General features: G+C 44.4%; 4 protein-coding genes, 1 long non-coding RNA gene and 1 other non-coding gene across 9 annotated transcripts in view; 3 read left to right on the top strand and 3 right to left on the bottom strand.

Moving 5' to 3' along the window:
• The first annotated feature begins 5,565 nt into the window (after positions 1-5,565).
• On the top strand, positions 5,566-181,278 carry Spire1 (spire type actin nucleation factor 1). 3 transcript variants are annotated; one of them, XM_048363613.1, is made up of 17 exons: positions 5,566-5,972; positions 32,244-32,278; positions 98,753-98,986; positions 106,247-106,372; positions 123,381-123,458; positions 126,089-126,253; positions 136,697-136,783; positions 138,082-138,211; positions 155,282-155,454; positions 163,133-163,223; positions 166,869-167,011; positions 169,793-169,966; positions 174,963-175,100; positions 175,809-175,879; positions 176,580-176,607; positions 176,714-176,850; positions 179,373-181,278. In XM_048363613.1, the coding sequence occupies exons 1-17, from the start codon at positions 5,681-5,683 to the stop codon at positions 179,629-179,631; spliced, it is 2,361 nt and encodes a 786-aa protein (XP_048219570.1). In that variant the 5' UTR covers positions 5,566-5,680; the 3' UTR covers positions 179,632-181,278. The 3 variants fall into 3 exon arrangements, with proteins under 3 accessions (XP_048219570.1, XP_048219571.1, XP_048219572.1); XM_048363614.1 differs by lacking the exon at positions 169,793-169,966; XM_048363615.1 differs by lacking the exons at positions 5,566-5,972; positions 32,244-32,278 and adding an exon at positions 44,435-44,454.
• On the bottom strand, positions 66,245-73,108 carry LOC125364166. Its single transcript, XR_007213430.1, has 3 exons — positions 72,799-73,108; positions 67,609-67,612; positions 66,245-66,266 (listed from the first exon to the last, which is right to left on the bottom strand). It is a non-coding gene; the product is annotated as an uncharacterized LOC125364166 (long non-coding RNA).
• Positions 164,467-164,569, top strand: LOC125364329. Its single transcript, XR_007213486.1, has one exon. It is a non-coding gene; the product is annotated as a U6 spliceosomal RNA (small nuclear RNA).
• A 10,461-nt stretch (positions 181,279-191,739) lies between the features above and the next one.
• Positions 191,740-206,806, bottom strand: Prelid3a (PRELI domain containing 3A). Of its 2 annotated transcripts, none has more exons than XM_048363362.1 (7): positions 206,735-206,806; positions 199,543-199,711; positions 198,794-198,883; positions 196,262-196,332; positions 196,077-196,179; positions 193,642-193,698; positions 191,740-192,646 (listed from the first exon to the last, which is right to left on the bottom strand). In XM_048363362.1, exons 1-6 carry the CDS (start codon positions 206,764-206,766, stop codon positions 193,645-193,647), a joined length of 519 nt encoding a protein of 172 aa, XP_048219319.1. In that variant the 5' UTR covers positions 206,767-206,806; the 3' UTR covers positions 191,740-192,646; positions 193,642-193,644. The 2 variants fall into 2 exon arrangements, with proteins under 2 accessions (XP_048219319.1, XP_048219318.1); XM_048363361.1 differs by having other exon boundaries at positions 193,614-193,698.
• A 22,327-nt stretch (positions 206,807-229,133) lies between these two features.
• On the top strand, positions 229,134-276,519 carry Afg3l2 (AFG3 like matrix AAA peptidase subunit 2). Its single transcript, XM_048363173.1, has 17 exons — positions 229,134-229,432; positions 234,268-234,367; positions 235,185-235,262; positions 236,861-236,967; positions 237,109-237,261; positions 249,686-249,760; positions 254,748-254,872; positions 255,193-255,466; positions 255,930-256,067; positions 259,106-259,259; positions 261,369-261,476; positions 261,571-261,696; positions 262,149-262,259; positions 262,688-262,803; positions 269,749-269,949; positions 270,448-270,642; positions 275,770-276,519. Exons 1-17 carry the CDS (start codon positions 229,316-229,318, stop codon positions 276,025-276,027), a joined length of 2,436 nt encoding a protein of 811 aa, XP_048219130.1. The 5' UTR covers positions 229,134-229,315; the 3' UTR covers positions 276,028-276,519.
• A 2,213-nt stretch (positions 276,520-278,732) lies between these two features.
• Positions 278,733-288,358, bottom strand: part of Tubb6 (tubulin beta 6 class V) — a 12,532-nt gene continuing 2,906 nt past the window's right edge. Inside the window, exons 3-4 of the mRNA XM_048363561.1 lie at positions 287,539-287,649; positions 278,733-279,834 (exon numbers count right to left, since the gene is read on the bottom strand). Coding sequence (XP_048219518.1) covers positions 278,756-279,834; positions 287,539-287,649 — 1,190 coding nt within the window. The 3' untranslated portion in view covers positions 278,733-278,755. The remainder of the gene's footprint in view (positions 279,835-287,538; positions 287,650-288,358) is intronic.

Here is a 288,358-nt window from a genome sequence, read left to right on the forward strand (position 1 = left end):
GTGTGTGTGTGTGTGTGTGTGTGAGAGAGTGTGTTGGGGTTAGGATTATTGACATGACCCATTGGCGACCTTCAAAAAATAAACAATGGAGGTTTAAAAAAAAAGTACTTTAGCTTTATCTTAGCAGCAAACTGTGATCTAAAAATGGATTCCCTTACACAACCCCAAATTCTGGTTTCAAAGAAATATTATTGAACATTCTCCATTCTTATTCAATTGATATTTAGGCAAACGGTTATTCTTTTTTTTGCCAGTCTTGGGCCTTGGACTCAGGGCCTGAGCACTGTCCCTGGCTTCTTTTTGCTCAAGGCTAGCACTGCCACTTGAGCCACAGCACTACTTCTGGCCATTTTCTGTATATGTGGTGCTGGGGAATCGAACCCAGGACCTCATGTATACAAGGCAAGCACTCTTGCCACTAGGCCATATCTCCAGCCCGGTTATTCTTATTTCTATATTTCAGTGTCCCCAAGACCTGGTCCAGCCTGATTTGAATTGCTTTTTGTTCATTTTGTTAAATAAACATTTGTCACAAAATACAGAAAATTGCAAAACTAGTACAGAGAATTCCCATATATTCTCCACACTTGTTTTTTTCTATTGAGAATTCTCCATTTAAAAAGCAATTTTTGTTGAGCATCAAACCTTTAGTAATACTGGGGATTGAACTCAGGGCCTTGCATAGGCAAGCATTCCACAATTTGAGGCACTCCAGGATTTTGCTTTTGGGATTTTCTGTTTCAGATAAGGTATTTCATTTTGTCTTAGGCTGGTCTTGGATCACAATCCAGAAAGTTAATAGAAGCATATAGGAATTACCTCTAGTAATATGAGATGAGTCGTTTAACCATTGTAATTCCCATATGCATAAAACAGTGGATGGCCTACAAGTGAGATCCATCCTGAATCTTTTCCAAATCAATTTGTGTGTGTGTGCGCGCGCGCGCGCACACACAGTTCTGGGGCTTGAACTCAGGACCTGGAGCTCTTGCCTGGCTTTTCCTTCTGGATGCTTGAACCAGACTACTTAAGCTACAGCTCTGCTTTCGGCTTTTTGCTGTTTAACTGGAAATAACAACCTCATGGAGTTTTCTGCCCCAGCTGATTTCAAACCAGGACCCTCAGGTCTCAGCTTCCTGAGCTCAGCTAGGATTACAGAAGTGAGGCACCAGAGCCCAGCTGAAACAATTTTTTATCACTAGAAATTCATAATGTCTAATTATGGGGCAATGAACATTTAGATTACAACATTGAAAAAAAAGACATGTTGCTCTATGTTTCTCCTTCTCAGTGCACTTTTTTAGGTGATGTGCCTCTTAGGAGCAATTGTCTGCAAGTGTCTGGAATAAGCTTGAGCTGCACAGACTGCTCACACAAGGCTCAAAGACTTGGAGCAGCTCAGCCACATGTCTATAATATGAAGCATGAAGTACATTTATTCTACACAAATGATAAGTCAATATACAGTAAGAAAAACTGCAACCATTCTATTGTTAATAAAATCAAGGGGGGAAAATGATAGTGTAACATGCCACGACTTGTCACATCTCCTAGTACCTCAGAGACATTTCCTTGTTTGAATTGTTCAGACATTTTAACTATGAAGAAAATGAAGTGCAGTCCACTGGTAACTCATGTTTGTCATCCTAGCAACTCAAGAGGCTGAGACCTGAAGGACTGAGGCTCAATGCCAGCGCAAGCAGAAAACTCCATGAGACTATCTCCAAAGTAACCACCAAAAGCCCAGCTGGAGGCGTGGCTCAAGTGATAGAGCACTTGTCAAGCAAGCTCAGTACTGGCAATCAAAAAGAGAAGTCACAGGGCTGGGAATATGGCCTAGTGGCAAGAGTGCTTGCCTCCCACACATGAAGCTCTCAGTTCAATTCCCCAGCACCACATATATGGAAAACGGCCAGAGGGGGCGCTGTGGCTCAAGTGGCAGAGTGCTAGCCTTGAGCAAGAAGAGGCCAGGGACAGTGCTTAGGCCCTGAGTCCAAGGCCCAGGACTGGCCAAAAAAGAAGTCACAGAATAAAAATCAATGATAGAAACCGAAACAAAATATATCAAATATAAGAATTATTTTTTCTTTTGACGCAGGGTTTTACTACATAAATCCTAGGCTGTCTTGAATTCATTCTGTAGCTCAGACTGGCCTGGAACTTGTGATCTTTCTGCCTCTTCCTCCTGAGTGCTAGGATTACAGGCAGGTGTTGCCATGCTTGCTGAATTTGAATCTTTAAGTTTGAATTGAAGATGAAAAGGTGATAACTTACTGTACACGGAGAACATATCAACTTCTGGCAGACTGTGAATGGCTGGAGTTTTGTGATGATGAGTGAGGGAGCTTATAAACATTCCAGATATGGGCTGGGAATATGGCCTAGTGGCAAGAGTGCTTGACTCATATACATGAAGCCGTGGGTTCGATTCCCCAGCACCATATATATAGAAAACGGCCAGAAGTGGCGCTATGGCTCAAGTGGCAGAGTGCTAGCCTTGAGCAAAGAGAAGCCAGGGACAGTGCTCAGGCCCTGAGTCCAAGGCCCAGGACTGGCAAAACAAAACAAAAAAACACATTCCAGAGAACCAGGCACTGGTGGCTCATGCTATAAATCCTAGCTACTCGGGAGGCTAATATTAGGGGATCATGGTTTGAAACTAGCCCAGGCAGGTAAAGCTCATGAGACTCTTACCTCCAATTAACTACAAAAAGCCAGAAGTGGAGCTGTGGTTCAAGTAGTAGAGTGCTAGCTTTGAGCAAAAGAGCTCAGAGACAGTGTCCAGACCCCAAGTTCAAGTACCACTATGGGCACCAAAAAAAAAAATCCATGCTCCTTAAAAATCATACAGAAAACCATACCCTTGCACTATCATTGAACAGAAAATGTCAAAGGTTTAGCCTAAATATTGACTAGAACTGTAATAGTAGCTATTGTTTTAAAGATTTTCTTTCTATGTACAGAAAGAACACCAAACAACTTTCTAGCTGTCATCTTGCTTTAATTACATACAAGCTCACACAAGGCCGAAGACTTACTTCAAATATAGTATATTATAGCCATGATTCATACTTGGCAAAATAAAACCAAATCAAATAGACTTTCTTGTGTGTAACCTTCCAGTGATTCAGAGACATGTTTTCTCTGCCAAAATGTGTTTATATGGGCCTGGGAATATAGCCTAGTGGCAAGAGTGCTTGCCTTGTATACATGAAGCCCTGGGTTCGATTCCCCAGCACCACATATATAGAAAACGGCCAGAAGTGGCGCTGTGGCTCAAGTGGCAGAGTGCTAGCCTTGAGCGGGAAGAAGCCAGGGACAGTGCTCAGGCCGAGTCCAAGCCCCAGGACTGGCAAAAAACAACCAAACCAAACAATCATTTAAGCTGTGTGCTGGTGGCTCCAAATGGGTAATCTTGTTACCCAGGAGGCTGAGATCCAAAGATTGCCATTCAAAGCTATCCCAGGCAGGAAAGTCCATGAGAGTCTTATCTCAAATGAGCCACCAAAAAAACAGAAGTAGGAGGGAAGGCTAGCCTTGAGCAAAGGAGCTCAGGGACAGCACCTACGTTCAAACCTTATGACATAAAAACAGACAACCTCCCCCCCCCCCATAAAATCTGAATTTTAACAGTGTTTTCTTCCACTCTCGCCCTTCTTCCCTCTGTAACTATCTTTACGTGAATATTTGCTGTCCTACTGCAGGACAGCAAGTGGCTTGTGTATTCTTCAACTCATTCAATTCAGTGAGAGGTAAGGCAAGGGGGGAAAAAATGTGGTCATATTAGTTGCCCAAGTGCAACGGGACAGCAACACTCCACAATGACAGCAGGTGGCAGTGTTGTTCATAAGACCATCTCACTGTTTTCTACATTAAAACTCTTTTAAACCCACTTATATTTTCAAGACTCATACAATTAAAACTTTCAAAACTATCAAAATTTGAGATTTCCCTGTTTTTGATGAGGAGGAAATATAGATACATACATGTCTCACACATAGGATCAGGAAGGTGTTTGCCTACTAGGGCTCTGGCACACAAATACTGCTGAAATTATAAACCTGAAGGTGGTTCTTTTTAAGGGGTGGTTTTACATCTCTTGCAGTGGATTATGAGCGGCCTAGGGAGCGCTTTCCTCTCCCATAGCTCTATTTCTTATTCCTCCTTTATGATCTTTTGCTTTTGTGTGCCCCACCGTTGCTGTACCTACATTGGAATCTTACATTAACAAACCAGTGATTCTATTTGCAAGATGTAATTATTCAGCAATATAGTTTCTCATGTCAAACAAAACAGTAAATAAAAAATAATGTTTTTGCTTGATGCTTTTAACTAGTTTCACACAGGATTAGCCTGTAACCAATTAAAGTCATTTACCCAATGAGTGATTGTTTTATTTAAGAATTATTTATCCCTGTGATGTTTTATTGCTCTCTTAATGGATTCAGTGAGGAGCCCCCGCCCCCCCGGAGTTCTTACTTTCATTAAGGGCTAATCGCCCTCAGTTCAGTGTTGCTCCAGTGACTGTCAATCACAGCTCTTAGGAGCACTGGGTTAATTGGGCTAGGACGAGTGTAGTCACCTGTATGGATATCAGTGGTTGGGCTAGTGAACTTCATCCTAGACCCCTGGAGTTAGGCTTTGAGAGAAATCAGGAACACGTGATGGGATCCTGGTCCACACAAGGTGGAAGTGTGGAGGGGCAATGTCCAACCAGATCCAAAAGCCAGCCGGGCCTGGCGGTGCACTGCACACCCGTAAGATGTGACTTTTTTTTTTTTTTTTTGGCCAGTCCTGGGGCTTGGACTCAGGGCCTGAGCACTGTCCCTGGCTTCCTTTTTGCTCAAGGCTAGCACTCTGCCACTTGAGCCACAGCGCTTCTTCTGGCCGTTTTCTAGGTATGTGTGGTGCTGGAGAATCGAACCCAGGGCTTCATGTATACGAGGCAAGCTCTCTTGCCACTAGGCCATATTCCCAGCCCTGCACACCCGTAAGGACGCGCAGGCAGGGTCCCCGGCTCGGGGGCGGCCTGGGTCGTGCGGCTGGGCCGTGACATCTTAGAAGAACCTAAGCCTCAGCAGAGCCGGGGGAGGCGGCGGAGGAATCGCCACAGGCTCCGCCGCGTCCGAGGCCGCGGCTCAGGCCAAGGGGCCTGGCATGGAGGCCCGGGGCCGCTGGAGGCTCGGGGATTCAGTCTGGGTTCAGGTTACTCATCAGACGTTCGGCACGCCGGGGCCTGGGAGAGCGCGGCGACGGCCGGACGGCCCTCCGTCCCGGCGTGCCGGGCGCTCCGAACCCGCGCGCTCCGAGCCCACGCCCCGGCGCCCGGCCCCGCGCCCCACGTCCCCGCCCGGGACCGCGCGGCGCCCCCTCGGCCCGCGTTCCCGCCCGGGACCGCGCGGCCCCCCGGGGCGGGCGCGGGGCGGGGCGAGCGGACGCCATCGCGTCGCGGGCGGCCGGCGGCGGCGGTGGCGGCGTCCTGGGCAGCACCGAGCGGCCGCCCGGCGTCCGGGCCGCCCGCCTCCGCCTCAGCCCCAGCCCCCACCTAGTCCCCGCGGCGGCGGCGGCGGCGGCGCGCGGCCGGGTGGGGCGGCGGCGGCTCGGGGATGCGGAGGCGGCGGCGGCGCGCGGAGACGATGCTCGGGCGCTGAGCGGACGTGGACGCGGCGCACCGAGCGGGATGGCGCAGGCGGCAGGCCCGGCCGGCGGCGGGCCGGCGGCGGAGCGCGGCGCGGCCGCGGGCCCGCACGACTCGCTGAGCCTGGCGGAGATCCTGCGGCTCTACAACCAGCCCATCAACGAGGAGCAGGCGTGGGCCGTGTGCTACCAGTGCTGCGGCTCCCTGCGCGCCGCCGCCCGCCGCCGGCCCCGCCGCCGCGTGCGCTCCGCCGCGCAGATCCGCGTCTGGAGGGACGGCGCCGTCACCCTGGCGCCCGCGGCCGGCGACGAGGGAGAGCCGCCCCCGGCCGCGGGTGAGTGAGGCCCGGCGGGCGAGGACGGGAGGCGGGGGGGGGGGGGCGGGGAGGGGGGGGACCGCGAAGACAGGGAGCTGGGGCGGCGGTGCCCCCCGGCTTGCGCCCGGCTGCGGCCCCGCGGCCCGCCCGTCCTCCCGCCCTCCCGCCCTCCCGCCCGGCGTCCGTGCCGGCCCGCGGAGCGGCTCACCTGTGCTTGGCGGCGCCGGGCTCGCTGCGCGCCTCGTCCGGCCGGGGCCGGGCTCGCTCCTCCCGGGGCGGGAAGGCGACCGTTGGCTAGAGCCGCGTCCGCGCCCGGCGCTGACAGGGAGCGAGCCCGGGGGAGGACTCGGCGGCTGCTCGGGGAGCAGTGGGAACGCAGACGCGCGGCCCCGAGGCGCTGGAAGTTAGGGGACCGACTCGCGTGCGCGTGCCAGCTCGTGGCGCTGGGAACGCGGAGCCGGGCGGCTCGGCGAGCGGGCGCCGCGGGTTCTGGTTCGCCATTGTGTGCCGCGGGCTCCTCTGGGCTGTCCTCGGATCGCGCGGCCGCGGCCCGGCGCCCCAGCTCCCCGGCGCTCCGGGCGCCCGCTGCCGGCTCCCCGCACCCCGGCGCGCCCGCCTCCCGGCGCGCCCGCTGAGCAGGGCATGGGGAGTAGGTCGCTCCCGCCCGGCGTTACCAAACGCAGCCCTTTGAGAGGCAGGTCGATGGAAAACCGAGAAAAACAATCCACCCTCTCTCCCCGAAATTGTCAAAATGCTGAGGTGCGATCCAGAGCAGTCAGCAGAATGACATCTGAAGAAAACCCTTTCCCAAATGGATGAGCACAGTCAAGTTTGTCTTTTCATTTCCACCAGAAATTTTATACCTTTCTTTTAAAAGCTAATTTTGTTAATTTTATTTTTTGAAGAGATACATAGGTAAACCTAAACATTTTCCCTCTAATGGGATATCAGGTAATGTTTTGGTAAATATGTACATGTATGGGTACATTTTTGTGGTGCTGAGGAATCGAACCCAGTGCCTCATGCATGCTATGCCAACACTCTACCACTAAGCCACATTCCCAGCCCCTCTTTTGAAATATTCTTATTTCAAATAGTCTTCAGATTTGATCTGTCTGGTGGTTGTGTATTGAATACAGTAGTGGGGATTGCTTGGGGTTGTGCTTTTTCATAGTATTTTTAAGATGGCACGGGAAGACACCTTTTTAAAATTCAAGGAAGCTGTATCAGGTGTTTGTTTCAAGAGGAAAAGAATTTGTGTGCAACTCACTCTTACAAGCATCATTGGGAATGGATGCTTCCAGAAAGAACAAATCTCGTGATTATAACTCTTAAACTTTAATGTGTTGTCTAGTTAAGACTGATAGATTGGCCAGATGCCAGTGGCTCATGCCTGTAATCCTAGCTCCTCAGGAAGCTGAGACCTTAGAGGATTGCCTTTCAGTGCCAGCCCAGGCAGGAAAGTCTAATAGACTATTATCTCCAACTAACCACAAGGAAACTGGAAGTGGCACTGTGGTTCAAAGTGGTAGAGCATTGGCCTTAGTAAAAGCTCAGGGGCAGTGCCCAGGCCCTGAGTTCAAGCCCCACAACAGACAGAAGAAAAAAGAAAAAAAAGAGAGACTAGCACCCCACCACTTGAGCCACAGCTCCACTTCCAGTTTTCTGATGGTTAGAGATAAAGGTCTCAGATTTTCCTGCCCGGGTTAACTTTGAGCCTCCATCCTCAGATCTCATTTTGCTGAGTAGCTAGGATTTCAGGTGTGAGCCACTGGGCAGTGGGGGTTATTTAATCTTATTTATTTATTTTTTCATGTTCTGGGGCTTGAACTCAGGCCTGGGCTCTGTCCCTGAGCTTCTCTCTGCTCAAGGCTAGCACGCTACCACTTGAGCCAAAGTGCCGCTTCTGCCTTTTTCTGTTTATGTACTACTGAGGAATTGAACCCAGGGCCTCATGCATGCTAGGCAAACACTTTACCACTGAGCCACATTCCCAGCCATGGTTATTTAATCTTGATGCTTAAGAGTGATAAGTTCATACTTTGCATAGTTGTATGGTTTATTATTTTTTTGCCAGTCTTGGGGCTGGGCACTCTTACCACTAAGCCACACTGCCAGCCCCCTGTATGCTTTCTTTTTAAAGAAAAACTGCATTTGTAACATTGTTGTTTAGAAATGCTACTATTTACATTGTGTTTAGCAAGATTGTAGTTGATTAGTATTTTCACTCCTCACATTGACTTATTCTTTTTGTTTGGTTTTTTCTTTTTGCCAGTTCTGGGCCTTGAATTCAGAGCCTGAGCACTGTCCCTGGCGTCTTTTTGCTGAAGGCTAGCAGTCTACCACTTGAGCCACAGCGCCACTTCTGGCTTTTTCTGTTTATGTGGTACTGAGGAATCAAACCCAGGGCTTTATGTGTAGGAGGCAAGCACTCTACCACTAGGCCATATTCCCAGCCTTGACTTACGTTTTTAAGTGGAGGTTTAGAGAAGAACAGTGACTTAGTCAAAGTTATACTGGCAACTCTAAATCAAATCCAAGTCCATTTTTGGTGCTAGTCCTAGGCCCAGGCACTGTCCTTGAACATTTTTGTTCAAGGCTAGTGTCCTACCTCTTGAGTCACATCTCTACTCCTAGCTTTTTTGGTGCTTAATTGAGAATAAGAGCCTCATAGATTTTCCTGCCAGGGCTGGCTTTTGAACCCTGATCCTCAGATCTCAGCCTTCTGGGTAGCTAAGATTACAGGTGTGAGTCACCAGTACTTGGCTAAATCTAAATCTTAACATCTAGGCTTTGTTAAGGAATGACCTTGAATAAGTTTCCTAACCTTCCAGTGTCCCCAGCCTGCTCAGGAATCAGAATGTTGTCTCACTTAAAAAATCTGAGCAAGGTAAGAAATGTAGAGCAACTAATATTTTATTGACCTTCCTCTTCTTGTGCTATGGTCCTTAGTCACACCACCATAGTGCCTCTACCGTATGTTTACTCTTAATTAGGACAGATGTCTAGGTCACGGTTTCTCAACCTTGGCATGAGTGACATTTTTGGCTCAGTAGTTCTTTGTTGTGGGGCTGTCCTGTATGGTACCTCACATCTCTGCATTGCAGGCCTCTCTGGCTGATGCCAGGAAGCCCCTCCCCCAGTCGCCACAATAAAACGTCTTCAGACCTTGCCATCTGGACCGTGCAAAATTACCCTGGTTGAGACCGGGTCTGGCAGATGATGGGCCGTGCCTGTGTCTGCGTGCAGTGTGCACAGTGCAGTGCGAGGCAGGTCTTGGCTCAGTCCTTCGCCGATGAGTCTGTTGCTTTTCATTCTGTTGTGTTCTGTGGGTGGAATGAGTGAGTGCCATCCAGTGATCCTCACCACCACCACCACCACCACCACCACCACCAACACCACTGCCTCAGCCTGGGAAAAGGAAGAGCACCTTACTGCTTTCCTGGCTCGTTCGGGGGCTGGGCATTGTAGTAACTGAATTTACTTTTTAAAAGTTCTTGTATTTATTCTTGGTCCTGGGGAGAAAAATCCATGGTTTTGTGCAAGCCAGGCAAGCTCTCTGACACCCTCCCCCAGCCAGGGTTTATTTATTTATCTTGCTGCTGGTCCTGGGCTTGAATCAGGGCTTGAAATCTAGAGGGTTTCCGCTTCTTTGTAGTTTGTGTAATGCTTGATTTTCCCCAGTGTTTATGCAATATGGCTGTCATGGACATTGCTGGTGGGGGGGGGGGTGGAAAGTTTACTAGGTCCAGGTTAATGAAGTGACTGAGATGTCGTAAACATCTGGGCACTGAGGCCCTGCCAGGGTGCCCACTGGCATGCAGTGCATGTTTTGGTCATCTTTAGAAAGTGTTGACTGATGAAATTTAGGAGATGTCCCAGATAACCATAAGATTAGAACATTGATTTTTCTGGGATGTCACAAAGGACTGATAATAGCAGAATATTGGCGATTGGACTCATTGTTCCTCTGGGAATTAAATACCCATCTGACAGTTATCACTTCAAATTCTTCTTTCAGTTTTTTTGATGGACTTTTCATTTTAGACTTAAATGTATATTTATAGATATATATAGACTTAAAAATGTTTAAAATATTGTGGCCATATTTTTATTTTAAATAATCTTACCATTTTCTAGGCAGAGTGAAGTAGGCTGTCTGCACATTGGTACTGGCGTCCCTTGGGAATGGCATCTGGCTAGGGCTGGAAAGAGGGAGTGACCAGTCAAGCTTCTCAGCAGGGTTCCTGACCATTTGGTGAGGAAGATGACCTTGGAATAGTATTCTGTTTGGATTTAAAGAGAGCCAGAGGGCTGGGGATATAGCCTAGTGGCAAGAGTGCCTGCCTCGGATACACGAGGCCCTAGGTTCGATTCCCCAGCACCACATATACAGAAAACGGCCAGAAGCGGCGCTGTGGCTCAAGTGGCAGGGTGGTAGCCTTGAGCGGGAAGAAGCCAGGGACAGTGCTCAGGCCCTGAGTCCAAAGCCCAGGACTGGCAAAAAAAAAAAAAAAAAAAAAAAAAAGAGAGCCAGAATATTTATGGAAAAGGCAGAAATAGTCAAAACACTGTGTGTCTATGCACACATGTGTATGCACATGCATGTATGTGCTAGTACAGAGGCTTGAACTTGGGACCTATTCTCTGTCCCTTAGCTTTTTTCACCCAAGGCTCATGCTCTACCATTTGAGCCATCACTGCTCTACTTCCAGCTTTTTGGTGTTGAATTGGAGATAGTCTCGTGAACTTTTCCTCCCAAGCTGGCATTGAACTGTGATCCTCAGATCTCAGCCTCCTGAGTAGCTAGGATTACAGGTGTGAGCCGCCAGTGCTTGTCATGAAAATACTTTTAAAAACCTTTTTATTTTTTTGAGCTGGGCAGTGGTGCCTATAATCGAGAGGCTGAGATATGAGGATCATGGCCCAAAGCCAGCCCTAGCAGAAGAGTCCCCAAGAAACTCTTATCTCCAATTAACCACTCAACAAAACAAAACCTGGAAGTGTCACTGTGGCTCAAAGTGTTAGAGCAGTAGCCTTGAGCAAAAGAGCTCAAAGTGTTAGAGCAGTAGCCTTGAGCAAAAGAGCTCAAGGCCCCAAAAGAGCTTTCAAGCCCTCTGACTGAAAAATAAACACAAATGGCCAAGAACGTTTTTTTTGATGTCTGGCATGTTGATGTTCAAATGTAATCCCAGCCTCAGGAAGCTGAGGCAAGTGGATAGTGAGTTCAAGGCCAGCCTGAGCTACATAAAGACCCTGTCTCAAAAAACCAAAATTAGAAAGTGGTACTGTGGCTCAAGTGGTAGAGTGCTAGCTTTGAGCTAAAGAGCTCAAGGACAGTGCCCAGGCACAGATTTCAAGCCCCACAACCAGAAAAAAAAAATTGGGGCTAGGACTGTGGCTTAGTGGTAGAGTGCTTGCCTTGTATGCATGAAGCCCTGGGTTCGATTCTTCAGCACCACATATACAGAAAAAGCTGGAAGTGGTGCTGTAGCTCAAGTGGTAGAGTGCTAGCCTTGAGCAAAAAGAAGCCAGGGACAGTGCTCAGGCCCTGAGTCCAAGGCCCAGAACTGGCAGAAAACAAGCAAAACAAAAAGCAAAAAAGAAAACCCACCAAAACACCAAAAAACCAAAACCAACCAAACAAAAAACCCACTCAAAACCAGAACTGAAGAAAAATTTTTTCTTGCCATATATCTTGAGTGTTAAATCCTCATCACTAAATGAGCATATCAGGTATATATGTTCGGTCAGGGTGGGAATTGGGGTCTAATGGTAGAATTATGGACTGATACAATGCCTTATTAATTAAAGAAACAGATGAGAATTGTCCTGGTTGAGCCATATGTTCATCCATGCCGGGTTTGTCATTCTGGCAAAGGTGCTTTGACTTCCTACTGTGTGCATGCAGTATTGTAGTTGCCATGGCTGATCGAAGCACATATACCTGTCGTCGAAGAGAATGAGAGAATATATTACCACAAAGGTGATACAGCAGGCCCCTTCCAGGTCCCTGAGCCAGGACTTACAGCTTGCTCAAATACTCATTTGTGAAATTAAACCATAATCTGCTTAGAGTGCTGTCACCGCTTCATTTTCCTTTCCAATGTCCTTCTGCTAATCTTAGATTATTTAGGAGTAGCCACAGCACTTTGTGGGGGAAATTCTGGGATAAAGCATTGGGGGTATTTTTTGGATTTATTTCTGCCTATACAAAGGGAAACAATTTTTTTTTTGATTTTCTAAAACATGTTTTATTTTTAAAGGGAAACAATTTAATCATACTCAGATACTAGTACTTAAGTTCGTACTCTGTTGAGAAATCATTAGCTTCACTAAGAGTTTTGATTGAGCTTCAGTAGAAAAATGAATGGTAAATCTTCAAGGACTAAATCTTGATAAGAGAGTCCTTCTGTTTATCTTCTTTGTAAGATCAGAGGTCTTTATAGACCTATATCAGAGGTCTATAAAACTCGAATGGTTCCTATTCTTCCATAATACTGCTATAAAGTACTATGTGCTTCCTATTTGCTTTTTATTAGTTAAATAGAACATAACAAAATATCTGTCAGTTACATCTTTGATGTAACTTACAGGTGTTTCATAATGTGTACATTTTAAAATTAATATATTGTCAAAGAATGCATACATTTTTTGACAGTGTCACCCCTTCCTTTGTCCTCACTGTTTTTTCCTTCTCATCCCCACCCACAAATTGTATAGTTTATTTTCGGAATAGTTTCTGCTGAGTACCACTGCTGCATTTGTTCACCCTGTATCCCTCCATTTTTTTTGTGCCCTCCTTGCCCCCCAAGATTTTCAATAAATATATTTTTATTATTGTTATAAATATGATGTACAGAGGGGTTATAATTTCATAGTCAAATGTAGTTTTAAGAAGCTATTTAGATGAAACGTTAAATAAATTTTAGAACTACAGAAAAGTTACAAAGATAGTCCAGAGAATTCTTACGAACTCCTCAGCCAGCCCTGTAGTGCTAACATCTTACATCATTGCATGCTGATACATTTGTTTCTTTCCGTTTTTTCTTTAAGGTACTGGGTTTGAACTGGGAACTTTTGCTTCTTTGCTTGCTAGGCTGGCACTCTGCTACTTGAGTCATGCCTCCAGCCCAGTTTTCCAGATTATTTTTAGAATCAACCTTCCTTCCCTACCTGAGTGTGCACCAGAACCGTAATCTTCCGAATCCACATTACTGGATCCCAGGCATGCACCACCTAGTGCCTCTAGCTTCCCTCCATTAAGATGGAGTCTCTTGGACTTTTCTATTTTGAGTTGCCTCGAACCATCATCCTCCTAATCTCAGCCTCCCAAGTAGCTAGAATTATAGGTATGAGTCATTATCCCCAGCAATACTGGGTTCACTAAATTTCATACTTTTGGATTTCCTCAGTATTTCTGTTAATGTCCTTTTTCACGTATTTTTACAGAAATCCATGCAAAAACCATCTCACACCTAAAATCTCGAGAAATACTGGCCACATGTTTTGTAAAAAATCCATTTGTGTTTGCCTGATATTTCTGTGAGCAGACTGGGGAGATAGAAGTTTGGGGTATGATTACCGGAGACGTGAAGGCTCTTCTCATCACATCAGGGTGAACTGTATCCAGCATGATATCATGTTACCTCCGTGTTAGTTAAGGCAGTCTTCACCAGATTTCTCCACTAAAAGTTACTATTTCCCCCTTTCCTGTACTCCTTAGAATTGAGTTGTTAAGTCCAGCCTGCATTCAAGTTGCCTACGCATCATGCATAAATACCCACTTTTTGCAGTTCTTCAGTAAGGAAGATCTGTCCTTTTTTCTCATCTACCTATTTATTTTTTAATTTAATTTAATTTTTTGCCAGTCCTGGGCCTTGGACTCAGGGCCTGAGCACTGTCCCTGGCTTCTTTTTGCTCAAGGCTAGCTAGCACTCTGCCACTTGAGCCACAGTGCCACTTCTGGTCATTTTCTGTATATGTGGTGCTGGGGAATTGAACCTAGGGGAATCAAACATGTCTTCGAGGCAAGCACCCTTGCCACTAGGCCGTATCCCCAGCTGCCTATTTATTTTTATCAGTCTGGACTTCAGATATTTTGCACTTGAGTAGTTATCTGCTTTTTGATTGCTCAAGTTTTTTCCCAGTTGAGGCCATTGTGGCATTCCGAGGGTGGGCTGCTCTTCCCTTTGACATAGCTATCCTTTGGTGGAGCATACCCCTGCTTTCTGACACTACTAGATGCCTTGAGGCTCGTCATGTGTATTTCCTGCCCAACACTGGAATCAGCCTTTTCTCCAGGGAGCTCTGGATCCTTGAGTTGGAGAATGATATTTAGAAACCATTGGAAAACTGGGTGTGTATGTGTTGCTACCGGAATTGTTGTATTTAAAATTTTAACTGTATGTGTGTGTGCACGTGCACGTGTGTGAGTGCATGTGTGTGTGTGCGCACACTGGTCCTGAGGCAAGCCTCAGGCAGGCCTTGGGGCCTGGTGCTGTCCCTGAGCTTTTGAGCCCAAGTCTTAGCGCTCTTTAAGCCATAGCTCTACTTCTGGCTTTTTTGGTGGTTCACTGGAGATGACAGTCTGGTGGAGTTTCCTGCCTGGGATGGCCTTGAATCAGAATCCTCAGACCTCAGCCTCCTGAGTAGCTAAAATTACAGGCATGAGCCACTGACATTCTGTATTTTTCTGATGACTAATTAGGGTGAGTACCACTTTCTATCTTTATTAGTTTTCAAGATATCTCTTAGTGAAATTGTTCATATCTTTTGATAACTTTTCCAGTGTTATTTTTGGTAATATGTAACAAAGTTGCAGTTTTTTTTGTTTTTTTTTTTTTTTTTGGCCAGTCCTGGGCCTTGGACTCAGGGCCTGAGCACTGTCCCTGGCTTCTTCCCGCTCAAGGCTAGCACTCTGCCACTTGAGCCACAGTGCCACTTCTGGCCATTTTCTGTATACGTGGTGCTGGGGAATCGAACCTAGGGCCTCGTGTATCCGAGGCAGGCACTCTTGCCACTAGGCTATATCCCCAGCCCCCAAAGTTGCAGTTTTAACCATTTAATTTTGCTGTATTAGTTACATTTACAGAAATGTACTATCATCACTACTATTGAATTTTAGATATTTTCTGTTTTGTTTTTTAGCCACAGTCTTGTTATGTAGTACAGGCCTGCCTTAGCTCTTGTCTTCATCTCTTGAGTGTGGTGTGCACTACTACACTAGACTCTTAAAACAAGTTTTAAAGTATGTATGATATGTAGAAAAGTATATAAATCATGAAGGATGAGTTTTCACAATGAGAGTCTACTTTTGTCACTAGGAAAGAACAGAACATCATTAGCACCCAGAAAGGCCTTCTTGTATACCATTGCAGACACCAGTGGGGTGATTTCTAAGATCATAAGCTTAGCTGATTTTGAGCTTCTATGGGGAGCATCAAATAGGATGTATAAACATATGTAATTTCTTTTTCTGAATTTGGTGAGATTGATACATATTGTTGCATATAGTTGTAGTTAATTTAGATTTTAGGATCATACACCATTGTATGAATATACTGAATTAATCTATTCTACTCTACATGGACATTTGGGTTTTGGATATCTAGTCATTGGATATTGTGAATAATGTTTCTATAGGCATTGTCAAGTGTATGCTTTGGTAGACAGATATAGCCTTTGTGTTGAATCTATACCGAAATGTGCAATTGCTAATTCATTATAATAGGTGCTGTATTTTTGCCAGTGTTTTCTAAAGTGATTTTACTTCACAAACGTTTAAAATTACAAAGTCAGTTTGAGATTTCAGTACAAATTTAGGTGATTGTAGTAAATAATATATCTTTCAAATAGCAAGTTTTAAGGACTTTTACGCAAAGAAAAGATACATTTTAGGGTCACAGATATGATTAATTATTGCACGATGTTTATGTGTATTGAAATGTCACTGCATACTCCAAGGGGAGTTATATATTCACCTAAAACCTACACATTTGTCACCCCAAAGTCTATAAACATTTAAAATGGTTTCAGATGTGTAGAGGGGTTATATTCCTCATAATAACACAGCATCAGAGCTGTATTTATTGAGCTTCTGAGGCCTGTGACTCTTGGCTGTTTTTATCTTCATGTGCTAAGGCATCTTTTTTTTTTTCTTTAAGAAAAATTAGGACAGCATCTTTTCCTCATATATTACCTGTTTTCTCTCCTACCTTCCAATATTATCAGAAGACAGATTTCTATCAAATATGTCCCCCAATATCTTGTAGTTATGAGATGATGATATAGTTGACAAAATGTGGTAGGATGCTTTTAATGTGCCCAATAGGCTGTCTGGTCCCAGATTTGGCCCGCATGTTTCTGGATTTTTTTGTGTATGTGAAAATGCTGTGTTACAATTTTTTTAAATTTATTAATTGAATACAAATTTTTTGACAAGGTATTGTGCAAAAAGGGTACAGTTACATAGTAGAGCAGTGTGTACATTTCTTGTGATCTTTTACGCCCTGTTTTTCTATCCCTTCTCTAGGTCAGGTAGACATATATACAATATACAATGTATCAAGAATATATACAGTAGCCACGTGGCCACGCCCAAGAAAGTTCGCCTAGGGCTTTAAATGTAATGTCGATATTAGACAATATGTCGACAGTCTTTATATGAACGTACATACATAGCTTTTGAGCTATTGTATTCCCCTGAGAGGTCAATTTTTGACCTTTATATGTTGAGTAATTGTTTGGTTTTAGTTACATACTGTTGGGTTGCTGCCCCAATCCTGTGGGGAATACTATTTGACAAGCAGTTTTTGGTTTCACAGACTTGGTCTCTACTGTCTCTCCATCTCCCTTTGTTAACAGTCATATATCAGGGAGATCATGCCCCTTTGTTTTCTGTGTTCTAGGCATGTCTCGCTCAACATTATTTGTTCAAGTTCTGACCATTTCCCTGCGAATAACAATATTTCACCATTCCTAATCACTATGTAGTATTCCATTGTGGATAAGTACCATATTTTTTGGATCCATTCGTCTGTGGAGGGGCATCTGGGTTGTTTCCATATTTTGGCTATTGTGAATTGTGCCATGATAAACATGGAAGTACAAATGTCTTTCTGATATCTTGAGGTTTGTTGTTTAGGATAGATGCCCAGGAGTGGTATGGCTGGGTCATAGGGTAGGTCTACATTGAGCTTTTTGAGAAACCTCCATACTGTTCTTCAAAGTGGTTGTACTAATTTGCACTCCCACCAACAATGGAGAAGGGTTCCTCTTTCCCTGCACCCCTTCCAGCATTTGTTGTTACCTGAGTTCAGAGTATAGGCCATTCTAACTGGGGTGAGGTGGTATCTCAGGGTTGTTTTTATTTGCATTTCCTTTACTACCAGGGATGTTGAACATTTCCTCATGTGTTTCTTTGCCATTTTTATCTCTTCTCTTGTGAAGTCTCTCTTTAGCTCCTTTGCCCATTTCCTAATTGGTTTATTAGGCTTGGAGGGGCTTAGTTTTTTGAGTTCTCTGTAGATGGCAGATATCAGGCCTTTGTCTGTTGCTGTGCTGGTAAATATCCTTTCCCATATTGTTGGCTGTCTTTCTATTTTGGTGGCTATGTCCTTAGCTGTGCAGAAACTTCTTAATTTGTAGTAGTCCCATTTGTCGAGTCTCTTCCCTATTTGTTGTGTCCCTGGGACTCTATTCAGGAAGTTCCTTCCTGTGCCTATAAGTTCTAGCGTCTTTCCTACTCTGTCCTTCAGTAGTTTCAAGGATTCAGGTCTGATGTTGAGGTCCTTGATCCATTTTGAGTGGATCTTGGTGCATGGTGATAGGCTTGGGTCTACTTTGAATTTTCTGCATATGGCTGCCCAGTTCTCCCAGCACCAGTAGTTGAAGAGGCTCTGTTTATTCCATTGTAGGTCTTTAGCTCCTTTGTCGAATATCAGCTGACTGTAAGAGTGCGGTTTTATTTCTGGATCTTCAATTCTAATCCATTGGTCTTTCGGTCTGTTTTTATACCAATACCAGGCTTTTTTTTGTTATGATGGCCCTGTAGTAGAGCTTGAAGTCTGGTATTGTGATACCTCCTGCACTGCTTTTTTTGCCTAGAATTGCTTTGGCTATTCTAGGTTTTTTGCTGTTCCATATGAATTTATGGATTGGTTTCTCTATTTCAGTGAAGAATGTAACTGGGATTTTGATAGGGATTGCATTGAATTTGTATAACAATTTGAGCAATATGGCCATTTTCACTATATTGATTCTGCCTACCCATGAGCATGGGAGGTCTTTCCATCTCCTTGTGTCTTCTTTGATTTCCCTTATTAGATTTTTATAGTTTTCATTAAATAGGTCTGTCACGTCCTTGGTTAAGTTGATCCCTAGGTACTTTATTCTTTTTTTGGCTACTGTAAATGGAATTGTTTCCATAATTTCCTTTTCTGTTTGTCTATTGCTGGTGTACAGAAAAGCTGCTGACTTTTGTGGATTGATTTTGTATCCTGCTACTTTGCCAAATTGGTTTACTAGGTGTAGGAGTTTGGGGACTGAGTTTTTTGGGTCCTTCAGATATAAGATCATGTCGTCTGCGAATAGGGATTACTTGATTTCTTCCTTGCCGATGTGGATCCCTTTGATGTCCTCCTCTTGCCTTATTGCTATGGCTAGGGATTCCAGCACTATGTTGAAAAGAAGTGCGGAGAGTGGGCATTCTTGTCTTGTTCCTGAGTTTAGGGGGAATGATTTAAGTTTCTCTCCATTTAATATGATATTAGCAGTTGGTCTGTTGTATATGGCTTTTATTGTTTTGAGGAATGTTTCATCTATTCCTGTTCCCTCCAAGGGTTTTAATAGGTATGGATGTTGTATTTTGCCAAGGGCTTTTTGGGCATCGACTGAGATAACAATGTAATTCTTAATTTTAGATCTGTTTATGTGGTGAATTATGTTGATTGATTTACGGATGTTGAACCATCCTTGTGACTGTGGGATGAAGCCTACTTGGTCGTAATGTATGATTTTCTTGATGAGTTTCTGGATCCGGTTAGCTAATATTTTATTAAGGAGCTTTGCGTCTGTGTTCATTAGTGATATTGGTCTGTAGTTCTCTTTTTTTTGTTGGGTCTTTGCCTGGTTTGGGAATGAGTATGATATTAGCTTCATAGAATGAGTTTGGGGTTTCTCCCTCTGTTTCTATTTCGCGGAAGAGTTTGAGGAGTATTGGTATTAGCTCCTCACTAAAGGTTTTGTAGAATTCATTGGTGAATCCATCTGGGCCTGGGCTTTTTTTTTGTCGGGAGGTTCTTGATTATCTCCTGTATCTCACTGTAAGTTATTGGTTCATTTAGTTTATTTATTTCTTCTTGGTTCAGTTTGAGCAGTTTATACTTCTATAAGAATTGAGCCATTTCTGTAAAATTACTGGTTTTTAGTGAGTAGCGGTTCTGGAAATAGTTCCTTATGATTGTTTGAATATCTTGTGTACTTGTTGTAATTTTTCCGGTGGAGTCCCTGATTTTACGTATATGAATCTCTTCTCCTTTTTTTTTTTTGTAAGTCTTGTGAGGGGTCTGTCAATTTTATTTATTTTCTTAAAGAACCAGCTTTTAGTCTTAAATAAATATTTGTTGAATGGTCTTTCTATTTTCAATCAGATTTATCTCTTCTTTAATCTTTGTGATCTCTCCCCTCCTAGTCGTTTTAGATTCTGTCATTTCTTGTTTCTCCAGTTGTTTTAATTTCATTGTGAGGTTATTCACCTGCTCTGCTTCCATTCTTTTAATGTGAGTGCTGAGGGCAATGATCTTGCCCCTCAGTACTGCCTTAGCTGTGTCCCATAGGTTTCCTTGTACGATCTCTGTTGAGTGGGCTCCCCTCTTAGAATTTGATGTAGGTATGGTTTTTTATTCACATACTCCTTATCTCCTCTTTGATGTGGAAAGATCTGGTTTTCCCTTCGAATGTGATCTCCAATTTCGCTGGATATTTGATCTGTGGTTGCATATTGTTAGCCTGAAGTACTTGGATGGTGTTCTTCCACTCACTTCGTGCTTGGTAAGTTTGTTTGGATAGTTCTGCTGTTATTCGAATCCTCTTCCCATTGTAGAAAATTTCTTTCTTCACTTTGGCTGAATTCAGAATTTTCTCTTTAATCTTGAGATCTGAAGTCTTGAATATTATGTGCCTTGGGGTGGCTTTTCTGTGGTATGGCCTGCCAGGTGTCCTATAGGCTTTGGTTACCTGGATGGGGTCTCTTGTGAGATTGGGGGAGTTTTCTGAAATAACTTTATTGAGAACATGATTAAGCCCTCTGCTCTGGTATTCGGCTCCTTTTATTCCAATTATGCGCAGATTATATCTCTTGTCTTTGTCCATTAGTTCCTGGATTAGTCTGCCCTGAAGCTTCACCGTTTTTTGGAGTGTGATCATTTTCTTGTTGTTGTCGGCTCCTTCATTGTCCAGGCGAGAGATTCTCGATTCCATATGGTCAATTCTTTGTGCTGTGGATTCAATTGCAGAGTTTATGGATGTCAGAGAGCTATTTATGGTTGTCAGATCAGCTCTGATCGTGGAAATTTCTTCCTTTAAAGAGTTGTATTTTAAATCTATTTTTTCATGCATTTCAATTCTCAGGATGTTAAGGTCTTCCTTAAAGAAGGCTTGCATTGTTTCCATTTTTGCTTTCATTTCTTTAAAGTAGGCTTGCATTGTATCCATTTTTGCTTCCATTTCTTTCTTGGCTTCCTGGGTGTCCTTCCAGATTTCCGCTCTAAACTCCTGGAATTGTTTTCTGATTTCATTTCTGACGCTTTCGATCATTCCTGTTAACATGGCCTCATTTGCTTTTTTATTCTCCATCTCCTCTTCAGTCGTGCTGCTTTTTGGAGTTGGTGAGTTGGGTTGCTCTTTGATGAACTGTGTTATGTTTCTTTGTGATTTGTGCATCTGGAGATCTGTGGATGGCTTCTCAGGTTTGGTTTATAGCTCTGCCCTCCCTCCTGCATAGGCGTGTCTACCAGAGCAGGTGCTGCCGCTGTCCACCCACCTGTGCGGGGTATGCCTACCATAGCAGGCACTGTAGCTGGGGGTCCCGCCCACCTGTGCACTGTGCTCCGGCTACAACAGGCGTTGGTGCTGTGGCCCCGTCCACTTTAGCGGGATACACCTCCCAGAGCGAGCCCTGGGTTGTTGTGTTGTGTTTGAGCCCTCCTGCGAGTCCGTTGTGGGGGGCGGTATGTGTGGGGCCCAGTGGGATCAACTGGGTGCAGGTTAGCACCCTCAGACTGCGCCTCCGCTGCGGGGGGGGGGCACGATCAGGCCCAGGTGTCCCTGCTGTGCTGGTATTGCCCACCAGCGCCTGTGATTTTAGTTGTAAAAGTCCACGAGATCCAGGCACCTCGGGTGGGGCTTGCACTGCTGGCCATCCCCTGGCCCCTGTTGGGAAGGGGGCAGGGCTGATTCTGCCAGCTCAGGATCCTGTGCGGCCTTGGGGCTGCTCCGCCCTTCCCCTGCTAAACTGACTTCCCAGCGCCTGATGGGAGCTTCCCGCCTGATTTGGGGGTTCTTTGTTCCCTCGGGGTGGGGAGGGGGAGGAAGGGAGATCTAGCTTCTTTGTAGGGTTTGGGTCTCTGGTAGCTGGTCTCCCACTGGGGGAGGGAGGGTACTGGGGGACTCACTGATCCTGGATTCTGTGTGTGTCCCGCGCAGCTGTTGGTCCTTCAGGGGGTGGCGAAGTGTGGTGGTGGCGTCCCCGGCTCCCCCCTTCTGCTGCGCTGGGTTCCCCAGCCGCCTTCCGTCCGATCTCGCTGTGGACCTGAACTTCTCGTCGCTGCCGTCGCCGTATGTCTTGGTCCGCACTCTCCCTGGTGTCCGTGGGGTCCCGCTGTCTGGACGCTGCGCTCCTGGTAGCCTGCCGATCGCCAGGATCCCCTTTCCCAGCCTGTCCCTGTTCAGGCCAGGGTCGGCTGGTGGGGGGAGGGTGCCCCGGAGATTTTCCGGCTCCGTGTAGGTTTTCGGCTCTTCTTTTTTACTCCTTTGTCTTTTCCTGCGTATCTCCACTGCTTCTGGCTCGTGGTTTTGCTGGGTTCTTGATGGGGTGTTGGGTGTTGGAGTTCGCAGCTCGCTATTCAGTTGGAGTGAGTCGGGGTGCCTCCCTACTGTGACGGTGCCATCTTTTACCACTGTGTTGCAATTTTTGTGACATGATTTCTCTTATTCATTTCACCAGTATTTGAATGCTTAGCAAGTTTACGATGCTAGATGTTGAAGATCCACCGAGGAATGAGTCGCATGCATACCTATGAGATGCTCACAGATACACAGCATTAATACTACAATACAGTGCAATAGTTTCACAAAAACAGACATGTGTAGAACACTGTATGAGCCCAGAAAGAGAGCGGCTGACTTTGATAGGCAAAATCACATGGCAGTTTAGTTTCCGAAGGGAAGAGCAATGTGGGAAAAGAAAGAACATATGAGACAGAAGCACCTAAGGAGAAAGGTTTAGGACATCATATAGTATCCAGAAGACATCCTACCATTCACATGATGGATGATCAGTGTGGCATTTGTGCACCCACTTGCCCATACCGAAAGCAGACATAGCTTGCTAATCAGTCATGGCATTTTTGCTGCTAGATTCATAAGTGGCCTTTGAATTCTCAGCAGGGTGCTTCAGGCAGCCATTACCAATTACGTGGACTTGGCCTTCGAGGTTAAACCTGTTTGCCTACCCTGTAGTGGGTGTTTACCATGCGGGAGCATGGGATGTGTGTGGGAGTGGAGCGGTAGTGAGACAGGCTGACGGGCTGGAAGGGCACACTGTCTGGGATTAGATTATGAAGGACTCGGTACCACACTTGAGATTGTATAAGGGGTTGGATAGGCAGTGGATAGCCATATAAGGAAGTTAAAACTAGAAAATGATGTAAGCAGATTACTCTCAGACTGTTGTGGACAGCTGTGCCTTTAAGAGGCCACAGCTGGCTTTAGCCTTTAACAGGAAGAGAAGCCCCAGCCCCTGGGGCGAGCACGTGTCAGCCCTTGGGGGATTGTGGTCCCCGCCCACAGAGGAAGTTACATGACATCCCCTGATGGGCAGCCCAGCTCATCCAGTTAATCACCCCAAGTCCTTCCCTTTCCCGCCATTACCGCTCTATAAACCCCCCTCCCAATTAAATCCTTCTCCCCACCCTCTGGGAGGCGGAGACCCATTCAACCATCCAACCGTCTCCCCGATATCTTTGTCCTGCGGCTCCTGACACATTATGGGGGGCCGAGGAAGGGATTTCAGCATCCCACTTCAGCTTAGAACAGTCCGGTAAGGACATGCCTTACTCCTTCTGCCGATATGAGGGGTAGGGTGGAGTTTCTTCCATAGAATCGAGGTTCAGGCATTCCCCTGGGAGATGGGGGGAGGTAAGGGGTCCTAGAGACCCCAGCATTTGGGCATCTCCTCTGGAGAAGTGAGGAGAAGGGGTCCTCAGAGGCCCCGACATCAGACCACTATGCAGGCTTTGTAGACGGTGTCTTGAATTGAGTGATATTGGGGACAAAGACACCATTTGGCAGTAAGTTCTTTAGATCTTACTGATCTTTGAGTTGCTAAACTAGTTAGGAATATTGTGGCTGTTCAGAGAAGGCTTGATGGAGGGTTGAAACAGGGAGATTGAGAATGATTTAGGAAATGGCATACGCTGTGGCTATTAAGATTTTGACCTGTGAGAAACTGGAAGGAGCCCTTACAGGTTCTCAGGAAGGCAGGAGGGTAGGTTAGGGTGGGAAGGTAATGACTTAGGCTTTATGGAAATTAAGTTGCCCTGGAAAATATTTTTCCTATAGAGTCATGTTGATGACTCCTGTGTTCTCTTACTCTTCTAGATAGTCTCAGAATCGTTTAATGTCACATGGTACCATGGGAAGAGTATAGGAATTAGTTACCACAGATGTGGTTTGGATTCTTGGCTTTGAGGCTTATTGCTTAGCTATAACCTCAGGTAAGCCATTTCACCTCGCTGATGTCCCCACCCCTATACTGGGGTTTGAACTCTGTGCCTCAAACTTGCTAGATAGATAATCTACCACTTGAGCCATGCCCTCATTCTTTCACTCTGTAAAATGCGAATAGTGTTTGCCAAGCCCCTTTTATAAAATTGGATAAAATGAGGACTAGCTGAGCATTTTGTTAGCTTCTTATATTACAGAGCCATAGTGACAAAACAGCATTCTGCTGGCATAGAACAGGTACACGGACCAGTGGGATGGAGTACAAGACCAGAATTAAGGCCCTATCTCCACAAGCTTCCCCGGACACACAGCAATGGATGGTGCTGGGAAAACTTTCTCTTACCCTATATAAAAATTAATATAAAGTGGGATGGGAATGTAGTTTAGTGGCAGAGTATATGGAGCTCTGGGTTTGATTCCTCAGTACCACATGCATAGGAAAAGCTGGAAGTGGTGCTGTGACTCAAGTAGTAGAGTGTTAACCATGAGCAAAAGAAGCTCAGGGACAGTGCCCAGGCCAAGTTCAAGCCCTAGGACTGGCAAAAAAATTTTTTTTAATATAAAATGGATGAAAGACCTAAATGTAACAACCGAAACCTTAGGATTACTGCAGGAAAACATACATGTTGCTTTTCTGAGGATTTCTTAGGAAACCAGAGAAAAAATTGGGAACTGAGATTTAGCAAATTAAGACATCTCTGTACAACTAAGGAAGATGTGCAAGTAAAGTGCGCATGTGCATTACACAATATTAAGAAATATATGGAGAAATGTTCAACATCCCTGGCAAAGAGGAAGTGCAAATCGGAACTACACTGACATTCCATCTCATCTCAGAATGACAATTATCAAGAAAATAAAATCAGTGTTGGAGGAACTGCTATTCACAGTTGGTAGAAATGCAAATTGTAGTATGGCCACTCTGGAAGTCAGTGTGGAGGTTCATGAAAAAAACAGAAGTCCAAAATGATCTTCCTATTCCATTCCTGCCTGAGTGCACATTAACAAAGGAATTTCAGTCATCGTATAATGATGCCCACATACCCACCTATGTGTATAGCAGCACTGTGCACAATGGCCAGGTTATGGAATCATCCTTGGGGTCCAGCAGTTTTATCCATGAATGGTTTTTTTTTTTTTTTTTTGCCAGTCCTGGGCCTTGGACTCAGGGCCTGAGCACTGTCCCTGGCTTCTTCCCGCTCAAGGCTAGCAACTCTGCCACTTGAGCCACAGCGCCGCTTCTGGCCGTTTTCTCTATATGTGGTGCCGGGGAATCGAACCTAGGGCCTCGTGTATCCGAGGCAGGCACTCTTGCCACTAGGCTATATCCCCAGCCCTTTATCCATGAATGGATAAAGCACACACACACACATTCATTCACACATTATCCAGCCATAAGGAAGAATTGTCAATTTCAGGAAAATGAATTGAACTGTCATTATCATGTTAAGTGTAACAAGCCAGATGGATAAAGACAAATACCACATGAACTCCATCATCTAGAATCTAGACCTCAAAAAACAAAACTCAAGTGTAAAAGGAGTGAGAGACTGATTGAGGGCAGGAAGCCATGGACTGGGCCAGTGGAAATACTGGAAGGGGATAAGGTGAATTATTGTAATGAATTTATTATAATAAAGCACTTTGCATGCATGTCTAAAGATAGAATAATGAAACATACAAAATTATTTTTAAAAGGTGGGAGGTAGGATAATAGAGGGGTGAATTTGATCAGAGTACGGTATGTGGGTGATAGAAATAGCAATAGTACAACTAATATATGTGGGTGATGGAAATAGCAGTAGTATAACTAATATATGCAAATACATGCAGAAACACTGTGTTCAGTGTTTCAAGCCTTGGGTATACTAGGCAAGGCTGTACCACCCCAGCCCAACCTACATGGTGTTTGTAGCTTGAATCAGATCTATGCATATCTTGATTGAGGCTATGGATGGCAGAGTTGTGATGTATCTAAAGGTGGAAAGAAGCTGTGATGGGACTCTTGCTGTCATAGTGGGAGAGGACAGTAGGGGTGGGCAGAGGGTGGATGGAGTGTGTGAAAACCTGACCTTCCCCATTAACAGGGAACACTGGAACATTCAAGGTTGGCACTGTTAGCAGATCTCTGCCTCCATGATGTATTTGACTTGGAGCAGTTCCCCTCCAAGTTCTCCCTGCTCTTGAAAGAACTGATATAGTGCTTGTGATTACAGTGTACTTTGGAGGTTTCTTGATATTTCAGCAATATTTAAAATACTGTTAGTCGAGAATGCTTTAACCCACACCTATATGGTTTACAAGAGGTACCACCGATTCCTTTATGTCTGTCCTCTGACCCAAGGCTGTGGCTAACACTGCTAACTCTCTGGATATACACTTCATCTTCTACTTGCCCTCTGGACTTTTCTGAAGATTCTGTTTTAGATAGCCATTGGCAATTAGGTAGATTTAGCATATGTGGTGAAACCTATTTGCTTTACAAGCTTGCAGTATCATCAAATTACATAAGAGAGACAAAGTTAAGTACTTGACTTAGGTTGAGAAAAGTTATGCTGAAGTTTTTCTATGTAAAATACTTACTGGTATCTCTGTAAGGTAATAGTAAGGTTGCTGCATAGAAAAATGCTAATAATTAAGAACACATGCTTTAAAAAAATGTAGATTTTTAATATAGTACCATAGAGTAGGTTGGCAGGGTCTGAACCAAACTTATTTGTAGATATGGGGTGATGTTGTTGGTGACACTTAACTTCATGAAAGGGACAGAAATCATGATGTTAGCCCATAAACCAGGCAGTTTCTGCCTCCACAGTCAGCCAGAAGGTGCTGGTAGTACCTGTGAGAGCCAGAAAGCAGCCTGTGCTGGGGAGATCAGACCTGGTGGGGAGGATTCTAGTATTTGGGAAAGTGGTCAGCCATAAAAAGCTAAGATTTTCTTTTGTCCTATTCTCTCCCTTCCCCTTTCCTCCTGTAATGTTACACTGCAGTTTGAACTCAAGGACTTGTATTTGGTAGTTTGTTTGTTTTTGAGGTAAGTTCACAATGCAAGGATACACTATCTGAAAAATGAAGTTGATTTATGGCAAAGATGACTTGAGGCTGAGGGTTCTGGAGCTTGGCTTGGGACAGTCTGCAGATGGGGGTCAGGAATATAGGTCAGGATACAAACTCAGGCAAATGCCTTTCATGAATGAAGAAGTGAACGAGTACATTTTCCTTGAGCAGCATTGGAATTAGAAGTTATATCTTGCACCAGAAACTCAGCCAGAATCAGTTATCTGAAAGAGCAACAGTGTTACATAAGCAAACATAGAATGTATCTATGTTTCTTCAAGCTTCTGTACTTATTTGAAATGGTCAGTCTGTGCTCTGAATTCTAACAAAGGTGGTGCAGTCTATAGTACACATTGATTATTCAAGAGATTCCTTTGGGGGGGGTTATTTTATTTTATTTTGTTTCTTATTTATTGTCAAAGTGATGTACGGAGAGGTTACAGTTTCATATGTTAGGTCTTAGGTACATTTCTTGTACTGTTTGTTACCTCCTTCCTCATCCCCCCCCCCCCCCCGCTTAAGAGATTCCTTTTTTAAGAAATGAGAGTGTAAAGCTTAAATACAGCTTTTTTCCCCTTTGCTCATACTTATTAGTCAAGAACAAGAGTCAGTAAATCAGAGTGGTACTTAGCCAAATTTGTTGTAGCATTCACACCCATGGTTGCGAGTCCTGACCCTTAGTTTCAGTTTAGGACACCTACCAACTCTGTCCCTTAGTGGACCCTGAAAGTCCAGGGTGGCTGGGCAGGGTGGCCAGTACAGGGTCACAGACCTAACTATTGATGACTCATTTTAGTTTTCAGAGTTTGAGCTGCCTTTGCTGTAGCATTGAGAGGCTTATACCATAGTCCTCAGATCTAGGCTGCCAACTCGCGTATTACATATAAAATAAGTATGGATTAATTTTAGGGAGTAATGAGACTGCTTATGAATAATAACTTAGCTTCTTAGAATTTAAAAGGGCATTCTGGGAGTTAATTTGAATACCATATGATTTTTGAAATATCCAGAGAAGTCTGGATAGATATCTCTTGTCATGTTTTTAAAATACATTTCTGGTGAAGATGTTGAGAGTAATTTTCCTCAAACTTTGGATCCTTGAAAAAAGCAAAATCAGAACATTTCAGTGAAAATTTTAACCAGTTTCTCCATGTAAGAAGGTAAAAAACCTGCAACAATTGGCTTCATTCTTAAAATGCCATTAATTCTGGCAGAAGAACTTTAGGGGTCAGGTAAGACCCCTGGGGTTCTCAGGCTATAAAAGATGATCACTAGCCCATTGAAAGAATGAGAGACCCAAGAGATAGATAAGGTCCCAGTGACTCCTCCCTATGGCCTGTCCTTATCTCAAGGAAAGCTTAACTTATTTGTCAAGTTTCATCTGTGTTCTGCCCCCAGAATAATGCAGGAGGTTCAGAGGCAGGAGACTTCTGGGACTTACCAAAAGCTGAGTGATGGGTTTTGCAGTGGAGACCTAGGAGATAGTCTCAGACCTGTGAGAGGCCAAGTGATATGTTACTTATGCTTCTCAGGTTTAGAAAATCCAGCAGCCTATTCACATTTGAATTTCCAAAACATCCTAGTAATTGAAGACTTGAAATCCATGAACAGCATCTTTATTCCATTAACATTATACATAAACTTACATGTTCATGTATCAGTCTTTTTCCCTAGTATATAAGTAGTTTTTAATGATTTATTTTACCCTTTCAGATCTATCATATCACCTAATGTGAAGTAATTATTTAATTGGAAGAACTAGCTCACAGTAACTGTAATATAAGGCCGACCATGAGCCTAGGTTGTAGAATGTAGAGTTGGGGTAATTCTAGGCCTGAGAGGACCTCCTTAGATCTTTTTTTGTTTTGTTTTGTTTTTTGGCGAGTCCTGGGCTTGGACTCAGGGCCTGAGCACTGTCCCTGGCTTCTTTTTGCTCAAGGCTAGCACTCTGCCCCTTGAGCCACAGCGCCACTTCTGGCCATTTTCTATATATGTGGTGCTGGGGAATCGAACCCAGGGCTTCATGTATATGAGGCAAGCACTCTTGCCACTAGGCCATATTCCCAGCCCCCTCCTTAGATCTTTAAGACAGAGGTAACTGGCCTTTGAAGAAAGGCTCAGAAGTGGACAAATGAAAATCCCTTGCTGTTGTACTGGCAGTTCCCAACTTGAGTTCATGTTGGAAGAATGCATTTCTGCTAGCTAGCTGGGACAGCTCTCCTTCACCTTCTTCCCTGTCTCCAGTGGCCCTTGGAGTGGGAAGGGACGAGTGGGCCAAGAAAATGGCACCAGCCCTTGTGACATGACATCCAGGGCCTTGTGTCCTTCCAGCTCTGCCACCCACTCTTGTTATACGCAGAGTCAGGCTCTCGGATTACTCATCTATAAAATGAATGAATTGGGCAAGACCACTGCCATGATTCCTTTAAGTTCTCATGTCATGTGATTGGGATTTCTGGTTTGTGGGTCAGCAAATGGACAGAGTTGTGTAGGCGGGCACACACTTTGTGCTTACAACTGTAGCATAGTTTCATGAGGTACTCACAAGTTCCCATTGGATAACCAGGAGCAGTTGCACACTCAACAAAAGTGTTGGCATCCTCGCAGGAACACTTTCAATTTTGTAACAAATGTCATTGAAAGGAATTTAATTTCAAGGGACGCATGCCCTTTTAACATCGCCCTATCATTCCTCAAGTATTTCATTATTTTCTAGTGCAAAAAAGATGTTGTGGGCTTTTCTTGCCATTTCCCTGTGCAGCGTTGGAGTCGGCCAGTCTCAGGAGGAGTCGGGCTGAGGGGGATGGGTGTAAAATGAGGTTCTTCCATTTTTGGTAGACAGAAGTAGGAAATGTATGGGTTTTTTTTTTTTAATCTGGATAATCCTTCTGTTTCTGGATAATACTTCCATAGAGCTTTCCCTCTTCCTCCCTCATGTTAGGTTTGTGTATTTTTTCATCACTGCATTTATCATTTGCTTAATACTAGAACACTTGCAAAGTGGGGCTCGCAACTAATAACCAACCAAATCCAGTGCCCTCTTTTTTTAAGAACGTGTCCTATTGAGATGTACATCTGTGCACTGTTAGTGCCGTTGCTCCTTCTGGTAAAGTCTGGCCTGGTACCTCTGTTCTTCCTGCGCAGAGTAGGCATGCAGGTCATGTTTGCTGAGAGGTATGCCATGCTTTTATTTGAGCTGTTCCTGTCCACTGATGCCTTCCTAGGTTAATTACCAATTCTAAAGGAGTTATAAACATTAATATCATGAATAAACAGTCAAAAAATGAATAAAGTACATAATATATAACCATGTACTAGTGTAATTTTATATAACATATGTGATATATATGTATATTTTGAGTGTGTGTGTGTGCACGTGCGTGTGTGCATATGGGTGCATGTGCCAGTCCTGGAACCTGAACTCAGGGCATAGGCTCTGTGCCTGAGCTTTTTTGCTCAGGGCTAGCACGCTGAACATCTCCACTTTTGTTTTTTTGGTGGTTAATTGGAGATAAGAGTCTCCCAGACTTTCCTGTTAAAGCTGGCTTTGAACTACAATCCTCAGATCTCAGCCTCCTGAGTAGCTAAGCTGGATTACAGGCGTGAGTCACCATCACCCAGCATTCATGTATTAATCACATCTTAGTATAGAAGGCTTCGAACCTTGTTCCTCAGAGCTCAGCTTCCTTAATAGCTAGGATTATAGGCGTGAGCCACTGGCGCCTGGTTTCTTGGTCTTAAGTTTTAACTGTTTCATATTAGGATAGTGATGAGAAATTTCAGGTTTCAGCTTTTTTTTTTTAATTTAAAGAGTTGGGTGGAAAATAAAAAGCATGATTTTTCTTTAGTGGTGTTACTATGGACTCTTAAGGTGTGTGAAGTCTAGATCTGAAGGGTAAAACAAAAACAAAAACAAACATTGAGCACGGTGGCATATATCTGTAACCTAACAACTATGTGGGAAGAGCAGGCAGAGGGACCATAAGTTTGAGGCAGCCTGGGCTAAGTAGCATTATTATACCTCAAAAACACAACATGCAAAATCCCAAAGGCTGGAGGTGGTAGAGTACTTGCCCTCGCACATGAGAGGCTCTCAGTTCAGGCCTCTGCAGAAAAAAGTTGCAAGGGTGTCAGAATCTCCACCGTGGAGCAGGCTTGGGGTGAGAGGCTGGGAAAGGCAGGCCTGGTGAGGAGGGCAGTGGGGGGGGGGGGGCGCCGGCAGGTATCCCAGACAGTGACACCCAAGAAGTGGAGAAAGGAGAAAGTGAGTTTTGTAATACCCACTATACAGGAGTTATCATTCTTTTTGTTAAGGCTGTTTAATAAATTGTTCTTTCTTAAAGTAAATGGCCACTTTTATTTTGAAATGTTTGTTACTCAGATGAAATACAGAGTTGTACAGATACCAACTGTAATATTAGTAAAGTGTTGTTAAAGTTCTAGTGTGGGTTGTGTGTGTGCATGTGCATGTGTGTGCACGCATGTGTGCATTTGCTTTTAAACACCATGCCTTACAACTAGATAGCTCAGGGTGGCCTGGACCTTGAGCTGATGTGTCTCGCCTCAGTCCCAGAGTGCTGGGGTTAAAGGCATGTACCACCACACCCATCCTGTTCTGTTTATTCTTTGGGTGATCCTTATTGGAAGAATTACTAAGCTATATGACTTTAATCATATGTTAAAGAAAAGCAGCCACCTGTATAATAGAAAATAGTTTGAAACAAATGGAAATATATTTGGTATGAAGTCCAAGAGTCTTTAAAAAGTCTTCTTAGAACATGTTCTAAATGCCTTTAAACCGTTTCAGGGCATTTAAAAAGCCAGACTTTAAAAGTATCTTATTTTCCTTTGATTAATTTATATATATGCACATTTAATATGTGAATGTTTTTAGATCTCATTACACCTAAAATATAATGGGCTTACTTAACCTGAATCTCTGAGCAAGATCTTTTGGTTATTTGGTCATTTATTCTAGGCACTTCTTATTTGCATAGATGTATATTCTTTAAAAAAATTATTTTTATTATAAAGGTGATGTACAAAGGGGTTCCAATGAAATAAGTCAGGTAAAGAGTACATTTTTTTTGGATAATGTCATCCTTCATAAATGTTTTCATATGGCTTCATAAAATAAAGCCACAATGTGAGTAACTTAAGTGTATTTATCAATGATTTTGAAAACCTCAAGTTCTTTGGAAATAATCTTTCGTATTTTTATTGCAGGTAAATTGGGATCTTCACATTGTACAGAAACAGAGGTAAGAGAAAAGCTCTACTTCTAGTAGTACGTCTGCAGTCATGCTCAGGTGAACGTGAGTGCTTTCTAATAAGGGGTGTTGAGAACAGGTATGGGCCTGTTGTGTTTAGGAAGAATACACTGGGAAGGAAAGTCAGTTGCCTTTGTCCACATATTTATTTTGTCAACAGATATTATAAAGAATTAAACATAGCTTGAAATTTTTTCTGCATTATTATTTGTGAATTGAGGTAGTTAAGATCCAGTCAAGATTCCCTTGAATAGGAGCTATTTTACACTAAATTAATTTTTTTCATATTTCAATCTAGTGTATAATAGAAGTATCATTAATATGCAGTGAGATAAGATCTTTGTTATTTTCTGCAAGTATGCTTATTTAAGAGTTTAAATAATTATATTCAGCATTCTGACTGTAAACCCTGGGAATTCTGAGAGATTTCTTATGTTCCTTTGGGAGCTCCAAGGATGCCCTGCCGTGCTAGGGCAACATGGGTGTGTAAGTTCTTTGCAGTCCTTACACTGAGGTTGCTAAACATTTAATGGCAATGCCCAAATAAAGGACTTAGGACATTGAATTCCTAATTTCATAATATATCTGTGTTTGATAAAGGTTTTAGTAAATTTAACTGTTGTTTTGGGTACAATGCAATCTTCCCAAGGGATAATATTGTTTTATCAAAAAGAAAAAATGTCTTTTTTGCCTTCAGTTCATTTTGTATTTTCTTCTTCAACTTTAAAAGTTAGAGATAACTTTACCAAATCAGTTATAAAAATAGATAAAAACTTAAAATTTTTATATTGCTAGTTTTGATAGGGTGTTTATCAAGGAGTAGATATTATTTGAACCTGAAAGATAGTTCCGTCTGTGGTTTCTACTTGTACATTTTTCTAGCTGTGCAGTTTTGAGCAAGTCCTGTTTTTCCTCCCAAACTTTTTGTTTCTTACCTATAAAATGTTAATTACCCCTACTAACTACATAGGGTTATAAAATTTCAAATAAAAAATATATGTGGTATATTTATATCATCACTTCATTAAGTGATGATATAAATGCACTTAGCATTTCTGCCTTTAGATATTGACAGGTGGAGATTTCACATACAGGACGTTGGCATAAGTCTCATTATTTTGCCTTACTGTATTGTGATGTAATTCTATCATGTGATATGATATTATATTGCCACAAAATCAAGACAGTGTTAGCATCAGTTGCCAGAACTCTCTCCCATTTGTCCAGCTCCCTGCAGAAGCTGACTTGAGGTCTGGCTGACTGTTATCTGGCCCATTAGAGAGTTGTTGTTTTTTTATAAACACAAACTTTTTGACAAGGTGTTGTGCAAAAAGGGAATAGTTACAGAGTAGGGCAGTGTGTACATTTCTTGTGATATCTTATACCCTGTTTTTCTTTCCCTTCCCTAGGTCAGGTAGACATATATACAATACCCAATGTACCAAGAACATATACAGTAGCCACGTGGTCTACGCCCAAGAAAATTTGCCTAGGGCTTTAAATGTAATGTCGATATTAGACAATATGTCGATAGTAGTCTTATATAAATGTACATACATAGCTTTTGAGCTATTGTATTCCACTGAGAGGTCAATTTTTGACCTTTATATGTTGAGTAGTTGTTTGGTTTTAGTTACGTAATGTTGGGTCGCTGGCCCAATCCTGTGGGAAATACCATTTGACAAGCAGTTTTTGGTTTCACAGACCTGGTCTCTACTGTCTCTCCGTCACCCCTTCTTTTTTTTTTTTTAATTAAATTTTATTGATAAGATGATGTGCAGAGAGGGTATAGTTACATAATAAGGTAGTGAGTACATTTCTTGTCATATTTGTTACACCCTCCTTCATTTTTCTTTCCCTTCCCTGGTTCAGATAAGCATATATACAATATCCAGTGTACCAGAATCATATACAGTGACCACAGGGGGTACGTCAAAGGAAATTCACCTGGTACATTAAACATTGACAACAGTAAAATCCTCCTGTTTCCATCTCTTGGAGTTCATTTTGCTTAGCCTCATCTTATATAATCATATGTATGTAGCTGTTGAGACCTTTTTATGTTTATTTAGTAATTGTTTGGTTTTAGAGAGATGATCTAAAGTAGCTGACCAAAATATGTAGAAATACCATTTGAAAAGAAGTTTGTTGCTTTACAGACATGATCTCTACTGTTCTCCCCTCCCCCTCCAACAACCACCTATCAGGGAGACCATGCGCCTTTGTCCTCTGTGCTCTAGGCTTGTCTCGCTCAATATTATTCATTCAAGATCTGACCATTTCCCTGTGAATGCCATTATTTTATCATTTTTTTGCCATTAAGATTACCTTTATTTTAAGTACACATTAAACAAGAGATTGATTATCTAAAATCAAATGTAACACTTTTGAAAGAGACATATTCTAAAATAACTGATTTCAATGACAAATTAAAAATTTACTGAGTAGTCTGATTTCTAAGTTTATCTTGCTGTTAATTTCATTAAACATATTGACTTTTTTCAGTAGGCAGACAATTATGTTTATTTTAGAGACAATATTTTTTGTTGATTATTCAGTAGAATTCATTATGTTACCTAATATGCACAGAATGGACTTTTCTATGAAATTATGTAGGATGTCATGTTATCTTCTCCATATTAATAACCTAATTGTATTTTCATATGTGCAAGTAAACTTTATGCGCAATATTCTTTGTTAGCTCTCTCTACTCTAGTTGCTGCTCACCACACAATCTAAGGCTGTTTTAAGAGTTCTTTTTTTTTAAAAAGGATTTACAGGGCTGGGGATATAGCCTAGTGGCAAGAGTGCCTGCCTCGGATACACGAGGCCCTAGGTTCGATTCCCCAGCACCACATATACAGAAAACGGCCAGAAGCGGCGCTGTGGCTCAAGTGGCAGAGTGCTAGCCTTGAGCAGGAAGAAGCCAGGGACAGTGCTCAGGCCCTGAGTCCAAGGCCCAGGACTGGCCAAAAAAAAAAAAAGGATTTACATTCACAAGGCTTTTATCCTGTTTGGGTTCTCCAATGCAAACTGAGTTTTCTTCCAGATGAAAGACATTCCACATCTATTACATTCCTAATGTTTCTCACATGTGTGAATTCTCTTAGGCCTGCTAAAGTGAGTTTTGGTTGAAAGACTTTGTGTTTACAAGGTTTCTCACCTGTGTGAATTCTATTATCCATGCCAAGGTCTGTCCACATTTGTTATATTCATAAGGTTTCTCTCCTGTGTGTTCTCTGATGAACATGAAGGTCTGTCCCACTTTTAGGTGAAAGAATTTCCTCATTTGTTACATTCGAACTTGCCGCTTGTGGTCCATTGTTCCTCCTCCAGGCTGGGAATTGGTTGAAATGATCCCAGGGTATTGCAGACACCAGAAATCTAGGCCATACGGGTAATGATAATACTATCCCATGAGCTCCACGTGCACCTTGGACACGCCATAGATGGTCCTGGGCTTGCGAACACAGAGGTCCGGGGTTGGGTTCCAGGAAGACCACCCCCCCAGACGACCAGCTGGGCTCCCCAAATGACCTGCAGGTGCAGCCGCCCGAGACGAGGAGCCAGGGTGGGAGCCGGGACACGAAAGCCGGGCCATGAGGTTTGTTTTCATGAATTCCAGTCATAGGTTTGAACTTGAGGTGTTTTTCTTTTCTTTTTTTTTTTGGCCAGTCCTGGGCCTTGGACTCAGGGCCTGAGCACTGTCCCTGGCTTCTTCCCGCTCAAGGCTAGCACTCTGCCACTTGAGCCACAGCGCTGCTTCTGGCCGTTTTCTGTATATGTGGTGCTGGGGAATCGAACGTAGGGCCTCGTGTATCCGAGGCAGGCACTCTTGCCACTAGGCTATATCCCCAGCCCTGAACTTGAGGTGTTTTTCTAATGGCTACAGCTCTACTACTTTTGTCTTGCTGGTGGTTAGAGATAAGAGTCTCAGGGACTTTCCTGCCTAGGCTGGTTTGCACCAGGATGCTCACATTTCAAGCTTTTTGTGTAATATTCTTGGTTTCCCATGGGACACTTATCTCCTGGATTGAGTAGATAGGCCATTACAAGGCAGAGGATCTGAACAGAGAGAGAGAGAGAGAGAGAGAGAGAGAGAGATCATGCCCCTTTGTTTTCTGTGTTCTAGGCTTGTCTCGCTCAACATTATTTGTTCAAGTTCTGACCATTTCCCTGCGAATAACAATATTTCACCATTCCTAATCACTATGTAGTATTCCATTGTGTATAATAGGTACCTTATTTTTTGGATCCATTCATCTGTGGAGGGGCATCTGGGTTGTTTCCATATTTTGGCTATTGTGAAGTGTGCAGCGATAAACATGGAAGTACAAATGTCTTTTTGATATCTTGGGACCTACTGTTCAGGATAGATGCCTAGGAGTGGTATGGCTGGGTCATAGGGTAGGTCTATATTGAGCTTTTTGAGAAACCTCCATACTGTTCTCCAAAGTGGTTGTACTAATTTGCACTCCCACCAACAATGGAGAAGGGTTCCTCTTTCCCCACACCCTCTCCAGCATTTGTTGTTACCTGAGTTCAGAGTATAGGCCATTCTCACTGGAGTGAGGTGGTATCTCAGGGTTGTTTTTATTTGCATTTCCTTTACTACCAGGGATGTTGAACATTTCCTCATATGTTTCTTTGCCATTTTTATCTCTTCTCTTGTGAAGTCTCTCTTTAGCTCCTTTGCCCATTTCCTAATTGGTTTAATGGGCTTAGAGGGGCTTAGTTTTTTGAGTTCTCTGTAGATGACAGATATTAGGCCTTTGTCTGTTGCTGTGCTGGTAAAGATCCTTTCCCATATCCTTGGCTGTCTTTCTATTTTGGTGGCTATGTCCTTAGCTGTGCAGAAACTTTTTAATTTGTAGTAGTCCCATTTGTCGAGTCTCTTCCCTATTTGTTGTGCCCCTTGGACTCTATTCAGGAAGTTCTCTCCTGTGCCTATAAGTTCTAGCGTCTTTCCTACTCTGTCCTTCAGTAGTTTCAAGGATTCAGGTCTGATGTTGAGGTCCTTGATCCATTTTGAGTTGATCTTGGTGCATGGTGATAGGCTTGGGTCTACTTTGAGTTTTCTGCATATGGCTGCCCAGTTCTCCCAGCACCAGTAGTTGAAGAGGCTCTGTTTATTCCATTGTATGTGTTTAGCTCCTTTGTCGAATATCAGCTGACTGTAAGAGTGCGGTTTTATTTCTGGATCTTTAATTCTAATCCATTGGTCTTTCGGTCTGTTTTTATACCAATACCAGGCTTTTTTTGTTATGATGGCCCTGTAGTAGAGCTTGAAGTCTGGTATTGTGATACCTCCTGCACTGCTTTTTTTGCCTAGAATTGCTTTGGCTATTCTAGGTCTTTTGCTGTTCTATATGAATTTTTTTTTTTTTTTTTTTTTTTTTGCCAGTCCTGGGCCATGAACTCAGGGCCTGAACACTGTCCCTGGCTTCTTTTTTGCTCAAGGCTAGCACTCTGCCACTTGAGCCACAGCGCCACTTCTGGCCATTTTCTGTATATGTGGTGCTGAGGAATCGAACCCAGGGCCTCATGTATATGAGGCAAGCACTCTTGCCACTAGGCCATATTCCCAGCCCCTGTTCTATATGCATTTATGGATTGCTTTCTCTATTTCAGTGAAGAATGTAACTGGGATTTTGATAGGGATTGCATTGAATTTGTATAACAATTTGGGCAATATGGCCATTTTCACTATATTGATTCTGCCTACCCATGAGCATGGGAGGTCTTTCCATCTCCTTGTGTCTTCTTTGATTTCCCTTATTAGATTTTTATAGTTCTCATTAAATAGGTCTGCCACGCCCTTGGTTAGGTTGATCCCTAGGTACTTTATTCTTTTTTTGGCTACTGTAAATGGAATTGTTTCCATAATTTCCTTTTCTGTTTGTATATTGCTGGTGTACAGAAAAGCTGCTGACTTTTGTGGATTGATTTTGTATCCTGCTACTTTCCAAATTGGTTTATTAGGTGTAGGAGTTTGGGGACTGAGTTTTTTGGGTCCTTCAGATACAAGATCATGTCGTCTGCGAATAGGGATTACTTGATTTCTTCCTTGCCGTTGTGGATCCCTTTGATGTCCTCCTCTTGCCTTATTGCTATGGCTAGGGATTCCAGCACTATGTTGAAAAGAAGTGCGGAGAGTGGGCATCCTTGTCTTGTTCCTGAGTTTAGGGGGAATGATTTAAGTTTCTCTAAATTTAATATGATGTTAGCAATTGGTCTTTTGTATATGGCTTTTATTGTTTTGAGGAATGTTCCATCTATTCCTGTTCTCTCCAGAGCTTTTAGTAAGTATGGATGTTGTATTTTGTCAAAGGCTTTTTGGGCATCGACTGAGATAACAATGTGATTGTTGATTTTAGTTCTGTTTATGTGGTGAATTACATTGATTGATTTACGGATGTTGAACCATCCTTGTGACTGTGGGATGAAGCCTACTTGGTCATGATGTATAATTTTCTTGATGAGTTTCTGGATCCTGTTAGCTAATATTTTATTGAGGAGCTTTGCGTCTGTGTTCATTAGTGATATTGGTCTGTAGTTCTCCTTTTTTGTTGGGTCTTTGCCTGGTTTGGGAATGAGTATATTAGCTTCATAGAATGAGTTTGGGATTTCTCCCTCTGTTTCTTTTTTTTTTTTTTTTTTTTTTTTTTTGGCCAGTCCTGGGGCTTGGACTCAGGGCCTGAGCACCATCCCTGGCTTCTTTTTTGCTCAAGGCTAACACTCTGCCACTTGAGCCACAGCGCCACTTCTGGCCATTTTCTGTATATGTGGTGCTGGGGAATCGAACCCAGGGCCTCATGTATATGAGGCAGGCACTCTTGCCACTAGGCCATATCCCCAGCCCCTCCCTCTGTTTCTATTTCGCAGAAGAGTTTGAGGAGTATTGGTATTAGCTCCTCACTAAAGGTTTTATAGAATTCGTTGGTGAATCCATCTGGGCCTGGGCTTTTCTTTGTTGGGAGGTTCTTGATTACCCCCTGTATCTCACAGTAAGTTATTGGTTTATTTATTTGATTTATTTCTTCTTGGTTCAGTTTGGGCAGTTTATACTTCTATAAGAATTGATCCATTTCTGTAAAATTACTGGTATTTAGTGAGTAGCGGTTCTGGAAATAGTTCCTTATGATTGTTTGAATATCGTGTGTACTTGTTGTAATTTTTCCAGTGGAGTCCCTGATTTTACGTATATGAGTCTCTTCTTTTTTTGTAAGTCTTGTGAGGGGTCTGTCAATTTTATTTATTTTCTCAAAGAACCAGCTTTTAGTCTTATTTAGTTTTTGAATGGTCTTTCTATATTCAATCAGATTTATCTCTTCTTAATCTTTGGGATCTCTCTCTTCCTAGTCGTTTTAGATTCTGTCATTTCTTGTTTCTCCAGTTTTAGTTTCATCGTGAGGTTATTCACCTGCTCTGCTTCCATTCTTTTAATGTGAGTGCTGAGGGCAATGATCTTGCCCCTCAGTACTGCCTTAGCTATGTCCCATAGGTTTCTTTGTGATGTATTTTCATTGTCATTGTGGCTTATGAATTCGTTGATTTCATCTTTAATTTGGTCTGTGGCCCAAGTGTTGGATAACAGTGTGGGGTTTAGCCTCCAAGAATGTGTATAGCCTCTGTGGTAACCGTTGTTATTAAGGGTTACCTTTAATCCACTGTGGTCAGATATAATACATGGGGTGGCGTCAATACTTTTGTATTTGCTGAGGTTCTCTGTGTGGGCTATGACATGGTCTATTTTGGAGTATGATCCATGGGCTGCTGAGAAGAAGGTGTATTGGGTCTCTGTAGGGTGGAAGATTCTGTATAGATCTGTCAGATCCATTTGGGATATGGTGTTACTTAGGTCCTCAGCTCCCTTGCTGATCCTCTGGGTGTTGGATCTGTCTCTTGGAGAGAGTGGGGTATTAAAGTCACCCACTATGATTCTGTTTGGGTCTATCTCGTTCTGTATTTCTGTGAGAATTTGTTTGACATAGGTAGGGCCTCTTTTGTTCGGTGAGTATACATTTATCACCGTGATGTCTTGATTCTGGATTTTTCCTTGTATTAAAATGTAGTGACCTTCTTTGTCTTTTTGAGTTGATTTTAATGAGAAGTCCAGCTTGTCTGAGATCATGATGGCTACTCCTGCCGTTTTGGTAGGTGCGTTTGCTTGGAAGATCTTGCTCCATCCTTTCATTCGGAGCCTGTTTTTGTCTATTGCTGTAAGGTGGGTCTCTTGTAGACAACAGATGGCAACTTTTTGTTTGCGGATCCATTCTGCCAGTCTGCTCCTCTTTATTGGAGAGTTTATACCATTTATATTCAAAGAGATCAAGGATAAGAGTGTTTTTTTCTCCTTCCATTTTCTTGTTGGGCTGTTTTTCCTTGTCTTTAGTGAGCTGCTCTTTCTGTTGGGCTCTGGCTATTGTAGTTTCTTTCTGTTTCTGTCTGTGTGTCCTGTACGATTTCTGTTGGGTGGGATTCCCCTCTTAGAATTCGCTTTAGGGCTGGTTTTTTATTCACATACTCCTTTAGATCCTCTTTGCTATGGAAATACCTGGTTTTCCCCTTGAATATGAACTCCAGCTTTGCTGGATATTTTATTCTAGGTTGGCACTTGTTGGCCTGTAGAACTTGGATGGTGTTCTTCCATTCTCTTCGCGCATGGTAGGTTTGTGTGGAGAGGTCTGCTGTTATTCGGATCCTGTTCCCATTATAGTAAATTTCTTTCTTCGCTTTGGCTACATTCAAAATTTGCTCTTTATTCTTGAGATCTGAAGTCTTGAATATTATGTGCCTTGGCGTGGCTTTTCTGGGGTCTGGTCTGTCAGGTGTCCTATAGGCTTCGGTTACCTGGATGGGGTCTCTTGTGAGATTGGGGAAGTTTTCTGCAATAACTTTATTGAAAATATGTTGAAGCCCTCTGCTCTGGTATTTGGCTCCTTCTTCTATTCCAATTATGCACAGATTATATCTCTTGTCTTTGTCCACTAGCTCCTGGATTAGTCTGCCCTGGAGCTTTACCGTTTCTTGGAGTGTGGTAATTTTCTGGTTCTTATCGGCTGCATCATCGTCCAAGAGAGAGATTCTGGCTTCCATCTGGTCAGTTCTTTGTGCTGTGGATTGAAGTGCAGAGTTTATGGATGTCAGAGAGCTATTAATGGTTGTCATATCAGCTCTGATCGTGGAAATTTCTTCCTTTAAAGAGTTGTATTTTAAATCTATTTTTTCATGCATTTCACTTCTCAGGATGTTAAGGTTTTCTTTAACTGAGGTTTTCACTGTATCTATTTTTGCTTCCATTTCTTTCTTGGCTTCCTGGATGTCCTTCGAGACTTCCACTCTAAACTCCTGGAATTGTTTTCTGATTTCGTTTCTGAAGCTTTCCATCATTTCTGCTAACATGGCCTCAGTTGATTTTTTATTCTCCATCTCCTCTTCAGGTGTGCTGCTTTTTGGAGCTGGCGAGTTGGCTTGCCCTTTGATGAACTGTGTTATATTTCTTTGTGATTTGCACATCTGGAGATCTGTGGGTGGCTTCACTGGTTTGGCTTTGTGCTGGTTCCCGCTGTTCCATCAGTGGGAGACTTGTCTGTGTCCTGGCTCTGGGTTTGAGTTTGGCTGTTGAACCTTACTGCCCAATGGGTGAGCGTGACCATCTCGGTTGTTGCCGGGGTGGTCACCCTCCCTGCACTTGGGGGTGGGTAGGTTCTGTGTCTTTCTCTGCGGGATAGTACCCTGCCGCTGTGTTGTACTGACCTAAATGTGCCCCTGGTGAGGGTTTGCTGGTCTCTGATTCAGCTCTTCTTTGTGTTTTTTTTTTGTTTGTTTGTTTTTTCTGCTCTAGCTTTTTGACTAAGGCTAGCCTTCTAGCACTTGGGCCACAGTTTCACTCCTGGTGTCAGAAGAAATCAACAGGCAACAAAGGATGGGTATGCTGGAACTTCTCCACAGGGAAGCAGGATCCTCATGGCTGTAGAGCAGGGAGCCGGGAAAGGAGGAGGCCACGCGGTCTCAGGCCAGAGGGGAGAGCTCGTTCTGGTGACCGGCGCCCAAGCTCATGGCGCACTTGGCGGGACAGAGCCCATTAGAGAGTTTTAAAAGACACAGGAGTGCTGGGGATATGGCCTAGTGGTAAGAGCGCTTGCCTCGTATACTTGAAGCCCTGGGTTCGATTCCCCAGCACCACATATACAGAAAATGGCCAGAAGTGGCACTGTGACTCAAGTGGCAGAGTGCTAGCCTTGAGCAAAAAGAAGCCAGGGACAGTGCTCACACCCTGAGTCCAAGGCCCAGGACTGGCAAAAAAAAAAAAAAAAAGACACAGGAAACCGTCCCATCCTTCTTAACTTTCCGAAAACAATTATTTTTCATAAAAGTGGTATTTATATGTCATTGGGTTAATAAATATATGTTAAATTTCTGTTTTGATTTCTAACTCAGAAAATGTGGATAGGTTATAGCTTACATAAGCAAAAACTTTGTCCTTATTGATGTTTGACAGCTACTGGGTCAGTTGTAGATGGCAGAGGAAAATCTTCCTCAGATCATCTTCCTCAGAACATCTAACCTCAGATCTCATTGTCCTGAATAGCTAGAATTACAAGTGTTAGCCACTGGCGCCTGGTGTTAGGATTTGTAGCATATAAAAACCTTGATGTGGCTGGGAATATGGTCTAGTGGCAAAAGTGTTTGTCTCATATACATGAAGCCCTGGGTTCGTTCGATTCCTCAGCACCACATATACAGAAAAGGCCAGAAGTGGCACTGTGGCTCAAGTGGCAGAGTGCTAGCCTTGAGCAAAAAGAAGCCAGGGGTAGTGCTCAGGCCCTGAGTCCAAGCCCCAGGACTGGCAAAAAACAAAACAAAAAAACAAAAAGAAGTAAAAATCTTGCTATGAATTACTTTTTAGTTACATCACTTAAATAAGTTGGACTTCATGGCTAAGGCATATTGAAATTTTTCTTTCTACTATTTTCCTACATTTGTAGAAACCAAACTAAAGTTGAATTGAGAGAAAGAAAAAACATAGGTAGTCAACTTCTATGAGTGCCTGCACTTCAAGGTCAGCTTGTTTGAATGCACGTGTGTGTTTGTGTGTGTGTGTGTGTGTGTGTGTAATACTGTAGTCTGGCACATGCTAGACAAGTGTTCTACCACTGGGGTACATCCCAGCAAACTGGAAAATGTTCTAATAGCATGATTATGCTAGTATTTTGAGAGCCTGACAGCTTCCATATCATTTTTTTTAAAGAACATGCACTTTTTGGTTTTCTGAGATAGGTTCTCAGCTTCCACTTCTGAATGGTAGGATGACAGGTACGCACCATGTAAACATAATTTTGATAGGCAGTTTTTCCATTTTAAGTTACAATTTACATGCAGTGAAATCCACCCTTTTAGTTATAGTTCTCCCAGTGTTGATAATCACATAACACTGCTAACTGTCCTCATAATAAAACTAAAACATTCCCTGAATTTTCCCTTTATCCTCTCACCTTGGCAAGCATGGCTCGCTGTTGGCCCTACTGTTTGGAGGAGAACAAGCGATGGAGAAGTGTGTGACCCATGTGTCTCTACCCCTAGAAGCGCTCTCAACCCAGATTGGTAACTTTATAAGTTACCTGTGCTTGCACTTGCCAGGCAAGCCAGTAGTTTGGAACCACGTTAGAGGTAGCTTTAGCTTCCATTTAAAAGTGTTTCATACTACCATTACTTAAATAGCTCTGTGTATTATAATTTTTAAGGAAAATTACTAAGTTTTTAAGTTACTAAAACATAACTGATTTAAGTTGTCAAGTATTTTGAGTGGAGACTTTTTTTAAGCTTCCCAATTTCATTACCTTCCTGTCTTATATTAACCACTCTAATTACATAGTCCTCTGAGGCCCTTTTTTCGCTAGCAGGAGAGAAGGCTAAATGAATAACTAGAACAAACTTGCTTCTCCCTTGGTGGGTTAGCTATATTTTAAGTGGAATAGGTTAAAGTATTATGTAAAGTTAAATTAGTTTTTATCTTTAATCTTGATAAGCCGATTCAAGTGAGCTCTTCATAGAGCTGACCTTTATCTGTGCCATAGCAGAAGAAAAATTAACCTTTAATTGAAGAATACTTAGCAAAAAGATTTATGCTTGTGGCTTAAAAATAGAGCTTGCATATGTTGTATGTAAGTACTTATTCTATGTTCCTTCTTGCATCGTGTGTGTGTGTGCGTGCACGCACGTGTGCATGTGTGTGTCGCTACTGGGGCTTGAACTCAGGGCTTAGGTGCTGTCCTTGAGCTTTTTTACTCAAGTCTGATACTCCAGTACTTTAGCCACAATCCCATTTTTGGCTTTTATGTTTTGTTTTTTGGTGGTTAGTTGGAGGCTAGAGTCTCATGGACTTTTTTGCCTGGGTTGGCTTTGAACTGTGATCCTTAGATCTCAGCCTCCTGAATTGCTAAGATTCTAGTCCTGAGCCACTGGCACCCAACTACTACATTCATCTTTTGAAAAGTGCTTCAGAGTTTACTATATGCTAGGCATTGTTAGAGACTTAAAAAAAAAATGTTTGACAGTCCTGGGCTTGAACTCAGGGCCTGAGCACTGTCCCTGGCTTCTTTTTGCTCAAGGCTAGCACTCTAATACTTGAGCCAAAGCACCGCTTCTGTCTTTTTCTATATATGTGGTGCTGAGGATTTGATCCCAGGGCTTCATGTATGCTTGGCAAGCACTCTACCACTAGGCCACACTCCCAGCCCCAGAGACATTACTTTTATTCTCTTCGGAAATACTATTGGTGTTAAATAAAACACCAAAATACTATTTTTAGTGTTTTTGGAGATGAGAGTTGAAAGTATAGAGAAGTTGAGTGATCTGCCCAAATGCCAATAGCCAGTAGGTTGCTGAACCATGAATCTCCCCTTTCCCATGTTGTTCTTTCTGCAGGTTTATGTTTACCTGCATCTCTATATGCTGGTGGTTCATTTCGTGTCCCATTTGGAACAGTGAAATATGGCGCCCCTGTTTGGGCTGCACCTGCTTCTTGCCTTATGTTGCTTCAGTTTACGACCACAGATAGCCAGAAGATAGGCTACTGCCAGATGCAGCTTTGGCAGGACCTGAACACAGCACATGACACTTCAGTCCCAAACATAGATGCATACAGGGTTTATATCATAGGATTTGTAGAGTAGTACGACTCTGAATTACTCAGAATGATCTGTGAATTGTTCTACATGTTGGAATCTCCTGGGAAATGGGTCTAGCTCAGTTTGTTTTGTGAGCAACCCAGAGATCTAGGGAACAAGCCATGAAATGCATTGAAGTTAGTGTCTTGGATTTTCCACTGTTGGGGATAGCTTTTAACCCAAACTGGATAGTATGAAAACCTTTCATGTTTCCTGAGCAGCCTGAAATGATCTGTTCCTTGGAATTAGCTACTTTAATGCAGTGTATAATGTTGAAAAGTGTTCATTTTCTCTTGCTAAATCTGTCCTTTCCTGTTGACTTCACCCTTAGCTCCAGTTGGCTCACAATAAGAATTGGATATACGGGCTGGGAATATGGCCTAGTGGCAAGAATGCTTGTCTCCCATACATGAAGCCCTGGGTTCAATTCCCTAGCACCACATATACAGAAAACAGCCAGAAGTGACGCTGTGGTTCAAATGGCAGAGTGCTAGCCTTGAGCAAAAGGAAGCCAGGGACAGTGCTCAGGCCCTGAGTCCAAGGCCCAGGACTGGCCAAATAAATAAAAATAAAAATAAAATAAAAAAAAGAATTGGATATGCATTGCTTTGTTTAATTTGTCATTAAATTTCAAAATAACTAAGAAATCTAACCCAAAAGAAGAATGTGAATTTTTTAATAAAAATATTTGCATGTACATCTTTACCTGCATGAATGAGGATGTTCTTTATGACTGAAAATAGTATTAGATACCAACTGAATTAAATCTTAGACTAGCTAGCAGAAACAAAAGGTGAATTAGTAGCAAATCTACTCTTAGCGGAAATTCTATCTGATCTTAAACTTCAGGGGTTTATAAATAGAATTGCATGACTCCCAGCTAAGATGTTCACAGGTGGTGTTGTCTAGAAGAATGAGAACAAGCCCACTAACTGCTGGTAGCAGCCACACATTCCCCTTGGTCAGCAGGCTAAGAGGATGGAAACAGTGCTCAATTCGACTTCCTGTCCTTTCAAACAGGATACCTCCTATGCACTGGAATATGTGTATGTAGAGCCATTTGATTGATAGTAACCTACTTGATCGGAAGATTGTCCTCAGAGAAAATGAGGTGAACCTCTTTGTTGCTATGGCTGCTTTTAATTTTTATTTATTTTATTTTTAATTTTTGAGACAAGATTTGCTATTAGCCCAGACTATCCTCTTTTAAACTTATGGTCCTCCTGCCCCAGCCTCCTGCATTCTGGGGTTGTGCACCACCACACCTGGATGTAAGTTGCTACTTGTGAGTATCCAAGTCAGTGGAGGTTGAGAGAGAGGGACGTCACTGTGCTAAGGAGACAGTAGCCCTTTAGATGTCATGTGTTTTCAGACACAGTTGGGCACATTATGAAAGCTCGCACTTTGGAATTCATCCTCTCTTCCCTGACCCAGATAGTATTTACTATTAGAACAGCCTTTCTGGGTTACAGTGATAGATGGATGTTCGTGTCAGAGGTTATGGTTTAGCCTTATAATGCAGAATTTATGCAAGTTTTTTTGAGTAGGCCTTACTGTATTGAAGACATGATAATTATGTATCTATGTAGGGCAAAGAATCTCAGGACAAATGAAAGTGTTTACCTAGGCATAAACATTTTATATCTATTTGTAAAAAAAAAAAAAAGGAAAGTTTATTGTACGTGTAATTTACATGTTTCCCAGTACTTTTACAATGGGTAGAATATTCCTTCCCTCCCTCCCTCCCTCCCTCCCTCCCTTCCTTCTTCCCCCCTCCCTCCCTCCCTCCCTCCCTCCCTCCCTCCCTCCCTCCCTCCCTCCCTCCCTCCCTCTTTCCTTCCTTCCCTTCTTCCTTCCCTCCCTCCCTGCTGCTCCTCCTTCTTTTTCTCTCTCTTTCTCTTTGTCTCTCTGTTTTGTTGTGGTTTGGTTTGTTTGTTTGTAGTAAGGGGGTGGGGCTGGGGTTGTGGCCTAGTGGTAGAGTGCTTGCCTAGCATACACAAAGCCCTGGGTTCGATTCCTCAGCACCACATATATAGAAAAGGCCAGAAGTGGTGCTGTGGCTCAAGTGGCAGAGTGCTAGCCTTGAGCAAAAAGAAGCCAGAGACAGTGTTCAGGCCCTGAGTTCAAGAGCCCAGGACTGGCCAAAAAATAAAAAAAATAGTAGTGGGGTTTGACTTAGGGCTCTTCCCTAGCTAGGCAAGCGCTCTACCTTGGGCCCCATCCCACTTTGCTAACTTAGCTAAGTTTTGGATAAGGTCTCACGTGGTTGCCCAGGGCTAGCCCCTAGCAGTGAGCATTCTACCTATTCCTTCTACATGGCATCAGGAAGCCCATTTTGTTTGTTGAGGTGGAGTAGCTCTAATGTTTTTTGTCCAATGGCCTTAAACTGTGACCCTTGACTCCTGAGTAACCAGGATGGCCTTAACCTGTGATGGCTTTAATCATTTTGCCCAGTAGCCTTAAACTGTGATCCTTGGGACTCTTGAGTAACCAGGATTATAGGTTTGAACCTTACACTTGACTGAGTAGAACATTTTCTTAATGATTTGCCTCCTCAGGGGCCCTATTAATCTGCCTTGATGAGAAGTTAATATATTATTTTTAATAGAACTTCAGGGGGCTAGGCATATAGCCCAGGGGTAGAACCTGCTGTGCAGAGGGCCCTGGGTGTGCCCCCCCCCCCCCCAGGGGACACACCCACAGGACTCTGTATGCTTCAGCATAGGTGACATAGAACTGACATGATTAGCATAGGAAGAGGCCAAGTGTTTATTTCCTTTTTCAAATAACTGTATTTATTCAGAAATGGTAATGTTTTTGTAATTAAAAGCTGAACCATTGAAAGATAAAAGAAGGTAAACATTTCTTCTTGCTGTTTAGACTGCTCTTTTAGACACTTCTCATCTGTAAATAATAGCAGTGGTATGTATTTAGTGCTGTACTTAAGGACATATGCAATTTTGCATAGAAGATAAACTTGGCTTTCAGGAGTTAGCTGGTTGACAGAAATGGTTTGTGCGTGGGGAGTGGACACTTTAGTGATGATAGAAAGAGTGAATGAACAAATTGACAGCACAAGGATGTCTGCGAGGAGAGGAGGTGTAGGGAGAGTGGAAGGAAATGCAGGAAGGTAAAGGGTATGCCAGTCTTACAGTCGTATGAAAGACTGGACACCATTGTGTTTCTCTTCAAGGGAGGAAACATTTCTATCTGAAAATTTCTTCTGTTTTCAAGGGTTGTACTTTTGATATGCTTTCCCTTCTTCCTACTGGCTCATGTCCTCTTGGAGATGGAGAAGGGGGCCTGGTATTCACATTTCATCAGTGTGTACACTATTTAACTCAACTGGAATTACACGTGCACAAGGGCAGCTGAATAAATGGGTTAGGGAACAGTCCAAACGGATCCATGGTTAGCTTGCAGCTCACCTTGGAAGGGGTGGAGAGGAAAGGATGACCTGAGGAGTAGCTGCTGGACAGTCTGGATTGGCAGATTGGGGATCAAGACATGGACACGTCAGTTACCTGAGGTGATTAACAGCACCTGCTGTTGGTGATGCTGCCTGACACCCTCAGTTCGATAAAAGATTTTACTGTATTGACAAATAGCACAAAATACAGTTTAAAGAACAACCCAAGCTGGGCGCTGGTGGCTCATGCCTGTACTCCTAGCTACTCAGGAGGCTGGGATCTGAGGATTGTGGTTCAAAGCCAGCATGGGCAGGAAAGTCCGTGAGACTCTTATCTCCAGGTAACCACCAGAAAACCAGGAGTGGCGCTGTGGCTTAAGTGTAGAGCGCTAGCCTTGAGCTGAAGAGCTCAGAGAGAGCGCCCAAGCCCAGAGTTCATGACCAAAAACAAAAGAAAGAAAAAAAAGAACAACCATCAATCAGTAAGACCTAATTTACTTGGTATCATGATCATTTAATTTTCTTTTCTTTTGTGCCAGTACTGGGGCTTGAACTCAGAGCCTGGGCCTTTTCCCTTAGCTTTTTCATTTAAGGATAGTGCGCTACCACTTGAGCCACAGCTCCACTTCTGGCTTTTTGGTGGTTATTTGGGTAAGTGTCATGGACTTTTGTGCTTGGCTTGGCTTCAAACTATGATTCTGAAATCCCAGCTTATGAATCGCTAGGATTACAGTGTGAGCCACCAGTCCCCGCTCTAGTCATTTCCAAACTAAGGACTTTGCAAACAGCTTTTGTTTCCTTTTTGTGCCAGTCATTGAGCTTGAACTCAGGGTCTGGGTGCTGTCCCTGAGCTTTTTTTGCTCAAGGCAGTACTTTGGGCTATAGCTTCACTTCTGGCTTTTTGGTGGTTAATTGGAGATGAATCTCATATACTTTCCTGCCAGGGTTGGCTTTGAACCGTGATCCTCACATCTCAGCCTCCTGAGTAGCTAGGATTACAGGCATGAGCCACTGGTGCTTACCCTATAGTTTGGCTGTTCACCACAGCTTTCTAGTTCTCAGCCTCCTGAGAAGCTAAGATCACAGGTATAAGCCACTGGTGGCCAGCTTGGCTTCTTTTTCTATCAGCGAGTTATAGTTCTTAATGAATGGAAGCACCAGGTCTTACAAATGTTTTCTTTTGACTTTCTTTTTTAAAAATTGTTATTGTAAGATGATGTACAGAGGGGTTACAGTTATATAAGTCAGGTAATTTCTTTTTGAACCTTGTCACCTCATCACCTTGTTTTTCCCCCAGCTTTTCCCTTTCGACCTCCTTTCACAGAAGTTGTATAGTTCATTCCCAACTTAATGTCTAGTGAGTATCACTGCTGCATTTGTTGGCCCTTTGTCCCACCATTTCTGCGCCCTCTTTTACCCTCCTCCAAACAGATATATACTTACATACAAGACAAAAGATACAGAACTCAAAAACAGCGACAAAAGAGAGAGAGAAAAAAAGCAAAGACTTAAGGAGAGATTTCTCAGAAAAAGAAGCAGTAATAATAGCTAGTAGACACATGAAGAAATGTTTCACATCTCTGGCCATAAAAGAAATGCAAATCAAAACAACATTGAGGGGGCTGGGGATATGGCCTAGTGGCGAGAGAGCTTGCCTCGTATACATGAGGCCCTGGGTTCGATTCCCCAGCACCACATATACAGAAAACGGCCAGAAGTGGCACTGTGGCTCAAGTGGCAGAGTGCTAGCCTTGAGCAATAAGGAAGCCAGGGACAGTGTTCAGGCCCTGAGTCCAAGGCCCAGGACTGGCCAAAAAAAACCCAACAACAACATTGAGATGCCACCTCGCCCCAGTTAGAATTCCGTTTTCAAGAAAAGTAACAATAACAGATGCCGGCAGAGATGTGGTGAAAGAGGAACCTGTTGGTGGGAATGTAAACTTTTTCAGCCACTCTGGAAAGTAGTGTGGAGGTTCCTCAGAAGACCAAACATAGAGTTTCCCTTTCTACTTTCTTGATGGTATCCTTTGAAGCACAAGATTTTTGTTTGTTTACTTATTTGTGTGTGTGTGTGCATGTGCATGTGTGTGCATGCTAGGGATTGAACCCAGACTCATGCATGTGCTACTGAGTAGAATACTACTAGCTCTGAGTTTTTATTTATTTATTTATTTTTATTTTTATTTTTTGGCCAGTCCTGGGCCTTGGACTCAGGGCCTGAGCACCGTCCCTGGCTTCTTCCCGCTCAAGGCTAGCACTCTGCCACTTGAGCCACAGCGCCGCTTCTGGCCGTTTTCCGTATATGTGGTGCTGGGGAATCGAACCTAGGGCTTCGTGTATCCGAGGCAGGCACTCTTGCCACTAGGCTATATCCCCAGCCCCTGAGTTTTTAATTTTGATAAGTCCAATGTAAATTTATTCCTTTATTTCTTATGGTTTTGGTGTCATATTTAAGAACCTATTGCCAAATATAAGGCTGTAAAGATTTCCCTGTGGGTTTTTGTGTATTTGTTTTGAGAGCTTTTTGTTTGTTTTGTTTTGAAAGTTTTATAGTGTGTGCTCCTCTTTTGGGTCTTGTATATGGTGTCAGTGAGGAGTCAGGTTTCATTCCTTTGCATGTGGATATCCAATTGTCTAGGCGCCATTTATTGAAAAAATTTTTCTTATTGAATGATCTTGTTAACATCAATTGTCTGTGTGGCTTTATTTCTAGACTGTTATGTTCTATTGTGCCAATGCCATATTGTCTTGATTACCATTGCTATATCATTTTGAAATTGAGATGCATGAGTTCCTAATTTTGTTTTTCCTTTTTGAGATTGTTTTGGCTTTCTTAGACTTCTTGAATTTCCATATGAATTTTAGAACCAGCTTTTCAATATCTGACAAAGAAATTAGTTGGAATTCTCATAGGGATTTCCTTTGGGAGTCGCTTTGGATAGGCTAATATGAAGTCTTCAAATCCATGGACAAGGATATTCTTCCATTTCTTTAGGTCTGCTTTAATTATTTCAACACTCACAATTTACAAGGTTTTATACTTTCTTTGTTAAATATATTCTTAAGTACTTTCTTTTTGGTATTGCAAGTGTAATTGTTTTCTCAACTTTGTTTGGATTGTCCATTAAAGGTATATAGAAATACAGTTGATTTTGTCTATTGGTCTTGTCCTGCTACTTTGCCGGAATGACCTGTTAATTTTAACAGTTTTTAAAAGTAGGTTGTTAAAAATTTTTTGTCTACAAGTTCATATCATCTGTGTACAGAAATAGCTTAACCTTTTTTTCCCATTTGGATGCTTTTTTTTTCTCCTTTATTGTCATGCTGTATCTTTTAAAGTATTGTGTACAACTTAGAGTCAGAGGGTTGGAAAATGCTTCACAGTGTGGCATGGCTATTTTATTAGAGAATACTTAAATATTTGAATGTTAAATCAGATTTATGAAAGAATATGTAGTTTATATTATAGTGAAAATAAATTTCGTATGTATGTTGAAACAAACTTTTTTAGTTTGTAATTGGATTTGGACTAATTTTCCCCCTTTAGGATCATTTTCTGTTTCAAGCTTGTAGGACATAAAACTAAAATACATAGGTGGCTTCAAACTGGGAGTTGATACTGTGATACTGACTACATTTGGTCTCCCATGTTCTGTTCTTAGGGGTTTCATCTGATATTACTGTTTATCCCCAGAAATGTTTATGACATTGTCTTCTTGTGAGTGTCAATATCTGTGGATAACTAACAAGCAGTTTGCTTTGTAGTTTGGATTGGTTATCTAGCAGAGGAATTCTCATGGATATATTGGAAGATGTTTGAGGAAAGTGGAAGGAATTGTCAAAGACAGGAAGAATTATGAGTAAAGTTACCCATACACACATAAAAGTGCACGTATACACACACACATACCCCACGTCCTTAATTCAGCCATCAGTTCTTGAGCACTTGATATTTATAGATCATATCCTAGGCATGAGAACACAGTTTTATCCCAAAATATTTGACAAGGAGCCAGGTGCCTGTAATTCACACCTGTAATTCTTAGCTATTCAGGAGACTGAAATCTGAGGATCATATTGAAAGCCAGTATGGGCAGGAAAGTCTGTGATCCCCTATCTCCAATTAACCACCCAGAAGCTGGAAGAGGCGCTCTGGCTCAAGCAGTAGAGTGCTAGCCTTGAGTTAAAAAATAAATGAAACAGCTCAATGACAGTGCCCAAGTCCCAGGACTGGCAGGAAAAAAAAATGGCAAGGAGGCAAGCACAATTATAGTCAGGTTAGTTAGAACATGAAGTCAAGGAGAAGATAGAGCACCAGAGTACCAAAGGAGTGCTTCTTGAGCACAAGTTCGCATACATTTAAATCTTTTTCAGTTTTAGATTCTGATTTGGTAAGTCTTGACTAGGGCCAGAATGATAAATTCGGGTGATACAGAATTTGCTGGGTCAAGGACCACAGTAAGTTGCTTATTAATTGTTGTTAGTATATGTTTTGTTTCGCTTTCTTTGTGGGTGAACCCATGGCTTTATAAATACTAAGCACAAACACTACCACTGAACTACCTCTCCAGCCTCTTGGCCTATACTTTGATTAGGTAGGATATATTATATATATATATGTATATATGTATATTGTACATATATGTATTTAGTTGAAATCAGCAAAGAAATGAATGAGAGTAGAAGAAAAAAAGACTAAGGCGTGAGTGAGCCCTGGGTGTCCCAACATTTTGAGAGTGGAGGAGTCGGCAAAGAAGGCCTGAGAAGGAAGAGAGTGGGCCTCGTGAGCATATAAGGGTAGAGAGTAGAGTGTTTAAAGGAGGAAGAAGTGAGTGGCCAACTGTGAGAAGTGTTGTTTGTCAGATTGAGGAAAGGAACCAGTCAATTACAGTTGGCTTTCCCTGTCTACAGCTTCTGCATCTGTAGATTCAATCAGTGGAGATTTAAGATATTTGGGGGTACAATTGTGTCTGTATTGAATATGTACAAACTTTTTGCGGTCACTGTTTCCTAAAAGACTGTTGGCATAGTATTTACCTTGTATTAGGTATTATAAATGATACAAGGGAGACTTAAAGTATACAGTGTATGGAGCACAAATACTACAAATATATGAACACTGTGCCATTTTATATGAAACTTGATCATACAAGGAATTTGGTATCCACTGGGGAGGGAGGTTCTAAACCAATACCCTGATACAGAGGGATGGGTTTGATAATGTGGTGAACATAGTGGTTGCTAGCCTCTTGGTAGCCTTCTGGGTTATGTTGTACTTCAATGCTTGTGATCACATAACCTACACAGTAGCCTATCATGTTATGGTGCCTGGCCATTCACTCCATTTTATCTCATGAGATAGCATTGTATTATTGTCAGTTCCTTTTTAAGAGGTTAATGCCCAGGCTTCTTGTATGGAAGGTGCTCTACCACTGAGCTTCACAATGCATTGTGCAAAAAAGGGTGAGTACAGTAAGGTATTTTGTGTGTGTGTGTGTGTGTGTGTGTGTGTGTGCGAGAGAGAGAGAGAGAGAAAGTGGCTCTGTGGCTCAAGTGGTAGAGCACTAGCCTTGAGCTGAAGAGCTCAGGGACAGCCCCCCAGGCCTAGAGTTCAAGCCCTATGACTGACAAAAAGAGAGAGAGAGAGAGAGAGAGAGAGAGAGAAAGAACATGTTCATGTAATTTTTCTTTCTTTTTGTTGGTCATGGGGTTTGAACTCAGATCCTGGATGCTGTCCCTGAGCTCTTTCGCTCAAGGCTAGCTCTCTACCAATTGATTCACAGCTTAATTTCCCATTTTGATTAATTGGAGATAAGAGTCTCCTGGACTTTTCCTGCCTAGCCTGGCTTTGAACCATGATCCTCAGATCTCAGCGTCCTGAGTACTAGGATTACAGGCATGAGCCACCAGTGACCAGCTCATAATTTTTCTTTTCTTTTTTTTTTAAACAGTCCTGGGGCTTAAACTCAGGCCTGAGCACTGCCCCTGGCTTCTTTTGCTCAAGGCTAGCACTCTGCCACTTGAGCCACAGCGCCACTTCTGGTCATTTTCTGTATATATGGTGCTGGGGAATTGAATCCAGGGCTTCATGTATATAAGGCAAGCACTGTTGCCACTAGGCCATATCCCCAGCCCGACATAATTTCTCTTATTAATAAAAAAATAATTTACTGAGTGCTCATGCCTCATTCCTAGCTACTCAGGAGGCTCAACCCTGGAAGATAACAATTCAAAGCCAGCCTGGGAAGAAACATCTGCAAGACTTCACCTCCAGTTAATCAACAACAATCAGGCCTGAAGCCTGGCTCTAGTGGTAGCATACCAGCTGTGAGCAAGAGAGCCAGTGAGCTTCCTGAGTTTGAACCCCAGTACGGGCACATACAAAAAAGTATTTATATATTGTTAAAATTGTGCTGTTTTATTATTAGTTGTTGTTAAGCTCTGCTTTGCCTAATTTAGCAATTAAACTTTAATCACAGGTATGCATGAATAGGGGCATTGGTGAGGACAAGGAGGCATCAGGCAGGGTGGTTTCAGAATTAAAGACAGAAGGAGCAGCTGGGGCCAGCACTGACCCTGGGGAGACTGGGATTTAGGTTAGAACAAGGTTTGGGGACTATGAGAGAAGACTCAGGACACCTGGAGGGCACAGGAGGAAGGGGTGGGGCCTTGAGGGAGGCCTGCGGGGGCCGCAGCATCTCCACTGGTTATGTCACTGGAGCTACTGGACAACAGTCACGGGGCTTTCACAGCAAAGATGGTGAGGAGGCTGTGTGCTGAGGTGTGGAAGGTGGAGCTCCCTTTCCAATCCTTGCAGATGGATGTTCCAGAAATAGCTCTCAAATCAACTGTCCTGGAACACAGCCAGCTCCTTCCTCCTGGTGGATCAGACAGCTGTTGAAGGAGAGAAAAGACATCAAATCAGCACTGCTTACCAGGGAGGTGAAGAGATAGCCGGAAGACTGAAGGGAGGCTTCATTACTTACATTTGCTGTGCTTGGGCACTGGCCCTTCAAACCACCCCACCCCCTTCCCCGGCAGCACTGGTGAGCTCAGCTGACCAGTTGCAGCCTCTCAGAGGCTTAACTATTTTGTAGAATTCCTGAGTTTTTTTCTTTTTTGCCAGTCCTGGGACTTGAACTCAGGGCTGAGCACTGTTTCTGGCTTCTTTTTGCCCAAGGCTAGCACTCTACCTCTTGAGCCACGGCGCCACTTCTGGCTTTTTCTATATATATGGTGCTGAGGAATTGAACCCAGGGCTTCATGTTTATGAGGCAAGCACTCTTGCCACTAGGCCATATTCCCAGCCCAGAATTCCTGAGTTTTTGACAGTTTGTTTTGTTTTTTTTGGCCATTCCTGGGGCTTGGACTCAGGGCCTGGGCACTGTCCCTGGCTTCTTTTCGCTCAAGGCTAGGACTCTGCCACTTGAACCACGGCGCCACCTCTGGCCTTTTCTATATATGTGGTGCTGAGGAATCGAACCCAGGGCTTCATGTATACAAGGCAAGCACTCTTGCCACTAGGCCATATTCCCTGCCCGTTTTTGACAGTTTGGCTGTTAGTAAGCTTCTATGAGTTCTCTAGCACTCTGTATAGAGTTGACTCTATTCTCTCTGGACTGTTGTTATATGTTTAAGTGCTTTAGAGACGTCTGGCTGATACAAGCCCTAATCCTCAGCTTTGCTTATTTATAGCTCATAGCCCTATGGGACCTCAGTTCCCTTCCCCTTGCCCTTCCCCTTGCCCTTGCCCTTGTCCTTCCCCTTCCCCTTGCCCTTGCCCTTCCCCTTGCCCTTCCCCTTCCCTTCCCTTCTTTTCCTTCTCTTCATTTTTAATTTCTTCTTTCCCTTTCCTTTCCTCTCCCCCTTCCCTTCCCCTTCATCCTCCCTTCTTTTGCCAGTCCTAGGGCTTGAACGCAAGGCCTGGGCACTGTCCCTGATCTTATGCTCTGCCACTTGATCCACGACACCACTTCTGGCTTTTTCTGAGTAATTTATTGGAGATAAGGAGTCTCATGGACTTACTTGCCTTCCCGGGCTGGCTTTGAAACATTATCCTCAGATCTCAGCCTCCTGAGTAGCTAGGACGATAGGTGTGAGCCATCGGCACCTGGCTTCCCCAATCGTCTTTCTAAACTGCAGGTTTGTCTTATCACCTATTTCTCAGGCTGTTATAAGATTAGGTAGAAGAGTCGTTCCTGCAATAGCAAGTAATATTAATTTTATGGTCATCACCTTAGTTTAAAACGTCATCACAAAGGAGCTCACTTATCAGAGGATATACCAGACTCTGCAAAGGCAGGAGGAGTTACTGCAGTGAACTTTGTGGAAGCAATTGTCAGTACATATCACAGATCTATGAGTGTGGGCTGAGTCCAAAGAAAACAAGGAACATATGTGGAAATGCAGCAGGAAGATGCTTGTTTGAAGCACTGTTTAGAAAGGAGGAAAGTTAGTATATAAATGTTTTCAGTGGCAGGCTATGTTATTACAAACAAGTGGATTCGTACAATGGTTTCGTGTCCAGTGCAGTGCAAAATAGGTTATCAAATAGTACATACTGAAGGACCCAGTAGTGTGAAAAGAATGTGCAAAGGATGTGATCTGGAGAACAAATAGTGATTGTCTCAATGGTCAGCAGAGATCATCTCAAAGATAAAGGGGTTTTCTGAAGGGACTTTCAGATTGATTTTATTTTATGCCAGTATTGGGGTTTGAACTCAGTGCTAAGTGCTGTATTATAGCTCTTTTGCTCAAGACTGGCACTCGACTACTTGAGCCACAGTTCCACTTCCACCTTTTTACTGGTTAATTGGAGAAAAGATCCTCACAGACTTTGCTGCCTGTGCTGGCTTTGAATCTCAACCTCCGGTGTAGCTAGGATTATGCTTGTGTGCCATCAGCTCTTGTCTTGCCTGGGATTTGTAATAAACGTTTTTTGCTTTTGCAATAAGAAAATGTGTGTGTGTGTGTGTGTGTGTGTGTGTGTGTGTGTGTGTGTATTGCTGAGATGAAAACCCCTGAAGGAGACATACATTTGACTCTCTTCTTCATCACAGTGACTGTGGAGCAGACTGGTACATTCTTCTGTGTACTGTCAGCCTAGACTGGATGAGGGTGAGGGAGGCAGAGAGCTTCGCTCTCCACCTTACAGGACTGGCAGGAACTCAAGGACTGTGGTTTAGTTGATTTCCATAAAATCGAGTTCTTTAGGGATCGCCACGATGTTCACCTGGGATGAGATGGAATGTAGCTCTAAAGAGAACCATGTAAGATGTGAGGAAACATGAGCAGATGAACTGGTTTCTTTAAAGGTTTTTTGTAAATATTCTTGAATAAGCAAAACTCTTTTTTCAGGGAACAGAACCTTGTGATTGCTACTGGAGCAATTAGGAACCAGGATATTTACCGTTGGGTGTCAGCAGTCTGAGTCACAGTTTAAAAAGTAGGCAGTGAAGCCATCAAGTTAGTGTATTTATCAGGTGACTTCCCAGATCATTGGAATATTTTCTGAAATAAAAAGCAAATTTTCATATCCTAGCAAGATTATCTTTTGTTTGTTTTTTCTTTTTTCTTTTCTTTTTTTTTTTTTTGCCAGTCCTGGGGCTTGGACTTGGCCTGAGCACTGTCCCTGGCTTCTTTTTGCTCAAGACTAGCACTCTACCACTTGAGCCACAGTGCCACTTCTGGCCTTTTCTATATATGTGGTGCTGAGGAAACGAACCCAGGGCTTCATGTATACAAGATGAGCACTTTACCACTAGGCCATATTCCCAGCTCTAAGATTATCTTTTTAGTCAGTTGTTCAGCAGATGTGAGAGTAAGTCAGCTTTTAAATTTTGTATATAGAAATAGCAAAAGGGAACGTTAGTATTGTTAATTGTAAAAATTAGGTAAAAGAAAAATATTTACTCCCTTTAGGAAGTGAGCAGCACTGGAGAGGATTCTGGATTACTGATTGGATATACATCCTTGGCCTTTCCTTTTCTTTTCTATTCTGCACTTTTCCTCTCTTCCTCCTGTCTTTCCTCCCTCTCTCTCCTCTTCCTTTACTCTTGGTCTGTAATTCTTGTATAAAGGGAGCACATACCTTGTGCCAGACACAGTTGTCTATATTAAAGGTGTGTCAATGAACAGAACTGACAAAATGGAGTTCACACCCTAGTGTTTCCTGATAATAGGCAAGTCATTATCTCTAAACATAGCATGATGTTGACTGCTATGAAGAAAAATAAAGAAGGGTCAGAGATGGAGCACAACCTGATAGGGGCTGGACAGTCCACCTCCTTCTGTTGTTCAGTTCTATTTTGGAAGTGATGGCTTCTTATTTATGAAAATACCTGAGCACATATTGGAATGACGTGGGAGAATAAAAATGATGGAGAGAAGGAAGAGCAGGTGCAAAGGCTCTGCAGCCAAGAGTGTATAGGTAGCTCATGAAGACCTAGGGGATGTCCCACACCTGTGATCTCAGTTCTTGAGAGGTGGAGGTTGGAGGTGTAAGTCTGACCCAGTCAAAAATGAAGACCTTACCTGAAAAACACACTAAAAGCTCAAGTAATGGGGGTATAGTTCAAGTAGCAGAGGGCTTGCTTAGCAAACATGAGGCTCTGAGTTCAACTTAAAGTAATGCCAAAAAATATAAGTAAATAAATAACCACCTCAGTGTGTCTGGGGAGAGGTGATAGATGAGGCCAGAGAAGGAGCAGAGAGCAGGGTCATACAAGATCCTGTTAACCATGATAAGTGAATGAGGAAACCTTTGATTGATACACATAGGAATTCAACAGATATTCAAATCTTACCTATTTAATCTTGTCTTACCTAGGAATAATTGAACTAGCAGATAATATGACTGCATTATTCCATATGGTCTTCTCATCTCAGTAGTCACCAATATATGAGATACAGTTTTTCTCTCACTGCTGGCTTGTTTGCTTATTAATTTTGTACTTGACTAGGATTTGCTAGCAAACAAATGAGGTATTAAAGCTTTCCTTTGTTAAAATTCTAGTAAACACCACATTACATAAACTTGTTCATTTGTGTGTATGTACACACACATACATACATACATACATACATATTCAGGGCCTGGGTGCTGACCCTGAACATTTTTACTCAGGCTGGCTCTCTATCACTTGAGCCACAGCTCTCCTTCCAGCCTTGCTTGTTAATTAGAGATAAGAATCTCATGGACTTTTTCTGCTTGGGCTGGCTTTGAGCTGTGATCCTCAGATCTCAGCCTCCTGGGTAGCTAGAATTATAGCGTTAGCCACCAATTCCTGGCAGAATTGACCATCATTTTTAGGTGTGAGGATTGGTGCTGCTCCATGTACTCATGTTGTGAAATAGGAGCTCCAGGACATTTTCATCTATAAAACATCCTCCTGACCTGGTGGTACTAGCAGAAACCATTCTGTCTTCTGTTGCCAGACAGAAGAAAGAATTACTGCTCTAGGTAATTTATATAAGTGACAGCACACAGTATTTGTCCTTGTGAGACTTGTTTTTAGTTTACTTCCTGTATGTCCTCAAGGTTCTATGTTGTGGCATGTATCAGAACTCCCTTCCTTTTTAAGCTTAATCCCATTACATTTTCTGTGTCTATCATGTCCTTCAGTGGGTAGCTGATTGCTTTCACTTCCTCACCACTGTGAGTAATGCGGCTGTGAACTCGGGTGTGCTACCACAAGGGGGTTTTTAGCAGAGTGACAAGGTCTGATCACATTCATGCTCTCACAAGTTCTGTCTGTCTCTTCCTCCCCTCACTATCACGTGAGCGGAGACTCTGTGCTTGATTCTGTTGTGTCTCCAGTGCCCATAGTGCCTGGCGCATGCACTGGACATGCATGTGCTTGAAGAAATAGCTGACAGAACCACACACACAGTGTGGAGAACTCTGGTGGTCATCATGTGATTTACGTTGTGTCACTTCACATAATCCCACAAGTACACTAGAATGTTCCCCACAGTTAGTTGAGTACATTTCAATGCCTGGCACACACAGAAGGCTTCAGTGTTCCTTACTACAAGGTGTAATCTGCACAGAGCTTGGAGCACAGCAGGAAAGACTGCCAGCAGGGTGCACTTCACCTGAAGTCTCATCCACTGCCTCTGATAGACAGGGAGGCTGAGCTTAAGGCCTTTAACCCCTCCATTTTCGTAATTCTGCTCCTGGTCCACAGAGCTGATGGTCATCTTTTGAGCCTGGCTATATCTCAAAGACGCAGTCATTTGGATTGTGTTGCACATGATAGAGTTGTAAGGGCAAAGTGGCTGAGGGAGGGATTCACCCCCCTGGGTAGCCATTGCTTAGAAAAGATTTCTTTTGTTGCAAAAGCCCAAGGGAAGCTTTCAGGAGTGGCAGGTAGGGGCCTGGCTCAGGGTAGAGCAGTTGCTTACCATGTGCAAGTCCCTGGGGGTTTGATTCCCAGCACCACCACCAAAAATAAAAAATAAAAAAATTAAAAAGTGGAAGCAGAATGAAACTAAAAGCCACATCTTTTTTAACCTACAATTTTTTTCCTGACAGAGGAATGGAAAGGACTTACATCACATCTCTAAGGTTACTGTGTGTATCAGGATGTTTGTAGCTCAGCCCTTCTTGGTTCTTGGTGTAATCACCCTAACATTTATGTAATATGGAGTGTCTCAGTGACACCCCTGTAACACTATGGTGATGGTTGCAACATTTTATGCATTTACTAAAAATCATTGAATTGTATAATTCATGTCAGTGGAATGTAAGGTAAGTAAATTGTTTCATAATAAAGCAGTTTTTTAAAAGTTATAGAATATGTCAAGGAATCAGGAGTCATCTGGGAGGCCTTTCTCTTGCCAGATCTGGGAGTATTTGTGAGAATTACAACATGTAAAGATACTGGATTAAATTTGTTATTGTGCAAGATCTATTTAATATAAATGTGTGAATAAGTGAATGGGGGAAAAAGACAGTTCTAGAGAGGGATAATATGCAGCAAGTCATTTTACAATGATCACACTAAGGGCATAGTCAAGAATCATCAGTGATATTAAGATTAGTCAGTGAAAGTTTGAGAACTATGGCATTGACAGTTTCTTGGGCAGTTCTTGTAAATTACCTGTTGATTTCTGTTAGGAAAATAGAGGAGAGTGGAAAAGGAGAGTGGACTTGATGGTCAACAGGCCAGGACTGTTTATGGTCAGTGAAGGCAGACCTTCCCTTGGGTTTGGAGGTTGTTTGAGGGACTGGATTTGGAGCTGGGTTTAAAATAGGTGATGGGCTCTTGGGGGCCAAGGGTGGTATCCTCGGCCAGGCCCAGAGTGGAATGCTCTGCCTGGGGTGGGGGGGACTTTCAGCTAAGCCAAGGTAAGAGTGACCTGCCTGCAGACAAGTACCTGAGCTCACCACCTGGTGCTGTGCCTGACCAGAGAACTAAGGCAGGAATTAATTTTTAAATTTCAAAGGGAAAAAATGATCCACTGGCATTATCTGCCAGAACTGTGTTACGTGACTGAATTAGTCTTCTGCTGTTAATAGAAGCAGCAGTCTTACCACAACTTAAAACAACTCATATTTATTCTCACAGTTTCTGTGAGTCAGGTGTCTGGGCCTCGTTTAGCTGGGTCTTCTTTTCATGCTCTCCTAAGACTGGAATCCAAGTGTCAGCTGAGGCTGGGTCACCTGGAGGCTCAGCAGGGAAAGATCCTCTTCCTGTCCATGTGTTTGCCAACTGTGTGGAGTTCTGTGGTTGGAGGACTGACAGTTTTGTCATTGTTTTGGTCATTAGCTGGAGCTGTGTAGGCTGTCTGTCTCTAGTTTCTTTCTTTCTCTTTCTTTCTTTCTTTCTTTCTTTCTTTCTTTCTTTCTTTCTTTCTCTCTCTCTCTCTCTCTCTTTCTTTCTTTCTTTCTTTCTCTCTCTCTCTCTCTTTCTTTCTTTCTTTCTTTCTTTCTTTCTTTCTTTCTTTCTTTCTTTCTTTCTTTCTTTCTTTTTGCCAGTCCTGGGCCTTGTCCCTGGCTTCTTTTTGCTCAGGGCTAGCACTCTGCCACATGAGCCACAGCGCCACTTCTGGCCGATTTCTATATGTGTGGTGCTGAGGAATCGAACCCAGGGCTTCATGGATACCATGCAAGCACTGTTGCCACTAGGCCATATTCCCAGCCCCTGTCTCTAGTTCTTGCTGTGGGGTTTCACACACACACAGCCAGTTGCTTCTTCCAGCCAGCCCAGGCTCAGGAACGTCCATCAGCCTTGCTGTTGTCTGCTGGCTAGAGACAAATCACAGAATCAGCCCACATGAATAGCTGTTTGTGGGGTGGGGGAGCACCTTGGAGTCTGTCTGCCCTCTTGGACGGGGTTCACAGACCCTCCCATACGCTTGCTGTGCTGGAAGGGCACAGTGCTCCTGTTCCTGTCCACCACCACACACACACACAACTGAGGAACACGAGACAAACCAAGTTTCTGAGGGACCAAAAGCCTGGCCCATGCTTTCCCAAAGGCTCACTGTCCCCAAAGACAAAGCCTAGGACTTGTTGTAGTATCAAGTTCACTAAAAGACATGGTGGTGCTGGATTAGGAAAAAGGTAGAATAAAGAATGGGTTTGGGGAACACCTTATACAATTTTAATATAAACTATGCATTGAGTTATGTGGATACAAACTCAGTTTTCTGATTTGGATAATTGTACTTTGGTCACCCAAGGTATTCCTTATTTTTAGGAAACACAACAGTAAATGGATAAGAAGTGGGAATGATGTGTACAGTTTACTCCCAAATGGTTTGGAGAGAGAGAGAGAGAGAGAGAGAGAGAGAGAGAGAGAGAGAGAGAGAGAAGATAAGAGTAAGATCAGCCCCACGAGGCAAATATCAACTGTTGAGAACATATATAGTGATTCTTAGGCCTGTCTTTCAGCCTTTTCTGTAAGTAAAGTTTTAAAAGACTTAAACTGACTTAAATGACAAGGAAGGAAATGGGCTTCCAAAGTACAAGTCTAAAGGGGCAAGCTTCAGAATTGGCTTCACATAACACTCAGCCATTTTACATGTCCAGACCCCGGTTTTCTGTCCTTCCTACCACAGCCCATGGTTGAGTGCTGGAAAGGGGGCTGCCTGCTCGTTCACTGAGTGAAGAAATACCCTGGCTATTCCCTTTCATTTTGTTTAAGTGGGGTTTTTTTTGGCAAGTTTTCATTCTTGTGTAATTTAAGATTTCATAGAGAGTGTCAAGAATGGTTCAGAAAAGTCACTGAAATAAGTTTTGTGGATAATAGTTAAACTTTTCCTGAATTGGTAATTATTTTAGCTTGATAAAATTTTATGATTTAAAAAACTATATAAACTGGTTTGTGATATAGCGATGTTGGAATAAATACAGCCTTAGAGTAAGTCGTGACAGAAGTATGCCTTTTCTTCTATATGGTCATTAAAATATAATTAGAGCTTTTTATACTCTCTTACCTATGGTTAAAAGACAGTTTAGAATGTAAAAGACTAGTTTTAGATAAAGTATGAGGAATTTGGGGACTATTCTTGAAAGAATAATTGCTTTTGACATAGTTTCAGATGCATTTTAGATCTGATACCATATGATCGTTGTGTTTTTTTTTTTAATTTAAAAACAATTATGTGTGTAAAAAAAAAAGAAGTTAAACCTATACCCACTAAGTTCAAGGACAATATGCTAGGAGTAAGGGATAGAGATACTTGTTTTTCAACATGGATGTCACAACTTTGAATTGTCAGTGACTTGCTACCCTTCAGTTTGGTGAGTCAGGCTCATCTGCTGGGGAGAAATCCCAAGTATGCGAGGCTCTGCTGCCTCTGCCTCTGCCTGCACATGCGCGAGTGTCCCAGTGCGCCGGCCGAGCTGCCTCCAGACCTAGCTCTTCCCCCAGCTGCCTCCGGCGCCCGGTGCCTAGCTCCACGCCAGTGTGGGCCGGGCCGGGCCGGGCAGCACCCACGCTCCCAGCTATGTGCTTGCGTGGGCATCTGTGTCATCGGATTCCTCTTGGTTTCTTCAGTCTGCATGTGTAATTATACCCCAGAAAGGGGAGCAGGGAAGTGAAGCAGTCATTTCAAGTAGCTCTTAATTTTTTTTTGTTTGTTTTTTTTAAATCTAGAGACCGCATCTGCTCTGCTTTCCCTTCGTACAGGAGAAGCCGCATATATAGAGGCTGTTCACATGGGATCCTTTGCAGATTATTCCTGTGCAGGCTTTACTTTTCCTGCCAAACATTCCTTTGAAGCAGTCAAATTATTTAGGGATCCCTGAGATGAAACATCCATTTGGCAAATACTCAAAAAGTACCCCGCACAGAGATCTGGAGTTAAAAGAATCTCTCCCCCTGAGATGTTGGCTTCAGCTTAGCCGTCCTGGCTCCTAGCTGTCTGGGTAACTCTCCTGGTTACAACAGCACAGGTCACACTGTAGCCTCCACACCCTTCCCTGCTCTGTGCAGTCCTGAGCCTCAGTAGCCTTTCCAGTGCTTTCAGGCCCAGAAAGGAGGCACAGCAGACTGGTGGGCTCCTTGTTAACTCTGTGTGTGTGTGTGTGTGTGTGTGTGTGTGTGTGTGTGTGTGTGTGTGTGTGTGAGGAAGGAAGGGAGAGAAGGAGAGAGACTCAAAGTGAATAGAAGTTTGAAATAAGGGACAACAGAAAATGGGTGCCTAGATTATGGAAGAATGACCCGAAGGCCTTTGTTGAGAGGTGTGATTGGCTGAAATGAAAAGAGATGTAGAGCGGAGATCAGGCTTTTGAGAGGTCACTCATTTTTAAAATACAGGAAGAACACACAGGGGGCTAACAGGGCCAAATGGAGCGTTAGGGTCTTATCTACTATGTGGGTTTTTTTTGTTTTGTTTTGTTTTGTTTTTTTGCTTTTATGTCTGTCTTGGGGCTTGAACTTAGGGCCTGGACATTGTCCCTGGACTTTTTGCTTGAAGCTAGTGTTTTACCACTTGAGCCACAGATCTGCACTGTTTTGGAGCTTAATTGGATAAAAGAGTCTCATGGGTGTTATTGCACAGACTGGCTTTGAACCTCGATCCACAGATCTCAGCCTCCTGAGTAGTTAGTACTACAGGTGTGAGCCACCAGAGCCTGGTTTACAATGTTTTCTTATGGAGCATTCATAAATTGTTAGGAAGTTAATTATAAAAGTTCTTATTTGAATATAATCTTAAATATGAAGGTAACTAGATATGAACAGAATAGTTTTTTTTTTTGTTTTTTTTTTGTCAGTCATGGGGCTTGCACTCAGGGCCTGGATGCTGCACCTGAGCTTTTTCTGTGCAAGCTAGCGCTCTACTACTTTGAGCTGCATCTCCGTTTCTGGTCTTCTGCCTGGGCTGGCTTAGAACTGTGATCCTCAGATTCAGCTTCTTGAGTAGCTAGGATTACAGGTGTGAGCCACTGGTGCCTGGCAGTTTATTTATTTATTTATTTATTTATTGTTTTAGAGCTGATATACACCAGGGTAATATACATACGTCAGATAATAATAATAATACATTTCCTTTCACATAGTATCATCCGTTCCCTCATTCTCTCCCATCTCCACTCAAGATTTGTATAACTCCCTTTCATCAGTGCCCATTGCATTCCACTGCTGCACTTTCTCACCCGTTTTCCTCTGATTCTGTGCCTTTCCACAGATGTACACATGAATATACCATATATAAGGTAAAGAATACAGAGTCATCAGAAAAAGAAAAAACAATTTAAGAAAAAAGTCCTTTGTTCCCATATCTCTGGAGTTCATTTCAGTATGTATATTATTTTATATACATATGAAGAGGCGCTTGAGTACTGCACCTTTGTAATTTTCTCTTTTGGTCTCTCTGTATATGAGTATCTAGAATTTTGTGTATTTTGTTGTGTCCCATTGCATTTTAAATCTAACTTCTGCATATCAGGGAGAACATACGCTGTTTGTGTCTCTGATTTGGGCTTACATCACTTAATATGATTTGTTCTAGTTCCAGCGATTTCCCTGCAAATGACATTTTATTCGTTCTAATGGTTTTGTAAAATTCCATTGCTGGGTGGTAGGGAAGGTCTATTTTTTTGTGGCTATATTATGATTTTTTAAAAATTTATTAATTAAAAAGAAATTTTTTGATAAGGTGTTGTGCAAAAAGGGTACAGTTACATAGTAGGGCAGTGTGTACATTTCTTGTGATATCTTACACCCTGTTTTTCTTTCCCTTCCCTAGGTCAAGCAGACATATATACAATACCCAATGTACCAAGAACATATACAGTAGCCACGTGGCCTACGCCAAAGAAAATTCGCCTAGGACTTTAAATGTAATGTCGACATTAGACAATATGTCGACAGTAGTCTTATATGAACGTACATACATAGCTTTTGAGCTATTGTATTCCACTGAGAGGTCAATTTTTGACCTTTATATGTTGAGTAGTTGTTTGGTTTTAGTTACGTAATGTTGGGTCGCTGACCCAATCCTGTGGGAAATACCATTTGACAAGCAGTTTTTGGTTTGACAGACCTGGTCTCTACTGTCTCTCTGTCACCCCATCTTAACAGTCATATATCAGGGAGACATGCCCCTTTGTTTTCTGTGTTCTGTTTTCTGTGTCTCGCTCAACATTATTTGTTCAAGTTCTGACCATTTCCCTGTGAATAACAATATTTCACGATTCCTAATTGCTATCTATGTTTTGTTTTTTGAGGAGCTTCCAGAGTAGCTGTACTATTTTACAATTCCCACCAGCAGTGTAGTTCCCCCACATACCTGCTAGCATTTGTTTTTGTCAGAATTAAAAATGTTGACTGGGCTGGGGATATGGCCTAGTGGCAAGAGTGCCTGCCTCATATACATGGGGCCCTGGGTTCAATTCCCTAGCACCACATATACAGAAAATGGCCAGAAGTGGCGCTGTGGCTCAAGTGGCAGAGTGCTAGCCTTGAGCAAGAAGAAGCCAGGGACAGTGCTCAAGCCCTGAGTCCAAGCCCCAGGACTGGCCAAAAAAAAAAAAAAAAAAAAAAAATTGTTGACCAATCTAGCTGGGTGAGGTGGTATCTCAGGGTTGTTTTGATTCGCATTTCCTTTATGGCCAGGGATGGTGAGCATTTCCTCATGTATTTGTCATTCTTACCTTTTCTTCTGAGAAGTCTCAGCTCCCTTGCCCATTTAGTAATTGGTATATAAAATCTGGGAGGGGTTAGTTTCTTGAGCTCCTTGCTTATATTGGATATTAGGCCTTTGATATATTGCTGGTAAAGATCTTTTTCCAATTGCTTTGCTGTTTAGTACCTATATTCTATATATTTAGTACCTATATTCATAGCTGAACTTTATTCTTAGCAGAAATTTATTTTAATGTAGTCTCACTTATTGAGTCTCTCTCCTATCTGGTGTGCCCCCTTGGATTCTGTTTTTGCCTGTGCCTATAAGTTCTAATGCAAGACAGTAGGCAGTATTTAATTTTATTATTTTTTTAATTTTTAGTGTCAGTCATGGGGCTTGAACTCTGGGCCTGGGCACTGTCCCTGAGCTCTTCAACTCAAGGCTACCTTGAACCATTACTTGAGCCACAGTGCCACTTCTAGTTTTCTGGTGGTTAATTGGAGATAAGAGTCTCATGGACTTTGCTGCCTGGGCTGGCTTTGAACTGTGGTCCTCAGATCTCATCTTCCTGAGTAGCTAGGATGACAGGCGTGAGCCACCAATACCTCAGAAGACAGTATTTTTTTTCCTTTGGTAAAAAATTTAGTTTAACAAATTATTTTTTTGGTTTACTAAGTATTGGTGAGCATAATATCATTACAGAGTTGACTCCAAAAACAGCTTAATTTAGCTACTATATTTTTTAATTCTTATGACACATGAAATTTAAGAAAACCTTAAATTTTCTAAAATGTACTCCAAGGCATTAATTACTTACACAAGTACACACAGCCCAGCCCAAATACCATGTTATAATTATAATTTTACAGTGAAAATATCTCAACTTTTATAAATTATTTCATATATTAATTACAATTATAATCATTTTTGTACTTATCTGTGGTTTTATTTCCATTTTTAATATAGAAAAGAGAAAACTCTAGGTGGGCTTGTAACTTATCAAAGACTACCAAGTTTTACAGCTATTTTGTCTAGCTAATTTTCCTTCCTTTTTTTTTTGGCCAGTCCTGGAGCTTGAACTTGGTGCCTGGGCACTGTCCCCAAGCTTCTTTTGCTCAAGGATAGCACTCTACCAATTGAGCCACAGCACCACTTCTAGCTTTTTTTGAGTGGTTTACTGGAGATAGTCTCATCAATTTTCCTGCATGGGCTGGCTTTGAACCTAGTCCTCAGATCTCAGCCTCCTGAGTAGCTAGAGTTACAGGCATGAGCCACTAGCGCCCAGTTCCTTACCTTTCTTTAGGAAAAGGCTGTGTAAATACTCGGATGGTCATTTAACAAATATTTATTATCTAGCATGCGCCAGACATAATACTGACCTCTCTGCAGACAACAGTGAAAACAAGTGTGACTCTGGGATAGGAGATTCTAGTCTACTGTGAAAGACTGTTGCTAAATGTGTAGTTTGGGATAAGAATAAGCCATGTGCGTGGCTCCAAGAATGTGTTGAGAACTCATGAGAAGACAGTATTTTTAATACAATGACACAGTCATTGCAGTATATGGAATTTTCTATAAGCTGCAAAGTTTTTCTAATCACCTTTGACTGTGATTATATGTTATGAGTAGTAGGGTTGGAGGTGAAAGTGCCAGGTACCCAGTTTGTGTCCCAGTTAAAAAAGAAAGAAAGTTAAAATTACTTGGGCTACTCTGCCAAAATACTTCCTGTCTTTTTAGCTTTTCAGGGAACTTTTATTTTTCCACTAAATTTCTGTATAATAAAGACATAAATACTCAAATGTGACCAAACATTTTGTGTGTGGGATAGTTCCTCTTGTGTTTAAATGAAAACTAAAAGTAGTATGGTAAGGAGAACAATTTCTGTGAAATAAAAAAAACCCTGAATGACATGAAAATTGAACCACATGTTTCAAGAGTTGTTGAAGATAGCCAGATACCAGTGTCTCAAGCCTGTAATCCTAGCTACTAGGAGGCTGAGATCTGAGGATCATGGTTTGAAGCCAGCCAGGGCAGCAAAGTCCATGAGGCTCTTATCTCCAATTAAACAGCACAAAGCCTTATGTGGAGATGGGGCTCAAGTGGTAGAGTGCTAGAGTTAAGTAAAAAAGGCGAGGGGCACTGCCTTTGCCCTGAGTTCAAGCCCCACTACCAGCAACAAAAAGAACGAATGAAGTAAGAGAGAAAAAGAGACAGACAGACAACAGAAACAGGGAGAAATCAAACCAGAGCAATGGCTAACCTTCATTTTTGCCATTCATTTTTGTCTTTCAGTAAAAGATGGGGACTCTAGGCTTTCCTCTTTTCTAGTTCTTTGGCTTTCCTTAAGAACTGTCCACATGCAGTCCAGACCTAACTCTACCTGCCCTTAACAACTCCGAGTACTGAAGAACAGGAGCAGACCATCAGATAAGGCATGGCTTGGTCTGGCCATTGTGTCCTTCCTACAATGGTTCCTTGTATAGCAGGTTGGGTACATAAATACTGCATTGTAGGCTTGGTTAGTATAATAGGTGCAGTGTCTCTCCCTGCCCTCCTCCCCACTTTTCTTCTGGTGACAAATAGGTCAAGGTGATTGGGGTAACTGTGACTCCCTGGGGGACATGAGGCAGGTATAAATGAGCAGCTTGTAGAGCATCCGTGGTCTCTGGCCCCAGAGCTCTGTGATACTCGGTGATCTCTGTTTAGACAGTCCCATGCTCACATCACACTTTCTGTCTACCTGTCCGTCTGTTCCCCTTGGCTGAGTTTTCTAGGCCTGTGCTTCATTTATCTTTGTATCCATATTTCAGTGCCTAGTGTAAAGCAAGCCTTTAATAAAGTTTAGTTAGATACTTGTGCTTACAAAATAGGGTGTGATGGCTCATACCTATAATCCTAGCTACTCAGGAGGCTGAAATCTGAGGATTGTGGTTCAAAGCTAGCCCAGGCAGGGACTCCTTATCTCCAGAAGTGGAGCTGTGGCTCAAGTGGTATAGCTCTCACCTTGAGTGAAAAAGCTAAGAGACAGCAGTCAGGCTTAGTTCAAGCTCCAGTAATGGCATAAGGCCAAAACTAGGTCTTACTTTAGATATGAGTGAGCCACATGTATAGTTTTCTTTTATAGTACTTGGCCTATGAGAAGGGCTGTCATCTAGTTTGGAATTGTGTGTGTGTGCGTGTGCCTCACGCGCACAAGTCCTGGGACTTGAACTCAGGGCCTTGGCACTGTCTCTTAGCATTTTCACTCAAGGCTAGTTCTGTACAACTTGAGCTACAACTTCCCTTCCAACTTTTTGGTGGCTACTTAGAGATGAAAAGTCTCACTGACTTTCCTGGCTTTGAACAGCATTCTTCAGATATCAGGCTTCCTGAGTAGCTAGGATTACAGGCGTGAGCCACCAGTGCCCAGCTTACTTTGTATTTTTATACTATTTCATAATAAAACAGAAAAATTGGAAAATAAAAGAGAATCAAAGTCTAGTTCCTAAAAATAGCTATTAGCATTTTATACTATTTATCTTTTTCTTGTGAATATGATTTTTTTCATAAAAATTACATCATATGTGAACATACTGGCTTGTAACTAATTTTTTTACTTACCTACCTCAATATTTGTTTTAGTGAACGTTTTATTCATCAGATAGATTTCAGTATTATTTTTGTGATACTGGAGTTTGGAGCTTTGTGATTGCTGGGCAGGTACTCTATCATAGGCCAGAGACTACTGACCAGTCTTTCACCATTATGTTCATGATTACATTATACACCGTCATATGGGCACTTTAACCAGTCCCTTATAATTGTCTACTCACTTAACAGTCAATTTGATCACACATAGCTCTCTAGCTTCATGCTTTTTTCTCTCCAGCTCTTTGATTTGATGGTACAGGTTAAGCATCTCCAATCTGAGAATCTGATAAATGAAGTACTCTTAAACTAGTAACTTTTTTAAAGTAGGCAAAATGCCATTTGGATTTCAGACTTACAGATTAGGGATTTTCAACCAGCAGCATTTATTCAAATGTTCCAATTCATATCCCCTCCCCCCCAAGTAAAAATTAAAACCTCTGAAATTTGAAACATTTTGGTCCCAAACATTTCTGATAAGAGCTATTCAGCCTGTATTGAGCCATATAAAGTTGTGAAACCTGTATGTTCATTCTCTTTTACTTCCATTCGCAGTGCCACTTTTCTGCCCAGAGCACATTTCAGATTTTATTTTTGACAGTCCTGGGGCTTGAACTCAGGGCCTGGGCACTGTCCCTGAGCTCTTTTGCTCAAGGCTAGCACTCTACCACTGTGAGCCATAGCTCCACTTCCAGTTTTTGAGTGGTTAATTGGAGATAAGAGTCTCAGAGGGACTTTTCTGCCTGAGCTGGCTTTGAACCATGATCTTCGGGTGTCTGCCTCCTGGATAGCTTTGGTTACCACTGGTGCCTGGCTACTGATACAGATTTTGAAGTTTGAATTTAGATAGTCCTTTTCTCCATGTCCTCCCTCTCACACTGGCTTAGTTGACTCCTAGTGTGATTCGTAGGTAGAATTTTGTAGTTCTAGGAAGGCAGTTTGCTCAGACATTTTTCAGTTGCTCGTTGGCTTTGAAACTCTTGACATTTTGCAAGTGCTCTACTAGTTGGGCCATGCCCTCAGGCTTTGCTGCTTTAGTTTGTTTTTCAGATAGGTCTTGTACTCTAGGCTCAAACCATTATCCTCTTTTTTAAAAAAATTAGTTTAATTTTATTGTCAAGATGATATATAGAGGGGTTACAGTTACATATGTAAGGTAGTGAGTACATTTCTTGTTAAATTTGTCACCCCTTAACTCCATTCTGAGTAGCTAAGATCAACACTCAGCCGCAAGCATTATTTATTGTGTTTTCCACTAGACTATATAATCCTTCAAAAGAAGAACCAGGTGGTGATGGTATTTGTTTTAGTTTTGGGGGGGGTGAGGCAAAGGGAAGGTACAGAAAGGGAGGGAAGAAGAATGAGCGAATGCAGTCTTGAAATTCAGTATACACCATGTGGAACTTGTAGGCAGGGATGAGAGGGGGAGGCTAGGGGAAAGCAGAGGAAGGGGTAACATTGTCCAAAAACGAAACGTACACATTACTGGACTTTCAAAATGGTAGCCTCTCTATACAACACCTTAATAATAACAATACAGGGCTGGGAATATGGCCTAGTGGTAAAGTGTTCGCCTCGCATACATGAAGCCCTGGGTTTGATTCCCCAGCACCACATATATAGAAAATGGCCAGAAGTGGCGCTGTGGTTCAAGTGGCAGAGTGCTGCCTTGAGCAAAAAGAAGCCAGGGACAGTGCTTAGGCCCTGAGTCCAAGGCCCAGGACTGGCAAAAAAAAAAATTAAAAATTAAAAAAAATAATAATAACAATACATTTATATTTTTAAAAATCTTGGAAGAACAAAATGAAGAACCGGGTCTTATTTGTAACTTTTATTTCCTAGCTAAGGGCAGGGCTGGTATTTAGCAAGAACTTAGGAATGCAGTACAAAGGAACCCAGGGCCTCACACACACTCACTCTCCCTTTGAACTGAGTCCCAGCCAGTGAAACTGTTTTCAAAGGAATGTGTAGTCTCGTGACTTTAGGGGAAAATTAAATTTTTTTTTTTTTTTTTGGCCAGTCCTGGGGCTTGGACTCTGGACCTGAGCACTGTCCCTGGCTTCTTTTTGCTCAAGGCTAGCACTCTACCACTTGAGCCACAGCACCACTTCTGGCCATTTTCTGTATATGTGGTGCTGGAGAATCGAACCCAGGGCCTCATGTATATGAGGCAGGTACTCTTGCCACTAGGCCATATCCCCAGCCCCGAAAATTAATTTCTTAATTTGCAGATTGCACTGAAAGAAAACTGGAACAAAATCTACTCAGCAGCTAGAGGAGGCCTTCAGAACAACTTTGTAGTTGCTAGACAGGAAAAAATAATAGGTGGAGAGGCAAGGCCACAGGGTCCTCCTCCTGTCCAGCTCATCTTGAAGACACGTTGATTCGGTAGGGATACCTTTAAGAAATCGCAAACTTCTCTTCTCAAGCAACATGTTTTTCCATTAACTACTCTCTGTAGCAAAAGGCCATCTTAATCCTTAGTCACATTATGTCCTTACTTTCTTATCAGGAGGTAGAAATCTGAAGGTTGAGGCAGTGGCTGTCACCAGACTAGAACTGGAAAGATCTGGCAGCCAGGCAACCAGTGTCTGTTCTGGCCCTGACTTCTCCGGCTGGCTTTCTTATTTATTTATTCAGCTTGGCACAGCGCTGCTTTCGAGAAATGATGAGCTACAAACCACTTAGAACCAGGCTAGCTTTGCCTAAGAACAGCTTTTACCTGCAGGCCCCTGGGGCTAAGAGAAAACATCCTATGTAGCCTAGCAGTTTCTGTGCCCTCTCTGCCCTGTTGATGTTAGTACGTGCTGAGAAGAAGGTTGGAGAAAGAGGGCACCTGGCTGCCTGGGCACCTCCTCCTTTCTGCCTGCGAGGTCGTCCAAGGTCTTACACTTGCTGATCAGCCTACAGCTCTGTTGTCTTTGACTTCTGTGTGAACAGCCCTAGAGCAGTCAAGTTTATGGCTCTGCATGCAGATCTGGGTTTGAATTCTGGCTCATTTGCTTACTTAGTCCCTAATATGTTATTCAATCCCCAGTTCATTTATCTCCAAAATTGAGAAGAGGGTGTATTAAAATGCATAATAGTTGCTAGGGGCCAGCGGCTCATGCCTGTAGTCCTAGCTACTCGGGAGACTGAGACCTACAGGACTGTGATGAAAGCTAGCCAGGACAGAAAAGTGCGCTAAACTCCATCTCCAAAATAAGTTAAAAATGGGGCTGGAGGCATGGCTCAAGTGGTAGAGTGCCAGCTAAGGAAGCAAGCCAAGCAAGCAGTAATGCCAAGCCTTGGTAGTAGCAAGGAAGCAAGGATTGAACACAGAGCCTCTCTCTCTCTCTCTCTCTCTCTCTCTCTCTCTCTCTCTCTCTCTCTCTCTCTCTCTCTCTCTCTCTCCACCCCCTCTCTCTCAATGTATATATGTATGTATTTTAAAACATGTATAACTGTTCCTTATCTCTGCTAGGTGCAGAGTCGAAATCACTAGGCATTACAAAGGAAAAACAACTAGTTAGGTCTAAAACTAGGAAAAGAAATTTAGTGGAAACAGGGAAAACTTTGTGCCAGACCTGGGGCTTGAACTCAGCCTGTGTGCAGTCCCTGAGCGTTTTTGCTCAAGGCTGGTGCTTTGCCACTTGAGCCATGGTTTCACTTTTGTTTGTTTGTTTTTGTTTTGTTTTGTTTTGTTTTTGTTTTGGTTAATAAGAGTTTCACGGACTTTCCTCCTGCCCGGGCTGGCTTTGCACTGTCATCATCAAATCTGAGCATTCTGAGTAAGGGATAATGTTTTAAATTGAGTTGAGCACTGGTGGCTCATGCCTGTAATCATATCTATTCAGGAGGCCAAGATCTGGAAGACTGTGGTTTAAAGCCAGCCGGGACAGAAAAATCTGGGACTCACATCTTCCAAATGACCAGCACAAAAGCTGGCCTGGAGGTGTGGGTCAAATGGTGGAGTGCCAACCTTGCCAGTCTCAGACCCCTAAGTTTGGGGCTGGGGGTATGGCCTAGTGGCAAGAATGCTTGCCTCGTATACATGAGGCCCTGGGTTCAATTCCCCAGCACCACATATACAGAAAACGGCCAGAGGTGGCGCTGTGGCTCAAGTGGTAGAGTGCTAGCCTTGAGCAAGAAGAAGCCAGGAATAGTGCTCAGGCCCTGAGTCCAAGGCCCAGGACTGGCCAAAACAAAACAAAAACAAAACCCTCAGACCCCTAAGTTTAAGCCCTGGTACTGGGAGCAAATATTTTAAGTTGCAAGCTGAACAACTTTGAAGTTTGAGAATGTTTTAGAAGACTCGGGGTAGTTTTCCAGAGCTTGGATAGAGCGCTTTCACAGCTGACAGGTCTGCCTGTGAGGACAACTAGGTCAGCCCTGGACAGAAGAAGGGAGTGGAAAGAATGAAGGTCTGTGCAGTAGACTGGAGCAAGTCCATGGAGGGCTTTCTTTTCTTTTTAAAAGCAAAACAAGGAGAGCACTTGTAGTGCTGCAAAGTGAAGTCAGTAGTTTTCCATTCCAGTGCCAGACCTGCTGGTGGCAGAATCGGAAATGAGCTGATTTTGAAAGAAACAGGATTTCTTTTATAAAGTATAAACCTCACCTACACAAGAGAGTCATATTCCTGTTTTGGCATCTTGTTGTTTTATTATCAGAAAGTAATATGTGAAATTATATTGTTAACTGTAAGATGTATACTATTTTACATTAAGGCTTACTACATGACCAGGACTTGGTAGCTCACACCTGTATTCCTAGCTTCTTAGGAGGCTGACATCTGAGGATTTTGATTCAAAGCCAGTCCAGGCAGGAACGTCTGTGAGAATCTTATCTCTAAGTAATCACCAGAGAGCTGGAATTGGAAGTGTGGCTCAAGTGTAAGGTGCCAGCCTTGAGTGAAAGAGCTCAGGGAAGAACCAGGCACCAGTAGCACACACCTGTAAATCCTAACTACTCAGGAGGCTGAGATCTGAGGCTCACGGTTTAAAGCCAGCAAGATAGGAAAGTCGGTGAGACTTTTTCTTTTTGCCAGTCCTGGGACTTGGTCTCAGGGCCTGAGCACTGTCCCTGGCTTCTTTTTGCTTGAGGCTAGCACTCTTCCACTTGAGCCACAGTGCCACTTCTGGACTTTTCTATATATGTGGTGCTGAAGAATTGAACCCAGGGCTTCATGTATAGGAGGCAATCACTCTTGCCACTAGGCCACATTCCCAGCCCTGTATATCACCTTGACAATAAAATTTTAAATAAATGAACCAATTATGCACATAGTGATAGAATTTGCTTAAGTATTTTGCAACTTGCCTTTTTAACCCTAATTCCCAGAGCTAACTTGTTTTGTATAACAGCATACCAGCATTCTTGAAGCCAACAGTTTGCAAGTCGATGTTCTCAGCGTGTCACTCTTGTCTGTCTGTCTCTCTCTGTACCTCTTCCTCACTCTCTCTATTATTGCTTTGATCTTCCCCAATCTACAGAGGAGTTGACTGGCCTAGAGGGATGGATGTGATCATGTACCACAAATTACTGGAGCCACGACGTGGACCTTTGTCTGACTTCAGACATGACCCTGTTAACCTCTTCCTTGTGGATATAGTACACTTCTTCCTGTTTTTCACTAAATTGTTGTCATTGTTGACAGCTCTTTTTGAATCTCACCTGATATTTGGCTCTTAATAAGCATCTTTACCTGTTTATATTTATTATAATTTTTGATGTATTTGTCTTAGTTCCCCCACCCCTTCTCTTGCTTCCTTAGAAAAGTGGCAATGGCATGCATGCATTCCTGCACGGAAGCATTCAGCTGACATAGCAAAGCTGGCATCTGTCTGTAGGGGCTGTTCTCTTCAGTTTGCCCTAGTTCCCAGTAGTCTCTTGATTGTATCTGTCTGATTCAACATCAGATAAACTGATTATCAGATATATTTGAAATAATTTGAGCTGATTTGTTTTGGTGCTGGCACTGGAGTTGGAACACAAAGCTTTGTACTCAAGGCTAGTCTTCTACCACTTGAGCCACACTTCCACTTTTGGCTTTTAGCTATTTAATTGGACATAAGAGGGGCTGGGATGCAGCTCAGTGGCAAAGCACTTGCTTAGCAAGTACAACGTCCTGGGTTCGATTCCCAGTACCAAACCCCCCCACAAAACCAAACCCCAAAACAACATCTTAATTGGACATAAGAGTCTTTTATGTCCTGGCTGGCTTTGAACCATAGTCCTCACATCTGAGCCTCATGAGCAGCTAGGATTACAGGTGTGAGCCACAGGTGCCGGCCCTGAGCTGATATTTGATGGACTTTTCTACATTGAGACAAACTTCGGAATCCTCTGCTGTAGCTAAAAATTCTGAAGCACAGCATTGATCACCGAGTGATCTATCTATTGAGAAGAGCCATAGTTTTATACCACCTTTTTAGATTTTATTTTTATTTATTTTTTTGCCAGGCCTGGGGCTTGGGACTTGGCCTGAGCACTGTCCCTGGCTTCTTTTTGCTCAAGGCCAGCACTCTACCACTTGAGCCACAGCGCCACTTCTGGCTTTTTCTGTTTATGTGGTGCTGAGGAATCGAACCCAGGGCTTCGTGCATGCTAGGCTCAGCCCACCTTTCTTTTCTTTTAATGGGAGATAACTGCTTTAACTATTTTGGTAACACCAAAGAAGCAATGCTAAATTTTCTTTTCTTTTTTTTTTAATATATTTTTATTGTCAAACTGAGGTACAGAGAGGTTACAGTTTCATACGTTAGGCATTGGATACAATTCTTTTTTTAATATATATTTTTTATTATCAAACTGAATTACAGAGAGGTTACAGTTTCATACATTAGGCATTGGATACATTTCTTGTTCTGTTTGTTACCTCCTCCCTCATTCTCCTCTCCCCCTCCCCCCTCCCCCTTTCCCCCCCATGAATTGTTCAGTTCATTTACACCAAACAGTTTTGCAAATACTGCTTTTGTAGTCATTTGCCTTTTTTACCCTGTGTCTCTCGATTTTGGTATTCCCTTTCTATTTCCTAGTTCTAATACCAGTATACACAGTTTCCAATGTACTCAGATAAGATACAGAGATAGTTCAGGTACAACCACAGGAAGGGGATACAAGAGGATCATCAAGAATAGAAGCTAATTTTTTAAGCATTCCCACATCTTTTCCATATGTTCTGTAAGATTTTTTTTTTTCTGCACATGCCTCTCTGCCTTTCCACCATTGGTGATTGGATTTAGGCTTAGCCTTTCCCCATTTCCTCATGTCCTGCTTCTCTTAGTCAGTGTTTCTCAGAGTTGTAGTTCATGAGATCGGCTGACATACAGAGGCCTTGAGTTTATTCTGGTCTCTGTTGTGTACACGATGCCTTCTTTGGGTTGAGTCATCTGTGGAGTTAGGAAATGCATTTGCCTGGAGGAGCAAACTTCATGGGAATGTGGACCTTCCGAGTTGCAGGCAGTTGTTAATGAAACCTGTGATTGAGAAGTAGTTCATCAGGTTTCATGTTGGCCTTATGCTGAGATGGAGCACTTATAACACCAGGCTGTCTCTCCCAGTGAATTTGCTTTCAATAGATGTATTCAAGGAAGAAAGCAGGAATCGTATTTTTGGGTTAAAGTAAACAGACTGTGGCTTTTTACTTTTTATAATAATCGTCTTTTAAACATGGGTGTATTATTTGACTTTTCAGTGCTGTGCTTTTCAAAATGGAAATAATAATCTGTACCTCATGGAATCATAATTAATGGTTTCTAATCAAGTGCTTCAAGCATCTTAGATGAAAGTCACTTCCACTCAAAGTATGATAGTACAAATGTGTTAAATAAGTAGTTGGAGAACTTTGTGTGCAAGTGACTAACCTACAGGCATTGACTGATGTCGTGGCTGCTTTTTGTTCTTTCATGATGTGGATCGCATTTGTTCTCCTGTCTCTTCCAATCTCACCTCTGGAATTTTTCTTTCTCATTTCTGAAGTTTGAACTCAGGGCCTCTAACACTTGGGCCAAACCCCAGCCCTTTTTTGCTTCAAATATTTTTTGATTAGGTTCTCAATTTTTGCTTGGGCTGGCCTGGACTGTGATCCTCCTATTTACACTTCCATGCAGCTGAGGTGACCTGTGCATACCACTACCAGCTTTTTACTGAGAGAGGGGCCTTAATCAATAAAAATGACTACATCTGGCTCACCTGGGAGTTCTTTGTCCTGTTCCTTCACTACTTACTCAGCAAACTCCGTGAAGTATTCACTTGAGTAGTTCAGTGGGCGTTTACAGCATCCCTGCCATGTTTAGGTAATGTGCTGTAAGCAGAAGGTGGCTCTGCCCTTGAGGGTGAGCAGAAGAATGATCTGAAATGAGGGAATTAAACTCTGTCTCCTCAGAGAATGTAAGTTCCTTTCTCCATCTTCTACAGGTCTGTTCTGGTTTTTAAAAAGTCACCTTACATTTACATAGACCGTTCACATTAACTTTATCAGCTGATACAAGACTTGGTCGCTTTGTTGTGTAATATTAATCATAGTTGAAGATTTAAAGTGTCTTTTAGACCCTACCAGCCGGTCTTTATTCAGCTCTCTAGACTATGAAATGTGCCCCAGATTTCTAAGCTTTGGCCTGTTGGGTAGCCCTGTTCTTTGCGTCTGTAACTTGTCCACAGGCTCATCAAACTGCATTGTTTCCTTTATCTAGACCTGGTCATGTGCAGCTACATCTCACATGTATCTTTTACAATTAAAATTAGATACAATTAGCATTCTGCTTCCTTAGTCACACTGGATACATTTCAAGAGGTCAAAGGCCAGTTATGCCTAGTGGGTGCATCATTAGGCAGTGTAGATATAGAACATTTTATCCTAGAAAGGTCTATTACACAGTACTATAACTCAGGATAAAATATAAAGCATACCGTCTACATAATACTATAGCTTAGAACAGAATTCAAAGCACTTTTTCTACATTTACTCATTCAACTGGGCTGTGTTCCTCAAATCTGTACTTTAAACCATGCTTTAGACATACCATGCTGTGATCTTAGCCATTTTCCTATCTTAGCTTTCGTTTCTCTGTCAACATAGTACTTAGATTTCATTTCTTTTGTATGATACCATATCATTCTGTTCCACTGAATCCAGGGCTATATGAGATTGTTGTCAACAAGGACTGAGATCTGTATGTAATGTTTCTTAGTGTGGGTTTTTTGCATTTTTTGTCATACAATTTCCATATCATGCAATTTGCCCACTTAAAGAATAGAGTTCATTGTTTTTAGTCTATTCAAAGAGGTGTGTAAGTACACATACAATTGATTCTCAAACATTTTCTTCATTTCCAGGAGGATTCTGTACTACTGGAAGATATTAACCATGCTCCCTGCCCCCTACTACTACTTTAGTCAACCAATAATTTATTTTCTGTGTCTACAGACTTGCCAGTTCTAGACATCTCACATAAATAGAATTAAACAATAAATGGTGCCCTGCCATTGGCTTCTTTCATTTATTGGAACCTTCCTAGGATTTGTCTGTGTTGTAGCATGTATCAGTACCTCATTTTTTTATAGCTCAACAATATAGCATTGTATACATAAACTGTATTCTACTCATCCACTCATTTTATAGATTTATGCCATTACTGCATTTTATAGGCTTGATTTTAATAAAATTGTTAATATAAAGAGCTCAGAAGGACTAGCTTAGTGGCAGTGTGCTTGCTTAGCATGCATGAGGTCCTGGGTTATATACCTAGTCCCACACACAAAAAAAAATAAGAGCCCAGGAAATTACCCTGTTACAAGGAAAAGTAAACAAGTTTAGCTTTTAATTAAATTTTGCTGAAAAAAATGAAGACTTGATTTGTTTTCTAACCCTTCATTCTCTAAGCAAGCGTAAATGAAATAATGAAGTTCATGCTGCTGAAAAATAAACACCAATGGGATTTATTTAACAGTGCAAGTCGAGAAATTCTGACCAGGACCATGCTCAGACTCTGAACAGAACGAGAGTGTGGGGGGATAGTCGCACTTTTTGGGGGGAGGGGGCTGGGGTTTGTGTAGAGACCTTCCTGTAACCTTTATGTTGATGTGGAAGCCTTAGAAACACCTGTAAATAAGACAAATTAGGCCTTCTGGAAAGCTTCTAAATGATAGCTCTTCCTAAGAAATTGTGGAAGCCTTAATGTTTTTTACTGTGATAAAATACACATAACACGATTTTGATTACTTCAAGTGTACAGTTCAGTAGCATTAGTTCTACCTACAATGTTTTGCAACCACCACCATTACTTGTTTCCCAAACTTTACATCATCCCACATGGAAACTCTGTAGCCAGTAAGCCCCCTTTACTACTTTCTCTTGGAATTGTTTTATTCTGTATATTTTGTAGAAATGGAATTCTATATTAACTGTCATTTTGTATGACACCTTGCATGTAGGATGTTTTTAAGGCTCATCAAAGTGGCATAATTTAATTATGTTTAACACAGTATATAGCCCCAGTCTGGTGTGTGTGTGTGTGTGTGTGTGTGTGTGTACGTACGTGTACGTGTGTGTGTACACTTGCCCAGGCACACATAGTGTGTGCTGGTACTGAGGCTTGAAAGGCCTCACACTCTTGCTTCTCTTTTTCAGTCAAGTCTGGGACTTGAACCACAGCATCACTTCCAGCTCTTTTGGTGGTTAATTGTACTAGTGTCATGGACTTTTATGCCCTAGCTGGCTTCAAACCTCAATCCTTAAATCTCAGCCTCCGGAGTAGCTAGGATTACAGGCAGCTCCCAGCCTCAAACATAGGCTCCATTAGCATAATTTTTGGGTACCTTTTTTTCCTTATCAATGGTGGAAAATTTCTATATTATTCATAGTCATGTTTAGATTTTATTGTCTCTGATGTGATTTTTTTTCCCTGCTCTTTAAAAATCTGATTTTTTTTTTTTTGGTCAGTCATGGGGCTTGAACTCAGGGCCCGGGTGCTGTCCATAAGCTCTTTTGCTCAAGGCTAGTACTCTACCACTTTAAGCCACAGCACCACTTCCTGATTTTTTTTTTTAATTGAAGGAGAGCCATTTCCAAACTTAAGTGCTCCTTCAACGCAGGCCAGGCAAGTTCCTCTGATGAGTTACGTGTTTCAGAGGCAGAGGCTGGTGGACATCATTTTTCTTCTACTACCATGATAGGTATTTTCCTATTGCCCAACAATGTAGATCATTTACCAAACAAACTTATAAGGTATACCTAGACCTTTGTGAAATACAGATTTAAATCTTTTGTCCACTTTTATTGGCTTATATATATCTTACTGAGTTCTAAGTTTTATCTAATATATACTTTGACCAGTATATGACTTGCCTTTTCATTTTAGTATATTCTTTTGAAGAAAAGAGTTTTAGTGGGTTTTTTTGGGGGAGAGGTGAGATTGAACCCTACCACATGTTTGAGCATACCTCAGTCCATTTGCTTCTAATTTGCTTTTTTTCCAATTTGAAAAACTTTATTACTTTTATTTTTATTATAATCTTTAAGTAGTTGTACAAAGGAGTTGCTGTGTAACAAAGCATTTTATGAATATCTTGATGAGTGACCCCTCTGAACATTCTCACTCATCTTTTCCCTCCCCATCTCTTCCCTCACTTTTCTTAATTTTGTGGGCTAAACATTGGGTTCTCTGCACTTTCCCCCTCTTCTCCTTGTCACTCATCCAGCCCTTTCTCCTTTCCCCTTCTTCTTGTTATTCATCTAGCCCTTTCTCCTTGACCCCACTCCATCCATTTCTAGTAACTACTTCCTGGTGTTTTATTTTGCTGAGCTTTGATTTTGGCTTTTATGGAATTGCACTATTTGAGATCTCCTTAAATCTACCATATTTCAGTTAATACATTTATATACACTTGTACACCACCCAATGTATTTACTTATGAGTTTGTGAACTAAATCTAGCTTCTAGATATAGGGGAAAAGATGGATCCTTCATTTTCTCTAGGCCTGACCAACTTCACTGAATATACTTTTTTCCAAGTCTTTCCATTTCTTTATAAATGGGACAGTATCATTCTTTGTAATCGATGAGTAAAATTATATTATGTACATATACCACATTAGTGTCTCTGGCTTTTGCAATGGACTTTATGGCTGTTTTCAGGAACTGTGGCTATTCTAAGTAATTTGCATTTCTATACATGTTTTTAAATCAGTTTGTCAATTTCTCCAAAAATTTGACAAGGATTTTGATGGGGATTACTCTTGACTTTAAATCCATTGGAGAGAGCTGTAACTTTTAGTTTTTCAATTTATGAATTTGGCACATTTCTCCATTTACTCAGATCAGTAGTTTCTTTCAGTAGTGTTTTATACTTTTCAGTGTCAGAACCACTATGGTTAAGTTATATTTTGTAAGAAGTCTATCCATTCTTCTAAAGTTGTCATTTTATTCATAAGTACTTCTTTAGTTGCAGCTCACACATTTTGCTCTTGTAATGCTTTACTGTCATCAAGTATTTTAAAATTTCTAAGGGTTGTTTTTGAGACTGACTGCCTACTACATTAAAGAGGTCAAGTGTTATCTAGATATGGGCTATTTTTTTAGGATTTGGGAATGTTCTAGGTTGCTTGTTAATTGATTCTGATTTTATTTTTATTGTCAGAACATATTCTTTGCTATTTCCATCTTAAAATGGATTGGATCTGTTTTCATGACACAAGAGTTTTCTTGTAAAGCTCTCCTCACTTGAAGAGAATGTTTGATTACTCTGCAGTTTGGGTATAATGAATAGTTACATAGCTGGTTGAACATCAGATAGACATGGGGAAAGGGGGGGGGGTGAGAAGAGCTTAGGCCATGATGGATAGGAATGCTTCTCAGAGGAAGTAACACTGAGCTGGCATTTAAAGGCTGGGTAGAGGTTAATTGTCTGACAAAAATATTGTGGAAAAGATATTTGAACAGAGGGTGATGTGAATAAAGAAAGACTCAATGTGAAAGTGGGTGAAATGAACTACACAGGAGAGCTGAGAGGTTTAGCATGACATGTGAGTGTATTTATGATCTATTCCCATTGTCCTCAATACGTGATGTCAATAAGGGAGTAACCTTGCCACTTACAGCAGCAGGGCTGGGAATGTAGCTCCATGATAAGAGTATGTGAACACCAGGTCCTGGGTTTGATTTTCAACATTATACCAAACAAAAAGAGAAAGAGAGAGAGAGGCAGAGAGAAAGGGGGGAGGAGAGGAGAGAAAGAAGGAAGGAAGGAAGGAAGGAAGAAAGGAAGGAAGGAAGGAAGGAAGGAAGGAAAGAAGGGGGAAGGAAGGTAGGAAAGAAAAGAGAAGAAAAGCAGCACTGATGACTTTCCATCTGTAATTGTAGCTATTCAGAAGGCCAAAATCTAGAGGATCATGGTTTGAAGCCAGCAAGGGCAGAAAAGTGTAAAATAACCAGCAAAACAAGAGCTGGTTCAAGAGGTAGAACATCAGCTAAATAAGAACAAGACCCCAAGTTCAAATGCTGGTACTCACATGGTCAAAAAAAAAATCAACATCCCAAAAACAGAACATTGTCTAATTTTAGGAAAGGGTTGGTTCTCCCCCCCCCCCCCCCCGCCCCGAGATATTACTAACCTATTTGGAGAATCTAATTTGCCAAACTAAAGTCATGGAATAATTGCTTTATTCTTTTTAGTAACTCTGATCCCTTGTCTTTCCATTGCCTTCAATTTTCTCTTTTCTACTTACTCTGCCCTCCCCCACTATTTCAATATGTATTTAAAATTGTGGTTATATAAAATAAAAACAACATCTTCTTCCCATCTCATCTCAAGCTGCTATAATATATTTTCCCATCTTCCCTTCGTTGTAACTTTGTGTACTGAATTCTAGCACCATTTAATCTTATAGATAATAAGATATGATTAATTTTTTGGTGGTATTGGATTGAATTCAGGGCTTCAGCTTGGTCGGTAGGCACCATACCACTTAAAGCCAAGCTTCCAGTCTCCCCTTGGTAGAAATTTCTGTCATGTGCACAATTTTGTTACACACCCAGATGTCCTTGCTGCAGTCCTCAGTGACCTCCCAGACACAAACGCAAGTGGGTATGTTTTAGACTTCCTCATGCCACATTAGTGCACATGACTGCACCTTCCTTCTTGGAATAGTTTCTCTTTGCTTTTTGTGATACCCCAGTCTTCCCATGTCATTCATCCCTTCCTCTATCCTGGTGTTCCTTTCTAGTTGAGTCTTTGATTTTTCTTCTTCTGGCTAATCACTAAATATTTATTTCTTCTTCCCTGTCTATATTATCTTTTAATACTGTTTCATATGCTCTCATGACTTTACTAATTGCATACCAAAGAATCCTACTTTTGACACCACTCATGCTCTCTTCTGTACTCCATATAGCTTTCTATCTATATAGTAAATAGATAATAAATACAGTCTAGTATTGTATTTTCCACAGGTGTCAGAACTTACCGTTCTTTTCTTTCTAACCCCTTTTTGTCTAGTTTCTTCATTAGTAAAGCCACCACTCTCTGCTAGATCAAGGTAGAAACCCAGAACTCCTCCCTACATTTAATACACTACAAAATCCTCTCCACCCTGCCTCCTAGTGATTTCATTGCTATTACCTAGCTCCAGGAAACAGCCCCAGGTTGGATTCTGCTGTGAGAGTTGCCTATCTTCCAGCATCCCCTCTAGTCCTTTTCTTTTTTACAACTGATAATCAGTTTGTTAACATGGTTGGCCTGAGCGTTTGCCATGGAGACTGGCTCAACACCGAAGTCATCTCCTTAATAATTTCAAAAGGACAACGAATTGCTTCTGACTCTCCATCTGGAAAGATCCCGTGTATTAGCACCTCCGACACAGCATACCTTTTCTTTCTGTGTTTGGTTATTGTCAGGGTCTTGGCAGGCATCGGAGCCAGTCTGTTCTCTTTGAGATTCTTTTCCTTTGGGTCTCTGATCAAGTCATCACACACTCCAGGGGTTTCACCTTGAGGCTGCTGGATGATTCTGGTTTTGGGACTTGCCACTTCCAGTTCCACAGTTGTTTTTCCTGTGTGCTTAACAACCAGGAGGCAGGATGACTTCCTGGTCAACCTGTTCCCTGCAGAGAGCTAACTGTAGTAAGGCAAGAACCGGAGTGGACGGACCAGGCTCTTGCTACATCTTTCTCCAGGAAAAGAAGCCACTCTGGCTCGTCTTCAGCATCTGTGGGGGGCGGGGGGGGGGGGGAGTGCGTGCACGCATGTGTGCGCGTGTGTACATGTGTATACACACTGGGATTTGATCCTCAGTTCTCAGCCTTCTGAGTTGCTAGGATTATAGGACAACACCACTCTTATCTGCTAAGTGATAGTTCCTGTGTGTTTTTGAAACTAAGAGACTATTCTTTCAGAGTAGTTTTCAGGTTACAGAATGGCTTGAAAGTAAAATTACCTCAGACTTTTCTCTCCCTCACTTCTATTACGGTTACTATTATTATTACTAGGCTTGAACTCAGGACCTTGAACTCTCACTTAGCTTTACACTCAAGGCTAGTTAGTGTTCTACTGCTTGAGCCATAACTCCACTTCTAGTTTCTGGCTGATTTGTTGGAGGTAAGAGTCTTACTGACTTTTCTTCCCAGGCTAGTTTTGAACTGAGCTCTTCAGAGCTCATCCTACTGAGTAGGAAGGAGTACAGGCACGAGCCGCCAGCACCTGGCCCAGGATTAATGTTTTGCATTAGTTAGTATATTTATTACCATGACTTAGCCAGTTCTGATATATTGTTACTGAATGAAGTCTGTAGAATAGTAGGGCTCACTTTTTGTGTTGTGAATTGTCAGTTTTCACATGTATCTAATGGCATGTGTCCAGGATTACTGTATCCTATAGAAATACTACATGATAATATCCCTGCCCTAAAAACTCTGTGTTCTACCTATTTATCCCTTTAGTCACCAGAATCCCTGGCAATCACTTCTTTATTGTCTGCATAAGTTTGCCTTTCCCAAAATGCCATGTAATTAGAAGCATTCAGTATGTCACTTTTCATGTTGCCTTTTAGTAAAAGGCATCCACAGTTCTCGTGTATCTTTCAAAGGCTTGCAAGCTGTGGGGTTTGAGGTTGTTTTTTGCCCTCTCCTCTGCCTCCTCTTATTGTTATGATTGGAGTCCTGGGCTTTGCTAGGCAAGCACTCTACCACTGAGCTATTCCCTCAGTCCCAACTCATTTCTCTTTATCTCTGAGTAATATTCTATTATCTGGAGGTGTTCATATGTTTGCCTACTAGAACACATCTTGACTAATTGCAAGTTTGAATAGTTGTGAAGACACTGCAGATTTGTATATGGACATGTTTTTAACTTGAGTAAATACCAAAGAGCACAACAGCTGGGTCATATGGTAAGAATATGTTTAGCCTTGTAAGAACTGCCACCCTGCCTTCCACAGTGATTGTAACATTCTGCACTCCTGGCATCAGTGAGGACAAGTTGGCACTTACAGACCTTGGGAGGTTGAAAAGAGAGGATCACATGAGCCCATCACTTCAGCACCACCCTAGGCAACAGAGCAAGAGTTTATCTCCTTACTCTATATCCTTGCTAGCATTTGGTGGTGTCAGCTTTTTGATTAACCATTCTAGTAAGGGGGTATGTTGGTATTTCATTGTTCTAATTTGCACTTATAACATGTGATGCATAGCTTCCTCCTATATGCTCATTTGTCATCTATGTATCTTCTTTGATAAGTACAATACTCACATAATTTGTTCATCTTATAATTGTGTTGTTTGTTTACATATTGTTTTCAGAGTTCTTTATGTATCTAGGGTACTAGTCGGTTATCCGATAGGTGTTCTGCAAATATTTTTCCCAGTCTGGTTTATCATTTCCTCATCTAAAAAGAGTCTTTCACAAAGCTGAAGTTTTTAATTTTAATAAAGTCTAGCTTTATTTTTATCTTTGAAAGATTGTGCTTTGCTATTGTACCTGAAGTGTCATCACCAGATCCAGGGTCTACTAGATTTCTCCTGTTTTCCTCTTGAAGTTCCGTAGTTTGCATCTTATATTTAAGTATGTGATCCTCTTTGAGTTAATGTTTGTGAAAGGTTTCAGATCTGTGTCTATACCTGTGGTTGTTCAATTGTTGCAGCCCCCTAAGACAAGTCTGTGTCTCCTCTCCATTGTGTTACCTTTGCACGTTTGTTAATGATTGGCTGACTGTGTTTATGCGGTTTTTTATGGGCTTTCTGTTCATTCTTTTTGCTTGTACCACACTGTATCTTTTAAAAATAAAAATCAGGTCAGACTGTCCCACTTTCCTAAATACTCAGAGGCTCATATTGCTCTTATTTGATGAACACACAGGTCCATAGAAATCCTTTCTGAGACCCTATTATGACTGTGTAGCCTTGTCTTATCACTCCCTGTTGATATTAGGATGTGTTTTCCAGGGATATTCATGCTTTTGCTAACCTGTGGGCCTCTCACCTCCCAGTCACCTCTCTTTACAACTGTTTTTCCACCTCTGCTCCTGTTATCTCCTGCTCCTACTTGTGTTGCAGGTTTCAGTTTAGACTTGGCTCTCTTGGTGGAGGCTGTCCTCATCCCCATAAGTGAGAGCCTGCTCCCATGACACATTCTCCTTATATATTGTAATGTTTAGCACCCCAAGACAAAAGCTCTGGGGAGGCCAGGTCTGTACCTTCATTACTGTGCCCTGCACACTTTGCTCTGTTGACTGAGTTAATGTTAAAGAAACCATGAACGATGAACATTAGCTTATCCAATGGAGGAACACACTTTTTTTTATATGTGGCGCTAGGGTTTGAACTCAGTTTCTGCTTGCTAGGCAGACAGTCTTACCGCCTGAGCCACACCCTGAACCTCTTTTGGGTTTTAATTATTTTTCCAACAGAGTCTTGTGTTGTTCCTGGACAGTTCCTTGAACTGTAGTCCTTCTGTTTACACTTCCTGTTAGGATGGCAAGCATGTGTCATCACAACCAGCTTTTATTAGCTTGAGATGGAGTCTCATACTCTTTATTTTTTGCCTGGGCTGGCCTTGAACTACAGTCTTCCCAATCTCTGCCTCCCAGGTAGCTAGGATTATAGTCATGAGCCACCATATCTAGCTAATGTATGTTTGTTTGTTTTTTTAAAACTAAGATTTACTAGATAAGAGATTGTAGTGGTTAATATTCAGAGAGGTATCAGGGATCCTTTGCAATATTTTTATGAGCAAGATGGAGATCTGTCCTTATAAATATTGTTTGTAGCTTGGCACTCATGCCTGTAATCCTAGCTTCTCAGGAGTCTGCAGTCCAGAACAGCACTGTTTGAAACCAGCCCTGGCAGAAAACCCTGAGTTGTAAAGTGCCCATACAGCAAACGAGCCAAGAAAAATCAAGGACCTGGGTTCCAGCCCTGGAACTGGCCAAAAATTAAAATAAAAATAATAAAAACTAGGTAGAGCTAGGTTGTAATCTAGGTCAGCATGAGAAAAGTACCCTCAGCTTTCTAAAGTGCATTGTCGGCCTGTGCTCTGTGCTGCTCGACGTTTCGATGGACTTTTCTGTGGACTCAGAAAGCACACCCAGTGCAGCCAGTGCTACACATCTGAGGTGACGTAACACATTCATGGCAGACTTCAGGTTTTAAATAATTTCGCTAAGCTTTAATGATTAAGATAAACAGGATAAAATAATTTTGGAATAAATGTAAAACCCATCACTAGTCTTGGAAAATGTCATTCACAAGCTGAGTCTCAGCTCAGCCTGCCAAGTAGCTAAGACTACAGTTAGGCACCAGTGCACCTAACTACAATTTCTTGTTTTTTGTTTTTGTTTTTGTTTTTGTTTTGCCAGTCCTGGGCCTTGGACTCAGGGTCTGAGCACTGTCCCTGGCTTCTTTTTGCTCAAAGCTAGCACTCTGCCACTTGAGCCACAGCGCCACTTCTGGCCTTTTCTATATATGTGGTGCTGAGGAATTGAACCCAGGGCCTCATGTATACAAGGCAAGCACTCTTGCCACTAGGCCATATCCCCAGCCCTACAATTTCTTGTTGTTAAAATAGAGAATAGCATCAGCTTCACAGGATTGTTGACATGTAAAGTGAAACATCTTCCTAATGAAACGTTACTCAATTATAAGTATATTTATTGAGCTGGCATTTGAAGAGTTGAAGGCATTTTGTTTCAGTCTTGCCTTTTGAGTGTTTAGGGTGGCGAAGAGGGGTTTGGGGCTTAGTTAGAGGCATGATTACAAAGGTGGTAGCAGTCATTGTTCTTTGGCTGTCAACTAAATTGCCACGCCCTCTGTGTGCTTTTCCACCTCGACTTAGGTCATCTCCATTAATCAGCTTAGGCTTTCGTGCTTTTGCTGTTTGCTAATGTTAAACAAAGATTTCAAATCACATACAGTGCCCCTGACCTAGAGAAGTTTACCTCCTAGAAGGATGCAAACATGGCCTGAAATGGTTTAGAAAGTGAAAGACAGAAGGTGGAGTGCTGGAAGAAGGGAGTACTGTGGTGGCAGGAGTAGTTCATGAGTTCCAGGGTTGGCTTGTTTATTATCTTTAAGTGGGTATACACAGGGGTTTCAATTGAACATGTCAGTTTATGAATGCAGTGCATCTTGATCAATGCCGTCCCTTTCATCATTGTGCCCTCTGGTTAGGCCTTCCAACCGCAGTGTTCCAAGGTGCTTCATTTGTTCCACTTAATTTTAAAACCCTACAGTGTGATTCTTGTTCACTTTAATGAACAGCAGACATTCTGCAAATGTTTCTGGGGACCAAAAACCAGCGGGTCAGACTGAAGGATGAATTTCCAGCTGTTGTGAGACACTGCTGACTCAGGAGAAAGTTTCAGGTTTTCTTCAGGTTCCCACGTGTTTTTGCCAGGGAGCTTCTAAAATTAGTGTAGGCAAGTAGCTGTCTATGGAAGTTGGCATGTCTTAATACTCTTGTGTTTTAGTAATTTTTTTTCAAAAAATTTCAACAAAAGCTGAGCACTGGTGGCTCATGCCTGTAATCCTGTCTACTCAAGAGGCTGAGATCTAAGGATCATGGTTTAAAGCCAGCTGGGGCAGAAAAGTCCTGATTCTCTTATCTCCAATTAATCTGCAAAATCCTGGATGTGGAGATATGTGTTAATTGAGAGAGCACTAGCCTTCAGCAAAAAAAGCCAAGCAAGGTTCTGAGTCTAAGCAACAACAACAGCAACAAAAAAAACCAATCAAGACAGTATCTGAAGAATTAGGTAATACTTCTCTGGCAAAAGTTTCAAAGTTCTCTCTATCTCATAAAAGGGAAGAAAGGAAAAACGAAAGAAAAAAATAGCCTGGTCTATTGTACTCTGCCTTATTATGCCTGCATTTCATTTTTTAAAATTTTATTTGTAATTGTTATTATAAAGGTGATGTATAGAGGGGTCATAGTTACATAAGTCAGGTAAAGAACACATTTATTTTTTGGTTGGTCGTAGGTCTTGAACTTGAGCTCAGATTAGTGTTCTACCACTTGAGCCACAGCACCACTTCTAGTTTTCTCATGGTTAATTGGAGATAAGAGTCTCACTGACTTTCCTGCCTGGGCTGGCTTTGAACCATGATCCTCAGATCTCAGCCTCCTGTGTAGCTAGGATTACAGACATGGCTGGGATTACAGACGTGAGCCACTGGCGCCTGGGCTTGCACATTTCTTTTTGAACAGTGTCTCCCTTCCTTTGTTCCCTCCCAGTTTTTCTCTCCTGTCCCTGCTTTCAAGTTGTATAGTTTATTTTCAACATAGTGTCTAGCGAGTACTACTGCTGCATTTATTTGTTCACCCTTTGTCCCTCCATATATGTGCTCCCCCTTTACCTTCCCCAAGACAGATGAGTGAACAAGACAGAAAAGAAAAACAGCAACAAGGAAAATACTTCTTGTTTCCATTTCCTGCTGTTTTAATAAATACTATTTTATATTATCAGATGCACACAGGCATTGCACTTTTGTGTTCCTCTTCTCGCTGTGTATGAATACCTAGAGTTCTCTATACTTTACCATATCCCAGTGTATTTTAGATCTAGCTTCTGCATATGAGAGAAAGCGTGCCATTTGTCTCTCTGAACTTGGTTTATCTAACTTAACATGATTTGTTCGAGGTCCATCCATTTCCCTGAAAATGACCTAATATTATTCTTTCTAATGGTTGTGTAAAATTTCATTGTGTGTAGGTACCATAGTTTTTTTATTCGCTCATATATTGTAAGGGATCTGTTTGTTTTACTCTCTCCCTCTTGAAATAATTTTGAAGTTTCAAGTAATACTTGCACATGGTGACAAACAGGTATCCACCTTTAGTTTTCTGCATATGGACACTCCGTTTTCCCAACACCAATTATTGAAGAGGCCTTTTTCTACTGTATACCGTTTATGCCTACATTTCTACAAGGTTGGATTAATTTTGTCAAGAAAGATGAATAGACCTGAATAGATTAAAAAAAGAGATTGACTTGCTTATCTTGGGCTAAGCTCTCCTTGGGGAAACTGAAGAACTGTTCAGGCTAGATCAGACTGTGATGTCCAGTTGGGATGACACAAGTTGGAGTGTCTGTTTCCTTGTTCATAAGTTCTATATCGAACTTCAAGTATATACAATGGAATGAATTTGTATTTTGGCTACTGTATTTATTGATTACAAATTCCCTACTGTTTATTAAAATTATTTAATAATTAAGATAAATTTCAGAAAGATTATTACTTTAAGGAGTTTAGTGTTATGGAGAATTAGGATATATACATACATAATTAGCCATGATCCTAGGTAACAAAGAAATGTACCTCAGGGTTACCTGTTATGACATGTAGCTACTTCTTTCTCCCTCTCCCCCACTCTTTCTGTCTTTCAAACCTGTGTTGGGGGCTTGCACTTTTTTGGTCAAGGCTGCCGCTCTACCACTTGAATTTGGTGGTTAATTGGAGAAAAGAGTCTCACAGACTTTACTGCCTTGTCTGGTTTTGAACCAAGGTCCTCAGATCTCAGCATCTTCAGTATCTAGGATTACAGATGTGAACTTCTTGCACCTGACTTAGGTTACTCTTTTTTTGCCAGTCCTGGGGCTTGGGACTCAGGGCCTGAGCACTGTCCCTGGCTTCTTTTTGCTGAAGGCTAGCACTTTAGCTCTTAAGCCACAGCACCAATTCTGGCTTTTCCTCTATATGTGGTGCTGGGGAATCGCTTCATGCATGCAAGGCAAGCACTCTCCTACTAGGCCATATTCCCAGCCCAGATTACTCTTTTGTCTCAACACAAACAACTATGTCCAATAAGACAGTTGAACTGAAAATTATTTTTTTTAATGTGAGTTCTTGAAATCCTTTTTAAGCAGACAATAACATAGTTGTGTGGAATTCATACTTCAGAAGCAGCTACTTTATTAACAGATTTATAAGTGAATACTATATGGTAGTTCAGGGGGATGTTATTTGTAGTAGGATACAGAGCGAAGACTCTTGTCCTGTGATTAGGGTTGTCTGTGAGCCTGGAAAGTGCATAGTTACTACTATCACTCCCCTCTAAGAGAAGTTAGGCATTTCTTCAGTAATGGCTCTGGATGACAGACAAGCCATGGTATTAGCACGCCAGTAGAGATCACAGATCTTTTCAGTTAAATTACAGTTGTTGCAGATAGCTCAAATATATGCATCACTCCCTACAGATCATGTTATTTAATGTGCTTATAAAACCTATATATTGCTGTATTATTTTATTTTAATAACTATGTTAGTATAGTTTCTTTTATGCTCATGTTCTAAGCACTTAAAGGTAATATTATACAGCAAGATTCTTAGGTTTCATCAGAATGCTAAATAGGTCCATTGTCCAAAAAAAGGCAATAAGCCTCTGGTTTGTAACGTATCAGTGAAGGAAAGTAAGAGTAGGTTCTTCTCTTACTCTTTCACTGCCTAATAGAAAAAATAAAACTGAAGGCCAGTTTTCTCATTATAAAAAGCAAACTTAAGCCTCATTTGGGTGTTACTATAGTAAGACTTTGCATTTTCTTAACTCACAAACTCTTAACTCTTGGTCCCATTGGGAGAACTGTGAGAGATATGGGATGTTTTTTGATAATCCTTCTGAAAACATGTAAATTCTTAACTCACAAAGAAAAAAAACTATGCTCAAAGGTCTTAGATAAGACCTTGTAGAGCACGAGTTAATAATATGATCAAAACTGATGGTGGCCTTGATAACAGTGGTATAATTATCTGTCAAGGTTAGTTTGACAAAAAAGAAGTCTCTGAATTCAGTAGAACTTAAGTAGAGACTGCCTATATTAACACATAGTTCAAATGATTTTGCTTGGTAATCGTGTGTGTGTATGTGTGTCTACACAGCAGTAACCTAGTTTTGAACATAAACATTTTGTAAGTTTTCTGGAACATAGTTATTATGCTCATGATTTCATCTTATGTCTGCAATAGGAAACTGCGAAATGGATGTAAAATAACCTATTTAATTATGAGATATTTATCATCTATGATGAGCTAGTGCTATATAGGTATGTGTTGCATGGGTGAACAAAGTAGACAAGAATCTGGGCATTATGGAACTTGAATTTTAGTGGTGGAGATAGCCAACAAGCATTAAAGTTTGAGGCGCTTATTATTTATTCATGTGGAGTGTTAAGTAACAGCATGATATAAAAGTCTGTACCCCAGACAAATATGAGTGAGAGATGTAAAGTAAAGAATATCAGGACACATATATATTTAAAAATTTTTGTTGTCAAGGAGATGTTCAGAGGGGTTACAGTTTATAATAAGGTAGTGAGTACATTTCTTGTCATATTTGTTACACCCTCCCTCATTTTTCTTTCCCTTTCCTAGCTCAGATAAACGTATATACAATATCCAGTGTACCAAAATCATATACAGTGACCACAGGGGGTACGCCACCGGAAATTAACCTAGTACATTAAACATAATGACAACAATAAAATCCTCCTGTTTCCATCTCTTGGAGTTCATTTTGCTTAGCCTCATCTTATATAATCATATGTACATAGCTGTTGAGCTCTTTTGATCCTCTGCTAGGTCTATCCTAGAAATTTTTATGTTTATTTAATAATTGTTTGGTTTTAGAGACATGATGTAAAGTCACTGACCAAAACATGCAGAAATACCATTTGAAAAGAAGATTGTTATTTTACAGACATGATCTCTACTTCCCCCCTCCCCTCTCCAACATCCACATATCAGGGAGACCATGATCAGGACACATTTATACCATTGGTAATCTGTACAGGAGCACTCTGTGGAAACAAAATGCGAGGGCTGAGAACTCTCATTATTCAAGCAATTGCAGATGGGTCACCCAGACAGATAGTGGGGTGGGGTGGGCGGGTGGGAAGGGACCTAGACCTTCGAGCATTGAGAACCGGTCTGCTGGTGCAGGTGCTGTTGAGCACCCATTTAGGATGAGGATGTGGGAAGACTGATTTGGTGGTTTCACTGGCTTCAGAAGAACATGGGCTGGGAATGTGGCTTAGTGGAAGAGTGCTCCCCTGGCATGCATGAAGCCCTGGGTTCAATTCCTCAGCACCACATAAACAGAAAAAGCCAGAAGTGGCACTGTGGCGCAAGTGGTAGAGTGCTAGCCTTGAGCAAAAAGAAGCCAGGGACAGTGCTCAGGCCTTGAGTTCAATGAAACCCCAGGTCTGGGGAAACAAAAGCAGAAGAACAGACACCAGATTGGAATGGATTGAAAGTGGTGGCTCAGGCCTGTAATCCTAGCTACTCAGAAAGCTGAGGTCTGAGGAGTGTGGCTTGAAGCAGGTCCAGGCAGGATACTTGTATCTCCAATTAACCATCAGAAAGCTGGAAGTAGAACTGTGGCTCAAGTGGTAGAGTGCCAGCCTTGAGGGACAGTGCCTAGGCCCTGAGTTCAAGCCCTGATAATGGCACAAGAGAAGAAAAGAGGAAGGACCTGGCATATTTCATTTGGAGGAGTGCTGCTGGGGAAAGGGGCACAGGAGGGTGTGAGAGAGTTTGGGGCGAGGCTGGGTCTTGACGGGAACTCAGACTCTGCTCTTCCAGTTGAAGGCAGAAAATGGTGTTTTTTTCTAATGACTTAATTTGAGCTGAACATCAGAGAGACAGAAAAGGCTGTGGGAGGCCTGAAGAACACGAAGGTTTAAGGTGACCTTCATGAAGAATGGTTGACTCAAGGAAAAGAGCACAGCTTGCTCTGCAGCCCTTGGGTCTGCTACATTTCGAGGCAGCCATTGATGCTGGCATTGTCTGTGGTTTTATGGTTTCTCTTTTTCTTTCTGTAATTTCTGCAGCTCTAAAGGAGGAATCGGGCTATGAATCAATATAGAGTCCCTCAATCATACAGAATTTTCTGTAGAGTGTGACTTTCAATTGGGAATGATTAGAAGGAAACCTCAACTTGAAATCTTTGTCCTAATTTGTGAGACTTTAATTGTATGAGCTATGATGCCCTGATTTTCGATGACTGTTCAGACATCCATTTAGCAAGCTTTATTGAGTACACATCACACTGTGGGCTCTGCTCTTGCTGAAATAAGTAAAAATCCCTGTTGTAAGTAGCAGCTAAGTGTGGGAGAATGACTGGTGCTGGGGGCACCACCCGCTTATGCCAGGGAAGCACTTAATGCAGACCTTTCCAGCTGCCTGCCGGGGACACTTGCCCTGGAGCTTACAAGATCCACTGGTGGAAGGCATTACCTGAAAATAGTAGTCAGGGGTTCAGATCCAGTGAAAAAATACCTTATGTTTCAATGAGAAATAATTTCTTAGTGTTTTTTGGGGGGGCGGGGGGAGGGCCAGGCCTGGAGCTTGGACTCAGGGTCTGAGCACTGTCCCTGGCTTCTTTTTGCTCAAGGCTAGCACTCTGCCACTTGAGCCACAGCACCACTTCCCGCCATTTTCTATATATGTGGTGCTGGGGGATCGAACCCAGGGATTCATGTATACAAGTCAAGCACTCTTACCAGTAGGCCATATTCCCAGCCCCGAGAAATAGTTTTAATGTAATTTTATTGTTTAACAGCTAGAATTTAAGAATTTTAAAGTATATTCATAGGAAATACCAGTGTTGAACAAGTATTATTGATGGAGTTTATTGAAATCCTGAGTATATTTAAAGGACGTTGAATATGATGGCCTTGACACTGTTGTGCTTAACTCGTCCAAAACACCCCCTCCCCTTTTTTGATACTGTTTAATTTTCTTTCTTTCTTTCTTTCTTTTTTTTTTGCCAGTCCTAGGGCTTGAACTGAGGGCCTAGGCACTCTCCTTGAACTTCTTTGGCTCCAGGCTAGTGCTCTATCACTTGAGCTACAAGGCTACTTCTGGCTTTTTCTGAGTAGTTTATTGGAGAGAAGAGCCTTTTCTGCCCCAGCTGATTTCAGACTGTGACCCTCAGATCTCAGCCTCCTGAGTAGCTAGGAATATACAGGTGTGAGCCACCAATACCAGCACATTTACTTCTTTTTAACCACAGAGTTGGATAGTTAAAGTAGAATAAATAAAATAAAATGTGTATGTACTTACTTTGGGGCTAGCTTTGTAAACGCTGGAAATGAGTGAGTTAGGGGAAGGGAAGGGAGGGCAGCTAACATTTGCTGAGTAAGCTAGTCGGTACTTCCATGCATAGTGAATGTGTTTAGTTGTTTTGTTGTTTTTTCTTGTTACTGGGGTTTGAACTCAGGGCTCCTACTTACTAGGCCGGTGATTTACTATATGAGCCACAACTCTAGCCCTTGCATTTAGTTTTTATATAATATAAAGATCATTGCTACCAATTTACAGATAATTTTTGCTGAGCCAGATGACTAGGGGTAAAGGTCAGTATTTAATTCTAAATGTTTGGCTTCATTGCCTCTGTTCTTAAAAAAAGAAATTAATTATAAAATAAGAAAAGGTTTATAGATTTTTTTTCCAAGCAGAAAAGATAGGGTGTAAAGTAGAATTTCCTCTACTGGCCAATGCCTAGAGCAGTTTCTGAATGTGTTATGTATTCATTATGAAGAAACTTGCTGAAGTTTCTGAAATATATGCATAGGTGAGAGTCATCTCTCCTAACTTTAATTCATCACATGTGACTGAAATAGAATAGTTTAGACCTGGCTTAAATATACTAAATATGTGTGCTTATAATTAATCTGGTCACATCCACTAACACCACCCTCCTTTCATGTTTGCAGGTTATTGAATCATTGGGAATTATTATCTATAAAGCGCTGGACTATGGTTTGAAGGAAAATGAAGAACGGGAGCTCAGCCCTCCCCTGGAGCAGCTCATTGACCACATGGCCAACACGGTGGAGGCGGAGGGCAGCAATGATGAGGGGTATGAGGCTGCGGATGAAGGTCTGGAAGAGGAGGAAGGCGAAAGGAGGGCCGTCTCCGCCATCCGCTCCTACAAGGATGTCATGAAGGTGCGATTGCGCTTCCTAGAGGACTTGAGTCTCTAAAGTAGCAGTGCTTCTTTTTTAAGGTCCTGGCTTGAACTCAGGGCCTAGGCACTGGCTCTTAGCTTTTTTTTTTTAATTTTTTTTTTTTTTTTTGGCCAGTCCTGGGGCCTTGGATTCAGGGCCTGAGCACTGTCCCTGGCTTCTTCCCGCTCAAGGCTAGCACTCTACCACTTGAGCCACAGCGCCCCTTCTGGCCGTTTTCTGTATATGTGGTGCTGGGGAATTGAACCTAGGGCCTCGTGTATCCGAGGCAGGCACTCTTGCCACTAGGCTATATCCCCAGCCCCGGCTCTTAGCTTTTTGACTCTAGGCAGGCGTCCTACCACTTGAGCCACAGTTCCACTTCAGGATTTTCAGTGATTAGTTGGAGAATCACACAGACTTTCCTGCCCTGGCTGGCTTCGAATCACAGTCTTTAGATCTCAACCTCTTGAATAACTAGGATTATAGATGTGAGCTAATTGTACCTGGTGATTTCATTGTTTTTAATTCGGCATTTTAGCTTTGGGAATTAGTTCCCAGACTTTTGCTACACTGAACATGATCTTTTATAATCCACTTTCAGGAATATTTTTTTTTCTCCTTGTCATTCCGTCTGTGTAGCCTGGATGGCATTTTGTCTTCAGCTGACTTCTTCCTTCTTTAGAGTAAATAGTGACTGCATGCCAATTATGTACATGATAACTGAATGCCAATATCACAGCTGATTGTTTTGTTTTCTTGACCTACCTAGCAGAATCTATATGAATGGAACAAGTTCAGGGGCTAAGATTAAGGTTTTCTTTGTAGTTAAACTTCGCTGCTTATTTGAAGGCCTTAATGTCTGCAGTGCTAAATGTATTGGGTTAAAATTAAGACAGATTTGAGGGCTGGGGATATAGCCTAGTGGCAAGAGTGCCTGCCTCAGATACACGAGGCCCTAGGTTCGATTCCCCAGCACCACATATACAGAAAAACGGCCAGAAGCGGCGCTGTGGCTCAAGTGGCAGAGTGCTAGCCTTGAGCAAGAAGAAGCCAGGGACAGTGCTCAGGCCCTGAGTCCAAGGCCCAGGACTGGCCAAAAAAAAAATAAAATTAAGACAGATTTGACACATTAGCCTCAGAGGATTCCATTTTGAGTTATTCATATAGGATACTTGATTTTATAGGCAACATCAGCAGTATATCAATTTATTTTCTAGTTTTTCATAAAGCATTTCAGATGTAGGAATGTAGAGAAACCATGAGATAGGAGTGCCCTCCCCTCTCCTTCCCCATATCGGTCTCTTGGTACTCTGGAAAGGGGCCGTGGTGATGCTTATGAAATTCAGATACATTCTGTGGTTCATATATATGCAGAGATATACATGTATATGCATACACACATACACATATATGTATATTATGCGCCCATATACACATGTATGCATATGTATACATATATACACATACATGTATATGTGTATAACAAAATTTCACACATTCATTTAGGTTTTATAGATGCTATGTTTATTTTAAATACATATGTACTGGGGGACATGTTAATTGAAATAAGCTAGACACAGAAAGACAAGTACAGTTCCTCTCATGTGGAATGTAAGGTCAGTCTGCATGTGCCAGAGGCCACTAGGAAGGAGTAGGGAGGGATTGAACAGTGCAACTGTGTGTGTGTGTGTGTGTGTGTGTGTGTGTAAATACCACACGAAGCTCTAGTGATATGTAAAATTCTATATGCTTATCAAAAATATTTTAAAAGAATACTTTTTATTCTGTTATTTTACATTTGAACTATTGTGTTTGCCCTACTCAATAAACATCCAGAACTGGAGGAGGCTCAGTTCAAGTGGTGGAGCATTTGCTGGGCAAGGGCCAGACTCTGGGTTCAAATCCTGTACTGAAAAAACAAACAAACTAATATATAAGAACTAAGGGGCAGGCAATGTGGCTTAGAGGTAGAGTGCTTGCCTAGCATGCATGAAGCCCTGGGTTCGATTCCTTAGGACCACATAAACAGAAAAAGCCAGAAGTGGAGCTGTGGCTCTAGAGTGCTAGCCTTGAGCAAAAGAAGTTCAAGGACCGTGCTCAGGCCCTGAGTTCAAGCCCCAGGACAGGCCAAAAAAAAAAAAAAAAAAAAAAAGACAAAACAAAAACTAAGTCACTAAACGAGTGCTTAAAACTCATATTTTATATGGATATCATCATATTGAATGAGATAAGCCAAGCTCAGGAAGACACCCATATGTGAAATGCACACTTTTTAAAAAAAATGGCATAATTCTAAAAGAAGGACCAAGGCAAAGGAAAGGGGAAGAGAAGAGGGCAAAATGATCAAAATACATTGTGTGTGTATGTGTACATACCATAATGACATCCAATAAACAATGTTAGAGGCAGAGAGTATATAAGAAAAAGCAATGGAGGAGGTGAAATTTTATGCATCTATGTAAATGTCACGTCTGTGCCCTCAGAGCTTTCTCCCTTCACACAATGGGCCGCATTTTCACTGTGAAGACAGCCTGTGAGTGTACATTCTCCCCAATGAGACAGTCTCACTTTACATTTCTGACTTGTGTCTCAGAAGTTCCCATTTGTTAATTAAAAGGCTTTGGGGATTTTGAGATTGCAGTTTGTAGGTCGTTTTAGGTCAGCTTGCCATCCTAACAATTTAGGTCTTCTAATCTATGAATGTAGGATTTATTTGGATCTTTGATCATTTGACTTGGAGGAGTGTTTTGTGGTTTTCAGTGTCTTCCTATTCAGTGTTCTTCAGAAATGTAACTTCTTGTTGTTTCATGCTTATAATATCTTAGCAAATTACTAGATAGTATTTCATAAGACATTCTCAACACATTTCTAAAAGTGGATTCTAGAGCCAAGTAAAGTGTTTGTTGTCAAATGTGAGGATCTACACTAGACTTTTTTTCCCCTCTCTTTTTAAACTTTTGTTTCTGGTTTTGTACTGGTTCTGGGGCTTGAACTCAGGACCAGGGTGCTGTTCTTGGGCTTTCTTGCTCAAGGCTAGTATTCTACCATTTAAATTACTGCTCGACTTCCAGCTTTTTGGTGGTTAATTGGTGATAAGAATCTCACCACCTTTCCTTCCTGGGCTAACTGCAATCTTCATAGACTTTCCTGCCTGGGCTGGCTTCAAACAGTGATCCTCAGATCTCAGCCACTGAATAGCTAGGATTATAGGCTTGAGCCACCAGCACTAGGCCCTTCTTTTTTTTTTTTTTAATATTTTGTTCCACCTTAAAAAAAGAAAGTGTTCCTTGTCAAATACAGAAATGTCTCTTCTACCACTCACTGAAATTTGGAAGCTTTGAATTCTGGCTTTCTGTGGTTTTTATTGTTTGTGTCAGATATACAGCTAGATGTGATCATCTGTCAATAGATTCTGTTAAACAATCAGCCCCATTTTGTTCTTTCCCTGATCTCTATCATCCTATACTTTTGGGAGTGGGGAAAGAAGAGATCACCTTGTGTGTTACAGCTCATTGATTATATTCCTTATCTTAAGTGAATTGCTCTATTTTGGCATTTGAGGGAAAAAAAAGAACTTGAGTTTGAGTAGGCCACTGTTGTGTTTTAGATATGAAATATTCCCCCCAAAGCCTCATGTGTTGAAGGTTTCCCCACCAGCCACTGGTGCTATTGAGAGGTGATTGGGTCACGAGAGCAAGAAGCTCATTGATGGATTAATCCTTAGGAGGTGGGGCCTGGTTGAAGGAAATAGTTCACTGGGGGCATGGCTTTGAAGGACCTTCCTTTCCCTTACTACTTCTCCTCTACCCTCTGCTCTCCTGTCCATTGTGAGGGGAGCACCTTGCTCCCCTACTTGCTCCCTTCCATGATGTTCTGCCCAAAATCCATGCATAGGTTCAGAACAGGAGAGCCAAATGGCCATAGACTGAAACCTGAAACCATGAACCAAAATAGGTCCCATAAGTTGTTTTCCTCATTGTCACATGAATGCAAAGGCTACCACAAAAACTTTCTCCACAGTACTGAGAAATGGTAAACATTGATTCATCATTGATTCAACATTGATTTCATTAATTCAGAAAGTTTTGCAGTTGACAAAGCTCTTATTCATAATTGACAGAAATTGTTAAAATGTAATAAAGTATACATTTTCAACAGTTGTATTCGTGTTGAATTTGTGACGAGGGCATCAATTTTTTTTTTTTGTTGAACAGGGGGGTTACAGCTACAAAAGTAAGGTAATGGGGGCTGGGGATATAGCCTAGTGGCAAGAGTGCCTGCCTCGGATACACGAGGCCCTAGGTTCGATTCCCCAGCACCACATATACAGAAAACGGCCAGAAGCGGCGCTGTGGCTCAAGTGGCAGAGTGCTAGCCTTGAGCGGGAAGAAGCCAGGGACAGTGCTCAGGCCCTGAGTCCAAGGCCCAGGACTGGCCAAAAAAAAAAAAAAAAAAAAAAAAAGTAAGGTAATGAGTACATTTCTTTTTGAACACTGTTTCCCTATCTCTCATTTTTTCCCACTTACCACTCCCTGCTCTCCTCCTCCCAAGTTGTAAAGTTCATTTCCAACATAGTGCCTAATGAGTATCATTGTTGCATTAGCTCATCCTTTGTCCTGCTGTTTCTATGATTTCCTTTCCCTTCCATGCATCAGATAAGCTTATATACAAGATAAAGGGTACAGAAAACTAAAAAAGAAAACAAAATAGAAAAAACTGCATATAGGACATAAAAAGAACCTTTTGTTTCTAATTCTCAGAAATCATTTTGATACGTTTCATTATATATGGCCCTATGCACTTAGTGATTGGGCTTTTGCGATCCCCTGCTAAGAATATCATAGACATATTCTAGTTATTACAAGTGAGGGAAACCATGCAACCTATATTTCCTTGGGTCTGGCTTGCTTCATTTAATATAATTTTTCCAGGTCATTCCATTTCCTTGAAAATGGGACAGTCATTCTTTCTGATGGAGGCATAGAACTCCATTGTGTATATGTACCACATCTTCCTGATCTATTCTGCTACTGAGGGGCATCTGGGTTGATTCTGCATCTTAGCTATAGTAAATAATGCTGCAGTGAACATGGTTGTGCTGGTAGCTTTAGTATGGCCTTTGTGATAATTTGGATAAATGCTTAGGAGTAGGATTGCTGGGTCATAGGGAAGCTCTATGTTTAATCTTTTGAGGAACCAGAGTGGTTGAAAAAGTTTATACTTCCACTAGCAGTGTAGTAGCGCTCGCTTTTGTCCACACCCTTGCCAGCACCTACTATTATTTTTTTCTTGATAATGGCCATTCTTACTGGGCTATGGTGGAATCTCAGTGTTGTTTCAATTTGTGTTTCTTTTATGGCCAGAGATATTGGGCATTTCTTCATATGTCTATTAGCCATTGTTATTTCCTCTTCAGAGAGGTCTCTCTTTAAGTCTTTAGCCCACTTGTTAATGGGGAGGTTGTTTCTTTGGCTATTGGTTTTTTGGGGGGGGGATTTAACTTGTCTAGTTGTATGTATATTTTAGATATGAGGCCCTTGTTTGTTGTACGGCTAGTGAAGATCTCCCAATCTGTGGGCTTTCTGTTTATCTTGTTATTTCTATTTATCTTTTTTTTTTGTTGTTGTTGTTGTTTTTTTGGCCAGTCCAGGGCCTTGGACTCAGGGCCTGAGCACCGTCCCTGGCTTCTTCCCGCTCAAGGCTAGCACTCTACCACTTGAGCCACAGCGCCACTTCTGGCCATTTTCTGTATATGTGGTGCTGGGGAATCGAACCTAGGGCCTCGTGTATCCAAGGCAGGCACTCTTGCCACTAGGCCATATCCCCAGCCCCTCTATTTATCTTTTGCCATGCAGAAGCCATGCAATTTGATGCGGTCCCATTTATCCAACCTTTTTTTGATTTGTTGTGTTTCTGGGTCTTTATTAAGAAAGTTTTGACCTGTGCCAAGGAGCCCTAGTGTTTCTCCTATTCCTTCCTGTAATGCTTTCATAGTACCCAGAGGTCTTTGATCTATTTGGAATTGATTCTGGCACAGGGTGATATACATGGGTCTAACTTCACATGTATAGCCAGTTCAGCCAACACCATTTGTTGAAGAGGCTGTCTTTCTTCCATCCTGGGTTGTTGTTTTTTTTTTGTTGTTGTTGTTATTGTTTTTGCTCCCTTTTCAAAGATTAGGTCTACGGGTTCATTTCTAGGTCTTCAGTTCTATTCCATTGGTCTTCAGGCCTGTTCTTCTGCCAGTACCAAAGCTGCTTTTATTACTACATTTTTGTAATAGAGTTTGAAGTTGGGTATTGATATTCTTCCAGTACTGTTAATCCTGCTAAGGAATGAGAACATTGTATGTGTGCACGCACGTACTTCTCGCTGCTCATAGGCTTGAACTCTAGGCCTGGGCCCTGTCCCTGACCTCCTTTTACTCAAGGCACTTGAGCCACAGTGCCACTTCTGAGAACATCAATTTTGTAGAACTAAGGTTTATCTGTTGTGCTAAGTTAGAAGTCTTAAGTTTTATCTATTGTATTTAGATACATAATTATTGTTTAGCAGAAAGATAAAGTTATTCCTCTGGAGTAGTAAGAAGATGTCTGCATTCTAACAAGGTAAATAGCATGATGTTAAATTTCTTCTTTTACCCATAGTCATCTTGGGGAAATTATGGGCTTTATATAACCAAGAACATCAAGGCTGCAGCAGCAGCAGCAGCAGGCTCAGCACTCCGCACCCCCTCCTTCCTCCATTTCCTGTTACCCACTTCTAAGGTCAGCATGTTTTTCTGCCAAAATCCAACATATATTGAACTCTGTGACTGGACAAGTTACCTGACTTTTATTAACCTCATTTTTCTTTGTTATAACATGGGAGATGGTTCAGGGTTACATTGACTAGTAAGTGGTAATATACTGTTTTACATATGCCATGTCAAATATATACCTGGCATGCACAATAATTGGTACCTAAGTTGCTGTCAATATTCAGTAAATGATGGTTTTCCCTTTCTGCTCCTAGTCAAAACTTACATGTGTCTGTTCACGTTCACGTAAAAGCTAATTGTAGTCAGCCCACCCATGCTGCAAGGAATCTGTTAGCTGACCCTTTTCACTCATTATGTAGGCTTCACCAATGGTCTTGTGCTGGTTGCATTACACCTTGAATGATGGGAATTGCCTAGCTGATAGGAAAACAAAGGAATACTGGATGTATCTGTCCTTAAGGTATCAGAAAACCAAATAACCAAGTTCGTCTCTCCTGCAGATATGTGCTGCTCATCTCCCAACCGAGTCAGAGGCACCGAATCATTATCAGGCTGTGTGCCGTGCATTATTTGCAGAGACCATGGAGCTGCATACATTCCTGACCAAAATTAAGAGTGCAAAGGAGGTGAGTACAGCTGCTTTGATGTTTATTGGAATTGAGAAAGGTCAGTCTGAGATTGCAACATTGTTTGTTTATTATTTTAAAATACAATGGATCAAGATGCATTGTATTCACAAACTGACATGCTTTTGAAACCCCTTTGTACAATTTAAGATAATATTTAAAAATTGATATAGAAAATAAAATGCTTACTTCCATCCTTTTGAAATCCTGAAACCATTTAGAAAAGTAGTTAGTTGGGAGGTGGATACTTCTATGCAGGCTTTGGAAAAAGAATGTCTGAGCCAGAGAGAATAAAATTTAGTGTTGGAGGAGAAGAGGGATAATGAGAGAACGTGCACAAGTGTGCTCACAGATGGGGCTCACACATACAGGATGGAGAGAGGAGATACATGTCAAGTTAGGAATAAGATAAGAGGGAGATATAAAATAAGAAAAGACAGAATATTACAGAAATACCAAATACTAAGAACTTTTCTTTTCTTTTCTTTTTTTTTTTTGGTGGTACTAGAGTTTAAGGACTTTATTCTTTCTGTCCAGGTACTCTACCACTTGGGCCACATCCTCAGCCCTTTGTGGCTTAGGTTATTTTTAAGTATAGTTCTGTGCTTTTTAACCTAGGGTTGGTTGGCCATACAGGCGTGATTCTCACACCTATGCCTTGAGGTAGAATATATACAGATGTGAAACACCAAACCTAGATTATTGGTTGAGGTAAGATCTTGCTGACTTTTGCCCTAAATGGCCTGGTCCTCCTGTTCTCTGCCTACCCAGAGGCCGAGATTACTAGCCTGAGTCACAGCACCTGGACATAGCTAGAATAAGACTAGGAAGCTAGAGTTACTTCATAGCTCATGTGCAGGGATGACATGCACATTCATGAACATTCCATGCTTTTGTCCCTTGTTTCTCGCATGTGGATTCTGCAACTAATCTACATTTCAGGATCTCAGTTTCCCTGAGTGTGTCCTCCAACCCCAGGATGCCCCTCTCTCTAGCCCCTGGATCTGTTTTGCAGCCTCTTCTGTTCACTCCTTGACCACCTCGATTGGGCCAAACAAAAGTTCCTGGCGCTGCTCCGAGTGGCTGGGGAGGGGACTCCACCTGCCCAGTGTTAGATAAGAATAATAATACTGCCCCCCTTTGCCCTCCTCTCATCCCTCCCCCAAGAGCTGTTAATCAGCGGACTGCACAGGAGCCCAGAATATACACACCAAGTGACAGGAGACATGAAGTTGCAACACCTCAGTTCCCGGGCTGATGGCTTCTTTCTTAGTTTCCACGTCTCATTTTCACCTTTGTTGCCTATCCTACCCCAGATTGGGCACTGCTAAATTTCTCTAGTTTATTTAGGTTTAAAATTGGGGAGGGTAAGGTTCTGTGAAGCCATCAAAATCACTGCAGAAGACCAAACCTTTGTTGTATTCATTCAACAAGCTCTTCCTCGTTTTCATATCAGTCTTACCCCATAGGCAAAATGTGCACATATAAACATGTAAAGAGCATATCCTATAATATTTACTATGAGATTAGTTTATGCTATTTTATTTTATATTTTAAATTTGAGATCTTATAGGAAAGAAATTCAGTGTTAGAAATATATTAATCAAATTTCAGCATGCTACAGCCCTTTTTCTGAAAAAAATCCATGGATTTAAAAAATAGTTAAACCAACCCATAACTCAACATAAATATTACCATCAGATTAATATCAGTAGAATCTAAAAATAAGTTCTTTGTTTTATAATCTAGTGGTAGAGAATTTCTGAAAAGAATATTCTGTGTAGATGGGAGGGAAAGTTTCAGAGAGAGTGAGGGAAGGGGTGACATTATCCAAAAAGAAGTATACTCATTACTTGACTTACGTAACTCTAACCCCTCTGTACATTACCTTTAAAATAACTAATTTTTATTTTTGCCAGTCTTGGGGCTTGAACTCTGGGCCTGAGCACTGTCCTGGGCTTCTTTTTGCTAAAGGCTAGCACTCTACCACTTGAGCCACAGTGCCACTTCTGGCTTTTTCTGTTTATGTGGTGCTGACGAATCCAACCCAGGGCTTCATGCATGCAAAGCAAGCACTCCACTGCTAAGCCACCTTCCCAGCCCATAACTAAATATTTTTTGAAAGGTTCCTAATAGTCACAAAGAGGCAGTACAAGTAGTGAGCATTAAGAAACATTACATTCTGTTTATTGCAGCCAGAACTTTATAAGGCATATAAAAGATTTCTAATGTCCTAATTTCTGTTTTTGTATTATAATTTAACACTATGCTATTGTAGAATATCCAAACATTTTGATCTTTGAGCGGTCAGATGTCCAATATAATTAAGCTGACTTAGATTTCAGCAATGCAGGTTCTACAGGTGTGGACTGTCGTTTCTGATTATCTGATTACATGGTCTTTGAGCTCTTCTCAAGTGTGACTCCATCCTCGGTGCTTAATTAGTTTCTTGTTGGCATCTTAACCTCCTCTTGTAGATTATTTATTCACCCTTTCAATTGGCGTGTCCATTCACTTCCTTCATGTCTCAGCTAGAAAGTCACCTCCTTAGGCCACCCCTGGATGCCTTATTTATATGATTATATACACATACCTAGTGAGCCCTGGCGATTGTCTCACTGTATGAATGTTTAGACTGCTGTTTAATCATGATCAAGAAAATGTTGTATGTGGTATATGTACATAATGGAATTCTATGCTTCCAGCAGAAAGAATGATATCACTCCATTTGTAGGGAAATGGAAAGATTTGGAAAAAATTATACTAAGTGAAGTAAGCCAGACCCAAAGAAACATAGGCTGCATGATTTCCCTCATTTGTAGTAATTAGAATGTGCCTATAAATCTACAAGTAAACCCAGTGGTCTTTCTTTTGGTCTTGACCTCTGCCAGTAGAATGTAATCCAGCTGAGGGAAGAGGCCTTTCTCCTGATTCCTTAAACATTAGATGGGTGTTGACTCGATAGGGTGCTGGGGGGATCAGCTGTGGTAGTTGCAGTTGTCTGTCTTGTGTCTTTTGTGTTTATTGGGAGCAAGTATGCTCAGATGGTCCTTTGTACTCTGAATCACCTCTGGAATTCAGAGCCTGCTTTCTTTCTCACTTTGCCTGTCTGATCTATGTGGTGGCTTGACATCACTTTCTAGAGCCATTGTAGATCCTCCTGTTTTCCCTCTTTTCATGTAGTCTATCCTCCAATGTGATTTGCCTGTGTGAAGATCTTGTCAACACTTGTTCCTTGTAGTTACAAAGTTTAAAGCACTGAAATCAGTATAGCCTGGCCCCTCGGGCTGTCACCCACCATTCCCCACCAGCTCTGCTTGTCCTGCCTACACTCCTAACAAGATCCAGCCTTCCATCCCAGGAAGCTCCCCTTTCCCTCCCCTCTCTATGACAATGCCTACTTAATCCTGAAACCTAACTTTAGAGGGCCACTATTGTGAAATGCTTCTACAGCTATGAGTTAATTTTTTTCTTTGTGTTGGTTCATACAACACTGTCCTCTGGCTTCTCTCTGTCACTTATACTTTGCTAATTACACTTGTCTCCTCAGTGAACTTCTTCAAGAGCAAGGATCATTTTACATAGTCAGGAAATGTCTCATGTAGCACTCTTCTGGGCATGTTTCCCTTGCTGTTTCCTAAGCTCACATAACACTGGAGCCCTATCAGTGAGGTGGACTTTTTTGACCTAATACTTATCAAATTTTGAGTAGCTTGGTGAGTACAAGCCAGGAGACAGCACCCCAAGTCATGTACACCAGTTAACACCCAGTCTGCACACACAGCCCCATTCTGCTGTCCAGAGTGAGGTGCTGAATGGTAGGGTGTTTGTATTTAATGACGCTTGATTTTTGTTCATTTTGAAACAATTTCTGCTGGAGGACAATTTGTGTACTTGGGAGAAAGAGCCGGAGTCCTGTGTCGCTGTTGAAAGCCAGGCAGCTTTCATTCCCATTACCCGAGGACCACTTTTTCCCTGAGTCCTTCCTTCCTCAGTCTCTGCTTGCCCTTCATAACCTTGACAGGCTTGCCACTTAGACAGTAACCACTGCTTTGTATAAGTAGGGAACTCCAAACACAGTTGACCAAATGTCAGTAAAATAGCTGCCAGAGTGATTGATAGAAAGGGTTAGGATTCACCAGCAGAAACGGAGCTTGGGTAGGAGGTCTAGGTGTGAGCGAAGTGTCTATAAAGCTCCATATAGGAACAACAATGAATGAACTAGGAATTTTGGTGAAAGCTTTTGACAGACTGTCATAACTGTTTCTAGATATCTTCAGACACTGAAGTTTAGAACTAGGCCCAGTTGGCAAAATTTATTCATTTGTACAACAATTATTTGATGGTATGACAGATGCTACTACAATTAGTAATTGCCAACATTTATTTCTTGCACTATGCTGGATCCCATCCTAGGGCCTTTCTGCACTGAGTCCTCACAACAAAGCCGTGTGTTAAGTGCGGCTATTATTTCCTTTTTCTCCGGGAGTCCAGTGGTGAGTGAGGCGATTGTGGCCCCCGCCTCTCCCTAGGGATGACAGTCTAGGAAGAGCCGTCCCAGTTCGGTGTGGGAAGGCCGTGGTGAGTTCATTCAGGGCACTGATGCTGGCACAAGGGGCTGACACCGCATCCTGTGCTGGGACATGATGCTGCAGAAGAAAATGGGGGAAGCAAGCAGCCCATGGGAAGACCAGGACATGGGTGGACAAGGAAGTAGGTGGGTGGTGCAGGAGCAGGATAGAAGGGCAAGAGGCAGAGCTGTCAGTAGGACCATCCCAGGAGATGCTACAAAGGTAAGCCAGGCATCTAATGGGGAGGCCATAAAGTCTAGTTTCCTTTTGCTCTTGCTGCTGTTGTTGTTTTTTGTGTGTGCACATTTGTGTATGCTGATACTGGGGCTTGGACTCAGGACCTTGGTGCTATTCCTGGACTTTTTGTTTTGTTTTGTTTTTTCTCAAGGCTACTGCTCTACCACTTGATTCACATCTCACTTCTGGCCTTTTGAAATGATTAATTGGAGATGAGTCCCATGAACTTGGAGATGAGACTGTGGCTTAGTGGTAGAGTGTTTGCCTAGCATGCATGAAGCCCTGGGTTTGATTCCTCAATACCACATACACAGAAAAGACTGAATGTGGTGCTGTGCCTCAAGTAATAGAGTGCTATCCTTGAGCAAAAGAAGCTGGCCTTGAGCCATGGTCCTCTGATCTCAGCCTCCTGAGTATCCAGGATAACAGGTGTGATCCACAAGCAAATCTAGTTTTGTGATTACTGACACTCTGAATGCTTTTTGTGTGTGTGTGTGCCAGTCCTGACGCTTGAACTCAGGCCCTGTACTGCTAAGCCACATTCCCAGCCCTCTGAATGCTTTTTTAGGCATGAAACAAGTCTCTGTGTGCCAGGGCTCGCAGAACTCTGTCCACTGAGTACTACTTTCCCTCATTCGTTTAGCATGTGTCACTGAACACCCATGAGCATATGCACATCGCTGACCCTCTCTTTCAAGGACCAGTAGAGCCCTCCGAGAGAAGAAGGAATGTAGCAGATACAATGGCCTTGAAGTCTAGGGATGATATTCTCTCTGGAAATACGTATGACTACATAGAAAATAGTTCAGTTACAGATGCAGTCAGTGTCTTCCACAATCTGCAAGATACAAGTTCAGTCTTCTACAAATGGAATTCCTTTGTTTTAAAGATAGTTTTGCTTTAAAGTAGAAACATTAATGAATCTGTAACTGTCTGTGGATTTAGCCAGAGGAAGGTAGGAAGAGAAGTGAGCTGCTACCGTCAGCCCTGTCACATAAGGGCCAGTGCTAGGAGACCTGACTTGCCAAGGGGCTGATTGAGACTGATAGGAAGCTAGGCATGTCTGTGTGATCAAGAAGAGGAAAAAGTTACTGCTTCCTTTTTTCTCTGGGTTTTCTTCTGTGTTTGTTTAAACTTCTACAAGTTAGATGAATAGCCAGAACTTGAACTAATGTTTGTTAACCTTTGATACACACACATACACACACACACACACACACACACACATACACACATTAGTGCCCAGTACTGAGGTTTCAACTCACTGCCTCAAGCTCTCACTTGAGTGCCCTCTACCACTTGTCACACTTCTGCTTTTTACTGGTTAATCGGAGATAGGTCTCATGGATTTTGTCTACCCAGGCTGGCGTCTGACTGCGATCCTCAGACCTCAGCCCCCTGAGTAGCTAAGATTATAGTTATGAGCCACCAGTGCTTGGCTTACAAAGATGATTTTTAGATTTTTTATATTAACTTTTTGTCCTTATAATTTCATATCCCATTTCTATTTGATTAGCAATCCAACAAGCCATTATAATCCTGATTTTTTTATTCTTAGTGCTACCTTTTTTACTTTAATGTGTAACTATACACAATTCTGGTTGACTATAAAGAAAATGTTAATAAGGATATGTGGGGGTTCTTTTTAATAGTGAGGTTTGAACTTGTTATCTAGGCATGCTGCCTCTTGAACCATGCCTCCGGCCCATACTGGTTATTTAGGAGATGGGCTCTGGCTTTCTGCCTGGGCACATACCTGGGTTGTGATCTGTCTGTTTTAGATTTCATCTTATAGCTAAGATGATATGTGGGCACTACTGTGCCCAGCTTTCAGTTGAGGAGTCTCATGAACTTTTATGCTCAGGCTGTTCTTGAACCACGATCCTCTTAATCTTAGCTTCCTAGGTATGAGTCACAGGTATATAGCTTGTAGTTTTGAAGTATTGATTCAACTATTTTGGCTTTAAATTTAAAACTTGGAAAGTATTCTGGGCACCAGTGGCTCATACTCATAATTCTAGCCACATAAGAGGCTGAGATCTGAAAATCATGATTTGAAGCCAGCCTGGGCAGGAAAATCCATGAGACTCTTAACACCAATTAACCTCCCACCTCCGCCAAGCCAGAAATGGATCTGTGACTTAATGAGCACAGAAGCTCAGGGAACAGCACCCAGGACCTGAATTCAAGCCTCTGGACCAGCTGTCTTGTAGTGTAGGTTACACATGAACTTAGATACCTGTTTGTGACAGGCCTTCTGCTTGAATAGACTCAGCAAGATGAAGCCACAGACATCCATGTTACTCACATTGAAGTGTGTTTTTTCATCAGCTTCTCAGAGTGCTTACCTGCCCTCTACTCATGTCCATTTCCAACATCTTCAACAATGCAACTGTGGCATTTAAGCTGCCTAGGCATTTCTCCCTAGATCTAAAACAGGCTGTATCCCTCCATGTGTTGAACATATCACCTTCTGATGGGAGGAATCTACCACCAAATGTCTGTGTGCATGGTTGCCACTTTTTCGTTTTAATTAGATCGTCATCAGGATAATCTTCAGAATTCTTGTTTTTCTTTACTGTTTCTTTTTTGAGCTGTTTTGTTGTGGATGTTGGTGTTATACGCACCTGGCTCAGTTTACCCAACAACAATTACATCTCCTGTCTGCTCTGTGTCATTGTTCTTGTCACCACTGAAGATATCCACACACAACTTTAAATGGTTAACAATATGGAGAAAAGTACTGATCTTAAAAACACCTGTGAAATTTAATCATAACAGGAGCTCTTGTATAGAAGCTGACATTGAATCTATGTAAGTGAATGAAAAATACTCTGAGCATTTGACATATGGTCCTTGTGGTTCACAGCATAGATATTACTTCTTTTATGCCAAGAACTGGAAATGTTGGCACGAGGGGTTCTAATTGCTGGCTTGAGAGTCGCTATGTGAGAGGTGTGGTTAATTGCCATGTGGGTCCCAATTAGAGTTTCTCAGCAGATTCCAAGCACAGGTTGGCGCCTGTAGCTACATATGTGCAAGTGAAAGTCAGAATTTCATTCAGAAGTTAAAAGAGACTTGGTATAATTGACATACCATGCCTCTGAAACAAGAGCCATCTTTAATTTAGGTTAACAGAACTCATTTGTCTTTTCTGTTCAGTAGAAAGTGAGGTTTTTAGCCACATGCTTGATTTTTTTTTTTTTTTTTATTTCATGAAAGCAAAATGTTTCAATGGGGGCTGGGGATATGGCCTAGTGGCAAGAGTGTCTGCCTCATATACATGAGGCCCTGGGTTCGATTCCCCAGCACCACATATACAGAAAATGGCCAGAAGTGGCGCTGTGGCTCAAGTGGCAGAGTGCTAGCCTTGAGCAAAAAGAAGCCAGGGACAGTGCTCAGGCCCTGAGTCCAAGCCCAGGACTGGCCAAAAAAAAAAAAAAAAGTTTCAATGGTGCAGTAAGTGTTCACAATCAAATCCTAATAGAGGTTCACTGTCTTATGATACCTATTATCTACTAAATGCTTAGCATGACCTGGGTTGCCGCATTTCCTCTGTACTATTTTATGTAAAATTAGTAAGATGGCTATTGCCATCCACATTTTATGGATGAGTAAATTAGTTAGGATCATACAACTGTGGAATGTCTGATCTACCACGTGTTCCTTTGTTGAGAATAATAAAGATTCATGATATTTTGGACCATTTATTTAAGCTTTTTTCCATATTATGAAGAATGGGCCAATTTTCTTAGTAGTGGGAGGTTAGGGCATTGATCCCAGCACAGATATAGCTACTGACCATAAAGTCCTTTATTTAATCAGGGATGTGTCAGATAACAGTAGAAATGAAGGTGAAAGGACGAGGATACATCAAGCAGCAGGCTTTTTTTCACTGTTGTTTTTTCCCTTTTTTATTGTTAATATAAAGGTGATGTACAAAGGGGTTAACTGTTTTATAAGTCAGGTAATGAGTACATTTCTTTTTGGAGTGTCACCCCTTCCTTTACTCTCTTCTGGTACAGCAGGCTTTTTAGCTAGTGCTTGGATAACATATTAATTCCTGACTTTCAGCTGTAATTCTGACTTCCATTGGCATGGGGAGGGTAAGAGAAGAGTTTGTTGGTTCACATAGTTGCGAAGTCTGTGAGGACAGTAAGGTTTACACTCAGCTATTGTTAGGACAGGCTCTCCTACCCCAGGACAAACAGGTTCCAACTCAGTTCACAGCCCTAATCTTTGACCTCTCGTTCAGCAACTCCAGCAGAAAGGCAAACAGGTCATAGAAGTTTGGAAATAACCAATTTGGGAACCAGTCCCAGTGCAGTCACAGGAGCTGGGGAGATGGGTGACCTAACTGGTCCTCGCCCTTGTGAGTTGGAGGTCCTGCCTGTTAGATTAACTCTACCCAAGCTGCACCAGATGCACTCCAAAGGAATGAGGGTCTCCCTTATTTTTGGTGTCACTATTGGGCTTGAACTTGATGCCTGGGTACTATTCGGTGGCTTTTTCCATTCAAGGCTGGCATTCTACCACTTGAGCCACACCTCCACTTCTGGCTTCTTGTTGGCTAATTGGAGATAAAAATCTCTTGGACTTTTCTCCCTTGGCTGGCTTTGAACTGGAATCTTCAGATCTCAGCTTCCTGAATAGCTAGGATTACACTGGCACTGGGCTTGAATAATGGTTATCAAGAAGAGCATGGAGGAAGGAGAAAGATGGCGCCGGAAGAATAGGGAGGCACCCCGACTCGCACCAACTAAATAGTGAGCTGGGAACTCCAACACCCAACACCCCATCACGAACCCAGCAAAACCAGCATCCAGAAGCAGTGGAGAAAATCAGGAAAACAAAAAGGAGCAAAAAAGAAGAACCGAAAACCTACACGGAGCTGGAGATTCTCTGGGGCACCCTCCCCCCACCAGCCGACCCTGGCCCAAACAGGGTCAGGCTGGGAAAGGGGAACCCGGCGATCGGCAGACAGGCTGCCAGGAGCGCAGAATTCATATAGCGGGAGACCCCACGGACACAAGGCAGGGTGCAGACGAAGACACAACACCGACAGCGACGAGAAGTTCGGGTCCACACCGGGTTCGGACAAGGGAACCCAGCACGGCAGAAAGGGGGAACCGGGGAAGCCACCACGACACTTCGCCAACCCCTGAAGGGCCAACGGCTGCGCAGGACACACACACAAAGCAGCAACAGTGAGTCCCCCATTATCCCCTCCCCCAACGGGAGACCAGCTATCAGAGACCCAAGCCCGACAAAGAAGCTAAATCTCCCTCCCTCCCCCTCCCCACCCCCGAGGGAACAAAGAACCCCCAAATCAGGCGGGAAGCTCCCATCAGGCGCTGGGAAGTCAGTTTAGCAGGGGAAGGGCGGAGCAGCCCCAAGTTCCTGAACTGGCAGAACCGGCCCCGTCCCCTTCCCAATAGGGGCCGGGAGACGGCCGGCTGTGCAAGCCCCACCCGAGGTGCCTGGACCTCGCAGACTCTTACAACTAAAATCACAGGCACTGGTGGGCAATACCAGCCCAGCAGGGTCACCTGAGCCTGATCACGTCCCCCCCCCTCGCAGTGGAGGCGAGGTCTGAGGGTGCCAAGCCACACCCGGACAGTCGATCCCACTGGGCCCCACACATACCGCCTCCTCCAACGGACTCACGGGAGGGCGCAAGCACAACCCAACAACCCAGGGCTCTCTCTGGGAGGCATATCCCCGCCAAAGTGCCTGTTGTAGCGGACGCACAGTGCACAGGAGGGCGGGGCCCCCGGCGACAGCACCCGCTCTGGTAGGCGTACCCTGCACTGGTGGGCGAGGCCACAGCGGCAGCACCTGCTGCCGTAGACACGCCTACACAGGAGGGAGGAAAGAGCTACAAACCAAACCTGAGAAGCCATCCACGGATCTCCAGATGCGCAAATCACAAAGAAACATAACTCATTTCATGAAAGGGCAAGCCAACTCACCAGCTCCAAAAAGCAGCACGACTGAAGAGGAGATGGAGACTAAAAAAGCAAATGAGGCCATGTTAACAGGAATGATCGAAAGCGTCAGAAATGAAATCAGAAAACAATTCCAGGAGTTTAGAGCGGAAATCTGGAAGGACACCCAGGAAGCCAAGAAAGAAATGGAAGCAAAAATGGATACAATGCAAGCCTGGTTTAAAGAAATGGAAGCAAAAATGGATACAATGCAAGCCTCCTTTAAAGAAGACCTTAACATCCTGAGAATTGAAATGCATGAAAAAATAGATTTAAAATACAACTCTTTAAAGGAAGAAATTTCCACGATCAGAGCTGATCTGACAACCATAAATAGCTCTCTGACATCCATAAACTCTGCAATTGAATCCACAGCACAAAGAATTGACCATATGGAATCGAGAATCTCTTGCCTGGACAATGAAGGAGCCGACAACAACCAGAAAATGATCACACTCCAAAAAACGGTGAAGCTTCAGGGCAGACTAATCCAGGAACTAATGGACAAAGAGATATAATCTGCGCATAATTGGAATAGAAGGAGCCGAATACCAGAGCAGAGGGCTTAATCATGTTCTCAATAAAGGAGAAAAAACACCCTTATCCTTGATCTCTTTAAATATAAATGGCTTAAACTCCCCGATAAAGAGGAGTAGACTGGCAGAATGGATTCACAAACAAAAAGTTGACATCTGCTGTCTACAAGAGACCCACCTTACAGCAAGAGACAAAAACAGGCTTCGAATGAAAGGATGGAGCAAGATCTACCAAGCAAATGCACCCACCAAAACGGCAGGTGTAGCCATTCTGATCTCAGACAAGCTGGACTTCTCATTAAAGTCCACTCAAAAAGACAAAGAAGGACACTACATATTAATACAAGGAAAAATCCAGAATCAAGAAATCACGGTGATAAATGCATACTCACCGAACAAAAGAGGCCCTACATATATCAAGCAAATTCTCACAGAATTACAGAGCAAGATATATGCAAACACAATCATAGTGGGTGACTTTAATACTCCTCTCTCTCCAAGAGACAGATCCAACACCCAGAGGATTAGTAAGGGAGCTGAGGACCTAAATAACACCATTTCCCAAATGGATCTAACAGACCTATATAGAACCTTTCACCCTACAGAGACCCAATACACCTTCTTTTCAGCAGCCCATGGATCATAGTCCAAAATAGACCACGTCATAGCCCACACAAAGAACCTCAGCAAATACAAAAGTATTGACGTCATCCCATGTATTATATCTGATCACAGTGGATTAAAGGTAACCCTCAACAACAAAGGATACCACAGAGGCTATACACATTCTTGGAGGCTCATGGGTAGGCAGAATCAATATAGTGAAAATGGCCATATTGCCCAAATTGTTATACAAATTCAATGCAATACCTATCAAAATCCCAACCACATTTTTCACTGAAATAGAGAAACCAATCCATAAAATCATATGGAACAGCAAAAAACCTAGAATAGCCAAAGCAATTCCAGGCAAAAAAAAAATAGTGCAGGAGGTATCACAATACCAGACTTCAAGCTCTACTACAAGGCCATCATAACAAAAACAGCATGGTATTGGTATAAAAACAGATCGGAAGACCAGTGGATTAGAATTGAAGACCCAGAAATAAAACCGCACTCTTACAGCCAACTGATATTCGACAAAGGAGCTAAAGACATACAATGGAATAAACATAGCCTCTTCAACCACTGGTGCTGGGAGAACTGGGCAGCCATATGCAGAAAACTCAAAGTAGACCCAAGTCTATCACCATGCACCAAGATCAACTCAAAATGGATCAAGGACCTCAACATCAGACCTGAATCCTTGAATCTACTGAAGGACAGAGTAGGAAAGACGCTAGAACTTATAGGCACAGGAAGGAACTTCCTGAATAGAGTCCCAGGGACACAACAAATAGGGGAAAGACTCAACAAATGGGACTACTACAAATTAAAAAGTTTCTGCACAGCTAAGGTCATAGCCACTAAAATAGAAAGACAGCCAACGATATGGGAAAGGATATTTACCAGCACAGCAACAGACAAAGGCCTGATATCGGTCATCTACAGAGAACTCAAAAAACTAAGCCCCTCCAAGCCCAATAAGCCTATTAGGAAATGGGCAAAAGAGCTAAAGAGAGACTTCACAAGAGAAGATATAAAAATGGCAAAGAAACACCTGAGGAAATGCTCAACATCCCTGCTAGTAAAGGAAATGCAAATAAAAACAACCCTGAGATACCACCTCACCCCAGTTAGAATGGCCTATACTCTGAACTCAGGCAACAACAAATGCTGGAGGGGCTGTGGGGAAAGAGGAACCCTTCTCCATTGTTGGTGGGAGTGCAAATTAGTACAACCACTTGGGAGAACAGTATGGAGGTTTCTCAAAAAGCTCAATATAGACCTACCCTATGACCCAGCCATACCACTCCTAGGCATCTATCCTACACAGCAAAACCTAAGATATCAAAAAGACATTTGTACTTCCATGTTTATCGCGGCACAATTCACAATAGCCAAAATACGGAAACAACCCAGATGCCCCTCCACAGACGAATGGATCCAAAAAATATGGTACTTATACACAATGGAATACTACATAGCAATTAGGAATGGTGAAATATTGTTATTCGCAGGGAAATGGTCAGAACTCGAACAAATAATGTTGAGTGAGACAAGCCTAGAACACAGAAAACAAAGGGGCATGATCTCCCTGATATATGACTATTAACAAAGAGAGACAGTAGAGACCAAGTCTGTGAATACTGTATATGTTCTTGATACATTGTATATTGCATGTGTGTCTACCTGACCTAGACAAGGGATGGAAAAACAGGTCGTAAGATATCACAAGAAATGTACACACTGCCCTACTATGTAACTGCACCCTCTTTGCACAACACCTTGTAAAAAAAATTATGTTCAATTAATAAAAAAAATAATTAAAAAAAAAAAAAGAAGAGCATGGAGGATTTCCATGCTGACCTCTGAGGGGTATGTAACTTCTACCTCTAAAGCTCATTTGATTTTGGCTAATATAGCTGCATATTTCTGTTACGGTGTTTGTTTTTTTTTTTTTTTTTTAATTGCCTCATGGTGTGAATTGAGTTAACCCAGGAAGTAGAAAAAACTTAAGAGAATGGAAGAATGCTCAGGGTGCACCGTGGGGCGCAGACAGCAGGATCAGGGAGAAACTTTGGGTTTATGGAGAACGAAGTGGAGACCAGAGAAATCCTAAAGAGAAGCCAGGGGCTGTGACTTGAATGGCTGGGGCCTGCAGGAGAGCCATGGCCCTGGCTTCCAGCCTTTGCTGAGAGCTTCCCGGGGAGGGATGAAGCAGTGAGCATTGGGGAGACCTCCCAGCAGCTAGTGCAGCCTACTAAGGCTTCTGTCGCTGTGTGTGTGTGTGTGTGTGTGTGTGTGTGTGTGTGTGTGTGCGCGCGCGTGTGCGTGTGTGCGTGTGCATGCATGCTCCAGCAATGGGGCTTGAACTCAGGTCCTAGGTGCTGTCCCTAAGCTTTTTTGCTCAAGGCTGCCCCTCTACAAGTTAAGCTACAGCTTCACTTTGTGTAGTTAATTGGAAATAAGAATTACAGGTACTTTTCCTGACTAGTCTGGCTTTGACCCATGATCCTCAGATCCCAGCCATCTGAGCAGTGAGGACTACAGTCATGACATTGCATTGCCGTGTCTTTGAGTTAAACTGACTCCAGGAAACTTGCAATGTATACCTGTTGTTTTAAATGCTCTCTGTTTTTGTTTTTTGTTTTTTGTTGTTGTTGTTGTTTTTTTTTTTTTTTTTTTTTTTTTGCCAGTCCTGGGGCTTGAATTCAGGGCCTGAGCACTGTCCCTGGCTTCTTTTTGCTCAAGGGTAGCACTCTACCACTTGAGCCACAGCGCCACTTCTGGCCATTTTCTATATATGTGGTGCTGGGGAATCGAACCCAGGGCTTCATGTATACGAAGGAAGCACTCTTGCCACTCCCTCCACTAGGCCATATTCCCAGCCCCTTTAAATGCTCTCTAACATATCCTTGTACTCGTTGGCCCAGGTCCCTCAGTTTGAGGGCTGTAAGGAAGAAGAGTGAGAAATGGACCAAATGGGGAAGAAACTGGAGCAGAAAGAACAATTGAGAGACTGTAGTCTTCTTCCTGCCAGATTTTGCCCCATCATCTGCTCTGTTTCCTCTGCCTTTCCTTCTCTTCTCATCCTTAAACTTAGTCCCATTCTGAAGATCATTATTGTTCTTTTTCTCAGTACATAACAACATACGCTTACCAAGATTAAGGATGCTTTCAGATTCTTTTTCAGATTGTTTTCAGTTTGTTTTGAGACAAGATCTCACTGTGTAGCCCAGCCTAGCCTCAACTTTGACATCCTCCTACCTCCACCTCCAGGGTTGCATTATCTTTTGCTTTATGGGTTATTGAGTAAATAGTGCTTCCTACAGGATCAGCCTTCACAGGACAGAGAGGAGTGGCAAATATCTTACTACATCATCTCAAAGAGAAACTTGACTTTCCTTTTTAAAATTTTGTTATTATTATAAATGTGGTATACATAGGAGTTACAGTAATGTCAAGTAATAAGTCCATTTTTTTTGGACAGTGTCACGCCTTCCCTCGCTCTCACCCCATTTTTCCCTCCCATCCTCGCCCACAAGTTACATAGTTAATTTTCAACATAGTACCTAGTGAGTGAGTTCCACTGCTGCATTTGTTTACCCTTTGCCCCCCACTTCTGTACCTCCCTTACCCTCCCAGTGACAAAAAAAAAATGAACAAACAAGACAAAAAGAAAAGAACAGCAACAAAGAAAAAAACCTCTTGTTTCCATTTCCTGGAGTTCATGTTGATCAATATGATATTATATGACCAGATGCACATGGGCATTGTGCCTTTGTGTTCCTCTCCTGAGAATATACTCCTTTGTTCTTACTACATATGAATGTCTAGAATCCTGTGTAATTTACCATGTTCCAGTGTTGAGTTTTCCTTTTGAAATAATTATGAAAATACATTCTGAAATAACCAGAAAAATGCTGCATTATTTATACTACATGTTCTTTAAATTGTCAGAGCAATGTCATTTTATTTTCTACAGTAACACTATATTATTGTATAGAAAAATGTAGGTGGTGTGATACTCATTTTGCAGAGGGTTGGTACATTTGGAAGCTAAAAATAAATGGTTTAGAAATGTTTCATTTATATTCTCATAAGCAACCTAGGTTTCATATACTACATTTAGACTAAAGGGAAAGAGGCAGAAAACATCTCAGCAAAAAGTGAAATATATTGGGGTTGAATTTATATTAGTAGGAATGATGTGAAACAAAATCTATTTAATATGTGAATATATGCTTCAACCGTCAAGAATTTTGCTAAGTTGCAAATGTAGGATTGATGCAATTTAAGATGTGTTAATCCATTGAAATTTGTAAATAGAAATATATATATATATACATACACACGTATTCATACACACACACATATATGTCTATATGTATATATCAAAGGCCAGAAACTGCCAAAGTTTGCACTAGCTTCAGAAGATGGAATTTGGCTTCATGCTTTGAAAGAGGCCCCAGGTCAGTATGAGTTCCCATGATGGTGGGGAGGGAAGAGGAGGGGAGGGAATTTTGTAATAGAAGGTTATAAGGGGAGGCTTCTTGGAGGAACTGGAGAGTTCTCTAGTCCTGATGTCTGCAGGAAGGGAGGTAGCAAGTAGAGAGTGCCTATGGGCTATGAGGTGAGAGAGTCCAGGACAGATAGGGCTGAAGTAAGGGGGTTGCCATAAAGATGAAAATACCTTCAGTTAAAAAAAAGTGAAACAAAAATATCCATGAGACTTAATATCAGATTGAGTGTGTTAGAAGTTGAGGGAGAAGAAACAACCTTCAGCCTCTATAGCTTTAGAAGCTGAGTTAATGCTGTGACTAGATGCTTCACAAGGGAGACAGTGGTCCACCTTACACACACACACACACACACACACACACACACACACACACACACGCAACCATTAAAATGAAACCATTTTAATGGACTTCAGAATTGGGAGAATACACTCTGTATTATCTTCTCAGTGATGCTACTCTTATATGTATTTTATCTGAACATGTCTGTGAGGAGTATTAATTGAGACATAATGCAATTTTCATGTCTATTTTCTTTGTTTTTTAACTGGTAGAATCTTAAGAAGATTCAGGAAATGGAAAAAAGTGATGAATGTGGCACAGACCTGGAGGAGCTACAGCATGCCGATTGGGTAAGGGTGGTATGCTTCATGTCAGGTTAAAGTAAATGCTGTTACAAAGCAGGGCTAGATATGTGGTTCGGTGGTAGAGCACCTGCCTCGCAGGACCAGCATTCCAAGTTCCCACCTCAGTATTGACTACGTGTGTGCGTGTGCGCAGGCGCGCGTGTTTACACATATAAATCAGTATTAAAATGCTGGGTATGTTGAGGACTATAGTAAAAATTTTTACTCAATAAATTTGCATTTTGATTCTTATAAATTCTGAGTAAATCATTGTAAAATATTTTCTTATTTTCTTAGAACCACCCAGTGTGTCTGGGAATTTTGGTATGACTTTTTAGCCAGGCACAGGTGGCTCACCCGTAATCCTAACTACTCAGGAGACTGAGATCTGAGGATCGTGGTTTGAAGCCAACTTGGGTAGGAAACTCCGTGAAACTCTCATATCCAGTTAACCAACAAAGAGCCAGAAGTGGAGCTGTGGCTCAAGTGATAGAGTGCCAACCTTAGCAATAAAACTAAAGAATAGCACCTAGGCCCTGAGCTCAAGCCTTAGTACTAGCACACAAAATATACTGATATTTCTAATTAACCTATTAATATTTTAGGCTGGACACAGTGGCTCACACTTGTAATCCCAGCTCCTCAGGAGGTGAGGATTAGGAAAATTGTGGTTCTAGCCTGGCTAAATAAAAAGTTCAATCCTACCTCACCAAATAAGATGGGCATAGTGGTAGATGCTGGGATCCACTATAACCACTATGCCTGTAATCCCAGTTACATGGGAGGCATAGATAGACATAATTCAAGTCCTGGTAAAAAGTGTAAGCCCCTATCTGAAAAAAATAACTAAAGGAAAAGGTCTTGAGGTGTTAGTGAAATGATAAAGCACTCACTGTAATAGGCCTTGAGTTCAACCCTAGTACACACCTATGTTGCTCTACCCCTGAGCTATACCTCTAGCTCATTCAGTGTAGACAATTCTTATGAAGTTGCTTTTATAATAAATACATTTAGGTACATTAATTTGGATGAGCTATAGCATTTTAATCAAATACTGTATTGACTGACTTTTCATAGAATGAACTAATGTCACTAGTCAGGGGAACAAAAGGGATAAAATAAGAATATACACATTTGATATATGTTATATCTAGAATTTTTTCCCTCTAGATAAACATACTTGTCACAGATGACATTAAGAATGATAATTTCTCTGGTAAAGAAGTAGTAATGGGGGAAATGGCACTGTGGCTCAGCTGGTAGAGCACTAGCTTTGAGCTGAAGAGCTCTGGGACAGCGCTTAAGCCCAAGTTCAAGCCCTATGACCAAAAAAAAAAAAAAAAAGTAGTAATAGGCTATGGTGTTCTATTAGTTCAGAAAATTCCAAACATTCACTTTTTTTTAGAATTCTTAGAATTAGGTCAGTAAGGCACGTATTATTTATAAATAAGAAAACTATGGGGGCTGGGAATGTGGCTATCAGTAGAGTGCTTGCCTAGCATGCTTGAAGCCCTGGGTTTGATTCCTCAGCACCACATAAACAGAAAAAGCCAGAAGTGATGCTGTGGCTCAAGAGGTAGAGTGCTAGCCTTGAGCCAAGAGAAGCCAGGGATAGTGCTCAGGCCCTGAGTCCAAGCTCCAGGACTGGCAAAAAACAAAAAACCAAAACCCTGAGATTAAATAATTTATACAAAGATAACATAAGAATTGTTACTTTGAGCCTTTTCTATATATAGATCAACTATGACCTCCCCAGCTAGTTATACAGTACTGTTTCCTTTTATTGATAAGGAAACTGGAGCTAGTAGAAAAGCTAGTAGGCAATTGTGTTGGGCAGCTGTGGTCACAGTGAAGCTGTGAAGCTAACACTCGACAGTCCTGGAGCACAGAGTACGGGTGAGCCTGGGTCATGGGTCTGCAGAGCAGCTCCACAGCTGCGGCAGTCTTGCCCGGGAAGCAAGGCCAATCCAGGCTTGTTCTCACAGTAGAAGGAAACATGACAGACAAGCCTGACATCCATATCCTTTTGAAACCCTTGGTCTCATCACACCCACTCCTGTTCCAGTGGCCAAGCAAATTATATAGCCAAACCCAGAGTCAGGCTGTGGGAAATGAGTCCAGTCACAAAGCAAGGCAGAAACCCAGGGAGATATGTCTTAATGCAACCGAGACAGTGATGGAGCTGGGCTGTAAATTCAGACCCCTCCGCTTTTAGAACCCATGAATTCTTGACTTTCCACCCATATTTTCACAGCCTAACATGTAATTTTTTGGGGGGTGAGGAGTTGGTCATGGGGCTGGGCACTGTCCCTGAGCTCTTCAGCTCAAGGTTAACACTCTACCACTTAAACCACAGCACCACTTCTGGTTTTCTGGTGGTTCCTAGGAGATAAGAGTCTCACAGACTTTCCTGTCCAGACTGGCTTTGAACTTTGAGCCTCAGATCTTAGCCTTCTGAGTAGCTAGGATTACAGGTGTAAGCCACCAGTGCCCAGCCTAACATGTAATTTCTAAAGAAGTTTTTCTTTGGTTTACTCCATATTTTATGATCCATGCTCTTTATTCTGATGACTGTAGCTGTTCAGAGAAAATGGACAAATTTACTTGCTGCTATCTCTTCACCTTGGTCTCTTTAGGCCCGATTCTGGGTGCAGGTGATGAGAGATTTGCGAAATGGAGTAAAGCTTAAGAAGGTCCAACAGCGGCAGTACAACCCCCTGCCCATTGAGTACCAGCTCACGCCCTATGAAATGCTAATGGATGACATTCGGTGCAAAAGATATACCTTGAGGAAAGTGATGGTAAGAAGCAAGGAAAACTCATGGTCATTCTGTAATTTTACTTGTGGAAAATGGTCTTCCCAGTGATTTCTTCCTATGAAAATAATAATCATTGTTTCAAACATGTAATCCCACAACATGTTAGAATATAGTCCTCAGTTTTTTCCTCTGTGCATTAGAACAAAATGGGCTAGCTTTTAACCAGTTGTTTTTGTTTAACATATTGTCAATATTTTTCCCACATCATTATGCTCAGTGTTATCAGTTCTTAGTTGCTTAGCATTATTCATTTTTCTTAGCAGACATATACAAAGTAATGAGTTTCATCATGTCATTTTCATATATAATGTACTTTGATCACGTTCGTCTGTCCTGTTACCCTCTCTGTCCTTCATTTTCCCACCAGTCCCACTCCTCTCCCACATGGTCCCCTTCTACTTTTAAAACTCTATACTCCACATATGAGAGAAAACATACACTTGGTGTTTTCTTTCTTTTTTTGCACTGCAAGTCTGACTTGTTTTGCTTGTTAACATGATGATCTCGAATTCCATCCATTTTCCTGCAAATGACATTATTTCATTCTTCATAATTAAATAAAACTCCATTCTGTAACCGTACCACGTTTTCTTGGTCCAGGCACTTGTTGTTGAGCACCTAGGCTGGTCCTATGATTTGGCTGTTGTAAACAGTGCTGCCATAAACGTGGGTGTGCGTTGCCTGTGTTGTATGTTGATTCAGACTTGAGTCTATGTATTCCGGGGAGTGGTAGAGCAGGATTCTAAGGTAGCTCTATTTTTAGTTTTTTGAGGAACCTCTGTACTGATTTCCACAGTGGTTGTGCTGACTTATATTCCTATCAACATTGTGTGAAGATTTCTCTCCCCACCCACCTGTCCTAACCGGCATTTGTTGTTTGTTTTCTTTTTTTTTTTTTTTTTTTTTTTTTTTTTATTATCAATTGAACATAAATTTTTTTTTTTTTACAAGGTGCTGTGCAAAGAGGGTGCAGTTACATAGTAGGGCATTGTGTACATTTCTTGTGATATCTTACAACCTGTTTTCCCATCCCTTGTCTAGGTCAGGTAGACCCATATGCAGTATACAATGTATCAAGCACATATACAGTGTTCACAGACTTGGTCTCTACTGTCTCTCCATCTCCCTTTGTTAACAGTCATATATCAGGGAGATCATGCCCCTTTGTTTTCTGTGTTCTAGGCTTGTCTCACTCAACATTATTTGTTCGAGTTCTGACCATTTCCCTGCAAATAACAATATTTCACCATTCCTAATCGCTATGTAGTATTCCATTGTGTATAAGTACCATATTTTTTGGATCCATTCATCTGTGGAGGGGCATCTGGGTTGTTTCCAAATTTTGGCTATTGTGAATTGTGCTGCGATAAACATGGAAGTACAAATGTTCTTTTGATATCTTGGGTTTTGCTGTTTAGGATAGATGCCTAGGAGTGGTATGGCTGGGTCATAGGGTAGGTCTATATTGAGCTTTTTGAGAAACCTCCATACTGTTCTCCAAAGTGGCTGTACTAATTTGCACTCCCACCAACAATGGAGAAGGGTTCCTCTTTCCCCACAGCCCCTCCAGCATTTGTTGTTTCCTGAGTTCAGAGTATAGGCCATTCTAACTGGGGTGAGGTGGTATCTCAGGGTTGTTTTTATTTGCATTTCCTTTACTAGCAGGGATGTTGAGCATTTCCTCATGTGTTTCTTTGCCATTTTTATATCTTCTCTTGTGAAGTCTCTCTTTAGCTCTTTTGCCCATTTCCTAATAGGTTTATTGGGCTTGGAGGGGCTTAGTTTTTTGAGTTCTCTGTAGATGACAGATATCAGGCCTTTGTCTGTTGCTGTGCTGGTAAATATCCTTTCCCATATCGTTGGCTGTCTTTCTATTTTGGTGGCTATGACCTTAGCTGTGCAGAAACTTTTTAATTTGTAGTAGTCCCATTTGTTGAGTCTTTCCCCTATTTGTTGTGCGCCTGGGACTCTATTCAGGAAGTTCCTTCCTGTGCCTATAAGTTCTAGTGTCTTTCCTACTCTGTCCTTCAGTAGTTTCAAGGATTCAGGTCTGATGTTGAGGTCCTTGATCCATTTTGAGTTGATCTTGGTGCATGGTGATAGGCTTGGGTCTACTTTGAGTTTTCTGCATATGGCTGCCCAGTTCTCCCAGCACCAGTAGTTGAAGAGGCTATGTTTATTCCATTGTATGTCTTTAGCTCCTTTGTCGAATATCAGTTGGCTGTAAGAGTGCGGTTTTATTTCTGGGTCTTCAATTCTAATCCACTGGTCTTCCGATCTGTTTTTATACCAATACCATGCTGTTTTTGTTATGATGGCCTTGTAGTAGAGCTTGAAGTCTGGTATGGTGATACCTCCTGCACTATGTTTTTTGCCTAGAATTGCTTTGGCTATTCTAGGTTTTTTGCTGTTCCATATGAACTTATGGATTGGTTTCTCTATTTCAGTGAAGAATGTGGCTGGGATTTTGATAGGTATTGCATTGAATTTGTATAACAATTTGGGCAGTATGGCCATTTTCACTATATTGATTCTGCCTACCCATGAGCATGGGAGGTCTTTCCATCTCCTTGTGTCTTCTTTGATTTCCCTTATTAGATTTTTGTAGTTTTCATTGAATAGGTCCGTCACGTCCTTGGTTAAGTTGATCCCTAGGTACTTTATTCTTTTTTTGGCTACTGTAAATGGAATCGTTTCCATAATTTCCTTTTCTGTTTGTCTATTGCTGGTGTACAGAAAAGCTGCTGACTTTTGTGGATTGATTTTGTATCCTGCTACTTTGCCAAATTGGTTTATTAGATGTAGGAGTTTGGGTACTGAGTTTTTTGGGTCCTTGAGATATAAGATCATGTCGTCTGCGAATAGGGATAACTTGATTTCTTCCTTGCCGATGTGGATCCCTTTGATGTCCTCCTCTTGCCTTATTGCTATGGCTAGGGATTCCAGTACTATGTTGAACAGAAGTGGGGAGAGTGGGCATCCTTGTCTTGTTCCTGTGTTTAGGGGGAATGATTTAAGTTTCTCTCCATTTAATATGATATTAGCAGTTGGTCTGTTGTATATGGCTTTTATTGTTTTGAGGAATGTTCCATCTATTCCTGTTCTCTCCAAAGCTTTTAATAGGTATGGATGTTGTATTTTGTCAAAGGCTTTTTGGGCATCGACTGAGATAACAATGTGATTCTTGATTTTAGTTCTGTTTATGTGGTGAATTACATTGATTGATTTACGGATGTTGAACCATCCTTGTGACTGAGGGATGAAGCCTACTTGGTCATGATGTATGATATTCTTGATCACTTTCTGGATCCTGTTAGCTAATATTTTATTGAGGAGCTTTGCATCTGTGTTCATTAGTGATATTGGTCTGTAGTTCTCTTTTTTTGTTGGATCTTTGCCTGGTTTGGGGATGAGTATGATATTAGCTTCGTAGAATGAGTTCGGGATTTTTCCCTCCGTTTCTATTTCGCGGAAGAGTTTGAGGAGTATTGGAATTAGCTCCTCACTAAAGGTTTTGTAGAATTCATTGGTGAATCCATCTGGGCCTGGGCTTTTCTTAGTAGGGAGGTTCTTGATTACCTCCTGTATCTCACCGTAAGTTATTGGTTTATTTAGTTGATTTATTTCTTCTTGGTTCAGTTTGGGCAGTTTGTACTTCTCTAAGAATTGATCCATTTCTGTAAAATTATTGTTTTTTGTTGAGTAGAGGTTTTGGAAATAGCTCCTTATGATTGTTTGAATATCGTGTGTATTTGTTGTAATTTTTCCTGTGGAGTCCCTGATTTTACGTATATGAGTCTCTTCTCTTCTTTTTTTTGTGAGTCTTGCAAGGGGTCTGTCAATTTTGTTTATTTTCTCAAAGAACCAGCTTTTAGTCTTATTTATTTGTTGAATGGTCTTTCTATTTTCAATCAGATTTATCTCTTCTTTAATCTTTGTAATCTCTCCCCTCCTAGTCGTTTTAGATTCTGTCATTTCTTGTTTCTCCAGTTGTTTTAGTTTCATCGTGAGGGTATTCACCTGCTCTGCTTCCATTCTTTTAATGTGGGTACTGAGTGCAATGATCTTGCCCCTCAGTACTGCCTTAGCTGTGTCCCATAGGTTTCTTTGTGATGTGTTTTCTTTGTCATTGTGGTTTATGAATTCGTTGATTTCATCTTTAATTTGATCTGTGGCCCAAGTGTTGGATAGCAGCGTGGGGTTTAGCCTCCAAGAGTGTGTATAGGCTCTGTGGTATCCTTTGTTGTTGAGGGTTACCTTTAATCCACTGTGATCAGATATAATACATGGGATGATGTCAATTCTTTTGTATTTGCTGAGGTTCTTTGTGTGGGCTATGACGTGGTCTATTTTGGAATATGATCCATGGGCTGCTGAAAAGAAGGTGTATTGGGTCTCTGTAGGGTGGAAGGTTCTATATAGGTCTGTTAGATCCATTTGGGCAATGGTGTTATTTAGGTCCTCAGCTCCCTTACTAATCCTCTGGGTGTTGGATTTGTCTCTTGGAGAGAGAGGAGTATTAAAGTCACCCACTATGATTGTGTTTGCATCTATCTTGCTCTGTAATTCTGTGAGAATTTGCTTGACATATGTCGGGCCTCTTTTGTTCGGTGAGTATACATTTATCACCGTGATGTCTTGATTCTGGATTTTTCCTTGTATCAATATGTAGTGTCCTTCTTTGTCTTTTTGAGTGGACTTTAAAGAGAAATCCAGCTTGTCTGAGATCAGGATGGCTACACCTGCCGTTTTGGTGGGTGCATTTGCTTGGTAGATCTTGCTCCATCCTTTCATTCGAAGCCTGTTTTTGTCCCTTGCTGTAAGGTGGGTCTCTTGTAGACAACAGATGTCAACTTTTTGCTTGCGGATCCATTCTGCCAGTCTGCTCCTCTTGATCGGGGAGTTTAAGCCATTTATATTTAAAGAGATCAAGGATAAGGGTGTTTTTTCTCCTTCCATTTTCTTGTTGGGCTGTTTTTTCCTGTTGTTTTTTTTTTTTTTTCTTCTTGTCTTTAGTGAGCTTGTGTTTCTGCTGGACTTTGGCTATTGAAGTTTCTTTCTGAATCTGTCTGTGTGTCTTTTACGATCTCTGTTGGGTGGGCTTCCCCTCTTAATATTCGCTGTAGGGCTGGTTTTTTATTCACATACTCCTTTAGCTCCTCTTTGGTGTGGAAAGATCTGGTTCTCCCTTCGAATGTGAACTCCAGTTTCGCTGGATATTTGATCCGAGGTTGTAAATTGTTATTCTGAAGTACTTGGATGGTGTTCTTCCACTCACTTCGAGCTTGGTAAGTTTGTGTGGATAAGTCGGATGTTATTCGAATCCTCTTCCCATTGAAAAAAGTTTCCTTCTTCGCTTTGGCTGAATTCAGAATTTGCTCTTTAATCTTGAGGTCTGTAGTCTTGAATATTATGTGCCTTGGGGTGGTTTTCCTGGGGTCTGGCCTGCCAGGTGTCCTATAGGCTTCGGTTACCTGGATGGGGTCCCCTGTGAGATTGGGGAAGTTTTCTGCAATAACTTTATTGAGAACATGATTAAGCCCTCTGCTCTGATATTCGGCTCCTTCTTCTATTCCAATTATACGCAGATTATATCTCTTGTCTTTGTCCATTAGTTCCTGGAGTAATCTTCCCTGAAGCTTCACCTTTTCTTGGAGTGTGGTCATTTTCTGGTTGTTGTCAGCTGCTTCATCGTCCAGGCGAGAGATTCTGGATTCCATATGGTCCACTCTTTGTGTTATGGTTTCAATTGCGGAGTTTATGGATGTCAGAGAGCTATTCATGGTTGTCATATCAGCTCTGATCGTGGAAATTTCTTCCTTTAAAGAGTTGTATTTTAAATCTATTTTTTCATGCATTTCAATTCTCAGGGTGTGGAGATTTTCTTTAAAGGCGGCTTGCATTGTATCCATTTTTGCTTCCATTTCTTTAAACGAGGCTTGCATTGTATCCAGTTTTGCTTCCATTTCTTTCTTGGCTTCCTGGGTGTCCTTCCAGATTTCCGCTCTAAACTCCTGGAATTGTTTTCTGATTTCATTTCTGACGGTTTCGATCATTCCTGTTAACATGTCCTCATTTGCTTTTTTATTCTCCATCTCCTCTCCAGTCGTGCTGCTTTTTGGAGCTGGCGAGTTGGCTTGTCCTTTGATGAACTGAGTTATGTTTCTTTGTGATTTGCGCATCTGGAAGTCTGTGTAGTTCTTCCCTCCCTTCTGTGTAGGCGTGTCTGCGTCAGCAGGTGCTGTCGCTGTGGCCCCGCCCACCAGTGCAGGGCACGCCTATCAGAGCGGGCGCTTTCGCCGGGGCCCCGCCCTCCTGTGCACTGTGAGTCCCCTACAACAGGCACTTAAGTGGGGTCTGCCTCCCAGAGCGAGCCCTGGGTTGTTGGGTTGTGCTTGCGCCCTCCCGCGAGTCCGTTGGGGGGGGGAAGCAGTATGTGTGGGGCCCAGTGGGATCGACTGTCCGGGTGTGGCTTGGCACCCTCAGACCTCGCCTCCGCTTCGAGGAGGGGGAACGAGATCAGGCTCAGGTGACCCTGCTGGGCTGGTATTGCCCACCAGCGCCTGTGATTTTAGTTGTAAGAGTCCGCAAGGTCTAGGCGCCTCGGGTGGGGCTTGCCCTGCCGGCCATCCCTGGCCCCTGTTGGGAAGGGGACGGGGCCGGTTCTGCCAGTTCAGGAACCTTTGGGGGCTTGGGGCTGTTCCGCCCTTCCCCTGCTAGACTGGCTTCCCAGTGCCTGCTGGGAGCTTCCCGCCTGATTTGGGGAATCTTTGTTCCCACGGGAGTGGGGAGGGGGAGGGAGGGAGATATATCGTCTTTGTCGGGCTTGGGTCTCCCGTTGGGGGAAGGGATTATGGGGGACTCACTTTTGCTGCTTTGTGTGCGTGTCCCGCACCGCCGTTGGCCCTTCAGGGGTTGGCGAAGTGTCGTGGTGGCTCCCCCGTTCCCTCTTTCTGCCGCGCTGGGTTCCCTTGTCCGAATCCGGTGTGGACCCGAACTTCTCGTCGCTGCTGGGTGTGTCTTGGTCCGCACCCTGCTTTGTGTCCGTGGGGTCTCCCGCTATATGGATTCTGCGCTCCTGGCAACCTGTCTGCCGATCGCCGGGTTTCCCTTTCCCAGCCTGACCCTGTTTGGGCCAGGGCCGGCTGGTGGGGGGAGGGTGCCCCGATTAATCTCCGGCTCCGTGTAGGTTTTCGGTTCTTCTTTTTTGCTCCTTTTTGTTTTCCTGCGTTTCTCCACTGCTTCTGGATGCTGGTTTTGCTGGGTTCTTGGTGGAGTGTTGGGTGTTGGAGTTCCCAGCTCGCTATTCAATTGGTGCGAGTCGGGGTGCCTCCCTATTGTCTCGGCGCCATCTTTCTCCTCGTTGTTTGTTTTCTTGATGACAGCCATTCCATTCTGGGGTGAGATGGAATTTCGATGTGGGTTTTGTTTTGTTTTATTTTTTTGCATTTCCCTAGTGACTAAGAACAACATCATTTCTAAGTGGCTGCATCTTTTCTAACCACAACTATCATGCCAGGGTCTATTAAACAAATTTCTTTATGTCTAGTTGCAAGCAACCTATTTTCTGTATCCTAGTATGTAAAATTTTGTGGCTAGCTGCAGTGAAATCCTTGGTAAGCTCTGAAAAGTGGAACCTCCAGCTCATCAGTGAATCCTGAAGCTCTATCATTAAAATGTATCCTGAATCTAGCTGGGTGCTGGTGGCTCATGCCTGTAATCCTAGCTACTCAGGAGGCTGGCATCTGAGCATTCACACAAATTCGAGAGATTCTTATCTCCCAATTTACCACCAAAAAACCAGGAAGTGGACATGTGGCTCAAGTGGTAGAGTGCCAGCCTTGAGCAAAAAGGCCAAGTGAGAGCGAAGTCCCTGAGTTCAAGTCAAAGTATTGGAACAACAACCAAAAAAAAGGTATCCTGAATCTGAGTGCTTCTCTCCACTTGCACTGCACATACGCCTGGACTGGCTTCTCCATCTCCATCCAAACTGTTTCCAGGAGAAATGAGGGAGGCCTGCACCTTCTCCTGGAGCATGGCTGATGTGAGCTGCTGGCCCTGTTCCTGTCACAGCTAGCTGTGCTCATTTCTGTCAGAGAAGGGAGGGCCAAGCACTTAGGATGCTGTGTGAAAGTGAGGCACTTTTGTCGCAGGATCACCTTAGAGAGGGCAGAAGCAAGGACGAGAATGGCTGGGTTGGGGAGGGTCCCCTGCTTCAGCATGGTACGTCAGCCTGCAGGGATTAGTGGACAGTAGAGTTAGCATCAGTGAGCAGCCATGCGTCTTACACTTGATTTCTAATGTGAAGTACACTGCTGCCCTGTGAGGTGGCTGCTCTCGCCCTCACTTGGAAGGAAAGAAACCCAAAGCACATAGAAGCAGTCAGGTGGGAATGTATCCTTATTTAATATTTATTTATTTATTTATTTATTTATTTATTTATTTATTTAGCCTGTCCTGGGGCTTGGGACTCAGCTTGAGCACTGTCCCTGGCTTCTTTTTGCTCAAGGCTAGCACTCTGCCACTTGAGCCACAGCGGCACTTCTGGCTTTTTCTATATATGTGGTGCTGAGGAATCAAACCCAGACGCAAGAACTTTACCACTAGGCTGTATTTCCAGCCCTCCTTGTTTTAATCTTAGGTTTCTTGATGAGTAAGGGTGGGTATCTTTTTTAGAGGAACATGCTACTAATAAGCACAGTGTCTAAGAGCACTGGAAGTAGAGGCCTGGGTTTGCTCCTCGGTTTGGCCGCTTACCTGTGTGATTTTGACTACTAAGTTTGAAGATGAAAAGTCATTTTTTTTTAAATGCTTACGATATAGTACCAAACATTGTTTTCTAATATCAGTGCTTTTTTAAGGATCTTTTTTCTATTTTTCAGTCTTTGTAGTATTAGAAGTATTACAAGATGTTCTTTGATTTTGTTTTCTTATGTCATGGTGGCTCAGAACTAAGATGGAGTTTGTAGGGCAGATCTACTTCTGTGTCCACCCAGGTCCCTTTCTGTTTTTGGCTGATACTTTCAGAAAGTATGCTATATGTATGTTAAGCTAAGTGCATAGGCCACTGCAGAATGATCTTCACACACATTCTGCTCACCTAGCCATCTTCAGTGTGAACACTGACTGGTCCACCTTCACAGTTGTGACCCAGGATGAGGAAATTCAGTGTTCGGCTTGTTTGGGAGTAGAACTTGCAACCTTGCCTTGTTAATCTCTTCTCGGTTCTGCTGTGGTAGAATGAACACATATGAGCTAGAAAGGTACATATTATTCTGTTCTGGGGCAGAATTGTAAGCAATAGGAAAGCCTGATTAAATTTTTTTATATGAATGGGTTTATTTTCATTTTACATACCACAAAGGCCACAGTAGGGGCTAGGCCAGGTTAGGCTGCTAGTTTTGCTTCTAGGTCCTACCTATACACATTCTTCTTTTATTGTGTGCCAGTACTGGGACTGAACTCTGGGCCAGGATACTCTCCCTTAACTTTTCCCCTCAAGACTGGTGCTCTACCACTTAAGCCAGTCTTCTGTTTTCAGCTTTTTGCTGGCTAATTAGGAATCAGAATCTCCTGGGTTTGTCTGCCCAAGCCAGCTTTGCACCCCATTCCTCAGATCTCAGCCTCCTCAGTGTTGGATTACAGGTGTGACCCACTGGCACCTGGCCCAGTGTCCTTCTTAAACCAGGCACCGGGAAGCCTGTGCATGCTTGGCTCATGCAGCACTTGCTTTGACACCTGCTATAGGCCCCTCTACCTCATTCAGGCTTGTGGGCGGGCACAGCCTAATGGCTGCTGGGTAGACTCTTCGAGGCTTATCACAAGAGACAGAGGTAGTGGTCAAACCAGACTGGGAGGCAAATAGAACAAAATGGTCACAACTGGCCTTATGGAGACTCTGAATGTGCGTTTCAGCTGTTACCTTTCTGAAGGTTTCTTACATTTCTCAGAATAGTTATTAACATATTACTTCAGGAAGAAGACATTAGCGTAGAGCTCACAGGGAAGTTGGGACTGTAGATCTTTCATTTGCCAGTTCTGTGAAGAGAAGCAAATCTCTCTGCACTTGAGTTTAATCTGCAGAATGTAAGTCATGTTACCAGTGATGCAAATAAGAGGTGAATAGGTTTTTAAATTATGAAGTTCTCAATAATCCACAGTGTTTCTTATTCTGTTCACATTCTGATTTCTGAAACTTTCTGTTAACCCTGATGTATATCATATATAATTTTCTAACATGATATAATTAGTATAACTCGGGTTTGTCTTTAATTTCATAGTTATTTTGCTATGATTCACAGGCATTTATTTTCTGTTGATTTGAAATGTGTCCTTGGGTGACCGATTTAGGATAACAGTGGTACTAAAAACTGTAAAATGATAGATCTGTAGTCACGTAGTTTTCTACTTTTTGTCTCCTTTTAGGTGAATGGCGACATTCCCCCTCGGTTAAAAAAGAGTGCTCATGAAATCATCCTTGACTTTATCAGATCAAGACCTCCTTTAAATCCAGTATGTAGTCTGACACTTCGACACTCCTTCTTTGGTGATAGCATAGTGAATTCTCCTCTAGGGACTCTTTCTGGAACTCAGCTTTTTAAAATGGTTACTTTTTCCACTGAGTTGTTTTTTATTTTTTCTGAGAATGATATGATGAAGTACAACTATAAGTTACAGTGCATTCCTTTTTTTGAGAACAGAGGTTGGCCTGGAGCTAACTCACTATGTATCTTATGCCGGCCTTGACCTTGCCATCCTGCTTCTTAGCCTCCCCAGATCTGGGGTTACAGGCATGTACCCCCACCATGCTCTACCGAAAGTTACATTCTTAAGTCACAAACAGTTTTTTTCAGGGGCTGGGAATGTGGCTTAGCGGTAGAGTGCTTGCCTAGCCCTGGGTTCCATTCCTCAGCACCACATAAACAGAAGGAAAAAAAAGCCAGAAAAAGTTTTCATTTCAGTTGTTTAGTACATAGCTGTGCCCCAGAATGGTTTTACTGAAAACAACCTGAGTCATGGTGCAAAATCTTGCTGAATAGCAACTAACTAAATAGTTGATAGTTTCAGTGTGAGTTGCCCTTCCAATACTTTATAGTGCTACTACCCCTCCTTGGGAGTGTCATATTGACATTATTTTTAGAGTCAACTTGCCTGCTAAAACTATCTCCCTTTGCTAGCAAGTTTCTTCCTAGAGATTGGAAAGTCAGAATACACTAATGTGGTTGGAATGTTGGTTCTGTTTTATTTCATTTCCCCCAGCTAAGAGCTAATACCCACTCAATGTGTATATAAGGTGACAGAAAATGCTGTTTCCTGGTTTGCGTACATCTACAGCAGAAGTCTTTGTGGAAGGACAAGAAGCCATCCTGGAAATGATTGTAGGAGGGCGGGGCGGGTGAGCAGAGTGGAGAGGGGCCAGTCCCTGGCATGCACACCAGCTCCAACCTTCAACAGACACACCCCCTGAGCCAGCCAGCCAGCCTCCTTGAGCCTTTCTTTCCCCAACCATAGGATGGAGAAGATTGGAGTCATCAGAAGGCTGGGCAAGTTCCTCAAAAATGTGATGGTGACTTTAGCAAAACTTGGGTTATTGAGCACATATGACTAAATAAATCACATGAAACCCGAAAGTGTCCCTATTGCTTTAGAAATCTTGTTTCTTAATGACTTGAACATAGTCTTCTATAGGTAGTACTGCAGCCAATGAGCTGTAATTCATAATATTATGCTGTGTGATAGATGTCCTTTAAAACTATTTAGAAGCAAGTACTCACGTCTCTCACCATTATGCTCTTTTTTTTTTTCCTGAGGTCTCAGCCAGAAAACTGAAGCCAACCCCACCACGACCACGGAGCCTCCATGAAAGAATATTAGAAGAAATTAAAGCAGAAAGAAAGTTGCGGCCTGTATCACCAGAGGAAATTAGACGGAGTAGGTTAGGTGAGTCCACTGCCTCCTACACTCGAGCTGCCAGTGGGAAATGGTTTTATACAACCAGCACATGAGAGTAACAAGGTAGATGAAGGTCTGGAGGCTCTCGGTTTACATCCCCTCCCTCTCTCTCTCCCCCTCTGTCTCTCTCCCTCCCTCCCATGTTCTCTCTTTTCCTCTATCTCTCTCTGTCTCTCTCTCACATACAAATACACACACACACACACACACACTTCAAATTTATGTTCAAAATTATAGGACAGCAAATGCTTTCCTTATCTGATGTTAAACTACAGGAGAGCATTGTGCTCTGTCAACGTCTAGGCTGAGATCTGAGGAATCTCTTTAACTCTCTGGGCATGAATCTTCTTACCTGTATTATGGTTCTTCTATAAGAATTCAGTAGCATCATGGCAAAATACTTGAGAAGCTTTGACACATGAGCACATATAGGTAATAGACATGTGGTTTTATTCATATCTCTGTCATCTTAATTATGGGGTTGGATGATGAGGATACCCCTTATTATCTGATAGTACGTAGCTTACTCCCTTATTATTTTTAATAGTAAGTATTTTTAATGTGTAGTCTAAGCATCTATGACTTTGATAGGGCAAGACCAATATTATAAGATGTTTGTAAACATTTTTGTTTCTACAACTCTCCTACAGTGTGTAAGATTAAAGATACCCAAGAGATTCCCAGTGGTACCTGACCAGTTAGAAGCCAGTGCTATGACACTGCACTCTTGATTTTCTCCCTTTCTTCCTCTTTCAGAGTCTTCTTGGTTTTTCGGGTTCTGTCCTGGGCTCTTTGCTCTCAGAACAGCTACGTCTTCTCCCATGGTTTTTGTTTCCGGCTGCTTTCCAGCTCCCGATTTGTAGCTCAGGCGTCTCTGAACACTCAGAGCCTGCATCTGTACATCTAGCTCTATACTAGTTAGAGAGCCTGTGTGAGTCCTCCAAGCATGACAAGCTACATGCTTGCACTTGAGGTCATCCACTCCCCTCCCCCAAGTCACCCCAGCCTGCTTCCCCATCACCGTTTGCTCTTGCCCCATGACCTAGTCCTATTGGTTTTTCTTTCTCTGGATTTGTCTAGTCTGCCTCTCTTCCAGTGCAACAGTGTCCTAGCCCAGGCTGTGTCTATCACGCCAGCCTCTGACTGCATTCCTGGCATTTAGCCATTCTACACCGTGTTCCTGTCCCAGCGCCGCTGTCACAGTGTGACCTCTGTAGAATAGGACCATGTCCATATTGTTCTTTGCCCGGCTAGATTTACCTCCCCCAGTGTGGGGATGCTAAGCTTACTCCCTTATCAGTGCTCCCCTTTTCACCCTCTCCCCTGGGCACCTGACCAGCAGGCGGCCAAGGTGGAGCAAAGGGACACGGGCTAGCCTAAGGTGCACGTGGCCGAACGAGATCCCCTTTTCCTCCCTCCTTACCCACCAAGGAAGCCAGGCGCAGATGGATCTCGGAGACGCTTCAGAGAGCAATCCAATTTAATCGGGAGGGACTCACAGTAATATAGTAGTGATGACTAGGATTGAGCATGAGCTGGCGATAGGCTGGCGAGCTTGTCCATCCAAGAGCAGCTCCCAAGGACCTCCTTCATGGGCTAACATCACTACCCATAGTACTGCCCTGTGGGCAAAGCCCACGCGAAAAGGGAGCACACGTGCTTGCTGGCTCAAGGTGGGGGATGGTCTCAAAGCTACCCCTTCTGGTTCCAGACCCAGAAGGAGATAGGTGTGGCTCACTTCCACACTGCCTCAGGGCTGGGGGAAGGGAGACATCTCGGGAGCGCTCTCATCGCCCTTCCCCCCTTAAGGCCAAGATGAATCCCCAACAGTTCTTGTTGTGTCCTTTGCACAGGACAAAGTAGACAAAGTAGTCCCATGCATACTAAAATAATTAAATGTACCTACTGATTACAAAGCTAGATTGAGTGAAGGTTGGATCCATTTATCCTTCTCAGGTTTTTATGGCAACAAGTTTTTCAAGTGTTTTGAGGGTTGAGAATGTGGCTCAGTGGTAGAGGGCCTGCCATAGCATGCATGAAGCCCTGGGTTCAATTCCTCAGTACCACATAAACAGATAAGGCCAGAAGTGATGCTGTGGCTCAAGAGGTAGAGTGCTGAAACCAAAAACTTCTTGTCAAATGGTATTTCCTCAGGTTTGGGTCAGTGACCCTACATTATGTAACTAAAACCAAACAACTACTCAACATATAAAGGTCAAAAATAGTCCTCTCAGGGGATCACAATAGCTCAAAAGCTATGTATGTGTGTTCATATAAGGCAAGGATAAGCAAACTCTATTGTTGATGTTACATTTAAAGTCCTAAGTGAATTTCCTTTGGCATAGGCCATGTGGATACTGTATATGTTTTTGATACACTGTCTATTGTATATATGTCTAACTGATCTAGGCAAGGAAAAGAAAAACAGGATGTAAGATATCACAAGAAATGTACACATTGCCCTATTAAGTAACTGTACCCCTTTTGCACAACACCGTGTCAAAAAATTTTTTTAATAATAAAAAAAATGAGTCTTGGACAAAAAAAAAAAAGAGGTAGAGTGCTAGCCTTGAGCAAAAGAAGCTCAGGGACAGTGCTCAGGCCCTGAGTCCAAGCCCCAGGACTGGCAAAAAAAGAAAAAAAAAAAAGTTCAAGCCCTAGTACCCATACAAGAAAGAATAAAATAAAATTGTGTGAATTTGGGGGAAAAAAAGTTTTGAGTTGCCAGACACAGGTGGCTCATATCTGTAATCCTAGCTACTCAGGAGGTTGCGCTCCGAGGATTATGGTTTGAAAGCAGCCCAAGTAGGAAAATCTGTGAGACTCTTATCTCCAATAAACTGCTAGAAAATTGAGAAGTGGTACTGCCACTCAAGTGGTAGAGTGCTAGCCTGAGCAAAAGGAGTTCAGGGATGGCAGCTAGGCTCTGATCTCAAACTTCAGGACCAGCACCCCCCCAAAAAAGTATTTCAAGCCTACCAAATAAATCCTCAGAAGCATTTATATAATTTTGAGCCAAACATTTAAGCTATAAAAATCAAGAGTTATTTTGCTAAGAGTCCTTGAATGGGCCTGAGGAAGGTCTGTGAAGACCCTAAAAGCTGACATGCTTACTTCACAAAGTGTACAGAGAGAGGAAAGTAAGGAATATGTATTCCTGAAGGACCCCTAGCCTCAGAAGAGTAAGAACCACTATGGTGATATAAGTGACATGGTCCTATAGAGTTATTGTGCTATACTGCATTATTGAAATGAAAAATTACTACACCTTGGGCTGGGAATATGGCCTGGTGGTAGAATACTTGTCTCATATACATGAATCTCTTGAGTTCAATTCCTCAGCACCATAAATATAGAAAAAGCCAGAAGGGGCGCTATGGCTCGAGTGGTAGAGTGCTAGCCTTGAGCAAAAAGAAGCCAGGGACAATGCTCAAGCCCTGAGTCCAAGGCCCAGGACTGGCAAAAAAAAAAAAAAAAAAAAAAGGTACTACACCTTGACAATGAATAATGGCATTAGTAGAAAAGATTTCAATAAAACTGTGAGGTCAGACAATTACATTTCCATGAGAAAAATGAGGTTAATGAGGTTATGGTTTATAGGAGTGAAACAGGCAAAGGCTTGGGATTGGAACTTCTGTGGGAGCACCAGACAGACAGAGCAAGGCGCAAAGCAGGTCTAACGTCCTGGGATGAGCCAGCTGGGTAGTTGCATCTGCTCCCTTAATTTTTCCAGGAGTGTTTTGAACCTCTGTTGCTCAAGTAACTGAGGATACAGAGCATAGGCTCTGCTCACAGTCCTCCAGGTAGTGACTGAGTGCCACATGGGTTTGTGCTGATACGAATGAACATGAACAGTGGCCACGCAAATGGCTAGGGGAGAAGAAACTAGCATTCCTTCCCACCCATTAGGAAGGTGCACTCCTAGGGCACCAGAGTGCCATAGAAAACGTGTTGTCCTTTCTTTGTCCTTTGTTTTCTTTTGCTTTGTTTTGGAGAAGGCCTCGCTCCATGACCCAGGCTGCACTTGAACATGCTCTGCAGCCTAGGTGATCCCCCATATTACTAACTCCCCACTCTGTCTTAGCCCTGGCAGCCACTAGTCCCTGGTTTTGGTCTAAGAATGTGGCCAGTTTAGATAGCTCCCAGTAGTAAATTCATGTACTCTCTCCCTGTGAGTGGCTATCATCACAGTATAATGTCCTGAAGGGTCACCCACATTCCACATGTTACAGTATCCCTCCTTTTATAGAGCTGCTGAGTGTATATCTCCTGGGTTTTTTTTGTTGTTGTTGTTGTTTAATCCATTCATCTGTAAGTGGGCATTTAGCTTGTTTTTACATCTTGACTGTGATTAGCGCTGCAAGGAACACAGGGATGCTAATTTCACTTCAAGATCCTCATTTCAACTTGGAAAGTTAGATTACCAGAAGTGAACTTGCTATGTCTGATTTATTTTTGCTTGTTTTTGTTGTATTTTTTTTTTTTTTTTTTTTTTTTTTGGCCAGTCCTGGGCCTTGGACTCAGGGCCTGAGCACTGTCCCTGGCTTCTTCCCGCTCAAGGCTAGCACTCTGCCACTTGAGCCACAGCGCCGCTTCTGGCCGTTTTCTGTATATGTGGTGCTGGGGAATCGAACCTAGGGCCTCATGTATATGAGGCAGGCACTCTTGCCACTAGGCTATATCCCCAGCCCTATTTTTGCTTGTTTTTATTGTTGCAATAGTGGGATTTGAATTCAAGGCCTTGAGCTTGCTAAGTAGATGCTCTATCACTGGCACAAAACCATCCTTTTGTGCTTTGATTATTTATTTATTTATTCGTTCATTCATTTTATTTTTACCAGTCATAGGGCTTGAACTAGGTGCCTGGGCACTGTCCCTGAGCTTCTTTTGCTCAAGACTAGCACTCCACCACTTGAGCCACAGCTCTACTTCTGGCTTTTTCCATTTATGTGGAACCCAGGGCTTCATGCATGCTAGGCAAGCACTCTACCACTGAGCCACATTCCCAGCCTGCTGTGGTAATTTTTGAGACAGAGTCTTGACCTGCAGTCCTCCCAGTCTCAGCCTCCTTAGTAGCTAGTATTACAGGTCTGAGCGTCACACTCAGCGGTATGTTTCATGAGGCTATATATATTGTGTATTCTCAACAGTTTGCAAGTGTTCTAGTTCTATCCTAATATGTGTGAGGTGATCTCTCATTGTGCTTCTGATTTTTATTTCCCTGATGAGTAGGTTCATTTGGACATTTTTTTCATTTAATTATAATCACTCATATGTTGTCTTTGTGGTAGTTTACTTTATGCTGGTCGTGGGGCCTGAACTCTGGGCCCAGGCATTATCCCTGAACATTTTTGTTCAAGTATCACTGCTTCCCTGCTCAGACTGACAGCTGCAGGACTAGAGGCCAGCCTTTGAACCACAATCCTCAGATCTCAGCCTTATGAGTAGCTAGGATTCCAGGCCTGAGCCACCCACTGGCACCCAGATTGGGATTTGTTTGTTTGTTTTGCCAGGCCTGGGGCTTGAATGCAGGGCCTGAGCACTGTCCCTGGCTTCTTTTTGCTCAAGGCTAGCGCTCTGCCAACTTGAGCCACAGCGCCATTTCTGGCCTTTTCTTTTTCTTTTTTTTTTTTTTCTCAAATTTTTATTATCAAACTGATGTACAGAGAGGTTACAGATTCATACGTTAGGCATTGGATTCATTTCTTGTACTGTTTGTTACCTTGTCCCTCATTACCCTCCTCCCCCCTCCCCCTTACCCTTTCCTCCCCTGAGGTGTTCAGTTCACTTACACCAAACAGTTTTGCAAGTATTGCTTTTGTAGTTGTTTGTCTTTTTTTACCCCGTGTCTCTCAATTTTGGTATTCCCTTTCAATTTCCTAGTTCCAATACCAGTATACACGGTTTCCAATATACTCAGATAAGATTACAGAGATAGTGTAGGTACAACCAAAGGAAGGTGATACAAGAACATCATCAATAATAGAAGCTACAGATACACATGAGACGTTGAAAGTAGTTACAACTGTGATATAACAATTGTCTCCATAACATGTAGTTCATTTCACTATATATGTGGTGCTGAATTGAACCCAGGGCTTCATGTAAACAAGGCAAGCCATATTCCCAGCCCCACCCAGATTGTTTTTAAATCAGACTTTTTGTTATTATTGTATTATAGAAATTGATTATGTACTTTGGATATTAATGAACTCCTTGGGAGTTACATGGTTGACAAATATTTTCCCCAGTGAGGCAAGTGGCCTTTTCACTCTGTTGATAGATTCCTTTGCTGAACAGAAGCTTTTTAGTTTGATCTAGTTCCCCTTGATTGTTTCATTTTATCTTTGTTTAAACTGTACTTTTGGTGTCCTAGTCATGAGTTGATTGCCAAGACCAGTGTCATGGAGCCATTCTCCTGTGTTTTTTATAGGAGTTTTACAGCTTCAGATCTTATATTTAACACGTCCATCTATTTGAAGCTACTGTTTGTGTGAGATAAAGGTTCAGTTTCATTCTTTTAAATATAGATACTCAATTTTTCTAACACCATTTGTTGAAGAAACTTAGTATACTTTCTCCCTGGTGTGCTTCTGACAATCACTTGAACATACATACATACATACATACATACATACATACATACATACATATTTCAAGCTTCTCTGTTCTGATATGTCTGTGTTATATGTCTGTATTCCAGTCCTTTCTGGGATTATGTACGTTTTATTTATTCTTTTTTATTTTTGAGACAGATTTGCACTTACATAACTCAGTCTTATCCATTTTGAAGTATGATGCTGTCATCTTTGTTTATCTTTCTCAAGACTGATTGGTTATTTGTTGTTTTTTTGTGTGTTTTCATATGAATTTTAGGTTTAGTTTTCTATTTCTATAGAAACTACCATTACCATTTTCATGGAAGTCAGGCAGTAGAGGTGCATTCTGGAGGCAGAAGCAGGAGGATCTCAAGTTGGAATAAGCCTGGGCTAGCTAGCAAGTTCAGGGTCAATTTCCTGAACTCAGTGAAACCTTATCTCAAAAACAAAAAAAACGATTTTCATAGTGATTACACTGAATTTGTATATAGCTGTCATTTATGTGGATATATGTCTTTGCATTTGTTTGTTTCTTACAGTTTTCATCATACAAATATTCCTAGGTATTTTATTCTTTCTTGGTAATGTCACAAGTGGTATTACTTGTTTTTCATATAGTTTGACCTTGCATATGAACACACTACAGATATTTCTATACTGATTTTGGATCCTGTGACTTTACTGAATTTATTCTAAGGTGTTTTTATTTTCTTAAATGATATCCTCAGGGTTTTCTGCATATAAGATATTGTTTAAAACAGGAACAATTTTACTTATTTTCTTATTTTTTCTTTTCATTTACAGAAATGTCTTTATTGACTAATGGTCTTCCCTAGGACCATCAGTACTATGGTTGGTCATCTTTCACTGTAGAGGATAATGTTAGCTGGGGGCTTTTCATTATGTGGAGATCATTTTCCTGTACTCTCAGTTTGTTGAAAGTTTACAACATGAATGTTGGATTTTGCCTGACACACTTTCCCTGTATTTTTGAGACAATCATGAGGTTCTGTTGATCGTGTATCCCATTAGGTCATTTTCATCTGTTGGGCCATCCTCCTATCTCAGAGAGAAATCCCACTTGTTCTACTGATAATGACATGCTGTTGGGTTCTGTATGCTGGTTTCTGTTGAGTATCCATCCGTATTCACTAGGGACATTAACCTGTAGTTTTCTTTTTCTTTTTCTTTTTTCATATTTAGTGTTTTTAAAGTCCTCAGAGTTTTAGAAAAGATTGAGAAAGATAATCATTTGCTCTCATTAGTTCTTTGAATGTTTGTTAGAATTCATTAATGAGGTGATCTGACCCTAGGCTTTCCTTTGTTGAGAGTTTTTGAGTAACAGTCTTATCTCCCACTCCAAGCCTTTTTTACTTCCATATTCCTCCATTTTTACTTTTAAAGTTATATTTAGATGCTAGCTTCCAGATACTCATCTGGAATACGTAAACAACAATTTTATATTGAATATGTGTTATTTTATTTTAGCCTTCAGAGTCAGTATATCACAACAATCAGACTGCTGTAGAAACTGATTTTTGTATGACAATCTTAGACTTCTAGAATCTGATACCATATAATCTTAAACCTTAAAAGGAAAGTAAGAGATTTGGGTTCATTTTTTTGCAGATCTCCATTTTTTTTTTTTTTTTTTTTTTTACTATCAAAGTATGCTTGGGGGAATTTGGTTAGGTAAGGTTGGCAGAAGTTTCTCTGACTTCACACCTGCCTCACACCTGCTAGATAGGTATGCTTTATCACTTGGGCCATGCCTCCAGCCTTTTTGCTTTAGATAAGGTCTGGTATTTTTGCTCTGGCTGGCTCAGACCTCAGTCTTCCCACCTTTGCCTCCTGAATAGTTTATGTGTGTACCACAATGTTCAGCATAGAATTGCATATTTCTTCAGAATGGCAGATAGATGTTTCTTATCAACACAAAAAGCCTTAACTACTTTCCTATAAAATAACTAAAGTAAAATGCCTATTTGAAAGTTTCATCTTAACTTGTACATTAGGCCTGAATTAAAATATTACTTTCTAACCACCAAACAGTGCATATGATTGTTGCATAACAGTTACTTTATTTGTCCCATCTAAGATGCACATTCTCCTTGGTGACATATGTGCTTCTAAAAACATTGACTTGTAATATTTGTGAGACTGAAGCCAATATTTCATCTTCATATCATTTTTTAAAAGACATAGACATAGTGAGCTTTTGGGTTGTAAATGTGAAGGTACCACAGTAGCTCATGCCTGTGATCTTAGCTATTGAGGAGGTTCAGCTTTGAGGACCCCAGTTTAAAGCCATCTGGGCAGGAAAGTCCATGAGACTCCAATTAACTGCCAAAAAACTGGAAATGGAGCTGTGTCTAAAGTAACAGAGCATTAGATTTGAGCAGAAAACTAAGGGACAGTGTCTTGGCCCTGAGATCAAGACCGAGTACCAGCACAATGCACACACATACCCACAAAGATAATAGTCTATTAAATTGGAGTAATAGAACCCATCAGCTGGAGAGATGGCTGCCTGATGGAACCGGTATGCACCTACAGTGAGGAGATGGTTGCCTGATGAAACCCGGTGTGCCCCTGCAGGGGGGGCCTCCATGGGCCACAGGGGGCTTGTCCTTTCCTCTTGGCAGAACCCCTAGTTGCATGTCAGGCTCCCAGAACTCAAGTCAGGGAAGACAGTATGGACCTAGTTGACAGTGGTAAGGATTTGTGAAATACGGTGATGAGAAAATGAAGGAGAAATCGCTAACATCCCAGGTGATCTTACCTTGTTGGTAGAAAAAGGATTTGGAAGAAAGGAGGGAAGAAGTAAGACAAAGACACCGCTTTGGCTGCGTCAGTTTGGAGCCTTGGTAGATGCGGCTTTGAAATAGAGAGGGAGAATGCTTTGTAGGAGAGGACAGTGGTCACCAAGTCCTTCCCATGAAGAACTGTGGCTGATGTGGCCATCTCTGCACAGCCACAGAAGTCTGAGCCTAGATCACAGACAGATGTCCACATTTGATGCGTTAGCATCCAGTACTGGCCGGAGTTTTGGACTGTGGTGATAAAAGGTAATTCTTTCATGAATACACAAATTCATCAAGTCTTTGCAATGACCATTTTTAAGACACTATTAAGATATAAACCACAGCTGAGCGCATGTCTCTAATTCTAGCTGTTTGGGAGTCTGAAGGAAGGGGATTGCACATTCAAGGCCAGCCTGGGCAACTAATTGAGATCCTATCTCAAAATAAAATAAATTTTAAAAGGGTTAGTGTAGTAGTTAGTGCCAGACCCCTTGCTCAGCAAGTACAAGGCCTCTGTATTCAGTCTCTAGTATTACAAAAAAGTTTATACACCCTACAGCCTACCCATGTTCAACAGTTTTATTTTATGTAATATTTTTTAAATTATTTCAACAGGAAAGAAATATTTTATTCTTAAAAAATAAAAATCATGTTTCTATGTAATAAGCACCATTCAAACTGCCCTTTTTATTAATGTTTTTTAAATTAGCAATCATTAGTTGTACAACGAGGGTTACATTGTGACTTTTCCATATATGTAGACACTGACTCTATTGACCTCACTCCCTCTCAGACTCCCCTTTACCCTTCTTAAAACAATTTCAGCAGGTTTCGTTGTTCTGTTTTAGTAAGTGCCATCACAAGCACTTTGACCATATTCACCTTTATTCACTCTCTACCCTCCTGCTGCTATAATCCCCTAACAGAGCCTGTTTTACTTTCCTGTCAGTCTTCTTTGTGTGTGTGTGTGTGTGTGTGTGTGTGTGTGTGTGTGTATTATGAATTGTTTCCACAAGCCCTGTTTTTGTATGAAGTAATTTAACCTTTATACCAACTCTGTGAGATAAGTACCATTATTCCCTTTTGTAGGTGATGTAACCACAGCACAATGAGGTTGACTAACTTGCCCGGGTCGCCCTGCAAATGAGAGGCAGAGCTAAGGCCTGGACTTGGGCACCGTGGGCTCCTAGCCCCACAGGGGCCATGAACCCAACACAGCGGGCTTGCCGACACCTGCTTCACTGAAATACTGTATCAGAAACTTCGCTCTTAGGCAGGGCCAAATTTTCATTGCTGTTGATATGTGTATTCTAAAAATACCACACATTATTCCTAAAATTATGTTGTAAAACATAGTCCTTTTTTATTTGTTCTATTTTATATGTAAGTGAAAAATCTTATTTTATGATGTTAAAGTGTTTGTATCTTACATGTGGCTTGTTCTTTCAAACGCTGTTCTTTTTTTCTTATATTCTTTCATTCCTAGTCTTAGTGATAGAACTGAAACTAGAGTCCTGTGTGATTTTGCTGTTTTTCTGATTCTCTCCCTGCAGCTTCTGCCTCCGATCTAAGATGTATCACTAAGGGGCTGCTTTTACCTTGCTCTCTTTCTTCTCTTCCCTATATACTCCTAACAGCTGAAATATTTCCTTTCTATTGTTTTCTTCTTTTTTTTCAGCAATGCGGCCACTTAGCATGTCTCACAGTTTTGACTTGTCAGGTAAAAAAAAAAAAAAAAAGTGCTTTCACACCTGACGTGGGTCGTGATGTGGGCTGTGTGGTTTTTGTGAATCACTTTCATTGTCTGCTTGTTCTAACATGGCAGAAAAGAAAATGGAAAGGCTTTCTTCTAAGCTGTGGTCAGTAAGACAGAGTCACCCTACCTCCTTGGAACATTATTATTGTTATTGAAATAATCAAACCCCTATCATCCTAGGAGGTGGTGGAATAACTTTAAAGAAAGTGTCCACAGTGTTCTCTAAACACTTCTGTAACAAAATCAGCTAAGCCCCCCAAAATGAGCAATAAGTGTGCATCGTGTGTGGGCAGAAGCTGGTGAGCCACCGCTCGCTGGAGAGGGACGTGGGGGCCCTGGTCCCTCTCGCCTTCCGCCCCTACCCAGTGCTGTGGAGGGCACGCCCTTTCTGTTCAAACTTAGGCAAATTACAAACTTTGAATTACTGAACTTAATCTGGAACACAGTTTCCTTCTTCAAATAAAATTGTAAATATATCTGAGCAAATTTTCAAAGATAACCTAATTCCTATAAAATACTTTCCAAATTCAGTTTATTTACTGTTTCAATTGTAAAATGAGATAAACTGACAAAATGAAATTTTTTTAATGAATATTTTCTTCCAGAATACTTTTTTGAATGCTACAGGCTACTCTTGAGCAGGCCTTACACACAGGCTCATAAAGCAACAGAGTGCTGTGTTGTTTTCGTACTGCAGCTTTAATGCCTTCTAAATACGAAATTCATATCAACCCTTCTTCAAATGTTTGATTTATCATTGTAAGTCTCTGGTATAACTAATATTTTTCAATCTTCACTTACTATTTTTGACTGACCACCAATGAACCTTTTCTATTTTCTTTATCCATTTGGCAGTTTTTATTTATCAGTCCATTTGCAGTGGAATATATGTGGTTACTACTAGTCTTCAAAAGTTGGCCATATAAGGACCAGGCATAAAGGTGCACACTTATAGTCCCAACTGCTCAGGAAGTGTAGATAGGATTGTGGTCCAGGAATGGCCCCTAGAAAAACCACAAGGTCCCAGAAAAGGGCTGAGAACATACATAGCCTAAGCAATAGAGCGCCTGCCTAGCAAACACAAGCTCCTGGTACTGCCAAAGGAAAAAAAAAATTGGCCAAATGCATCATAGCAGACACTATCTCCCTGAATATCTGCTAAATGTTTTCTGTGAGGGAGAAGGGGATTACCTAAACACATGAATTTTTGCCTTATGTGAGTTAGGTGTACTATGTATATGTATATTGTGTGTATATATTATATAGCATATAATATGGTCTACATGCACATGGTTGTGCTCACACACACTTGTGTATAAGTCTGCGCTGTCTTTTCATAGGCTCATGATGGTTCTGTGTTGGAAAGACACCTCTGCATCCTTTACATAAAAGGATAACAAAACCAGGCATGGTGGCTCACTCCTATAATCCTAGCTTCTTGGGAGACAAAGGAGAATCAGTCCAAGTAAATGTAGTAAGACCTCATTTCAGCAAACAAGCTGGGCATAGTAGTTTACATCCCAGCTATATGGGAGACACAGAAAGGAGAATCACAGTTGAAGACCATCCTGGGTAAGAAAGCACAAGACGCTATCTGAAAAAGAGCTAAAGCAGAAAGAGCTAGAGGTGGCTCAAGAGGTAGAACACCTGCCTAGAAAGCATAAGGCTCTGAATTCAAACCCCAATACTGCCCCAAAAAGGGGGTTAGCAAAGTTTGTGTTCACTGCTTTATCATTTGCAATAGTTTATTGTATGCCTTAATGTGCTTTGTGATTTCTAAGTGCTTTAGTCTTTATTATTTTGCTACTTTACATTTTTGATGATTGCATTTTGACTGTTAATGAAAATATCCCAAACTATAAATGGGAAAGATTAATTCATTTCTCTCACTTAAATATAAAGGTTGACATGTGTTTTCTCAGTGGGAAAATGAATATAGAATAAATGTTTGAAATATGTGCACAGTGTAGATAATGACAAGTGTAGAAAAAGCCATAAGGAAGTGATTCTGCTGCTGAAGTATTTTTGTCTTAGAAATATTGTTTCTTAATGAGCAGCCTAGCCATGCAGTCAACATCAATTAAGGTGAGTATCATTTGTTTCCTGCCTAATATTGAACACCTAATCTGTGTTCCAGTCATATTTCCCCCAACTAAAAGCTACAGTAGATACACATAAAGTTATTTCCACATAAAGTATTTGATATTACAAGTGTGCACTTTAGATCTTATCATACATTGTATAGTTCCTAAAGTCATATCTAAAGAGTTCACATCTTAAACATTTTATCTACATGTAAGTATCATCAATTGTTTTCTTAGGAAATTGTGTCCTATATAGAAGAAATATAATATGTTATCTGTGTTTGCATTTGGTACAATGGAGTGATAGCAAGGATTTATTCATTTAGACAGAAAACATGGGTAGTCAAACTCCTTCATATATATCCAACTGAGTTGTAAATAGGCAATATGTGATTAAAATCTTATATTGTGGGCTGGGAATGTGGCTTAGCGGTAGAGTGCTTGCCTACCATGCACAAAGCCATGGGTTCGATTCCTCAGCACCACATAAACAGAAAAGGCCAGAAGTGGCACTTGCTCAAGAGGTAGAGTGCTAGCCATAAGAAAAAAGAAGCTAGGATCCAATGCCTAATGTATGAAACTGTAACCTCTCTGTACATAAGTTTGATAATAAAAATTTGAAAAGAAAAAAAAAAGAAGCTAGGGACAGTGCTCAGGCCCTGAGTCCAAGCCCCAGGACTGGCACAAAAAAAAAAAAAAATCTTGTCTAGTTTTGTGTGAGATCACTGAAACCTGCTGATACAAAACCAGATTTATCCCATTCTCCTCAATCTTTGAATTCATACAGGTATGAGATTGACAGCTGTCAATTCCATAGCACAGGCAGTTAGAAAGCTATTGGGAAATTTCTCAGATCTCTTACATTGAGACTGGAATACACTTAGAACAGCCATTGTTGTCTAACGCATTCCTGAAACTTCAGTTCATGTGACAGTCTCTTTAAAAAAGAAGTGTGGGGGGAGTGGGTTGCTGGTCACTCATACTTGTAATCCTAGCTACTCAGGAAGCTGAGATCTGAGGACTATGGATGAAGCCAGATTGAACTGGAAAGTCCATGAGACTCCTATCTCCAATGAACTACGGAAAGAGACAGAAGTGGGGCTGTGGCTCAAGTGCTAGAGTGCTAGCCTTGAGCAAAAGAAGCTCAAGGACAGCGTCCAGGCCCTGAGTACAAGCCCCAAAGGGGCCGGAAAAAAACAAAAGTCTTGCTGAATAGCATAGGCTGGCCTCCAGTCCTGCAGCTCCTGCCTCGGCCCTGAATGCTGGGATTGCAGTCAGTGCCACCATATCTACCATGCCCTTTTTTTTGGCCAGTCCTAAACATTATCAGCACTATTAAAATTTTTTAATTTGCATTAAATGGTTTTTTAAATATTCTTAAGAGATATGATCTATGAAGTTGAAGATTTGATACCATAGCTATATTTTCTGCAAGATATTAAATATGCAGCAACTTTCCAGTTTCCCCTGTGCACTGCCAATGCTGTGAAGACGGCAAAACTCAGAATGGATTGAACTTGCCTCCACAGAGTATGTGCCACTGCTAGGAAGGGCAGGTATCCTCTCTCCTGGAAAGGAAATACTACACGGAGAACAGTTCTGTGGGAAATGCGTAGAATAAGGCCAGCTACAAAATAAAAACCTGAAGATAGATATTTTAAAACCTAATTTAGGCATTGGCTTTTTTCTTAAGTAGGAATTAGTTAATCCAGTTGTTCTGTGTTTGGTTTCTGGAAAAGTTTTTGAATACTTTGCTGAGATACTTTTCTTCCAATATCTCCTTTTGAAAGAATTTAGTCATTTTAACCTCTCAATTTTATATAAAGCCTTTCTGCCTTTGCTACTTTCCCTTTGTCAAATCCCCTCCCATTTATTTACTTTTGTAGCTATTTAACTCTTGAAAAGGTAAGAACAAAATGAATGCATATGATGCCAGGTTCTCTATGAAACTTAGACCTGGCTGGGTGTGGTGTCGCCGACGGTGCATGGCTCACCGCACTCCGCACGCCGAGGGCCGAGGCGGGAGGAGCCGTGGGTGCAGAGTTCATTCCAGGCCAGCCTGGGAGACAGAGACCCCATTTCCAAATAAATCAAAAACTAAAAAAGACTTGCCTAAATGATAAATGGGAGAAGACAGCTGTCTTCTCTCTTTCTCTCGCTGTCTTTTTTGGTCCATTTCCACCCACCCCCTTCCCTACTCCCATCCTTCCTCTCTGGCTTATTTAACCACTTTTTTCAATGCCCTTTCTTCAGGGCATGTTCTCTGGCTTTCCTTGTATCTGAAGTGAAGCAGAAATTGTGAATATTAAACTATACATACATTTACATGTATGTATATATATATAATTTGTAATAAGACATGATGCCCATATTTCTTCTCAATAATGTCTACAAAAGCTACACTGCTTGCCAGGCGCCAGTGACTTATACCTGTAATCCTAGCTACTCAGGAGGCTGAGATCTGAGGATCGCAGTTCAAAGCCAGCCCGCATTAGGAAAGTTGGTGAGATTCCAATTAATCACCAGAAAACCAGAAGTGGCACTGTGGCTCAAAGTGGTAGGACACTAGCCTTGAGCTGAAGAGCTCAGGGACAGCACCCAGGCCCAGAGTTCAAACCCCACAACTGACCCCCCCCCAAAAAAAAAAGCTACACAGCAGAACACACTTTATGCTCAATACATCCTTGGAACTGTGTACCTCTTACACGGAAGCATATGATATCACTTGTTGAGGAAGTCTACTATAAATAGAAATCCATTCAGTTCCAATGCTCATGAAGAAACCATAACCACATCTTCACTTTCATGCTCAGCATGCCCTTTACCTCAGCCACAAATAGCAGAAACTGTCTATCATACCAGACTGTGCATTGAATTATATAGTGGTTACTCCATTCACTTTGAAATAATGATTATTTTGTACTTAATTATTAACTCATGTTAAGGCTTCGTTTGAAATGCTTGAATAAAAATTTGTTCCACTTGCATGGGAGGCCTTTGGCATCCGAAATAGCAAGGATTAGTTATGATCATGATCATAATTACAATCAGCTCTGGCCCACAGCACTGTCTGAGTCAACCAAGCCTTGGTTTACTCACAGGTAGAGCTAAACAGCAATACTGTGGCTGAAATTGTAGAGCATTGCCTAACTTGCATGAGGCTCTGAGTTTAATCTCTGGTACAAGGAAGGAAGGAAGGAAGTCAATGCTAATAATTATTGGCAGTATGTATTGCCTAGACTAGGCAATGCATTTTATATGCATTTACCAGCCCATTCTTACAAGCTCTATTTTGTGATTAATTTGGAATAATAATCTCATAGAGTTTCCTGCCCTGGCTGGCTTTGAACTTTTGTCCTTACATCTCAGCTTCTTGAGTAGCTTGGATTACAGACATGAGCAGTGGCACCCAGCGAGGTATTTTGATTTTCCGAGCTTAGGCCTGGTAACTGTGTGTGTTGGATCTTTTTCCCCACCCCTGGCCCTTAGAGCTGTCAGGGAGAGCTAGTTCTGAGCCCTGTTCCTTTACCTGCAAATAACAATTCAGTCAATTACCTATAGGAGTTCTCCCAGTTCTGAATCTAAACTGAATATAACTTCAGTATGTAATTATTCATTTTAAAGTTTCCTCCAGTTGACTCTGTTTATTTCTTAAAAAAAAAAAAAAAGTCTCATATGCACAGACAAGGCAATTGTCTCAAGCACTTTGGGGGGGGGTGGGCAGGACATGAAAGTATGCTGTCACATGGTGTGTCCTTTCAACAATTGCCCTTCTTGGCCTAAGGAAAGGTAAGCTTTTGCTTTTCCCTTCTCAGATGTAAATGCCTCAGAATCTCCAAAGAATGTGGGAGAATCATCTATTGTGAATGGAGCCTTAGCATCAAAGACAAAAGAAAATGGGCTCGGTGCCAGCCAGCAGGCATCTGGGCAGCGGAAGAAGCTCCTCAAAGCCCCAACCCTGGCAGAGCTGGACAGCTCGGACTCGGAGGTGAGGCCCTGACTCGCTCCCTCCCAACCAAGTTCTCAGCCATTGTCTATGAAACAGGGAATCGATCCCTGTATCTTCTGCCTGATACAGGGCTTGACTTGGTGATCTGCAAGTCTCCTCCAGTTCTGGAAGTTGGCAGCTCTTCCCCAGACATGTGAAACTGGAAAAGGCACCGAGGAATCCTGCCTTTGCTAATTGGCTAGAAGGGTATTCTTCCTCCACTCTCAGCCCACCCCTTTATTTATTTTGGTGCCAGGAGTTTGTGACTAAGATTGGTTAATTGTGGTCATATTTGCTGTCTAATAATGGCTGCACATGTGACTATTAGATATGTCCCATATCACATTATCCAGACTCACATTCGCATTTTCTAGTCATTTTTATCCCCCATGTCTTAACATATTCGTGTGTGTGTCAGTCCTGAGGCTTGAACTCATGGCCTGGGCACTGATCCTTAGCTTTTTTGTTCAAAGCTAGTGGTCTCCCACAGCTCCACTTCCAGCTATTGGGTGGTTAATCAGAGGTAAGAATCTTGTTGACTTTCCTGCCTGGGCTGACTTTGAACCACAGAACTCAGATTTCAGCCTCCTGAAAGTAGCTAGATTTACATGCTTGAGCCACTGGCATCCAACTTTAACACGTTCTTTCATTCTCTATTTGTTCTTTTCATCAGCCTTTTCCCAGTCAAATATTTACTGAAGGTTGTCAATAAGTACTAAAACAAAATAAAGGCAGAAATATGAGTCTTGTGCCCTCCAGTTGCTTATAATTTAGGAAATGAGATCCACATATCTGGGCTTCATTCCACGTGTTTAGGGAACACTGTTTTTGGGTCTGTGGTAAACCACTGCAGAAACTCAGAGACCTCAGCACCCAGAGGGGCTGACTTTGAGAATTTGAGAAATGCGGAAGTAGAGATGTGGCTCAAGTGGTAGAGTGCCAGCCTAGAGTGAGCAAACCGAGTGGAGCACGAGGCCCTGAATTTCAGTCCCAGCACTGACACACAGACAAAAAAAATTTTGAGAATTTGGGGTGTAACAGACAGGTGGGGGGGGAGGTGGGGGCCTGGATTCCCTGTGCTAGCCAGACTTGTCCTGCAGTGCACTTCCCCGCACGGCATAAATTCTACTACCAGCATCTGCTGGCTCTGCGGATTGGCCTCGCGAATTCCCAGCCAGCACTGCGCGGGCCAGACTCAGGGCGACAGAAACTGAGAAAAGGAAGTTGCAGAGAAGGCTGGCCCTTTTTCCCCTTCTCTCAAATTTTATTACCTACTTCCTCATTTTTCCTCCTTCCCTCCTAGCTATGGAGAGGCTTCTAGATATTTTTTGTGAGCAGTAAACGTTTTCCTTCCAGCAGGCTTACACAGAAGTAGTATCCATCAGCAAGACACAGAGCTCGGCATCAGAGCCCTGACCGCACACCGCCGCTGCTGCTTCCCCATCTTCCGGGGCTGGCAGAGCCTTGTACAATTCATTTTCCATCCTAAAAGGAAGTGGCAGAACTTAGCAGACACAGAGCTTTTTGCCACTGAGTCCCCTGTCTCTGATGCACCTTGCTGGACCTCTTTGCCCAGGGGCCGCACCAGAGCCTCCACCAGGGGAGGAAGCAGCAACACTACAGTCCAGGCACCCCATTCCCTTCTCACAGTAGGGCCAGCAGCCAGGAGTGGGGTTCTCCCTATCAGCTCGTCCCAGCTGACATGTCCTTTCCTTCCTTCCTTCCTTCCTTCCTTCCTTCCTTCCTTCCTTCCTTCCTTCCTTCCTTCCTTCCTTCCTTCCTTCCTTGTTTCTTGCCCTTCCCTTCCTTTCCTCCCTCCCTCCTTCCTTTCCTCCCTCCCTTCCTTCCTTTGCCAGTCCTGGCCTGAGCACTGTCCCTGGCTTCTTTTTGCTCAAGGCTAGCACTCTACCTCTTGAGCTACATCACCACTTCCAGCTTTTTCTGTTTATGTGGCGCTGAGGAATGGAACCCAGGGCTTCATGAATGCTAGGCAAGCACTCTACCACTAAGCCACATTCCCAGCCTCTTGTTTTTCTTTAGCTCCTCAGGAAAGACCATCTAGCCGCCACCAGATTCCTCTTGCACAAATCTCTACATACGGGGCTGGGAATATGGCCTAGTGGCAAGAGTGCTTACACCTGAAGCTCTTGGTTCGATTCCCCAGCACCACACTGTGGCTCAGGTGGCAGAGTGCTAGCCTTGAGCGTGAAGAAGCCAGGGACAGTGCTCAGGCCCTGAGTCCAAGGCCCAGGACTGGCAAAAAAAAAAAAAAATCTCTACATACATTAAACATTACAAACATTAAATCTCTTAATGTTTTGGCTTTTTGTGCTAGTACTGGGGCTTGGACTTAGGACCTGGATGTTGTCCCTTAGATTTTTCTATTCAAGTCTAATGCTCTACTGCTTGAGCTATAGCTTTGCTGGCTTCAAACCATAATCTTCAGATCTCTGCCTCCTTAGTAAGTAGGATTACAGGCATGAACAACCAATACCCAACTCCATTTCATCTTCTTTCCTATAACAACATTCTAGCCTTTAAGAGGCAGCTTCTTGTCTAGAATAGACCTGTCAGTGGATCACAGTAGCTCAACAGCTCTGTACATATGATCATATAAGACGAGGATAAGCAAAAACAACTCCAAGAGAAGGACCCAGGAGGACTCTATTGTTGACGTTACATTTAAAGTGAATTTCCTTTGGCGTACACTACGTGGTTACTGTATATGATTTTGGTGCACTGGGTATTGTATATATGCCTACCTGATCTAGGGAAGGGAAAGAAAAATGAGGGTGTAAGATATCACAAGAAATGGGGCTGGGAATATGGTCTAGTGGCAAGAGTGCTCGCCTCGTATACATGAAGCTCTGGGTTTGATTCCCCAGCACCACATATATAGAAAACGGCCAGAAGTGGCGCTGTTGCTCAAGTGGTAGAGTGCTAGCCTTGAGCAAAAAGAAGCCAGGGACAGTGCTCAGGCCCTGAATCCAAGACCCCGGACTGTCAGAAAAAAAAAAATCCACAAGGGGAGGAGCTGTGGCTCAAGTGGTAGAGTGCCAGCCTTGGATTAAAAAAAAAAAAACACAAGAAATGTACTCTCTGCCTTATAATGTAACTATACCCCTTTTGCACAACTCCTTGTCAACAAAATTTAATTAATAAAAAAAGTAAACAAAAAAAGAGGCAGCTTCTCCCCTCCCAATGCCATTTGTGCTCACCTGTACAGTTTCCAATTAATGACATGGCCCACCAGAAATTCCCTTGTACTTGTAAAGTCCACCCCCAAGGGCTCCATGCAGATGCCCAGTTACCTAGGTAATTGGCACACCTGGAGGCAGTTACCTCCCCCTTCTCTGAGGTCACATCCTAATCCACCTGGCCACACCTCCCTACCCCTGCCCTAGATAAGGAGCATGGACATCTTCTTGGAGCCCTCCCAGGGGTAGACCTTACAGTACTAACCTTGAGCTTTCACTTAAACTTGGTTCCATATTGTCACACTGAATAGTTTACTGTTTAATCCTTAATTAGTTGTGAATTTCCTTGTTATATTAGTGTGGGTCAAATGCTCTTAGGAAATAGAATATGAATGAATTATTCCATTATCAATTAAAAACTCTGTGTTTTTTGCAAAGGAGAAAGTCGTCGGTGATCATCCTATTTCTATGGCAGTGCTTGGGATAGAACTCGGGTCTTTGCACATGTGCACAAGTGCTCTACCACTTAAGCCACATCGCTAACCTCCCCTCCTTAATCATCTGAAGAATTAGGATATGCTCAGAGATTAAATTTTTTCATAATGCTCCAAGTTCATGGTTTCATGCATGGGAAATACATGGGAAATGGAGTTCTGTCAAGAACTCCATTTGTCAAAGTAGAAAACTTAACGTTTTTATCTTCTGGACTTACTGAATAGTTTTGTTCATTGAAATCTCCAGTCATAATAAGCATTAACTGAAGGTTGAAATTAGTGTCTGCTTGTCAAACTTGGCCCCCTGGTCTGACTCATAGACATTGACAATTAATTCTGACCCATTGGTGGGAATTTTAGACATTTCCAGTTGAACCTAACGATTCTCCTTAGGACTTAGAAATAAATGGGTCTCTATTCTGCCATGTTGCCAGAACTAGAACTAACCAGTGTCTTTTACTTAACAAAATATTGTGAGCATTTTTGCCCTCTGATAAATGTCATTGTCCAGCATGATATCTGACATCTGGTTGGCGCTCTATCACATCACTTAGCATATTTTATTCACCCAGTCTTTTCAAGCACTTTGTTTCCAGTTTTCTGCCATTATAAGTAACAATACTGTTGTGGGCACTCTTTTGTGAAATTTTTACAGACAGTTGGTTCTCAGAATATTTGTAGAACCCACTTGCTAAGTGAAAGAATGCACTTTTTTATAGCTTATGGCACAGAGATAGTGTCAAGTTTCTTAAAGGGAACTATAATAGTTGCTTTTTACAAAGCTAGACTTTACATATCAATTCATTTCACTTTGATAAAACCTTAGAAAGTGGCTGTGAGCCTTATATAAAAAGTAAGAGAGCCAGGTGCCAGGTGGCTCACACCTGTAATTGAGCTGCCTAGGAGGTCAAATCCATAGGCTCTTAGTTTGAGACCAGTCCGGACAGAAAAGTCCAATAGACTCCATCTCCAAAAAGCCAGCTGGAGGTATGGCTCAAAGAATACTACCATAGCAAGTACAAGGAACTGAGTTCAAATCTCTCCTCCTCCCAAAGAAAAGGGGAAAAAAATAGGCCATTATGGGTAGTTTCCCCCCCCCCAAATCATACGATCTTTCATTTTCACTTAAAAAAAATAAAGGAACAGAAATAGTTGTAAATGATAGCATTAGTTATAGTCACATTGGAAACCCACAAAGTCTGTGTATCTTTTAAACTTGGCAATATTTCAAGCAGCGCTGAGAATTTAAGAATGCCTAAATTTAACAAAAATACAACAGAAACTTGGTCCACCATTACTACTTTCCAGTGAGAAAACTAAGCCCTAAAAAGGTAGAGAAGCCACCCCCATTTCCCTAGATCTCCTTTTGTCAATTCCTGGAAATGTAGCTTCAAGGTTTCTAGCTTTAGTCACTTCTCTTAGCTTACCTCAAGCAACTCTTATTGATTGATTGATTGGCCAGTCTTGGGGCTTGGACTCAGGGCCTGAGCACTGTCCCTGGCTTCTTTTTGCTCAAAGCTAGCACTCTACCACTTGAGCCACAGCGCCACTTCTGGCTTTTTCTGTATATGTGGTGCTGAGGAATGGAACCCAGGGCTTCATGTATGCAAGGCGAGCACTCTACCACTAGGCCATATTCCCAGCCCCAAGCAACTCTTTTTAAATGGAAGATTAGTTTTGATTGTTGAAATATCCAAACTTATGGTAGCAAAGGTAAGCAAAGGAGCTGTGTCTGAGACTTTCTTGGGCTTCTTTTCAGGAAAAGAGAGATTGCCACTCCTTTGAAGTGAGTTAGACTAAGTGACAGTGCCACTGGAAGTAGTCAGGGGACAGGCAGCTGTCCTTTCGCCACAGTTCTGAACACAGAGGGCCTGATCTCATGAGTGAAGGAGCCAGCCCTGCAGTCAGCCAGTGTGGAGAAGCAGATTTTAGAAAGCAGGCTCAAGAAGAGTTGATGATGGAGACACATCAGAACCTCAGCCAGGAAAAAGTGGTCAGTCAGAGAACAGGAACACAGAGGCCCAAGCACACTGAGTAAAGCTGCGAGGCCCGCCGGAGCACCCTCGGCTGGTTCCTGGGCCCAGCTCCCCGCAGACAACTCTGAGCCTGCTGCCTCTCGTTCCCCACTTTGCCTTGCTGTTTCAGTTGGCTATCAAAGAGCTATTGGATTTTTTTTTGTTTCATTTAAAAAAGTGAATTCTTGACAGATTCAGAGAGCCATTTTTTGTTTTCTTTCATACAGAGTAAATATAGTATTTTCATTAGACAAGCTTTATTTTTACAATCTAGTTCCATCTGTGAATAAAGAAAAATCATGTGTTCCTCCCCCAGCAGCAGCAGATATGCCACATGTTAACATTAGACTTTTCTGAGGAGTCTGGGAGGCAAGCGGGTGCCTGCCCAGTTTCAGACAGTAGCAGCCGCCTCCTCAGATGATCATTAGGGGTACTGGGAAGAACTCCTTTGTCTTCCTAAAAGAAAGTCTTGGCCCTTGGCTTTTGATAAACAAAAGATTATTATAATCACTTCTAAATTCTTTTTTGAGATTTGTATGGTGTACATCATATATGGAATAAAGGCTTTGTTAAATGCTTGATTGTTCTCTCTGGTAAGTTCCAAAAGTGTAGCAATTGCTGTTAAATTTCTTCTTCTTGGGCTGGGAATGTGGCTAAGCGGTAGAGTGCTTGCCTAATTATTCTTCCTCTTCTTTTTTTTTTTTTTCTGTCAGTAATGAACTCTGGGCCTGGGTGCTATCGCTGAACCACAATGCCACTTCTGGTTTTCTGGTTAATTGGAGATAAGAGTCTCATGGACCTTCCTGTCTGGGTGGCTTTGAACCATGATCCTTAGATCTCAGCCTCCTGAGTAACTAGGATTGCAGATGAAAGCCACCAGCACCCGGCTTTTTTGTTTTGTTTTGGTGCCAGTTCTGAGGCTTGAACTCAGAACCTGAGCACTCTTCCTGAGCTTTTTTGCTCAAGGCTAGCACTTTACCACTTGAGCCACAGCTCCACTTCTGGCTTTTGGGGGGTACTTAATTAGAGATAAGAGTCTCACAGACTTTTCAGCCTGTGCTGGTTTCAAACCACAATCCTCAGCTCTCAGCCTCCTGAGTAGCTAGCATTACAAGTATGAGCCATTGGTGCCTGGCTTTTTTTTTTTAAACTGTGGTTTATACTGTCTTTTCTCTCTGTTCTTTGACCCGATCCTTTGTATTGCAGCTTGCTTGAAACTAATGATTTTGGTAGTAGGTTAATTTAGGAGAGCTCAATTTTTAGTGAGTGACTAATTCTTAAGACAATATGGCTAAATGAGAATTTTTGCTTTCTCCCAAGGTCATGGATTAGCAGAGTTACTTAATTTTCTTCCTTCTATATTTAAAATATTTAGCGTTTTATAAGTTTTGTAGTGGAATGAATTTAGTTTTCTTCTAGGTAATGGGTATCTCTTGTCACAAAGTAGAGAATTTTATGGGAAAATAATGTGCCCCATCTAAAACTAGGTCTGAGTTGTGTGCTGGCTTTGCCCTGGGAGAGCGAGGAGACAACGAGCAAGTTTCTAATCTTGGTTTCACTGTTTGTAAGAACTAGTGCAAGAATTAATGAAAACTATGCATTCAAAATGCTTAACACATTATCTGGTGCACAACTGAACATTGCTGACACAATTAAGGAAACAGTTAACAGATTTATGAAAGTAATAAAACTGTGAGACTCACTAGGGAAGATGTATACTTAATACCAAACCTATTCTCTGGTAAACAATGTTGTTATCTGTATAAAAGTGTATTAATGAAAAAAGGCAAACATTACAGATATGGTTAATGAGGCTATGAAAATGTCTACACTGTAATACTAGTGAGAATACTAGTATTTTACTAAACCTGGATGAGGCACATTATTTTCCCTCTATCAAGTGACTGTTCAATAGTAAAGTGTGATTGAATGGCACGGGAGCACTCAAGTGAGGAAATCTCTCTCTCTTCAGGAAGAAACTCTGCAGAAGTCAACCAGCAGCAGCAGTGTGTCTCCCTCTTTGCTTGAGGACCCAGTGCTGGAGGCCGTGTGCACAAGGAAGAGTGAGTATTGTGCTCCCCATTGTGGTCCACATCATGCCAGAGCCCCGACCCTACAGCATGCTCTGCCTGCAGATCTTCCACCACCCCCTCCCTCCCCCACCACCCCCCCCTCCCGGCTGCTCCCGGGTCACTTGAGTCTAAGGAACTAACTCTGCCACCGGCCTGGCATAAATGAGGGAGCACTCACTGAGCAAGCTCTGCGCCTGGAGAATAAACTTGAAACCACAAACGAGAAAAACTGACCTGACAGTGTACTGTCAGGAGTAGATGTGATCGTTATTTCCTAGGCTGCATTCACAAATGATTCTGATTCCAGCCTTAGGTTCTTAACTTACATTCAATCAGATACATTCATGTTTGTAGAAAATATGAATAGACAGTATAAAAAAATAAGTCAACAGTGTGTGTGTGTGTGTGTGTGTGTGTGTGTGTGTGTGTGTGTTGTATTTATTACCCCCTTGTCTGACTTCAGACTTAGAAGCCCATATAATTGCATTCCAACCACCTGGCCCACCACACACAACAACCATAGGTGTAAATACTAAAAATCTTTATAACTCTTAGACAATAGATTCTGAACACACATTTCTAAAATTAAAGGATTTCTAAAGGCTTTAAGTAATCCTTTTCATTTATGAGATTATTATAAAGGATTAAGTATGAATTATATATTAAGATATTCTTAGAATGTTGACTTAGTTTCTCATACACCAGAGAATTTAATGGTTTAAAATTCTTTACATAGCAGTTCAGTTACTTAAACAGATTATATCAAAAACAGTAACAGTTGGCTTCGGTTATTATCTGTAATTAGTGTTACCCAGGCCAATTAAATATTATAGAGACCCAATTAAATCATGTAATGGATCTCTCTCTCTCTCTCTCTCTCTCTCTCTCTCTCTCTCTCTCTCTCTCTCTCATTTTTTGTCTATGCTGGAGTTTCAACTCAGGGACTTGCACTTGCTAGGTAAATGCTCTACTGCTGAACCACACCTCTAGTCCTTCTGTCTTTTCTTGACTGTGCAGATTATGTCCTTTGTCTTCCTTTAATGGTTTCTCTTGATGGGATAATCCAAATATATGGATCCCACTTAACCTTGACTCTCACTTTCCTCCTGACTGCTTCCAGGATAGAATAAGAGGGAGTAGTGAATCAAACACTGGCATGTTTTATGTCTAGTGTCTCTTTCTGCTTTCAAAAGAGGAAATGCAGAGCCATTCTTCTTTAAAACATTAGTAGTGTGCACTCTTTTGCAGTACATATACTAAAAATGGAGCAATACAGAGAAAATCATAGCCCCTATGCAAGGATGACACAAATTCATGAAGTGGGGCTGGGAATGTGGCTTCTTGGTAAAGTGCTTGCCTAGCATGAAGCCCTGGGTTCAATTCCATGTGTACCACATACACAGAAAAAGCCAGAAGTGGTGCTGTTTCTCAAGTGGTAGAGTGCTAACCTTGAGCAAAAGGAGCTCAAGCGCAGTGCCCAGGCCCTGAGTTCAAGCCCCAGGACTGGCAAAAAATAAAATAAAAATCATGAGGTGTTCCATATTTTTAGGATACTGAAATCCCTACTAAATCCTGGCCCTGTATATGTAAATCCCAGTGGAAAAAAATTATCAAGTTCATATCTGCCTCAGAAACCAACAACTCCCTTATAAAAAGGATTTAGGTGCTAGTGAAAAGACAGAAAAGCAATGTATTCTATAAAACAATGACAGGATTAGTCAATAAATAAATGAGACAATGTTTGAACACATGAATGAATAGAAAGGGCATATAAACAAACAAACAACTAGTTCAGTAAAGACATAGAAATCTTGGGGGTGGGTGTCAAATTGAAATCGCCAAAATCTTATTTTTAAAAACTCAATAAAAAGTCTAGCTCATAGAACCCAGCAGGGTGAAAATAGGGTATCAGGGATCAAAGGTAAGCAGAGTAATTATAATTAGATCAGTCCAAACTTTTTTTAAATGCTTAGAAGATGTAAGTGGAATTACAAGACCTCTTGAACTCAAAAGATCCAACCTATGAGTCAGGAGTATAGATAAGGGAAAGAAATATAAGCTGAAGGCATTGTTTTAAAAAAAAAAAATAGAAAACTTCCCCAACCTCAAGAAAGAGGGTATCATTCACGTGGGAAGAGATTACAGACATCAAACAGGCAAGCTCAGAAGAGAAATACCCCTAGACATTTAATAATCAAAGCACTAAGTATACAGGCTAAATAAAGAATATTAAAAGCTAGGAAAGAGAAGATATGACCAACTTAAAATGGCAGTAGATTTCTTCACACAAACTTTAAATGCAAAGGAGGCATGGAAGGCCATTAAGAAAGAAAGAAAGAAAGAAAGATAGATAGATAGATAGATAGATAGATAGATAGATATGATAGATAGCACTGTGAACTGTTGAAATTGTTTTAAGAAATAGGGACAGAGTAAGGGAGAGTTATAGGGAAGTGAGCTTGATTAAAATTCATTTGAAGTGTGGAAATGTCACCATGAAATTCTCTCTTGGGCTATGGAATCTCAGTGGTTCTAGCACTTGCCTAGCATGCCATAGGTCCTGGGTTTGATTCCCCAGTACCGTTAAAAAAGGAAAGGGAGGGGAAGGAAAGTTGGGAAAGAGAAGAAGGAAGGAAGGAAGGACACCAAGGCAAAGGAGCAGAAAGGTATAATGGTAACATCAAAGCTGTGTGGTTGGGAGTTTTCTCATTCTTCAGCTTAAGTCAAAAGACAAGCTGTCCTAATAGACAAAGTGTTTTCTTATTTTATCCTCATAAGAAAAAATGTAAAAGGAAGGTATACTTGAGAATTTTGATATGATTTGGGGGTCTTCTTGGCCCTAAGCTGCACATATCTTTATGTGTTTTTAAAATACTGTCTGAGGGGCTGGGGATATAGCCTAGTGGCAAGAGTGCCTGCCTCGGATACACGAGGCCCTAGGTTCAATTCCCCAGCACCACATATACAGAAAACGGCCAGAAGCGGCGCTGTGGCTCAAGTGGCAGAGTGCTAGCCTTGAGCGGGAAGAAGCCAGGGACAGTGCTCCGGCCCTGAGGTCCAAGGCCCAGGACTGGCCAAAAAAAAAAAAAAAAAAATACTGTCTGAGAAGTGCTGTACAGTTTGATCCATGACCCAGCCCTTTTGCCTGTCCCTGAGCTGTTTCGCTCAAGGCTAATGCTCTACCGAGGAGCCAGGTTTCACTTCTAGCTTGTGGCTGCTAATTGGAGGTAAAGAGTCTCCTGGGCTTTATTTCCCAGGCTGGCTTCTGTGATCTCAGATCTCAGCCACCTGAGTAGCTAAGATTAAAGATGAGAGCCTGGCTTGTTTTGGTTTTGAGATAAGATTTCACTACATTTTCTCTGGCTGACCTCAAACTCTATAAATTCTTCCTGTTTCTGCCTCCCAAGTAGCTGGGGTTACAAGTGTAACCACCATGCCCAGCTCCTTGCTTTTTCTATGGCAAGTTTGACTTACAAAGGTTCTTCAGGAGCAATCCTTGTGTTCCCTGTAAGACTCTTGTTACCACCTTAAAATATTTCTCCAGTGAAATAAATGACAAAGAATATTCTGTTGGACAATTCAAAAATCTAAGGTTTTTGTTTTGTAGACCATTCATCTATTTGGTTAAATCTTTAGAACCTCCAAAATTCTTGCCCATATCATCAACACCCCAGCCAGAGAGACGGCAGCCACCGCAGAGACGACATTCTATAGAAAAGGAGACCCCCACAAACGTGCGCCAGTTCCTGCCCCCGTCACGGCAGAGTTCCCGCTCTCTGGTGAGTACCGTAAGGAGTGGGTGGCGAGTTAAGCATCCATTGGAAAACCAGAACTGCTACTTTTCTTTCAAAAGGAAAAGGGAGAAAAGATCTCTTCAAGGTGAAAATTAGCTTTTCAGTGTTTAGCATATAAAGAAAATAGACTCTAATCATCCTTGACTAGTCTTTGTTCATTTGGAGTACTTTGTTTTTTCAGAAGTCTTACCAATTGATTTTCTTTTATTTATTTATTTATTTTTTTTGGCCAGTCCTGGGGCTTGGACTCAGGGCCTGAGCACTGTCCCTGACTTCTTCTTGCTCAAGGCTAGCACTCTGCCACTTGAGCCACAGTGCCACTTCTGGCCATTTTCTGTATATGTGGTGCTGGGGAATTGAACCTAGGGCCTCATGTATATGAGGCAAGCACTCTTGCCACTAGGCCATAACCCCAGCCCCACCAATTGATTTTATTAAAGTAGTGCTTTCTTCCTTTCCGTAGATGCTGATCCATTTAAAATTATTATTAAAAGACTGATTTAAAAAAAATAGCTCTCAAATCTGAGTATAATAGATCATTTTATGGAGCAGAAGTACAGGGGAGAAAACATTTTTATTTTGCCCCGTGTGTAGTCATTGTACACTGTTTCCTAGTATATTTTGTCCTGTGGGGCCAGAGCTCACCTGTTGACTGGCGGACCATTGTTGCTGATCCCAGAGACGCCCAGGTTCTCAGGACAGCACGTGGCACACAGGCTGCAGAGATGTGCTATGCAGGCCCGCCAGGTAAAGGAAGTCTGCAGAGGTTCTTTTGTAGCCCCCTTTGGGATTGCAGGCAAGATACAAGGCTTCTACCACATCCTACCACCTGATGTCCCAAATACTTGTGCGTTAAAATTACTATCTATATTTAGTTCATTTTTAAAAAATTGTGAGGAATCATTAGGACTTCAAGCAAAAACAGATTCTTTCAACAAAGACAGCTTGTGTGGTTACCATGAACACAGGGAGACTGAACATAGTATTGCTATTTGATCTGTCATCTCCACACAAACCAGTTGAGGAATTAATGATTTTTATGGTCAGTCTTAATGGAATTCCTGTAAAGACTCACTGAAACTGCTACTTGATGGCATAAAGCCTTGTCAGTGGCTTTATCAACAGAAAAACAGAATTCTGACCAGATAAGGACTTTTACTAATGTGAATATGCTGTTGTTTTATCAAATAGACAGTAGTCACAACTTAAAAATATGTAAGCTGGGAATATGGCCTAGTGGCAAGAGTGTTTGCCTCGTATACATGAAGCCCTGAGTTCAATTCCTCAGCACTACATATATAGAAAAGGCCAGAAGTGGTACTGTGGATCAAGTGGCAGAGTGCTAGCCTTGAGCAAAAAGAAGCCAGTGACAGTGCTCTGGCCATGAGTCCAAGCCCCAGGACTGGCTATATATATATATGTATATGTATATGTATGTATGTATGTATACACACACACACACACACACACACGGCTGGGTGCTGGTAGCTCATGCCTGTAATCCTAGCTACTTAGGAGGCAGAGATCTGAGGATCACAGTTCAAAGCCACCCTGGGCATGAAAGTTTGTGCTACTTACCTCCAGTGAGCCACCCAAAAGAGCCAGAAGGGGAGCTGTGGCTCAAGTAGTAGAGTGCTAGCTTTGAGCACAAAAGCTCAGGAACAGAGCCCAGAACCAGCACAAAAAGGATAGATAGATTTGATTGATAGATAGATAGGAAGTTACATCCTTTTTTTTCTGTAACTCATCTAATAATCAAAATATTTGCTCAGTCTAGCTTTTCTAAGAAGCCAGACTGTCATTCACCTGGCTACTTAGCTTTTCTGGTCATTATTAAGGCTTACCTCAAATTAAAAAATAATCCATACATCCTAGACGCCAGTGGCTCACACCTATAATCCTATCTACTCAGGAGGCTGGGATATAAGGATCACGGTTCAAAGCCAGCCTAGACAGGAAATTCTGGAAGAATCTTATCTCCAGATAACCACCAAAAAGCCAGAAGTAGCAATGTGTCTTAAGTGGTAGAGCACTAGCCTTGAGGGAAAAAGCTTATGGTCAGTGCCCCAAGACTCTTGAGTTCAAGCCCCAGTACCGGCAAAAAGAGAAAGAAAAGCAGTGTAAAGGAATCAGAGGCCAACCACAAAGTAGTTTCCTCTACTAACAAGTTATAAGACCTTCTACCCATGAAAAGCCCAGGGACTCAGTCACACTTTCATAGCAGTGCTGTGTAGCTTTGTGTAAATGCTGCTTTTAAAAATAAGTGGTAATTAAAATTTTAGTAGACAAGAAACTATTTGTAATTATAACTTAACTGTAAATGGAAGTAATGTTTGTGTTGTTGACATTTTTATTTTGTTTTGTCTTTATCCTTTTCCCTAGAATGTTGAAAATGTCATTTTTTTTATCATTTGTTCATGTGGTGGGGGTGACAATGGGGATGATTGTCGTGCTTGCCGGGGTCCCACAGAGGCAGCGGGCTATGTGGTATGTCCCCGTGAGCCCCATTTCGGAGACAGCGCATTAAGACAATCTTAACTTGTAGTCTGTGGTGTGAACTACTCTGCCCGCTCTGGGCATGACCTCATGCTTTCATCCCTAATTTACACAAGCGAATGCAGACGTCGGCACTCACCATTACCATTCTCCTGGTGTGTTTTGTTGTTCTTTCATGATGTGTAATTGCTATTTATGGCACACTTGTGTTCAGCATTATTTTCTCCTTTTCTTTCCCCTGCCATTTTCTTTCTCCTTTCTGTTGTTCAGGTTCCTAGGATAACCAGTGTATGGCCAAGGACGCCTTTTCGACCACTTTTCTCTACCATACAAACAGCTTCTCTGCTCAGCTCTCATCCTTTTGAAGCAGCCATGTTTGGGGTAGCAGGGGCTATGTATTATCTGTGTGAGAGAGCTTTCACCAGCAGGTGGAAATCCTCAAAGGTTGGCCTCTTTCTGCTGGTTCTGGGACCTCCTTTCCTCTCTGTTATCTCCATGACAGTGATACCTCAGCTACTGTAATACTCTGCAAGAATTAACAGCTCAGATGGGCCCTTTGCTTCTGATCATTGATTCCAATCCTGTGTAGGATGTGTAGATCGTGCCATGATTTCATTGGAGAGAGAAATGACTGAAAGGACAACAGACTCAAAATGCAGCATCCCATTAGCGAGGCCATGGGTGTCTGGCTCTGGGCATGAGTCACCAGGAGCCTGTCTTCTGCTCAGGGGCCTCTGAGGCCTTCCTCACCACCTAAAGTTGGCTCACTCACCCAGCTGGCAAAGCAGCTTCTGCCAGCCAGGTAACCACTGTAGACCGCCTGCCCCCGGAGGTACATGTGCGTCATTGCCACTTCCTGTCAACCCCCGTGAGCTGTCTCCCAGTACCCATAGGCTGGGCCAGTTCTGACTAACCAGAACCAGAACTGGCACCTGCCAAATGCATTACAACAATCAAGATGTTGCTTCTCTGTAGAAAATAATTACGTTTCCTTTTTTTATTGATAGGGTTATATAAAACACTTCAGTTCTTTTGAGATTTTTCTCACAGCATAATCCATGTTACTATTATTTGAACCTACATGTTTTTTGAGGAACATATCAAAATATTTTAAAGGAAAATCATTAGCTAGACACAGATGGTACCTGCCTGTATCCTAGCTATTCAGGAGGTTGAGATCTGAGGATCGTAGTTTGAAGCCAGCCCAGGCAGGAAAGTCCATGAGACTTCTATCTCTAATTAACAACCAAAAATAAAAGCTGAAAGTGGACCTATGGCTCAAGTGGCAAAGTGCCAGCCTTGAGCAGAGAAGCTAAGGAATGTGCTCAGGCCTTGAGATCAAGCCCTAATACCAGCCCCTGCCCCCCACACCTCAAAAAAAAAAAAATGCTGGAACCAATGGCTCATGCCTATAAATCCCAGCTACTCAATAGGCTGGTGTCTGAGGATGACAGTTTGAAACCAGCCTGAGCAGGAAAGTCTGTGAGACTCATCTCCAATTAATTACCAAAAAAAAAAAAAAAAAAAAAGCCAAAAGTAGAGCTGTGGCTCAAGTACTACTGCAACTAGCCTTGAGTAAATAGCTCAGGGACAGTGACCAGGTCCTGACTTTAAGTTCTGCGTGCAGCATGTGCGCGCTCACGCGCGCGCATGCGCGCGTGCACACACACACACACACACACACACACACACAGCTTGGTACAGCAGATGCTGGTGAATAGCCAGCCTGGCTCTTAAAGGCCTGTTTACTAAACTGATGACCTAGCAGCTGGGCACTTTGTTATACTATTAGTCATCCTTGTAGGAAGGAGGCTCCAGATGTTAGCCAGTGCAGCACATTCCTTCCTGTATCATTTGTCATGAGGTCTTGGTCTTTTTTAGCATTTTAGATCTGCCCATTGGGCAGAACAGTGAGGCTGGGGGTGGCTCTTTAATTCCTGCCACTCCTACATGTTGGCATTTTGCTGTCAACGCCCCCTAACTGAGATATCTCTACAGGAAGTAGACATATCTATTTCCCACAAAGAAAGGATTTACTCTGAATGTTAAAGTTGACTTTGAAAAAAAGAAAAGAGGATTTACACTTAATAATTGCTATTTTGGCTTAAAGTTGCCTCTCTGATTGTTTCAGACAATCTTCCAATATATGCTATTCAAGACCATTATATGAAAGATATAGGGGGCTGGGAATGTGGCTTAGTGGTACAGTGCTTGCCTAGCATGCATGAAGCCTTGGGTTCGATTCCTCAGCACCACATATACAGAAAAGCTGGAAGTGGCGCTACGGTTCAAGTGGCAGAATTCTAGCCTTAAGTAAACAGAAGCCAGGGACAGTGCTCAGGCCCTGAGTTGAAGCCCCAGGATTGGCAAAATAAAAAAAATTTTTTTTAATGTAGCCAGGCATCAATAGCTCAGGTCTATAGTCCTGTCAACTCAGGAGGCTGAAATCTGAAGATTGCAATTCAGAGCCATTCTGGTCAGGAAAGTCTGATTAATGAGCAAAAAGCTGATAGTGGAGCTCTGGCTCAAGTAGTAGAGTGCTAGCCTTGAGTGAAAAAGCCAAGGGAAAATGCCCAGACCCTGAGTTCAATCCCCAGTACTGAAGAAATAAAAGATATCTATTCCCATTTCTCTGTGGCCTAGCCACCAGAATTCTGTTGACCTCTGTACTGCCTAATTCCAACACTTTCCCCTTTTCCCAACCCCTTTTATATAGTTAAAAACGTAACCAGGGCACCCAATCAAACTCGTAAACTTAGTGGTGTGCATACCAGTAAGCTCCGAAGCCTGTGAGGAGTTAGCTTCCCTCTTGTCACGGGGGGAGCACCGAGCGGTGAGAGGAGGGAGCTGTGTGGTGCAGCCCTCGCCCCCTAGTGCCCTGTGGCCTGTCACACAAGCTGGGCGCCTCCTGCTGGAGTGACGGCGCATCGAGGCTCAGTGGCAGGGCTCTCACTCACTTCAAACCCCGGATCGCAAGTTGAAGCAAAATCTGTACAGTTTAATTTGGCTCCAAGGATGTTGAAATATTTTGTCAATGGGAAACGAGTAATGAAAAGTATTTATTATGTTATTTCATGTTGCATTACAGTCTTGTTGTCCTTGGGAAAGCTCCAGAATTAAAACATTAGCATTTGACTTGATTACAGTTATTTTACTAAAGGGTAATAATCTACTTGAACTTAAAAAAAAATCAGAAAGCAAAGCAGCAAAAAAAAAATCTATTTCTTATGTCCTACGAAGTTCTAACTTGGCTGTAGCTCAAAGCAGGAAGTTGGAGATCCGCTTGACTGAGGACTCGTGTGACAGACAAGGGAAGCCCACTGCTGGCAGGCTTATGACAGAGAGTTGGTCCCTGCTAATAAAAGGGAATTACACTGCTAGCTATTGGTGGCTCACGCCTGCGATCCTAGCTCCTCAGGAGGCTGCAATCTGAGAATAACGGTTCAAAGCCAGCTTGGGCAAGAAAGTCCATGAGACTCTTAGCTCTAGAGAGCCACCATAAAAAGCCAGAGTGGAACTGTAGCTTAAGTGGTAGAGCATTAGCTTTGAGCAAAAATGCTAAGGAGCAGCCCTGAGTTCAAGCCCTAGTACCAGCACCAAAAAAATAAAGGCATTGCCTCTGCCTAAGCTGCTTCGCGGCTATGTGCACTAGTTTTCAGCCGGGGAACTGGACGCTACTTGCTGTCTTCCTCAATGCACAAAAACACACCTGTTCATCTGGTTCTTTGCTACATCCAGACATTATTTGGCTGCAGTTTAGCAGCATTGCCAACCAGCCATTGGCCAAAGTCCCTGTTGAGTAAAAATCATGGTAGAAAAAGTTGTTCTTTTGATGTGTTAAAAACAGAGAAAACCCGTCACTCACAGGTGCTGAGCCAGCATTCTGTTCCAATGGCTTGACCTTCAGAAAGGCAGTTCATTGTTCCACTTGACACTGTGCTCTGTTCTCAGGGGGGAGCAAAACGGAGCAGACATTAAACATGCTGCTTTAATCCTATTATCTCAAAAACCTGTTCCCACTGAAAGAGAAAACTGTGATGGGTGGTTTTTTTTAAATGTGTATTATAGGCATCTTAGAATAAATGATGTAATTTCTGAACAATTCTTGCCCCCCAAATACTAACAAACTCATCTTTAAAAAAAATTGCAGGATTTTTCCCCAAAGAATTCCTAAGCCAATTTAGTCTACCTTAAGTTAGCTTGAACAGAGATGATTTTGTACTTTTTTTTTAACCAGGAAGCAGTAGTTTATCAAACTACCTTTTTTTTTTTTTACTTTTGGTAAATGCTAATGTTTGTTGAGTTTGCAACTTAGATTTATTTTTGTTTTTCTCTGATTGAAAGACAGAACTGAATGTTAAAAACTCCATAAACTGCCTGTGTTCATAGTCATGTGCTCTCTCATTGGGCTTGTTTGGTTCCAGAATGCCTGGGAGCAAGGCTATTGTATGTGTGGGAGAGAATTATAATGTGTCTGTGCTGAGAACATTCAGTTTCAGTGTCACTGCACGACAATGGCCCCTTGAAGGCTGGCAGGGTCCAAATACTGAGGGCTGTTCTGTCTTTCTCTTAGATCCACCAATCAAGAGGGGGCCGGATGGAGAACGGATGGGTGTAAGGCTCTTATTCAGTCAGATCAGTTACATCAACATCTTCCACAGCCATTTGTAGGGAAGCCATTAACATAAGACAGCCAACATAAATATTTATTATGAAATTCTTCTGAGTGTTTCCATGTCATTCCGGGGCTGACCGCACATTCAGCCGTTGTTGCTAAGTAATCATGGAAATCTGGAGAAATAGGCAGCCTGGAGAGATGGCTTTTTGCTTGGAAAATGCTCCCATGGTTTCTTGTTCCAGTTCAACTCAGACCCTTTGCATCTTTCTTAAAAGTGTGCTGATGTAACTGATCACTAAATAATGCTGTCAATATAAAGTACTAACCACCTTCTCTTGGCTATTCTGGGTACCACGAACCAGTTTTGTTTTTGTTAAAACAGGACCACTGTTGTGGATTTGCTATTATTCTGTTAATATGTAGGGCATACCACAACACTAATGTCTGTACATAATTAGGAGAAAAACCAACATAACGTTGGTTTAGAAAACATTTTTTTCAAGACTTCAAGCATAGATGCATAGCTGTACTTAATGGGACAGCTCCTACAGGCAAAATATGTGAGCAAACAAGGGGCGCTTTCATTGATTGGAAGTTTCACTCGCCTACAGCATGCCCTGTGGTCCTGGTTTCTGCCATCTGTAGAATTCCCGCACTTGGCGAGGATGTGGTGGTCCCCAGAGGGAGCTAGCTCTGTCCCAGTGATCATGGGAAGCTCTTATTCTCTCTGCAGCTACTAACAAGGTCTATGATTGGAAGGGAAAAGTTCAATTCCAGAGCAGGCATGGCAGTTCCTTATTCATGTGGCCTTTTGAATTTCAGGAGGAATTCTGCTACCCAGTGGAATGCCTCGCTCTTACCGTGGAAGAGGTGATGCATATCCGTCAGGTCCTGGTGAAGGCAGAGCTGGAAAAATACCAACAGTATAAAGATGTCTACACCGCCCTGAAAAAAGGAAAGGTAGAGCTATGTAAAGTTGATTAAACAAAACGATGCAAGACTAGCCAGTTCTCACTCAGTATGGTCTCCTAGGAGCTGTGTCTACTAGACAGAAAGTACAAGACTTTTAGGGGATCTTAGGAGGAGGTCAGATATTCACATGCTAGTTATGGACAGGGACCATATATTATATATGACAACCATAACAATTATCATAGCAGCAGCAGTGTGGCTTGATGAAGCCATGTTTGCATTCATGTCACTATACTTTGAAAGGATCTGTAAAGAAAATGTGTCTACGAAACAGGAGAGTTTTTTTTTTAAACCTTCTTAAGATGAGACTCTTGAGTGCTTTTATTACTTTCTGGAGGAGAATTGCCAAATGCAAAGATGGGGGCTCTCTTGGGGTGGGAATGTGGCTTAGTGGTAGACTGCTTGCCAATCATGCACGAAGCCCTGGGTTCGATTCCTCAGTACCCCAAAAACAGAAAAGACCAGAAGTGGCGCTGTGGCTCAAGTGGTAGAGTGCTAGCATTGAGAAAAAGAAGCCAGGGACAGTGCCCAGGCCCTGAGTTCAAGCCCCAGAACTGGCGAAAAACAAAAGATGGGCTCTCTTACTGACCTCCCCTCTCTGTGAAAGGCCCCTAGAGGGATGCGAGGCACACTGAGCTATGAGAGGGGTAGGCAGCTGTCTGTCCCATCTCTTCTCTCTTTAACTTGTATTTTCAGCTCTGCTTCTGCTGCCGCACACGGAGGTTCTCCTTCTTCACCTGGTCTTACACCTGTCAGTTCTGTAAGAGGTAAGGCCATTGATGAAAAGGTCCATTACTGCTGGGCATAGTTGGGCATACCTGTAATCCCAACACTCACAGACTACAGGCAGAGGCAGGAAGATCTAGCGTTCAAGACTAGCCTGGATGACATAGGAGACCTGTTCCAAAAACAGATTCATAAAAAGAAATACATTACCTCCACTGCTCGTCATTTTTTCACCCAGGAGTAGTGTTGAAATGATCTGTCCTGTTGTTTCACCTCACTCCTCCCTTGCCACTTAGGAAGGAAGATATGTTTCTTCAAGAATGGACCAAACTCTAATTGAACCTGGGAAAATTTTCTCTGTGTTATTTCTTTTATGTAAGCAAATAATTCTCGTGCACCACATTTAAACAGAAAAGACAACACAGGTGTGGTTATCATGTGAGCCTAAATTAACTCATAAGAAAATTCCAAACAAGTGGGTTCTTTTGTAAGAGCCACAGTCATCATTTCTTGGCCTTTTAGCTAAGGTCTTCCATTATCAGTGAAGGACAGAGGGACAGCTAAGCTTTACAGACTGATTGTCCTTTGGGCAACCCCAGTTGAATCAGTTTGTTGTTTTGTGGTCTAAGAGCGAAAGACTATGCAGTTTGTTACAGAAGACACATTGCGTGGCACTGGCCTCTCGAACAATGCTCACGTCCTTCACGTCACACCATCTAATGCTTCTGCTTTTGTACACAGGCCCGTGTGCTCACAGTGTTGCAAAAAGGTAAGTCCGGCTCAGTTAAATGAGATTTGTGTCCATGTTTTGCCTCTGCTAGTCTTGCTCATTCTCCTTTTTTTTTTTTTTTTTTTTTTTTGTGGGGGGATGATAGATGCGACTGCCCTCCAAGCCATACTCCACCCTCCCTATCTTCTCCTTGGGACCTTCTGCCTTGCAAAGAGGGGACAGCTGTCTGAGGCCTGAAAAGCCCTCCAGCAGCCACCACCGGCCACTCCGGAGCATTGCCAGGTAAGCCGGATGTCTTCCAGGCATCCTCTGTGCTGGCAGAGACTGGAAGAAGTGTTCGGCGGCTCCCCAAAGCTTCCTCAAAGGTCACTCTTCAGAGGATAATGACCAATTGCCCAAAGGATACTCGATCATATAGTTGTTCTTTCCCACCCCCCACGTTTGAAGTAACCATTGTGTCTGGGCTGGGAATATGGCCTAGTGGCAAGAGTGCTTGCCTCCTATACACGAAGCCCTAGGCTCGATTCCTCAGCACCATATATATAGAAAGTGGCCAGAAATGGCGCTGTGGCTCAAGTGGCAGAGTGCTAGCCTTGAGCAAAAAGAAGCCAGGGACAGTGCTCCGTCCCTGAGTCCAAGCTCCAGGACTGGCAAAAAAAAGAAAAAAAACTGACCTTGTTTTCACTGGCACAGGTTGAATCTTTCTTTTCTCCTCCAGTTTGGAAAGAAACCCTGTGTTTACAGAAGTTCATTATGGTAAAGGCAGAAGTAAAAGCTTTATGCTTAAAACTACCAGTTTTCTAAACTGGCCAAAAAAAAAAAAAAAGCCTAAGTATCAGTCCCTTTGCTGGGCATCACAGAGGGAGGAGGAAGACTAGCTCAGGTCCCAGGCTGTCAGGGAAGAGCCTAGCATGAGGCTTCAGCCCCAGACACCTGCCTTGTTCTTGGGCTCATTGTACTCTGAAACACCTCTTCATGACGCAGGCTCATGGAGATATCATCGGTGAGTTTGAAACAATAGCCCTCCTTTTTCCTGCTTCCCCTCAACCTCCTAGACCTTTCTGGCCTTTCATATTTGCATTAGTTGAGAAAATAAATGATCCCTAGTTACCTCACAGTTTATGAAAAAAAACAAAACTTACAGTGCTGTTGATTTAGTTAGCTCTACTCTGAATCCAAATAACCACTCTCTCAAATCTAGAGAATGGGGCAGGGGCCTATGTGACAAAAACACACATGACAAGAACATTGACCAAAAGATAGCTTTTCAAGATGTGTCATAGGACAAAGAAAAATTGGTAAGGCTCCAGTGGCTCACACCTACAATCCTAGCAACTCAGGCTGAGATCTAAGGATCGCAGTTCAAAGCCAACCTGGGCAGGAAAGTCTGTGAGATTCTTATCTCTAACCAGCAAAAAGCTAGAAGTGGAACTGTGACTCAAGTGGTAGAGTGCCATCCTTGAGTGAAAAAGCTAAGGGATAGCACTGAGTTCAAGCCTTAATACTGGCACTGAAACAAACAAACAAACAAAATCGATTTATTTCCATTTCCTTTGGCCTGAGCTCCATGAACAAATCCAGCATTTATTGATCATGACACAGGGTACCAGGTCCCTGGAAAATCAAGCCAAAGTCCTTCTGAGTCATCAATAGGATATTAGCACATGCACTGTGTCTTAGCTCCTAAAATGCCCAGTCTGCACATGAATGATAATCAGGCAAACACCTTGGAGACTCTGTTTTCCAAAGATGTTAGAAGTGCACAATTTCCAGTGACTTAGTTTTTTTGTCAGTCATGAGGCGCACACTCCGGCCTGGGCGCTGTTTCTGAGTTCTTTTGCTCAAGGCTAGCTCTCTACCAGTTCATCACTTCTGGATTTCTGGTGTTTAATTGGAGATAGGAGTCTCATAGACTTCCTATCCAGGCTGGCTTTGAACCGTGATCCTCAGATCTCAGCCTTCTGAGTAGCTAGGATTACAGGTATGAGCCACCTGTGCCCAGCTTTTCAGTGTTATTTATTTATTATTTTGCCAGTCCTGGGCCTTGGACTCAGGGCCTGAGCACTGTTCCTGGCTTCCTTTTGCTCAAGGCTAGCACTCTGCCTCAAACTTGAGCCACAGCGCCACTTCTGGCCATTTTCTATATATGTGGTGCTGGGGAATCGATCTGAGGGCTTCATGTATACGAGGCAAGCTCTCTTGCCACTAGGCCATATCCCCAGACCCCTCAGTGTTATTTTTTAATAAAACATGTTTTCCGGTACTGGAGCTTGAACTAAAGGCCTGATTACTGTCCCTTTGCTTTTACTCTCAAGGCTGGGGCTCTATCACTTGAGCCACACCTCCACTTCTGGCTTTTTTTTTTTAGTGATTCATCAGAGAGAAGAGTCTCAGGGACTTTTTCTGCCTAGGCTGGCTTGGAACCATGATCCTCAGATCTGAGCTGATTAACTAGAAATAGAGGCCTGAGCCACCAGTACCTTGTTCCTGCTGTCTTCTAAAAAAATAATTTTGAACATTGTGTCCACTTTAAAAAAATCCTTCCTTCAAAGGTCATGACATGGTCAATTTACTTACTCATTCCATAATGCTTTGAGAACCATTTTAATATTTTAATATAATTTTATTGTCATTATTAAGGCATTATACGGAGGGATTACTGTTTCATAAATCATGTAATGAGTACATTTCTTTTTGGGTAATGCCATCCCTTCTCAACAATTTTAATATTTGGCATGATCTCCTAATGTTGCAAGAGAGTCTTAAGTAGGAATACTGAGCAGTTTGGGCTTTCTTTCCTCCAGGTTTTCTTCAAAATCTAAGTCGGTAGACAAATCAGATGAAGAACTCCAGTTTCCCAAGGAGTTCATGGAGGACTGGAGCACCATGGAGGTGTGCGTAGACTGCAAAAAGTTCATCTCGGAAATCATCAACTCCAGCCGGCGCAGCCTGGTGCTGGCCAACAAGAGAGCCCGGTTAAAAAGGAAAACGCAGTCCTTCTACATGTCCTCAGCAGGCCCCTCGGAGTACTGCCCTTCCGAGAGGACTATCAATGAGATCTGAGCCCGTGCCTTCGTTGCTTTCGTGTCCCGAGGGGAAGCCATGTCAGGCTGGGAAGCCCTGCCCCGCTGGCTCTCCTTCCCCTGGTTGTATTTCATAGGCTTGAATTTGCATTAGATCAGACTTTGCTGCTTCGCCTGGGCCCACACTCAGTGCTGTGTTCCTATTGGCTGAGGAGGTGTGGCAGGTCAGCCAGTTGCACTCACAGCCCTTGCACTCACAGAGGACAAAATAGCAGCCTGGAACTGGCTCTTGGGTGTGTGGGTGTGAAAACCAGAAACTTCTCCCTTAGTTCAGTTCCTACTATCCCTGAAATAATTTCCTGCCTAAGGCACAAGGCTTCTGGCACGGGAAGTGGGTCTGACAGGGGTGTCCATGTTAGCACAGTTCTAAGCAGTAAGTCATATTGGCATTTCCACATGACAGTGTTCCTATCTCATGTACATAATGTCCCCAGCCAGGTCCCCGGGGAGGCCCAGACTATTTTTGTCTCACAGCACAAACCTCGGACTTGCTGGTACTCTCAACTAAGTTTTAAGTTATTGTTGTTATGAGGGACGAACTCCGTAAGGGGCTCTCTGCCTGCATCCCTATGCACGAGGTAGCCACTTCTTCTGAGCTCGCTGCGGCCGGCCCAGCACCGCGGCGCCTCTGACAGCCTTTCCTTCCCTTCCGTGAATGTATTGAGTGACCAGTAGTCTCACAGTGGAAATCAATGAGTTAATTGTGTGGGAGTTTCAGGACAAAGCCACAGTTTTGTCAACTGCGACAAGGATGGTGACAGGAGAGAGACCAGTGGAAAATAAGCTACAACCTGGCCATTTTCAGCTACATTTTTCATAATTTTGTAGTGCAGCCATCACAATTAAATTCAGCCACAATTTGGTACTTAAATCTCAAACTAAGCTTTATTTTTATAAATGAATTTTAAAAGAAACACACCTAACTCTTCAAAAAACAATTTTTAAAAAGTTAAACTGCTGACTAGCAAAAATTTTGATGGCTTTTGCACAGCTGAGTTGAGTGGAGGCTGGGTTTCTGTGAAGGTCCATTGCAAGGTAGCATTTGGCACCGAAACCATTCAGCTCTTGTGCCGGTTCATGGACTATCCTCTGTGCCCAGTGTGCTCAGCAGCGTGCAACCTTTCAAATCACCACTGGTGTTTGAAAAACAGTTAAATGCACGTGGACCGTTATTTCCTGGAAGCTGTAGAACAGATTTGTCACCAACACCTATGGCAGCTCCATTTAATCAAAGGCATGACTATCACATTTCATTCCACATAAAAAAAAAATAGTAACATTTCCATGTTAAATTAACGTCATACCTCAAGACTGCTCTGGTAGTAGTTTTCTATTTGATTGAAATTTACAGTTTAGGAAATGGCTTTAAATTACTTACACTTATAAACTTTACCAGTCGAGTAAAATAATGCATGTTACTAGTTCATCTATAATGCATGGACCACCAGAAAACTGAATTGTTCCAGTTATATTAAAGCCTCTTCTTATTTAAGAACTTTAAAAGTTAGGTTGGTTAGCTGGGTGCTAGTGGCTCATGCCTGTAATCCTAGCCCCTCGGGAGCCTGAGATCTGAGGACTACAGTTCAAAGCCAGCCCTGGCCGAAAAGCCTGTGAGACTCTTTATCTCTAACCACCCAAAAGCCAGAAATGGAGCGGAGGCTCAAGTGGTAGAGTGGTAGGCTTGAGCAACAAAAGCTCAGGGACATCACCCAGGCCCGAGTTCAAGCCCCCAGTACTGGTGCGCGTGTGTGCGCACGCACACACACACACACACACACACACACTTATATTGATTAAATCTCATGTTTAATTTTTTAAGTTTTCAGAATGCATCTGAACTGTACAGATAGGCCCGCCCTCTCGGGTGGCCCAGGCTTGGATTGGCATGGCTTCCCGTAAGGGAGTAAGGGAGAAGAGGTGGGATTTATTTGTATGAGTATATCAATACGCACCTAGGGTAACATGTTTTTTAAAACAGTGAGTAGTTGCTGTTTGTATTCCAGCGTAAGACACTGAACTGCCCCACCCCCCAAAAAAGAGAATTCCACTCACATTCACAGAGCAATTTCCCAGTAAACCTTTTATGCCACTTCTGCAGGTTCACAGTATGGGTGTGTGAACAGATGACTTGAGCATGGTCATGGCCTCTGACCGGAGCATTGCCAAGTTCATCAAGAGGATGCGTGAATGGTGTGTCCAATGAAACAGTTTGCAGAAAGTTGTGCCCGAAAGAGCATATAACAAGGTTAAATTTTTAGAATCAAATTAGCATCTCTGGGGTACCAAAACAAATTTGTGTGTCCAATGTTCCCTTATGTGAGCCATGCATGTCTCCCTCAGCATTAGCGCTAGGTGAGTTTTCCAGTCTGATTTCAGCTTGTGGCGCTTGCTTTTCAAGTTCTGAGCCTCCCTCGGAGCCTCCTGCTCCTCCTGGAATCGCCTCCCGGCGCAGCGCACCTTGCTGGCCTGGTCTCCTCCGGTGCAGCTTTTCCTTCCAACCAGTCGCCAGCTGTGTGGCTCTTCTCCATCATGGCTGCACGCACGTGTGTACGCATCATGTCACCTCTGCTCAACCAGCGCCCTCCTGGCACGAGCACCAGGTCCTTTTGTCCCCGAGGCCGTGGGGTCACCCGGGGGAATCTGGGCCTCCCTCCCGTGGCCTCGCTTCCTACCAGTGTCAGACGTAAGATGCTTGTCAATACTACAGTGTGCTCATTAATATTTGAAAGACATTCATTCAGTGGACGATGGGAATTATCCCCAAAGCAGGTGAAAATCAAACCATTGATATGTACAGTGACTTAATGACCTTACCAGACCTTTCCAATTAAAAATGAAGAGAGATGCAATTAACACCGTGAACTCATACCGTGAAATTTTTAAGGCTTTTATTTTTCTAACTACACTAATGAATGTGGGACTGGATTTCAGGTGTCATGTGTCATACAGGAAACGAACATTTTAAGTTATACTATTTCCTAAAGCAGAAGAGTGAAACGTTTTTGTACAATCGGAGCAGTGGGGGGTCCGGTGCTGGGCTTCGGCCCGGGTCCTCCCGGGCGGAAGGCTGACGGGGATGGCTGACGTTCGGGAACGTGACGGTACTAAATGTTTTCCATTCGAGTATTTTATTTTAAAACTTATGTAGGGAAAATAAAATGTCTTTGGTCATAGCTTCTGCGTTGGGCCCCATGTCTTGCGGTCACCCGCTGTTTGAAGCCACCAAGGCTGGGGAGGGGAGGCCAGGCGCGGCGGCTTAGGGCAATTTCCAAAATAGTCTGAGCTGGATGCCAGTGGCTCACCAGAACGCTGAGATTTGGAGATCCAGGTTCAAAGCCACCTCGGCCTGCTGGGTTCGCGGGACTATAGATGTATACCACCAGGCCCAGTTTTTATTTATACGTTGTAGGTAGCACCCCTCAAGGAGCACCTTCCTCAGGCGCGAGCCTCGGCAGTCCCTCCTGTATGCTCTCTGGGAGTGGCCTCACAGACTGCGTGTCCTAGCCTCATGTGATGCTGAATTTGATCTAGTCTGTGTGCAGAGCTGTTCCCTGCGTCACCCAGCATTTCAAGGAGCTGCTGCTTGTACTGACGTTTCTCTCTGATGTGTGTATAACAAGGTGAGTGTGTGAGCGTGTGCACGTGTCTCCCTGGCAGTACCCAGAGTCCTGGCTTCCCCTCGCCTAGACCCTGGGGGAGGAGGGCACATGCACCAAAAACCTCCCACCCCGGCTCCTCCTTAGGGAGGCCTGGCACCCGCACATCGAAATCGAAGTTCCTAAGGTGCCCCTGGGTGTGAAGCTCTAGGGAAGGCCGGGGGTGGGGAGGAACGGCCAGCGCCTCCCAAACCTCTGAACACGGAGCCTCTGCGCATGGAGCAACAGCGGAAAAGCTGCAAGGTAAATGAAGAAACTTGCCAGGTGCTGGTGGCTCACCCGTGTCATACTAGCGGCTCCGGGGGCTGCGCTCCGAGCATAATGGTTCAAAGCCAGCCCAGGCAGAAAAGTCCATGAGATCACTCCAGCTGATCACTCAAAAGCTGGGAGTGGAGCTGTGGCTCGTGGTGGAGTACCAGCCTTGAGAGGAAGAGCTAAGGGACTGCGTTCAAGCCAAGTCACGCTTCCCCACGGGCACCAAGAATCAACAGACATGGCAGCCGCTTTGGTTTTACACCGCTGGAAAGAACGAATCCTAAATAACCGAGCTTGGATACCAGCTACAAACCTCCAGGACACAAGGAGCCGTCACGCGGACGCAAACCGGCTGCACTCCCTCCCGCCCTACGCCTCACTGGCTCTCCAGATCCAGCCGCGGTGACACTGTCTCCCTGGAGCGGCTGGACCCTTTGTTCCAGAATGGTATTCCCCAGAAAATAGGGTTGCTTTTGGATTTTTTGCCAGTCCTGGGGCTTGAACTCAGGGCCTGGGCACTGTCCCTCAGCCTCTCTGTGCTCAAGGCTAGCACTCTACCACTTGAGCCACAGCGCTACTTCCAGCTTTTTCTGTGTATGTGGTGCTGAGGAGTCGAACCCAGGGCTTCATGCATGCTAGGCAAGCACTCTACCACTAAGCCACACTCCCAGCCCCAATGGGCTTTTTTTTTGTTTGTTTTGAAGGACCCAAGACGCTAGATCTTGATACCTGAAGAAAAAAACTAGACTAATTAGCAAAGTAGATTTTTTACAGCAATACCAGGCGTCTGTTTTGTTTTGTGCATTCGTGCACACACACGCCGATACTGGGGCTTGAACTCAGGGTCTTGAGCTCTTGTTTAGATAAGGGAGTGCTTTTGGAGGGCAGGGTCCTGCCGTGTGGGCCAGGCCTCTCCCTCCTGTGCAGCCTCGAGTGCTGGGAGTTGATGACAGAACCTCACAGATTTGAACTGAGCCAATGGTAATTAGAAATGGAGGGGGAAATCTTTGGGTAATCCAAGCAAATCCCTTCACTACATGTGAAATGACAGTGCTTTCCAAGTAATATTCCTGTGTGGGGAGGATAAATTTAATTATGAATGTTACACAAAAGCAAGAGACTACAAGAGGTGCTGTTGGTTTGAAACTCAAAGCAGAGGCAAAGTCAGTTTTGCAAGTTGTCATAAGCACGTTTTAGTGCACCTCAAGGAAAATATCAAACCTCAGAAGGAAGTGAACTATTAAAGACAAACACACACATGAACCTTCCTCGCAGCTCAGGCTGGAGCTCAGTGATCGACTGCTTGACTTGTACGTACAAGGCCCTGGGTTCAAATTCCCAGTCCCACTACCACCACGTGCACACGTGCATGAGGCCCTCACACAAAGCAACCAACCTTGTACTGGCCACTTAGCTTCACCAGTGTGTGGGCACTGGGTTCTGCTGCAGATACTACCTGCCATGGAAATAGTGGGCAACACATTCCTTTTCCCCACAGGTCACCCCACTAACTGCTTTGATGTGAAGAGCCAGTTACTTCATAGGTGAACACTGTCACTGTCCATTTTCACCCACGTGACATGCATCACAACGTAAGTTACGTCTTCAGGGCCAAAGCAGTGTTACCCAGCTTATCCCAGGAGAGTCAAGCCGCACGTGGCCCCAAACCTGAGCGTTTCCCGTGTGCACTCGTGCAGCTCAGAAAAGGTGCTCACCAACCCCCGCCTCTACAGCTGTCTAAGAGCCGACCTCTACTGCTGAAAGGGATACGAGCCAACGCCCAGCCCCTGGAACCCTCGGCTTCCTCGTCTATCCTCTCGCTGTTTGCATGCATCCAGGGCCAGGCAGACTTGACCCCCTGCAAGCTCTGTCTTTGAAGAGGTCAACTAGTTGGAAGTTCTGATCTCAGGGAGAGTTCCTGCCAAGGTTGACGTACTGGTCCTGCCCGGGTGTCACTACATAAATGCCTCCTCTTCCAGAAGTGTCCTCTTAAGCCTATGCCTCTCGGTCACACCTCCTGCCCTCCGTATTGCCCGGCAGGCGTTCCCTGTCACACTTAGCACCTGACATCCTAGCACACTGGCTAGGCGCTGCTGGCTCTCCCCTGTAATCTTAGGTACTCAGGGATCTGAGACCCGACAATCCCAGTTCAAAGCTAGTCTGGGCAGACAAGTCTCCAATTAACTATTCAAAAGCCAGAAGTGGAGATACAAGTGGAGCATGGCTCAGGTGGTAGAGCACCAGCCCTGAGCAAAAGGAGCTAAATGAGAACACAAGGCCCCGAGTTCAAGCCTCAGTACTGGTGCGTGCACACGCACACACACACAGACTAGTCCATTGCCCCATGAAGATATAAAGGCATCACACATCTTTCCTGCTATACCTAAAATGTCTGGTGTGAAACAGGTCCTCCACAGGTGTGAATAGAGTGGATGAGCCTGTTCAATATGGAAATGAATATAAGTAAGACATAAGGTGGGACCTTCCAGTCGTCTTCAGAGCAACAGTGTTACGCTTACTTCAACAGCTACATGCAGTCTACAGCCCTGCCCTTCCTAAAGTCAGAGTACAATTATAAGTTCCTGCCCATCATGGTATTAGCACAGTGGGCTTGAAACCTGCAGAATGCTTCTCGCTAGCCAGGTTTTCTATGCGTGCATGTGCACACATGTGCATAGTGCAAGGGACGGAACGCAGGGACTTGCAAATGCTAGGCAAGCTGTTGACCACTGCACCATCGGCCCGGCCTTCCTGCTTCCCTCCCACAAAGGCAGGCCTCCCCATCCTTAAACCTGGATAGAGCCATCTGCAAGCTTGGCTTCCTTCCAGTAACGAGTGTGCAGACACACAGGCCCCGGGACTTGCCCTCTACGCAAAGGATGTGCATTGGTGCTGAGTGAACTCGTTTATTACTACTGACCTCTGCTGCATAGCGCAAAGGGTGTTTATCGTTACTGACGGAACTCGTTTATTTGTTACTATGGACCTCTTTCTATAGCACAGTTAAGGTCTTACTAGAAATCACAAAACGATGGTTTTAAAATGTATGCCAGTTAGGCCAAAATAAATACTAAACTCAAATTTGTCATATTGACAATTTGGCTAAAGAAAAAGTAAGGAAAGTTATGAAAATAAGCTTTATGACACTCATCAATTTTTTTGTGGTACTGGGGTTTGAACTCAGGACTATATGCTAGTTAGGTAGGCTTTCTGTCACTTGAACCACATCCCCAGCTCTTTCTTACTTTATTTTTCAAGCAGGTGTTGTGTTTGTGCCAGGCTGGTGTGGACAGCCATCCTCCTGTTTGTGCTTTCCACATACTGAAGATGGCGGGCTGCTCTGCCCTGCCCCGCTTGGCACTGGCTAAGACAAAGCCTTGAGAACGTTTGTCCTAGACTGGCCTCAAACACGGATCCTCCATGCCTCCCTTCCTAAGCATCGAGGATTACTGGCCTGAGCCACCATGTACAGCTAATAAATCATTGTTTTAAAAATGAATTCCCTGCTAAAACTAATGTAAGCTAGTAAAAAACAAAAAAACCTTCACAAAATAACATTTCAGAAACTGTCACTGTTACCCAGGCTAGCCTCAGTGACAGTCTCTCAAATACTTATGAACCCAGAGCTTCATGCATGCTGGGCAAAACACTACCACTAGGCCACATTCCCAGCCCCCTACATCTTTCTTTTTTTTTTTTTTTTGGCCAGTCCTGGGCCTTGGACTCAGGGCCTGAGCACTGTCCCTGGCTTCCTTTTGCTCAAGGCTAGCACTCTGCCAGTTGAGCCACAGCACCACTTCTGGCCGTTTTCTGTATATGTGGTGCTGGGGAATCGAACCCAGGGCCTCATGTATACGAGGCAAGCTCTCTCGCCACTAGGCCAGCCCTCCCTACATCTTTCATATAATGGTCTTGAATAGCATATATTGGAAGATTGTCTGAAACAATAATTGGTTTTCAAGTTCTTAGTAAGTCAGAGAGGCAGTTTTAAGCCAAAACAGCAATTAATAAGCGTAAATCCTCTTTTCTTTTTTTCAAAGTCAATTTTAACATTCAGAGTGGGAAGTAGATATGTCTACTTCCTGTAGAGCTGTCTCAGTTAGGGGGCGTTGACAGCAAAATGCCAACGTGTAGGAGTGGCAGGAATGAAAGCCACCCCCACCCTCACTGTTGGGAAGTGGACGTGCGGCTGAAGAAGCAGAGTGCCAGCCTTGACCAACAACAAAAAGCTCAGGAACAGTGCCCAGGCCCTGAGTTCAAGCCCCAGTGTCCAGTACAGGCATGCACACACGCACACATGCACACACGCACACAATTGCCTTAATATACTAAGCAGTCACTAGGGCTCGGCTGTGAGTAGAAACCAGCTTGATGGAGGGGAGGGGGCGGGGGAGAGCAGCCTCTGACCCCTCCCTGTGTGGAAGACGCCACCCCCTAAGCACCGGCCCGGGCATGGAGGCGCCCAGGCAAGCAGCCACCGGCTCTCAACAGACTGGCATGCCTGATTCCCATGTCAAATGCACGGAAAACGTTATTCAGCCCCATCGTTCCTTCCTTTCCTTACAAGCAAGTTAGCCTGGATCCCAGGGCTCCAGAGCCCTGAAGGCTGCTGACCACGGCCCTGACGGCCTCGCACAGCTCAAGGGAAGAACACATCACTCCAGCTAGGTGTGTAGGAAGAGCTGGCACAGTACCTAGTGTGCTTATGCCTCATCCAGAGGCAGGGAGGAAACTAGAAACTGAAGGGCATCAGGAGACACACACACACACACACAACCATCTCCCTCTGTACCTTCAAATTTAACCAACTGCAGATGGTTTAAATACTTGTGGAAAGAGTTGCATCTGTGATGAGCATATGTGGGGTTTTGGTGTGATTCTCTAAACAGCTTGACAACTATGACACATTTACACTGCTGGCATTGCCAGTGATCTAGAGATGATTTCATCTCTACAGAAGGATGTTGCAGGTTCTGTGTGAATTCTGTGGTATTTTATAGAAGGCACTTGATTGTGGCTTTTGTTGACCTGGGTACTGAACTAGAACCAATCCCTTGAAGATACAAAGGAGCAGCTGAGACAAAATGCCCCAGGCTGGGTACCAATGGCTCATGCGTGTAATCTTGGCTACTTAAGAGACTGAGATCTGAGGATTCCAGTTCAAAGCCAGCCGAAGAAGGAAAGTTCATGAGACTCCTTATCGCCAATTAATCCCTCAAAGCTGGAAGTGGAGCTGTAGCTCAAGTGTGGCAGAGCACTAGCCTTGAGTGTAATGACTAAGAGATACTCAGTACCTTACATATGTAACTGTAACCTCTCTGTACATCACCTTGACAATAAATTTTTTTTTTAAAGCTAAGAGACAGCACCTAGATCCGGAGTTCAAGTCCCAGTACAGGTACAAATACAATAAAATAAAACCTCAGGCAGGTAATGTGCTATTAGCAAGATACTTTGTTAAGAGGCGACCATATGTCGTCTGAACGTTTAATTTTAAATGAAACTAAGTTTAAACCAGTATGGGGGAAAAATGTCCTGTTCCACACTCCAAAACTGAAGCAAAGGTGCTTGCGTTGTGTGCGGCGGCGGGTGTGTGGGAGGCCCCCCTTCCACCCAGGGCACAGCCCGCCCTGGACAGCCCACCCAGCACAAGATGGGCCTGCCCGGCCCCCGAGTCTGCTGCAGCTCCACACTGGCCACGCAGCGCCCCGGTTTCCAAGCCCCCCCCAGATCTGAGGAGGCTCCCACAGTCAACCCCAAGTCCAGCCCTCTGACAGCAGCATGCTTTCTGATGAAGCTGCCCAGCAATGGCTGCAAACTTGGGACCAAAACCCAGCAGAAGCTGAGATTACAGGCTCGAGCCACTCGCCACGAGCTCAGGCCTACAAGCCTCCCTCCTCAGGAGGCTGAGATGGGAGGACCAGGGCTCAAAACCAGCCAGGGCAGGAAAGTCTGGAAACTCTTACCTCTAATTAACCATTAGAAACACAAGACTCTCTTGTGTCAGGAAAAAACAACAACAGCCAGACACACAAGAGAGAGAGGAGATCTCGTCAGGCAATTCACTTCTGCACAGAAGGGCGCATAGCCGCTCGCCGGTTAGGCAGGCAGACCAGCTGGGGCAGGCTGCTTTATTTATTTATGTTTATCTCAACCCACGGTGTGATCCATCCCTCCTCCTTTGTTAGAAGTCAGGCTTACATTTTATTTACAATTTGTTACCAAAAAAAAAGCCAAAAGTGGAGGTGGGGTTCAAGTGATAAAGCACCAGACTTGGGTGGAAAAAAAAAAAAACCCAAGGGCAGCACCCAGGCCCTAAGTTCAAGTCCCAGTACTGACACAAACAAAACAAAACAACCACTAGAAACTTCTGCCAGGAAATGGAGAGGTCACAGCTTGGGAAAGTCTTTCTCACACATCTTGAACGCTTGGAAAGGAAGAATTCTGGGGAAGTTAAGCCAACTTCCTGCTCCGTAAACAGAAAGTCTTAAAAACAGCAGCTGCCCACCTGTGCCCTTTCCCACCCCCCCACCACCCTCCCAGGAGGCAGGGATGAGAGTCCTGTCCAGGCCCCAAACATCAGGTGGGGACACAGCCGTCCCAGTGCTGGGCCCTGCTCCAGTCTCAGTGGCCAGCAGGGGGCGTCTTCAACCCTCAGGGCTCCCACGAGCTGCAGCCCACAGGTCCCGGGCTCCACTCAGGCGCCCGATGGCCGCTCCAGACCCTGCTGACAGCGTTATGGTGCCATGTAGCCCACGAGGCTTCTCATCTGTTTTCTCTACAACTATTTTTGTTATTTGAGGACTTGTGGAACTTCTCTTGAGCATCAGAAGACACAGGGCTGCCCCACTGGCTGATATTTCCTCCAGTCCTCTAGCAAACCTACGAAGCGTTCACACAAGAGCAGTGTTTGGAGGTTGACACTCTTATCATTAGCACTGTAGTATTACAGCTGACTTTTGGCTATTTTTTTTTCACCTTGGACATCCAGGTGAAACCTCTTCTCTGACACTTTGCACTTGCAATATTTACTTTAGTTGATAGTGAGTTCCAAGTAGTAAAAATGAATATTGACCCTACTTTCAATTGAAACACAAGTTACAATGTCCAACCACATTACACAACATACTAAAAAAATCACTATTGCTTAATGACTACAATAAGAAAAAAATGTCTTTATAGGGGAAAGCACAGAAGAGTAAGAATGCATTCAGATGGGGGGAGGTGGGTTTTATTTGTGGTTTGTTGGGACCCATGTTCCACCACTTGAGCCACAGCCCTGGACCTTTTTTGACCACGACTTTTTGGATAGGGTTTCCTGGTTTTGCCTAGGTTTGGCTCAGACTAAAATCCTCCTATCTACATTTTCATAGCTGGGATTACAGAGGTCTACCACCCCATGCAGCCTCAGGTAGTTATTTTTACTTATTTGGTCAAGAAGGGCTTCAAGTACCTGGTCCCGATGTTTACCACCGTCCTTGCCCTAGAGCTGCAGTCTCCTCCCACAAACACACCGCCACCCTCCGCCGAGGAGAGGACAGCTCCCCTGCTCTCCTCCTATCTCTGCTTATCAGAGCAAGGTTTCCAGAACCAGATCTCCACACGTCCCTCCAGAACAGCGCTCGTGCTGACCTCTGTAAAGTCATGGAGCCATCTGGAAACAAGCGAAACTGTAAAGGGCAAGGCCTAGGAAATGGTGCCTGACCCCCTCCTCCTCCTCCTTGCTGGGGTGCGGCAGAGGCATGGATGGGGACAGCAGCCCTTGATCTGGGGGACTAAGGCACGGCACAGGCGTCCTAGGCCCCCAGAGGGGTGGTTTTTGCTTGCTTTTATTTGTGCCAATACTGAGCCTCTGCTCGGGGCCTTGTGCTCTTACTCGGCTTTTGCAATCCAGGCTGGCACTCTACCACTTTGCTTTTTACTGGTGAACTGGAGATGAGTCTCATGGACTTTCCTGCCCAGACCGGCTTCCCACCACAGGCCTCAGATCTCAGCCTCCCGAGGAGCTAGATCACAGGCGTGAGCCATCGGTGCGTGGCTGAGGGATGTTCTCGTGTCACTGTGGTTCAGAAGTTATATACAGCTAGAAACCAGTACATACGATGTGCTCCCATGTCATTTTAATGAAAGAAGGAAAAGGAAAACAAACACACATAGACGTCAATAGACATCACAAATTTGTGGGAGGTTTGGTAGAAATAGGGAGTTGGTTGGTAGGAGAAGAGGCCTTTACAGCTCAGGAGTCCTGCACCTTCTCAAGCCGCAAACATGGGCTGTTCTTTTTTAACTAGTGTTATCTCAACTAGTACTTGATTTAAACACATTAGCAGGGGAACGGCATTTGTCCTTGGCCCCAAAATGCCATAAAACTAGAAGCAAATCAGGAACACAATGGGAAACTGAGGCCTCTTGGCACCCCCCCCCCCCCCAGCAGCAGGTGACCTAGGGAGGTGATTGGCAGAGCGCTCCTGCAGGCACGGAGTCCGTGCCAGGTGTCCCAGGACCGGGGCGGGGAGGGGGACACACTAGACAGGGGTTACAGTCTACAGAGGGCAGGTAGGTCCTGGGGCGCCAGCCCCGCTCCCTGAGGTGGGTGACTCTTGTCAGAGCCACTCTAGAGAGAAGATACCTTGGGTTGGCACAAAGTTCCCCTGGCCGCGGAGCCGCCGTGCAGAGCTCAGGGCAGGGCGGCTGCTGGGGAGGCCACGTCCTCCCCCAGGGACCCGGAGACCAGAGCAGAGCCGCCCGGGGCCTCCTGACTTCCTTCCGCAGGGACGGCGGTGACAGCAGCCAGGCAGCCCGGCCCGCCAGCCCGCGGGAGAGCCCGACAAGGCCTCTTCCAGCCGAGCTCAGCAAAGGCACAAGAACAGTCGAGAACAATCGGAACGGGAGGGGAGTGGCCCGGGATGAGGTGGTTGTGTGGCTGCTGCTGCACCTCGTTCCTGGTGCTGGACCTCGCCATGGGCTGTGGATTCCAGCACATTCCACGGGCCTTTCCCAGCCTGGGCAGAAGCACATCCACACTTCCTTTCCTTTCTCCATATTTCCTCTTGTCCTTGGTTTTGCAAAATTCTGGCGAGGTATCTAATTAAAGATGGGGGACACTTTAGCCCTAGTTTATGAAGAAAAGGAACCTGAGGAGCTCATGAGACATCAAACGTCTGGCACCTCCCCGCTGCCCCCCAATACCCAGGGTTGCGACACAGTCCCCTAAGAGCCCAGCTCACATCAGGATGAGGCCCCACCGCGGGGTCTCGGCAAGCTTCCGTGGCTTAGGCAAAGTCACTAGGGAGTCCTCCGGGACACCAGAAACCCCACGGGCTGCTGGCTGAGTGAGGGTTCCGGAGTGGGAAAATGGACGACGGGCAGGGGGAAAGAAGCACGGCCCGGCAACGTAACAGAACGGCGCCTAGGCAGAAGGGGGTGCCCCCTACACAAAGGGAGACAGACACTGTGCTCTGTAACCCATGGTGACAGGAAGATGCAGGCCAGGCAACCCGACATCAGGTCCCAGAAGGCCAAGGAATGCCCGGGAAACTCCAGGAGATTCTACAAGTGGCTCCTGCCAGGAAAAGGAAATGGCCAGTAGCACAAATATTCTTCATTAAGAATATGTGCAGGCTTGGGAGAGGCGGTGGGGAGAGAACCCAGTAGCAGAGCAGGTGCCTACATGCACGAGGCCCTGCTTCAAGCCCCATGGGGAAAGAAAAAAAGCAAAGAAAAAGTGCAAATTTTGCAAGAAAAAAAAATTCCCCGATGGGTGCCAGTGGCTCACGCCTGTAATCCTAGCTACTCAGGAGGCTGAGATGTGAGGATCAGCCTGAGCAGGAAAATCCATGCGACATCAGTAAACCAGAAGTGGCTCTGTGGCCTAAAATGGTAGCATGATAGCCTTCAGCAAAAGAGCTCAAGGACAGCACCCAGGCTCTGAGTTCAAGCCCCCACAGCCGGGGGGTGGGGGGAAAACAGATCAATTCAGCCTTCAGCATCATCTGCACCCCATTAGAAAAATACTGCACATCTCTCCCTGGGGAAGGAGCACCGTTCTTACCGTGTGGTCCCAAGGCGCAGGTGCACACCTGTTAGCAGACAGCGCTCTCAGAGTGTTCGATTATCCACTCGATAGCAGCCCAGCCCTGCAACAGCACAAGATTTCAGCAATGCCTGTCACGTTGTCTGCCGGCCACTAACATGGCAAGCTACGGACCTGGGATTTGGACTGCAGGGACCTCTCCGAGCCCAGAAATTAGGCGGGCCAGGCGCTGGTGGTTCACACAGGCAAACCTAGCAAGCCTAGCCACTTGGGAGACTGAGAGCTGAGGATCAAGATTTTAAGCCAACCCGGGCAGGAAAGAAAAAAAATCTATGAGATTCAAGTTACACATCAAAGAGCTGCAAGGGGAGCTATGGCTCAGATGGTAGAGTGCTAACCGTGAGTGATAAAGCTAAGGACAGTGCCTAGGTCTTGAGTTCAAGCCCCACTACCAGCGCCATTAAAAGAGAGAAGTGAGAAAGGAAGAGGGAGGGAGAGATGCTTCTAGAACTGAAGATTTGCTACTGAGTTAGTGAATCAATGCACCTGGCTTGCGCTGCTCCAGCAGCTAAAATAGCATATCCTGGTCCAGGAGAGGCCTGTAGAGCATGGCTGTGATACCCCCAAATTCCGGCGTTACGGCTGCCACGCGGCCCCGTCTACCCCCATCTCCCACACGGCCAGAGTGACGGCTCTTCTCATCTCCAGCAACAGGCAGCAGTTCTGCCATGGGACTTCAATACAGCAGCCGCTCAGGAGTGAAATAAAAGAAGTCCACTTGGCTCCAGGGGGGTTAGCCAAGACTCTCCTTATAAAAGCCTCAAGCGGCTTTAGCCTCCGGGGCTCTTTCCACCCTATAAGATCTTGTTACAGCAAATACTTAGGGCCTCTGTCAGTGGGAAAACAACAGTAAGTCCAGCTCTGGCCCACTGAGCTTTCTTGTAGTTTTCTGAGAGCTCTGTGTTTCCCTTGTGGCTCTGAGCAAAACTACTGCCTGTTCTTTCTCTTCTAAAAACTCAGCAGACTGGCTCTTCCATTTGTTACTAGACTAAATGCAAGCCATACGTAGATTTCCAATCATTGTAGGATTTTTTTGGGGGGAGGGGCTATTTTGTGCTGGAACTGAGGCTTAAACTCAGGGTGTAAGTACTGCCCTTTAGCATTTTTGTTTAAGGCTGGCACTCCACTTTGGGCTTTCTGCTGGTCAACTGGAGACAGAGTCTCATTGTCTTTTCTGCCCTGGCTGGCTTTGAACCTCAATCCTCAGATCTCAGTCTCCTGAGAAGCTAGAATTAAAGGCGTGAGCCACCAGCACCTGGCTACAATGGTGTTTTAAGCACAAGATGACAGGAAAGACAGCCATAGATAGCACCCCACCATCTCAGAAATGTAGATGGTTGAGCCCCGGTTGGAAAGGACAAGCGACTGCAGACCTAAGCCCCTGAGGAGAGCTGAGGTGAAGAGCTACAGTCCTCCTCTGGAAAACAGATTCACCCTGAACTTGAGGCCATCCTCGCAGACATTCCTTCAGCCTGCTGGAGGGGAGCGTGGCTAGATGCCCTGAGCAGTCTCTACCCTCAGGGGTGCCCTCCAGGATCCATCTCCTCCTGAGCTTTGTGACAAAGCTCATTCCTAGCCGGGCACCAGGGGCTCTGTAACCCTAGCTACTCACGAGGCTGAGATCTGAGCCAGCAGGGCAGGAAAAGTCTGTGAGACTCTTATCTCCAAATAACAGCAAGCAGCCAGAAATGCAGATCTATGTGGCTCGGGTGGTAGAGCACTAGCCTTGGGCAAAAAGGCTGAGGGGCAGTGTCCAGGCCCTGAGTTCAAGGTCCAGTATCAGTGTGTGCATGCACACACACACACACACACTCATTTGCATATCCTGCCAGCAGGAGATGCGATGTTGGCAGCTGACAGGGAGGTTTGAGGGCTCAGCCAAAGCCACTTGGTGGACACTACCCAGGAAACTGCCACGAGGCTGAGCTCCCCCTGGGACAGTGCCGATGCTGCGTGCCTACTCCGTGCCCTCCATCTGGGGCTCTCTGAAGTACTCGTTCCCGGTTTACACTCTTTTTTTTTGCCAGTCCTGGGCCTTGGACTCAGGGCCTGAGCACTGTCCCTGGCTTCTTCCCGCTCAAGGCTAGCACTCTGCCACTTGAGCCACAGCGCCACTTCTGGCCATTTTCTGTATATGTGGTGCTGGGGAATCGAACCGAGAGCTTCATGTGTAGGAGGCAAGCACTCTTGCCACTAGGCCATATTCCCAGCCCCCGGTTTACACTCTAGACTAACCCTGCACCTTCTTGACTAAGGAGAGCAGCTCCACCGCCTCCTCGGCCTGGCGGCCGCCCTGCCCCTCGGAGCCTGGCCAGTGTTTCTCCACCGCCCCGGAAGGCCAGAGGGAATGCTGTGAAGGCGATCCCAGCACCCGGAAACCCTCTGGCGCCCTCCCTCGCAGGCCCGGCCCCCGGGACGTACCTTCCGCGCATTGCATGATATCGTGTTGGCCACGAGGCTCTCCAGGTAGCTCCCGAGGCTGAGCCCCTTCACCGTGATGATGGCCTCCTGGGTCAGCACAGTCCTGCGGCACAGGCCGGGGTCAGGAGGCTGACCGCCCCGCCCAGCCCCGCCCAGCCCCGCCCAGCCAGGGTGACAGCACTTACTTCTCAGGGTTCTCGGGATGAGGGGTGTACACCAACCTCTCGTTCACGGACACCAGATTGGTGAGTGTGATCTTGAGACACAAAAAGCAACAACAAACATCGGCTTTCAATTCTATTTCTTCCCAAACCACATGCCCACACTCTCCCAACCCCACAGGACCACATGGGACATTTAGGGGCCCGAGGCTCCACCACGCTGTGTCTGCCACACGCAGTCATCACGTGGTAACAACCCGAGCTCTCCACACACCCGCCCGCCCTGCGCTGAGCCAGGCTCTGCCCACAGGGCACCTGCGCAGCACCAAAGCCACCAGCTGCTGGAGGACAGGGCCGGAGCCCTCTGCTGGATACAGCCGAGCCTGAATCAGTCCGGCACCTGACAGACCCCAGACCCCACACAGATGATGGAGCCAAGACTCAAGTTCTACTTCCCCTAAACTATCCAACTTCCTGTCTGCTTTATGTTTTCTGTTAAAACATGGCGTTCCAGCTGGTACATGATTACTTGAATCACATCTTCACTTCTGGCTTTTTGCTAGTTAACTGGAAATAGTCCCAAGGATTTGCCAACCTGGGCTGGCTTTGAACTTCAATCCTCAGCTCTCAGCCACCTGAGTAGCTATAGGATTACCATAGGCATAAACCATTGATGCCCAGCTTGTAAGTAATACTTCATGAAATAAACCATGTCCTAAGAGGCTACAGGTTAAGCTCTATGGGAGAATGCTTGCCTAACATATGCAAGGCCCTCAGTTTGGTCCACAGCACTAAAATGAATCCCATTTTTCTAGTTTAGGCACTTCTTACGACATGCTCTTTGTATCTGCATTAGACTAACACTGGATACTCCTTCCTTCCTTCCTTCTTTCCTTCCTTCCTTCCTTCCTTCCTTCCTTCCTTCCTTTTTGCAGGGATCAAACCTAGGGACTTAGCCAATGCTCAGCAAGCACTCTACCACTAAACTACACCCCATGCATATATATATATATACACACATATGTATGTGTGTATATATGTATATATATGCATACATACACACCATATAAAGTATATGTGTATATATGTATGCATAAATATATACCTATAGATCATGTACACATAATGTATGTTTTATGTATGCATATGATATTTATTTAAGAGGAAGGGGAAATGGCTTTAAAAATGATCATAGGCTACATATGGTGGAGCGTGGCTGCAGTCCCAGCTGAAGTGCTGGGACTCAGGAGGCTGAGAAAGGAGGAACACAGACCAGCCTGGGTGCCACTGTGCGGGCCTTGCCTAAAGATACATACATAGGTAGATAGGTAGACAGACAGACAGACAAATGATAGATAGTACTAACATTCGTCTTTATGGTTGGGACTTAAGACACTGGGTAGGGCGGCTGCGCACCTCTGCTTCCATGGTGCATTCACTTTGTAATAATTCATCATTATGTGCATTTTTGTTTCATTGCTTTTTTTTTTAATTGGACATAAATTTTTTTACAAGGTGTTGTGCAAAGAGGGTGCAGTTACATAGTAGGGCAGTGCGTACATTTCTTATGATATCTTACTCATTGCTTCTTTTTCTACTGACATAAACATTGTACTTAATATGAGAGATGGCATTATTTCAGTACATGTATTCAGTGAGTGATGTTCAGATAAAGGCAAAGGGTTCTGAAATGTTTGTCTGTGTGGGGAAAACATGCAAAACCTTTTTTAAAAAAAAATTTGCCTTGGGGCTGGGGATATAGCCTAGTGGCAAGAGTGCCTGCCTCGGATACACGAGGCCCTAGGTTCGATTCCCCAGCACCACATATACAGAAAACGGCCAGAAGCGGCGCTGTGGCTCAGGTGGCAGAGTGCTAGCCTTGAGCGGGAAGAAGCCAGGGACAGTGCTCAGGCCCTGACTCCAAGGCCCAGGACTGGCCAAAAAAAAAAAAAAATTGCCTGTACTAGGGCTTGAATTCAGGGCTTGGGCACTTTCTCTTAGCTTTACCACTTGAGTCACACCTGAGTCTCACAGAGGGGCTAGGAATATGGCCTAGTGGTAAAGTGCTCACCTCGTATACATGAAGCCCTGGGTTCAATTCCTCAGCACCACATAGATAGAAAAAGCCGGACGTGGCGCTGTGGCTCAAGTGGCTCAAGAGTGCTAGCCTTGAGCCAAAAAAAAGAAGCCCAAGGACAGTGCTCAGGCCCTGAGTTCAAGCCCCACGACTGGCAAAAAAAACAAAACAAAGAAGTTTGCTCATGTTGGCTTTGACCCACGACCCTCAGATCTCAGCCTCCTGCGTAGCTAGGACTACAGTGTGAACCGCCAGTGCTCAACACACAATAGGTTATCATCAGTGATGGTCACCAGCTACACAATAGGACACCACAACTTATTCATCTGGATTTTCTCCACTTCCTAAAATACCACTAAAGCAATTCCCTCTTCCTAATAAAAACAGTCCATCAGTTAGACCAGAGGCAGGCTGAAGACAAACTCAATGCTGCCATTCTTCATGTGTCAGCACCTTTCCCAGCGTAGCCCATTGCTTACATTGGTGGAACAAAGCTCCATCTTCTTTTCTGCAGGGTCCACCACAGAGCTCTCTTTGACGTATGTGAAAGTCCTACTGGTTCCCAAAATCTAAAACACAAAACACAACGTGCATGTAGCATGTCATAGATTCCACTTTCTAATGAATCCACTTAGTCAACTAGTGCCGTGAAATGGGGTGAAGATGTGGACCGAAGAGACACACCCCGCTCAGGGAACCCCACTCCCTTGGGCGATAGATACAGAAGAAAAAAAAAAAAAAGGTGGAAATGACACAGGGTGAATGGTGAGGGTCCCCGGGTGAGGGTCCCCGGGTGAGGGTTCCAGGGCACGGCCTGGAAAAGCACCCCGGGGAGAGGTGTGTCAGACTGCCTGTGCCTAGGCCCCAATGCAGGCGCGGGCGAGTGCTCCGGTGAGCGTGGACAGCCCACGGGTGAGACCTGGCTGTGGGGGGGGGGGGAGCCAGAGGGCAGGCGGGCCTGACGGGGGCCTGTGCGGGCGGAGCTGTGGTCCCCCCCGCCCCATGGAGAAGCCCCGATTGGGACACTGGCCCACCCAAGGTGGAGTCTCATGACTCAGCTCAGGACACGCGGGCGGGCGTGGACGGGGAGACACGGATGGGCCGGCTCTGGGAGGCAGAGGGGGGCCAGCAGCGCCTGCAGGTGGAAGGGAGGAGTGGGGGGGGGAGGTGGCATCAGTGGGAGGGGGGCTGAGAGGGGGCAGGGGCCATGGGGGGGGGGGGTACTCACTGCGCGCCCGAGCCCGGGCAGCCCCCACTCCGTGCTGAGCAGACGCAGGCTGTGCAGGCGCCCGCGGCCGTCCACCCCGCGCTCCAGCACGTCCACGCCCACCACGCACGGGTTCATGGGGTTCGGGTACTTCCGCATGGCCGCCTTGATCACCGTGTCCCACGGGTGGCTGGCGAGAGGAGCGACACCCACCCTCAGAGCTCTGAGGCTGGGGAGGTGCCACCCCCCTTCCCTGGCCTTTGTCCTCCCCACTCGGCGGTGCGGGGTGGGGAGGGGGCTCCCTGGCAGGGGGACCTCCGTCCTCATCTGGGATGCAGGCCCCCCAGCCTGCCCATGGGAAACCAAGGAGAGCAGCCTGTACGTGGCAGGCCTTCCACTGGGGGCACAGGCTAGCCCCGACTTCCCATCCTACCTGACCTCCCTAGCCTCCACCTAGGGGCACAGGCTAGCCCTGACCTCCTGAGCCGCAGCACCAACGCAAGATGGCGGCTCCCAGCGGCTCAGTGCTCTGCAGCACCAGCTGCTGACCTATCCTCAAACACTACCACTGGATTCAAGATCTTTCTGCTTTATGGTGGTGCAAGTCCACAGGCATCCCGCTTTTCTCCTTCAGTAAGCAATCAAGATGTGCCAGGCTCATGGACTCAGATATCCATTAGGAAATGGGCTTTGCAGCCAGGCACCGCGCGCCATGCCTGTGTTCCTAGCTGCTCAGGAAGCTGAGATCCAAGAACCTCAGTTTGAATCGGGCCAGGGCATCCCAGAGACTCTAATCGCCAATGAACCAGCAAAAAAAGCCAGAAGTGGGGTTGCGGCTCAAGTGGTAGAGCTAGCAGGAATGCAAGGACTGGAGGTGAAGCCCCAGTATCTGCAGAGCGAGAGAGCAAGAGAGAGAGACAGAGATAGAGACAGAGACAGAGAGGACACACTGTGTTCAAAGCTTTGCCCAAACGCAGGCTAAAGCTAGTTCGGAGCTGTATCTCAGGTGTACCAGGCTGGCCACGCACACTGATGTGTTTTCACTGACCCTATAGTCCACCTGCCAGGGGTTTATAGGGGTGTGACTCTATTGAAAGTTGGGGCGCACCTATGCTTTGTACAGTCTTCTAAACTGGTGCGAGATAGAAGCAGTTTGAAATTTTGAGGATATTTACAAGTGTCTGTAACTCCACTGTAAAGACAACCACGAGTCATAGTCATCCACCAGCCTCTCCTGGCCACACAAACATCTTGATTTCCTCAAGACGGTGAGACTGCAGGGACGGAGATGATGTGTCGCTAGCTCACCTGTTGAGACTTCCAGTCCTGCACCTCGGATCCTGGGGAGTCCCTGTGGATCCGAGGGTTCTTCCCCAGGGGTCCCTGCAGGACACAATTTCTAGCCCTCAGCCCTGGGCTAAATGGGTAAACAGTTTTCCTCCTAGTTCATCCCCCTGTAAGCCACGTACACAGCTGCCTACTGCTCTCTGATAAACAACCCTTCCACCCTGAGCTCCTGCACAGACACACCTACCACATGTCCATGGCTCACACTAGTTAATCCTAGTGACTCAGGAACTGAGATCGGAGGATCCCAGTTCAAAGCTATTTCAGACGGGAAAGTCTGTGAGGCTCTTAATCTCCAAGGAACCAGGAAAAAGCCAAAGTGGAGCTGTGGCTCAGGTGGTAGAGCACCAGCCTTGAGTAAAAAAGCTAAGGGATAGTGCCCAGGTCCTGAATTCTACATTCTCACAGCCAAATTTAGGTGGACTGGAAATTATTGAAGATTATTCTCAAAAGCTCCACTGCACAGTGAGAAAACAGTAGCATGCAAATCCTGTCCCCCACAGGAAGCGAAGCTGGGAAGGCTCCAAGATGCACCTGTTTCTTTGTATGCGCCCCACTGTGTTCTTGATGGCACAATCCAAGGCAGGTGGAAGATGAATTCCACTTGTGTGCTGAGGGTTGGAAGGGAACAAGAAAAGTCCCTCGCTGACCACAGCCAGAGTGCCAGTTCTCTGTAGGAGGAAAGTCTGTGCTGCCTAGGATATGCCTGAACTCACCCAGGGAAAACCAACCAAAGACATCCTACACTTTCAGCTCTCCACTTGAAAAATTTTCATAATAAAAAGGTTTGTTTTGAAGCTGGGCACCTAGCAGCTCATTCCTGTCATCCTGGCTACTCAGGAGGCTGAGACCTAAGAATCAAGGTTTGAAGCCAGCCCAGGCAGAAATGTCCATGAGACTCTTATCTCCCATTAACCACCAAAAAGTCAGAAGTAGAGCTGTGGCTCAAGTGGTAGAGTGCCAGCCTTGAGTGAAAAAGCTAAGGGGACAGGACCCTGAGTTCAGGCCCCAATAATAGCACACAAAAAAGTTTGCTTTGTTAAACCAGGAAGCCACAAATGAAAGGTTCAACTATATTCTACCTCCAGTGGCCCTTAGAGAATGAGCAGCTCGTGATGCTGGAGTCTTTCAGGATGTGTCTGTCAAAGCACCAGCAAGACATCACTGGCCCTTCTCCAGTGTCCATTTTTACATGGATATAAAGTAACGGAGAGAAAGTTCTGGAACCACCCCAGCAGCAAAGGCAAGATTCCAAACCACAGCCTGGTTACTATCCCTCACCAATGCAGAACTCCTCACATGAGGAGAGAGTGGTGGACTCTCTTAGGACAGTGCGGAAATGATAAGATGATTAATTAGTACCACTTGACCCCTGAGCACTCTTCTCTTTGCTATTCTCTGTCGGGACAGGAAGTGCACCAAAAATGCTTGGTCAGCAGAGCAAGTTCCCTGGCTATTTGTGGGCGCTGGACTGCGCGCTGCTCGGGCTGCCGGCCCAGCTCCCTGCGACCCCACCACCTGGCACCTGATACTTGGGAGACCAACACACTGACAGCTGTTCCAGCTTGGGGAAGCTGGCCGACATTTGCTGGACAATTCATGAAATGCCTGCCAATTCAAAGTAAACAACTGGTATACCCTATTTGTGGCCAAAGATAAAAATCTGAGCTTTCAAGTGAAAACTGCAATTTTGGAAAACTTGTACCCACTGCCACAGTTATGATGATTATCCCCTACAGCAAACAGGGTAAATAAACCTGGGGCTCCAAACAGGAAGGGCACGATGCCACTACTCACCCTCAGAGGGCGCTCGCCGAAGCCAATTGGTGTGAATGCAACCCAGCCAGCTAGTTTTTGTGTTTTTGTTTTGTGTTTTTTAAATTTAATTTTATTGTCAGGGTGATGTACAGAGGAGTTACAGTTACATATGAAAGGTAGTAAGTACATTTCTTGTCATACTTGTTACCCCCCTCCCTCATTTTCAGAGCTAGTTTTTCCTTGTCACAGTTTTATATTGCCATTCATTTTTAAGAAACCATCAGAGTCCTTCTTTACACAGTAATAAAAAAAATACACAAATTACATACTTACAAGACAGTAAAATACTTCTATCTTTCCAACTGCATATCTGTGTGAGGCTAGGTTTATCCAAACAGCTTACAGCCAAACAGGGGGTTTCAAAGCGAAGAGTGGAATCTCCTTCTAGACCACAGACACTACAGACAGTATTTTAAAAGGCCAGTCTTCAACTGGGTGCTAGTAGCTCAACCATGTAGTCTTAGCTGCTCAGGAGGCTGAAATCTGAGGATCACAGTTCAAAGCTAGCCTGGGGAAGTCCATAAGACACTTCTACATCTCCAACTAACCACCCAAAAGCCAGAAGTGGAGCTGTGGCTCAAGTGGTAGAGCTCTAGCCTCCAGCAAAAAAAAGCTAAGGGACAGCACCCTGGCCCTGGCTGCAAGTTCCAGTCCCCAAGTGCTGGGACCACAGTCAAGTTACTACATCCGGCTCTAATATGATATATATAATCAACACAAACAAAATCTATTTGGATCCTCAATATTTTCCAAGAGCTGAGCAACTTAATATCTACTGGTCTAATTGTCTCCCTGTGTTAGCACAAGGGCTAGCAGCCGGGCGCCAGTGGTTCATGCCTGGAATCCTAGCTACTCAGGAGGCTGAGATCTGAAGATGGCGGTTCGAAGCAAGCCTGGGCAGGAAAGTCCATGACTCTTATCTCCAATTAACCACCAGAAAACCGGAAGTGGTGCTGTGGCTCAAGTGGTAGAGTGCTAACCTTGAGGTGAAGAGCTCAGGGACGGGGCTGGGGATATAGCCTAGTGGCAAGAGTGCCTGCCTTGGATACACGAGGCCCTAGGTTCGATTCCCCAGCACCACATACACAGAAAACGGCCAGAAGCGGCGCTGTGGCTCAAGTGGCAGAGTGCTAGCCTTGAGCAAGAAGAAGCCAGGGACAGTGCTCAGGCCCTGAGTCCAAGGCCCAGGACTGGCCAAAAAAAGAGCTCAGGGACAGTGCCCAGGCCCAGAGTTCAAGCCCCACGACCAACCCAAAAAATGAAGGAGGACAGTCTCCATTCACACAGCTGGTATAATCCACCTACACCTGTACCTTTAAATATCTATCTATGGACAGACCTCCAAAGCACACTATCGAGAAGCTAGAAGACAATTCTATTTCAGAAAAGCAAACCAAGTTACATGTTCTTTTGTTTGTTTGTTTGTTTGTTTTGTTTTGTTTTGTTTTTTTGCCAGTCCTGGGCCTTGGACTCAGGGCCTGGGCACTGTCCCTGGCTTCTTTTTGCTCAAGGCTAGCACTCTGCCACTTGAGTCACAGCGCCACTTCTGGCCATTTTCTGTATATGTGGTGCTGGGGAATCGAACCCAGGGCTTCAAGTATACGAGGCAAGCGCTCTTGCCACTAGGCCATATCCCCAGCCCCCAAGTTACATGTTCTATGTGTGGGCACAGGTGTCCACAAATGGGAGTTCTGTGGACCCCGGGCACCTGAACCTGAACCTTTGGAAAGATGTCCATCGAATTCACACTTTAGCTCTCTTTGGGTAAAGAAAAGGCACCGCCTGTGGAGTGGGGGACTGGGCACTTCAACTCTACCTGGGATGCTAATGAATCTCTTTCCTGCTTCTGGCCAGGTACGCTGGCACTAGGCCCATGGCCCCCCACAGCCCTACTTCCCTGAGTGGACCCCACCTTCCAGCCCCTTTCTTTTGGAAGGGCATTTGCTCTCCTGTGACCTACCCTGGCCCCTTTCTGAGCATCTACTGTGTGTCAGGCACTGCACGGTGTCAGGGGAACCAAGTATGAACACATGCTACCACATGGGTGACCACCCCCCAAAAACAATGATGCTAAACAAAAGAAGCCAGACACAAAATGTCACACATGGTATGATCACATTTATATGAATATCTAGGAAAGACCAAGGGAAAGCAGAATGTAGCTGGGGTAGAAGGCATGATGAGAATGTCCAAAACTGTGCTGGCGGCTTCACCATCTACTGAAAACTACAATGTTCTGTAAATATATTCACAATTGGACACTTTTAAACAGGTAACTTCCATGATTGATAACTGAGTGGTATATAACTTATTCTTCAAGAAAGGTTTGCAAATAAGGGGATTGTAGCTGCAAAAGTTACTGCAAGCATTAACAGCTGGCTGGGTACACACTTGTAATCCCAGCTGCTAGAGAAACAGGGATGAGAAAGACTGAGGTTGGAGGACAGACGGTAGCTCAACCAGTACATCCAGATCTAGTGTATCAAGCCTGTGAGGCACAAAGGAGGCTGTCAGCAGGAGGACTTGGATCTGAAGCCGGCCCTGCTCCAAAGTGCCAGAGGCCATCTGAAAAGTAACTGGAGCAGAAAAGTCGGGCATAGGACGTAAGGAGAGCGACTCCCTGACTTCAAACCTCGGTACTTCCAAAATAAAATATATATATATATATATATATATATATATATATATATATATATATATATCTCAAAAGTGACTTCAGGGGCTGGGAATATGGCCTAGTGGTAAAGTGCTCGCCTCCTATACATGAAGCCCTGGATTCAATTCCTCAGTACCACATATACAGAAAAAAGCCGGAAGTGGCACTTTGGCTCAAGAGGTAGAATGCTAACCTTGAGCAAAAGGAAGCCAGGGACAGTGCTCAGGCCCTGAGTCCAAGCCCCAGGACTGGCAACCAAAAACATAAAAAAGTGACTTCACAGGTGACTCTCATCAGCCTACACTTCACTGGTCCTGGAGAGAATGGAGCCCAGGGCTCTGCATCCCGGAATCCAGCGATGTCACAACTCCCCCCGCGGGCTGGGAGTGTGAACTGGTGTGGAGTGCTTGCTTACCATGCATGAAGCCTTGGGTTTGATTCCACAGAATACTTTGGGGGGGTTCTGAAGCCAGCTGCTGAGTTTTTACTATGATGTTGCATCTTAAAAAGTCAAAGATGACCATCTACATGACATGCAGAATCCTCCCCCCCTCCCGCCCCCACACACCCAGGAGTAGGATCAGGGGATTTAAAATTCTTTGTTCTTTTAAATTTCAAAGATAATTAAAGAATAGATCCGATGCTGGTGGCTCACGCCTGTAATCCTAGCTACTCAGGAGGCTGAGATCTGAGGATCTCAGTTCTAAGCCATCTAGGGCTTATCACCACTTAATGACTAAGAAGCCAGAAAGGGGGCTATGTCTCCAGCAGTAGAGCCCTCGCTCTAGAACTGGTCCCTGCGTCTGGTCCCTGCGGCGAGCGCGCACGGTTGGTTCTCTCTCTTCCTCTCTCTCTCTCTCTCTCTCTCTCTCTGTCTCTCTCTCTCTCTCTCTCTCTCTCTCTCTCTCTCTCTCTCTCTCTCTCTCTCTCTCGTTCTCTCTCTCGTTCTCTCTCTCTCTGATTTCAGATCTTGGGAAGATACCACTCAGGAGGGAAGGCATGTTGAAGCGCTTCCTGGGGTTTCCAGGGCCTGCAAATGCGCTCAGGGACCAGGGCCCTCCGGGGACCCTCCGGGACCGGTGCTTTCGGCTGGGCTGAGGACCATGCACAGTCTCCTCATCCAAAGGCGCGGCTGCTTCTGCAGGCCTCCCCTGCGCCGGGGACCCCCGGGCCCTCGCCTCCCCGCGGAGCGCGCGGAATGCCCGCCGCCCCCGCCGGCTCCCCCCAACCCCTGCGGCGCCGGGCCCCGCAGCGCCACGGGCTCCGCGGGTCTCTGCCCGGTCACGGCCCTGGGAGGGGGAGCGCCGGTGTGTCTCCGGGATGCGGAGGCCGCGGTCCTCCGGACGGCCTTTCCAAATCCCACCGCCGCCCTCCGCCCGCAGCCAGCCTCACCCGAACACGTGCTCCGAGCTCCAGATCTTCATCCTCGGCCGCCCCCGGCAGCGCCCCGGACTCGGGGACTCGAGTGCGCTCCCATCCGCTGCTGCGCCCCGGAGAGGCGGCGCGGGGCGGGGCGGCACGGGGCGGGGCGCGGGGAGGAGCGGGGCGCGCGCGGCGCCGCCCCCTCCGGGATGCGGGTGCGGCGCGGCGCGGGGCGGTGCGGGGCGCGGGGCGGGGCGGCGCGGGGCGCGGGGAGGAGCGGAGCGCGGGGCGCGGGGCGCGGGGCGCGGGGCGGCGCGGGGCGCGGGGCGGGGCGGGGCGCGGGGCGGCGCGGGGCGCGGGGAGGAGCGGGACGCGACGTCGCCCCCTCCGGGATGAAGATGTGGGGGGCCGCCCCGTGGTACCCGGCGGCGCGGGGCGGGGAGGAGCGGCGCGCGCCCGGAGGAGCCACAAAGCCCTCCCCAGCCCACCCCACCCCCGGACCCCCAGACCCCCGGACCCCCGTGCTCCCACTGTTGGAGGAGGATCGGGGAACACGAGGTCCGCCGACCCCTTCCCCCTCCACCCAAGTCAAAGAGGAAAAACAGTCTGAGTGTTGCCGAGACAGGAACCCCAAATGTGACAGGCGACACCCAGTCTGCGAGGGGTGGGGGGCCGTGAGGGGAGAGGGAGCGCGCGCCCTCCGGTGAGATGGCGGGAAAGCTGCGCCCCTCGTGCGCCCTGCTCGCGCCCTCGCCACCTAAACCACGAACTTAGGAGGGCGGGGTGGGGGCCAGAGTACGCATTGTCTTTTTTAATTTTGATAAAGCGATTCGTTTCAGTATTTAAACCCACACACGGAAGCGTTATTTACAATGACATGAGGGAATCCGGGTTTCTGACACTAAGGAAATCTATGCCTTGTGACAGTAGCGTCATGAAACCCACAGTTTGCAATGGCAACGTTGTCTAAAATAAACCGTCTAAGAAAAGGGAGAGCGCGAGTCTCCTTCCCTGGGGAGAGAAATCACTTTATTATGGTTAGATGTCTATTTACCATGAATTGTCCATAATCTCCTCTATGGGGAGGAATGTGTTTTCTCTCCCCACTCAAGAATTAAAAGGCAGGGGCCAGGAGTGTTTGGCCTAGAATTAGAGTGCTTGCTTAGCACGCACCAAGCCCTGGGTTCCATTCCTTGGTACCACGTAAACAGAAGTGGCGCTCTGGCTCAAGTGGCAGAGTACTGGCCTTGAGCAAAAAGAGCTCCAGGACAGTGCCCAGGCCCTGAGTCCAAGCACCAGGACTGGCAAAAATTAAAAAATTACAAGTCAGGAATATGTTTGAGGTAACAGCCGGTTTATTTGCTAATAAAAGAAAAGCCATGAAAGAAAATAGCAAGACTGCCTATCCAGAGGGGGCCCCAAAGAGCAATCCAAGGGAGTCCACTTGCAGGTCAGTGATGATGATGATGTAGAAATCCATAAGTCAGGTTGTGACCACAATGCTTCTTGATCAATTACCACTTCCTTAGTGTGCCCCCCATTTCCCTCTCCCATCCCTACCATCAAGTTACACGTTCCTTATTTGAATGTAATGACTACAGTGCCCCCCCACCCTCACTCAGTCCTTGTGCCTCCCTTCTCCCACCCCCAACATGTTTCCATTTCTTGGTATTCATGTTGATAAACAGTACACTAGATGTTCACAGGAATGATGCCTTTGGATCCCTCCCTAATTACACCATCCTTTATTCAGTTTGTATGCGGATGCATAGAGCCCTGTATGTCTAGGTGTAGTTCTGTTTCATATCTAGCTTCCACATATGAGAGAAAAAAACACGCCATTTGTTTCTCCGAGCCTGGCTTACCTCACTTGACATGATTTGGTCTAGGTCGGGCCACTTCCCAGCAAATGGCATAATATACTTTCCAATAGATGAGTGAAACCCCATTGTATGGATGAACCATATCTTCTTGATCCACTTGTCCATTGTGAGGTATCTGAGCTGTTCCCATAAGTTGGCAATTGCGAATAGTGTAGTGTTGAACTAGGATGTCTGCGAGAACCCGAAAGGACAGGGAGGAAGGACAGCCTCCTCCCAGAACTCTCAGAACCGCTGAGTTTCCAGGAAAGGTCAATCAGCACTGGTGCTAAGAGTTTCCAGGAAAGGCCAATCAGTCCTGGCTTGTGGAGAACTCAGAGTTCTATCATGGGTGTGGGAAAACTCCACCCTAAACTGTGAGAGCCCCAGGTAGACTTAGGTTTATGCAAATTGTAAACTGTTTACTGTTCAGCTCACCTTCCCAGAATAAGAAAAGTCACCTACTACTTGACAAAATATTGTCACGTGTAAGTTTGTACCTGAGTTCCTTGTGCAAGACCAACAAAAACCTGGGTGAATAGAACCTTGGGATCTGAAGCTGGAGGAAGGCTACAGGTCCCCCGGTACCCCGAACCTCAGCTCCACAGCTGGTCTCCCTTATTGTGTTGCTCCTGGTCGCGGCGTATCAGGGAGCACAGGGGTTGCAGCAGCTGTTTTTACCACATCCTGACTTGCAATGAAATGTCTGAGAGTGGGATTGCTGGATCACAGGGTAGTCCTATGTCTAGTTTGTTGTTTTTTTTTTTGGCCAGTCCTGGGCCTTGGAGTCAGGGCCTGAGCACTGACCCTGGCTTCTTTTTGCTCAAGGCTAGCACTCTGCCACTTGAGCCACAGCGCCACTTCTGGCCGTTTTCTGTATATGTGGTGCTGGGGAATCAAACCCAGGGCCTCATGTATACGAGGCAAGCTCTCTCGCCACTAGGCCATATCCCCAGCCCTATGTCTAGTTTTTTGATGAGTCTCCAAACCACTTTCCTGAGTGGCTATACTAGTTTCCATTCCCACCAGCTGTGTAATGGAGTCCTTTCTGCCCATAACCCATGAGCACTTGTTATTGTTTGAATTCTCCATGCTGGCCAATCTTTCTGGAGTGAGATGGAATCTCAGTGTTGATTTGCATTTCATTTATGGCCAAGGATCTTAATTATTTCCTGTGTGCTTATTGGCTATTCTTACTTTTTCTTCTGAGAAGTCTCTCTTTTACTTCTTGGCCCATTTATTGATTGGTTATTCATTTTAGTTTCTTGTTCTCCTTGTATATTTTGAATACTAGGCCCTTTTCAGAAGCATAACTGGCAAAGATCTCTCAGTCTGTTATCTGTCTTTGTAATTTAGTAACTATGCCCTTTGCTGTGCAGAAAATTTTGAGTCTGATGTAATCCCATCTGTTAAGTCTCTCACCTATCCGCGGCACCCCTTGGACTTGCTTCAAAAAGATCCTACCTATGCCAATAAGTTCTAATGTCTCTCCTAATCCAGCTTGTAGTATCTTCAAAGTTTCAGGTCTGATGTTGAAGCTGTTGAGTCGATATTGGTGCAAGGAGACAGGAATCCAAATTTGAACATCCAGTTTTCCCAGCACCAATTATTGAAGAGGCTGTCTCTTTTCCAACATATGATTTTGGTTCCCTTGTCAAATATCAGAAGGCTGTAGGTATATACGTATATGGGTTTATTTCTCGGTCTTCTAGTCAATTCCATTTGTCTTTGGGCCTCTTTTACTGGCAGTACCAAGCTGCTTTTCTTATTGTAGCTCTGTGGTGTTTCAAGTGGCTGATTGGTAAATGTGTCCTGTGTTCTGGGTACTGAGCTGATTGCACTTATTGGAAAGACATAGCAACAACAAACACATTTCAGTAAGCAAGCAGGCCCTAATCAGGCTGCATGGTAAAGACAGTCAGAGGAGCCAGGTGCTGGGGGCTCATGCCTGTAGCCCTAACTATTCAGGAGGCTGAGATCTGAGGGTCTCCATTCAAAGCCAGCCCAGGCAGGAAGGTTCACGAAACTCTTCTCTCTAGGTAACCACCAGAAAATTGGGAGGGGATCTGTGACTTAAAGTGGGAAAGCACTAGTCTTGAACAAAACAGCTCAGGGACAACACCTAGGCCCAGGGGGCAAGCCCCACGACCAACACACAAACAAACAAAAGATAGAGGAGATTCTAAACAACTGCACCTTAGCCCTCACCTCCTGGGTTGTTATCTAAGTGGTTTACAGTGAGGCCTGGACAGCTGGACATCAAGAGCACCCCAGCTGATGCAACTGTGCAGAGAGAAGCACAAGGAGTCAAACACAGAGGCAGAAGAGAAGAAGTTGAGAAGCCAGTGAAAAACAAGCACCAACTCACCTGTGCCTGAGCAGCAGGGATATGAAGACATCCATAACCAACTGGGCTTTAGGAAAAAGGTCCCTCTTGTCATTATCACCTACAGTTGCTCCATCTCCTTCCATTGGCTGGCTCTTCCCCAACCTCCAACACATACCATCTCCTGTCTTCGTGTGTGTGTGTGTTTGTGTGTGTGTGTGTGCCAGTACTGGGACTTGAACTCAGGACCTTTGCATTGTCTCTTAGCTTTTTGCTCAAGACTAATGCTCTACCACTTGAGTCACACCCCACTTCTGGCTTTTTGTTGGTTAGAGGTAAGAGTCTCACATACTGTCCTGCCCAGGGTCAGCTTGGAACCATGATCCTCAAATCTCAGCCTCCTCAGTAGCTAGGGTTACAGGCATGAGCCACTGGTGCTTGGCTCCATTTCCTGTCTTGATCCTGGGTTCTTTCCATGCATGGGGTTCACTAATGGTGCCTTTAGTGCACCCTGACAAGACCGAAGGGACGAGAGCTCTGCTGGGTGTCCCCTACGAGGACCTGGGTCTGCACCACTTGGTACTTTCATACTGAGATTAAGGTTGCAACCTAGGAACGGGGCAGGAAGAGGCACAAACATTTAATCTGTAGTAACTTCTCAGTTCAATTCAGATTTCTTTAGCTGGGGACTCAGAATTATGTCCTAATACATATCCTTGCTAGCCAGGGGCTGGTGGCTCACGCCTGTAACAGTAGCTACTCAGGAGGCTGACCTCTGAGGATCATGGTTTGAAGCCAGCTGGGCAGGAAAGTCTATGAGAGTCTTATCACCAATTAATCAGCAAAAAGTCAGCAGTGGGGTGTGACTCAAGTAGTAGAGCGCCACTGTGAGGAAAATGGAGGACAGGAAAGGAACAGGGTGGACTCAATCGTCACCAGGTGAGGACTGCTGAGTGAGGAGCGGTGAGGGGCACTGACCTTCCCGAGGGATTGGAGGTGGCAGGGGACTGGATCTTGAGGCGGGCTTTTATAGGGCTTAACAAGGGAGCAGAAAATAGAAACTGGGTTATGGTCTCTTGGGGGCCCAGGGGTGATGTCCTTGGCCAGGCCCACCGTGGAATGCTCCCCCTGGGGTGAGGGGCTGTTGTCCCCTGGGGACCAAGGGTGGTGTCCTTGGCCCCGGATTGGAATGACCTACCTGCGGACGGGCATGTGGTCGAGCCTGTTCCCAGGCACCTGGCGTCTCGCTTGACCTGGGGGAACAAGGCAGGAATCAATCCTTCACCAACCTTGAGTGAAAAAGCCAAGTAAAGGTACAAGACCCCGAGTTCAAGCCCCAGTCCCGGAGCACGGGCACATAAATAAATAAACACACAAATAAGCACTCTTGTTGGCACACATATGCCCCGTGGGGCCTTCGTGGTGGGCTCCGTGGTGGGCGTCCTCCTCCAGGCCCTTCCCTCTACCACTCTCTCCCTTGCGCTGGGCTACAGACCTTGCTTGCTTCTTGCCATAGAGGAAGCAAAGCCAAAAGGTGGTATCTGTTGTTCTCAATCCCCTCACTTCTTATTACAGAGCACTATGTGGACAGAATGGTCAAGAACCAGGGTCTGGAGTGAGCCCACCCAGGGCCAATGCATCCCAGCCGCAGTGTCATTATCTGACCTTGAGCATGTTGCTTTCCATCTCCAGGGGCTGAGTGGATGAACTGCAAATGGTCATGACCATCTTATCACCAGGAGGTTCCAGAGAGCACGGCTTCCCCTTGGGGCTGTGTGTGTGACATACAATGCTGGGTACACAATGTGCTCGATGTAAGGTGCACCCCAAGAGAGCTCTGTGCAGATGCCCCCGCCTGCCTAAAGGTGTGCCAGTTACCTGGGTAACACAAGTACTGTGGGGAGACTTTCGACGGGCTGGGGCATCTTCATGGAGCCCGCTCCGGGTGGACCTTACACTCTAATGTTGACTGAGTTCGTCTGAGGAAGTGTCCAGTCCAGTGAGCAGTTTAAAGGAGTTTTACTTAGCAAGTGAGCAAAGCAGGAAACAAGGCTCATGTCAAGCAGCCTGAGAGGTAAGCACGTAAGAGGCCCTAAGTCCTTTATGGAGGGCGTGTTTCCAAGGCTCAAGGTGGCCTAGGTATCTAGGAGATAGCATCTCCAAGCTTGCTCCTTCATTTACACCACCAGCCACATTTGTCATTTCCTGTAACAACCCTCCTTTAGTTGTAAAAGGGATAAATCTGGGATTCTCAAAGACCAAGGCTCCTCCACTGATATAATAAAACGTATTTGAGAATCTTCCAGTTACACTTTGTGTACAGGGTGGCAGAGATCTAGACGCAGGGCAAGCTCCCTTTACACCCATCCATCTCCATGGCAAACCCCCCTACCCCCTGGCTCTATGTGCTCTTCTTCCCAAGGACCTTGTTTCTGGAATTTCTACATTCTATCTGCCGATCAGTAGACAAGCCAGGCTCACGCTACTCAGGAGGCTGAGGATCATGGTTGGAAGCCAGCTGGGCAGGAAAGGACGTGAGACTCTTATCTCCAATTCTCCAATAAACTACTCAGAAAAAGCCAGAAGTGGAGCTGTGGCTCAAGTGGTAGAGCTCTAGCCTTGAGCACAAAGATGGACAGCACCCAGGCCCTGAGTTCAAGATCCAGGACTGGCAAAACAAAACAAGACAAATTTCAAGTTGGGCATGAGTGGCTTAATCCCAGCTATTCAGGAAGCTGAGATTTGGGGATTGTAGTTTGAAGCTACCCAGGCAGGTCTTACGTGAGAGTCTTACCTCCAATTAACCACCAAAATCCAGAAGTGGAGTAGTGGCTCAAGTGACAGAGTGCCATACTTGAGTGAAAAAAACCTAGGGACAGTGACCAAACCCTGAGTTCAAGACCCAGTACACAAAACTGCTGGTTCCAACAGGGAGATTCAGGAGTGATAAATGTAAACATGCCTACACAGTGATATCTCAGAATACTGCTTATTAAATAATATTCCAGCTACCACTGTGGGGCAAGGAAGGAGTTTAACCCACAGACATAGTTAAGCTACTCTTCTTTCCCTAACCTCTACTTTTGTAGGTTCAAATTAGCCCAGGGAAAACTTAAAGGGGTGACAGAAAAATAGATCAACGAGCACATTCCAAGGGGTTAGGAGACAAAAAGTCAAGAAGCATTTAGACAGTTTCAGTAAAGGATGCAAGAACTGGCTCACTAAGTACATACCAGAGCTCTGACAAGATGAATGCAAAAGGCCAGGCGCTCAGAATCCTGTGTCTTTTAGATTAAAAAAAAATTCATCTGCTTTTCCTCTGGTAGCATTTATGCTGCCAGCACACTGATAAATCTGCTGTACCCATTCACAAAGCCCACAGACCTCTAGGGTTTTCTTTTCTTCACATGTGAAGAAAAGAGTGCAATCATCTTGCATTTAGGAGACGGGACCACACACTACTTGAATGATCGTATTATTTTTGTTTTGCTTTGTTTGTTTGTTTTTTGCCAGTCCTGGGGCTTGGACTCAGGGCCTGAGCGCTGTCCTGGCTTCTTTTTGCTCAAGGATAGCACTCTACCACTTGAGCCACAGCGCCACTTCTGGCCGTTTTCTGTATATGTGGTGCTGGGGAATTGAACCCAGGGCTTCATGTATACAAGGCAAGCACTCTTGCCAGGAGGCCATATCCCCAATCCCCACACACTACTTGAAAGACTGAAATAATAACAAGAAGAACGCAATCAAGTATCTAATTACATCCTATAAAATGAAGAGGAGTGAGGGAAGAGGTGGGCGAGGGAGGGATGGGTGAGAATGTTGAAAGGGGTGGCATTGATGAAGATGTATTCATAAATGACTTGGTTAAATGTCATCCCCTTTGTACAACATGTTACAGATAAGAAAAAGAAAAACAAAGGAATAATTATTCCCAGGGTAAATAACCACCACATGTGGAGGTTGAGATTAGGGAACTATGTTTGAGGGTGAAGCCAATGAAGACTTTTGTAGTTCCTCAAGAACTGGTTGGTGAGGAAGACTTTGTAACTCATTCCATTGTGATTAGCCATTGGCAATGTAACTTTTCCACTTTCTGGGGGAGCAAATCAGGGACAGCACCACGAAGATGTCATTTCACCGGATCCCAATCCCATTGGGAGGAATGTTGAGGTAGAGGAGCTACACGTTATTTTTCAAAGCCAGTATGGCATTGGAGTTGTTTTCTCTCAACCAGAGTCTGCTGATGTCCTCAGAGCCGTTCCAGGGCTTGTTCTAACGCATCTAGCCTCGTTAGAATTGTTTGATCTATATGAGTAGCTCTTTCCCATACATGCTCTCGGTGAGACCAATCATTTTTATGAGTGCTCTATGATGTGTGTGCATGTGTGTTGGTCACATAGATTGCACTCAGGGCCCAGACACTGTCCCTGAGCTCAAAGTTAGCACTCTACCACTTGAGCCACAGCTCTACTGCCAGCCATTTGGTGGTTAATTGAAGATAAGTCTTTTGGATTTACCTTCCCAGGCTGGCTTTGAACTCCTGCGTAGCTGGGATTACAGGCATGAGCTAACAATGCCTGGCAGCCCTGTATAATTTGGGGGGATACCACTTACTAGTTCTGACCAGCAAATTCTGGAGTGATGGATGGAAACATACCCATGCAGTGATATCTCAGAATATTATTTGTTAAATAACTAATGTTCCAGTTTCTACCACGAGGCAAGGATTGCGTTCCACCCACAGACATAGTTGAGCTACTCTTCTTTCTCTAGCCTCTCATATTGTAGGTTCAAATTAGCCCAGGGAAAACTTAAAGGGGTGACAGGAAAACAGATAAAAGAACACATTCCAAGGGTTTAGAAGACAAAAAGTCAAGCTGCTTAGCTTACGCAGTTTCAGAAAGGGATCCAGGCATTTCCTCACTAAGATAAATACACACAGGGGTCTGACAGGAATGAGTGCAAAAGGTCAGACACGTCATTGGCGTCATTTAGGCATAGGGTTCCTCCGCAGGCTCACTGTGAGCCCGCGGGATTCCCCCGGCTCCCCAAGCTAGGGAACGGTAATCATCTCCGAGGGGCACCGCCACCTAGTGCTTGGCGACTTGGGTCTTGAAGATGGTTTGAATGAGTGCCCATCTCCATCCTGTAGGAGGTCATGGGATGGCCCAGCTGACTAGGCCATGCCCCAGGCCAGCTCCGGCTGCCCTCCTGTAAGGCGCTTACTCTCAACTTCTGGGTAACTAGGAACCATGGCTCACCACAGACCTCCCAGTTACTCAGGAGTTTGAAACCAAGAAAACAAGGAAGGAGACAGGCCGGACTCCTCTTCCACAATGGAGGATTGTTTCTTGAGATAGAGCAGAGCAGGATGCAGCCTTCCCTCAAGCTTGGAGGCTGTGTGTCAGCTGGGACAGGAGCCAGGTTTTCATGAGGTCTGAGCAAGGAAGCAGAGGTTAAGGAGACCGCCACTAGGTCTAGGGGTGTGGGGGGCTTTGGGGGCTGAGCCCACGATGGAATGTTCACAGGCAGACTTGCCTGCTGGAGCCAGGCAGTCCGCACTTACCTTTGGTGGCTTGCCTGGGTCAGTCCTTCATAGTCCATCTTGGATACATAGAAAGAAGGGGCCGAGAAGGGAAAGGCCAGTCCTTCAATTACTGAGACTATATTTCAGCCAACAAGTGGTAGGTGTGTCTGTCATCTCAGCTGTTAGGAGGCCTAGGTAGGAAGACAAAGTCCAAGGCAGCCCTATAGGAAACCCAGACCCCCACCAAAAATAAAGAAAGCAAAAAGGGGGGAAAAAAGCTGGGAACATGGCTCAAGTGGGAGAGCACCTGTCTGGTAATTGGGAAGTCCTGCAATCAAACCCCACAATCAAAAAGTAAATAATAAAGAGTCAGGCACTGGTGGCACTCGCGCCTGTAATCCTAGCTACGTAGGAGACTGAGATCTGAGGATTGCAGTTCAAAGCCAGCCTGGACAGGAAAGGCTGCGAGACTCTTATCTCCAATTAGCTACCAGAAAACTAGAAGTGGAATTGTGGCTCAGAGTGGTAGAGTGCTAGCCTTGAGCTAAAGAGCTCAGGGACAGAGTCCAGGCCCTGAGTTCAAGCCCCACAAAGGACAAAATGTTAAAAAAAAAAAAAAAGTAAATAAACAATGTTTTCTGTTCTGTCCCTCTCTCTTAATTGACTCAGATTTTCAAGTCCCACCCCAGAGTTCAGAACGCACATACCTGGGTTGGGACTCAGATTTGTTTTAAAGGGACGGTCCAGGCAATCATAAAGCTGTCCAAAGTTGAGAACCAAAAAAAGTGCTCAGCCCCTTGAGGAGTCTGGGAGGACAGGGCGGAGCCTACGGAGCCTCTCCACGAGGAGTCCCCAGAACCCAGCCTGGTTCCCACCCGGCCCCACCCCACCCACAGAGACCGCAGTTGCTGGCCCTTCTCAGTGAGTCAGGAATGAGTCCCCAGAAGTCATAAACCTGAGCTGCGGGGCCCCGGTGGCCGAGACTCTAAGGCAGCTCCAGAGGGCCCTTGGGAGAAGTGGGTAACTTTACAAGCTTTCCTTCCCACCAGTAGCCCTATTTCTGTTTATGTGATCAAATTCTTTTATTGTTTGGTGCTGGTCCTGCGGCTTGACTTGGAGCTTCGACTCTGTCACAGAGCGTTTGTGCTCAAGGCTAGCGCTTTACCACTTACAGCTCCATGTTAAGATTTTTGGTGGTTAATTAGAGATGAGTGTTCTTACAACTCATCTTGCCTGGGCTGGCTTTGAACCTTGATCCTCAGATCTAGTCCTCTTGAGTAGCTAGAAATAATGGCAGTGATCCACTCCAGAAATCTGTTTCTCAGCAGTGAGCAGTTTTGGGATGTTTTAGGAGTTGCTTCTTGCTCATTTGCCACAGCTATCTGCTTCATTCATTTTTTTTTTTGCTTTTGCTTTTTTTTTTTTTTTTTGCCAGTCCTGGGGCTTGAACTCAGGGCCTGAGCACTGTCCCTGGCTTCTTTCTGCTCAAGGCTAGCACTCTACCACTTGAGCCACAGTGCCGCTTCCAGCTTTTTCTATATATGTGGTGCTGAGGAATTGAACCCAGGGATTCATATACATAAGGCAAGCACTCTACCAGGACTTTTTAAAACAAAATTCCAGTGTGGTGTTACTGATTTACCATTGATAAAGCAAAGGCTTTTATTTTTTGTCAATTCTAAGATTTAATGGTTGTAGAATTGGGATGCAACTTAAAACTAGAGTATGTTTATAGTGGAAATATTTGTAATTCCCCTAGAAGCTATTATTCAATTGACAGCATGTCTCAATAGTCTCCTAAAATTCTGAGGGCTTGAGCTGTGTGGAAGACACTAACGGAGGTAGATGGGAATGACAAAGGCTTTAATTTTTTTTTTTTTGCCAGTCCTGGGCCTTGAACTCAGGGCCTGAGCACTGTCCCTGGCTTCTTTTTGCTCAAGGCTAGCACTCTACCACTTGAGCCACAGCGCCACTTCTGGCCGTTTTCTATATATATGTGGTGCTGGGGAATCGAACCCAGGGTTTCACGTGTACGAGACAAGCACTGTTGCCACTAGGCCATATTCCCAGCCCCAAAGACTTTAATTTTTAAAGACAGGTAGACCTGCCATCCTGTCAGAGCACACAGGGAAGGCAGACCTGCCTTAGTTGCTCCGATCCTGCTTACAGAGCACACAGGAAGCCTAAGGATATGGTCCACACCATCACCCTTCCCTAGTATGAGCCAGGCCTCAGCTCTCAGTTCAAATCCCCGCACCACAAAAAGCATTATTGGAATCCAAAGACATCTATCTTGACCTCAAATAGCTGTTGTCTGGTGGGCTATGTGAATGTGACCCTTTGTTTTCTGTGGTAGCGTTCTCTTCACAACTCCGTTGAGAATTCTTTTTTTTTTTTTTTGGCCAGTCCTGGGCCTTGGACTCAGGGCCTGAGTACTGTCCCTGGCTTCTTCCGCTCAAGGCTAGCACTCTGCCACTTGAGCCACAGCGCCGCTTCTGGCCGTTTTCTGTATACGTGGTGCTGGGGAATCGAACCTAGGGCCTCGTGTATCCGAGGCAGGCACTCTTGCCACTAGGCTATATCCCCAGCCCCCTCGTTGAGAATTCTTGAAGTGGGTCTGGAGCGAGCACCTCTCCCCCTACTCCTATTCCTGTTCCCGGGCACTTGCATTGTGTCAGTGTAGCCGCAGACACTGCTTTCCACCAGCGATGTTGCAAACCACTTCTAGGCTGCTGGCCTCATGACAACAGTAAGCTAAAAAAAAAAATGGCATATCCCAAACACCTGTGGCTCACGCCTGTCCTCCTGGCTACTCGGGGGGCTGAGATCTGAGAACTGACGTTGGAAGCCAGCCATTAACCACCAAATTGACCACCAAAATGCTGAAGCGGAGCTGTGGCTCAAGAGACAAGAGTGTCAGCCTTGAGGGAGAAAGCTGGGAGGGAGGCCACGAAGGAAATACAAATCCAAATCGCTGAGCTTCTACCTTACCCAAGTCAGAATGGCCAACACGGTGAATTCCAACAACAAATGTTGGTGGGGAAATGAGGGAAAAGGAACCCTACTTCATTGTTAGGGGGAATGAAAGCTAGATAAGCTAAACACAGAACTTCCCTATGACACAGACGTACCACTCCTGGGCATCTACCCAGAACATCACAAGCCAGGACACCTAGAGACACCGCCATGTTCACTGCTGCACTATTCACAACAGCCAGGGTGTGGAAGGAAGCAGTCCAGTGCCCTACAGAAAAAGGTAGAATCTTACACAGCCATCAGAAAGAATAACACGATGCCATTTGCAGAGAAATGAATGGACCTAGAACCAATCATGTTAAGTGAGGTAAGCCAAGAGACACAAAAAGCGCATGCTCTCCCTCATATACAGAAGTCAGATCTAAAATACACCAGGACATGAAAAAAGAAGTGGACTCCAGGCATTTATATGGAGCGAGATGAAAGGAGGATATTCTTAGGGGAGGAACACAAAGGCACAATGCCTATGTGCATTTGATCATATGAAATCATATTTATCAAAATGAACTGCAGGAAATGGAAACAAGAGGTTGTTTTCTTTGCTTTTGTTTTTGATTTGTCTTGTGTATTGTTTATCTGTCTTTGGGAGGGTGAGAGGGGCACAGAAATGGAGGGGCAAGGTGAACAAGTGAATCAGTAATACTAGACACTTCACTGAAAATTAACGATATAAGTTATGGGTGAGGATGAGAGGGAAAAATTGAGAGAGAGAGTGAGAGGAGGAGTGACATTATCCAAAAATAAATGTATTGTTTACCTGACTTATGTTATTGTAACCCCTCTGTATTCATCTTTATAAGAACAATAAAAAATTAAAAGAAAACACTAAGAGACTGCTCCCTGACCCTGAGTTTAAGCCCCACTACCAATACAAAAAATGAAAAGATGGCTTATGGCTGACTGAGTAGTTATATATTTATATATTTTCTGGCAAGACAACACAATCAGAAAAACATCTAGAATTCTTTTTTTTTTTTTCAGTTAGGATCTAAATTGTGGCCTTGCATGTATTTGGAAAATGCTCTGCCCCTTGAGATACTGTCTCAACCCCACATCTAGGTATTTTATACTATTAGTTTACTGTATACAATTGTGACCAACACTTTAGAATATTTGGCCTGGTGCTAGTGGCTCTGGGTATAATCTTAGTTATTCAAGAGGCTGAGATCTGAGGAACTCAGCCAGCCTGAGATCCCAGGCTTGGGAAGAAAATTAACCAGGAAAAAACTGGAAGTGGAGGTGTGGTTTAAGTGGTTGAACACCAGCCTTCAGAAAACAAAGCAAGGGACATCACCTAGACCCTGAGTTTAAGCTCTGGTACCGGTGCAAAAATAAAATAAAATAGATTATCAAGTAAAATGGTGACAAGGAATATTCTGAATGTTGTGTTATTGTTGCTCATACTGTTAATATCACAGTGTCAAGATCATAATTTATTCTGTTTTCATTATCAGCTAGAGAACTATTAAAGTGGACACCGTTTTTCACACATCTTTAAGTTTGCACATAAACCAGAAACAACAGTAAAAACTGTGAACACCAATAAAAAAAACTGTGGACACCCTGTATAGAAACACAGAATTAGGATCCTTACAGATAAGCCATGTACAACAGTGAAACCATTTAATTAAAAAGAAAGAATCCAGCCAACATTGCCAACACATTTTAAGACTTTGGAATTCAGGATGTGCTGTTGTGTTTAGAGATTTGAAGGTCTCTCCTGCCATCTAGTGGAAGAATATATGTATCACAGTTTCCATGAGCTTGGTAAATTGTTTTTTAGTGTTTACCACAAAATGGTTCTGCCAGGAAATCACCCTCTGAATGGTCATTCTAGGTGACACACACACACACTTTTTGCTTGTTTCTTGTGTCAGCTGGAATGGGAGTAAATGGAAAGCTATTTAAATGATGCTTGGTTAAAAACTTAAACTTTTGTGAAAGAGTACAGTGAAGGTAGCTGGTATCGATAAGTAAAGCCCATTATCCTAGCTGCTCAGAAGGCTGAAATCTCATAATTGTGGTTCAAAGCCAACAGTAGGCAGAAGGTCTATGACACTCTTATCTCCAGTGAAGCACCAAAAGGCTGGAAGTGCCGCCATGGCTCTAGTAGCATGCCAGTTGGGAAGTTACACTATTAAGATACAGGGATACGTGCTAAGCAAAACAACAAAAACAAAACTAACAAAATATAAAAAAATAATTGGATAAAAAGAACTTTATATACTTGCAAATACTCATGGAACATATGGACACACACGGGAAGATACAGCATCTTGTCACTTCAAGGACAGAGTATGAGAAAGGAAAAGGCTTTCCACTAGGCCTGGTGGCATGATGCAGCCCAGAATGGCCTTTAACTCATAATCCTCTTGCCTCCACCTCCCGAGGACTGGGATTACAGGTGTTGGCCTAGAACAAAACTGGCTTACTTTCCATTTAAAAGTTTTATGCTTTTTCTATGCCAATGAAAAAACTGTATCTAGGATTTCATATTTCATTTTGTTTAATAGTCGGGCACTGTGGCTAATGCCTGTAATCCTAGCTATTCAGGAGGCTGAGATCTGAGACTTGTGGCTCAAATCCTCTCCAGGCAGGAAAGACAGTCTCCTATTAACCTCCAGAAAATTGGAAGTGGAGCTGTGGCTCAAAGTGGTAGAGCACTCGCCTTGAGCAAAAAAGATTAGGGACAGTGCCCAGGCTGAGTTCAAGCCCCACCTCTCTCTCTCTCTCTCTCTCTCTCTCTCTCTCTCTCTCTCTCTCTTTCTCACACACACACACACACACACTTCAAAATAACTGTATTGATTGTAATGTTCAAGTCTTGTATACACTGGTGATTTTTTTTTTGTCTGTGTGTGCTGCTCCTGGAGATTGAACTCGAGGCCTAGGCATTGTACCTGAGTTCTTTTGCTTAAGGCTACTGCTCTACAACTTGAGCCACAGCTCTACTTCCAACTTTTTAATGGTTAAGTGGAGATGAGAGTCTCACAGACTTTTCTGCCCAGGCTAGCTACAAGCAAGTGATTCTTAGGTCTCAGCCTCCTGAGTAGCTAGGATTATAGCCTTGAGTCACAAACCCCTGATTCCTACTGGCATTTTAATGGTGTTCTTGCACTTTTTTCATGTGTGCGTGTGTGTATACATGTGTTGGGGATTATTATGGCCTGGGAAAGACTGCCCTTCCACCAGCCTTGGGACAATAGAAGTCCCTCCCACCTCCTGACCTCCACCCCTTGGGAGGTGAACACGTGTGTGCCACCATGATGGGATTGTCCCGCCCACAAAGGGAAGTTTCGTGATGTCACTTGATGAACGTGACCCCTAGCCTATGACTGACCCTTTGGCCAGCCCCCTTTCTTTCCCGCCATTACTTCTATATAAGTGCCCTTCCATATTAAAGTCTTTGAGACGCATTCCACCACCGCAGCGTGTCCCTGATGCCTTCCTTTTCGCCTCCGCCCTCGGTAACATGTGGGGGGACTGGGGGGAGGGGAAGCTTCAGCAACCCGTCCTCAACTTAGCGCTTGCCCGTGTGAGCACGCCTTTGGCCTTCCGCTGGCGGAGGGCCAGGCTGGGTGCTCTTTCATAGAGTTTGTGGTTACCATTCTCCCCGTGGGGGGGAGAAAGGGGGTGTCCAGAACCCCAACATAAATGGCGCCCGAACGGGGACCGAATTGTACGGCCGAGAAGTTCGGGGTACAGTATCCCCACAGATTGCTAAGTAGGGTTTTAGAGGAGGGTCCTGCCCATCCAGACGGGGCAGAAGCATGGAGACATGGGCTCGCGGGACGCGGCGCCAGAGAGTTGCCCCGCCGTGGCGATTTGGCGCCGGGCGGCGGAGGGAGCGGGGGCGCTCTTCCCGCGGAAACATGTCAGTGGAGCAGTGGGGCCGGAGCAAGAGGAATGCGACCCCGGGCTGGGGTCGGTTCTGCTCTGCGCGCCCCGGGCCAGACGGCAGGCACCCGCAGTGGTGCTTGAGAAGCAGTGGGTGGCCGAGCGCCGGAGCGGTTTGGCTTGCGCGGGCTGAGCGTGAGTACACTGGGTTCCGCGCCGCCCCGGGTTTGCCAGCTGCGTGCGCTGGGGCCGCGTGGCCCCGGGCGGCACCAGGCATCTTTTGCGGTAACATTTGGGCAGCCGAGTGTGGCGGGCCGAGCACGGCGTGGCGGAAGCGCGGTTCCGCCATGTGGGAAGCTGTGGCATGGCGGCGGCAGAGCTGCGGATAGGAAAAAAAAAAAAAAAAAGGCGTGGCGTGCAGTTTAGACCTTGGGCCGGCGTCCCACTTGGGGTGCGCGGGCGGCAGCAACGGCAGCAGCAGCCCCGGAGTGGCTGGACCTGCTGCAGCCCGGCAAACTGCTTTGTGCCCGCCGATGGTCGTTAAGCTCAGAAATTCGGGTGAGTTGGTTGAATCCTGATTTCTCTGACTTAACACACACGTGGAGCGCAATGGAGTCCCCCATATTGAAGGCGGGGTCCCACCCATTCCCCCCAGGTGAGGGGCGTGCCAGACTCCCCTGGGCTGGGCGGGGACTCTGGACTTAACGATTGCAAGTGATTGCCTGCTTGCCTGCACGTTTTCTCTCCGCGGCTGCAGGCGGGGTTAAAGCCAGGGAAAATTATTAAAGGGAAAAACAAAGTTTTGATACAACAATAGGTAATTTGATTGAACTTCCATGTTTACCAGTTCAAAGATATGAAATCAACTGGAGTTTTTCTAGATGGATAAAAGGGTTTGCTTGTCCACTGTGATTTAAAAATTGTCATGTTGGGAGTGTGTAATTAACAGGTTTCCCTTTTGTTTTTTATTCAACCACGTGGTTCTATTATGGGCAAATCAATATCATTTGCCGCTGGAATTCCAGAAAATTTAAATGGCCAATCAAAGCAATTTTAAAGAGCGCTCAGGTATTTTTGTGTGTGTGTGTGTGTGCGCGCGCGCGTGTGGTTGTTGGTAAGATTTAAAAGCATAACAATAGGTTTCCATCCCGGTGTTCGATGGAGATAAAGGTGCCTATAAAAATTTCCATAAGGTTCAAATATGCAACATGTGGTAAAAGTACACCAGTATGTTATTTTATATTCAGTGTGTTTCCATAAGGTTCAAATATGCAGCATGTAGTAAAAGCACAATGGTATAAAATCAGCATGTTATTTTATACTCAGTGTGTTAAAAGTTAAGTGTGCATGTAGCCTTAACAACTCTTTGGCATAAATTAAGATTTTACCTTCCTATTTTCTCTCCTGTGTTCTCATAAACTCTCAAGATCAAGAAATTGAGATTGCTTCATACAAATGTGACCATTAACCTCAACTTTCCTGACCCAGGATTAATATACTGCTTTATAGGATACAGGTGGACAGATGCTAGCCGCATGGACGGTGACAGCTCCTGGATATAGGAAGATGCCACCACAGTCTGTTCCCGAACTGCCTTGTTTCACTACTAATGATTCTTTGCTCTCTCTCCCATTGGAAGCTGCTCGAATGATTTAAGAGCCTTGAGTAGGATGTGAATAGTTCCATCTTAACAGTTACTCCAGGTTAAATCACCATAGTTATGTTAGTGGTCACAGCTAGCCAGGTAAAATTTTGGGATTAAGAAAGTCTTAAAATTTTGTGATTAAGAAAGTCTTTGAATTTTGTGATTAAGAAAGTCTTTTCACCCTGCTTAAACCAGAAGGGCATCGATATACCAGAGCCAAAAGTGCTGAAAAATTTTGAACACTCTAACCAATCTATATAGAAATTTTGCAGGCAACCCAGAGCAAGATGTGAGCAAGAGATACCACTACAGCTTTGCCTCGAGTTCCCCATCGCATGGCATGGAACTTGCCAAATGGGGATGAGGGACGCAGCCACTTCCGAGACTGAGGATTCCACAATGCTTTAACCCTTTGCCCTTGGTTGTCATTTATCTGTGTTCTCTTTCACTTGCCAGTGGGATTCAACGGCGTGATTCAAGTTGATGGCATGTAAATCTCATGTTCTCTAAGTGTTATAGCCAAACCTTCACAAGCAGTTTTTGGTCAGTTCTCAACGACTTACAAATGGATTATCTCTGTTGTGTTTTTTCCTTGTTGCTCAACTGGGAATAAAAAGGGCTTGTAGGACTATGACTCCCTGGATAGTTCAAAGCCAGCCCGGGCAAAAGGAAAAAATCTCTCCAAAATCCCACCTCCCAGTTAACAACAAAGAGCCAGATTGAGAGCTCAACCACAGAGAGCGAGCAAAAGGCTAAAGCAGCACCGTGACTCAAGTGGTAGAGCACTAGCCTTGAGCGAAAGTGCTCATGGACAGTGCTCAGGCCCCGAGTTCAAACGCGGATGGGAAAATGCAATTCCAGCCACAAACGTTGAAATTCCTGGGACTTAGCCAGTCCAGGAGACGGAAAGGTGGAGTGGAGTGAGAGGAGAATGGTGCCATATTATCCTAAAGGGAGATGCCTTGTTTCACCCTTTCAAAATGGATCAGAGCCGGGAAATCGAGAGAGATAATTCCTGTCCATTTTCTTCTTTTTTGCCAGTTGTATATAGGTGTATATATATATTTATTTATTTTGCCTCTGACTGGCTATGCCAAACCAGTTTTCTATCATTAAACACTTCTTTCAGTCGTTTCTCCTTACTCGTTCACTTTACAATTGGGTTTATGCTCCAAAAGGGAACTGTTCCTGGCTTATGCCCAGGGTGTGTTCTATGCCATTCATGCCAACCAGCTCTGAGAACTTGTCGATACTTTGCCTGACCTTTTCAAAAGTGTCTTTTGACAGAATAACATCTCTTGCTGAGATCACCAATGGGGAATTTGCCGTTCACAGTCGTCACCCTAACACAGGCCTGAACCCTGGAGGCACCAGCCTTGGAAACTTCTGGGTATGCCCAAAGACTCAGGGGGGGCTGGAGAAAACCATAGCGCTCTCTGGCCCTAGTGACCATACTCATGGTAATGATGGGGACTTTTTGCCAGCTACACCGGACTGCCAGGCTGACCAGGGGCCCTTGATTTACGTCGCCCCCTTGACAGCAGGAAGTAGCTACAGAAGATGAGACCTCCATCCATACTCCCTGCCTGGTGGCCGCCGGTGTCATAATTTTAAAAAACAAAAGGGGGAGGTATTCCCCAGGATTAATTAAGGATTCCCTAGGATTAATTAAGGATTAGTTATGCTTATGTTAATTATCCAGAAATTTTAAATCATCCCGAATCAGTGTGGGATGGAGTACAGTATATGTGTTTTTCCAGATTGGAAAATTAAACCCAGAGCACCCACTCTGGAGAAATGTTTTCTTGTTCTCTCCAGGAAAAGGAGGACCATGTTGGACTTCTGCTCTCCCATGAAAATATGGAAAGTAGGACTGCCTACGGTAGGAGGCAACCAAGCTTCCTTTCCTTGTCTGCTTTCTAGATTCCTTCTTGAGCATCTCATGGCTCATGGAAAGTAGGACTGCCTACGGTAGGAAGCAACCAAGCTTCCTTTCCTTGTTTGCTTTCTAGATTCCTTCTTGAGCATCTCATGGCTCAATGTTTTGCTGTGGCAATACTGCCTACAGCGTCACACAAAGAAACCAAAGGAATTTTGCACCATGCTTCTTCCTTTCCTCTCCCCCTGCTGCTAGACTTGGGGAGTCCCGTTGGAAAGAAAATAGGAGCTGAGGGTATTGACACTCAACCCCAATGTTTTATGATAGAAATGTTTAAAAGGGTAAATGCAAAGGTTTAACACCTTGGCTTCAATGTTTATATAAAAGAATGTTTTACTAATCACTTATGTTTGAGTTATCAGCTACTGTGAACTGCCGGGAATGCCAGAGTTTCAGCTTCTACCTCACCAACAAAAGAGGGCTGCTGTCTGCACCTTCCTGCACTTGGCAGAAACCAGCTGAGGATTCTGACTTCTGGACATAGCCAGATGGATGGACCCTTACCTACCCCTCACCCCAGTTTTGTGGAAGGGGCCCCACAGATCTTATGTCAGCATTTGCCTTATGCCCACACATGCCATGTGTTTACAGCATCCCCTGCTTATTGAAAAAAAACAAAAAGGGGGAGATTATTGGGGATTATTATGGCCTGGGAAAGACTGCCCTTCCACCAGCCTTGGGACAATAGAAGTCCCTCCCACCTCCTGACCTCCACCCCTTGGGAGGTGAACACGTGTGTGCCACCATGATGGGATTGTCCCGCCCACAAAGGGAAGTTTCGTGATGTCACTTGATGAACGTGACCCCTAGCCTATGACTGACCCTTTGGCCAGCCCCCTTTCTTTCCCGCCATTACTTCTATATAAGTGCCCTTCCATATTAAAGTCTTTTGAGACGCATTCCACCACCGCAGCGTGTCCCTGATGCCTTCCTTTTCGCCTCCGCCCTCGGTAACATGTGGGGGGGACTGGGGGGAGGGGAAGCTTCAGCAACCCGTCCTCAACTTAGCATTTGCCCATGTGAGCACTCCTTTGGCCTTCCGCTGGCGGAGGGCCAGGCTGGGTGCTCTTTCATAGAGTTTGTGGTTACCATTCTCCCCGTGGGGGGGAGAAAGGGGGTGTCCAGAACCCCAACATACATGAAGACATTTCTGATGCCCCCTAACCTTTTTCAGTAGTGGGGTTTTAACTCAGGGTCTCATTCTTGCTACACAGAGTCACTAGTCCTTGAGCCAGGTACATACCCTTTTTTTCCCTTTAGTTTATCTTTCAGATGGAGTCTTGCATTTTTTTTTTTTTGGCTTGGCTCGCATCAGCAATCTTCCCTACCTATGCCTTGCACCTAGCTGGTATTCTAGAGGTGAGCCACCACATTCAGCTTATTTGTTGAGATGAGGTCTCGCTAGCTTCCTGCCTAAGCCGGGCTATGCCACCTTTTCACCCTTCCTCAGCTTTGATGTTCCGTTCCCATTCCTCTCCATCCATAATATCAGACACTACCACACCTAGAGAGAGTGGATGGTGAGCTGGGATCCTAAGTCCCCTTTCTTTCCAGTTGGTCAAGCATCCTGCATGCCAAGTGGGCTTTGTAGAGTGCCAGCCTTTGAGTAAATGCATCCGACTCCCGAGTTCAAGTCCAAGTTTTGAAACAAAAAACAAAAAAGAACCCTACATGTTTTGTTTTGTGGTTTCCAAAAACGGGAGGCCTCATTCTGAGTCCTTTCACTTGGAAGCATGTCCTAACGGCCCGGATGGAGCGAGGCCGTGGTCCCAGCTCACTCATCAGTGCCTTCAGTCTACCGCTGTGGGAGCCCTTGCTTTACCTTCTAGAACGCAGAGGTGTGTTTGGGAGCGTGGGGCGGCAGCTCGCGTCCGGAGTCCCAGCGCTTGGGACTGAGGGGTCAGGAGTCTGAGATCAGCCCGGTCCACACCGCCTCGCGTGTATAGGGAGACTCGGCCTCAAAACAAACAACAACCCCCTCCCCCCCCCCCCCCCCCCCCCCCCGCCGTGGCTCAGCACCTGCACAGCCAGCAGCCGCGTCAGCGAGGTGAGTGTGACAAGGTGACAAGGTGACCCTCGGCACTGCGGTCCTAGGGCCTGAAGCCCCAGGCCCCGCCCCCTCAGGAGGCCTCGCCCACATAGGCCCAGGCCCCGCCCACCCCCGCCTTCGGTCCCGCCTCCAGCTCCGCGTGGCCGGCCTCTGAGAGGGCGGGGGGACGTCTGCGTCATCACGCCGGGCCACGCCCCCGGGAGGAGACGCACGCGTGGGGAGCGTGGGCTCGCCGGTGAGCCGGGGCTCCCTGCGCGGCCGGCGCGTCGTTGTCCTCGTACCGAGCCAGCTTCCCGGGACCGCGGGTCACCGCCCGCCGCCGCCGAAGCCACCGCCGCCGCCGCCGCGACGCCTGCCCGCGGAGTGCGGCGGAGTAGGCCGCGCCGGCGGCCATGGCGCACCGCTGCTTGCTGCTGTGGGGCCGGGGCGGCTGCTGGCCCCGCGGCCTCCCGCCGCTGCTCGCGCCAGGTCCCGGCGTGGGCCCCCGCGGGAGGCCCTGCCTCCGGACGGTGAGTGCCCGGCGCCGAGCGCCCTTGCTCCGGCCCGGGACCCGCTTCCGGCTTGGGGAGCGAGCGTCAAGGTCACCGGCCCCCCGGCGCACCCCGCCGCGCGGCCCGAGGCACCAGCCGGCCCCTGCGGGACGAGCGCCGGTCGCGGGCGGGTGGGCGGGCGCGCGCGCGAGCAGGCGGCGGGGATGTGAGGCGAGGCGGGCTCGCGCGGCCGCCGGGCCCGGAGCGGCCCCCGACCTCACGGACCGGGGCCTGGCCGCCGCTCGCCGAGGGGCGTGTGGTAGCCAGCGCCGGGCGCTGCGAGCGAGGCCTGGGCCAGCTTCCGCGATGGGCCCCGCGAGGGTCCGGCGGCCCCACCCCGACGCGACGGCGTGTTTGCAGAGTCGCGGCCGCGATTGTGTGCCTCGACTACTACTCACTCTCTGTGGAGTCGGTGTCGGCCGATCAGCCCGGGGCCGGCCCCGCACTGGTGTGACCCCGAGGTGCGTAGCCTGCCTGCTGGTTGAGGCCCTGGGATCAGGTCCTTGCACCCTGGCTTGGTCCGCCCCGGAGGAAGTTAGCTTGGCCCTTCCATTTAAGGGGCTCGCCGTAATAATAATAATACAGTGGTCTCAGCGTCCTCAGGGGATTGGCTCCCAGACCCCCTTTGAACACCAAAATCAGAGAGCAGGTGCTGGGAGTATTCTGCACATCCTTTTGTTTCGTGTTATGTGGAATTTCAACTCAGGACCGCATGCCCCTGGGTGCTCCGCTTTTTGAGTCATACGCTCGCCCATTTTGCTGGTGGGACCTGGCTCCTCTCTCTTAGCGATCTTTTTACACAAGTGGCCTTGAACTCCATCTCTGCGTCTTGAGAACCTGGGATTATATGTGTGACCTGATGTTTTTATTTTTTGAGGCAAGGTCTCACTATGTAGCCCAGGTAGGCTTCCAACTGGTGATCGCCTCTCTTAGCTTCCCAAGTTCTGGGCCCATGGGTTTGTACCACCATGCCGTATATTTTAAGTAATCTCTACGAAATAGTTGTTATGTCATAGTATTTAGGGAGTAATGACAAGAAAAAGTTGTTCCCCAGAAACATTTTCCTGAGTTTTGTCAGTGCTTGATGGAGTCCGAGGGTTTGGAAAGGGTGGATAGGAAGGTGGAAGGCACCTGCACTTAAGATTTTTACTTTGATGCTCTCTTGCCAGTCTTGCATGCGCTCTTTATTTAGGTCTCTTCCTACATCTGTCTTTCCTGCATTTCCTGCACCAGACTTTACTCTGTTTCCTTCACTGAATCCATTTTCCCATCTTCCCCTGATGTCTTTCTTTTTACAACTAGTGGATAGTGAGCTCAGACATACTCAAGGCTGACAAGAATCTGCCTGTGACTTTACCTCATGGAAAAGTCACACCTTTCTAATGGCTCTGTTGTCCCCAATGCAGAGATACAAGGTAGTCGGTGCTGGCAGCTACAACTGGTTGGTTGTGGACTGCCCTGTGTAGGGACAGGGGTCATTCATGTGCTGTCTGAGAAGGAATCTGATAGAACTTGTTGTTGCCTGACTGGTAGGGGTCAGACAGAAGTACTGTCCTCATAGTTGAGGTTCCTGGGAAGTGGTTGTGTGTGTTGAGATATCACTTCTCTGGTATGATTCCCTAAAGACTAAGAGGGATGGATGATTCAACTACTGGGAAGTTCCCATATTATCCAGTACAAATGCCAGTCCTCTAGATGAGGGATGTAAAGTTAAACTTTATGAATTGATACCTCAGTACTCTTTGAGTATAGACACCCAGGACTCTGACTAGATAGACAGAAGAGAGAGGTTTTTGTAGATAGCAACCTCCATAAAAGTGCTATCACAGGATTATTGCTAATAACACTATTCCAGGGTACCTCAGCTTGAAATAGAGCCAAAGAAGGGTGTTTTAAGGCAACAAAAAGTTTTGTATACCACATGTGTTAGATCTTCACCAAATTGTGGTATTGTAAAGAAGCATTTATATTACCTCTATACCTTTATATTACCTTGTCTATATATAGTTGGTTCCATATCTGTAGGTACCCTTAGAGCAAATATTTGAAAAAAATCACATGTGCCGAACACATGGCAGAGTTTTCTAATAACTATACCTAACATTTACATTGTATTAGGCATAATGAATAATAGAGCTGACATATCCTGTATGAAATGTGCAGGTTCTATGCATATAAGTATGTCATTTTATATCATGTGCTTGAGCGTCTCCACATTTGATACCTAAGACCTCTAGCTTCAATCCTTGTAGAAATTGAGGGATTAATATGTTCTGGTTGCTATTGGATATTGTTACAGATTTGTTCCCTGGACTTCTTTGTGCTTCTGCATTTCTTAGAGGTAGGGATGTGTATGTGCGCACACATGAGCACACAGGTTTTGGGTTTTGAACATAGGACATTGTGCTCTCATTTGTCTTTCTTGCTCAAAAAAGTTCTCTGTCACTTGAGCCAAGTCTCCATTCCTTTGGAGCTGGAAGCATTGGGAATAGGGACTTTCTGATTCCCTTTATTGACTTCCCTAGCTTGAGTTTTTGTTGTTGTTGTTGTTTTGCCAGTCCTGGGGCTTGGACTCAGGGCCTAAGCACGGTCCTTAGCTTCTTTTTGCTCAAGGCTAGCACTCTACCACTTGAACCACAGCTTCACTTCTGGCCTTTTCTGTTTATGTGGTGCTGAGGAATCTAACCCAGGGCTTCATGCATGCTAGGCAAGAACTCCACCACTAAATCACATTCCTAGCCCTCCTTAGTTGCACTTTCTTACTGTGACCTTACCTAGTAGAGATAGGGACAGAGATCCCTGAGAATTCTTTTTTAAAGACACCAAATCTATCATGAGGGCGCTACCTTTGTGATTTGTCAACTCCCAAGCTTTTTTTTGTTTATGTGGTGCTGAGGAATTGAACCCAGGGCTTCATGCATGCAAGTCAAGCACTCTACCTAAGCCATATTCTCCCCCCACCCCCACCCCCCAGCTTGAGTTTTAATCTGTATGTTTACTGGATTTGGTTTTGTGAAAAAACTTTAGCCACTTTGGATGTGTCCTTTCCTTTTTAGTGATACTAGGGTTAGAACTCAGGGTCTTGTGCTTACTAGATAGACAGTCACTCTTCCACTTGAGTCCTGTGGCCCATCTTGCTTAAGTAGTTTTCCAAGTAGAATATCTGTGCATTTTGCTGGAGCATCTTTGACTTTGATCTTTCTACTTATGCCTCCTGCATAGCTAAGATAATGCCTGTTTTTTGTTTGTTTATTTGTTTTGTTTTTGTTGCCAGTCTCGGGGCATGGACTCAGGGTCTGAGCACTGTCTTTTTTGCTTTTTGTTTTGTTTGCTTGTTTTCTGCCAGTTCTGGGCCTTGGACTCAGCCCGAGCACTGTCCCTGGCTTCTTTTTATTTTATTTTATTTTATTTTATTTTATTTTATTTTATTTTATTTTTTTATTAATTGGACATAAATTTTTTTTACAAGGTGTTGTGCAAAGAGGGTGCAGTTACATAGTAGGGCAGTGTGTACATTTCTTATGATATCTTACGACCTGTTTTTCTATCCCTTGTCTAGGTCAGGTTGACATATATGCAATATACAATGTATCAAGAACATATACAGTATTCACAGACTTGGTCTCTACTGTCTCTCCGTCTCCCTTTCTTAACAGTTATATATCAGGGAGATCATGCCCCTTTGTTTTCTGTGTTCTAGGCTTGTCTCACTCAACATTATTTGTTCGAGTTCTGTCCATTTCCCTGCGAATAACAGTATTTCACCATTCCTAATCGCTATGTAGTATTCCATTGTGTATAAGTACCATATTTTTTGGATCCATTCGTCTGTGGAGGGGCATCTGGGTTGTTTCCATATTTTAGCTATTGTGAATTGTGCCCTGGCTTCTTTTTGTTCAAGGCTAGCACTCTACCACTTGAGCCACAGCGCCACTTCCGGCATTTTTTTTATATATGTGGTGCTGAGGAATCGAACCTAGGGCTTCATGTATACAAGGCAAGCACTCTACCACTAGGCCATATTCCCAGCCCCCAGAACTTTTTTTTTTTTTTGACATTACTAAGAGTTTGAACTCGAGCCCTTAGGCTTACTAGGTAAGTATTCTACCTAAGATACACCCCCCAGCCCCTCAACTTTTTAACTTCCTTTTTATATTACTGAGTTCAAACCCCAGGCCTCAGGCATGCCACTAAACTATATCCCTGCCCCCAAACACCTTTGTGGTAATATACGTTATATAAAGCAGTGAGATGTGTCTTAATGGGACTTGTATAACCATGTTTCTCCTCAGGATGTAAAATCTATTGAATAGCTGTAGTACTTGTTGCTAGGATATTTATAGATCAATGATGTTTGGCCTTAACTTTATCATTGAGTTGATAGTTAGTATATTTGTAAGAATACTGGTCTGTAATTTCAGATAAACACCTTGAACTATTATAGTCTGTAAAAATGAGTCATCATGAAACAGCAGCTTTTCCTGTCAGTTAATCTTTTGAATTCTGAAAGTTAGGTACAAATTGCCAAAGTGAAACGTGCTGTTGGGTGATTATAATGTGGATGTAGTTCTGAATTCTGCCCAACTGAAGTATTCTTACCTTCTGGATAATAGTGTGTCTCCTGGATCTGTGGCTAGAATATGTGGCACAATGCCATCTGACCTTGGTCCTTTCTGAAAGGAGTTATCTTGTGCTAGTTTTTAACCTTCTGTGGAACAGAGAAACATTTTATTCACTTTGTGATAATAGGAAATACTTTTTGCATTTTTTTCTCCCTATGTAGTCCTCATGCTTATATTTTTGTCCTCTTGCAGCTTTATCGATATGCTACCTCTCAGGCAACAAGCAGCAGAAATTCTCTTCTGACAGATGTAATTGCTGCTTATAAAAGATTTTGTTCTCGACCTCCCAAAGGTAAGTGCTGAGGTATTACTATATTGCTCTGTGTTCTGGTTAAAGAGATATACCCCTTGCAGGTGTTTGCTAATTTAGTTTCAGCATGACTCTTAAACTTGTGTCTACCCTGCTCCCCACCCAACTGCTGTCGGGTTATAGCCATGAAATTGGCTTAGAAGGAATCTTTTGTCTTTAGTACCTCCAGACCAGGAATTGTATTGTTTAGACTTTGACTACTTTTTTGTTCTTGTTGTTGGTCATGGGGCTTGCACTCTGGGCCTGGGCACTGTCCCTGAGCTCTTCAGCTCAAGGCTAGCGCTCTACCATTTGAGCCACAGCGCCACTTCCAGATTGCTGGTGGTTAGTTGGAGATGAGTCTCACGGACTTTTCTGCCAGGCTGACTTTGAACCACAGTCCTCAGATCTCAGCCTCCTGAGGAGCTAGAATTACAGGCATGAGCCACTGGCGCCTTGCTCTTTCATTACTTTTCTTTTTTTTTGCCAGCCCTGGGGCTTGGACTCAGCCTGAGTACTGTCCCTGGCTTCTTTTTGCTCAAGGCTAGCACTTTGCCACTTGAGCCACAGCACCACTTCTGGACTTTTTCTATATATGTGGTGCTGAGGAATCGAACCCAGGGCTTCATGTATACGAGGCAAGCATGCTTGCCACTAGGCCATATTCCCAGCCCCTCTTTCATTACTTTTCTACAAGCAACCTTGTCAGACTATCAGCAAACTGGCTTTTTAGTGGCTTGTCAGTGATACTGAAAACTGCGTCCATACAAAATGTGGTGAATTTTAGTTTGAGGATTTCCTCCTCCCCTTTTCTTAACAGGATTTGAAAAATATTTTCCTAATGGGAAAAATGGAAAAAATGCTACTGAACCCAAAGAAGCTGTGGGAGACAAAAAAGGTACATGCTTAAAAGATAATATTAGAATTTATTGTTTTCCCTAATGATGATGGCCACCAAAAGTCAGCTTTGACACTAGCAGTTACCCATATATAAAGTTTCATAGTTCCTGAATTTCACTTTACCTTCATTTTCTGTACATATTTTCCTGTCCTTGTGCAAATTGAAGTAATTTCAAGTCACCTTAGAGAGATTGACTAAACTAAGACTAGTAGATAGATCTGACACATTAGTAAAGCCACACATAATTTAAGAAAGGTCTTATCTGACATGTGATATAGTACAGTGTTGTGAGAACCACATGAGCCTTAGACAGCATTGCTTAGGCCTAGGAGGGGGAGATGTGTGTGTGCTTCCAGCTTCCTAGCCCCATTTCATAAGTGCCAGACCATTTAGCACAATGCCCGACATATGTTGCACTCAGCTGGCTTCCCTTCTGTTTAGGGAAATGTTTTGTTGTTGTTTTTGCCAGTCCTGGGGCTTGAACTCAGGACCTGAGCACTGTTCCTAAGCTTCTTTTGTTCAAGGCTAACACGCTACCCCTTGAGTCACAGCACCATTTCCAGCCTTTTCTGTGTATGTGGTACTGAAGAATCAAACCCAGGGCTTCATGCATGCTGGGCAAGCACTCTACCACTAAGACACATTCCCAGCCCCTCTTGAGTATTTTTGTTGATAGTGGTAGTTCTAGTTGGACCAAGGGCCTCCCAAATGCTAAGTAGATGCTCTGCCACTGGGCTACAGCCTCATCCCAGCACTTTCATTGTTGTTGTTGTTGTTGGTCTTGGGGCTTGAATTCAGGGCCTGGGTGCTGTCCTTGAGCTTTCATCCTCAAGGCTAGCACTCTATCACTTCGAGCCATAGCTCCAGTTCCAGTTTTCTGGTGGTTAATTGGAGATAAGAGTCTCATGAACTTTCCTGCCTGGGCTGGCTTTGAACCATGATTCTCAGATCTCAGCCTCCTGAGTAGCTAGGATTATAGGCCCAGTTTTTTAAAGGACTTTTTGTGCCCAGCTTTTTAAAGAACTTAACAAGGATTTGTTTTAGCACAACAGGATTAAAGTAGGGAGAAATAGAGAAAGAGAAGTATTTTCTGCTCTTCATACAGGAAATGGGAGTCAAAGTCTTATACTCCCCTCACCCTAGCTGTTTTTTCTTTTTTCTTTTTGTGCACTGATACTGGAGCTTAAACTCAGAGCCTGGGCATCGTCTCTTAGCTTGTCCACTCAAAGCTGGCACTCTACCATAGAACCACAGCTTGATTTGTAGCTTTTTGATGGTTAATTGGAGATAAGTCCGGGCTGGCTTTGAACCATGATCCTCTGATCTCAGCCTCCTGAGTAGCTAGGATCATGGGCATGAGCCACTTGTGCCTGGCTCAAGCCTTTGTTTTGAAAGGAACTTGTCATCTAGTCGGAAGAATAAATACATACTCAGAATGCAAAGAATGATCTCAGGGCTGGCCTTTCTTATGGTGTGATAGCCGGCCAGTGGGCATAGTGTACTTTTCAGCAAGGCCTTTATGGACCCATGGGCCTGGAAGCCTTGCTGGCAGCTAGAAATGACTGCAGTGCTGCTGTGTGCCCTCCTTGTTTCAGAGTCGAAGCCAGCCTCTACCCCACGCTCTTCTGGAGGTGCAGGAGGTGGTGGAGGAAAACGCCGAGGCAAGAAAGATGATTCTCACTGGTGGTCCAGGTTTCAGAAGGTTTGATTTCAAACTATGTTGACTTTGAGCTTACAAATGTTTCCCAGGAAAGGTTGTATGAGACTTGTGTCTCACATTAGCTAGCACAGATGATATATTATGACATTTTGTTCTTTACAGAAACTCTCCCTGTTTGTCTAGGGCGACTTCCCATGGGACGACAAGGATTTCAGGTTGTATTTTCTCTGGACCACTCTGTTTTGGGGTGGAGTCATGCTTTACTTCCTGTTCAAGAGCTCCGGGAGAGAAATCACTTGGAAGGACTTTGTCAATAACTATCTTTCGAAAGGAGTAGTAAGTATTATATGGGATGGATGGCTGCTATGATTCACAAGGTGACATTAGACCAAGATTAAACATAGATTAGACCAAGAGTGATAAACAGTCACTAAGTTAACTGAATTTGTTGATCATGAAGTCACTGTTTTCTACTATAACCAAGAACCTGTATGTCTTGACCCAGCAGCCACAAATTGACTATAGGACTGTTTGATGTCACTTCATAGTAGGGCCTGGCTTGGGAAGCACTATGTCTCACAGGCCCCTTTATATCTTTATATCTCTCTCATTTGCTTCTCTTTCATCTTCCTGTGCCTTCTGCCAGAGGTGGCTTCTTGGCTTTTGCTTGTCTTCACTGCTTTTTCATTCCTTTGGGCTTGCAGGCGAACTAGAGCTGTGCGCAGGCTTCTAGTGTGGTCCCCGCAGGTTATGTGGACTCGATTGTTCTATCTGTTGGGAAGCCTGTGTTGTTACCACCTGGGTCTTTGCCCAGCATATTTAAGATGTTGCTGACTGTAAGATGTGTGTTATTTTACGTATTACTAAGAAAAAATTAATAAGCTTCCAATGACACCTTCAATTATAAAATGGATCCTGATTTCTAAGACATTAAAATAGCAAATAGGCACATCTTGGAAACTGCTGCATATAATGTTAGTAAGAACTAAAGAACATTAGGGAAATTATTTAACCTCTTGATTTGGTTTTTTGTTAATGAGTTGAATAAAATAAAAATATTAGTATTTACTAAGGTAGTATGAAGAATGTAAAATGTGTCTACAAGTTGTAGAGGAGGTGAGCATAGAAATGGAAAAGTCATGTGCACAGATGTGTTGCAGACCCAAGACACATCATTGTCAGGTCATTTCTGCTGTGGATGAAACTGTGAAGATCAGATAACTAAGAAAAAGATGAGAGTTCAAGGCTAGATGGGTATAGGAGGCTCCTGTCGCAAGTAAGCAAGCAAACCAGACCCCTTCTATCTTTTGAACCACTTCAGTGGCTGTATTTAAGAGAGAAAACAAAGGAGGCAGAAATCAAGTAAATGTGCAGTAAGAGGGAAATAGCACTGAAAGTATTTTCATTTTGTGTCTTGGTTGGTCAGAAGTCACAGAAGAATTGAATAATGATTGTAAGTGGTGATTTGCTCATGATTTTAAACATATTAGCATTTCACTTTTGTGACTGGTGGCTGTCCTTCCAAATAATTGCTGCTTGTTACTACGGTGAGGAAGTATATGTGTGTCTTTTTTTTTTTTTTTTTTTGTCATTCATGGGGCTTGAACTTCAGGCCTGAGCTGTCCCTGAGCTTGTTTTGTTTTGCTCAAGGCTATTGCTTTACCACTTTGAGCTACAACTCCACTTCTGATTTTTAGGTTAATTGGAGATAAGAGTCTTACAGACTTTCCTTGCCTGGGCTGCCTTTGAATTGCGATCCTCAGATCTCAGCCTCCTGAGTAGCTAGGATTACAGATGTGAGCCACCAGCACCCAAGTGCTTGACACTCTTAAAGTGACTTAGAACAATTTTTTTCTTAGTTTTGACCATCCATTAAAGTAATTTTACCTTTTTTACATGGTAATATTTACATAATTCATTAATAACTAACTCTTATATATTTTTTTTTTTTTTTTTTTTGGCCAGTCCTGGGCCTTGGACTCAGGGCCTGAGCACTGTCCCTGGCTTCTTCCCGCTCAAGGCTAGCACTCTGCCACTTGAGCCACAGCGCCGCTTCTGGCCGTTTTCTGTATATGTGGTGCTGGGGAATCGAACCTAGGGCCTCGTGTATCCGAGGCAGGCACTCTTGCCACTAGGCTATATCCCCAGCCCTGACTCTTATATTTTTAACTATTCACTATTTTCTTACATGAAGTTGGCATGCAGTTAATCTTCTCATGCTTATCTTTTCTTTTTCCATTTGATAAAATAAAGACCATCACAACTTTTTTTTTTGCCAGTCCTGGGCCTTGGACTCAGGGCCTGAGCACTGTCCCTGGCTTCTTTTTGCTCAAGGCTAGCACTCTGCCACTTGAGCCACAGCGCCACTTCTGGCCTTTTCTATATATGTGGCGCTGGGGAATCAAACCCAGGGCTTCATGCATGCTAGGCAAGCAGTCTACCACTAGGCCACATTCCCAGCCCCTTGTCTTCCATTTTAAAAGTGTATACGAATGTGTTGTGTGTGCATATGTCCACATGCATAAATGCACTCCACATTTTGCTTACCTATTTATTCATCATTGACAGACATCCACCTTGGAGTTCTTTCATGTTTTAAGAATCTACTTTCAATTCTTTTGAATAAATACAAAGAAGTGGATTTGCATAATCATGTAATTCTAGGCAGGTATTCTACCAGCGGTGCCTTCAGGACTCCTCTTTTTTTAAAAAATTTTTATTTTATTTGCCAGTCCTGGGGTTTAGACTCAGGGCCAGAGCACAGTCCCTGGCTTCTTTTTTTTTTTTTTTCCTCAAGGCTAGCACTCTGCCACTTGAGCCACAGCACCACTTCTGGCGATTTTCTATATATGTGGTGCTGGGAATTGAACCCAGGGCTTCATGTATGCAAGGCAAGCACTCTTGCCACTAGGCCATATCCCCAGCCCTTTTTTTTAAACTAGTCTTTTCAGTAAGGTTTAGACTTTTCTCCTCTAAGGATGGACTCCTACCACACACAGTCTTTTGCCTCTTGTAGTGGGGATGATAGGTATGCATCTCTGTACCTGGCTTAAAATGAAGTGCTAGCTTTTTTTATTAGACTGGCCTTGAACTTGGATCCTCCCACTGGAGCTTCACCTTTCCAGTGGTTGGGTGTATGTGCCACCACACCCAGCCCATGTGACTTTGTTATGCACCTTTTTAGTTCTATAGTCACACACTTTCAATTCTCGTTTTAGTAATTTGAATCTTCTTTCTTTTTTTCTTAGTTCATCTAGCAATAAGTTTGTCAGTTTTGTTGATCTTTTCCAGTGAGCCAACTCTTAGTTTCATTTTCATTCTTTTTCAGTATTGAAGCTTGAACACAGGGCCTTCCTTGTACTTCAAAGTGCTTTACCATTTTAGTCAGACCTCTAGCCCTCTATTTTTCTTCACACTTCCGTCTTTTCTCTAGTTTAATCTTTATGTTTTACCTTTACTGTTTCCTTCTTTTTGCTTGTTGCAGGTTTGGGTTGTTCTTTCTCTGATCCTAGAGCTGCTATTGCTGTGTCCTGTAAGTTTGGGTGTACTGTGGATTTGTTTTCATTGATCTCTAAGTATTTTCCATTCTCTTTTTGTGATTTCTTCTTTGACCTGTTGATTGTCTAAGGATGTTATTTCACTGAAGAAATGAAATTTTGATTTGTGCATTTTTAGTTTTCATCCTGTCTTGAATTTGTAGTTTCATTCTATTGTGATTACACTGTCTTGGAAGGTCTTATATTTGCTTGGGAATCAAAAATGAATGCTGTTGTTGGGTGGAGTATTGTGTACATAGGTTAGATCCAGTTGTTTTATTGTGTGTGTAGTCTCTGTTTCCTTGTCTGTCTCAATCTGTTTTTTTCCATTACTGAGAATGAAGTACTGAAGTATCTGCCATGGGCGCAGTAGGGGGAAGGTGACTGCCTTCTGTACCCAGGCTCTCTGCCCCCTTCCCTGTGCGATCTGCCCTAGTATTTTCTCCATTGACCATAGGTAGGTCTTCCCATGTAAATCCCAGGTGTTGCGCCACGTGATCTCTTCATTATGGAGAAATCCTCTCTGATCCTCCGCCCATCGAGCTCCATCCCATTGGCACTGTCGTTGGCCTCCTTGGTATCATCTAGGCTTTTAAAACACACGAAGGCCAATCCTCTGGAACGCCAGAGCTCCTGGTCATACACCATGAACATATTTGGAGAACATTTCCTTTAGATCCCTCTCCGTGGGGTACAAGCCCAAAGCCTATCCTGCCAAAGCAACAGCTGGGTTCAGGATGATCCTCCAGATTTCTGCCATGGCGCCCTGAGGGGAAGGCGAGAGCGAGCAGCTGGTGCTGTTCCTGCTGCTGTTTAAAAGTACACCACGCCTAGTGAGGTTAGCAGGGAAATAACTACTTTTGGTGGAGGGGAAGGGTTGGTTCTTGTCATTCTGCATTTTTTTTTTGGCCAGTCCTGGGGCTTGGACTCAGGGCCTGAGCACTGTCCCTGGCTTCTTTTTGCTCAAGGCTAGTACTCTGCCACTTGAGCCACAGCGCCACTTCTGGCCATTTTCTGTATATGTGGTGCTGGGGAATCGAACCCAGGGCCTCATGTATATGAGGCAAGCACTCTTGCCACTAGGCCATATCCCCAGCCTCATTCTGCATTTTTGTACTTTGCTTCTTGCTTTGTTCAAAGTACAGTGTTTTCAGGAAAGTATGGTTTACATGTTTTTTGGGTTTTGTTTTGTTTTTACTCTTACTTTGACTGCTGAGAAGTTTCTGTTGTACAAATTTCATGTAAAAGGATTTTCTCCTGAGTCCTGGATCTTCTAAACATTGAAGCTTGTGTGTATATATGCTACCAAAAGGCAAAAACCCAGGCTCTGGGTATATATTTTTTTCTAGCATATTGATGCTTAGCACAGAACTAGTCACAGGAAATTGTCATTAGTAAATTTAATGACAAAATTACCTGTTTAACTCTAAAATGTAACACTAAACATATGTGCATATATATTTTTTAAATATGCTCTGTACCTTTTATGCTTTTACTCTGTAACTCTGTACTGCTAGTATTGGAACTAAAAATCTTCTCGATACAAAGTAATATACAGTGTTCTTATCTCTTGTAACCTTTATCACTTGAAATCAGTGTTTCTGATACATGTATAGTCACTCTTGCTCCTTTCATTGGTTACAATTTAATGGGACAATAGGACATCTTTCTCTATCCTCTCATTTCAGTCTTTTTGTTTCTTAACTCTCCAGTGAGACTTTAACATATGGATTGTATTTTTTTTTGGCCAGTCCTGGGGCTTGGACTCAGGGCCTGAGCACTGTCCTTGGCTTCTTCCCGCTCAAGGCTAGCACTCTGCCACTTGAGCCACAGCGCTGCTTCTGGCCGTTTTCTGTATATGTGGTGCTGGGGAATCGAACCTAGGGCCTCGGGTATACCGAGGCAGGCACTCTTGCCACTAGGCTATATCCCCAGCCCTGGATTGTATTTTTTATATTCACTCTCCTATTCTTGAGCGAGTCCTGTCATTTTACTAGTTGTGTGTGTGTGTGTGTGTGTGTGTGTGTGTGTGTGTGTGTGTGTGTGTAACTGCTGGAGCTTAAATTTGGGCCCTGGGTGCTATCCCTGATTTTTTGCTCGTCTCGTGCTTATAAGAGTATCACAGACTTTTCCTGCCCAGGCTGGCTTTGAACCATGATCCTCAGAATGTCAGCCTCCCGAGTAGCTAGGATTGCAGGCGTGAGCCACTGCACCCAGCTGATTTTATGTTTGTTTTAAAGTTTTTATACTTCATTTCATACATTAGCCCTTTGTGTTTAGCTGATTGGTTTGAAGTGAAACATTTCAATGTTTTTCTCATGGTCTTTAGTTATTTCCTTTGTAGTTACCATGGGGGTAAACTCCACCTTTTTTGGTGATTGTAATGTCACCAAATTATATCTTCATATTTTTTGTGCCCCAAAACACAATCTAGCAGTTCTTTTGTTTGTTTGTTTTTGTTTTTCTTTGCCAGTCCTGGGCCTTGGACTCAGGGCCTGAGCACTGTCTCTGGCTTCTCTTTGCTCAAGGCTAGCACTCTGCCACTTGAGTCACAGCGCCACTTCTGGCCATTTTCTGTATATGTGGTGCTGGGGAATCGAACCCAGGGCTTCAAGTATACAAGGCAAGCACTCTTGCCACTAGGCCATATCCCCAGACCACAATCTAGCAGTTTTTTAAGTGTACTTACCCTAGTCTCATAAATTATGTCTCCATAAATTATGGGAGTACAAATGAAAGAATAGTAGTAATACTAGCTCTTACAATGCTTCTGTATTTGCCATTGTGGTCTCTTTAGTTCTTCATCTGACTTTCAGTTACTGTTTGTGATTTTCCTATGTTTTGTTTTGCAGGATTCCTGGAGCGCTGTGTGTGTGTGTGTGTGTGTGTGTGTGTGTGTGTGTGTGTGTGTGTGTGTGTGTGTTGGTAATCTTCCTTGGCTTTTCCACTCAAAGCTGGTGTTCTACCACTTGAGCCATACCTCTACTTCTGGCTTTTGGGGGCTAATTGGAGATAAGAGTCTCAAGGATATGTCTACCTCAGATCTCAGCCTCCTGAGTAGCTAGGATTACAGGTGGGACCCATGGTACCCACCTTCTTAGACATTTCTTGTTAGGAAGGGACTGTGGTCAACTCATTCATCTTTTCATTATCTGGAAAATGTCTTCAACTCTCCTCTACTTTGATTTTTATTTATTTTATTTTATTTTGATTTTGATTTTACCTTGAAGTAGTTGTATAAGGGAGTTTCCATTGAACAAAGTAGTATTGAATGCAATGAATCTTGATCAGTGTCATCTGTTTGTACATTCTCCCCCATTCCTCCCAACCCATCTCCCCTACTTTTTTTTTTTTTTTTTTTTTGGCCAGTCCTGGGCCTTGGACTCAGGGCCTGAGCACTGTCCCTGGCTTCTTCCCACTCAAGGCTAGCACTCTGCCACTTGAGCCACAGCGCCGCTTCTGGCCGTTTTCTGTATATGTGGTGCTGGGGAATCGAACCTAGGGCCTCGTGTATCCGAGGCAGGCACTCTTGCCACTAGGCTATATCCCCAGCCCCCTACTTTTTTTTTTTTAAAGTATTTATTATCTAGCCACCAAACTAGAAAGACAGCCAACCATATGGGAAAGGCTATTTACCAGCACAGCAACAGACAAAGGCCTAATATCTGTCATCTATAGAGAACTCAAAAAACTTAAGCTCCTCCAAGCCCAGTAAACCAATTAGGAAATGGGCAAAGGAGCTAAAGAGAGACTGCACAAGAGAAGAGATAAAAATGGCAAAGAAACATATGACGAAATGTTCAACATCCCTGGCAGTAAAGGAAATGCAAATAAAAACAACCTTGAGATACCACCTCACTCCAGTGAGAATGGCCTATACTCTGAACTCAGGCAACAACAAATGCTGGAGGGGCTGTGGGGAAAGAGGAACCCTTCTCCATTGTTGGTGGGAGTGCAAATTAGTACAACCACTTTGGAGAACAGTATGGAGGTTTCTCAAAAAGCTCAACATAGACCTACCCTATGACCCAGCCATACCACTCCTAGGCAACAACAGGTCCCAAGATATCAAAAAGACATTTGCTTCCATGTTTATCGCTGCACAATTCACAATAGCCAAATATGGAAACAATCCAGATGCCCCTCCACAGATGAATGGGTCCAAAAAATATGGTACCTATACACAATTAAATACTACATAGTGATTAGAAATGGTGAAATATTGGTGTTCGCAGGGAAATGGTCAAAACTTGAACAAATAATGTTGAGCGAGACAAGCCTAGAACACAGAAAACAAAGGGGCATGATCTTGATATATGACTGTTAAGGAGGAGGTAGGGGGAGACAGTAGAGACCAGGTCTGGGAAACCAAAAACTTCTTGTCAAATGGTATATCCAACAGGTTTGGGTCAGCGACCCTACATTATGTAACTAAAACCAAACAACTACTCAACATATGAAGGTCAGAAATAGACCTCTCAGTGGATCACAATAGCTCAAAAGCTATGTATGTACGTTCATATAAGACTATTGTTGACATATCTTCTACTGTCGACATTACATTTAAAGCCCTAGGCGAATTTTCTTTGGCGTAGGCCACGTGGCTACTGTATATCTTCTTGGTACACTGTATATTGTACATATGTCTATGTGGCCTAGAGAAGGGAAAGAAAAACAGGGTGTAAGATATCACAAGAAATGTACACACCTATGACCCAGCAACCCCACTTTTGGGTATTTATCCAAAAAACTACAAACAAAATCAAAGTAAAGCCACCAGCACAACAATGTTCATTACAGCGCAATTTGTCATAGCGAGAATCTGGAACCAACCCAGATGCCCCTCCGTAGACGAATGGATCAGGAAAATGTGGTACATATACACAATGGAATTTTATGCCTCTATCAGAAAGAATGACATTGCCCCATTTGTAAGGAAATGGAAGGACTTGGAAAAAATTATACTAAGTGAAGTGAGCCAGACCCAAAGAAACATGGACTCTATGGTCTCCCTTATTGGGAATAATTAGCACAGGTTTAGGCAGGTCACAACAGAGGATCACAAGAGCCGAATAGCTATACCCTTATGCACACATAAGATGATGCTAAGTGAATTGAACTCCATTTTATGGAAATGATTGTTATATCACAGTTGTAACTACTTTCAACATCCCATGTGTATCTGTAGTTTCTACTATTGATGATGTTCGTGTATCACCTTCTTGTGATTGTATCTACACTATCTCTGTAATCTTATCTGAGTGTATGGGAAACAATGTGTACTGGTATTAGAATTAGGAAATTCAAAGGGAATACCAAAATTGAGAGACAAAGGGTAAAATACAAGAAACAACAACAAAAGCAATACTTGCAAAACTGTTTGGTGTAAGTTAACTGAACACCTCAAGGGGGGACAGGGAGTGGGGAGGGGGGTATGAGGGACAAGGTAACAAACAGTATAAGAAATGTATCCAATGCCTAACGTATGAAACTGTAACCTCTCTGTACATCAGTTTTATAATAAAAATTAAAAAAAAGAAATGTACACACTGCCCTACTATGTAACTGTACCCCTTGTGCACAACACCTTGTCAAAAATTTTTGTTTAATAAATTAAAAAGAAAGAATTTATTGAAAAACAATGCAAAAAAAGCCATTTTAGAGGAAATTATGCTTAGCCTTGTAAACAGAAATAAAAGTATTATCAAACTGAATTACAGGGAGGTTACAGTTTCATACATTAGTCATTGGATACATTTCTTGTACTGTTTGTTACCTTGTTCCTCATTCCCCCTCCCCCTTTCCCTTCTCCCCCATGAGTTGTTCAGTTCATTTATACCAAACAGTTTTGCAAGTATTGCTTTTGTAGTTGTTTGTCTTTTTTTTTTTATCCTGTGTCTCTCTATTTTGGTATTCCCTTTCAATTTCCGAGTTCTAATACCAGTATACACGGTTTCCAATATACTCAGATAAGATACAGAGATAGTGTAGGTACAACCACAGGAGGGTGATACAAGAAGATCATCAATAATAGAAACTATAGTTACAACTGTGATATAACAATTGTTTCCATAACATGGAGTTCATTTCACTTAGCATCATCTTATGTGTTCATAAGGGTATAGCTATTGGGCTCTTGAGCTCCTCTGCTGTGACCATCTCCCCTACTTTTGAAGAACTTGGCTGACATGTTTGTTTTTTGGTACTTTATATTACTACTTTGATTATTGTATTATGCCTGTACCTTCTAACTTTCTGAAAAGAAATTATCTCATAAGCTGGGTACCAGTGGCCCAGTTTGTAATCCTAGCTGCTCAGGAAGCCTAGATCTGAGGACCATGGTTCAAAGCCAGTCCAGGCAGGAAAAAGTCCATGAGACTTTAATCTCTAACCATCAAAAAGCCAGAAGTGGATCTGTGGCTCAAGTGGTAGATCACACTAGCCTTGAGCAAAAGAGCTCAGGGACAGCACCAAGCCCCTGAGTTCAAGGCTTAGGACTAGTACTATAAAGAAAAATAAAAGTATCTCACTCTTACTCAGAATCTCTTGTATGTGGTGAGCTGCTTCTCTTGCTACTTTATGATTCTTTTTGTCTTTGGAAAGTTTTATAACATGTCTCAGCGAGGTTCTCCTTTGAGTTCATTCTTGTCTTTCACTATATTTGAGAGGTTTTCAGCCATAAATGTGTGTGTGTGTGTGTGTGTGTGTGTGTGTGTGTGTGTGTGTGTATAATTTTTGCCAGTCCTGGGGCTTGGACTCAGGGCTTGAGCACTGTCCTTGGCTTCTTTTTGCTCAAGGCTAGCATTCTGCCAACTTGAGCCACAGCGCCACTTCTGGCCTTTTTCTATATATGTGGTACTGAGGAATCGAACCTAGGGCTTCATGTATACAAGGCAAGCACCCTTGCCACTAGGCCATATTCTCAGCCTAGCCATATTTTAAACTATATTCCTTGTTTTCTTTTTTTTTCTCTCTCCTGTAACTCCAACATGTATAAATTGTTAGTTCCCTTAGGTTATATTCTCTTTTCTTCAATTTGCTTTCTGTTCCTCAAATTCATTAATTTCTTTTTCTTTCCTATTTTGAAGGGTAATACTGGAGTTTGAACTCAGGGGCCTTGTGCTGGGACCTAGTGGTAGATTTGTGTTTCTAGCCCTCTTTGCTTTATTTCTCAGGTAGAGTTTTATATTTTTGTTGGGGGCTAGATTTTTATCTCGGTCCTCCTATTTACAGATAGCTGAGGTTATAGGCATACCACACCACACTCAGCTTTTCTGGGGTCTTGCTAACATTGCCTCAGCATCTCTTCAGCTGGCAGGCATGGGCCACAGTACTAGGCCCAAACTTGATAACTTCAAGTTTTTTTTTTTAATGTTTCACTCTTTAATATCTGGCTGCAGAATTAGGGAGTCATAGAAAAATGAAAAAGACAAAGAGAGCCAGCCCTGTAGGTCCCTGGAAGTCACTTTAGCTGCAGGAGGAAGGGATGGACTTTAAAACATGGATCTACTCTTTGAGGTCAGGCCCTTATAGCTTGTTCTGGTGATTGCAGGTTGTATGCCAGCTGCTCTAGGAGCATGTGCATAGCTGCCAGCCCTAGGCAGAGACAGGGTAGAGCTAGGACGGGGGCTGCAAGTGGTAAGTGCTGAGACAGACTGCAGTTATCCACTCCGAGAAGTTCTAAGCCTTTAACAGACTCCAGAGTCCCTAGATACTTATACCAGATACACGAGGTTCTGTGTGTGGATGAACAGATTTCTGGTGCTTCCTACTCCACTATCTTCCCAGGATTGTCTTACCTATTGAGTGTGTGTGTGTGTGCACGCGTGTGTGCATGTGCACATTCTGTCCTTGTACACGTGCTGTAGCTTAAACCCACAGCCTTATACTGCAGCACATTGAGCCACATCCCAGCCTTTTGTTTATTTGAGATTGAATTTTTGCTGGTCTTCTACAATCCTTCCACCTTCTTGGTGCTGTTGGGAATAGAACCCAGAGCCTTTTGTATAGTAGAAGTAGGCAAGTGTTTATACTGTGCAAATGTTTATCTCCTGAAAGGGAGGCTCTCAAAGGTCTGAATCTCAGCTTCAGAAGCTAAGAGCGTGTTTTGTACAGTGTAACTGGTGTACAAGAATGGGCCTGCAGCAGAGCTCTCAGACGTGCTACCAGCTGCTCCAAGAGAGTCTCCACTTCGTCCAGACCGACTGGACCCCAAACAGTCTCTGCTTTCCAGCCCAAGATCAGTGACTCCTCTGTTATAGCTTCTCTGCTACCATGCTGGACTCCCTTTGTTGTTCAAACCTTCTGGACTTGCTGAAGGATCATGAGAAATAAGTCTGTCTTAAGCAGCTCGTGCTGTCGGTCACAGTCCTGAGGATGAGGAATTTAAGCATCCTCTTAAGAACTGGTTATAATTGGGGAGAAAAAACAAAAACAAGTTTAAGCCAAGCCCAGGTGGCTTATACCTTTAACTCTAGCTACTTGAAGGGGCTGAGGATTGAGGCTCAAAACAAGCCCAGGAAGAACAGTTTCTATGAAACTTTATCTCTTAATTAACTAGCAAAAAGCCAGGCTGGTGGTATAGCTCAAGTGGAAAAGTGCCTGTTAGACAAACAAACTCAGTGAGAACAAATGAGCCTGTATTACAAGCTACGGTACTGGCACCACAGGAAAAGGAAAAAGGAAAGTTGAAAGCATACTGTACTTATGGAGTGGTAAAAATTAAAGCCTTATAATACTAAAGTGGTGAGGATTTAGAAGCAGAAAGAATATTAGGCTGACAGAGTGTAATAGGAACACAATTTGCCAGTAGTAACGAAGGTAAAGGTAATGTGTGTGCCCTCCGACCCAACTTTAGTGCCTGTCTGTAGGTACAACACTGCATACAGAAGTGTTCATAGCCTATTAACAGTAAATTAGCGTGTGCTCATCAAGCAGAGGAGCCCAGAGAACAAAAATGCCAGCAAATATAAAGCTGGAAGAAAAAGAAAAATGTAGAAGAACAAATACAAAGCAGTTTAAAAATAGGCCTAAGTGAATGGGGGCATCTAGGGTTCTTTCTAGTGTGTAGGGGGTTCTGCGGGTGGCTCAGCCCAGAGATGCTCACCTTGAGAGAGGTACAGACATGTGGGATCCTTCTCTGACCTTCGTTTTTATTGGTCGATCTGAATGTCAGGCCTTTTCTGCAAATTGGTGCTTGGGTATTTACCTTTCTAAAATTCCAGGTGGACAGACTGGAAGTCGTCAATAAACGTTTTGTTCGAGTGACTTTCACACCAGGGAAATCTCCCGTTGATGGGGTAAGTACATTTTATTAGTTGATATGGGCTAGTTGTAGTGATAACATCCTTCCGTCACAGCAGGGGTGTGTATGGGAGATATCAGCGCGGGCCAGGCAGCAGGGAGCGGGAGGAGCGCTGCAGGGCCTGGTCATCATCATCGCTGAGTGGACAGCTAGGCAACAGCGAGCGGGGTCTTGCTCGAGTGTTCCACTGTCGTCTGAATCTCAAGACTAAGAGACAGTTGCTTGGTTAGAGGGGAAAAAAGAACAACAACGTTAAAACCTGAATCGCTTAGACTTAGAGACACCTCCTTTCAAATTGGTTTAGGACATTTTCCAACTGTTTCTCTTCCAGCTCTTTTGTGATACTATTCTATTCAAATTTCCATTTGTTATACTAGTTTTACTAACTTCTGTTAGTTACTTTAAAACAACTTATATATCCTGTCCAGCCAGTTTGGACTGTGCTTGGGGAGACAGCAGGGCATGGGTGCATTGAGAGGATTCGGAGGATGGGGAAGATACTCCCGTGTGCTGGCTGACCTGTTCGGACCCCTGGACCCCCTACTCCCAGTGCCTGCTGTCCAGGTGTCCCACATGTTTCTGCAGCGTTCTCCCGTAGGACACCCTGGGGTTTTTACATTTCTAAAAAATTGTTATTACAAAGATGATGTACAGAGAGGTTACTGTGTCCTAAGTCAAGTAATAAGCACATTTCTTCTTTAATATTTTATACATGTATATGTATATACCTATACATATGTGGCACACATATATACACATATCTATATATGTTTTATATAATCAAATTACAAAGCTTGTCTTATATTGAAAGTTGTTTTTTGAGTGAGTTTATTACAATTTATGTATCTAATCATTCGTTGATGGGCTGTTTGACTACCATGATTACTATGATCTAAGTGTATAAATACATATTATAAACTTGCCCTGCTGAAGAACTGTCTTAATTTATATTCCCACACCCTTTTTTTCTAGTCAGGTAAAGAATACATTTCTTTCTGGACAATGTCATCCCTTCCTTTGCTTTTTTTCCCCAGTTTTTCCCTCCTGTTCCCACAACTTGTATAGTTTATTCTCAACATAGTTTCTACTGAGAACCACTGCTACATTTGTTCCTCCTGTCTCTGTTTTTGTATCCTCCTTACCCCTCCCCCGCACAGGACAGGAAAGTGAGCAAACAAAAGAAAAAAAAAAGAAACACCTCTTGTTTCCATTTCCCAGAGTCCATTTCAATGAATATTACTTTATGTTATCAGAGGCACAGAAGCATCGCACCTTTGTTTTCCTCCCTAAGAGTGTTCTCCATTGGTCTTGCTGTGTGTGAATGCCTAGAGTCCTATATAATTTATCATTTTAGGTCTAAGGACAGCTTGGTTTAGCCATTTTCTAGCCATCTACCTGCAAGGATGTTTAAAAGTCACATGGCCCTGGTAGGAAGGCTTTTTTTCCCCATTACATTGGTTCCCCCCATGTCCATTAGTAACCATCCTGCTTTGTTTGCCTCAGACTTTTAGGAACAGTAACTAAGCTGGCATTCCCGATCAAGAACACAATTTGGCAGCACACACACACACATACACACACACACACACACACACACACACACAGCAGTTTAACTGTTTACATGCCCAGTAACTTTGTTTCTAGAAACAGAGCCTTGTGAATTAATGGAGGCTGCATGGCCTCCAGCACATGGTTTACAGAGCAGAGCAGTAGAAGTAGAGCACTGGCTCACACCAGGCACCTGTTTGTCATCAGGACCTTCCTTCCCTTGCTCTCAGGTCCCTTTGGGAGAGACCTTGTTTTCTTGTAGTGGCATGCATTGAAATTTACACCATTGTTACACATTAATTTTTCTTTCTCAATTATGTCATAATTAAGGCTTGTATTTTAAGACTCTTAAGAAGATACTGAAATATAGGCACTGAGATTTTGTCTCTGTTATGGATACTTTCTTCCCTTTTTTCTGGAAACAAGGTCTTCCTATGTCACCCAGGCTGAATTTGATCTTCCTGCCTTAGCCTCCCAAATGTTGGGATTGCAGGCATGTGCTAATATACCCTGCTGGCTTGTTATTTTATTTTTTTTTTCTTTTTTTTTTTTTTTTTGGCCAGTCCTGGGCCTTGGACTCAGGGCCTGAGCACTGTCCCTGGCTTCTTCCTGCTCAAGGCTAGCACTCTGCCACTTGAGCCACAGCGCCGCTTCTGGCCGTTTTCTGTATATGTGGTGCTGGGGAATCGAACCTAGGGCCTCGTGTATCCGAGGCAGGCACTCTTGCCACTAGGCCATATCCCCAGCCCTGTTATTTTATTTTTTTGTATATGTATACTTCCTGAATTTCTGCAGAAATGTGTGTTGCCTGTTAGGTAAAGAGCATTTTGCATTTTCAGATGATTTCAGCACACATAGAATTTTTCAGTGTCTGCTGTGTGGAACAACATTAGTTACCTTGTGTGCTGTGTCATACAGGCTTTTGTTTCAATCAGTCCCACTGTGAATTGCCTGGTTAGGCTTCTCTAAGCCTCAGTTTCTTCATCTTTAAAACAGGAATCAAGCTGGGTGCTGGTGACTCACACCTATAATCCTAGCTTCTCAGGAGTCTGAGATCTGAGAACCGCAGTTCAAAGCCAGCCCAGGCAAGAATGTCCATCAGACTCTTATCTCCAGTTAACCACCAGAACACCAGAATGGTGCTGTGGTTCAAGTGATACAGTGCTAGTGTTGAGCTGAAGAGCTCAAGGACAGCGCCCAGGCCCAGAGTTCACGACTGACAAAAACTTAAAAAAAAAAAAAAAAAAAAGAATGCCAGTAATTACTTGTTTAAACAAGGTGGTTCAAATCAGTGATTTCCAGACTTGTGTGACTGGACAGTGGTTAAGATTTAGTCCCAGCACTGTTTCCCACCCCATCCCAGATTCTTACCTGCGTCTATACTTGCAACTTGCTCCTAGGTGGTACACAAGCTGCTGGGCCTCTGTGCACAGGTCCCTCTGATAAGCCAGGCCTCTGGTGTAGCACCCGTGGGTCACAGGTATAGAGGTTGCTAGGGGTTGCTCAGTCATGTGATTCTAATCTGTTCTGTACATAGTTGGAATGTATTACATGTATATATATGCATAGACACATACACCCCCTTCCACAACATATATGTCCTTCCCTGTGTCCCGTCCCCCCCCCCCCCCCCCCCGGTCTGTAGGGCTTGAACTCTGGGCCTGGACGAGTGCTCTTGCACTTGAGCCACAGTGCCACTTCCAGTTTTCTAGTGGTTAATTCGAGATAAGAGTCTCACAGACTTTCTTGCCAAGGCTGGCTTTGAACCATGATCATCAGATCTCAGCCTCCTGAGTAGCTAGGATTACAGGCATGAGCCACTGGCGCCTGGCTGAATTTATATTTTTGTTTTGTGATAACTTACGAAGAATATGGTTAGAAGTCACTGTCAATGTTTTAGTTTAGAAGTGTGGAGAGAGGAACAGATCGGTGTCCCTGCTCAGCCATGCTGATCGGGAGGAATATGGGATGGCATATTGCTCCCTTCCGTGTTTCATGTTTTTGTTTGTAAACCACTATTTTAAAAAACGATTGCAGGTTAAAGGAGAAGTAGAGCCTTCTGCTGTAACAGGGGGCTAATTTAATGTTTGAGAAGTGCTTGGAATGGTCTTGTGTGTAGCAAAGCTTCTAGATTATAAGCTGCTACATTTGCACAGAGAAGCAGGATGACGGTGCTTAAGATGTTGGCTCTGAAGTTGGAGACTGCCTGGACTCCTCATGTGTAAGCATGGACAGATTAGGTGCCTCTCACAGTTTCTCATCTGTGAGAGCCAAGGCTCATCTGCCCTGTAGACCCCAGTACAATATGGAATATGCTCAGCACTGTTATTTTGGGGGTACTGTGTCCATGGATCCCAACAACTGGATTAAAACAGAGGAAAATTCAACCTGTACAGACTTTTTTTCTGCCATTTCCTACACAATAAAGTGGAATGGCCATTTGCATTTAGAATTTGCATTATAAGAGGCAATTTAAGTAATCTCGAGGGGGGTTTTGTTGGCTGGTCATAGGATTTGAACTCAGGGCCTGAGGTGCTGTCTTTGAGCTCTTTGCTCAAGGCGAGTGCTCTTTCATTTTGAACCACAGCTCCACTTCTGGTTTTCTGGTGGTTAATTGGAGATAAGAGCCTGACAGACTTTCCTACCTGTTTAGGGTTTTGAACTGCAATCCTGAGATCTCAGTCTCCTGGATAGATAGGATTACCCACACTAGCCACCTCTAGCGTCCAGCTAGAGGTAGCTTGAATATAGATTATATGCAAGTGCTGTGCCGTTCTATAGCAGGACTTTGTACCCCTGGATTTTGGTATCGGTTGGGGGATTTCGGCTCCACTTCCCTGTGGCTGCTGAGGGATTGACTGCACTTGGTGTGCAGTGAATAGAGTAGCCATTGCCCCAAGCCCTCAGATGTCCTCAGAGCCCCCCAGCTCTAAGGATGAGGAGGATAGCACCCGGTGCCTTTCTGTGTACAAGTGAGCATCACCCAGATGCTATTTTTTAGGGTGGTTTTCAAGATTGAATGAGTTGATGCATAGCAAGGTTTGGAACAACACCTGCTGCTTAATAAATGCCCAGAAAATTTAATTATTGTTCTGTCTTATAGTTTTGAGAATAAGCCACTGGGAAAACAAATGAATGCATATTTATCTATTAAAAAGGATTGCTTTTTCAAATAGATTTTTCATTCTATTTTTTTTGTGCTTGTAATTTTAGAGTCACTGAGGAATCTTGCTAAAGAAATGCTTATTTGTCAAAGGATTTCCAGTTGCTTTCAATGATTGAAACCTACCACAGCATTAAAACCAATCTTTTATTTCCTCTTATATTGTCAATTTCGGTATTTCTGAAAAAATTCCTTAAAAAACTGAATGCTTGTAACCTGAACCTTTAGTTTCTACTTCATTCTGAAGGTATTTGTTTTTCTAATTTCATAGCAATACGTCTGGTTTAACATCGGCAGTGTAGACACCTTTGAGCGGAATCTGGAAAATGTGCAGCAAGAACTGGGCATAGAAGGGGAAAATCGGGTTCCTGTTGTTTACATTGCTGAAAGCGACGGGTAAGAAGTGACTCAGTGGTCGCTGAGTGCACTGTGGTGGCCCACTGTTCTGTGTCCCCGGGAAGAAGGGTTATGTTTAGGCCTTTCTCACTTGGAGTAGGTGAAAAAGGAAATCACTAGTAACTTAGTTTACATGGTGGTTTTGCGTAGGACTAAGATGTGAAGAACAGGTTTTTCTCTTTAATATGATGTTTGTGATTCTCCTTGGGCCGCAAATAAAATACTGGAATTAAAAAAAAATTTGCAATCCTATCTGAAGCAGTTATGAAACTCTTTGCCAGTCAGCGCTGGAAACACTGATGTGTGCCTTGCTCTCCCAGCTCCTTCCTCCTGAGCATGCTCCCCACGGTGCTCATCATCGCTTTCCTGCTCTACACCATCAGAAGAGGGCCAGCCGGCATTGGTCGCACTGGCCGAGGCATGGGTGGACTCTTCAGTGTCGGGGAAACCACAGCCAAGGTCTTAAAGGACGAGGTGGACGTGAAGTTCAAAGATGTGGCAGGCTGCGAGGAGGCCAAGCTAGAAATCATGGAATTTGTAAACTTCTTGAAAAACCCCAAGCAGTACCAAGACCTTGGAGCAAAAATCCCAAAGGTAAAAAATGAACTTTCAGAAGACTAGCTGAAAAAATCTTCCAAGTATTTCTTCATTTTTGAAGTTTACATTTTATGAAGTCTGATTACTCTGCCTTCTCTTCTTATTAACCTGGTTTCTGCCTAACTCAAGTTGAGTTATAACACCATCCCCAATCTAAGAATGTTAGAAATCATTAAGATTTTCCATATAATTTGTACTAACTTTTTTTCATTTTATTTTGCACGTGTGTTGGTGGGCAGAGGTGTAGGGTGGTTCTGGGGCTTGAACTCAGGACCGGGGCACTGTTGCTGAGGTTTATTGTTCTACCACTCGAGCCACAGCTCCACTTATTACTACAAAGTTGAGATATTGAAGAAATGCTTAGTGGTTTAGGAATGTTTAGTGATTTGGAATTAGTGTGGATATGCAACATACCTTTCTGAGATTCTGATTAATGTGATTTCTCTTTTTTACATCTAAGGGTGCCATTCTCACTGGCCCTCCAGGTACTGGGAAGACCCTGCTAGCTAAGGCCACAGCTGGAGAAGCCAACGTCCCCTTCATCACTGTTAGTGGATCTGAGTTTTTGGAGATGTTTGTTGGTGTGGGCCCAGCGAGAGTAAGTTATATTCTATTCCGATGGTACAGCTTTCTTCCTCATTTACATGTCAGCGATTTATTTATGTTTATTGGAAAAGTTTGCCTGGGTTTTATTTATATATTTTTTATTTTTCTCCATTTGTCTTTTCAGAGCTTTAAATATTCTGCATACTAACTCCTTGTTGAATATCTGATTTGTAATTATTTTCTGATTTTATAAATTGACTTTTCATTTTTTTCTTTATTTTTAATTTTTGCCAGTCCTGGGGCTTGAACTCTGGGTCTAGGCTCTGTCCCTGAGCCTCTCAGTGCTCAAGGGCAGTACTCTACCACTAGAGCCACAGTGCTACTTCTGGCTTTTTCTGTTTGTGGTACTGAAGACTCAAACCCAGGGCTTCATGCATGCCTGGCAAGCACTCTACCACTAAGCCACATTCCCAGCCTCTTTGCCATTCTTACCTCTTCTTCTGAAAAGCCTCTTCATTTCCTTGCCCATTTAGTAATTGGTGTCTTAAATTTGGTAGGGATTAGTTTCTTTTCAGTTCCTGTGATTCTGTGCTTGTTCCTATATTTGTTGTTGTTGATCTCTTTGCAAGAAGTATGTGTTAGGACCCCAAATCTGTTTGGTTAGAGAGAGCTTGGGTGATTCCCTGTTGTTTTCCCACCATCTTCTTCCCATTTCTCCTATAGGAGTTTTATATTTAACTCTTACACTTAGGTCTGTGATCCATTTTGAGTTATTTTTATATATGGCATGAGGTAAGAGTCAACTCTTTCTTTTGCATGTGGATATTCCGTTTTCCTGACACCATTTTTTGAAAAGATCCTTTTTTTTATTGAATGGTCTTGACCATCTTTGACCATGAGTTTTTTTCCTACTCTTGATTCTATCCCACTGGTTTGCCTATCTATTCTTGAGCTAGTATCACACTCTTGAGTACTAAGTTTGAAATCAGGAAGTGTGGATGTGGGTAAAATTTTAATGGAGCCCTTGATTTGTGCTTCATTTTATATTTTGTCAGTTCTGTAGAACTGTAAAGTGCTCTCTATCATAGGACTTTTCCCACATCAGAATGGGTGGACCATGAGAATTGAACTGGGTAAGGGGAAGTTGAAGACGAGAGGACCAGTGAGTGCTGGGCCCAGTGAGTAGCAGAGCAGAAAGTCAACATAAGCTGTGTGTGGCTGGCCAGGCTGGCAGGGGGGCAGGGCGTCCGGTAGAGTTTGAGGCTGACTGTGGTACACACCGGGGCAGACAGAACTGCCTTGTCCAGTTGGGGCAAAAGATGATTGAAGATGTGGATCAGGGAACTGAGCAACCAGGAGTCACATGCGTGTGAACATCACAAAATGCAGAGGGCCACAGGGCCTCTGGTCAGTGGTGTGGGCCCCCCAGAGCAAGTCCAGCGGTAATGGATGTAAGCTGTAAGATACCGCCAAATTTCAGTTCAGGTCAGAAGGGAAATGTCGCATTTGAGGGGAGGCAGTAGCTGGTCATGAAGTTACTTCAGGGTGTGTATTCAGAGCAGTGTAGGAACGAAAATTTGGAATGCAGGTGAGAGACTTTAGAAAGGGCTCTGAAGGGAGGTTGTGCGTGGTGGTTGAGACTTCTGCCCGCCTCAGATTGTGTCCTGAAAGGTCTTGCTCAGCGTTGCAGAGGAGCAGGGTGCTGGCCGCAGGGCTAGGGCACCCACTGCAGGGCACTGGCCCGCCGGGAGCCTTTCCCTCCTGTGTGGTGGTTGTGCAGACTTGTTAAGAAGACAGTGCTCCTGAGCAGATGCCTTGGAGACGCCCCAGAGAATTCTTTTGCAAGGAATATAAAGGCTACAACTTCACTGTGTTGTACTATATAAGGCAAAATGTGTAATTGCTACTTATTAGTATGATAAAAAGAGCGGAGTCGGGGCTGGGAATGTGGCCTAGTGGTAGAATGCTTGCCAAGCATACATGAAGCCGTCCTGGGTTCGATTCCTCAGCACTACATATATATAGAAAAAGCCAGAAGTGGTGCTGTGGCTCAAGTGGTAGAGCGCTAGCCTTGAGCAAAAAGAAGCTCAGGGACAGTGCTCAGGCCCCCTGAGTCTAAGGCCCAGGACTGACAAAAAAAAAAAAAATAGTGTTGTTATAGCTCGTTACATGTATAATAATGTATGGATTATACAAATGGTCACCTTATCAGGTACCAAGTTGCCCCTTTTTGTAACTTGCTACTTGTAACTTTTTTTTTTTTGGCCAGTCCTGGGCCATGAACCTCAGGGCCTGAGCACTGTCCCTGGCTTCTTTTTTGCTCAAGGCTAGCACTCTGCCACTTGAGCCACAGCGCCACTTCTGGCCATTTTCTGTATATGTGGTGCTGAGGAATCGACCCCAGGGCCTCATGTATACGAGGCAAGCACTCTTGCCACTAGGCCATATTCCCAGCCCTACTTGTAACTTTTTTTGTGTGTGCCTATTTTGTGTGTGCCTATCCTGGGGCTTGAACTTAGAGCCTGAGCACTGTCCCTGGCTTCTTTTTGCTCAAGCCTAGCAGCACTCTGCCACTTGAGTCACAGCGCCACTTCTGGCCTTCTCTGTATATGTGGTGCTGAGGAATTGAATCCAGGGCTTCGTGTATACGAGGCGAGCACTCTTCCAGCCCCTGAGCTTTTTTTGATCAAGGATAGTGCTGTACTTCTTGAGCCACAGCTCCACTTCAGACTTTTTGGTGGTTTGAGATAAAGGGTCTCATATACTTTCCTGTCCAGGGCTGACTTCAAACCATGATTCTCAGCTCTCAGCCTCCTAAGTAGTGAGAATTATAGGCATGAGTCAGGTGCCAGCACTACTTTTACGTCTTAAAGTATTAATGTACAATGTGAAACCACATATGCTGTCTTCATGAGACAGGAGGGGTTGTTTTGTTAGAGTTATCACAGGCTGACCTTGAACTTGGGGATCCTCCTGCCTCAGCTTCCCTAGTACTGGCTTATGCCACCATGCCTGCTCTGAGGTTTAGTTTTATTAGAAGCTAATAGCATTCACTTGCCAAGTGACTCTTGCGCTTCTCTTTTTGTTAAGGTCCGAGACTTATTTGCCCTTGCTCGGAAGAACGCCCCTTGCATACTCTTCATTGACGAGATTGATGCTGTGGGAAGGAAGAGAGGACGAGGGAACTTCGGAGGGCAGAGCGAGCAGGAGAACACACTCAATCAGCTACTTGTGGAGATGGACGGTGTGTAGCTGTCTCAGTTTCCGTACTGACAGTTCCTACTGTGAGACTGAGTTAGAAAAACTGCAGTGTTTTCTAAAACCTTTGAAAATGCTCTTAGTGATGGCCTTGACCAAAAAAGTGTAGGGACAGCATCCAAGCCCTGAATTCAAGCCCTAGGACCAGTGTGTGCTCATGCGTGCACACACGTGTTCACACACACACACACACACACACTTTTTTTATACCAGTACTTTGTCTACCAGCCTGTCTTTTTCAAAATTTTAATTTTTATATTGTGATTATAAAGATGATGTAGAGAGATTACAGTTATATTAGTCAGGTAATGGGGAGCTATCACCCCTTTTCTTGCTCTCTCTTGGTTTCCTTCCCATCCCCACCCACAGGTCAGAAAGTTCATTTTCAACATAATATCTTGTGAGTACCACTACTGCATTTGTTCACACTCTGTCCCTCTGAAAGACAGATAAATGAACAAACAAGACAAAAAGAAAACAACAAAGAAAAATTCTCTTGTTCCCATTTCCCGTAGTTCAGTTTGATATATATGATTTTAGATGGTCAGATGCACATAGGCATTGCATCCTTGTGTTTCTCCCCTAGTAGCTTGCTAAGATGTTCATGCTGAATTAGAGATAAATGAGGGAAGTGAATCAGGAAACATTATAGTTTTGTTCTATCACCTGTTCTGTGAAGCGCTAGGAAAACCCAAGCCGTCTGGGAGTGTAGCTCACTGCCTTCCAGCTTTGAAGGGGTTCAGACGGAACAGCTCACTGGGGAAAAGCTGCGCACTTGGATTTAAGTGTGGCTTACTGAAGGCATATGGTGCACTCCTTTGGGAAAGCCTGTTTCTAGGTGGTGTGGCATGCTTCCTGCTGGAAGGTGTGCTGAAAGGGAGGCGGGAAATGGTGTCAGGAGTCACACTGGCTTAGAAAATGAAGCCAGGCACAGTATCCAAGCGAGAGGGTTGAGGTTCTGCTCCCTTGTGTGGGAAACAGGATACATAGAGTCTGTGTTTAGTTGGAGTGCCGTATTTGGGGACATCAGACCATGAGTTCTTCCAGTGCCAGGGCCCTGGTCGATTTTGGGGGAACTGAGCATCTTCAGTCTGGAGAAGAGTGAGAGGAGAACGTTAGCACATGCTCCCAGATATGTAGTGGCTTGCCCTTAGGCCCCGGATGTCAGGTACTTCATTTACAAACGTAACCTGATTAGTTTTAAAACATTTTCTAAGTTGAGAACCTCTTCTGAACATCTAGTTAACTTGAACTGCACTCCAAGCCCGTTTTGCTTTAGTTAACTTTCGATGGGATCTGTGTTTTTGTCTAGGGCGAGTGAAGAGCTTGCTTATTGAGATGGGGATTTCACTCACTAGTTTTTTGCTGGGGTGGGGAGATGGACTTGAACCACAGTCTTCCTGATTTCCACCTCCTACATAGCAGGGATTATACACGTTACTATGCCTGACTTGGAATAGCTCTTTGTGGGGAGAAAGCAGGACTGTGGTTTGAACTCCACTTGCTTGCCTCACTCACTTGTCACTTGAGCTGTACTATCCTCCAGCCTGCTTTCTCCTGGTTAGTTTTGGAGATGGAGTCAAGTGGACTATTCTGCCTGAGCTGGCTTTGAACCATAATCCTTCTGCTCCCAGACTACTGAGGAGCTAGATTACAGACATGAGCCACCAATGCCTAGATTTGGAACAACTTTTAATCTTTAACATGGTAGGGTAACTATGGTTAACAACAATAAATTGCCTATTATATTTCAAAATAGCTAATAGAGAGGACATTTGAATGCTCCCAACATGTTCAGTGTCTGAGGTGGTGGATCTGCACTGTTTTCATGTGTCAGAATGGTAAATTATACCCTATAAATAGGTATAATTGTGTATTAATGAAAGCAAAAATGTATTTTGAAAAAATACAGGCAAGTATTTACAAATACTTTGATTGTGGTCACTAAGAGCAAGATGACTAGTAAGAACTAATTCAAGTTTGTAACTTTGGGAACTCTGGATAGCAGTAGAAAGCTGTGCTCACCTGTTCTTCATAGGTTGTTTCCTGCCCTGTATCATTTAGTGCTCATTGCATGGTCATTGTGTCTTTCCAGGCTTTAACACTACAACAAACGTCGTCATTTTGGCCGGCACCAACCGGCCTGACATCCTGGACCCAGCCCTGATGAGGCCGGGCCGCTTTGACAGGCAGATCTTCATTGGTAAGGCAATGCTTACTGGGTTTGGTCCTCCTGTGGGGACAGGAATGACTGTCTTACAGTGATTTTTTTTTTCTCTTGAAAATACTTTCTAAAGGACCACCAGATATAAAAGGAAGAGCCTCTATTTTCAAAGTTCACCTTCGGCCACTGAAACTGGACAATACCTTGGAAAAGGAGAAATTGGCCCGAAAGCTAGCATCCTTAACCCCAGGGTTTTCAGGTAAATGGAAAATCCCACTGTTTTCTTTCTAAGTTCTTGATGGGCATGTGATACCAGTTCACTCCTATACCTCTTACCTTGGTGTTCCTGTATGACTTTTACCTTCTAGTTAGGGAAGATTTCTAGGAAGTAGTGTAGTGAGTCCACCAGCACCTACTATCCACTTCAGGAATGAGCAATCATTAGTTCACTCCAAGCTTGTTTCATCTGTGTTCCACCCTCTCCCATCTGCCTCCCAAGTAAATTGTGACTTGTGGTTGACAGCCTGTCCTCTTATCCATAGTGATCTTTGTTTATATAGGGCTACTGAGTTGACATTAACATACTGTAGTACACATCCGTAAGAGCTGTGCAAATGCACTGCTGGTTGGGATAAGTGTCCTCTATCATGTGTGGCTAGTCCCTTGGAGAGTGTTTTGGTGGGTTAGCGACTCCATGTGTTCCTTCTCTAGGAGCCGATGTTGCCAATGTCTGCAATGAAGCTGCTTTGATTGCTGCAAGACACCTCTCGGATTCTATAAATGAGAAGCACTTTGAGCAAGCAATTGAAAGAGTGATTGGTGGTAAGGCAGCTGAATGTAATTCAGTTCAAATGGCTAATAAAAAGCATAGGCATGGTGGTACACATCTATAATCCCAACCCTGAGGTGGCTGGGTCAAGGTAATCTCAAAGTCTGAAGCTAGCCTGGGCTACATAATGAGACCTCCATCTTAATTTTTTTTTTTTAACCAGTCCTAGAGCTTGAACTCAGGGCCTGAACACTGTCCCTGAACTGCATTTTTTTGCTCAAGGCTAGCACTCAGCCACTTAAGCCACAGCGCCACTTCTGGCTTTTTCTATATATATGTAGTGCTGAGGAATCGAACCCAGGGTTTCATGTATATGAAGCAAGCACTCTACCACTAGGCCATATTCACAGCCCCTGTGTAATTACTTTTTAAAATCAGTATCACTAATAGTGTGTTCTTGGTTTTTGTTATTCTTTATTAGGCTTGGAGAAGAAAACCCAAGTTCTGCAGCCCGAGGAGAAAAAGACAGTGGCATACCACGAAGCAGGCCACGCAGTTGCTGGCTGGTACCTGGAGCACGCAGACCCCCTCTTAAAGGTGAAGCAGCGCGTCAGACATAGGTGGTCAGCTCCGTGTGGCATTTCACTTCAGCAGGGACCTGCACTTCCACAAAGGATAAGCTAGCAGCCACAGTGGTGGTTCATTCACATTGTGAGCACATGGGTTTTCATAGCCTCTAAAAGTGATGGAACAGTGAATATCTTGGGTAGACAAGAAGAGAGCTCAGGATTTGAGTAACTAGAAATGTTAACAGGACATTGCTAGAAGCAAGAAAAGCACAGAAAATAGACTCAGACCTGAGTAGAAACTGTCCAAATCACTAGTTGATTGGCAAAACTTTATCTGCACAGGGAATCCCCAGAGAGCCTGGCAGGAAATAGATGCCTGGAGTAAGGTGTAAATTACCTGTAATTTCAGCTGTATGCATTCTGTAGACCGGCGCATCCCAGGTGAGAGCCGCCTCTGACTGCTGGCTCACTTGCTCACCCTGCCCACCTGCCATGCCAGAGGTCAGCCTAAAGCCTGAAGCAAGGGTTAGAGGAGGTAGCGCAGAGTATACATAGAACACTAAAGAAGCTACAGAGAAGCCAGTAGAACATGAAGCTACCAAGTTTGCAGAATTCAGGTTCAGCATGCAAAAGCTCACTCATTTTCCATAGATTAGTAACGAACTGTTGGAAAATAAAATTATAAAAACTCAGTTTCATTTAAGTAGCATGTGAAAACATGGAATAGAAAGGGATAGATTTAAGAAAGTATCTGTAGGGCTTGCCTCGTACATTGAGTTGAGACTAAATTAGACGTGCTATGTTTATTTAACATTATATCACTTCCCCTCAATTTGATAGGTAGCTTCATTATAGTTTCTTTTTTTTTAATGGTATAGGATAAGAGTGTTTTTTCCCCTTCCACTTTCCTGTTAGGCTGTTTTCCTCTTTTTTTTTTTTCTTGTCTTTAGTGAGCTGCTCTTTCTGTTGGGCTCTGGCTGTTGTAGTTTCTTTCTGTTTCTGTCTGTGTGTCCTGTACGATTCCTGTTGGGTGGGGTTCCCCTCTTAGAATTCGCTGTAGGGCTGGTTTTTTATTCACATACTCCTTTAGATCCTGTTTGCTATGGAAAGATCTGGTTTTCCCCTTGAATATGAACTCCAGCTTCGCTGGATATTTTATTCTAGGTTGGCACTTGTTGGCCTGTAGAACTTGGATGGTGTTCTTCCATTCTCTTCGCGCGTGGTAGGTTTGTGTGGAGAGGTCTGCTGTTATTCGGATCCTGTTCCCATTATAGTAAATTTCTTTCTTCGCTTTGGCTACATTCAAAATTTGCTCTTTATTCTTGAGATCTGAAGTCTTGAATATTATGTGCCTTGGCGTGGCTTTTCTGGGGTCTGGTCTGTCTGGTTTTCCCTCGAATATGAACTCTAGCTTCGGGGCTGGGGATATGGCCTAGTGGCAAGAGTGCTTGCCTCGTATACATGAGGCCCTGGGTTCAATTCCCCAGCACCACATATACAGAAAATGGCCAGAAGTGGCGCTGTGGCTCAAGTGGCAGAGTGCTAGCCTTGAGCAAAAAGAAGCCAGGGACAGTGCTCAGGCCCTGAGTCCAAGCCCCAGGACTGGCCAAAAAAAAAAAAAAAGAACTCTGCAATAACTTTATTGAGAATATGTTGAAGCCCTCTTCTCTGGTATTCGGCTCCTTCTTCTATTCCAATTATGCGCAGATTATATCTCTTCTCTTTGTCCACTAGCTCCTGGATTAGTCTGCCCTGGAGCTTTACCGTTTCTTGGAGTGTGGTAATTTTCTGGTCCTTGTTGACTGCATCATCGTCCAAGAGAGAGATTCTGGCTTCAATATGGTCAATTCTTTGTCCTGTGGATTCAAGTGTGGAGTTTATGGATGTCAGGGAGCTATTTATGGTTGCCAGATCAGCTCTGATCGTGGAAATTTCTTCCTCTAAAGAGTTGTATTTTAAATCTATTTTTTCGTGCATTTCTCTTCTCAGGATGTTAAGGTCTTCTTTAACAGAGGTTTTCACTGTGTCCATTTTTGCTTCCATTTCTTTCTTGGCTTCCTGAAGGTTCTTCGAGACTTCCATTCTAAACTCCTGGAATTGTTTTCTGATTTCGTTCCTGAGGCTTTCCATCATTTCTGTTATCATAGCCTCATTTTTTTTTTTTTGCCAGCCCTGGGCTTTGGACTCAGGGCCTGAGCACTGTCCCTGGCTTCTCTTTGCTCAAGGCTAGCACTTTGCCACTTGAGCCACAGCACCACCTCTGGCTGTTTTCTACATATGTGGTGCTGGGGAATCGAACCCAGGGCTTCATGTATACGAAGCAAGCACTCTTGCCACTAGGCCATATTCCCAGCCCCCTCATTGCTTTTTTATTCTCCATCTCTTCTTCAGTCGTACTGCTTTTTGGAGCTGGCGAGTTGGCTTTCCCTTTCATGTAATTTGTACTATTTCTTTGTGCATCTGGAGATCTGTAGGTGGTTTCCTTGGGTTGGCTTTGTGCTGGTTCCCGCTGGTCCGTCAGTGGTAGACTTGTCTGTGTCCTGGCTCTGGGTTTGAGTTTGGCTGTTGAACTTTACTGCCCAGTGCGTGAGCGTGACCGTCTTGGTTGTTGCCAGGGTGGTCACCCTCACTGCACTTGGGGGTGGGTAGGTTCTGTGTCTTTCTCTGCGGGATAGTGTCCTGCCGCTGTGTTGTGCTGCCCCTAGCGTGCCCCTGGTGGGGGTTTGCGGGTCGCTGATTCAGTGTGATGTGGAGGCTTTTCTCTTCTTTGGTGCTTTTTTCAACTCGGTACCTTGGACAGAGGAGCTCACCTCTCAGATTGAGATTTGCTGCTGAGAGGCGGCTCGCCCACCTGTGTGGATTGTTCCTGTAGGAGTAGGTGTTGCTGTTGAGGGGTGGGCCTCCCACCTGTGTGGAGTGCGCCTACCAGAGCGGGCGCTGTCGCTGGGGTCCCTGTCCACCTGTGCAAAGTGTGCCTATTATAAGAGCGGGTGTTGCAGCATGTGCACTCCCGCGGAGGTTTGGGCAGGAGGTCTTCCTGCTGGAGGGCTAGCACGCTGGCCCACGCTGGCCCTCGTGGCGGGGCGCGTGTGTGTGCCCTCTAGTGCTTCCTCTGGGGACATGCTGCCCTGATCTGTTGGAGGGTGCTTGTGCCCTCTCATGAGTTTGCTGTGGGGGGCGGTGTGTGTCAGCCCCAGCAGGGCCAAGTGTCCTGGCACGGGTTGGTGCCCACAGTCTCTGTGTCTCAGCTGCGAGGGGGGCATGTGTTCCAGCCCAGTGAGCCTGTGACTGCTGTTCAAAAAGTCCACGAGGACCAGGTGCCTCAGGTGGGGCTTCCAATGCCTACCGGTCCCGGGCCCCTGTTAGGGAGTGTGCGGGGCCGGTGCAGCCCGGCACTGGCTCCTCTGCTGCCTTGGCGCTGCTCCGCCCCGCTAGCTCCTGTGTCCTCCTAGAGTCTATAGGGACCTTTTGCCGCCTGATTTGTGGCTCCCTTGTTCCCTCGGGGGAGGGTGGGGGAGGGAGGGAGCTCTAGCTTCTTTGTAGTTTTTGGGTCACTGCTAGAGCTGGTCTCCCATGGGTGGGGGGTGGTAATGGGGAACTTACTGGTCCTGGATTGTGTGAGCGTCCCGCGCCACCATGGGCTTTTTGGGGCTGTGGTGCTAGGGTGTGGCGATCGGTCGTTTGGTGGTGGTGTCCCCAGCTCTCCCCATCTGCACTGCCTGGTTCCCCTGCTGCTTATGTCTGATCCTGTCCGTTCGGTCCCGCAGCTCTGGTCCCTCGCCACCACCGTCTGTCTCAGTCAGTCTGCACTCAGTCTGGGGTCTGTGGAGCTCCTGCTGTCTGGACTCTGCGCTCCTGGAGTGACTTTTAGGCAGTTGGTTTGCTGGCGCCAGGTCCTCTTTCCCAGCCTGGCCCTGTTCGGGCCAGGGTCGGCGGGTGGGGGGTACCCCAGAGATTTTCCGGCTCCGTGCAGGTTATAGGCTCTTCTTTTTTTGTTCTTTTTCGTTTCCTGAGTTTCTCTGTTGCTTCTGGTTGTTGGGTTTGCTGGGTTCTTGATGGGATGTTGGGTGCTGGAGTTCTCAGCTCGCTATTCAGTTGGAGCAAGTTGGGGTGCCTTCCTACTGTGACGGCGCCATCTTCCCTCCTCATTATAGTTTCTTATCACAGTTATTATCACAGTTTTTGCTGTGGTGCAGGGGAGCAAACCCTGGGATTTATGCATGCTAGGCAGATACTCTTGCTAAACTACACGTCTAACTTCAAAAGACATTTTTGTGGAAATTGTGAAGCTGGATCTAAAATTACATGGCAACATGTATGAACCTAAACCAAGTGGAAAGCCGACACCACTTGATGTTTTAAGAGCGTGCATAGCTGCGGTGGTGAGTGCTGGCGCGCCAGCAGAAGGGCCGGCAGAGGCCAGTGAGGGCGCGTGGGGAGGGGAAGATCCTCTTACCAGTCGGTGATTCTGATGACTCAGCATTCATCTGGGGAAAAAGGGAACATTGACTCCCATTTTGTGTGCCAAAATTAATTTGAATTGATCACTAAAATGGAAACTTTGAGCTGGGCACTGGTGGCTCACTCCTGTAATGCTGGCTACTCAGACGGCTGAGATCTGAAGATCATGGTTCAAAGCCAGCTGGGCAGAAAAGTCTGTGAGATTTTTATCTCCAATAAACTACTTACAAAAAGGCAGAAGTGGTGCTGTGGCTCAAGTGATAGAGTGCTGAGCTTGAGCATGGAGAGGCTCAGAGGCAGCGCCCAGGCCCAGTCCAAGCCCCATGACTGGCAAAAAAAACCTAAACGAAAACTTTGAGAAGAAAATATAGGTTAAAAACCTGTGTGGGCTTGTGTTTGCAAAAATTTCTCGCAGCATAAAAAAACCACAAACAAGCCAGGCGCCAGTGGCTCACGCCTGTAACCCTAGCTACTCAGAAGGCTGAGATCTGAGGATTGTGGTTCAAAGCTAGCCCGGGCAGGAAAGTCCCGTGAGATGCTTATCTCCAGTTAACTACCAGAAAATGGGAAGTGGCACTGTGGTAGTGCTAGCTAGCCTTGAGTTGAAGCGCTCAGGGATAGTGCCCAGGCCCAGAGTTTAAGCCCCAGCAGTAAGACGGAACTGTGGACGCATACCACAGTGAGAAAGGCCCCGTGAAGCCTTAGGGTGTGGTTGTATTTATACACAAGTCTGGAAAGTATAAATTGCCTCTAAGCAGCAGTTACCTGGGACTGGAGGCAAAAGACTCGACTACAAAAGGGTTTACAATAACTTTTAGTGCAAGATGACAACATTTTGTCTTGGTGTGGTCAGGAGAGTACTCTTTAAGTATGATGAGGTTTGTATGTTTTGCTGCCTAATGTATACTTTTAAATGTTTAATTATTGTTTCTTCTGTATTCATAATAGGATAGCCTCTATCTTATTTTTATTTTTGCCAGTACGGAGGCTTGAACTCAGGGCCTCTTGTTCTCACTCAGGTTTCTCACTCACACAACTGTCACTTTACCAGTTGAACCATACCTCCAGTCTGGTGGCATTTTACTGACTCGTTGCTTGTCTTATGGACTTTGCTAAAGCCTGGCTTTGAACTGCGGTCCTCGGATCTCAGCCTCTTGAGTAGCTAGGGTTGCAGATGCAAGCCTGCCGGGCTTGCTCTACGTCCCCTCCGCTTGGGGGTCCTGGGCTTGTCTGCCCCTTCCTGTGTGGTCCTTTATCGCTCTCATGTGGGAGCGATGGCCACAGGTAGCCTCGGTTAGCGTATGGTCGCAGGGTGCCCCAAACCCGCCAAGGAAGACACGGATGCGTGGGTCCCTGGAGAAGCCTCAGGGGAGTTCTGGTTTATTCAAGTGAGGAGCCAACAGATATACCCCCAAAGGTGGGCACAGGAGAGGGGCCACTGGTTGGCCACAAGGACTGTTCCTCAGGTGATGTCACAGGACTTCCTTTATGGGGGGAGACCCAGTCCCCCAGCCCCTCAAGGCCTGGGTTCTGGGTCCCCATCAGACACGTGCTTGCCTCCAGAGGCGGGGGCTTCTCTTCCTGTTAAAGGCGGAAGGAGAGGGGACGGGCTAAAGCCAGCTGTGCCCTCTTAAAGGTGCAGCTGTCCCCAACACAAGCCACCACTCTCAGCTTAGCAGGCTTAAAGACTATTGTTCAGATTTTTCAAAATCAGATTGTATGCTGTGGGGGAGAAAATTAAGTTGATGAAAACACAGGATTTGTCTATGTGCAGTGGCTCATACCTAAAATCTCAACTACTTTAGAAGATTGCAGTTGGAGAACGGCCGGAGGAAAAGAGTTATTAGTGTGACTCGCTCATCCCCCTCCTCCGTGGGTGCCCGTGACTCCACCTGGTGGGAGGCATAGACAGGAGGATAACAGTCTAGGCTGGCTGAGCAAAAAACAGACCATATCAGAAAAATGACGAACCCAAAAAGGCCTGGGGTTAGAATGTTCAAGTGGTGGTCCCTGCCTAGCAAATGGCAGGCCTCGAGTTCAAACCCTAGTACTGCCGAAAATCGACTCATTGAACTTTATACTTGAAATAGGTATTCTTTGCATACAGAAATTATCCCTTGATAAAGTTGACTTTTTGAAAAGCAAGGGATTTTATTTAACTGCAAGAAAAAAAGGACTAGGAAAGACAAGAAGGCCCTGGGGGTCTTGGTCTCTGAGGGGGAGAGGTAGGCGTGAGGAGTAGATCTGCCTGTGTGGTTTGCTGGTAGACTCCCAGGCTTCATGTGGCAAAGATGAAGCCATCTGTGTTGGGTTTTGTGAAAGGACAGGGCGTGCTCTGGAGAACTCTTCATGTAAGGCTCCCCAGAAAGGAGCTTGTACGCCCATATAGTCTGCTGGAGCTTGTCTCGCCAAGGCTTATGCCGGCCCAGCCGGTGGCGGTGGCGTCCTCTTCCGTTTCCCCGTCTACATGTTGGAGTGGGTCTCACCGCTGCAAATGTGTTTTGCCTATCAGGTGTCCATCATCCCACGAGGCAAAGGATTGGGCTACGCTCAGTATTTGCCCAAGGAGCAGTACCTGTACACCAAGGAGCAGCTCCTGGACAGGATGTGCATGACTCTGGGTGGCCGAGTGGCCGAGGAGATCTTCTTCGGGAGAATAACCACGGGCGCCCAGGACGACTTGAGGAAGGTCACACAGAGCGCGTACGCCCAGGTGAGGCGCGGGGAGCGGCTTCAGCCTCCTTTCCTTGTTTTGCCTGAGAAAGGAGGGTTCACCTATGACAGACAGCACAGACGTGCTTCACTGGCTTCTACTGTAGAGCAAGAATTAACTCCCAGACTGCCTCAACGCAGTCAGAACTCAGCAATATTCACAACTTGGGTAAAACTTCTATTGAAGTTTCCTGTTGGTTCCCCAGTTGGACAGCCCGTGGGGCTTTCCCGAAGTTGTAAATTCACGGGCTGATGGCACCTCCACAGAGCGGCTGCTGCGTCTCCGTTTCCCTCACACTCTGCAGACCAGCACATTCAGGCTACACAACTGTAGGGCTGGTCCCCTCCTCGTACTGAAACTGTCTGTGGGTTTCTCATTCTTTGCCACCAGGTGGCGCGTTGAAAACACGCTTCTGCTCATTCTTAGGAGCACTGTGCCACTTTGCCAGCCCCAGGCCTCTCAGCCACCCTGTCTAACCACCGTTGTCCTCTTCTTCAGATTGTGCAGTTCGGCATGAATGAAAAGGTGGGGCAGATCTCCTTTGATCTGCCACGCCAGGGGGACATGGTGTTAGAGAAGCCATACAGTGAGGCCACTGCCAGGCTCATAGACGACGAGGTGCGCATACTCATTAACGAAGCCCATCAAAGAACGTTGGCACTCCTCACAGATAAGAAAGCGGACGTGGAGAAGGTGGGTGCCCTTTGTGTACATACGCTCCCCTGCTGCTGAGCTGGTGTCTGGACTGTGGGGCGGCTGCCGTCCTGGCTGGTGGGGAGCTTGGGGGAGCGCCCCTCACAGAGGCCTGGAGGTGGCAGCAAGCAGCCTGCGCGCCTCCCCGCAGGCTTCTCTAGAATTCCCAGGTGGGAAACACAGTTGCCTAGTTGGGGTCTGCCATTTGGTTTTCAGCTCAGGGATAAATAAGTAGTGAAAGATAAAAGTGCAAAAAAATGAGGCAAAGAGGAAATTAGCATATGAAAATTACCTTTGGCTTGATTGTGAATTTCCATGAGCGCCAGGCACTGATGGCTCACACCTGTAATTCTAGCTACTCAGAAGGCAGGGGTCTGAGGATCGCAGTGTCTCACACCTGTAATCCCAGCTACTCGGGAGGCTGGGATCTGAGGATCGCACTGTGAAGCGATCTGGACCAAAAAGTTCATGGGATTCTTTATCTCCAGCAAAAAGCCCGAAGTAGAGCTATGGCTCGAGAGGTAGAGCACCAACCTTGAGCATCCTGGCATTGAGTTGAAGCCCCAATACTGGCGTGCATACACACACATACACACATGCTTTGTATTTTCATATATAGCATCTACAAAAGGTGGGACCTTCTGAACTCAATGGGTTCTCTTAATTATTTAGAGCCCATGTGGCCAAAATTGGGATGTTTTTTGTTCTTTCCCTATGATATATTCATGAGAAAAAGTCAAATGAAAAAGCCTTTTAAAGAGATTGATACAAATAAAATCATATTCTAAGTTACAATGTTCAACCAGCCATCTGTGTGCGAAGCTGTGCTAGGCACTCCCAGAGGAATCCATACGGTAAGTGTGACTGGAGACCCAGCAGCCACAGAAGGCGCACGCGCAGGAGGGAGGGACAGGTGGACAGGGGCCTGCATGACTGGAGACCCAGCAGCCACAGAAGGTGAACGCGCAGGAGGGAGGGACAGGTAGACAGGGGGCCTCTGGGGCTTTAGCAGCTGGGCTGGAGCTGCACCTGGACGGCGGTCTGGTCACTGGCCCAGGCTTTATCAAGACCTTTGACCAGGTAGAGGGCCAGCTGTGAGCAGAAAAGCCAAGGGACACCCAAGGCCCTGAGGTCAAGCCCTGGTATGGGTACAGAAAAAAAATGAAGAAAACCATCAAACTCAGCCCACTTGGTTTGTTTTGTTTTTTCACTTTTTGAAGTTTTCTTCGCACATGCGCGACAGTCTTCCTGTGTTGCCCAGGCTGATCTTAGACTCATAATCCTCCTGCCTTAGCATCTCAGTACTGAGATTACAGTTGTGCACTGTCATGCCCAATTTGGTCCTCTTGTTTTTGTTTTTGTTTTTTTGCCAGTCCTGGGACTTTGGACTCAGGGTCTGAGCACTGTCCCTGGCTTCTTTTTGTTCAAGGCTAGCACTCTGCCACTTGAGCCACAGCGCCACTTCTGGCCATTTTCTATATATGTGGTGCTGGGGAGTCGAACCCACGGCTTTATGTATGCGAGGCGAGCACTCTTGCCAGTAGGCCATATCCCCAGCCCAGGTCCTCGTTTTTTAAAGAACCTTGAGCAGGTATGTTGCAAGTTCATCGTGTAGGGTGGAAGTGTCGCTCAGTGTAGAGCACTTGCTTAGGATGTGCAAGACCCTGAGTCATTCCTGAAGGTGAGTGGCCACAGTGGCTAGCTCGATTGGGATGCAGTACGGGCACCCTGTAACAGTGGTAGGCATTTCTGATGATGGCAGCACAAGTGAAAAGCAAAGATGGGCATGAATTAATGAGTACAGAGAACAGAAAAGAAGGACATTCTTAAAAGACCCACACAAGCCCCTAGCATTGGCCACGGACTTGGGACTGGGAACAGGAGGGATAATAATGAAAGGCCAGTTTGGAGCCATAGTAGAGTTTACTTTTGGCAATATTGGGTTTTGAACTTCAGGCCTCACATTTACCTAGCAGGTGCTCTGCTTCTGTGTCATGCCTCCAAGCCCATTTTTGCACTTTTTTTTTTTGCCAGTCCTGGGGTTGCACTCAGGGTCTGGGCACTCTCCCTGAGCTTCGAGCCACAGCGCCACCTCCAGCTTTGTGTATATAGTACTGACGAATTGAACCCAGAGCTTCCAAGTACTCTACTGCTAAGCCCCATTCCCAGCCTTCATTTTTTTTTTTCTTTTTTCTTAATAGGTTCTTACTTCCTGTGTGGGCTGGTTCGGAACCTCTCATGAAGCTAGAATTACAGACATGAGCCACCAGTGCCTGGCTAGAGTGTACATTTGGGAATGAATGTGGATGGGAGGTCTGGGCCAGTAAACCCTTGTTACAAACCAAGGGATGAGCTATGAAGGGGAGCAGGAGAGCTCGCTCCGCTGCCCAGCCCTGTGATGTGAAGGCAGGCTGTGTCTGAGTCATAGAGGAGGGAGTGGGGAGTCCATTTGCCCAGCCTAAATGCTTGAGTGGATCTAGGAGTTTAACCCAGGCATCTTACCCTTCAAGCTGACTTGTTTAGTACAGCACGAGTTCTGCAGTGCTCTCTAGCCCCTCGGAGGAAGTTGAATTTGCTGAGAACAATACTGAGCCAGTCGGGAGCTGGAGACCAGGGCGGGAAGAGGGGCTGGAGCCTCTCCTTTGTGACACCAGGGGCTGCCCAGGACCTGCCAACCTTAAAATTCCTGCCCCTTCAAGAGATGTCACACGGTGGTCAGGTAACCGGGTGAGGTCCCGGAGATGGTGAGGGGCAGCGCCCTTGCCAGTCACCTTCAGCCTGTGCTGTCTCTATGGCAGCCACAGTAGCCACCGAGCATGTGGAATGTCGCCGCTCTGGTGGAGAGGGGCTGGAAGTATGTGATCTCAGTAATGCGTGCTCTGTGTGTGCGTGTGCGTGTGCGTGTGTGCGCATGCGCTGCTCTTGGGGCTTGAACTCAGGGCCTGGGTCCTGTCCCTTAGCCCTTTTGCTGAAGGCTAGAGTCACAGCTCTGCTTCTGGCTTTTTGGTAATTAATAGGAGAGAGTGGCAAGGACTTTTCTGGCATGGATGGATTCAGCTCTTAGCCTCCTGAGTAGCTAGGATTGCAGTCACAAATAGCTTATGTCACCTGTTAAAATAATGCTGGTATAGTGGGTTAAAACTTTCTATTAAAGTTTAGTGAGCCACAGATGCATTGAGTGTGTATGTTTGCATATTGAGAATTTAAAGTGATCTAAGAAATCTTAAAGCTGTTATTTCCCCAGAACTTATTAAAAAATCAGTATTCAGGGTTTTTAGAGTCCTAATCTCTGATATATATATACACACACACATATATATACACACATATACATACATATACACACACATACATACATATATATACACACACACACACACAAAACGGCATGGCAAGCAGAGTAGTGCATGCCTTTAATCCCAGCCGCTGGAGTCTGTGGCAAGAGGAGAGGAGAGCCAAGGAGTGTGAGGCAGGCCTGAGCTGCACAGTGAAATCTCAACAGGGAAAAAATGGAAGAAGTTGGTAAAACCGAATGCCTCCAAGTTGATGTCTTAAAAGTGTCATATCCACCCATTCTTACTACCTATCCACACTGCACAGTTAATTTTTTTTAATTAGAAAAAGTACTTTCATATGTTATATCTTGGAAGACATTGCATTTACTGGGAACCAGAGAGGGGAAATGAGGCGGGGATTACTTGAGACACAGATGTGTTTGTGAGTTCACTCAGTGTATAGTTTTCTTTACGAGGAGCAGTTGATCTTGGGTAGATGTGGTTCCTGCTCTCCGGGTTTTGTCACCCTCCACACTCAGAACTGGCCAGCCGTCTCTTTTTTACATAGCCTTTAAAATGTGTAGGGTAGTGTCACATCTGTGGTTCAGGATAGAGCTTTTCTTTCTTTGGTAGTCCTGGGATAGAACCCAGGGCCTCCTGCTTAGGGGCGGTAGTAGGTATTCAGGTTTTCTACCACTTGAGCCACGCTCCAGCAGGTACTTAGGTTCATAGCTTCACTTTGTCGCTGCCTTTTGTCTTTCTGGTAACTGCTTTTCCCGTGTACCCCTAGGTCCCTCCTCTCTTCCAACCTGCCCCCTCTGTAGATCCACTGTATTAAACTTTTTCCTTTTATTTTTGGTGGTAGAGCTTGCTATGTAGCACACATTGGCCACAAACTCGTGATCCTCCTGCCAAGTGCTAGGATAGCAGGCATGTGCTGCTTGGTAGTATTTCTGGAGAATTTACACTGTGTAAGGGAAACTCTAGGAAAGGGAAAGAAAGTTCGAGCACCAAAGCAGAGTGCTCCAAACCAGAAGAGACTTAGAAAGCCAGGCTGCAGCAGGATCGGGAGCGTGCACAGGCTGAGCCAGGAAGCAGAGCACAGAACTTGCATGATTGACAACTGCTGCTAGGCCTTCCCAAGTTCGGGTCTGGTCTGATGGGAGGCCCCCATTCAGTAACAAATGGGTGGCTGATGGTTTGGCTATGAAGCTCCATTGCTGTTAGGGTTCCCCAGGCTAATGGCCTACATGTAAAGCAAATGCAGCCCACTTCACACCTTGCGGTTTCCCCTTTTTGTGTGAAACAGTACATCCCAAAAGGTCCTATCTATTTTTCTTCTTTCCTTTTCTCTTTTTTCTTGCTTACCTGCTTTTCTTGCTTTCTCTGTTTATTTTTGGTCATAGGGCTTGGGCGGTCCTGGGTGGTCCCTGAGCTCTTCAGCTCTCTTACCACTTTGAGCCACGCACCACTTTGTTTTCTTATGGTTAATTGGAGATAAGAGTCTCACAGATTTTCCTGTCTGGGCTGGCTTTGAACTTTGATCCTCAGATCTCAGCCTCTTAAATGGCTAGGATTACCAGTGTGGGCCACCAGCACCCTGCTTCCCACCTTTCTATTACATGTGCATAATCCTTAAATGTATGAATATAAAATGTATATGTATCCACTTATGTCCAAGAGATGTTTCTTCCTAGTGATTTGTATCTCTTATTCTAAAATTATATGACCTTATTCATGAGACACGTTTCCAGTTACCTTAGATTCTTTATGGGAATGAGGTCAGCTATAAGTAAAAATGTTGCTTTTGAATACTTTGCTAACTATGTGATGGGAATTATTGCTGTTTTAGGTTGCTCTTCTGTTGTTAGAAAAAGAAGTGTTGGACAAGAATGATATGGTGGAACTCCTGGGCCCTAGACCATTTGCAGAGAAATCCACCTATGAAGAGTTTGTGGAAGGCACCGGCAGCCTGGATGAGGACACATCTCTACCGGAGGGCCTGAAGGACTGGAACAAGGAGCGGGAGGAGAAGGAGAAGGAGGAGCCCCCTAGTGAGAAGGTCGGGGACAAGGTCCCCGTCCAGATCCAGGCATGGAGGCCCTTTTAGTCAGGTCTCCTGGGGTTTTGATTCATGCCTGTTTCAGCCTTGCCTTTCCAAAGGATGGTAGCCCTGCCAGCTGCTGAGCTCGGAACAGAGCCCGCCACCTCGGAAGTCGGCAGGTGTGTCGGCAGCTTAGAGCCTCGGAGCCTCGCCCCGCCCCCAGCCCTGGCCAGTCTGTGGTGCCACAGTGACCTCGGATGGTGCGCGGACACTGGGGGTGATTCTGGCTCCTCTGTGGCCTTGGTGATGGGGAGGAAGGGAGTTTTCTCTTCTCACCCCACTCTCCATTCCTCTTTCTCTCTGCAAACGTGCTGTGAAATTAAATTGAAGTACTTAAATATTTTGATTTGACCTCCTAATATTTTAAAGGTTGAACCCAGATCACTTGTTGCTGTTTTAATGGGATCGTTTTCTATAGAGAATTGTAACATATTTAAAGATATGAATTCATTCTGTAAATATGGCTATTTCCATCAGAAATAAAAGGTAAATCCTCTACTTCTTCCTGAGCGCACAAGGCGTATGTATGCTGGGGTGACTTTTAGAAAACAATGCAGAACTGAGTTCTTTCTTTCGGGAGGGCAGTTTGTGGAAGTCTAGATTGTGGTCCAGGTGTACCTGGCATAAAGTGAGACTCGTTCAAAAATAAGGACACGAGAGGAGGGGGGGTGGGGCGGGTGCTGGTGGCTTATGCCTAGAATCTGAGATTCTTGTGGCTGAAATCTAGGAGACTGTGGTTCAGAGCTATCCTAAGAAAAGTCCACAAGACTGCATCTCAAAATAACCAGCACAAAGCTGGGCTGAAGGCATGATTCAAGCCAGTAAGTCGTGATCAGCAAGCAAGCTGGAGAAACATGAGGCAAACAAGTAATTTAAAAGGGACTTAGGAGCCAGGCGCCAGTCCAATGGCTCACGCCTGTAACCCTAGTTAGGAGGCAGATCTGAGGATCATGATTTGAAGCCAGCATGGGCAGGAAAGCCTGAGACTATCTCCAATTAGACACCAAGGAGTTGGAAATGGAGCTGTGGCTCAAGTGGGAGAAGGCCAGCCTTGAGAGAAAAAGGATATAGTGCCTAGGTCCTGAGTTCAAGCTGAAGGACTAGCACCCCCCCCCCCCCAAAAAAAAAGGCACTGATGAAGTGGCTCATGTTTTAGAGCACACACACACACACACACACACACACACACTGAGGTGAGCTAGATCTACCGTTTTCTGTTTTCTGACAAAACAGATTTCTGCAAAATTCACTTGCCTCATGTCATGCTGCTGTTTGATGGCTTAAGAACTGTTGGGAACTGCAGTCTTCTGCTTACGCTGTAGGCAACTTTAACTGGCTGTAGTGACAAAGCAGAGGCCGGGGCTCTGCTTGCTATGGTTATGTAGGTAGACAGTGTTGCTCAGAATGGCAGCAAACCAGGCAGGTGGCACTAACAGGCAGTGCTAATACACGCGCTTCCCCTAGGAAGGACAAAGGACGGGGGCAGGGTGCAATCAGGTTCATTGACAGAGGCCTTATGCTAGTAGCTAACTTCCCTGGGAGGCTAGGACTAAGCTAGTACTGCTGCAGTAAGGTGTAGACCAACTCCCAGTAAAGCTAACATGGCCATGTCCTCTAAGAGACCTCTCACAGAGGCGGTGGCTACAGAAACCCGAAATTGGGGGTGACAGCAAAGAGCCCATCAGCCTCTAGAAGCCAGGCCTAGCTTCCTTGCAGCAGCCATGGGAGGAGCTGTCTAGAAGGTGGAGGAGCACTTCTTGAGAAGCTGGCCTGGAGGGTCAAGTGGTGGCGTCAACTGCACAGGAAGGCCTAGGCACGGAGCATGGGAGGCATGGGTTTGGACTCCAGAGCTTTTACTTACATTTGTACTACTTCCAAGCTCAGTTTTGGCTGCCACCCTAAAGACCTGTTTAAGAAGTTTTCCAGCCAGGCACCAGTGAATGGCTCATGTTTGCAATCCTAGGTACTCGGGAGGCTGAGCCCTGAGGATCACAGTTCAAAGCCAGGAAAGGCTGTGTGACTTCTCTCCAATTAACCTCCAAAAAGCCAGAAGTGGAGCTGTGGCTCCAGTAGTAGAGTGCTAGCCTTGGGTGGGAAAAAGGGGGAAAATAGTACTATGAATATGGCTACATGAAAGACAAAAAAAAAAAAACAAGTCCAGGCACTGGTGGCCCATGCCTAGAATCCTATTCAGGAGGCTGGGATCTGAGGATTGAGGTTCAAAGCCAGCCCAGGCTGATCAATCCACGGGAATCTTTGTCTGCACTATACTACCCACCAAAAAGCCACAGGTAGAAGTGTAGCTTCCGTGGTACAGTGCCAGTTTCGAGCAAAAAAAAATAATAATAAGCGACAGAGGTCCTGAGTTCTATGGGCCTGGTACCAGCATACGAACGAGAAGGCTTCCTCCGGGGCTCGCCACCGTAGCCACACACATTAACTTCGTGTCCGTGCGGGAGAGGACAGCTGACACACGCAAGCCCCACGCAACCATTTATTACTCGGATCGGGCAGCCCAGCACCGGCCCCGGGCTTCACCCCCAGGGAGGACGCGGGCGCCCCGGCTGGCTTCCTTGTCCTCCGGCCGCGGGGGGGGGGGGGGGGGGGGGCGGGGCGGGCGTCCTCCTCCTCCTCCTCCAGTGGGGGGGGGGGGGAGCCGCCCGGGCCTTGCCCGCCACCCCTGCAGCCGGCCCGGGCCCGCGAGGGAGGGCTTCGCCCGGCACGCCAGGCGCCCCTACTCGCCCGCCTCGTCGTCGTCGCCGTCGCCATCGTCGTCGAAGGCCTCGTCCTCCCCGTCGTGGGCGGCGGCGTCCTGGTACTGCTGGTACTCGGACACCAGGTCGTTCATGTTGCTCTCGGCCTCGGTGAACTCCATCTCATCCATGCCCTCGCCCGTGAACCAGTGCAGGAAGGCCTTGCGGCGGAACATGGCGGAGAACTGCTCCGAGATGCGCCGGAAGAGCTCCTGGATGGCCGTGCTGTTGCCGATGAAGGTGGCGGCCATCTTGAGGCCGCGCGGGGGCACGTCGCACACGGCCACCTTGACGTTGTTGGGGATCCACTCGACGAAGTAGCTGCTGTTCTTGTTCTGCACGGCCAGCATCTGCTCGTCCACCTCCTTCATGGACATGGCGCCGCGGAACACGGCGGCCACGGTGAGGTAGCGGCCGTGGCGCGGGTCGCAGGCGGCCATCATGTTGCGCGCGTCGAACATCTGCTGCGTGAGCTCGGGCACGGTGAGCGCGCGGTACTGCTGGCTGCCGCGCGCCGTGAGCGGCGCGAAGCCCGGCATGAAGAAGTGCAGGCGCGGGAAGGGCACCATGTTGACGGCCAGCTTGCGCAGGTCGGCGTTGAGCTGGCCCGGGAAGCGCAGCGACGTGGTGACGCCGCTCATGGTGGCCGACACCAGGTGGTTGAGGTCGCCGTAGGTGGGCGTGGCCAGCTTGAGCGTGCGGAAGCAGATGTCGTACAGCGCCTCGTTGTCGATGCAGTACGTCTCGTCCGTGTTCTCCACCAGCTGGTGCACCGACAGCGTCGCGTTGTACGGCTCCACCACCGTGTCCGACACCTTGGGCGACGGCATCACGCTGAAGGTGTTCATGATGCGGTCCGGGAACTCCTCGCGCACCTTGCTCAGCAGCAGCGTGCCCAGCCCCGAGCCCGTGCCGCCGCCCAGCGAGTGCGTCAGCTGGAAGCCCTGCAGGCACTCGCAGTGCTCGCACTCCCGCCGCACCACGTCCAGCACCGCCTCCACCAGCTCCGCGCCCTCCGTGTAGTGGCCCTTGGCCCAGTTGTTCCCGGCGCCCGTCTGCCCTGCGAGACAAGCGGGGTGGTAAGGAGGGCGGGGGGGGGGGGGTGGGCAGGGGGGAGGGGGAGGGGGGAGACCCATCTGCACCCCCAGCCCAACTTCCCTCCCTCCCCCTTCCTTCCTTCTTCCCTTTCCTTCTTTCCTTCCTCCTTCCTTCCTGCCCATACCTCCCAAAGGCTAGGATTACAGGCATATGCAATCAAGCTGAAAAAAAATCAACAAGAGCTCAAAGCCCCCAAGTTCAAGCCCCAGAACTGGTAGGAAAAAAATAAAATAAAATGAAAACACAACTTTCAAAGACCAGGGTGCGGTGAAGCTGTGTGTCGAGTGGCAAGAGCAGCAGCCGGAACAGGAGAGCCCCGCAAGCCCCGACTTCAAGCCCCGTCCAGCCACAGAATGAAACGCACGCCAGGCTGTCTCTGAAGGCTGGCATCACGTCCGCGTGGGCCGCGTATGACATTTCCACTGACAAGCACGCGCTTTGTGAGTATCAGGGAAGATGACAGCATGTCTCTAGGGGAGTGACTGAGCGCTCTGGGGAAGGGGGGAGGCGCTGGCTCATGCAGAGGGGAGCAGAGGGGAGCGAATGTGCCAGGTGGGTGCGTGTGTGGACACATGTCACTACAGCCCCAGCCTCCGTGGGATGGGGGGGTGGGGTGGCAACAGCGGAGGGGCCAGCCACTCCCAGCCCGCCCCACCCCACCCCCAGCATGAAGACTTCAACATTTCACGAAACATGATCACACGGAAGTTGTTACTTTTATTACGTGTGCAATAAAAATGCTTTAGAATGCTTTCCACAGTAAAGGTGAAGTTCTGGAGAGCAGAACAGTCACGTGAGACCACAGCGGCCTTCCACTCGGGCCCTGTGTCCCACGGGGCTGCCCCAGGCCCCCGGCCCAGCAGCAGAGGCTTCACACCCCGTGCAGCAGCCACTCCAGCCATCGGGACACAGCTTCCTGAGCCCCTGTTCTGTTCTCTTAGGACCTTGGCACACTAGGATGTGAATAACCTCCCTATGAACAAGGAGAGTCTCAGATTCTCTGTGAAAATCCCAATGAAACCTTCTTCTCCCTCTCCCTTCCCACCCCCCTCTCTTCTCTCTGTCTCTCTCTGTGTGTCTCTGTCTCACTGTCTCTCTCCCTCCTCTCCCTCTCCCTCTCTCTCTCTGCTTGCACTCTACTGCTAGAGCCACACCACCTCCACTTCTGGCTTTTTGCTGGTTAATTGGAGATAGTTTCATGGGTTTGTCTGCGCAGGCTGGCTTTGAACCTTGACCTTGGCCTCCTGAATAGCTAGGATTATAAGCGCCAGCCACCAGTGCCTGTCTGGCTGCCTTAGCCTCACAAGCGGCCATTGTCCTTTCTAAGCCCCCATCAGCCCAGCACAGGGTGACCCACCTACACCCCAACACAGACCCTGGGAAGAACAAAGCCAGGGCCATTTTCCTATCCGAAGCCAGCCTCGGCTCAGGGCTAGTCTTATATTTGCCACTCAGTGGAAAGCTCTTACACCTGTGCAAAAGACTAAGCAGCACTGTGAGAAGAGCCAAGGAATCATCTTAGTAAAACCGTAGCAGAGGGCTCAGGGCAGACACAAGCCTGAAACATCAAACTTGCCAGTCTTGTAAGCTGGCTCTCTCCTTTCCCAGCTCACTTGAGCAACTCTCCCAGCATGATTTGCTAGCAGGACGTCTCTGCCCTTGACAAATGGAGGAAGCTAGTGGCTTTGAAAATATTTTGCCACTGTCTCATAGCAACACACATTAGCAGTTAAATATTTGGGGGACAAGAGTTGAATATCTTCTGGCACTGGCTTGCAGCAAAATTCATCAGTGACTGTGGCTCGTTAAACACCAGGCTGCCATCACTAACTTTCACCAGTGAGGTAGCAGCTCCCCCGGCTCCTGCGTGTACCCTCTGCCTTGACAGTCCATCCATAGCCTCCCTCCCAGACTCTAGCCCTGAATCTTCAACAGGAAGCTACAAATCCACGAAGGAGCTTTGGGAATCCGTACCTCTGCTTTCTTTCCACAATCTAATTGGCATGTCTGCAATATAACCAGTAATTCGTCTAGAAAAGCAGCTGTGAAAAGCATGTTGTTAGAAACTTAAACTAAAAGCAGCTTCCACTTTAAGAATTCTATGCCTGCCAGGAAACCTAGCTACTTGGGAGGCTGAGGATCCAAGTCACAGGCAACCCTAGGCAGGAGAGTCCATGAGAGTCCTATCTCCAATCAACCAGCAAAAAGCCAGAAGTGGAGCTGAGGCTCTAGCCAACACTGTAGCTTTCTCCACAACAAATGTGCTCTTTCAACAAAATAAACACATGCATTTTAAACAAATCCCAAGCCTGAATTTTATAAGTTCCCCCCCCCCCCCACTCCTGGGGCTTGAATTCAAGGACTGGGCACTGCCCCTAAGCCTTTTTTTTTTTTTTTTTTTTTTTGGCCAGTCCTGGGGCTTGGACTCAGGGCCTGAGCACTGTCCCTGGCTTCTCTTTGCTCAAGGCTAGCACTCTGCCACTTGAGCCACAGCGCCACTTCTGGCCATTTTCTGTATATGTGGTGCTGGGGAATCGAACCTAGGGCCTCATGTATACGAGGCAAGCACTCTTGCCACTAGGCCATATCCCCAGCCCGCCCCTAAGCCTTTTTGCTTAGGCTAGTGCCCTACGATTTTGAGCCACAGTGCCACTTCCAGTTTTTTGGTGGTTAATTCGAGATAAGAGTCTCATGAACTTTTCAGGCTGGCTTCAAACCGCAATCCTCAGATCTCAGCCTTGTGAATAGCTAGGATTATAGGCGTGAGCCAGTGGCACCTGACAAGGCATTCATTTTTCAAATTTTCATTAACCCCATCTCAGTATACCTCATTAAAAATTTTAAATATCCTAGCTGGGCACTGGTAGCTCATGTCCATAATCCTACTCAGGAGTCTGAGAGCTGAGGATCATGGTACAAAGCCAGCCCAGGCAGGAAAGTCTGTGAGGTGCTTATCTCCAGTTAATCACCAAAAAAGCTGGAAGTGGAGCTGTGGCTCAAATGGTAGAATTCTAGCCTTGAGCAAAAAAGCTCAGGGAAAGCACCTAAGCCCTAGCTAGGTTCAAGCTCCAGGAATGGCACACACACACAAAATTTAAATATCCTCAATTCTCAGATGTCAGCCTCCTGAGAAGCAAGTAAGATTACAGGTGTGAGCTATCATAGCTTGGCTGTTCTAGAATGTGTGCGTGTGCGTGCATGTGTGTGCACGCGCACAGCCCTGGGGCTTTCATTCAGGGCCTGGGTTCTGTCTCTGAGATCTTTTTGCTCGTCAGCAGTCTACCAGTTGAGCCATAATCTCCACTTCTGGTTATTTGGTAGTAAACTGGGAGGTCAGAGCCTCAAGGGACATTCCTACCCAGGCTGGCTTCAAACTATGATCTTCAGATCTCAGTTCCTGAGTAGCTAGGATTACAGGAGTGAGGCCCTGTGCCTAGCTTCTAATCGGTAATTTTTAATAGCTACATAGTATGTGATTAATTCTTAACTTTCAATAGCAGATAATAAGCAGTTTCATCAGGTAACCATTTTGCTCTTATGGAGAATACTATAGCTGGTCTCTGGTGGCTCAGGCCTACCTACTCAGGAGGCCAAGATTTGAGGATTGAGGTCTGAAGCCAACATAGGCACCAAAGTCCATGAGACCCGGATCCCTAATTAACCAGCAAGAAGTTGGAAGTAATCTATGATGGCATTTCAGAACTCTATAAATGATGACACCTTTTCTGCCAATAAAGAGTCACACTGCCTAAAAGGGAAAAAAAAAAGTTGGAAGTAGAAGTGTGGCTTAAGTGGTAGAGCGCTAGCCTGAGCAAGAAAGGTCAGGGACAGAGCCCAAGCCCTGAGTTCAAGACCTAGGATTGCCCTACCTCCCATACACAAAGAATAATGTAAGTATGGTGGCTCAGGCCCATAATCCTAGTTGCTCAGGAGCTGGAGGTTGGGAGAACCACCGTGAGGCCAGCAGACAGAAAGATGAAGGCCATCTCCGCTAACAGCTGGCAGAGGTGGTGCGTGCGCCCCTGCGAGGCAGCTAGGCAGGTGGACGAGGCCAGAGGGTTCACAGTCCAAAGCCAGCCAGGACACAAGAGCTCATCTCCAATGAACGGGCACAAAGCTAGGCTGGAGGCATGGCGCAAGCGGTTAGAGCATCAGCCAAGCAAGTTGTCCTGTGAGGCTGAGTTCAAATTTCAGTACCAGAGGAAAATCAAACTTTTCTCAAATGATGTGGCTTGAGGGAATGGGGCCTTTTAACTGTGGTAAACGTTTAGACTGACTCTTAGAGGAAGGAGGTGGGACTGAACACGATGCACGTTCTTCTGGAGGTGGAGGAGCTTTTGCGGCCCCATGAGTGTCTATTCTTACATGGTCTGTGACCTTGGGAGTAGAGGGCTGGGGGGCTGCTGCATGTCAGACAGAAAAGCTTTTCTCTTCCTTCACCATGCCGAGGATGAGCTCCCATGTGGGGCAATGGCTCTACTACCAGCCCTCACCCCAGCCCTCGCCAGACAGATGCAGCCACCTGAAGAAGCAACTCCAACACCAAGGCCACTGAGCAGAGCTCAGCTGCCCCTCGCCCACCACTGCGGGCCGGGAAGGGTCCAGCACAAGCAAGAAAAGCACTCAGAAGCACTTAGGAAACAAGTACTGGCTCTGCCCTGCAGGGAGGGGCCACGTGGAGAAGAACCGAAGGCCCTGTGCCTGGTGAGACAGACCGGTGCCTTTGAGGGGAGGGGCAGCATGCTGTAGTTGGACCTGGAAAGTCTCCCAAATGCCGGGGTGTTCACGGCTGGGTCCAGAGCTGTGCTGCTATCCGGCGGTAGTAAACCCTTCAGAAGAGCGGGCGGCCCGCCTGAAGGCCATACTAGCGGGGAAAATCACTAGGCATGCTCCTCCCGCAGGAAGCACTTGGGTGGCTCTTCTGCTTCACACTTGTTTGTGAGAGAGACTCGCCAACTGCGCTTGGGCCAGTCTCCAGCGATCCTCCTTCCTGCACCTCCCAACGAGCAGGAATTACACACGTAAATGCCACCACAGTCGGCCTAAATAGTGTATTTATCCATGAGCTTTGCTTCTAATGTTTTTGTACGTGTGTGTGCATGTGTGCCAGTCCTTGAACTCGGGGCCTGGGAGTTGTCTCTTAACTCTTACAATAACTCAAGCCACATGTCCACCCCTGCGTGTTTGGTGGGTTCATTGGAAATAACAGTCTCATGGACTTTCCTGACCAGGCTGGCTTTGAACCACAGTTCTCAGATCTTAGCCTCCCAAGTAGCTAGGATTATGGGCGTGAGATACTGACGCCCAGCTGCTCCTATCATTTTCAGTGAGTTTGAACTATAGGTGTCACAGGGGATACTGGTAAGTTTCCATGCTTTTCTCTCAGCAGTGGGTAAGATAACATTGCTTTTTATCGAGAATTAAGCTGTCTTCCCATGCCTTCTGAGGAAGGTGCCGGCATGTGAATTTCCCACGATGTATTCAGTTTCTGTGCCGTCACATCTTTGGGCTTAAAATCTCCACATTGCCTCAGAAGACATTTTATCTTTGTCAGCTATGAATATGAAACCCCACCTGATTTTATGCAGATTAAAAATACCATACAAAATGACTCGGGCTCTGCATAAGGTGTGTATAAGACATAAATGAATTTTTGTGTTTAGCGTCGTTATGTGTATATGATTATCTCCAAATTGAAAAAAAGAAACACTTTGGTGCCCAAGCATTTCAAATAAGGGATACTCAGGTTCTATGGGAGACATATTTGTTGATTGAGGTGTTTCTGTTGATAAGATGTATATTTTTTCCCTCTAGATAAGTGTCTTACTCATTAATTAAAGTGGGGTTAGATATGGTGGCAGTACCTGTAATCCCAGCTACTTAGGAGGTGGAGATGATCTTAGGTTGAGGCCAGCCTGAGCAAAAGCTAGTGAGACCCTATTTCAAAAACGAGCATGGTGGGGGCTGGGAATATGGCTTAGCAGTAGAGTGCTTGCCTAGCATGTACAAGAGCCCTGGGTTTGATTCCTCAGCACTACATAAACAGAAAAAGCCAGAAGTGGTGCTGTGGCTCAAGTGGCAGAGTGCTAGCCTTGAGCTGAAGAGCTCAGGACAGTGCCCAGGCCCAGAGTCTAAGCCCCATGACCACCCCCCCCCAAAAAAACACAATCCCCTGTATCCATTAACCAGAAAAAAAGCTGGAAATGGGGGGCTGGGAATGTGGCTTAGTGGTAGAGTGCTTGCCTAGCATGCATGAAGCCCTGGGTTCAATTCCACAGCACCACATAAGCAGAAAAAGCCAGAAGTGGTGCTGTGGCTCAAGTGGTCGAATGCTAATCTTGAGCAAAAAAAAAAAAAAGCCAGAGACAGTGCTCAGGCCCTGAGTTCAAGCCCCAGGACTGGCAAAAAATAAAAGCTGGAAATGGTAAAAAGTGCCAACCTTGAGCAAAAAAGCTAAGGGACAGTGCCCAGTGCTGAGTTTAAGTCCCAGTACTGGCACAATAAATTGTCAGGTGGGAAAATTGCAAGCCATCTGATAGGACCACCTCATTTGATTCTGTCATTTTCTGTGGGAGTTTGCTGAGGGAGGGTCTATGCTCACTGCTTAGATGGAGAGAGGATAAAGCAAAACATGTGGCGTCAGCCTTTAGAAAGCAAACAGTACGACTAATTGCTGTAGATCAGGGAAAAAAGAGATACAGGTAGAAACAATAAAGTGAAAATGGCAGATGTAAGAACCAAAACCTGAAGGTGAAATCGCGTCATAATGAGAGAGGGAAAAAGAGGCTAATGTCTAAAAAAGAGGCTAATGTCTAAAACTATCTCTCAGGTTTTGTTTTTCAATCAGAGCTGGGCACAGTGGCTCAAGCCTGTAATCCTATCTACACAGGAAGCAGAGATCAGGGGGTCAGGATTTAAGACCAACTTGGGGGGGGGTGTGTGAAAGCAAGAAAAATATGTCATTTGATCAATGGGTGGGTGCAGTAGTACCCTATGTTTCTAGAGATTTGGCTAAGCACAAATAGGAGGATCTCAATGCAGGCTGGCCAGGGCATAAATGGAGACCTTACTTGAAAATTTCCCATGCAAAAGAGCTGTTAAGCGTATAGAAGAATACAGCGTGTCGAGTAGTGGTGTGCCTAACCGACACTGGAGGTCAAACTCCATTACCACCACAACCAACCAAATTGGAAACAACGAAGAACTATCAGTACGCCAGTGTCATTTACAAACACGGGCACCACTTCCCAGAAGAACAAGTCCAGCATTAAAAGCGCCTCCCTGTGTGATTAGCCGGGCTGGGGGCGGGGAGAGTGTGACTGTTGGTTTCCATCTTATGATTTTCCCTGGTCTTGTGATGTATTTAAATCTGGCACATGGATTCACTTTAAAAGAAAAATGCCCGGAGCTGAGCCTGGTGGTGCTGTCTGTAATCCCAGTACTCAGCAGGTGGAGACAGAAAGATCTCCAGGTTGAGGCCAGCATCTGTAGGAAGATCCAGTCTCAAAAAACACAAACAAACTAAAGCTTGCCTGGGGACAGTGTAAGGATACAGCAGTTGCCCGGAACGGAGGAGGCCCTGGGTTCAATCTCCTGCACTACAAATAAGCCAGTCAACAAAACATTTTTTTTTTTTTTTTTTTTAAAGAAAGAAGATGGAACCTACCGAAAATGAAGTTGTCAGGCCGGAAGAGCTGCCCGAAAGGCCCAGACCTCACGCTGTCCATGGTGCCTGGCTCCAAGTCCACCAGGGCAGCCCTGGGCACGTATTTCTGAGCTAGAGGAGAATAAAAGTCCAACCATTACTTCAAGGGTTCTAGAACAATTGATTTCTCTCAGCAAATTCCGCCAGCTATAGAACTGTCTGGAAGGGGATCTGTCTTTTGGGGGAGGTACTGAGATTGGGAGGATTACAGAATGTTAACTTTGGAGTGAGAAACCAGCCCACAAGAGGCGGGATACAGCCTCGGGTCTTCTACTTCCTGATTACTGTAGTATTTTCAGTTCTCTTTTTCCTGCGTAGCTGTGTGGAAATACAAAGAATCTGTGGCTACAGACTCAGGTCACACACCACATCCAGTTGGCATGATATTGTGACCTTTTGGTACCTCCCCCATGCATGCACACACACATACACACACACCCCCGCCACCACTGTGTCCCCAGAGATCCGCTCTTGTGTGAATTTGAGCGTTTCTAGCTGGGCTCTGGTAGGCTCACGCCTGTAACCCTAGCTAATCAGGAGGCTGAGCCAGGGAGGCTGCAGTTCAAAGTCAACAAAGGCAGGAAAACGTCCATGACGTTAATTGCTTAATTGCTAATCAGCAAAAAGCTGGAAGTGGAGCTGTGGCTCAAGTGGTAGAGTGCCAGCCTCGAGGGGAGAAGAAGCGAAGGGACATTGCCCAGGCCCTGCGTATGCGCCCCAGTAATGGCACACATGCGCGCACACACACACACACACACACACACGGGTTTCCCTGCAGTTT

The sequence above is a fragment of the Perognathus longimembris genome, chromosome 15 (assembly GCF_023159225.1).
Source record: "Perognathus longimembris pacificus isolate PPM17 chromosome 15, ASM2315922v1, whole genome shotgun sequence".
In the NCBI taxonomy this organism is placed as follows: Eukaryota; Metazoa; Chordata; class Mammalia; order Rodentia; family Heteromyidae; genus Perognathus; species Perognathus longimembris.

Coding starts and splice junctions, on each gene's coding strand:
- Spire1 (XM_048363613.1), top strand. CDS start 5,681: ATGGCGCAGGCGGCAGGCCCGGCCGGCGGCGGGCCGGCGGCGGAGCGC. Junction 169,967..174,962: donor GCAGGTGGAAATCCTCAAAG/GTTGGCCTCTTT, acceptor TTTGAATTTCAG/GAGGAATTCTGCTACCCAGT. Junction 175,880..176,579: donor ACCTGTCAGTTCTGTAAGAG/GTAAGGCCATTG, acceptor TTTTGTACACAG/GCCCGTGTGCTCACAGTGTT.
- Prelid3a (XM_048363362.1), bottom strand. CDS start 206,766: ATGAAGATCTGGAGCTCGGAGCACGTGTTCGG. Junction 196,333..198,793: donor TGGAGCTTTGTTCCACCAAT/GTAAGCAATGGG, acceptor TTGTGTCTCAAG/ATCACACTCACCAATCTGGT. Junction 196,180..196,261: donor CATCCCGAGAACCCTGAGAA/GTAAGTGCTGTC, acceptor CCTGTGCCGCAG/GACTGTGCTGACCCAGGAGG.
- Afg3l2 (XM_048363173.1), top strand. CDS start 229,316: ATGGCGCACCGCTGCTTGCTGCTGTGGGGCCGGGGCGGCTGCTGGCCC. Junction 237,262..249,685: donor ACTATCTTTCGAAAGGAGTA/GTAAGTATTATA, acceptor CTAAAATTCCAG/GTGGACAGACTGGAAGTCGT. Junction 255,467..255,929: donor TTGGAGCAAAAATCCCAAAG/GTAAAAAATGAA, acceptor TTTACATCTAAG/GGTGCCATTCTCACTGGCCC.